The sequence below is a fragment of the Pseudopipra pipra genome, chromosome 24 (genome assembly GCF_036250125.1).
Source record: "Pseudopipra pipra isolate bDixPip1 chromosome 24, bDixPip1.hap1, whole genome shotgun sequence".
NCBI lineage: Eukaryota > Metazoa > Chordata > Aves > Passeriformes > Pipridae > Pseudopipra > Pseudopipra pipra.
Window position 1 is genome coordinate 4,141,071 of NC_087572.1, and position 276,885 is coordinate 4,417,955.

The 276,885-nt window shown below is 51.4% G+C and overlaps 11 protein-coding genes, 2 long non-coding RNA genes and 4 other non-coding genes across 87 annotated transcripts in view; 5 read left to right on the top strand and 12 right to left on the bottom strand.

The window, feature by feature from the left end:
* Nucleotides 1-206: 206 nt before the first annotated feature.
* Nucleotides 207-11,200, bottom strand: GMEB1 (glucocorticoid modulatory element binding protein 1). 3 transcript variants are annotated; one of them, XM_064635210.1, is made up of 11 exons: nt 11,006-11,200; nt 9,555-9,716; nt 8,618-8,700; nt 7,567-7,691; nt 6,662-6,765; nt 6,091-6,245; nt 4,862-4,990; nt 4,068-4,205; nt 2,905-3,027; nt 1,573-2,267; nt 207-1,284 (listed from the first exon to the last, which is right to left on the bottom strand). In XM_064635210.1, exons 2-11 carry the CDS (start codon nt 9,680-9,682, stop codon nt 1,168-1,170), a joined length of 1,797 nt encoding a protein of 598 aa, XP_064491280.1. In that variant the 5' UTR covers nt 9,683-9,716; nt 11,006-11,200; the 3' UTR covers nt 207-1,167. The 3 variants fall into 3 exon arrangements, with proteins under 3 accessions (XP_064491280.1, XP_064491281.1, XP_064491282.1); XM_064635211.1 differs by lacking the exon at nt 11,006-11,200 and adding an exon at nt 10,436-10,664; XM_064635212.1 differs by lacking the exon at nt 207-1,284 and having other exon boundaries at nt 1,383-2,267.
* Nucleotides 11,201-11,394: 194 nt separating this feature from the next.
* On the top strand, nt 11,395-21,826 carry LOC135402239 (discoidin, CUB and LCCL domain-containing protein 1-like). Of its 4 annotated transcripts, none has more exons than XM_064635208.1 (15): nt 11,395-11,569; nt 14,611-14,832; nt 17,042-17,218; nt 17,610-17,661; nt 17,845-17,917; nt 18,039-18,172; nt 18,310-18,347; nt 18,470-18,664; nt 19,310-19,434; nt 19,516-19,684; nt 19,793-19,885; nt 20,053-20,143; nt 20,300-20,337; nt 20,499-20,615; nt 21,346-21,826. In XM_064635208.1, exons 1-15 carry the CDS (start codon nt 11,530-11,532, stop codon nt 21,708-21,710), a joined length of 1,929 nt encoding a protein of 642 aa, XP_064491278.1. In that variant the 5' UTR covers nt 11,395-11,529; the 3' UTR covers nt 21,711-21,826. The 4 variants fall into 4 exon arrangements, with proteins under 4 accessions (XP_064491278.1, XP_064491277.1, XP_064491276.1 ...); XM_064635207.1 differs by lacking the exon at nt 11,395-11,569 and adding an exon at nt 11,697-11,830 and having other exon boundaries at nt 17,081-17,218; XM_064635206.1 differs by lacking the exon at nt 11,395-11,569 and adding an exon at nt 13,261-14,011.
* A 677-nt stretch (nt 21,827-22,503) lies between these two features.
* On the bottom strand, nt 22,504-22,631 carry LOC135402403 (U11 spliceosomal RNA). The gene has a single exon (XR_010425113.1). It is a non-coding gene; the product is annotated as a U11 spliceosomal RNA (small nuclear RNA).
* Nucleotides 22,632-22,918: 287 nt separating this feature from the next.
* On the top strand, nt 22,919-29,474 carry TAF12 (TATA-box binding protein associated factor 12). 3 transcript variants are annotated; one of them, XM_064635219.1, is made up of 7 exons: nt 23,008-23,095; nt 24,110-24,255; nt 25,799-26,050; nt 27,172-27,249; nt 27,970-28,084; nt 28,252-28,340; nt 29,005-29,474. In XM_064635219.1, exons 2-7 carry the CDS (start codon nt 24,187-24,189, stop codon nt 29,038-29,040), a joined length of 639 nt encoding a protein of 212 aa, XP_064491289.1. In that variant the 5' UTR covers nt 23,008-23,095; nt 24,110-24,186; the 3' UTR covers nt 29,041-29,474. The 3 variants fall into 3 exon arrangements, with proteins under 3 accessions (XP_064491288.1, XP_064491289.1, XP_064491290.1); XM_064635218.1 differs by lacking the exon at nt 24,110-24,255 and having other exon boundaries at nt 22,919-23,095; XM_064635220.1 differs by lacking the exons at nt 23,008-23,095; nt 24,110-24,255 and adding an exon at nt 24,299-25,291.
* Nucleotides 29,475-30,355: 881 nt separating this feature from the next.
* Nucleotides 30,356-32,447, bottom strand: LOC135402249 (ras-related protein Rab-39B-like). The gene is made up of 2 exons (XM_064635236.1): nt 32,207-32,447; nt 30,356-31,185 (listed from the first exon to the last, which is right to left on the bottom strand). Exons 1-2 carry the CDS (start codon nt 32,419-32,421, stop codon nt 30,753-30,755), a joined length of 648 nt encoding a protein of 215 aa, XP_064491306.1. The 5' UTR covers nt 32,422-32,447; the 3' UTR covers nt 30,356-30,752.
* A 379-nt stretch (nt 32,448-32,826) lies between these two features.
* LOC135402250 (ras-related protein Rab-42-like) lies at nt 32,827-34,411 on the bottom strand. The gene is made up of 2 exons (XM_064635237.1): nt 34,110-34,411; nt 32,827-33,419 (listed from the first exon to the last, which is right to left on the bottom strand). Exons 1-2 carry the CDS (start codon nt 34,367-34,369, stop codon nt 33,002-33,004), a joined length of 678 nt encoding a protein of 225 aa, XP_064491307.1. The 5' UTR covers nt 34,370-34,411; the 3' UTR covers nt 32,827-33,001.
* A 771-nt stretch (nt 34,412-35,182) lies between these two features.
* On the bottom strand, nt 35,183-56,602 carry TRNAU1AP (tRNA selenocysteine 1 associated protein 1). 9 transcript variants are annotated; one of them, XM_064635385.1, is made up of 16 exons: nt 56,460-56,574; nt 53,435-53,511; nt 53,214-53,311; nt 52,386-52,485; nt 49,897-49,949; nt 49,173-49,304; nt 46,054-46,173; nt 44,475-44,637; nt 43,538-43,571; nt 41,615-43,391; nt 40,674-40,887; nt 38,423-38,587; nt 37,087-37,149; nt 36,470-36,516; nt 36,004-36,107; nt 35,183-35,513 (listed from the first exon to the last, which is right to left on the bottom strand). In XM_064635385.1, exons 3-10 carry the CDS (start codon nt 53,297-53,299, stop codon nt 43,255-43,257), a joined length of 825 nt encoding a protein of 274 aa, XP_064491455.1. In that variant the 5' UTR covers nt 53,300-53,311; nt 53,435-53,511; nt 56,460-56,574; the 3' UTR covers nt 35,183-35,513; nt 36,004-36,107; nt 36,470-36,516; nt 37,087-37,149; nt 38,423-38,587; nt 40,674-40,887; nt 41,615-43,254. The 9 variants fall into 9 exon arrangements, with proteins under 9 accessions (XP_064491455.1, XP_064491456.1, XP_064491447.1 ...); XM_064635386.1 differs by having other exon boundaries at nt 53,429-53,511; XM_064635377.1 differs by lacking the exon at nt 53,435-53,511 and having other exon boundaries at nt 56,460-56,602.
* On the bottom strand, nt 35,639-35,709 carry LOC135402405 (small nucleolar RNA SNORD99). The gene has a single exon (XR_010425115.1). It is a non-coding gene; the product is annotated as a small nucleolar RNA SNORD99 (small nucleolar RNA).
* On the bottom strand, nt 36,630-36,760 carry LOC135402399 (small nucleolar RNA SNORA44). Its single transcript, XR_010425109.1, has one exon. It is a non-coding gene; the product is annotated as a small nucleolar RNA SNORA44 (small nucleolar RNA).
* Nucleotides 37,336-37,478, bottom strand: LOC135402409 (small nucleolar RNA SNORA16B/SNORA16A family). The gene has a single exon (XR_010425119.1). It is a non-coding gene; the product is annotated as a small nucleolar RNA SNORA16B/SNORA16A family (small nucleolar RNA).
* Nucleotides 56,603-56,934: 332 nt separating the features above from the next.
* LOC135402322 (uncharacterized) lies at nt 56,935-63,402 on the top strand. The gene is made up of 2 exons (XR_010425085.1): nt 56,935-58,536; nt 59,006-63,402. It is a non-coding gene; the product is annotated as an uncharacterized LOC135402322 (long non-coding RNA).
* Nucleotides 63,403-82,605: 19,203 nt separating this feature from the next.
* Nucleotides 82,606-95,601, top strand: LOC135402381 (CCN family member 2-like). Its single transcript, XM_064635492.1, has 5 exons — nt 82,606-83,472; nt 88,622-88,835; nt 92,173-92,421; nt 93,289-93,497; nt 93,684-95,601. The coding sequence occupies exons 1-5, from the start codon at nt 83,410-83,412 to the stop codon at nt 93,993-93,995; spliced, it is 1,047 nt and encodes a 348-aa protein (XP_064491562.1). The 5' UTR covers nt 82,606-83,409; the 3' UTR covers nt 93,996-95,601.
* Nucleotides 95,602-97,043: 1,442 nt separating this feature from the next.
* On the top strand, nt 97,044-192,784 carry EPB41 (erythrocyte membrane protein band 4.1). 50 transcript variants are annotated; one of them, XM_064634938.1, is made up of 25 exons: nt 97,085-97,161; nt 140,921-141,363; nt 144,000-144,230; nt 146,553-146,657; nt 149,524-149,566; nt 151,592-151,667; nt 152,125-152,343; nt 154,722-154,809; nt 155,304-155,456; nt 156,277-156,374; nt 157,187-157,359; nt 158,990-159,106; nt 160,382-160,510; nt 163,162-163,370; nt 165,102-165,158; nt 165,272-165,316; nt 166,093-166,155; nt 169,034-169,213; nt 171,018-171,053; nt 182,269-182,730; nt 183,881-184,009; nt 185,559-185,660; nt 186,096-186,176; nt 188,115-188,222; nt 189,147-192,784. In XM_064634938.1, the coding sequence occupies exons 3-24, from the start codon at nt 144,177-144,179 to the stop codon at nt 188,211-188,213; spliced, it is 2,718 nt and encodes a 905-aa protein (XP_064491008.1). In that variant the 5' UTR covers nt 97,085-97,161; nt 140,921-141,363; nt 144,000-144,176; the 3' UTR covers nt 188,214-188,222; nt 189,147-192,784. The 50 variants fall into 50 exon arrangements, with proteins under 50 accessions (XP_064491054.1, XP_064491011.1, XP_064491041.1 ...); XM_064634940.1 differs by having other exon boundaries at nt 165,275-165,316; XM_064634939.1 differs by having other exon boundaries at nt 163,165-163,370.
* Nucleotides 109,663-116,183, bottom strand: LOC135402138 (uncharacterized). The gene is made up of 3 exons (XR_010425033.1): nt 116,004-116,183; nt 111,134-115,705; nt 109,663-109,881 (listed from the first exon to the last, which is right to left on the bottom strand). It is a non-coding gene; the product is annotated as an uncharacterized LOC135402138 (long non-coding RNA).
* Nucleotides 190,767-208,153, bottom strand: TMEM200B (transmembrane protein 200B). The gene is made up of 2 exons (XM_064634989.1): nt 207,915-208,153; nt 190,767-200,366 (listed from the first exon to the last, which is right to left on the bottom strand). Exon 2 carries the CDS (start codon nt 200,338-200,340, stop codon nt 199,063-199,065), a length of 1,278 nt encoding a protein of 425 aa, XP_064491059.1. The 5' UTR covers nt 200,341-200,366; nt 207,915-208,153; the 3' UTR covers nt 190,767-199,062.
* Nucleotides 208,154-227,872: 19,719 nt separating this feature from the next.
* LOC135402211 (lethal(3)malignant brain tumor-like protein 3) lies at nt 227,873-268,806 on the bottom strand. Of its 6 annotated transcripts, none has more exons than XM_064635144.1 (21): nt 268,692-268,806; nt 259,084-259,192; nt 258,661-258,766; nt 257,159-257,216; nt 255,989-256,077; nt 254,748-254,852; nt 254,284-254,419; nt 253,706-253,797; nt 252,623-252,774; nt 251,744-251,820; nt 250,313-250,398; nt 246,699-246,809; nt 245,479-245,593; nt 245,272-245,371; nt 244,382-244,561; nt 243,937-243,975; nt 242,973-243,104; nt 242,530-242,591; nt 240,016-240,182; nt 235,468-235,530; nt 227,873-231,859 (listed from the first exon to the last, which is right to left on the bottom strand). In XM_064635144.1, exons 1-21 carry the CDS (start codon nt 268,789-268,791, stop codon nt 231,731-231,733), a joined length of 2,208 nt encoding a protein of 735 aa, XP_064491214.1. In that variant the 5' UTR covers nt 268,792-268,806; the 3' UTR covers nt 227,873-231,730. The 6 variants fall into 6 exon arrangements, with proteins under 6 accessions (XP_064491214.1, XP_064491215.1, XP_064491213.1 ...); XM_064635145.1 differs by having other exon boundaries at nt 227,873-231,856; nt 258,661-258,769; XM_064635143.1 differs by having other exon boundaries at nt 258,661-258,769.
* Nucleotides 268,807-272,307: 3,501 nt separating this feature from the next.
* The window catches only part of SRSF4 (serine and arginine rich splicing factor 4), a 10,671-nt gene continuing 6,093 nt past the window's right edge, over nt 272,308-276,885 (bottom strand). For both annotated transcript variants that reach the window (XM_064635150.1, XM_064635151.1), the window contains 4 exons: nt 276,629-276,741; nt 274,740-274,954; nt 273,891-273,974; nt 272,308-273,729 (listed from right to left, as the gene is read on the bottom strand). In XM_064635150.1, the coding sequence (XP_064491220.1) occupies nt 272,961-273,729; nt 273,891-273,974; nt 274,740-274,954; nt 276,629-276,741 (1,181 nt within the window). In that variant the 3' untranslated portion in view covers nt 272,308-272,960. The remainder of the gene's footprint in view (nt 273,730-273,890; nt 273,975-274,739; nt 274,955-276,628; nt 276,742-276,885) is intronic.

The window sequence follows — 276,885 nt, forward strand, 5'->3', positions numbered from 1 at the left end:
TCCCTCCTCCGGGCTGAACATGGGATCTGGCTCCCACTGCTCTTCCCACCTCCAACCCAAGCCAGGAAACACTTCCCAGAGTCCAGGGTCAGAGCAGCTGCAACCACCACTCCCAAACGCAGGCAGAGGGATCCTTGCCCATCCCATCCTGGAGGTGACGGAGTCTCTGCCTTCCACCTCTCCACGAATAAACCATTGGAGCTTAGTTCCATTTTTCCTTTTAATGCAAAAAAATAGCCAAACACATCTTCCTGCCCTCCCCCCGCCCTCCCCAGGTGTGTTTCTTTTTATCTTTGCCTGTTGTTTTGCTTAATATTTCCAGCCAAGCAGCTCCCCCCTCCCAGCCCCTCCCAAACCTCCGCAGCTCTAAAGGCACCCGGCGCTTCCCCATTTCCATCTTCCCACTGAAAAATAAAGAGGGAAAACAGTGGGGTGCACATTATTTCAGCAACGTGCCAGTTCTAATCCTGCCAAGAGATTATAGGAAGAAAGAAGAAATAATAATAATAATAATAATAATAATAATACAAAAATAAAACCACCAAAACGAGTAGCAACAAGCACGGAGCAGCCTCAGCACACAGTGTAAACAGAAGCTGTCCCAATCCAGGATCCAGCTCTCCCGGAAAGCAACAGCACAACATGCTTTGTACACCCCAAAAAGGTCCCTGTGGCGCTGAGCAGCCAAGGGGAGGGTCTGGGTTTGAGCTTGAGTTGGTATTTTTTTGCCTTTCTGTGAAAGGCTGAAAGTGATCTCGGAGTCTCCAAGCGGCAGCACCGAGCCTGGCCAGGCAGGGAAAGGGATGGGGGGGAAAGTGCCACGGGAAGAAGTGGGATTGGGATACAGGGAACCCGGAGAGGAGGCCCCAGGGCTTTGCAGCTGGGCTATCTGGGCAGCGGGAAGGGAGAGAGTAAACAAATACAAAAAAATAGAGATACAAAAACAATTTGTGTGGAGGAAGAGGAGGAGGAGAACGTGGACAGCAAATTCATGGACTGTCAGGCTCCCCAAAGCAAGAATAACAATAAAAAAATCCCAGTTGAGGTGACAGCGAAGAGTCCAACAGAACTCCCTTCCCTGGGGAAAATAAAAATACAAATGAGGTACCTGTTCCACCCCAAATCCGTCACCCCTTCCCACAGCCACATCCACGCTCCAGCCACTGGTTATTGTCTCTCAGATAAAGTCTCTGGGGCCAGGGCAGCCCCAGAGCAGAAGCACCAAGTGTGTGGCTGGTTCCTCCCAGTTGGGTTGTCCAGCAGAGATCCAGTCTCTCCTTGACCCTGCAAACAGGGGGGGATTGTTCAGTGCTCCACGGAGACGGAGCCTTTTCCAGGTCTCACGTGTTTCTCCAGATTTTTTTTTGTTTTAAAAAACAAAATTATATATATATATATATATTATATACAGGACAATGAAAACATCCATGGAAACAAATGGGGTGGCTGGAAAAGATGCTTAACAAAACAAAAAAAAGAAGCCTGAAATAAGATAAATTCCCAACTCTTCCCCAAACTGATGCTTTGCCTTCCCCACTAGTCCTCCAAGACCACAATCTCCACGTTATGGACCTGGTGCTGGTGGTCCTCCACGTCTCCTCCCACCACTTTCTCCTCAGTCCTCAGCTCCGTCTCCAGGATCACAGCTTTGCCCTCGGGCTCGTCCGCATCCGCCTCGGGATCCGGCGCCGGGTCGATCTCTATGATGGTCTGCCCGTCGTCAGAGGTGCCCTCCACGGCCTGGATGGTGGAGGTGATGCCCGACTCCATGGCCACCAGCTCCACGGGGTTGACCACAGCCGCCACGTTGGCCAGGGCCCCGCTGTCCTGCATGGCCGCCGAGCTCAGCAGCGCCAGGCTGGAGGACGGGTGCAGGGTCACCGTGTCCGAGGAGCTGGTCTTGGAGGAGGAGGAGGAGGAGGAGGAGGAGGACACCACGGTGGCGTATCGGAAGAGCTGGGAGCCGGAGGGCAGCGTGTGCACAGTCACGGGGCTGGAGCCCTGGCTGATGGTGGCCACGGGGATGTTGCCCACGGAGAACTGCTGCCCGACGGGCGCGATGGTGATGGGGGAGATGACGGTGAACTGGGGCTGCTGCAGGGGGGTGGAGGGGCTCAGCACGGTGGCCGAGGCTGGGCGCTGCAGGCGGGGTCTCTTGGGGGGCTTGGGAGCGCTCACGGGCATCAGCACCACGTTCTGGATGGTCTGGGACTTGGCCTTCTGGTCCCTGGCGAGTTTCTTCTGCTCTTCCAGCTGCCGCTCCAGGTCTGTGAAGGGAAGGGCACGTCAGGCTGGGGACACCGGGAGCTCCTGGGGCTCCATCACCCCCCAGGGTGGTGACAGGGGACACCCAAACACCCAGCCAGCGTGATCTTGGCATCTCCCTTGGGATCAAACTACACTTAAAGATAAGGTCAGGTTCTCTTGCCACCCACACAGGTCAGTGTTCCAGCTGTCAGCACCTGGATAAGGCACAGGTAATGTTCCATCCCTGTTGGCTACTCCTACTGGTAAGAAGATGGGCATTTCTGCTCCCCAAGCTAAACCCACCTATAAGGGAGAGTGGACAAACCCCCCTGAACAGTTGGAATTGCTTCCTGAGCTTGGCTGAGTCACATTCCCAGAGCCAAGCACCAGCACTGGGCACAGGAGCAGGACCTGGGGTCAATGAAACATCTCCCTCACCCCCATCCTTCCTCCCTTGTTGGTGGGAACACTGGGAGCCAGAAGCAGCACAGATAAATGCTCCCTCATTTATCCAGGGCAGCAGGGGACTAGGACAGGGGTAAGGACAGATCCTATACGACACAATGAGGAGGGAGTTGCATTGAGGTTGTGTGGAAGGAAAATCACATTTGTTCCCAAGAGCAGCAGCAGGATGTGAACCTTTATTAGGCACTTTACCTGCTAGTGTGTAAAGAAACTGCTCCTCTCCTTGCTCTGTCTGGTTTTTCCTGTTGTCCAGAACCTTCTTGACTGTGTCCATTAGACCAAATGTGTGGGCAACGTTGTTCAGGACAGCGGCATCTGCAAGGAAAGGGTGCTCAGTCCCATGCAGGACTCAGGTACTCAAAAGATGCTCCTATTACACCAAAAATTTTCTGCTGCTTTTTGTAAAACTCTGTTCTTTCACAAGGGCTGGCTGACAAAGGCAGACCCAGCTCCCTCATCCTTCTGACATCCCAGGACTAAATAATCCCATTCACATGATAAAGCAAGAGGAACAGAGCTGTGTCACTCAAGCAGCTCCAAACTGCTGCAAATGAAAGCATAATTTGCAATCACAGAGATACAAACGAGCTCTCCACCTACAAACCATCACCCCATGCTGCTGACAGTGTCATTAACATGCCAAGCTCCACTGAAAGCTTTGCAAAATGTCTGTTATAATCCACTGACTTCAATCACTCACAGCTCCCAAAAGCTGCCACCTACCAGACACAAAGATCCACTAGCCTGAAGTTAAATCAGAAAATTAAGGAAAAAAAAATAAAATATCCTGGGTAAAATGAAGTTTGTGGTTCCATGGATGTTCTCTCAGGAAGAGCATCAACAAGAGGTGCTCACAGGGGCATGTGCCCAACTGGATTAGGGAACGGATCCAAGTTAAAAATAACCCTAAAAAAGGGGAGGGGAGTTATTTTTAACCCAGATCATTCCCCTCGTCTGGTTCAGCCCCAAAACCAGGTTTTCTGGCACCACTGAAAGCAGAACGAGAAGTGAGGGGACAGGACCCTCTGTGTTTGAATAACTCTGCTCCAAGAAGTGACTCTGGAAGAGCTTCCATGAGGGCTGGGAGCTGTGGACAGTCATCTCAAAGTCCCAACAAGCTGCCAGGGTCACTCTGCTCAGGGAACAGGGTGGAATGGTGTGTCCTAGTGCCTTGAAGCAAAGGCACTTCACAGCTGGGCAGGCTGAGAACACATCCAGGCTATGCTCCCACAGCTCAGCTAATGAGTGGGAACTCGTTCCCAATCCTGACTCACCAGCTTTACATGGTGGGATGGACACTTGCCAGGTTTTTCTGCCTGCAGCTGCCCTTTGGAGGCTCCTTCCTCACAACCTACCTGTCATCTGGAAGGGAGACTGCCCCAACCTCTGCTGCACCCCTCTTAGGACTTCTTCTATCTCCTTCTGGATGTTGCACACCACCTCTTCCATCAGCCCCACATCAGCTATTCCCTTCCAGAACATCAGCGTGTCCTCTGGCACAAAAAAGGGGAAAAAGAAGTCAACATGTACAAGCAACTGGCATTTTCCCCACAGGGCCACCTTAAACCTTTCAGGCAAGTGTAACTTTGCAAGGTGACTTCCAGTTTGGGGTAGACAGGACATGTGAAAAAGAAACAACCAACCCCAAAGCAAGCAAAACAAGACTCAGGCAGCAAATTAGAGCAGGTTTTCAAGCAGCTCCCTGACTTCCAAGGCAAAGATGTGAAAAATGTTCATTTCACATCTTTGCAAGATGCAGAGCTTAAAATCTTGAGGAAGTTCTGGCTAAACTTCTGTACTGATCCTAAGAGGGAATGCAAGCCAGAGAGACAGCCCAGAGAGCTGACAGGGAACATGCTCCAGGCTGGCAGACATGTTTTACATCCTTAGAATAAATTAAGAAAAGCCCCTCACTGTAACTAGTAACATCTGAACTGGGGGATCATCCATCAGCCACGAGGCCAGGGCTGAAGTCCTGCAGTGGTGAGGAGTTCTGTTTGGCAGGAAGCCTGGATGTCTGGGAAAAGCTGGGATAGCCAAGGGGCTGGGGGACAGCTCACTGCTCAAACTCTCCTTATTTTCAGGATTTCCAACATATAACAAGGGGAGGAGAGGGGAAGAAAACACCCAGCAAGCAGCCTGGGCTTACCTGAGATCTCATCAGTGTCCTTTTTGATGCCCTCCTCAGTGGCCATGGTGACAGCAGCTGTGAGAGCCGAGTTCCACTCGATGCCCTCCTCCATGCTCTCCTCCGACAGCGCGATCTGGGTGATGCTCCCTGCCAGAGAGCCCCTGTCAGCTCCCTCTGGAGCTGGAGTGCCAGCCTTGGATCCCTGCTTTGATTCCCACCCCCTCACCCCTCCCGAAGCTCTCCTTCACTCTCAGGTCAAGTTTGTGCTTGGCTTCTTTCAACCAAATGCTTCTTGTTGGAGCTGTGGCAGCGAAAGGCTCTGGGAGTTCTGGAGGGAAAACTATGTGCCCTCCAAAAAGCAGAGTGGGGTCCTCACACCAAAAGAGCAGAAAGGGATCAGAATAAAGAAGGGAACAAATAAGGCTCAGGCAACCTTCTCATCTTGTATCATCCACAGGGACCCCTGCACTCCAGAGGTACCCTAATCCCTCAGGAAATGATGGAGTGGGGGTCCGAGCTGGTTTATAGAAGGGAAATGGATCTGACTCAATCTGGATCAAATTTGGGACTAAGCCAATGTGCAGCCACTGTAAGGTTTTACCACATGGCCATGGTACTTTCCAGGAGATTCTCCTTAGCCTATGGACAACTCTTCCATCCAACCCACACATGGACTCAGAGAAATGTAACCCACCCAGCTGAGCAATGCCATAAAATAGGGAATAGACTTAACCTCAGCAAAGAGCATGGGATCACTGAGCATTTGCAGTTGGAATGACAATCAAATCACGTCCAGCCATCACACCCAGTTCATGGATGTTCTGGAGGAGCTCAGCACCCCTAAATTCATTGTCAGAATGAGCCCAGCTTTTGCCTTTGTAACAGATTCCCAAATGGGAAATACATGGGAAAACGCTGTGCGAGCTCTCTCAGGCGTTTGCTCACACAGTGATCCCAGAATAGGGATCCCTTCAAGGCTCTCAATCCCTCTCCTGGCTCCCAAGGCTGCCTCTGGAAAGCATCTGCTTGATGCCAGCTGCTTCCAGTCCCTCCCAGTCCTGCACAGCAGAGCTCCCTGACAAATGCTGCCGAGACCTCTCTGAGCAGACACAAGACACACTTTCCTTCCCAAAAACCAGAGCAGTCTCCTTCAAAACAGTGGGACCACCCTGCTGTGCCCGGGGAGAAGGTGGGAGGGAGAGGAGCATGAGAAGGAATTCCTATGGCACTGGTAGCTGGTTTCCTACCATCAGCTGAGGTTGGGGTCTGCACCACGCTCTGCTGCCCCGGCACCGGCGCTCGGGCACTGCTGATCAGGAGATCAAACTTGGTGCTCCGACACGTGTTGGTGCAAACTTTGTCGTGCTGGTAGAAGTCAATCTGCCCCGAATCCATCATCTTCCTGTGCAGGGAGTGGGGAGAGAACCAGGCTCAGCTCAAGGCTCAGCCTGGAGACAAAACGGGTGTGTTCCACATGGGAATGCTACAGCCATGGGAAGGACACGGAAAGGGAGACCTCAGGGCCACTCTGTGCACAAAAAACGTCCTGCAAGGCTTTCAAATGGCAAACACAAGCCATCCCTCAGCTTCACGTGCAGGGCTCCAGTCCTGTTCCACCCCACCAAGTACCAGGACCCCCAGGTGAGGCCACTTCTTCCAGGATGAGGGATCCTAGATCACACCACAGGGCCAGGATCTCTGCAGGGTGCTGGCCAGGTACTGTGAGGCTCCAAGAGACCTCCTGGGGACTTCAAAGCAGACAAAATGCCTGCTTGGGGTCCTGCAGCTGCAGGGGTGAAGCTGGACAGGGTCAGATACCTCAGCATGATCCCTCCGAGGCGAATGGCCCTTTTCCAGTCCTTCAGGGTGGATTTCCCAGCCAGGTGAACAAAATGCTTCGGGCTGATCAGCTGGTCATTGAACTGACAACGAGACAAACAAAGGCTCAGCAAACAGGGAAACGTCATTTGACACAGCCAGTCTACAGCCCCACTTCCATTCAGAGAGAGGAGCTGCTTCTCAGATCCCTCCCAGCTTTGATCCCCTGGGCACAGCAGTTCCTACAGCTCGAGGATGGATGTCTGCAGGGATGGCCTGCCACCATCAGCATTCAAACCACACAGTCTAACCAAGAACAGCCCTGAAGGCTCTGTATGAACCATCTCCTGTGAACATGTCACCTTGGAGATCCTTGCAGGAGCTCCTGTTACATCAAATAGCCCAGGAGCTTCCAGCTGACACAGGTGTTCCCTCAGGCATTCATTCTGTCCTGCTCCAGTGACTCAGGTAATTCCCACTGAGGGGGAGCAGCACATGGGGCTCACTCGATGTATTTGCTGTCACACTGCCACGCTCTCAAGTGGGAAAAGGGAACAGCAAGATTTCTCTTCCCAGTGCAACCTGCTCCCCAAGGAAGTGACAGGAGTGGAGTACCAGGACTCTGAGGGAAAGAGGGAAGGAAGCAAAGCTCCTCTGAATCTAAGCACACATCCCCTGCCTGCCTTCAATCCCTCCTCAAGGGCCAGTATGGCTGTGAAATCTAAGATGTGTGATATCCTCCTCTCCTCTTCCCATGCTTCTTCCCATCTAAAAACAACTCGAGCACCAACAATCCAAAGGCAAAGCCACTCAGTTCCAGGACAAGATTAGGATGAAACACAAGAAGTAAGGAAGTCCTGTGGAGGTCAAGCAGAGAAGAAATCCATGGGGAGTTTTCCCCTTACCTTCACACACTTGACATTGATTCCTGGACAGACAAACTTCTTCCAGAGCAGGATGGCCTTGCTCTCCCCGCAGGTGATGGGGTAGGCGATCTCGATCTCCTCGCTCGTTTCCAGGGTGCTGGGGTCTGAGGGAAGAACGGCTCAAAATGAGACTTCCCACCCAAGAGGCTCGAATCCCACAAGGCAGGAGACAGGAGCTCACAGGTTGTGAGATCTGCACTTGGGAAAGCAAAAAAAGGGCTGATCCCAGTTCAGGATCAGTCCTCTCTTAGTCTTCTCCACGTACTAACTCCAAAAGCAACTGGCATCTGCTTTTTGGTATAATGATGCCCAAAATTAAGCTCAGCTATCAGGAGAACATGAGACCAGAAATCCAACACATCTGTAAGGGGGAGGTGTCAATGAGAACAATCTTTGTGGCAACAAAATGGCTTAAAATTTGAAGCACAGATCTCTCTCAGATTCTTGGAGCTCTGGTATCTCTTTAGCAGCAATATCAGATATTTACTGATAATATATTCACTTCACACATAGAGTTTCTGCTAATACTGCCAAAAGACCCACACCCACACAGGAAGCAGAACTCTAGTCAAGATCTAGTGACAGCACCCAGCGACAGGAGCCTTTTCCCACACACTGCTCAGGGAATGGCAGGGAGCACTTGGCTCTTCTGAGCATCCAACCCAAACCACCATGCTACTGCTTCAGCAAAGACCCACCGACCAGAGCCTGGGGTTCCAGGCACCATCATTCCTCACCACCATCCTTCCTGCTGCCAGTGCCTGCACACCACGACTAGGGTGACATCCCGGCTCCCCTGGACCCCGTGGGAGCCCTTACCATTCACTGCAGGAGAGCCAGGATCTCACTTCCAGGACTTTGGGACCAAGCAGTAACAGCAGACTCTTATTCCAGAGTATGCCCAGCCCCTGCACCCACATCCATGCCTGGGAATCAGCATCTGCAGGGGCAGAGCCAGAAGGAAGCGCAGCGGACTGGAGACACCAGCCCTGCACAGGAGGGGATCTGTCCATGCTGAGGGGGAACTCACCAATCCCTTCTTCCAGCTTGTGGATGGTGTGGGTTTCCACGGCCACCACGGCAGCACTGGCCTCGGAGCCCTCCTGGTAAATCCTGTGGTGAGAGTGGCCATCCATAAACAAACCATGGAAAACATGGGAAATCAGGAATGCACAGCACGGGGTTAAAATTTCGGCTCCCTCCTTCTGCCTGTCTTTGAAGGATGTGGATTTTGTCTGGTGCAGTGTTTTTTGGCACTAATAATCCCAAGGACTGACACATGCAGAGGCGTTCCCAGTGCTGTCAGCCCACCCTCCATGCTGCCAGCACCACCGAGGCAGCTCTGCAGTCTTCCCTGTGCCTTCTCCTCTGCTCTCTGTCACCCACAACAGCAGGAAGAGGAGAACAGTGTCCCAGGATGTCCCTTCCAGCCCTGTGTGCCACTGCAGCACAGGCTGACCACACAGGGGAGTCACTGCCAGGCCCACAGCCACCCTGCTCTGTGAATATTATCTACCTGGCGCCAGTTTTTTCACATCCTGATTGATCCAGAGTGAAAATGAAGCACCAAGGGTGCCACAAAATTCCCTCCACGTCCCAGCTTCACTGTATTTAAGGATTATTTTAGGGGAAAGCTGGCACAGAGGCACAGGTAGTCTAGACACACAGACCACCAGGTGCAGCAGCTGCAGCGTGGCCAAAATCCACCCCGGGGCTGCAGAGGGACAGCACCACTGCCACGATCCAGGCAGGATCCCTCAGAACACTTTCAGCCCTTGGAGGCCCCATGACAGTCACACACACAAGCTTTTTCCTGCTGTATTTTTCCCTCTCCCCTGTGTGGCACAAACCCGACACAGCCCTGGAAAACACCGCGATGCTCCGTCCCCACGCCAGGAAAACCCACAGATCCTCCCACCCCCATCGCACCCCACACCTCCCAGTCACACCAGTGCCACCCAACTCACCCTTGCTGCACCGGCTGGAGCTGCAGGATCACCTGGGTTTTGGTATCCTCCGGGTTCTCCCCTTCATTCCCGTCACTTGGTACAACCACCACATCACCCACAGGGACGCTCACCTCGGCATTCGCCATCTCTCACATGAACACGGTGAGGTTTTCCTCCTCCCTGTGGATCACAAGAGCTGGGAACAGATCCCACAGGCAGATTCTCCCCCCCCCCAGTGCCATCCCACTCCTGACTTCCCGAGCTGGTGGCTCTCCCTGGCCCTGCACCCCCGAGGCCAGGGAAGCAAACCCACACGGAGGGTTTTGGCAAGAGCTTGAGTTTCCAAGCCAGCCCCTGGGATGCTCTGATCCACCTCTGGGATGCTCCCATCCTTTGCTACCAGGAACATGCCTGGGGATGATCCTCCCCAGGAGAAACTGTGGTGCTGCAGGAGAACCTGGCAGGGAGGGGGGTCACAGAGCAGCTGCACTCCCAGGGGATGTTCCTGTGGCTGTGCAGGAGGCACAGAGGTGGTTTTGTGACTGCTGTGAGGCCAGGATCACCCCTTTGGGGTGTAAAAGCTTCAGGGAAAGACAGACTGTCAGAATCATGGAATGGTTTGGGTTGGAAGGGATGTTAAAGATTGCCCAGTCCCACCCCCTGCCATGGGCAGGGACACCTTCCATAGCCCAGGTTTCTCCAAGCCCTGTCCAACCTGGCCTTGGACACTTCCAGGGATCCAGGGGCAGCCACAGCTTCTCTGGGCAACCTGTGCCAGGGCCTCCCCACCCTCCCAGGGAACAATTCCTTCCCAGTATCCCATCTAAATCTCAGAGATCTCAGGTCGGGACATCCCGGCGGGTGACGGGGGTCTCGATGTCCCAAGCTTGGGGACTCACCACCACAGGGGCCACGCTCCAGCCATGGGCTCCCTGGGGATCCCTGCGCCTCTCCCAGCTCCGGGGGGCACCCAGGCCCCCCCGGAACCTCCCAGGGCCGCCCGGTACCCCCGGAGGGGCGGTGGGGCTGCGGCTTCCCCAGGATGTCCGGCACGGGGGGGCCGCCAGCACACGGTCAGCCCCGGGCGGGGGTCGCCCCCAGCGCTGGTGAGGGCTGGGGTGGGGGGGTCCCTCCCCATGTCCCCCCAGGGGGGGTCCCCGAGCGGCGGTTCGGGGGTCGGGGGGGGTCAGGTCCCCCCGGCGGCGCGCGGCGCCCGAGGGGCGTGGCCTGCCCGGGGGAGGGGGCGTGGTCTCGCCCCCCCTCTCCTCCCTCCACCCCCCCCCTCACGGCGCTGCCCCCCCCCGCCCGCCCCCCCGCGGCGCGCGACGTCCGCCCTCACGGCGGCGGCGGCGGCACGTACGGCAGCGACCCCTCCCTCCCCTCACGGCGGGGGCCGGGCCCCCTCGCGCCCAGCCCAGCCCCGCCCCGTCGCGCCCGCACGGCCCCTCCCGGCTCCTCCCGGGCCTTACCGTCGGCGAGCGGCCGAGAACCGGGGGCTGAGGAACGGGGGGAACGGGGAGGGGGGGGAGCGGGGGGGAACGGGCCGGGCAGCGCCCGCGCATGCGCAGCGCCCGCCGCGGCCTCGGCCGCCAGCACTTCCGGCCGCCGCCTGCCTTAAGGGGCCCGCGGCGCTGCCGCCTGGTGGCCGCCGAGGGTATCGCCCCCGCCACGCCGGCACACGAGATGAGGGGGGCCGGGGCGGTCACGGCGGGGTGTGCTCGCCCTCTCGCGGCCATCCAAGCAGCGAGAAGTGGAACGCGGTACCGGGCATCTCCACACTGCGACCCCTGAGACCCCCACGGCGCCAGACCCCCCGCTCCCCCAACAGCGAGGCGCCGCTTGATTGACAGCGAGATGAACCAATAGCGATGCGGGGGCGGGCAGCGACAGCCAATGGGTGCGAAGCAGGCGGGTGCAGCGTGGCGGGCGTGGCGGTCCCGGCTGACTGACAGCAAGACAGACCAATAATATTGCGGAAGCGCGGCAGCAGCCAATGGCCGCGCGAGAAGCGGAAAGAGGGCGGGCTCTACCCGGTGGGTGTGGCACGGGCGGATGGCTGACAGAGAGATGACCCAATAGCAACGCAGGGCAGGGCGGAGGCAGCCAATGGGCGGGGGGGGCGGGCCGGGGCGGTGGCGCGGCGGGGCCGCGGCGGGGCCGTAGCGGCGGCGGCGGGAGGAGGATGCGGGCGGGCGGCGGGGCGGCCTCGCGGGCGCTGGCGCTGGCGCTGCTGCTCCGCCGCTGCTGCCTCCTGCTCGGCCCGCTGGGGCTGCGCCCGGCCGCCGCACAGGACGGTGAGTGCGGGTTGGGGGGGCACCGGCGCCGGGAGTCCCCGGTCCCACCGGCAACTCCCGGGGCTTCCCTTTCGCTCGCCGGACTGGGGAGCAAGGCTGGGTATGGGATGGGGAACGGGACGGGGCTGCTCTCTGTCCTGGTGAGTTCCGGGACCGGCTCCTCGCTGTGTCCTGGCCGGGATCGGACCGGGATGGGCTCCCGGGAACGGGTCCCTGCTGTGTCCAGAGCGGAGCGCACCGGGACAGGGTCCTCGCGGTGTGCTTGCCCCGGTCTCGATCCGGCACGAGGTTCCTGCCATCCCTCTGCTCCAGCAGCGATCGGGGACGGAGCCCCCTCCATCCCTCTGTCCCGGTACCGGACGGGATGGAGCACATCCATCTCTCTCACGGTCCTGATCCGCGTCCCTGCCGTCCCTCTGTCCCGGTACCGGACGGGACGGGGTCCGCTCCATCCCCCTTCTCCGGTACGAACTCCCCGCTGCCCCTACCCCCCCTCATCACCCCGGTCCTGTTCCCCCCGCTCCCTCTGACCCCACTCCCGGTGCCTCCTGTCCCAGTGGTCCCGGGGGTCCCGGCTCCGTCCGCCCCCAGGGCTTTCTCCAGGATCCCTTAATCCCCGGGTTAAGAGGATCGCTGGCGCTCCCGGTGCGCAGTCGGGAGAGCCGGGCAGCGGCTCCATCCCAGGAATGCCGCGGGGCAGTGGGATTTGCACCCGCGGGGTCCAGGACGACCCCGAGGGAATGTTCACCCAGACCTCATCCCGAAGTTGATGTTTCCCGGTGCCACTTGTCCTCAGCTCATCCAAGAGCGAGGAGAGACAAGGACGGGGCACCCAAGGCATCGTTCCCAGCGAAGGGAAACTGAGGCACGGGGCCAGGGCGGGATGACCAGGGGCACAGTCCCGCTGCGTCCCCCAAGGTTGGACACATCCAGTTTTGGGACACATCCTGCACAGGGTTTCCAGCGGATCCGAAACCCGCTGGTGGACGCGGGGGAGCTTTCCCGGGGCCGGCGGCGTGACGGAGGCGGGAGTGTGCCGGGCTTTTCCCGGAGCATCGCCCTGTTGTGTCTTTCCTGCATCCTGTGAGAAAACAAACAAATCCCTGGCAGGAATGAGCCCAGCGGGGGCCCGGCCGTGACTTCGCCCTCGCCCGCCGGAAACCCAGTTTTCACATTTTTTGGCAATTCAGGTTTTTTTTTGGGGGGGAGGGAAGGGCAAGTCCCCCGTGTCTCTGTCTTGGCTATTCCTGGCCCCTCGAGAGCATCTCCGGAGCCGAATTCCCAGGAGTGCCTGCAGCTCTCGGCTTATCTCTGGCGTGGCTTATCTCTGGCATTCCCTCCCGGCACGCGCTGGCCACACTCGGGATGTTTTTAACAAGGATTTCCTTTCCCGGGGTGTTTTTTTTTCCTGGAATGGATCCCCCAGCTCCTCCACACCCACCAGCGTGGAGATGGAGCTTGGAGGGGGTCCATCCAAGACCCCCGACTGGGTTCACTGGGGTCTGGCCGTCCCGGGCAGGGAGGGTTTTTCATGCAGATCCCAACGGCTTTGCCTTTTCTTGCTGGAAACTCCCCCGAAATACCCCGAATTTCTCTCCCCCCAGCACAGCAGCCCTTCTGGCAGCCACTGTCCCGGCAGCCCTGGGGTCCCCACTGCCCCTCCACCACCCTCAGTCCTGGAAGGTTTGATCCTTCCCAGCTCTGCTCCATCAGCATCCAGAGGGAAAACTGGGGATTTCTCCCGGTCCCACAGGATGAACCCCCCCAGTTTGGCCTCCAGCCCTTCCCGCAGGCTGGGGAGGAGGGAGGGGGCTCCGTGGAGGGGGGCTGGCATCTTCCACCTCCGGCGCCCCCCCTTTTCATCCCTGCGGGGTTTTCCCTTGCCGGCACTTTGTGCCGTCTCCCGGCGACGGCGAGGGGAGCCAAGGCTGGGCAAAACCCTGCCCACCATCCCTTTTCTTTCTGGCTGTGCCAGGAGGATGCTTGGCAGGAGCAGCAGCTTTTTGGGGAGGCGGAGAGAGGGTGGGCACTGGACCCCCACATGCCCCCAGCCCACACAGAGCGGCTGAGCGATGCTTCCCCTCTTTCCCTGCATCCCAACCCTGCCCAGAAGTCCCGTCTGGATCCCAACACCGGGCGCTTTCAGCTCGTTTCCAGGATGTTCCCTCGTGCCTGGGGGCGGTGAGCTCAGAGAAAAGCCCCTTTTGTGGTGGGTCTGGCATCGCCCTGGGAAGGAGGCAGTGGGGATGCAGCTGCCCAAGGTCGTGCTCAAGGTCAAGGCGGGTCCTGGGGGGCTGCCCAGGGCTGTACAGCCCCATGGATGGGGGTATTTCCTCCTTGAATCCCTTTGTGTCCCCCCAAATTGGGGTTGTCTTGGCCTGGGGGACAGAGAGGAGCTGGAAGTGCTGGGTGGCTGTGGGGAGAAACTGAGGCAGCTTCATCCCTGGATGCCCCCAGGGATGAATCTAGGAACCCCTCCCTTTCCCCCCTAAGATGTCTGGAGTTATGTTACTTAATGAACTGGTTAAAAGGCAGTGCTGCTTGCCTTTTTTTTTTAATTTTCAAAAGGAGATCTACTGCTGAAGGCTTCCCTGAAAATTAAGCACTGCTGGTGAACCAGCACCCCCCCTCCCAGTGCAGGGGAATGGCCAGAAAATCCACCCCCCAAAAAAAAAAGATGTTTTGGACTAGGAAAACCCATTTGAAGGTGCTGAGGGGGGGGTCACACCAAGGGGGGGAAACTGCAGCGGGGAGCTGAGCCCTTCCTGGTGTCTCCACAGGGAATGGCTGTGGCCACACACTGCTGGCACCCCACAGTGGCACCCTGAGCTCCAAGAACTACCCGGGCACGTACCCCAACCACACCATGTGCCGCTGGCGGCTCCAGGCGCCCCTGGGCACCTCCCTGCTCCTGGCGTTCGGGGACGTGGATCTGGAACCCTCGGAGCACTGTGCCCACAGCTCCCTGCTGCTCTCCGACCCCCAGGCTGGCACTGCCTACGGTAAGGGGGAGGTCCCATGGGGAGGGGAAGCTGAGGCAGAGCCCACCCAGGGCTGTGGGTGGGGTGTGGGGTTGTCATGGGGAGGGGAGGAGGGGTATCCAAGGAAGGGGGTATTTGAGGAGGGGTATATCTGAGGAAGGGGGTATATGAGGATGAGGGTATCCAAGGAAGGAGAATGTCTGAGGAGGGAGTTATCCAAAGAGGGAAATACCTGTGGATGAGGGTACCCAAGTACAGGGGGTTATCTGAGGAGTGCATTATCCAAGGAAGAGGAATATCCAGGCATGGGGGTACCTGAGTAGGGAGGTACCCAAATACAGGGGGCATCCAAGGAGGGAGATATTTGAGAATGGGGATATCTGAGGAGGGGGGTACCCAAGGAGGGGATTATCGAAGGAGGAGGATATTTGAGGAAGGGGGTACCTGAGGAGGGGGGTATTGCCAAGCTGGAAGGGGGGAGATGTGCAGCTGGGACCAGGTGCAGCTGCTGATGAATTAATTCCATCGGCCCAGCCACTGCCCAAGCGCTTCCAGGATTTTCCCAGAGAGATTTAATGGTCTTGGAGGGATTTGGCAGCACCAGGAGCATGATGGGTGCCAGGGAAAATGTCGAGGGGGTGGGGGGAAGCATCACAGGTGAGGTGGGATGGAGGAGCAGCCCTGGTGAGGGGCAGGGGACACGACAGGAAATACAGGATGGAAGGGAGCCAGCGTGGACCCACATCTGCTCCCGGGACTGGGAATTCTCCCTGTTCTCCAGGGCTTTCACCCTTTTCTGGGGTGGTATCCAGAGGGGTGAGAGCACGTGAGGTCCCTGCCCCCTGGGACATGTTTGTCCCCAAAGCCAAGAGACCTCCTGGCCCAGGCTGAGACGGAGCAATGTGGGAAAGGGGGGACCCCCTTTGGATGCTCCCGGGAGGCTGGGGAAGGTGTTGGGGGGCTTGGGGAGGTGGCCAGGCACCCACAGCCCCTTTGGATGCCCTCACCAGGGCCGTGCCAGTGCGTGACACAGGGCTGGGGTCCCTCTCCCGCAGCCGGCGCCGGCCCTTGAGGAGTCCCAGATGTTTTTCGGGAAGCGGCCGGAGCAGGCGGGGGCCGTGGGCTCCTTCCCGCTGACTCAGCCCCAGTGTCTGGCCCCTGGCCTGATCCTGCCTGGAGACGTGGCTGGGTCCCCGTGGGGGTGGCAGCCTCCAGCCCTGGGGCTCAGCCAAGGGGTCCCAGGGTGTCCCCAGAAGCCATGCAGAGGTGGCAGCAGCGACCCGGGGCAGTGGGTGGGAAATCTGTACGTGTCTCATCTGCATATCGTGCAGAGCCCCCCGTCCTGTCATGTCTGTGACCCTGTGACATCCCTGCACACACATGTCCCACGTCCCCTGGGCTCTCAGTTCACCCCAGGCAGGGGGAGGGTGCAAGTCAGGGTGGGGGAAACTGAGGCACGGCACGACCCCACATCGTTGTGCCACCACGGGAGGTGTCACCACCAGCCCCATGGGGACACAGGGACACAGCTCCGTGTCCCCCAGACAAGGATGGTGTTTGCTCAAAGCATCTCTGGGCACCCCGAGACCCCAGTGAAGGACGTGACACAGAGCAGAGCGATGGGGGGGGGTGGGATGATGGCAGTCTGGGGATTGGGGCCACCTCTGGTCCCCAGCTGGGACCAGGGATGTCCCTAAGGAACCTGCCTGCCTGCTAAGCCGAAGTTTTAATCAGGGAGATGGAGATTGCAAATTAATGGGGATTAAACGGGGGCGGGATTTAGGAGGCAGCGCCTGTGAGAGGGGAGATGGGGAGGGGACACAGCCCCCGTTTTGGGGTCCCGTGGGGTGATGCCACATGTGCCAACCCTGGCAGTGGGGGATGTGGTGGCAGGTCCCCATAAGGGCTGGTGGCCGCTCATGCCATCCCAGGAGACATCTTGGGGTACCCCCCAGGAACCTGATCCAGCTCCCATGCCCTCATCTGGGGGCTGTGTCCCCCCCCCCCCGTGCTGCTTGTGGCTGTGGGGGGACAGTGTGGAGGGGAGGGGGCAATCAGGGGGGCTGCAACCCAGGTCCTTCCATGGCATGGATTTAACTGCTCTGGGGATGGGGCCACTCTGGGTGTGGGACAACCCCAGGACCTAAATGCCTGAGCTGCCCCAGCCCTGGCGAGGGCTGAGCCGGGGGAGGTGAAACCCTGGGGTCTGTGTGCCCTCACCTGTCCCCAGGGAGCCCCAACCCTCTCCACGGCCCCGTCCCTGCGGCAGGGCCCTACTGCAGGAACTCCGTCCCCTCTGCCCCGCTCCTGGTGACAAACTCCAGCTCTGTGACCGTCCTGTTCAACAGCACCAGCCACCGCTCGGGGCGAGGCCTCCTCCTGTCCTATGCCACCTCTCAGCACCCAGGTGAGGGGGGGCATCCCCTGGGGGTGCAGAGACCCCCCCTAGGATGTGTCTTGGCCCATGGAGGGGGGCACGGCCTGAGGTGGAGGGAGCTCCTTGCTGACCCCTGGGTGGGCTCCCATTGCCCTGAATATCCATGTTCTCCCTGACTGGGGGCACAACATGGGACACCCCCAGGTCAGGTGGCCAGTATCAAACAGAGCCACTCTAGATGGTGGCACAGCTGCAGGGACCAACCCTACCCCTCCAGACATGGGGATATGGGGTGGAAAACCCAAACGTGGAGCAGGATTTGGTTGGGAAGGGCATGGGAATGGGGTGCCCTTGGGCAGAGGTGGGTGGGTGTTGTGGGGTGGGTGGGGGTCCCTCACCCTGGGGTGTCCCTGCCTTGCAGACCTGGTCTCCTGCCTGGTTCGAGGCACCCACTACACCCAGGAGCACATCAGGTGAGTGGTTGGGGGGGTGAGTGGTCCTGCTTTGGTGTCCCCACCCTGGCAGTTCCCATCAGCCCTGGTTTCACCCCATCCCTCTCCCAGGGCTCTTGGGGTGCAGCTGCAGTGGGATGGGGAACAGAGAGGGTGTGAAGAGGGGCAGAGCAAGCCCTGACCCCCCCTTGCTGTGTGTTTCAGCGTGTACTGCCCTGCGGGCTGCAAGGACATCCACGGGGACATCTGGGGCAACCCCAGCCAGGGCTACCGGGACGTAAGTGTGGGACAGTCCCCAGCACGTGTGGCCACTGCCTGGCACCCCCAGCAGCCCCCCGGGGGTGGGATGGGCCTCGGGGTGCCCTGTGGGGGCTGCTCTGACCCCCTGCTCCCTGCAGACCTCGGTGCTGTGCAAGGCCGCCGTGCACGCCGGGGTGATCGCGGACGAGCTGGGCGGGCAGGTCACGCTGTCCCGGGAGAAGGGGATCACGCTCTATGAGTCAGCCTTTGCCAACGGGCTCCACTCCAAAAGGTGGGTGAGCAGGGGCTGCACCCCACGCCCGGCTGTGGGAGCCACCTGTGCTGTCACATGGAACAGCCAGCCCTCGATTGCAAACCCCCCCGGGCTTGTTCACCAGCCTGATGCTGCCCCTGCTTCCCTCCCCACAGGGGATCCCTCTCCGAGAAGCGACTCGTATTCCACAAAGGTACTTTTTGTCCCACTCCCCCTGAAATTAAGGCACTATTTGGGCTGCCAATCCCAGTGCCACCCCCATGCCACGCCTGGTTGGGGGTCCTGACTTCCCAGCCTGCCGCCTCCTGTCCCCAGCCTGTGACGATGTGCTGGAGGTGGCCGCCTTCAACGCCTCATCCTGGTGGCACGAGGTGGATGTGCTGGGCCAGGTCAGGGCCTGGGTGGCCGAACGGGCGGCACTTGGCACCGCTGGCCACTCCTGGGCAGCCGAACCCAGCGCTGAGACCGCCTGGCTGGAGCTGGACCTGGGCACCCGCAGGAATGTCACAGGTGAGGGGGACAACAGCTGCCCGTGTGCCCGCTCCACCCTGACCACTGTGGTGACACGGTGCCAGCCCCGTTGATCTCCACAACACCACACCCCCACAACTCCCAGGACGCACTGGAGCTCCTTGTGTCATGGTTTTACTGGGATACAAAGCAAATCAACTCCCCCCCGGCTGTGCCCTGTCCCCCTTTTTGTCCCTTCTTCCCCCCCTTCCTTCATCCGCGGCAGTTTCTGGGACGAACAAGTTAATATTATGCTCTTGCATCTGGTGCCAGCGAGCGCCTTTTGTGCTTCGGAGCCTGCCCAGAGCAGGGGCTTTGTGCGCCGGCGGCCGGCCAGGAAAATGGGCACATTGTCCGCCCGGAGGCTGGAGGAGGGAGGAATGTGGGGCTGGCAGCCGGGGCCGGAGGTTATCGGCTGCTGGGAGCAGAGCGGCGGGGGGGGGGGGTCCCGTGCTGGAATCTGCCACCCAAACCCCTTCCCGGGGTCAGAGGGACCCCCCTCCGCTGGGTGATGTCCTGCCCTCCTCCTTTCCCGGCTGGAGTGTGGATGTCCAAGAGATGGGGGTTATTCCAGCCCTGCCCCAAGCTCTTCCCCAGTCCTGCACCCCGTGACTGACAGCGGGGACCCCCCTCCTGCACCCACAGGCATCATCACAAAGGGCTCCTCCGAGCAGCTACGGGACTACTACGTGACGTCCTACCGGGTCTCCTCCAGCCGTGATGGGAAGAACTGGAAACCCTACAGGGGCAGTGCCAGCCAGGAGGACAAGGTGGGCATGGAGGGGACAGCAGAGGGGCTGAGACCCCCTGCCTGTGGATATTCAGCTTTGGCAGCTCTTTGCCCTCTCCAGGTCTTTGAAGGAAATGCTGACAGCCACGGGGAGGTCTCCAATGCCTTCATCCCCCCCATCGTTGCCCGCTACGTCCGTGTCACACCCCAGAGGTGGCACCAGCGCGTGGCCCTCAAGGTGGCCCTGGTGGGCTGCCCCCTGGCGCGGGTCCGTGCGCCCCGGCCCTATGGTGAGCCCTTCCCGAGGATCCCACACCCCCCCATCCCAAACATCCCTCCCGGGACCGCTGCCTCCCCAGTGCTGCTCCCACAGTCACGGTCCCCGCTCTGCCCCGCAGTGCCCAGTGTCCCCAAGGAGGTCCCTGTGCCCACCAGCCGCCTGTCCACCCACACCCCCATCCCTGGCATTGCCCTGGACCCGGAGAAGGCAGGTGGGTGCCATGAGGGGCACAGGATCGTCTTGTGGTGCTCCCGGTGCCACTGGGGCTTCATCCCCCTGTGACAACACGTTGATTTTCTCTTCTGGGGGCCCCGGGTGGGCTCCTGGCACCCCTGGGTGCAGAGGGGTGGGATGGGCTGATGTGCCCTCCCTCCCCAGGCTCCACGCTGCTGGTGATGCTGCTCATTGGTGGCTTCGTGCTCCTCTGCTCCGTCCTCCTGCTCCTGGCTTTCCTCTGCCATAGGAAAAGGTGGGTCCCATCCTGCCCCCCACTTTTACCCGGCATCACCTTCCCAAAATGTGGCAGCTTCATTCAGCTGCTCACTCAGAGGGTGGGAGGAGGTGGGTGATGGTGGGCACAAGGTGCCTGGGACCCCTCACCCCACCTTGCTTCTCCCCTTGGCAGGAAATCAGCAGCAGAGCTGAACTGTGGGATCACAAAAGGTAAAGGGTCCCCAAGCCCTCCCCAGAACCAGGAGTCCTGTGGGCCATGGGGTGCAGCTGGTTTAACTGGTGCTGCTGCTGAGCCCAGAGCCACCCCCTTCCTGGGGGGACCTGTCCAGGTGACAGCCTGGGACAAACAGGGGTTTCTGCTCCCTGCCCAGGGTACCCCAAGCTGGAGTCAAGCCAGGTGTGCTCCCTGCAGAGCTTGCAGCCCCCCAGCCTGGCCCTGTTCCCCACGGCACCTGCACCAGGAGACCTCAGCCGGACCCATTCCCCAGGTAACAGGGACAGTGGGGGGCAAACAGGTCCCCCAGCCCAGAGTCAGGCCCGTGTCTCCCCCACTGCACCCTGGGGACACTCTGGGGTGTCCATTCCTCTCCCCTTCCCGTTCTGGTCCAACCCCTCCTGCATCACAGTCCTATGCAAAAGGGAGACCCTTTTGGGGCTTATTATTTTATAATAGTAGTAACAATAATAATAACAGAATAATAAAAGAATAATAAACAGTAATAAAGAATAATAAATAATAAATAAGGATAATAACAATGGCAACAATGATAACAATAATTACAGCAATAACTATACTATTACTAAATAATAATAACAACAATAATGATATGGGTAATAAATAACAGCTATAATAATAAATAATAAGAACAACATTAATAATAAGGATGATAAATAACAACGATAATAATATTAATAACAACAATAATAGCAGATGGTAGCAGTAGTAGTAGTAATAATAATAATAATAATGATAATAATAATAATAATAAATAATTCCATCTCAATCACAGCTGTGGGTATTGGAGGGTGGCCAGGTGGCACCAGGAGCCCTTCTCTGTGCTGGGCCAGAGGGATGTGGGGTCCATGGGGCGGGCATCCTACCCCTGGTTTTGGCACAGCTTTTCCCAGCCCCGGGGGTCCAAACACACCCACTTTTTCAACCCCCCCCACCCCCCTGTCCCAGCCCCACGCCCCCCTGACCGCGCAGCCCCCTTTCAGAGTACGCCGAGCCAGACCTGGTGCAGGTGAGCCCCAGCAGCCAGACGGGTCCCTCCACCTTCAAGCCGCTCCTGGACGAGGGCTACACGCTGCCGCTGGTCCTGAGCCACTACGACGTGCCAGGGAAGCACCACGAGTACGCGGAGCCGCTGCCCCCGGAGCCCGAGTACGCCACACCCTTCAGCGAGCCCGAGCCCCCCGGGACGCGCCGCAGCCCCTGCGGCATCGCGGGGCCCCCCGGGTGCCCCCCGGCGCGGTACCGGACCCCCGCCCCGCGGCCCGGGGAGGAGCGGACTGGCAGCCCCTGCCCCGAGGGGTCCCGCGGGGACGGTCCCCTCGCACACGTGTATCACGAAGCCTTGTGAGGAGGGGGAGCACGGTACCGGGAGGGGGGGAGGATGTGCGGGGGAGGGAGCTTCCCCGCGGTCCCCGGAGGGCTTTTTTAAAGAATAATCCTATTTAAATATATATATTATATATATTTATATAGATAGATGCATGTATGTGCTCCTCCTACTGGTCCGGGGTGTCACAGCGATCATCCTGGGTCATCTGGGGTATCACAGGGGTGGTCCCTCCGTTCTGAGGCATCACCATGATGGTCCCTCTGCTCCCACCGGTTCGGGGTGTCACAGGGACCGTCCTGCCCGTCCGGGGTGTCACAGGGATGGTCCTTCTGCTCCTGCCGGTCTGCGGTGTCACAGCGATCGGTGTCGCATACCCCGGGATGTGACAGGGACCATCCTGCCGGTCCGGGATCATCCCATATGCCCCGGGATGTGACAGGGACCATCCTGCCGGTCCGGGATCATCCCGCATACCCGGGATGTGACAGGGACCATCCTGCCGGTCCGGGATCATCCCGCATACCCGGGATGTGACAGGGACCATCCTGCCGGTCCGGGATCATCCCGCATACCCGGGATGTCGCAGCGACCGTCCGGCATCACCCACTGGTCCGTGGTGTCACAGGGACCGCCCCACATGTTCGAGGTGTCACACGATGGTCCGTCCCGTCAGTCCCGGTACCTCAGGCACGGCACAGCCCGACACCGTGGGGTGGCCGCGGCTCCGGAACCGGGGCACTGCCGGAGCCAGCGCATCGACCCAGCCCCCGTCCCGCTCCCCCACGCCTCTGCCGTTCCACAGTGTCGGTACCGGGGCGCCGGAACGGGCGGTTACCGGCGGCCCCCCTCACAAAAATTGTGCTTCCGAAATCTCTTGATGTCGATTCCGCGGGGGCGGCGCGAGGCCCCCCCGTGCCACGCACGGCAGAAGCCCTTTTTAAGAGCTCCGCCCCCGCCCGCCCCGCAGGGCAAAGCGCCGGAGCGCCGCTGAGGTCAGGGCGAGGCACGGGAACGACCGCCTAAACAATGCGTGTACCCCTGCTCCGTCATCCTTTCTCCCTGCGTTTCTCCCTTTATTTTCGCCATTCGTGCTGTTTTTCGCCTAAAAAAGCGCCATTTCCGCGCTGTTCGCGATGGCCGGCGCTATGCAAACCGCGCGGGGCATGCTGGGCGCGCCCCCCCTCCCCTGTGGCCGCTCGGAGTTGGAAAGGGGGGGGGGTGCCTTTGGCGGGAGCGCCTCGGCGCGCGCACGGGCGGACGCGCTCCCGATTGGCGGAGGCGCGCGCGCGCAGGGGGCGGACGCGCCCCCGATTGGCGGAGGCGCGCCCGGAAGCGGAAGCGCTGCCCCGGTGTCGGCGGAGGGAGCGCGGCGGGGCCTCGGAGCGGCCGCGGGTCATGGGGAGGTACGGGGGATACCCGGGCGAGATTCACGGAGCCTCCGGGGGGCTCGACACGGCTGCAAGTGTGGGAGGAAGCCCCGGGGCGGGCGCGCTGCGCGGTGCCGGTGGCGTTCGGTGACCTTCGCGCTGCCCCCGCGGCGCCCGGCGCGCTCAGCACGGGGAGGGGGTTCGGTCCCATCCCCGTGGGGGTGTTGAGTGCTGAGGGCTGGGGGTGTTCAGCCTGGAGGAGGGAAGGCTCCAGGGAGAACTTAGAGCTCTTTCCAGTGCCTAAAGGGGCTCCAGGAGAGCTGGAGAGGGACTTGGGACAAGGGATGGAGGGACAGGACAAGGGGGAATGGCTTCCCACTGCCATAGGGCAGGGTTAGATGGGATACTGGGGAGAAATTGTTCCCTGTGAAGGTGGTGAGGCACTAGCACAGGTTGCCCAGAGAAGCTGTGGCTACCCCATCCCTGGAAGTGTCCAAGGCCAGGTTGGATGGGGCTTGGAGCAACCTGGGCTAATGGAAGGTGTGACTGCCCATGGCAAGGGGTGGAACTTGGGTAGTCTTTAACATCCCTTCCAGGCCAAACCATTCCATGATTCTGTGGTTGTATTTAGATGTGAAAATCATTGTGATTGATGGAAATGGGAGCCCCCTGAGCCCTCCAGGGAATGTGCTGTTAGGCATTAACATGGATTTTAGTTGCAGCTCTAACCCTGTGCTGCCCCAGAGCTGAACCAGTCCCAGTTGTCACTGCCCCCAAATCTCCTGCCCTGGAGGGACCTGCTGCTGTGGGGCCTGGGCTCACCTGCACGCCAGCGGGCACCAGGATACTCCCATTTCCTGGCAGAAGAAGGAGGAATTTGGCCATATATTTCTTCAGGGTCCCGTGGGATGCTCCTCCTCTGCAGCAGCCACTGTGTGATCTGTCAGAGAAACCTTTGGCCCTGTAGTGAGGACAACGTGTGAAACTGCTTCCTCTCAGCATCTGATAAAGGATGGGTGATACCAAAAAAAATATCTGGTGTTCCTGTAGGATTGGGAGTTGTGTGGAAGAGGAGGAGGCCAGAGTAGGTCCTGCTGGCTGGTGACACCCTGGGAAGGCTGTGGGCCATGGCCTCTGCACCCTCTGGGCCCACAGCAGTTGCTGATGTAATTAAAGATCTAGACACTCAGATAGCTGTAAGTAAAACGGGGCTGGCATGTGGGATTTGCCCTGGGAACCTGCTCATCCCGCGGGTTTTGTGTCCAGGGATCTTGGCAGCACATGGAGGGTGCGGTAAGATCCTGGAATAAACCAGCAAAACCACTTTGTGCTTCTTCCTGAGGGTTCTGGGGCTCTCTGCCCCAGGGTTTGGGTGCTCCCTGCCCTGCATGCTGGGCAGGAATTCCTGCTGGGTGGATTTGGGAAGTGAGGAGTGGGGTGAACAGCCTGAGACGAGCTCCAGCTAAAACCAAGACTGGAGGTCCCTCCTGGTCTTGTGCTGAGCTCCTCGGCCCCAAGTACAGCTGAGGGGGTTCAGGGTGTGAGTGCCGTGGTTTTCCATCATTAATCCAGTTAAAACTGAGCTGGAGACTTGCTGAGGGCAGTGCAGGAGGGTGTCTGGGGTATAAATCCCTGTCTGCAGGTGCATGAGTGTGCCTTGGAGTGAAGCACTAAAGCAGCTGCCTCTGAGTGTTCCTGTGTGCTTTCTGGTGTGGGTTTAACTAATCCAGACTAACCAGGCTTGCTCTGATGAGGGGGAAATGTCTGTTTGTGGCTCAGGGGGCAGACACTCTGTGTGAACATCCTGTAAAGCTGGTTAAACAGACTCTTCTTTTGTAAGTTCAGCCTCAGCTGCTGTTTTCCACCCACCTCTGTCCCTTCCACAAGGGGTTTTGCCATCAAACCATTCCCTGAACTCTCCTTCCCTGTGAGAGGCCCATCCCTGCTGCCTGTGGTGGTTGTGGCAGTGGGAGGTGCAGGGTTTGCATGAGTTTCCTGTCGTGGAGCAAAGTGAGGACAGAGCAAAACTTCACCCAGCCTGAGCTTTAGAGCCTCCCAGCCATGGAACAGAGGAGGAGCTGGTCAGTCTGTGACCAAGAACCTGAGACACTTCAGGCACCTGGAGGATCTGTGTAACCACAGCCCACTTCTGGTTCACCTTCAGGAGCTCCATAAATCCCAGTCCTTTTCCTGTGGCTGTTGGTTGCCCAGTGCAGGAGGAACGATGGGCAGGTGTGGGCACACACACACACGTGTTCCTGCCCCTCTGAGCTCCCAGACTCTGCTCTCAGCACCCAAAATGGACCCTCTGTTGTCAGTCCCACGTGGAGGGGTCGCTGCAGGCCGGGCTGGCAGCCTGGTGCTACCAAAAATGAGACTCCAGGGAGGCTGAGCCCTGCCTTCTCCTGAGACCCCTGCAGTGTGTGGCCTGTTCCTCAAAGCTGGCTGTGGGAAGTGGGTTCAGGAAGGCCCTGAGCGGGGTGGGAGTGGGGGGGTTCAGCCCGAGGGGTGAGGGGGTGGGTGGGTCAGTGCTGCTGTCACTGGCCTGTGCTTCTGGGAAACTTCATCTTCCACACACCAGGGAAGGTTTTCTCGTCTACTTAAACATCACTTCTCCCTTCTTGCTGTGTCCAGAGACTCCCGATCTTCTATAAACTCCAGTTTTCTCAGGACAAAGACCTGTCCACCCCGCTGAACTCCCTGTCTACCTCTAACTCTGGCTTTCCTTTCCTTTCCCAGTTGATTGGTTTGGGTCCCCACAATCCCAAGAAGAAGCAGGACCTGGACAAGCTTTATGACCTAAAATCTAAAGCCCAGCAGATTATGAACCAGTTTGGCCCTTCTACCTTGATCAACCTCTCCAACTTCTCCTCCATCAAGCCAGAGCCAGCCAGCACCCCCCCCCAGAGCTCCATGGCCAACAGCACCACCGTGGCCAAGATGCCTGGAACACCCAGTGGAGGGGGCAGGCTCAGCCCTGAGAGCAACCAGGTAATTCCATCCCTGACTCCAGGACAACAGGGATGATGCTCAGCCCTGCCCCTGGCTCCTTTCTCCCTCCTTAAATCACCAGCAAATACTTTGTGTCTGTTAAAGTGTCAGTTACCGAGTGAACAGAACTTCTTCCTGGAGTTCTTCCAGCTGCTTCCAGGCCGGTGGAATGGATGCTGTGGGTTTTGCAGTCTCAGGAAAATGTATATTGGGGGGAAATTCTTTTTAAATGGGGTTTAAATGGGAGGAATTTGGGGGGAAATGGGTGGTGAGGCACAGGTTGCCCAGGGAAGCTGTGGCTGCCCCATCCCTGGAAGTGTCCAAGGCCAGGTTGGACGGGGCTTGGAGCAACCTGGGCTAGTGGGAGGTGTCCCTGCCCATGGCAGGGGGTGGAATAAGGTGGGTTTAAGGTCCCTTCCAACCTTTGGAGGCTTTGATGTGCACGAAACAAGCTGCTGCCCTGGGATTGCTCCCTTATGGCTTCACTGGGGCTCTCAGGAATTGCACCAGACCCCCCCCAAACACAGGCACAGCAGCGAGGGAACCAGGAAAGGCAGGAATTTCCCACCTGTGCCTGGATCACCTGAGTAGGCTGACAACTTCCATCCAGATCTTTTAAGACTCAGCATCCTGTTGGTCAAGCCCAGTGTGGTTTTTGCTCCCTGCCACGTTTGGCTGCTGCCCTGGGATAACCCAGCACTCGCCTATCTCTGTTTTCCATGAGAAGCACTAAAGCTGATAAGCACTAGAGCCATGGAAATACTTCCCTCGTGCCCTGAGCACAGCTTTAGTCACTGATATGTTGCTTACACTTGCTCTCTTCCTCTTAAAAGTTGTAGTTTTGCTTTTCCCCCCACCCTTGCCAGCAGCATTTTGGTGCCAGTTTGGTGCTGGAGATATTTATCCTGGCTGCTGCATTCCCCTCTCTGCCCAGAGCAAACCCCTGGTGCTCCCAAATGACTCCTTAACACCTGATATTCCTTATCCCTGCCATTCCTGAGGTGATAGACTGTGTCAACAGTGTGACCTGGGCCCTGGGAGCACGGGGGAGGGGGTGTTTGTGGCAGTGCTGCTGCTTTGCTGGAGCAGGGCAGTAAATCCTTCTTCTCCCACACCCTCAGGTTTTAACCAAGAAGAAATTGCAGGACCTGGTGCGTGAGGTGGATCCCAACGAGCAGCTGGATGAAGATGTGGAGGAGGTGGGTACCAACCCACGGCAGGGGCTGCAGAAAGAGCTAATCTGGGTGTTTTCACAGACATTTCCACGATTCATTTGACACCTCTCTGTTCTCCTGCAGCCTTCAGGCATCCCTGTCTTTCTGTGTCCCAGTGCCAAAATGGGTCTGTTGCAAAAAGCTGTGAAATACAGTCCTGGGAGAAATACAGTTTGGGGCACCACGATGCAGAAAAGATACAAAAACCATAACAGAGGGACATAAAAGAGGGACACTGAGGTGGTGAAGGGTCAGGAGGGGCCATATGAGGAGTGGCTGAGGGCACTTGGTGTGCAGCTCAGCGGGGGCTGCAGCTCCTCCTGAGGGGCAGCTCCGATCTCTGCTCTGGGGGAGCAGGGACAGCAGCCAGGGAACGGCTGGAGCTGTGTCAGGGCAGGCTCAGGGTGGATCTCAGGCAAAGGTTCTTCCCCCAGAGGCTGGTTGGGCACTGCCCAGGCTCCCCAGGGCAGTGGGCACAGCCCCAAGGCTGCCAGAGCTCCAGGAGTATTTGGACAACACTTCGAGAGACAGGGTGGGATTGTTGGGGTGTCTGTGCAGGGCCAGGGCTCGGATTCCATAATCCCTGTGGGTCTCTTCCAACTCAGAGCATTCCACGCTTCTAAATACCAACTTCTGAGGGCTCGTTTTCATCCCTCCCACATGATTTGAGCTGACCAGGCTGGCTGTGGCCCTTGTTCCCCCCAGATGCTGCTGCAGATCGCCGATGACTTCATCGAGAGCGTGGTCACCGCCGCCTGCCAGCTCGCGCGGCACCGCAAGTCCAACACCCTGGAGGTCAAAGACGTCCAGTTGCACCTTGGTGAGTGAGTTTTACGTGTGTTTTTTCCCCTCAGCTGAGACCCAGGGGGCACTTCCTGAAGTCAGGCTGTGGTGTTGGGCTGGGTAAAGCATCGCTGCCCGTGGCAGGGGGTTGGAAGTGGATGAGCTCTGTGGTCCTTCCCAACCCAAAGCCTTCTGTGATTGCAGAGCGCCAGTGGAACATGTGGATCCCGGGCTTTGGTTCTGAAGAAATCAGGCCCTACAAAAAAGCCTGCACTACAGAAGCTCACAAACAGGTAAAGGAGCCCTCACAACGCTGGGAATCACGTGGCTGATAACGGGGAAGGTGGTGAAATTGTGGCCTCCTCCAAGTGGTTTGGGCTTGAAATGACTCCCAGATCCTCCTGGCCTGTTAGTGCAGAGAGGGTTGAGGTTGCTGTGGCTCCTCTGCAGTGCTGACTGTGCCCTAAGAGCACAAGTCTGAGGGCCAGCCCAGCTTGGGAGGGTTAAAACCAGCTGGGAGCTGCACACAGGCACTTCTCAGCTGCCCCTGGCAGATTTGTCTGTCTTTGTGCAAAGGGACTGAAAACACCTTTAATTTTGCTTTAAAGTGAATTAATCCATTGCTTTTGAAGTGCACAGTCAGAGCCAGGAAGGAGCTGGAGGGTTCCTGGGTGATGCTGCAGCTCCCACTGGGCACAGAGGGGGGGCCTTGAGGTGGGGTTTGATCCCACTGCCCCAGGGTGCCGAGTGGAGCAGCACAGACACTTCCTTCTCCCCTGGCTCCAGCCTGGGACCCCATTAGGATTCCAGCAGACCTGACAGACCTGTGTGGGAGCAGGTCAGGCAGCGTCCCCAGAGCATCTGGGATGCCTCTTTCCTGCACGGCTGCAGCTGGTTTGGGCAGTCACCTGCTCTGAGCTGCTCAGCTTCCCACGTTTTTCCCTTTCCTTCTTGCAGAGGATGGCACTGATCCGCAAAACCACCAAGAAATAGCCCCTGGGCAGAGCTGGGAGACGCCGCCAGTGCAGTTTGGGATATTTTGCCTCTCCACTGAAGCCTCCACGATGTCACCCGTGGGATGTTTTTTTTTTTTAGTGCTTTACAGAGAAGCATCTATTTTTTATTAATGGTGCAGCAATATCTTGACTCTACGAGGAGATCTGCCAAAAACACTCTCTGCCCCTTTCCTTGTTCCTCCTCAGAGCGCGACGTATCTCAAGGAGAGACTTTTATTTGTGACTTGAAAGTGGTTTCTCGTACAAGTGATTGATTACCCAAGGGACAGAGCGTTTGGTCATGTGTGGGACAGTATTAGAAGCATCTGTAGAGGTTTTTGTTTCCTCCTTCCTGCTCCAGTACTTTGTAATGTCAGTGTTTATATAAATACTTGCGTTTGTTTTACATGAATAAAGAAATTATTAATCTAAGCTCCTGGCACGGGCTCGTGCTCTTCAGGCAGCACTGCAGAGGGGTGGCAGGGGTTGTGTCACTGGTGGGAGTTCTCCTGGGGATTTAAAGGGAGCAAAATCATGGAATATCCTGAGCTGGAAGGGACTCACAAGGATCATCCATCCAACTCCTGGTCCCGCACAGACACCCCAACAATCCCACCCTGTCCCTCAGAGCGTTGTCCAAACCCTCCTGCAGCTCTGGCAGCCTTGGGGCTGTGCCCACTGCCCTGGGGAGCCTGGGCAGTGCCCAACCAGCCTCTGGGGGAAGAACCTTTGCCTGAGATCCACCCTGAGCCTGCCCTGACACAGCTCCAGCCGTTCCCTGGGTGCTGTCCCTGCTCCCCCAGAGCAGAGATTGGAGCTGCCCCTCGGGAGGAGCTGCAGCCCCTGCTGAGCTCTGCCCTCAGTCTGCTCTGCTCCAGGTTGAGCAACCCAAGTTCAGCTTGTCCTCCTGTGGCTTCCCCTCCAGCCCCTTCTAGACCAGAAGGATTTTTGCTTTGGACTCAGGCAGGTCCTGAGCCAGAGTGATAATCAGATATTACCTGAGTTACATAATAAATCTTTTATTTCTAATTGTATTTGGGAAGATTTAAAGAATTTAGGGCTTTATGATTTGGGACTTGGTCAGTACAGGAGAGAGAAGAGGGGTGACACCCACTTCTGCTGGTGCCTGAAGTCTCACCTGGGCATTCCACCCTTTCCAAGGGCAGCCTAAGCACTGCTGCTTCCCCAGGAAACACAGGCAGGCAGAGGGATGACCAGGGGTGTTTAATGCTCCTGTGCTGCTCCTTCCTGCTGCATCTCCACCCCCACTGAGGTGGGATCACTGTGTGATGGCCAAACCTGCACAGCCCCATGATTACAAAACAATTACCCAGCAGGCAGGGAGCACTGAGAGCTTCCTGCAGCTGAAGGAATGAGAGCTCCCCAGTCCCTGCAGCCACAACCCTGGAGCTCTCCTGTCCCTGCAGCCACAGTCCTGGGCACGTTGATCACTGGAATGTGCAGAGGACGAGCCATGCCTCAGGGTCCTTGCAACGTTCATTTTATTTTATTGCTACTTTATTTCCCTGTCCTTTCGAAAACCGCTCCATTAACCACCGAATCTCCCACACTGAGCCCTAAACTGTTAAAATCAAACCGTTTAACAACTCTTGCAGTTAATTACAGGGAGCACTTGCCACGCTGTCCTGGCAAGCTGATGTGCAGCAGGGGGGCACATCCCAGCCCGTCCCAGCCCTCGTGTCCCCAGCTCTAGCACGAGCACCTCTTCCTCTTCTCCTCCTTCTCCGACAGCCGAGCTTTGGGCGGCACGGGCAGGGGGACGCTGCTCTTCACCCCGTCCCACGCCTCGCTGGCCGCCAACCTGCCCGTCTGCAGCGCCTGGTAGATGGCCGCCGTCAGCATCCGGAACGCCAGCGCCACGTTGGAGGCGTCCTTGGCCGAGGTCTCCACGTACTGGGCGCCCAGCGAGGCCGCCAACCTCTCGGCCTCCCTGCGGCCCACGCGGCGCTGCCCCGCCAGGTCGCTCTTGTGCCCCACCAGCAGGAAGACGATGCGGAAGGGCTGCACCGTGTCGGTCACGTCGCGGTGCCAGCGCCGCACGCTCTCGAAGGACGCGCGGTTGGTGAGGTCGAAGAGCAGCATCCCCCCGGCGGAGTTGCGGTAGTAGGAGCGAGTCACGGACCTTGGGGGGGGAGAGGGCGGCGGGAAAAGGGGGTGAGCGGCCCCCCAAGGTCGCCTGTGCCACCTGGGGCTGCATCTCCCCCGCCCAAAGCACAGGGAGAGGGTGGGGAATCGGCCCTTTGGCTGCGTCAGGGAGGGCTCCAAGGGCGGCTCTGTCCCTGCTCGGCCACCAAAGCCTGTCTGTCCCCCGCAGCCACAGTCCCCGGGGCTCCCCCAGCCCTGTAGCCATGGTCCTGGAGCTCTCCTGTCCCTGCAGCCACAGTCCCCAGGGCTCCCCCAGCCCTGTAGCCATGGTCCTGGAGCTCTCCTGTCCCTGCAGCCACAGTCCCCAGGGCTCCCCCAGCCCTGTAGCCATGGTCCTGGAGCTCTCCTGTCCCTGCAGCCACAGTCCCCAGGGCTCCCCCAGCCCTGTAGCCATGGTCCTGGAGCTCTCCTGTCCCTGCAGCCACAGTCCTGGAGCTCCCTCAGCCCTGCAGCCATGACCCAGTGCTCCCCCATTCCTGCAGACACGGTCCTGGAGCTCTCCTGTCCCTGTGGCCGTGGTCCTAGAGCTTTCCCACCCCAGCTGTGGTCCTGGAGTTTTCCCTCCCCTTCAGCCACAGTCCTGGAGCTCTCTCACCCCTGCAGCCACATCTCCTGAGTTCCCTTGTCCCCAGCAGCCACCCGGCCAGCAGTGGCAGCCCCACAGTGAGGTGTGAAGGCTCCTGGCATCTGAGCCGTAAACCACTTTGGAAAACCACTTTGCCCAGCTCCCAGTGGGCTCCCAGCTTCTTCCCCAGCCCCTCTGCAGCTGTGGGACAGAGGAGTGCTTGGAGCAGGGCCCACCCCCCCTTTAGAGCTGAACCAAGTGCTCCTTTCCCTTGGCTTTGACTGGTTCTTCACACATGTGGCTCCCCCACCAAAGGGACCAGCGGGAACACAGCCCCATCCAGGACCTCCCTGGGGTCGGGATCACATCATTCCACCCCAAATCCAGGGTGGGACACCCACCTCCCTCAGCCCTCCCCACCCCACGGACCCACCTGAACCTCTCCTGCCCGGCCGTGTCCCAGAACTGCAGCTTCACCCTCAGCCCCGGCTCCAGCTCCACGAACTGGACGTAGAAATCCACCCCCACCGTCTGGTTGACGGCATCCAGGAAGGTGCCCTCGGTGTAGCGCCGCAGGAGGGAGGATTTCCCCACCGTGGAGTCCCCCAGCATGATCACCCGGAACTGGTACTGCCACCGCGGCTCCATCGGTGCCTCCACCGGTGCCGGGCCCCGCCGCCCCCACGCCGGGCGCGTGTCCGGGCAGGCAGGGAGCTCCTCCACCCAGGAGGCGTTCCCAGAGCCAGGGGTGCTGGTTTGGAACCCCTTCGTTCCCTTTATTTTGACTCCATCCAGCTGGATGTGGTTCCTGGTCCCATTTTCCCAGGGGTGGCCCCTTTGGAGCCCCTTCACTCCCTTTATTTTGGCTCCATCCAGCTGGAACCACTCGGGTGTTCCTGCTCCCATTTTCCCAGTGACAGGAGGCTCCCAAAAGTGACACAGACATGGGGGGGGTGTAACTCCACCAGCCAACCCCCCCTCCAAATCAGAGCACCCCCCATGCCGTGGGTTTGAGCGCTGTGTCCCTGCCTGGCATCCGGTTCTTGGCACAGCCTTTATCTAGTGTGGAAAACCCTCAGGTTTATTAAAACCACTCCTACAGCAGAGCATTATTTTTTCAGAGTCCCCAGATTAAGATTTGAAATAAACCCAAGCCTGGCTGAAGAGAGAAAGACATCCCCTTGGGTGGAGGGTCCCGGGTGGAGGGTCCCGTGTCCCCCCATCCCCATCAGCACTGGCAGCGCTCCCGGGGCTCCCCCCGTGCCAGGGGCTGGCGGCGGCTCTGGCTGGGGATGAGCCTGATGCCATCACAGCCCTGGTGAGGAGCGAGGACCCCCCGTCCCAGGGCCTCCTGGATGCCCCCTGCCAACATCTGGAAGGCCAAGTCCACGTTGAGGTTGCTGCGTGCCGAGGTCTCCACGAAGGCCATGCCCAGGCTGGCGGCGAGGTGCCCGGCCTCCTCTGCTGACACGGCTCTCTCGGCCTCCAGGTCGCACTTGTGCCCCACCAGGACGAAGGCGGGGCAGTCCCCACCCCCCGCGGCCTCGCGGTGCCACTCGGGGACGCGCTCGAAGGACGCGCGGTTGGTGAGGTCGAACACCAGCAGCACCCCCGCCGCGCTCCGGTAGAAGGACCTGGTGATGGACCTGGGCACGCCCAGGGGGCGTTTCCAGGGGCGCTGGGGCAGCCCCCGCGTTGACATACCTGGGGTGGGGCTGAGGGGCTTTTTGGGTACCGGTCGGGACTTTAGGAGTGGAAAAGGAGACCTGCCAGGGCCTTTACATCCTACCTTTCTGTTCAGCATCCCCCTTCCCAGTCCAGACACTGGCGTGTTTTTCAGGGGCTCTGGGGTCCCTCCGTCCCCCCCAACAGCCTGAAGCGCAGTGGGGAGGGGGCAGCACCCCCAGGCCAAGCATTGGACAGAAACAGGGCACCCCCAGACCAACTCTGGGGCCCCAAAAAGGCTCCCATGGACGGCGAGAGCGTGGAACCCCCGGTCCAGCCGCGGCACCGGCTCTCCAGCCCTTTGTGTCCCGTTTGAGCCTCTTCCACACTCCCAAGAGCTCCTGATGCAATCAGGAGAGAAAACATCCATCCCCAGCCCACCAGCAGCCCAGGAGCAGCAGCCCAGGACTCTCCCCAAGCCCCGCTCCCTTGGCTGTCTCCCAAAAGCCAGCTCTGGAGTCACTACAAGCTCAGCACAAGGTTTCACTGTCCCAGGCATCGCTGCCTGTCCCTGCATGCCCGCCGGGGATTTACACCCAGCCCAGGGTGGGGGGGACGCTCCGCTGGGTCTGGGGTCCCGCATGGGGGCTGTGTCCCCGTCCCCAGCTCACCTGAAGCGCTCCTGGCCGGCCGTGTCCCAGAGCTGCAGCTTGGCCCTGCCCGCGGGCGGCACCGGGACGGTCCGGCTGTAGAACTCGACGCCCACGGTGGGGCCGGGGGTGGCCGCGCCCCCGGGACCCCCCCCCGGCCCCTCGGCGAAGCAGCGCAGCAGCGAGGACTTGCCCACGGCCGCGTCCCCCAGCACGATAACGCGGAACTGGAAGTGTCCCCCGGGGTCGGGGTCCTGCGGAGAATCCGTCACTGTCCCCATGACCGGCTGGATCCTGACTGCTGTGCTGGCGGTGACACGGGCCGGTCTCCACCCTTGTCCCCACCCCACCTGGGGACAGGGACGGCTCTGGCCCCGCAGTCACCCGGGCAGACAAACAAACCGTCCCCGGGAGGAGGGAGAAGCTTCTCCGTCCTCATCCTCCTGTCCCCGGGGTGTTGTTCGGCCTTATCCTCCTGTCCCCGGGGTGTTGTTTGCCGTGGTCACGTGCCAGGTCTGTCCTGCTGCCCGGCTTTGGTGACAAAGGGACAGCGATGCTCTGAGTGCACAGACACACTGTTGTCCCCCCTGAGATCCTGGCAGAGCTGGGAGGGACAGGCTCCACAGGGAAGGGGCTCCAGCGTCCCCGCCAGGAAAAAGGATCAGAGGCACTGGACAAAGGTGCTCTTGCCAAACCACCAGGTCACCCCAGGGGATTTTGCCATGGCCCAGCCATTCCGGGACAGGGAATGACAACTCTCAAGCTGTTGTGACCCTACATCCCTGCTTGTTGTCCATCATGAAAAACCACTGGCATCACCAAAGCTCCATTCGAGGGTGTTGGGAAGTGTAGGACTGCAGGAGTTGCTCCAGCACCTCTGTGATGGTCCAGGTGTGTTCCTGCACTCCAGGGCCGTGGGGACACCCCAGGGGTGGGTGCTGCAGTAGGGACAGGATCCCATGCTGGAGCACCACTGAGCTCCACTGAAAGGGGGTGCTCAGATCCCCTGGCACTGACCACCCCCAGCCAGGCTCAGAGCCAGCCCAGTCTCACCCCATCCCAACACACCCCAAACATGGGAGACACCACAAGGATTTCAAGCAGTTGTGTTTATTGAGCCTCCAAGATTTAATATCCACTAATATTAAATAACTCCACTCCTGAGGAAACGCCACAGAAGGGACTGCTCTTCCACACAGTGTCAGAACAGGATCCTGAGCAGCACCCGGAGCCAAAGCAGTTCCCTGTCCCTGCAATGCAGGTGAGTGGAGCCCAGGAGTGGATCCTGCCCGGAGGAGCTCATGGCTCAGGAAGGAGCCGGGATCTGGCTCTGCAGAGCTCCCACTGCTGGAGGACTGGTAAAGTACCACATAGCAACCAACCCCTCAGGAATGGGCTCAATTCAGCTCCACGCTCTGCTTAGACCTGAAAAAAAGAATAATCCAGCTGAGTGAGGAGCAGTCAGGCTTGGTGCTGTGCCAGATCCCACCTGCACTCAGGAGCTCCTGGCTGTCCCCTCCCCACCCCAGAGTGGTTTTGGGGTAGCTCATGCCTGGCCTCAGCCCCATATCCGCAGGACTCATCCAACAGTCTCCAGACACAGGAGTCATCACAGACCAGGCTGTGCTGCCACTGATCCCACCCAGGCACTGCCCCCGGGGAAACACTCAAATGGCTGGGGTTGGAAGGGACCTTAAAGCTCATCTTGTTCCCATCCCCTGCCATGGGCAGGGACACCTTCCACTAGCCCAGGTTGCTCTAAGCCCTGTCCAACCTGGCCTTGGACACTTCCAGGGATGGGGCAGCCACAGCTTCTCTGGGCAACCTGTGCCAGGGCCTCCCCACCCTCACAGGGAAGGATTTCCTCCCGATGTCCGATCCAAACCTCCTGCCCAGCCAACACCAGGACACTCACTTGCTCCACGCTGCAGCTTCCCCACGACTCAGGCCCTACAGGAAGCAAACCAGACCCCCTGGGAGAGGGTTCACAAGCTCTCATTCTCTCTCAGTGAGTAATTCCTGAAAACACAGAGCCAGAGTGAAGCTGAAGGATCCCTGTAAATCCATGGCTCAGATCCCCCCACATAAACCCCAGCCCTCCACCCACCACACCACCCCTGCCCTTCGTGCCCAATATTTATCCCTTCTCCCCAGCAGGAGTTTCCCTGCCTCCCATCCAGCCTTCCCCAAGGAGCGAGGCTGGCACAGCCTGTCTTCCCACTGGCCCCTCTCAGGACAGGACACACCCGCAGAGAGCCCTAGACCAGGGTGAATTTTCACTCTTCCTCCTTTTTCGACCACAAGATCGGTATTCAGATCTAATGGGAAAGGGAACTGGAGGGATGAGCTGTGGAGCTCCAACACGGACACCATGTTCCTACCTGGGGTCTATCCAGCAGGCAGGAGAGCTCTGAAACACCCAGGAATCCTGAAAGACATCACAAAACCCTTAAAAAAATCATCAGCAGGCTGCAGATTCCTGTGGACACATCCCTGACTCATCCCACCCTGAAACCACAAGGAACAGCCCAATTCTCCAAAATATATAGGAGGGGCGAGTGACAGCCACGGGCAGAGGAGGCCCAGCAGTCAAAGACCTTCCCGTTGCTCTGGCATGTTGTTGGAGACCTGCAGCCACTGTGTGGAGCCACAGCTCTTGGATAAACATGCGGATAAACACGGAGCTCAGCCAGGAAAGCCTGTGACAGTGATCCACCGGCTTTGGATCAGGGTTGCTTCCCAGTTTTCTGCCTCTAGCTTGGCCCAGAGAGAGGAGTGCCCTTATTCCACACACACACGATCTTGGTGGAACAAGAACTAAGGGCAGTTTGCAGGGCCCAGCAGAGGATCCACATCCCTGGAAGAGGGATGTGCTGGCACTGTCCTAGGGCAGAGGGGCAGGAAATGCTGCTGGTCCCTGCTCTGGCCCAGGGAAGCCACGAAACCACCCAAATTCCCAACCTAAAGGAAAATCCAGGGCCTGGATCTGCCATCTCACCTGCAGAATGCTGCCAGAGCAAGGCTGCCACCAGCCATCCCACACTCCGGGATCACCAGGATGCTGCTGGGGAAGAACAGAGTCTTGAGCTTCAGGTACATAAAGTATCTTAAACCAACAAGAAGGTGGGATACCCGCCCGCTCCCACCTCCCTGTGCAGCAATTCGGGCCCAGGAGCAGGGATCTGGGGCAGCCGCTTCCTTCCAGCGCCAATCCTCCCACTCCCCCCCAGCTCCGGCCCCTCCCGGGCCGTGTATTTTCCCGAGATGTTGCCGGACAGCTACGGAGGCTCCAACTGAGCGGCGACCGTCGGGGAAAATCCCTTCGCTCTCGGCTCCTTTTTGACCGAGTCTGCCACAGCACCGACAGACACAGCTTCGATAGGGCCTCGGGACGGGGGCTGGTTCAGCCTCGGGGGTCCCTCCCTCACTCACCCGGGGCCGGGCCCGGCCCGGGACAGATCAAGGTCGCGCTGCCCTTCCAGGCCATCGGAGCGCCCCGAAGCTCCGCCGCGGGGCGAGGTGCCCACGGGTAGCCGAGATGGAGCCCCGGGGAGGGCGGATGGTGGCGGATGACGGCGGATGCCGAAGGACGCTCCCGCCGGGCCCAGCACTGCCCGCCCGCCCCGCCGCCATCACCGAGAGAGGAAGGAAGCGGCCCGCGCCCGCCCTTTATAGCGCGGCAACGCGCGCTGATTGGTTGCTGGGGAAGCAGAGGCTGCTGGGAGTTGTAGTTCCAGCTGCCTACGGTCCCGCCGTTCGTATCCATATCCATCCATCCATCCATCCACCCATCCATCCATCCCTCAATCCATCCATCTGCCCATCCATCCCATCCATCTACCCATTTATTATCCATCCCTCAATCCATCTGTTCATCCATCCATCCATCCACTTATCTCTCCCACTCCATCCATCCCTCCCTCCCTCCCCACCCCTCGCCATCCCACTCCATCCCATCCCACTTCCCAAAGGACAAACCCACCCCACTGAGCAACCTGCTCCAGTGGAAGGTGTCCCTGCCCACGGCAGGAATCGGAATTGGATGATCCTTAAGGTCCATCCCGACCCCAACCACTCCACAATTCCATGATTCCCCACTGTGAGCTGTGCTCCCCCTCCCCACCTCAAAGACCCTCCAATCCAGGTGGCACCAAGACAGTTCTCTCCTCTTCCATCCAAGAGGCACGTCAGGGGCTGCTCTTGGAAAAGCTGAAGGCAGCAGCTGCCTTTTCCCTACTCCTTCCTCCCTTTTGGAACATGGGGGGGAACATCCCACCCTCAGGGAATAGAAGGAAAGTTTCTTGGAAACAAAAGTCTGTTTGCCAACAAAATACCTCTGTCAGGCTCCTGGCTCGTGATCCATAATCCATGGAAAGGATTTAAAGTGGGAGCACCTGCCAAAGGGTTGGAAGGCAGTGCTGGAACAGCTGCAGGTGCTGAAGGCACAGGCACTGTGGGAAATCAGCTGGAAAAGCCCAGGAATGCTCCCTACCTGAGCCCTGGAGAAAGGGCAAAAAGGACGGGGGAGAACAGTCAGTTTTTAATCTGTTCTGAGCAAAATTAACAGATGAAAGAATTCCCAGTGCTCAGGAATAGCCCTTTCCAACTGGTAGCTCCCCCCAAACACGCCAGACCAGCAACAAAATAAACCTGGCACTCATTTAAAGCCAAGTCTGGAAATGAGCCCCCAACTTTGTGGCCAAACCCTTGAAAAGACAGGCCCTCTCAAAGCTGGCAGGGTCAGGGGACCAGTAGCTGCTCCCATTCTCCTCCTCCTCCTCCTCCATGGATCTCCCAGCTGCTCTGCCAAATCACGAGGCATTCCCTGGAGCCTCCTTGGCACAGCCACTTGTGCAAAAGGAACCTAAAAATCTCCCTCTCAAATCCTAGGGCAGGGCAGGAACTGGGAGATCACTGTAGGAAAAAAACAACCCCGGTCTTCCCCAAAAATTCAAACCTTGGTAAACGTTGTTTGGGAAGAGGCTGAACTGGGAGAATCCCCCCCAAAGAGCAACAGTGGAAAGCACTGGATGCCCAGCAGACCTCAGCCCACCACAGGAAGATGGATGGAGAGCCAAAGAGGAGCAGGGAAAATCCCACTGCACATCCACAGTCAGTGGGTCCCTGATGAAACCTCCCAGGAACCTCTCACCAGCCTCTTCCACAGCACAGGACAGGGAGAAAATGCTGGAAGAGCCTGCAATTCCCATCACCTGACAGGTGGGAGCAGGCAATGCACAGGGATGTGCTCTGTGAAAACCATCAGTGAGGAAAAGCAGGGGAGAATCAAGTGATTCAGGGGTTTGTTGTGCCTGTGGCTCCCTGGGACAAGCCAGGCCCTGGCCATGATCAGCTCTCAATCTTTTTCACCTTAACTGTGTTATCCATCACTGCTTTTTCCCTGGAAATTTAACAGCAGAAGCAGCATGACATTGGAATCATAGAATCATGGAATATGCAGAGTTGGGAGAGACCCACAAGGATCATCGAGTCCAACTCCTGGTCATGGACAGGACACCCCAACAATCCCACCCTGTCCCTGAGAAAACAGGGTGTGTGCCAAGCAGAACCCCAAAACCCTTCCTACAAAACTGACTGCACTTGGAAAAACCATTTTGACTGGGGAATAATTGCAAGGGAAGAAAAAAAAGGAGACATTTTCCACTAGGCAAAAAGGGAAAGTGAGCCCTATCAGTGACATTTCCTGAACCAGCTCTAGCAGTTTCTGCTATTGCATTTCAAATTCATACCTATCCTGCAACTGAATTCATTTCATGTCTAAGCAAATCCCAAGTTAAATCCAGAAACTGGTGTATCCAGTATGATTTACAAGATGCACTGGGAGATAGCAAGGCTGGAAGGTAAAAATTCCTCTCAGATCTTTGTTTAGCAGAAGCTGGGGATTAACAAGGCAGTAATGAGAAACCCAGCACGGAAAGATCAGAGTCAAATGTTTATCTCTGTTCCTCAATAGGGATTCGGAGAAATTCCTGAGGGTGTTGGGTACGTCTCAGTGTGCGGGATATGAACCCGTGTCCTGACACTGATCCAAGTAACAGGAATTTTGTCTAGTCAGACTCACATGGAAAAAAATCATCACAGTCAGCCCCCTGTCAGCCCCCTGACCCAGCCCCAGATCAGCTCAAGAAATGCTTCCAGACTCCTCATCCCTTTGGAAGCGGGTCAGGATCTCTCCCAGGCCACCCCTGGTGTGTATTGTCAAGCTTTTAATTAAACACAAGCTAATGGCAACAGGCCACCCCACAACCTCAGAGCTCACCCTTTGGAGAGTCCAAACACACCCACGTCCCTCCAGCTCTGCTGAACTTTTCCCAGTTTGTGTAACTCAAATGGGAATCTGAGTCCCTGCACTTTCATCTAAATTGGATTATCTCATCTTCAACGAGAGCGTTTGGGTTGCTGTTTTAATGGCTATAAACCCTGCCTGCTGAAAGGCAGAGTGCTCCGTAATCTCAGGGGCAGATTTGGATGCAATTTTCAGGAATTACATAATCCCAGGGAGCTGTGATATCATCTGCCTGGGATTTCTTGCCTTGAGCACCCGAAGATAAAAGCAGGATTTACCTTGCTACACGGAGTCCTTGTCTTTCATCCCATGTGACACTAAATGGTAATTAATCCAGGCTTTTCCTGCAGCCACCCAGGAGAAACAAAATCCCACACTCTGTTTGACTTGGATTCCAAAGCACAAACCCTACAAATTCCAGGTGATGGGCTGGTTTGGAGCTCCACATAAAAGCCTCTTCTGTGCTTCAGACGCTGCAACAACGGCCAGGAGCTGAAAATGAACATTAAGGCGAGTTAAGTGATACACAGTAAAAAAACCCCCCCAGATTTAACAGCTCCACAGAACCCTTGGCTGAGATTCTCCCAAACAACCTCAAAAGGCTGGCTCACACCTCCAGGGAATGTGGCCCAGAGCCTCACATCAACCTCTCTTAAAAGGAAACGCAGGAGCTATTTTGGGCTCTGCAGCAGCAGTAAACAGCATCAGCAGGTCATCCCTGCTGGCCTCTGTGCTCCCAAATTGCTCCTCCTGAGGGTCTGTACGTGCCCAGCTCTCCCAGGAATTAGGGGTCAGGATGAGTTGGGCTAATATTTACCATTTTTCTTCCACTATGAAAACAAAAGCAGAGAGTAAAAGGATTTTTTACTTTCCCCCAGGGTTGCTGTCGGTGGGAGGTGATAACCTGCTCCTCTCTCCTTTAGGGACAGGCCTGGATGGAGAGGGTTTATCCAGGCATTAGGAAATGCTCCACAGGATAGCAGTGCTGGGCAGCTGAGAGTAAACTTATACTGATAAATAAATTGTGTCTTCAGGTCACTCCTGCAGCAAACTGAGATGGCTGCATTAAAAAGCTAAAATTTGGGGGGATAGGGAAAGACAGCTCCCAAAGAGGAGAAGGAAGGGCACACAGGGCAGCACAGGAACAGAATGATCTAGAAAGTGTTTAACAGCAGGAAGTGATTAACAGCAGGACATAAACCCCCCTTCTTTACATCACCTCTGGAATGCCACTCCACTGAACTTCCCAGGAAGAGGGGCTGCTCTGAGCTGAGCAGAAGACATAAAAGCTCTGCTCTCTTCCACTTCTGCTGCCTCTGAAACTCCTAGAACACACAGGGCACATTCCTTTCCTCAAATTCAGAGGATCTGAAGGTGAGGACGTTGGCAGCAGCACAGTTAGGGGCACAGCAGGAGGGATAATTCACAGCAGATGAGAAGGCAGGAGTCCAGCAGTCCTCCAGCTCCACTCGGTCAGGGATAACTGAACTCCAGTCCCTCGCATCCCCAGGTGCAGTTGTTAAGGAAAAAACCACAGACTGACAAATAGATCATAATTATGGACACAAACAAAGGTGTAGTAGAAGTAGCTTTATCAAAGTATTTAAATCTTGTGGCAAATCTCTGCATCAACATGGGCAGGGAGGCAACGAAACGCTCGGCAGCAGCAATTTCAGTTACCAAACTATTCCTTGGATAGACATTTATTACAGGTAGTTTCTCTGTTCCTATTTCTCCAAGAGTTTAAGGCACAAAAGCCTGAAAAGGGCTTGTAATACGTACATAAGTGCTATTATTTTCACTTTCACCTCTAATGCAACATAATATCAGCTTATTTATATTGCTTGTCCACCCAGCTCATACAACATCCAGTAGAAAACTGCTTTCCAGGTTCACAACAATTTGTTGCACAATAAATCAGTGAGATTGCTCTGACCCGTTTTTGCTGCAAGATCTTCTGTTTCCCTCTGACAGGACAGTGGAAGACGCTACAAAATCTCAACATTAACGAGACCAATAAAAAAATAAAGGCATGATACACAAAATAACATTTAAATATGGTTGCTGGTTAAAGTGTTTTTAAACTGCTTGGTTGATGGGGAATTATTTCCTCATACACAGGTGGAGAAGCAAGTCAGGTGTGCAAGAGATCACCAGGTAAAAGGCATTGGTCTGTAGTTTTCTAACACTCCTTTCTGTCTTTTCTCTCCAAAGTGCTCTTCAGGTAGGTTGTTTAAGAACACCAAACTTTCTAGCTCATGATCACAGCTTAGCTTAACCAGAACACAAGTTTTCATCCCGTGCTCAAGTTACAGCAACCTTACCCAGTCACTAGAAACCTTTGGAGACCTTTCAGTGGCATCCAACAATGATCTTTCTTTTTTAAAAGTAACACATTCACAAGTGTTGGGCCAAATGGCTGGAGACAAGTTGAATGGGCAGCAAAACAGAAAGATGGGCAGGAACCAAAATGGGCAGGAACCAAAATGGGCAGGAACCAAAATGCAAGGGGTAATTTTTACTTAAAAGACCAACTTTTTTATTGTAGGATGGGGTAGAGTCTCTCCCCTGTGCCACCTCGTCGAAAGTTTATAAATTACAATTCCCAACAAGTATCAAGAGTTCATTTCAAGACAAAAAGGAATAAAACTGTTGCAGTTCTAATTTTCACCATGAATCAAGGTTACCATGATGCTCCTACGACACTTGTTCTGTACAGGAAAAGGGCCACAGTCCTCCTGTACTCCGAGTCCCAGGCCTGGGTGGGGAAAGGGCCACCTGTGATCCCGCGGGATCCGGCGGAACAGTCCGGAGTGCACTGCTGGGATATTCCACAGACACAGTGCCTCAGCAACGAGGCTATAACACAGCTGGGATCTCTGAGGAGACAGTGTCCAAAGGCTGCCAGTGACAGTCCATCAAGGCATCGTACAGCTCTTCGCTCTGCTCCATGAACTGCTTGTTGGCTTCGTGGACGTCTAACTGAGGCGTGGGATCTGCAGGGGGGGGAAAGGCAAAGGTCTCAGGTTTACTCAGAGATGAAGGGATGGCACACACCGAAATCAGGGCCATACTGGGAAAGTCTGTCTCTGGTCAGTGCAGAACAGGCAGACAACTTCAGTATAGAATTTGAGAAACGTACCTTCCAGTGCATCCTCCCCAACTTCTTCGTATGTCTGCAAGGAGAAACAAACCCCTTAGGACAGCAGGTAATTATCTTTTCTTTTACAAGCATCACCTGTTGATTGGTACTGTCAGAGGCTGACTTTTATATCAGAGTGATTACAACAGAATTCTTCACACATAAGCCTGTGTTCCACTCCCAGCACTCCACGGGGGAGATCCCACACTAAACCTCTGACAGAGGCAGCAGTTCTTGCAGTTCCTGGGGTGAAGTGGGGTGGCTGTTCTGATGTGTTCTGTCCTTTAAAACAAGCCTTAGGAAGGATCCCAGAAGGCTGCTTGAGCGCTGCCTGGACCAAGAGAACCTTTCTACCCTGAAAACTGTATTTAGAGACCCCTTGTGTCCTTACCCAGGGTAAGGGGCAACATTTTACCTCACATAAGGCAACAGGACACACCAGCTACTACTGAACACCATAGAGCAGCTCTATTAAGAACTCATTATTAAGAGGTCTGTTATTAAGATCACTTGTTCTATTCAGCCTGGAGGAGACTAAGGGCAGAGCTCAGCAGGGGCTGCAGCTCCTCCCCAGGGGCAGCTCCGATCTCTGCTCTGGGGGAGCAGGGACAGCACCCAGGGAACGGCTGGAGCTGTGCCAGGGCAGGCTCAGGTTGGATTTTAGGGAAAGGTTCTTCCCCCAGAGGCTGGTTGGGCACTGCCCAGGCTCCCCAGGGCAGTGGGCACAGCCCCAAGGCTGCCAGAGCTGCAGGAGGGTTTGGACAGCGCTCTGATGGACAGGGTGGGATTGTTGGGGTGTCTGTGCAGGGCCAGGAGTTGGATTCCATAATCCCTGTGGGTCCCTTCAAGCTCAGGACATCCTGTGATCCTCAGAGCTTGAAGCTAAAACGTTCCCATCCCCACTGGCAAGCTCTGGGGTGATTCTGGGCTGCCCTACCTGCATGGTGCTCTGTGTGTAGCCATACTGGGGGTAACTGTAGCTGTAACTGCCCGTGTTCTGGTCGTACCCCCACTGGGCGTAGTAGTTGTGATACTGTTGATAATACTGGTTGTAGTTGTAGTTGTACATCTGATTGTACTCCATTGGTTTCACGCGGTTACTTCAAAAAATAAAGCAGGAGTGAGTTGCAAATAGTGCAGAACAAGTATGAAAAAAGCAGTGAAATAGCTTAAGATACAGTCTGGTACATAGACAAGGCTTAGTCTAACATGCAGTTTTCAGTCTTTAAAATATATTCACTATTCACTACAGCAGTATTTATCATTTGCATACATTTGCATAAAGAAATAAGTGGTTTAAATTTAACGCCCTTTCCTGTATTCCTCTTCCTCTTCATTAATAAACATTGCTTTCATTCTTTAGGAGTTAATTTAGGGTCACTTCCTGGCTTTGGGAAGGGAAGAGTTCAGGACCACGAGCTTCAGTTTTAGAACAATCCCGAACCACAATCCAGATTCTTGGGCCCCTTTTTTCTTCTGATAAATAGGATGAAGTTAAGTAATCTGCAGCTTCCTGAGACAAGGTACTGAATCTTGCTTTACATGAAGAGTTAAAGACTTAAAGCCTTGCAAAAAAAGTGGAGTTTTCTTTAATAAGAACAGACAAACCCCTCTTCCTTCTGCCACTGTCACACAGAAACCTAAGCAGTGACTTGTCCCCTTTCTCACTGAACTGAGAGGTCCTCTATGCACAGAGTTGGAAGAGTTCATGAAATAAAAAGAACTACAGGTAATCAAAAAATAAACTTAAGTACCCTGTGAGCTGACTAAAATTCCCATTCCTCTCCATAAAGTGGCAGCATTCCCAAGGAACTTGGAATCCCACCTGACTATCAAGATTTGAAATGAGATGGCAAACATTGTTTGAAAATGAAGGTATGTCACACATAAAAAGCTAGTGATGAAATTAGTGAGAAGTAGGAAGAAGGAAACATCAATCTTCTCACCACAACACACCTCTTTTTTCTGCTTTTCTCTTCCTTTCCCCCCCAAGACTTCTGAAAATCTAAATATTATTCAAATAGGGAGCAATTACTATGATTCGTATTACCCTAGTGCTACGAGCCCCAAGTCAGACCAGGATCTCATTGTATCAGGTTCTGAACAAACACAGAAAAAAAAGTTAATCCCTGCCCCAAAATACTTATATTTAGTAGACATCATAATAGAATTAGCAAGGTAATTGAGCTTTGCTATCCAGACATCAATAAGCAGATTTAGGCTATTTCAATTAAAAGCAAAGGAACATACACTTTAAAAACAATCATATTTAACTACAGTGTGGGTACATGTGTGTGGATTTTATAATGTATACAATTAAAAACAGTGGAACACACTTAGTCTTGAGCTAATGTTATAATTTCTCTGAATTCCTGGGCATTCTGATGCTCCCCATTATCAGGGGTATTCCTTCACTTTGTGATGGAAACATCCAGGAAATGTACCCAAACCACTAAACCACATTTAAAACCAGATGTGATGACTCCTAATGAACACCTGGCTGCTCTCATACTCACGCTTTTGGTATAGCCACACTCAATCGTACGGGTTTGGAGCCCAACCCCACAGCTCCCTGACACTCTGTCAGCGCTCTCTTCTGCTCCAGCTCGTCTGTGAACTTCACAAACCCATAACCTCTGCAGAGACACAGAATAAAACCACGTTAAAACCAACCCCAAAAAGCCGGGCCACGTCTTCAAAATTATTTAGGGTGAAATTTCAAATTGGTTTGGGGAACGCGGCGAGCGAAACGCGTTCGTTCGGGTGGTTGTCCCTGCTTTGGGGAGAGATGAAACGATTCTGCCTTCCAGTTGCTTTTCCAAAGGGCCTGAAGCCACAGGTCCAAGCTCCAGCGGTGCTTTTAAGGGCTTGACAAATAGAAAGCAGCTCCTGTGCCAGTGGATTGTGCAGAATTGGAAGGGAGCTGACACAAGCCATGTCGAAATGCACGAGCAGACAGTGGTAAAGCCCCAAATCTCTGCTGGGAGGATTCTGATAATCTCAAAGAGTTGCAAGTCAGCACAGCATTGACAAGACACAGGCACTGCTCGCATCCCAAACTGCCCCACTGTGAAGGAAAACACTGCTTTTCCCTAAGAAGCACCTTCCAGACAAGTTCTTTCTCAACAGGAATATATTCAAATAGGCTTTCTGTCATTCCCAAAGTGGGGCTTAAAACGAGCTTGTAACATCAGGTAGCTAAAACCTGCTCTGAGAGCACAGCTGGGACAGGGACAGCACAGCCAGGACCCCTGGACTCTGTGAAAACACTGTGGTGTGGCAGCTCTGCACTGCAGCCAGAGGAGAAACACCAACTCTCTCCAAGCCCAACGGTCCTTTGCGTGGGATTCTGGTGCTGCAGTGAGTCAGAAGCGGTGCAACAGCATCCAGGAGGGCAGTGCCAGGATCCCAGCATGGGATGGGCTGCCTCATGCAGCAGAAAGATCAAAGACTTAGGTGTGGGAGGGTAAGGGAATCCATCTAAGTGAAGGAAGGAGTTTAGGAGGGAAGGACTTGTCTAGCTGGGGAAAAGAACGAGCCGTAAGCAAGGGTGTAAGTTTACAATGTATTATCTATTCTGTGGGAACTCCTAAACACCAAGTAATGTTTTATTTGGAAAGCAGCATCACCTACTCCCCCTGGGAGGTCCCCACTGGAAGCTGTCCCAGAGCAGTCTGTGCCCCAGAAAACTCATTATCTTGGCCAGCACGAGTCCAAGTATCTATTTTTATACAAATACACAGGTATGGCTGTGTCTTCCTCACAAAAATACCAGATCAAAGCCCAGGCTCATCTACGTACAAACTGGATAATTAAGCACGAGCAAAACTCTACATGGGCCCCCATTCTGTTTAACTTGCCCTCTGCCAAAGGACTGTGGCAAATTAAGCCAGTGCAAGTCAACCTTCAGTGTTGTGAAACTGTGTGAGCAGTTTAAGGTGCTCACACACAAAACCAACTAAGTTTCTAAGCTGCCACAAAGACTCCTGCAGCCTTTTGGGTGGGACTAGGAGTGTGTAAGGGAAACTGGGAAGACTGGCAGTTCCAAAATAGAGACAGACAGCTAAAGAGCTGGATGTAGGGTACAGGAATTGATGGTGGGTGCAGCAAGGGAGGCAGTGATTCTTCCAACTCTTCTAGAAACTTAGCTTTTCCACACCAACAGCTCAACCAGAAGAAAACCCAGCAAGAAATCATTTCTTTGTGGCCAGGACTTCCCTGGCAGACACACTGCCTTGTCCCTGCAGTTTGGAAAATCCCCCACACCTGCACCCTCAGCAGGAAGCAGAGAAGCAGGCTCAGCACCACAGCTCCAGGCTGCTCTCCTGCTGGGAGGAGGCCTTCCTGATCCACCAGCCCTGGCTGGAAGGGCCAGGCCTTCACTGGGCACGTCCACAAGCCCAAAGCTCCTCTCTCACATCACCCTGACACCTGCAGTTGCCTCAGCTTTGAGTAACTGCACAAGTCCCAACAAAGCCCCTGGCAGCATGCTGGCACTGCCGGGGGAGACAGCTCTGCTCGTCCCCGGAAGAGGACTCCAAGTCTCTGCTCCTTCCTCACTTCCCAAGCTACCACAGATTCCCTTTCCTTGAGGAACTGCACTTCTGAGCAGTTCCCAAAGCCCCACTCATGGCCCACACTGCAGCACCCATCACCTGTTCCGTAGGCAGAGACTGGGGCAGGTGCAGCAAAACAGGGTCTGTGGGGTTTACACCTCTGAGGAAGAGGAGGAGGAGGAGGAAGAGGAGGCACCTGGAGCCCACCCCAGCAGTGTCAGTCCCATGTGAGGTAGCAGTGACAGCACAAGTATTCAACAGTAACAGAGCAGCTCTGCAAGAGGTTCAGGTTGCACATGAAGAGAGAGTGCAGCTCTGGAACAGGCTGCCCAGACAGGCTGAACTGTCTCTATTCTGGGAGGTTTTCCAGGATACTCAACTCATGGCTGACCTGACCTAGTACTGGTCCTGCTTGGAGCTGGACCACAGAACTCCAGAGATTCCTTCAAACCAACATATCTAAGCCTCATGTGAGAAAGTGGGGAGATCTACAGCCACAGACTTGGTCTCATCCCAACACTGCAACAGGTATTATATCAGAATATTGTGCTTCACCAAGCCACACTCTGCTTTGAAAACAAGGGTTCTCACCAACTGCTCCCTCCCCTAGGAAAACACAGCTCAATTTTGTGCTATTTAGAAAATGCTTTAATTACATGAAGAAATCCAGCTTTTTGATATCTGTTTTTGGCAAGACATTTCCAGCAAAGACAAACGAGGCGGCTACTGAGAACCTGACAGTGAATCACAGCTTTGTGTGCCCTACCCTGTTTGAAATAAAACCCTCTCCCAGGAATGGCCTAAATAATAGCACAATTCCACCTGAGAGTCCAGGAGGAGAGTGCTTCCAGCTTACTTAAGACATTTGTCAGAATTTTAAGAAGTGCAGTAACACACAAAGGGCCTCACGCTGACAGAGGAGTGACAACACCCCCGTGGTGACCATCAAAACCCAAGAAAACTGCAGACTTTGTATTTTAAGCTGATAAAACTATTCTTTTTTTTCCCCCTTGATGCATTTTATCTTTTCTGTTGCTGCATCTGCAGTGAAAGAAAAGAATGAATAAAAGAGGACTTACTTGGATACTCCTGCCTGGTCCAAAACAACTTTTCCACCTCTACACGATGGATAAACTTTAACAAAAAATTCATATAACATCCCATCATCCACATCAGGAGTCAGGTCTCCCACAAAAAGGGAATATTCTGGACTAAAGAGATCAAAAGAAAACTTCTTAAGTACAATCTTACAAAAAAAGAAAGAGATGTGCTCAGTGACAGTTGCCATTTAGCCTAAATATTTGACCTCAGAGAAAAGTGATATTAAAAGACCATTTAATGGAGATTTTAAAGTGTCACCAGTTAAGCTACTTAACTAAAATTATACTTACATATAATATATTATATTAATATACTTTTTAAGCCATTGACACTGCTTTTTCTAGTTAATTCAAGCAGCACACAACCAATCCACTCAATATTGCTTTTTATTTAAAGATAATTGCTTACTTCTTACAGGGCATCTCTGGATTTCTGACATGACAAGAAAATATTAATGTCTCATTTACAGATTTGCCATTTCCAATACACAGATCTTAAGTTATAATACACTAATTAGACACTTTGATGCTACAAAGTTTGAATACCTTTAAAAGACACTGGATAAATCACACACAAGGCAAAGCACAAAACTGGCACAGCCTCCACAGTGGCATTGATGAACTCATGGGTTTACATATTTTGAATACTCTTTGCAAGGGACATAAAACAAGCAAAATGAGTATTTAAACACTGAGCACTTACCTGTTGTCAGGCTGTTTTCCATACGTTGCATAATTCAATTTAAATCGCTTCGCCTGAAACGAGGCAAAAACGAACCCGTCCATTCAAATGTTGTCATGTGAGTCCAAATAATCAGGAACAAATGCAATCAGTTGATTTTATACAACTTTCTAAATGCTGTCAGACCATCCAGTTAAGGGATTAAGGATGATTTATTTATGCCAGTACAGATATAATAATGAAAATCAGAACCTAAAGAGAGGCACTAATAAACAAATATTAAATGACTCCTAACTTTAAGGTCTTAAAATGAAATGACAGCAGAGCTATTGGAAATTTCAGACACTGAATCTACCACGCTGGAAAATCAATCCCAATCTGGAAACATGGCTAAATACTTTGCTCTGGATGATGTGCTCATTTAGTAAGATCCAAAATTAAGGGTTTTATGAAAGAATTACGGGTCACTGGACACTGGAGGCCTCCTGAAATTTTGCATTGGATGTGATTTTTAAAGCAAGTTTCCCAGTAGCCCAGATTTGTGCCCACTGACACATCTGCAACTCCCTGCCCCCATCCTACCAGGGTTCAGCAACTTGTGCCCAACTCACATGTAAAAGTCCAGACCAAGATCTGAGGAGCAACTGATCTTTTGACCAGCCCTCGGGATCAGGGGCTGATCTCGGGATCAGAAACCAGGATTTCAGACCAGGATCAGAAATTCCCTAGAGATTAGGACTTTGTTCTGTACAGTGAAGGGCCCAGTGTGCTCCTGGACCTTGTAGGATGGGTTTCCTTCCCTCAAAGACAGTGTAAATAATTCTTGGGAAACAGAGCACAGACTTTATTCTAGGCTATAATCCTGTTCCTTGCATGCTTGCATTCACTGGAGCACAGTGCTACACAACTTTTCGTGGATCATTTACAAGCCAACACAAAATTTAGATTCCAATTTGAAGCACTTCCCTCTTTTTATTTTGGATCTCACTCTTCACTGCAAATATTCTGGGCTTAAGATCAGCGTGGCACCTGAGAACTTCCACTCAGATGGGAACTGGGGACACCAGTTCTGGAAAGCAGAGGCAGCAGCAGCAGCACCAGGGCTCTCTGTTATTCCTCTGGCTGATTCAGTATTTAATAATAAATAAAAGCCACGCTCAGTTTTCTGTAAACAAAAGTCTCTAAATGCGAGGGATGAGCTGGGCATTGCCTGCTGAGTGCAGTGTTTTGGGCTGCACTGGATCTCTGCCTGACATCTGTAATTCTCCCTGTGTGTTATGCAAATCACCCCCTATGCAACACCACGTTTTAAAATGAAACTGTGGAGAAAGATGGGTCTTCCCAAAACCAAAACTCCATTATCATCTTACTCCTCGCAAGAGCTGCTCTCTTTGTCTCTCCAGTGACTACAGAAGGCATCCAGGATGATCAGCTTGCCTTAATCATGGGCAAACCCATGAAACAGATACCTCCAGGCCTCTCATCAGCTCCTTTTTAACGGGGCACGTCACCCTCTGAAGAATGCTGACCAAATAGCTCAGCCTGAACTTCCCAGTTTCCTACCGTGGGTATTAACTACCCTGAAACAGGAATTCATTTACCTTGTGTATCACACCATAACTGAGGTGATTCTAGAGCTGCTTTATGAACCAGTCACCCCAGCTACTGCAGCCAACTCCTGTGGGTACAACAGACAGCTGTGTCAGCCGTCCTGTTTTAATCCACCACACATTTGAGTCAACTTCCTAAAATTAGACCCTGAGACTATTCCTCCTCTTCTCCTCAAACTACCCAGCTTTCACCTACAGGAGACATTAGTTATGTACTGCAGTTATCCAATTCTCTGGCTCCTTCTCCACTGCAAAGAGGTTTGAATAACTTTTCTTTGCTAAGGGACGAGAACAATGCGAGGCTTAAAAGTCACATTTCTCTTGCAAATCAAAGTTACTCAAAACTCAGTGTGAAGTTCCAAGTTCATCTTGTACACTGGTTGCCTCAGGCTGCCCCATCCCTGGAAGTGTCCAAGGCCAGGTGGGACAGGGCTTGGAGCAACCTGGGCTAGTGGAAGGTGTCCCTGCCCATGGCAGGGGGTGGAACAAGACGGGCTTTAAGGTCCCTTCCAACTCCAACCACTCCATGACTCCATGATTCTAGATAAATGGAGAGAGAGGGAAGGACTGTGGCAGGTCTACTCTATACTCAACCTAATTTTCCCTTGTTCTTCCCTGGTTTCTCTTTAGTCCAACTTGGTAATAGTAGAAAGGCTCAGAAATGGAAACCCACAACATCTCTCCACCTGGATTTTATCCGGACGTTCACACAGAAATCAGTGATTTTGCTCAACAATCTTCTGAGCAAGAACATCAATAGTTTTATGTTCATAACTTTAAAGAAAGAAGAATCCCACTTTGTTGACTATTGAATTTGTCTGTAATCACTCAAAATGCAGGTTCTACACTGTCTGTCCCTTCCCAGTTTTGGTTCTCAGCTGGTTGATCCCACTGACTCACCGGTGTAGCACCAGGAAGCGGCTTTCCATTGATTTTGTGTAAACATTTCTCTGCAGTAGCTAGATCTGCAAATTCTACAAAGCAATAGCCTGCTGGAATTCTGAACATACAACACAGGAGAGAAGAGACAAAGGTGATGCATTAAAAACACATTCGAGGAGGAATTTTGTATTGTAGATAACTGGTAGGAAATTTGTTATCGTTGCAATACTTAGAACAGTTTCTTTTAAAAAGTATATACATTAGCTACCAAAAAGGAGGTAGAAATTCTGGATCTCAAGTAAAGGGATAGCCCCTACTTACCATAAATCATAAGCACACACAAAATGGTTTTGCTCACAGTTTACTTCCTACTTTCACTGACCATCAATTTTTCCACCCAAGTTTAAACATCTGAAAACTGAAATTACAACACTTAAAAGAATAATGAATCAGAATGAAACTACTTTATTCTGTGTCCAGTCACTCTTTTTATCCCAAATGAACTCAAAAGGGTCTCCTATTGCTCCAAGTCAGACTTCCCACCTCTGCCAGCATCATGTAGCTCCACTACAGACTAGTCACCAAAGCTGGGAGCTGCAATTCCCAGCGGGATGGAATGGGATACATACACTGCTCTGAGTGCTGGAGCACTTCAGGATGAGGGCCAAGCCTTGTCTGTTGAGGGGAGGCTGAAGAGCCAGAAGGGCCCTCTCCATTGCTCTCATCAATATTCCCATATTGGTGGCAGCAATGGTAAAAAGCTCAAAGGGAAAATCACTCTGACAAGGAAGGACCACGGTGAGGCTCCAATCCAAATGCACTGGGAGAACAAACATAAACAGTTACCCTGTCAACCTGTTTCGAATGATTTTTACACTCAGTACAAGCTCTCCCATGGTGGCAAAGGCTCTTGAAACAAAGTTTTCATCCATATAGGGCTCCAGCTATAAAAGCAAAAAAAAAAAGAAAAGAAAAAAGTTAGATCAGGGCATCTACAAAAAAGAGAATTTATGTGTCAATGTCCCCCTAAGCAGTTAAAACATTATTGAGAAGGATTTTACCCTTACACTTCAAAAAGAAGACTCATTTAAGAGGGTCGATGCCACTCAAAACCAGCAGGCATGCATGAACCAGGCTCAACAGTCTGCAAAGTGGAACCCAAGAGACAGCATGAATTTCAGAGAACAGGGAGCTTCACAGAAGGACAAAAGCCACTCAGAAACATACAGCAACAAACTGAGCGTTCGCTACAGGGAGCGGGGGAGAAGGAGGTGCTGGGCTCCTTCTCTGGGCCAGCGCTGTGGGGACACAGGTGTGGCACGGCCCTGGGTGGCATGAGGCAGGTGACACGGCCCCCCTGGAGCTGAGGCAGGGGGCTGCAGAGCTGTGTCTGCCTCGCACAACCCCGGAGATACCGGGGCAGCACTCGGGGGGGAGCCCTGGGGTCGCGTCCCGCTTCGTCCTGCCCGTGGGAGCACTGACCGCGCCGTGTCACAGGGGAGGGTGGCACCGTGCAGGGCAGGGGGTGTGCGGGGCAGTGAACACGCTGGAGAGCAGTGTCTGTGTGGTGTAAACGACTGACACAGTGCTGGAGTTTGAACTAAATGCACGATGAAGGGCCTGAGGGAACAGGGCACCTCTCTGTGTAAGCGAAAGTGGAGGAGGGAACTAACAGAAATTAAGGGTTTTTTTGATGGGGAGCGCTGTGTGTAACACAGAGCTGTAAAATATATATAGGAAATATATCTAGCTCCATGTATGTAAGTACACACACCTCTGTGAGTAAGACAGGTGGCCCTGTGGTAACCGACAGCCCTCGAGCATGTCTGTGTGTCAGCCAGGTACCAGGTGACAGAATGTGCCAGGTGTGAAAGTGGGTGGCCACGCTGCACTCACGTGTGTAAGAGGCAGCAGATGCCCTGTGGGGGCAAGTGTGAAGCAGACCCGGCTCTGTTACACGTGCCAGAGGAGCAGGAGACAGCACCACTCTGTGCACAGACCTGCTGGGTGATCCTGGGGGAGTGTAAAGGAAAGCTGGAGTTGTAAAGGCAACAGGTTGCTTGGATATGGCTGCCTGTGAATCAAAGAGAATCCTGCTTGTGAGAGGGGTGATGAAAAAGAAGAGGGGCTTATGGAGAGGTGGCACATAACCTTCTGTGTGGGGAGAAGAAAAAATGAGCAGACTCCATGGGGTCTGCTTGCATGAGCAGAGGCAGTGGAGGACCCCTGGATGTGTCATATAAGTGTGCAATGCCGTGGCAAAGTGGGTGTGCTGTGTGTGTGTGTGAGAGAAGCCTCCAGTGGGATCCTCAGGGACAAGGCACACTGTGGGCTGTGTATCTCTGTGAGTGTGCCCACGGTGTGCGGGTGAACAGGCAGCCAGGCACCCCTGGGTGAAGAAGCATCCCTGAGTGTGCTTCTCACAGGTGCTTCTTCCTGCCAGGTGCACACGGAGGCAGGAATGAGGGAAATCCTGGGGTGTGGGACTGCTTGTGAGTGTGTGTTCACATAGGAGAGTGTAAATGCCTGTGAGGGTGTGAATGCACCCATGGGTGTGCATGGGGGGGCAGGTTGTGAGGGATAATCCTGGAGAGGTGTGTACAAATACACGAGTGCCCACGAGCATGAGTGTGTGTAAGTGGCTACAAGCAGGTGAGCAGATAAATCCTTGAGGCATGCAAGGGTACAGGCTGTGAGTGTGGGGGTGTGTAACTGCCTCTTAGAGCATGAAAGTGGGAGACCTGTCAGTGCCTGCCCGCCAGGGACACTGGTGTAAGTGCCACGAGTGTGGCTGTGACCCGGCTGTGGGCAGGACACGAAGGTCACCCTGAAGGAGGGGTGTGTGTGTGTGTGTGAACTGTGTTTGTGTGTATGAACTGCTCACAAATGTGCCTGTTGGGCTGGGGGTTGTGTCTCTGAGTGTGTGTGTGTGTGTGTGTATCTGCCTGTGTGAGTGTGCCAGCGTGCACAGGAGAGCGTGTGTGAGGGGAGTGTCAGTCAGTTTGGGAGTTTATGGTGTGTCTGAGTGTGTGAGGGGCTGTCAGGGTGTGTCACTGCGGGGGTGTCAGTGGTGTGAGGGTGTCAGTCAGTTGGGCGGTGTGAAGGTACCAGATGCTTGGTGTGAGGGTGCCAGTCAGAGTGAGAGTATAGGCAGTGTGAGGGTGTCAGTTGGTGCGTCAGTCAGTCAGTGTGAGGGTGTCAATTGGTGTAAAGGTGTCAGTCAGTTGGTGTGAGGGTGCCAGTTAGAGTGAGAGTGTCAGCAGTGTGAGGGTGTGAGTCAGCTGCTGTGAGTGTCAGACAGTCAATGTGAGGGTGCCAGTCGGTGTGAGGGTGTCAGTCAGTCAGTCAGAGCGAGGGTGTCAGTTGGTGTGAGGGTGCCAGTCAGCGTGGGGGTGTCAGTCGGTTGGTGTGACGGCACCAGAGTGAGAGTGTCAGCAGTGTGAGGGTGTCAGTCAGTCAGGCAGAGTGAGGGTGTCAGTGGTGGGAGGATGTCAGTAGTATGAGGGTGTCTGTCAGTTGGTCAGTGTGAGGGTGCCAGAGTGAGAGTGTCAATCAGTGTCCGGGTGTCTGTCAGTCAGTGTCAGGGTGTCAGTGGTGTGAGGGTGCCAGAGTGAGGGTGCCAGAGTGAGGGTGCCAATCAGTGTCAGGGTGTCAATCAGTGTCCGGGTGTCTGTCAGGCAGTGGTGTGAGGGTGTCAGACTAAAGGTGCCAGTCAGTGTGAGGGTGTCGGTGGTGTGAAGGTATCAGCCGGCCGGTGTGAGGGTGTCAGAGTGAATATGCCAATCAGTGCCAGGGTGTCAGCGGTGTGAGGGTGCCGGAGTGAGGGTGTCAGTCAGTCAGTGTGAGGGGGCCAGACTGAGGGTGTCAGTCAGTGCCAGGGTGTCAGTGGTGTGAGGGTGTCAGAGTGAAGATGCCAATCAGTGCCAGGCTGTCAGTCAGTCAGCGGTGTGAGGGTGTCAGCCAGCGGTGTGAGGTGCCAGTCAGTGACGGTACCAGGCGGTCAGTGCCCCCCGCGCTCCCCCGGCCCCGCCGCGCTCCCGCCGCCCCCCGCCCTCCCCTCACAAAGCCGCGCGGTCCCGGCCGGACACTCACGTCCCCCATCCACAGGCTGGCGGCCATGCTGCTCCCGCAGGCCCCGCGGCGGGTTCAGCGGGGCCGCGCGTTCCGCCTCCCGGCCCGGCCCCGCCGCTGCCGCCGCCGTCCCTCCCTCCGCCCCACCCCCGGTCCCTCCGTGCCCCGGGCCCTCGGTCCCTCCCCCGGTCCCGCCCGGCCCGGCCCGGCCCGGCCCCGCCGCCTCCTCCGCGGCCCCGGGCGGGCGGAGAGAGCGGCGCCCCCGCCGCCGCAGCGACCCCTGCGGGCAGGAGGAGCGAGCGCCGCGGGAGCGAGGGCGTGTGAGGGGAGCGGGGCCGGGCGGGTTCGGGGTGATTTGGGGAGGGGTTCGGGGTGGTTTGGGGAGGGGTTCGGGGTGATTTGAGGAGGTTTGAGGTGATTCGAGAGGGGTTCGGGGTGGTTTGAGGAGGTTTGAGGTGATTCGAGAGGGGTTCGGGGTGGTTTGAGGAGGTTTGAGGTGATTCGAGAGGGGTTCGGGGTGGTTTGAGGAGGTTTGAGGTGATTCGAGAGGGGTTCGGGGCTCCTCAGGGAGAGTCTGGGGGAACTTGAAGAGCGTTTGGGGAGATTTGAGGAGAGTTCGAGGTGATTTGAGGTGGGGTTTGGGGCTCCTTAGGGAGGGTTCGGGGGAGCTTGAGGAGGGTTTGGGTGATTTGAGAAAGGTTTGGGGTGGTTTGAGGAGGGTTGGGGGCTCCTTGAGGAGGATGTGGGGAAACTTGAAGAGGGTTCGGGGTGATTTTAGGAACGTTTGAGGTGATTTAATGCGGGTTTGGAGACACTTGAAGAGGGTTTGGGGCTCCTTGAGGAGGGTTTGAGGCAACTACAACCACCTGAAGGAAGGTTTTAGTGAGGTGGGGACCGGTCTCTTCTACAGTATCTGCAGTGACAAGAGGAAATGGCCTCAAGCTGAGACAGGGGAGGTTCAGATTAGATATTAGAAAAAATCACAGAATATTCTGCACTGGAAGGGACCCACAAGGATCATCCAGTCCAACCCCTGTCCATGCACAGGGCACCCCAACAATCCCACCCTGTCCCTCACAGCGTTGTCCAAACCCTCCTGGAGCTCTGGCAGCCTTGGGGCTGTGCCCACTGCCCTGGGGAGCCTGGCCAGTGCCCAACCAGCCTCTGGGGGAAGAACCTTTCCCTAAAATCCAACCTGACCCTGCCCTGACACAGCTCCATGCTGTGGCAAGGCCAAAGACTGAGCGTGGGGTTTTTTTTTGTGACGATGAAGTTTGGGAGAGGCCAAAATCCTGGCTCCCCTCCATCCAACTGGGCAGAAGATGAATCAGAAGCCCTGAAACCCAAACTGGGGCTCTGAGCTTGGACCGCTGCCTGCTCACAGAGACAGGACATCCATCCTCGGGGTCATCAGCCCAGCACGTGGGGTTGGATTGGGGTATGGTGTGATCCTCCCTCCTCTCCTGTTCACTCCCGCAGGCCTTTGACAAGCAAGGGTGGCAATTCCTGGAAGAAATGAGCCCCCTCGTTGTGACGGAGCAGAGACGAGTCCTCCCGGGCTGCTCTCGGCAGAGCTGGTTGGCATTTTGGGATCACCCGCTCCTGGTCATGGGAGCTGTGCTGTGTGAGCCCCGTGCCCTCTCAGGGAATGCCGGGCTGTGGTTGTGCACGCCATAAATCCAGCTGGCGATGACAGGGACACTCCAAACCCTCCGCGTTATTTTTGCCTCCGTAGCTCAGGCTCCGGGCGATCCCGGGCTGTGGCTCCAGCGTTCCCGTCCCATGAGAGGGCAGCACGAGCCCGCCGGTGTCGGATACGGGTTTTTAGGTGCTGAAATTGGGCAGCATCAATTCTGAAACTCCTTCGGAAGCGATGTGTGTCTGCTTAAACCTTGCCCCGGAGCGTCCCCATTCCAGCGACTAATGTGTGAAACCAACCAGGAGTGGTTTTCCCTGCAGATAAAAAGTGTGGTGAACATCGATCCTTCCTACATTCCTGCAGGAGACTGTGGAAATCCTTCATCCTCATGCTGAGCAGGGTCTGCTGCTCTCATCATGCTGCAGCATGGCCAGGACTGATTGCTCTGGAACATCAAGGGTGTGCAAGACATAAGATTAAAAACATATTGATTTATTTTCTGATTTTTGAGTCCCTAGAGCACGCTCAGGTTGTTTTTCCAAGCTCTTCTCTAAAGCATTGTAAAATCTGGCATGAAATCAGACAGCCAGCAAGGCCCACAGCTGACAACTCAGCTGAATAAAGATGTTGGGTTGTCAAGTAGCACTTTCTGTGCCTCGATGTCACTGGCAATGTGGTCTCTTGCAAATTCACCCTCAGAAGTCCCTGCTGAGTCTGCCTTTCAAGTGTCAGCTCCCAGGATGTTTTTTTCCTCCCAGCATGGCCATTTATCCACTGGTTAGCCCCAAGCTCTGCTCTGCAGAGCCCACAAAGCTGTCACTCATCCTCTGTTATTACTTACAACTGCTCAAAGCCAGTAGTTTGTTCTTTGTCATTTAATGAAGTGAGTCCAGTGCCTTTAATAACCCCTTTCTATTTTTCCTTCCAGCTGAGTAATACAGAACTTGCTTTTCCTGGGATAATCCATAGAGATGGATGTTGGGCAAGGAAAATGCAGAAGGAAGCCAGGATCATGTGAATGTGTTGGACCAGGAGAAAATAAGAAGTTTGTATTCAGTGTTTATCTGAAGTGATTGCTATTTATGCACCTAACCTTGTGACAGAGCAAAAACACTGCCAGAAGAATGTTATTACCTGAAAAGCTGTTTATTCCCCCAGATTTTAGAGGCCCTAAAAGGAAGATGTGGGGATCCCTCTGTCCTATGTGTGGGTGTCAGCAGCCAAACCATCTGTGTCCCCTGTTCCCTCTGCTGGGACAGCAGGGATTTCTGGGTCTAGGAACTTGGTCCTGAAAACTGCTGAGTAAACTCCAGTTAGTGTTTACTGGAATCCACTGGAGGGGTGATCCCTGAACCCATTTTTTAGCTGTTGAAGGGCCCAATCCTGGGAGCTTCAGGGCTCTTCAATCCTCAGTAACTTTGATTGGAGTTAAGGGTCACTCAGTACCTCCTGGGAGGAGGCCCTGAGTGGTCTCACCTTTTAAAGTTAATGGTTTTGAGCGTGAGAATCTGACCTGGGAGTTTTTAATTTGACTTTGCTGGTTTTAGCTTCAGCTTGAAACTGTCTCAAATAGTTTTTGTGCCCTCAGTACTGAATGTTACTTTGTTAGAGCCTTCCCTGTTGTTGGTCTCACAGGTGCCAAGTCCATCCCTTGCCTTAGGCAACTGTAGCCAATGGGCTGAGATCAGGGATGACTTTGGCCAGGGATAATTGACATAATAAATAAAATCTGAAACAAAAAAAATTATATATAAATCAAAAGTTTGAGTTTGGAATAGCTTCTGAGATTCTGAAAGTAATTGAAGTAATCCAGGAGAAAATATGCCATGAAATCTGTTTTCCATTATTGCATGAGATGGTATGTCTTAAAATTTGATCAAACCCATTTTTTTATACGATGAAGACAATGCAGCTCAAAGGGATGTGGAGATCTGGGGTCATTTTCAATGTGGTGTTTGTAAATTATTGTAGACTTGACATTCTTATTCATTTATTTGATAAGATTTGCTTTTCCTATTGTGATCTCACAGCAAACAATTTCTGACTGAGTGGTATTTTTGAAAGAAGTGGTAGTGGAAGCTCATTATTGATATATTTGTGCCTGCTAGTTTTCTTATCCAGACCAAGCCTGTTGTATAACAACACAGTGCAGTGGGAGAGACCTGATGGCCTCTCTTGCCTTGCATTTAAGAAGAAGTGAAGTCACTTCTGTGATAGTCCCATGTTCATATTCCCCCGTGGGTTTTGTAATATTCTCCGGCAAAACCAAGACTGAACAGGACAAGGACACTCCATTCCTGTTGCTTTAAAGGAATATATTTCCAGCTTGAGTGGCTTCTGAGCTCAATAGCTGTGAGCAACAACACACAGAGTCCAGTGTGGGGAATAACCACACACATCAGTGAGCAAGAGGGGCCAGAGGAGTTTATTGCCAGGGCTGTCAGCTTTCCCCTTTAGGAGCAGATCTGCTCCCCTTGCTGCTTTTGCATTCCTATTCCCACACCATCAGTCAATCCCTGTGCCTCTGTAGTTTTTATCCCCTTCATATCTTTCCTGAGGGATGTCATTACTCCCTCCTCAGAGGGAATTTGCTTTGGAGGCTTCATCCATCCCCACAGGGATCAAATCATAGGCTGACGTATCTCACGAAGCCATGAGTCAACCGGGGTCCATCTCAGATTGTGGATGTAATTTAGGGTCAAAAGGAAGCCTGTTTCTTGTTTTCTCCCTTGGTAATACAGGGAATTCACCCTCAGAGAATTTATGAACATGTCAGTTGGTCAAATAAGAGCGTTCTGGATATTTGCAGGAATAATTTACTACCTGGCAGGGCTCGTTTGTTTACATCCTCCATAGGGATCCCGTGGGACAGACTTAATCCTGGGCCTGGATATTTGATTGAGGACAGCTCTTGGGGTATCTGCTGGGATGTTTGTAGTCCACAGACAGTCAGCTGTGGGATGTTTTAAGGTAAAATAAATATATATGAGCTTTTCCACCCCATCAGTGAGGATCTGTGTAACTCCCAAACTGCTCAGCTCATGGCTCAGTGCAAACACTTCTGATGTTGCTGAAAACAGGCCCCAGTCTGCTCAAATTGATTTTAAAGGCAACAGAAAACCCAAGAGGTCGTGCAAGTGCCTTGTTTGATCAGAGCCAGCACAGGGGAAGGCACAGCACAAGGCTGGCAGGGAAAGAGGGGAAGCTGGAGGCTGAGAGTTGATGGATTCATCGGGGCATCCCTGTTGGATACAGCAGGGCTGGAAGGTGGCAGTACCAGCTGATGAGTTTTCACTGCAGCAGCTTGTACAGATCTCTGCTGCACCCCCAGCACTCAGGTGGGCACGTGTGTGTGTGTGGAGCAGTGCAGGACCTGTGGGAGAAGGGCTGCTCTTCACTTTAGGCTTCTAATGCAAGCACTTCAAACAGGTGCCTGGAGTTAAGGGGCTAAATCAGGGTTTGTTTCTCTAAATACCTCTTGTAAAATGCAGTTAAAGACACTTCCTATGAGTTCCAGTCTTATCAAGCCCCAAGCAGCATGTGAAGTGTTCAGTTTATTCTTCACTGAGTGTGTCTTTTGCCCTCTGCAAATTAAAAATCTGGCATTGGGTGGGTGTCACACCCATGTCATGAAGCCAGTGGCAAAGCTGGGCGTGGGGTGGCAGAGCAGAAGCACGTGGTGATCTGGTCCCAGTTATGTGACATCTGGCTCTGCCTTCAGCCTTAAAACTGAGCTGCAAACACAGCAGCAAGTGTAGATTGCTGGAAAGGTCTTCACAAAGTGCCACAAGTGATCACTGCTCAGAAAAATAACATGTGAGGGACTCGGGGGTCAGCCTCTGGAGCAGGTACAAGTCATGTGCTCTCTCAGATGCTGCTGGAGATCCACCAAGGAGGCTCCTCAGGGAGCTATCAGGGCTCCCTCAACTCTTGGGTCTCTCCAGCAGCTTGTGCAGTTGAATTAACATTTACTGTTGGTGCATTTCTCCCCACAAGTCTGAAAAAGGTTCTCCTAGACAACCATTCCAACAGCAAGGACAACCAGAGTGAGTTTATAAGGGTGGGAATCAGCTCAGTAGCAGCACAGCAGAGAAGGATGTGGAGGTTTTAGGGGACCACAGCTGATTATGATTCAACAGTTGGTGCTTTGTTGAAAAAAAAAAAAAGGCTATTTTTGTTCTGGCAAGTGTTAACAGGAAAGTCACGTGAGACACAGGGTGATTAATCCATGCCACTCTGGGAGGCATCAGTGCTCCCAGTTTGGAGCACCCAGGGAGAGCAGGACACACTGGAGACCACAGGAGACCCAGAGGAACAACTAAAACTCTGGACCTATGGAGGAAGATTAAATAAATCCAGAAATAGAAGAGGAAGGGTAGGTTTTGCTGAGGACAGTCTTCCAGTGGTGGAAGGTAAGAAACTGAATCTGTTCTCCTCTGACTCTGCTGTAGGGAGGATGGGAAGGTGCTGAACTTCCAGCAAAACACACCTCAAGGAGGTTTTTCCAGGTTTTGTCTTATTAGGCAGGGAGGCTTCCCATGGGAATATTGGTGTGGTTTCTGTCAGTACCTCAGCAGAGCACCCGAATATGGTGTCCATGTGCTGGGTGATGCATGTGGAGGGACTGGATCATCGCTTTGGGGGTGGAAACATTGCTCCTCTGGGCTTGGAATTCTTGGGATTCAGTGACACTGAGGAGCAGGGAATTTGAAAGGGTGGGAGAGGTGCATCCACACACAGGGAGCAGGCTTGAATGTCCAAATCCACCTGCAGATCTCCCACAGACTCCCTAAATTTTCATGTTTAGAATATAGAACTGGAACCAACTATGCAGAATAAACCAGAATAACACCAAAACCTGACAATTCCTATGAATGAGACCATCACAGTTACAGTTACTGGGCAGATGATCTCAAGGGAATTTTCCAAGGATCTGAACCTTATATTTAAAAAACCCAAACAGCCCTAAAAAATGAGGAAGGGGAGGGGAGATAAGATGAAATCCACACCTCTTCCAGGATGGGATACTCATGTTTCTGCACACTGTAGAATATATTAAATCTGTAAGGCTGATCTGAGGATATCTGGGTGCAGTAAATGCTGTAAATGCCTGAAATTCTCTGGATTTGATGGAGAACTACCCATTTTGGAGGTCAGTGGGGGAATATTCTGCCCCAAGGAGGCCAATTGAACTGATGATTTTGGTGAGCAGAGAGCCTGTAGCCACCTGAATATTTCCTTGGTCACCAACAGTCCAGTTTACCAAGAGCTGCTTTCTCAGAGGTGGTTTGTTGCTGAAAAAAAAAATAAATCAGAGAAATCAAACATTTGGATTGCTTCTCTGATTCCAACAAACACGGATCAGGGAATTAGGGTGGGAATCTTGAAGAGTTTCCTCTTAAGTTTAAGGAGGACAAAGCCTTGCTGTGTGAACTCTTTGGCTTTGGGGTTCCAGAAGTAAATTGTAGTTTCCTTGTCTGTGCTCCTGAGGTTTCCAGCAGGCTCTGGGACAGGGATGCAGCAAGGAAATTGTTCCTGAGCTTGCTCTTGTTTTAGTGAATGCTGCCAAACTGAAGGGAAGGTCAAAATTCCCTCTTTTTTCCAGCCTCAAAGCTCAGCAGGTTTTCCACAGGCTCGAACTGCAAAGGTTTTGTGGGGGGTCTTTTTGATTTTTAAATTCCAACCTGTTTTCTCCTCTTTTAGCAGAGATAAATCGAGATCATTTCAAACTCCCTGAAGTGCTTTTCCAGGTATTCTTTGGCTTTGAGGAAAGGGAGCTAGTGTCCATATCAAAAAGCATCCAGGGAAAAATTATTAATTTCCTTCTTTTGTGTGGCAGGGAGGTTAATGGGGCCACCACTGCTGCCCTGCAGCTGGCCCAGGGTGGAGGGTTTTCATCTCCCTGCTTGATTTGGAGCTGCTTGGAAGCCCTAAAGCTCTTTGGTTCTCCATGGAGTGGTGTTGATTTTCCTGTTTCTAGTGAGTTACTGGTTCTTGGACAAGGTGGGATTTAGTGGGAGTCTGGTGGGATTTAGTTCTTCAGCAAAAGCATCCTTTCCCCACAGTGTTAATTACTCACTTGTGCCAAATGGGGAATGAGAAACAGAGTTTAAGGATCTAATTAGCATTTGCTTCTCCCTTCAACAGATCAGCCTTTACACTCACAAACTTGGTGATAAAACTATTTTCAGTTACTTTCTACTCATCTGAGAATCTTGCAGCCTCCACAGAATTGGAATTTCCAGGTTAGGAAAACAAACATATGAAAAGAAAAGCTAGAAATAATATCTTGCTGCCTTTAAAAAAGGACAAATGACATTTTTATGTGCACTTATCTTCTTTTTTAGCCCAGCAGTGATTACTGTACGTGCCAGAAGTACCTGTTAATATTAAATCTTCTTCACAAATCTTTTGTTCTGACATATCCAGAGCGGGCACAGTTTAAAAATACATATATTTTATCCCAATTTGGCTTATTCCCTTATAGGAGTAGGTAACATAAGGTACCATTGTAACAATCTGAGAGTGTCTAAGGAAAGCAATATTATCTTTACCACCACAGACTGGCATAAGTAAAGCAGTGTTGAAAAGCCATAGGTCAATGTTATTGCTTTGGATCTATATCAAGGAATGCTACAATTTTTTTTTTAAACAAGTGTTTCTTCTCAGAAATCAGGACTACAGGATTTGATTCAGGGTTCTTAATTCTGGAAAGCATTTTGAGGTTTGCTAAAGGTGCCATGTTTAGTCATAAAAATAACAAAATGAAAAATACAGCAGTGTATTTATAGTAAGAATAATGAAGATTTATAGGGTAACGATAGTTGCAGTGCTCCTGGCCTGGGAACTCTGTATTGAACAGAGTGATTGAATGTTTGGCTTTTAAAAAGAGAGAGAGAAAAAAAAAAAAAACCCTAACCAACAAAAAAACCCAGATGAATAATGAAAAACAAATCCTTTCTCTGGTGAAAAGCCAAACCTGTGTTTTGAAAATTAAATGTTTTTTTGGGTTAAGCGGTGAAAAAATGGACTTGATCTTTGCAACAGCTTGGATTTATTATTGGAAGCAGTTGGCTGTGCCATGGAGGAGAGGAATTTTCTGGTAATTAGGGCAGGAACAGGGAGTCAGGAGCAGTAGGGTCTGTTCCTGGCTCAGGCACTAACACGCTATGGAGCCTTGGGAAATGCACTGCCTCGTTTGTACCTTGGCTTTCCCAGCCATAAAATGGGAATAAGGAAACAATTCCACCTCACAAACTGCACACACTAATTAAGGGACATTTCCACAGCACCTTGAGGTCGTTACTGCTGGAGGAGGGATTTTCACCAGGACGTGTTTAACTGCTTTTGAAAAGTCCTGCCCTAAACATTTACCAACCTGATTGCCCAGATTCCTGAATCCACGTGTGGGCACCTAATTGGATTTCTGATTTCCAGAGGTTTGCCTGCTATTGAAAAGAACATGGTGGGGAGTGTTTTCTCACTGGACTGTGCAAACAGAGGGATCACAGGACTCCCTCCTGCTGGGATCCTGCCATTTACCTTGGCCAATTCCACAGGCTCCCCCTGCTCCCAACAGTGAGGTGGGAGCACAGAATCATGGAATGTGCTGAGCTGGAAGGGACTCACAAAGATCATTCAGTCCTACCCTTGGCCCTGCACAGACACCCCAGCAATCCCACCCTGTCCAAACCCTCCTGGAGCTCTGGCAGCCTTGGGGCTGTGCCCACTGCCCTGGGGAGCCTGGTCAGTGCCCAACCAGCCTCTGGGGGAAGAACCTTTGCCTGAGATCCACCCTGAGCCTGCCCTGACACAGCTCCAGCCATTCCCTGCACATTCTATTGCAAGTGGGGAATGATCAGCCCAGTTGGTTCATGCAATGGATGGTCTCTGGATGGGGCAGAAATGCCCCTGGCCCTGCTGGATGCAGCTTCCTCGGGAAAGCAGCGGAGTTAACCTGCTGGAGTTACCCCAGTACCCCAGAGGCCCCAAATCTGATTTGGCTTGGCTTTCCCGGTGGTTCAGTTCCTAAATCACCTTCTGTCAGCCTTAGAGCGGCTCAGCCACCCCTTCCTCCGGCCGTTGCCGTGGTCTGTGAGCACCAGGAATGCTGCTGGCCTTGGACACCATCCCTCCCTCCCTCCCCGGAGCACAGGAAACGCGCGCTGACAGGACAGGAAATTCTCCTGAACCACAAGGACCTGGAGCTCTCCCCTCGCCTTCCTGTGGGCCTTACCCAGCTCTCAGCCTGGGTCTTTAAAGGTTATTTATAGCACTGGTTGCATTAACACATTTGTGTTTTGCTTCTTCTGTCAACCAAGTTGTTTCTCCAGTTGGGACTTTCTGGTTGTTTTCATTCAAAGCATCGGAGACGGGCCCAAGAATGTGGTGGTCCCGCAGGACACTGATCCCTTGGAGCTTCATGGGCAGCCAAGTGGGATTTGTCCTTCTGGGAGGCTCTCAGTCAGCAGTGGACAGGCTCTCAAGTCTCCAGTGCAAAACAAATAGCTCCAAACTGGGGCAGGATTGGGTTTCACAAGTGTTTCTGTTCAGCAGCAGCAGATTTCCAGGTCGGAGTCACGTTCTCCTTGCTGTGGCTGATTGTTCCAGAACACAGTCCTGTTCTCCTTGCTGTGGCTGATTGTTCCAGAACACAGTCCTGTTCTCCTTGCTGTGGCTGATTGTTCCAGAACACAGTCCTGTTCTCCTTGCTGTGGCTGATTGTTCCAGAACACAGTCCTGTTCTCCTTGCTGTGGCTGATTGTTCCAGAACACAGTCCTGTTCTCCTTGCTGTGGCTGATTGTTCCAGAACACAGTCCTGTTCTCCTTGCTGTGGCTGATTGTTCCAGAACACAGTCCTGTTCTCCTTGCTGTGGCTGATCTCTCCTGCACCACCACTGTTCCCCTCTCATCCCATCTGCACAGCCGTGTGGTGGCCCACTTGGGGAATTATCTCAATTCCAGAAGAAAACAGAACAATTCCCCTTCCCTTTTTTTTTTTTTCCATTCTGTTAGAATATTCTTCTTTCAGGTCAGTTCCCTAATCCATATTTCAGATGGAGAAACAAGTCATGGAGACAGTGAGAAGGTGACAAGGGGTGGAAGTATGGAAGATGCTTAAGCCAGTGCTTCAACTGGAACCAATATTTGTGGAACTGGAGGCTAAGCCAGACCAAAAGGAGCTCTCCTGTGCTCCTCTTTGAGTCATGAGGACCTCAAAGTGAGTCTTGGCTGCAGGAGTGAGCAAGACATAAGTGTGTGGTTGGGTGTTGGTGTCCAAGGAGACAGTTTGGGTCTTTGGTGGGTAGAAAGTGCTGCTATTCCTTGGGCATAAAAGCTCTGCCATGGACAACAAGCTCCCAGGCTGGCTCTGGGTTTGCAGGGGAAAGAAGGGTGATGTGGGGATTCAGAAGCACTAGGATTCCTACATTTCAGGAGTGTGACTTTTTAATAAGTTCAAAAAGTAGTGTGTGATTTTCACTCTTCAAATGGCACCTCTTTGTGTGGCAGGACGACGTGCTAAGGAAGGAAAGGAACCAGGCATCATCCTAGATGGAATATTGGATGCATCTGACTGAAGGTCCAAGAGGTGACAGTGTTTTAGTTGGGGATCTCATAAAGGTGTTCTCACAAAACCTCTGGAGTACAAGGATTCAGACACAGGGAAGAGAAATTCTGGTTTTAAAAGTGCTAAGCCCTTCCTGCAAACTAGTGATTTCATCTTCTCCTGCTTCCTGCTGGAGTTGCTGGTGCTTGGCCAGGAGGGATCTGTGGCTGGCACACAGGCAACTGTTCTTTGGAGAAAGGTGCTATTTTGTCTAGCAAAGCAAGGCAGGGAGTGCTGGGAAACATTCACACAACTGAGTAATGTGCAGGACGGGGAGAATTCTCTCCCCCACAACGTCTGATCCTCACAAGGAGTTAAACAGGGCTTATGGAGTGAGTAGATGGTGGGCTGGTCCTCTCTTGAAAAGCCTTTTTTTCACAGGAAGAAGGACAGAGAAGAGTAAAAGTTCAACTTTGTTTACCCCAGATTTATTCTGGAGCATAACATGTATTGTAAACAACTTTCTTCACAGGAAAGTACGTGCACAAAGCCTGTTCTGATTTATTTTCTCTGTTGTTCAGATTTAGCCCCAAAGCAGCACAAGCTCACAGCTTCCCCTGAACATTAATGCTTTTAAAAACAAGCCCAACACATAATTTCACTTACTGCAGGCTTTGTGTTGGTCGTGCAGGGTGACAGCCCCAGCAGCACCCAAACTCTGAGTGGCCACCCTGGCCACAAACTGGTGTGGTTTCCAGTGCAGGGTGAGAGCAAGAGCCTGTAAACATGAAGGATGAGAGCAAACCTGGGGCTGCTCCCTTGGTCTGGACCCCCCAGTTCCCTTGGTGGGGTGCCTGGGCTGTGCACTTTGCTCACCCTGGCTGTGGGATCAGAGAGGGGAGGTCAGAGACATTCCTTCCTTATGGTCAGGCTGGATCTCTCTTTTTCTCGGTCCCTCCTGGGACCAAACTCAGCCCCTAACACAAGGCTTCCTTTCCCCTGAGGTCTCTGCTGACCTTCAGTTCACTCTTCACTGCTGTGTCACCCTGACAGCCCTGGAGCCTGCCCTGACCTCGGAGCATCCCTGCAGAAGTCACTGGGAGTGACTGGGAAGTCCCTGGGAATGAACTGGCAGCACCAAAGCCTCCAGCACGTGCATGTTCCTTAGGGGGCAGATTTTGGATCCATCTGTTGTTGGCTTATCCCCAGTTAACTGTTGGTAGCAGTTAAGGTCTCACTCAGTGTGATGAGGCTCAGAACCATGAATATTCCTGGAATACATCCAACTGCAGCCAGGCTTCTCCTATGGAGTGTGGGCAAAGCAGTGCTCCCTAATTGTGAATTACACACAAATACTGCACGTGTTTGTTCAGTGAGCTGGAGGTGTTTGGAATTCAACTTCAGCCCCTCAAGAAATCCCCAGATCTCCAAAATAGGCTGTTCTGGGAGCTAAACCTCTGCATTAGAAGGGTTGAGTTGTGGAGGTGAATGGATCCACTTTAAATTTGTGAACAGACAACGGGAAAACAGGGCTCTTGAGTTCCCTGGAGACCCATGAATTGTCCCATTGAGTTTTTTCACAGAGCTGCACAGAGTCTTCTCTTTTGTCATTTAATTAATTTTTTTGCTGCAGTGAAGGGAAGACCTGAGGGCACCAGACAATCTTTGGAGCAGAGTGAAAACACGCAGGAGACAGACAGGGTGATGGTCACTTCTCTGACAGGAATCATCTCCTTTAGCCTGACTCGGTGTTGTGTGCTCTCTTTTATTTCTGCCTCAGCCTGGTCCTACATTCTTACATGGGAAAGGAGAGCTGGATTCTGTCCTGGACTGTGGACAGGGCTGGAAGTCCAGCACATGTTCAGAATCCTGCCTGGAGGTGCCTCTGTGTGACAACAGTGCCCACACAATTCAGGACAGAACAGATCCTTTGCTCTCGAGCACATCCTGGATCTGGGGCTTTTCCAACCTCCTGCAACATCTTTGAATTTGGGTCTTTGCCCTCTTTGGTCCAGGTGGAAGCTCAAGAGCTCGTTCAACTCTGAGCACAGCAACTTGAAACCAGTATTTGGGAGTTTTGGGACACAACTGGACAGCAGGAGCTCAGTTGGCTGCATGGAAGGGAAACCTTTATTCATGCACCATGTTTCTGGCAAGATGCATCCGTGGAAGGGGTATGGCATCCCTCTGACACGCTGTGGGCTGCCAGGAGCAGGCCACTGGGGCTGCCAGGCTTTGGGACAGCAATCCTGGTGTTCCCCAGCCCGGGTGGGAGGTGAAATCTCCCCTCTGATCTCAGCACTGCTTTTAGCAGCTGGCTCCAGGGAGGAGGGAGGAACAGCCTGTGTGGGATGGAAGGGCCCTGCTCTCTGGCTCGGGAGAGCGTGGGGGGCTTGGGGGGAGCGTTTCTGGCAAGCAACAAACTTGTCCAAATAAACAAAAGGCTAAAACCAGCCCGTCCTCAGCCCCCTGAGAAACCCTGAGGCAGATGTTGTCAGAGACTGGAGGTCCTTGTTGGGAATCCCATGGCTAATCACTGACAGCAGGCAAACACATGGCAGTGCAGAGAGGGTCCTCTGTTCTCCAAAATCACTGCAATATCTGTCTTGTCCGTGCCCGTGGAAGCGCAGCTGGGGAGGGAGCAGAGCTGCCCCTGGCTGGGCTCTGAGTGGTGTGTGGCCTCCAGCAAGTTGCCTCTTTTACACTGTAGATCCTTCTGTTGTGTGTGGAGGTCAAGGACAGGCAGCTGCTTCCCTGGGGATTCGTGGCCAGGCTTGTAAAGTTTGCAAGGTGCAGCTGGAAGGGTCTGTGTTCAGTGTGGGTACGTGGTCAGCACGGATTTGATCCTTTATGTCCGAGCTAAAGGTGAGGAGGGATGAGAAGTTCAGCTCAAAGCTCACTGTACAAGACAATTTTTTTTTTTTTTTTTGCCACCAGTGAAAACAAGAAATGGGGGTGGGTATGATCAGAGGTGACACTGGACCAGGATTGGCCTCTCTCATGAAATGCTTTTCTCATGTTTTGCTGCTTTGTGAGCCCAATTTTTGGCTCTGTTATGAGGTGATTTGTATTTCAGGCTGAGTGATGGCTGTGTGAGGTGGCTGGGGCTAAAGAGGGGAGGACTGAGGAACTGAGTGTGGTTCCACTGGGTGGAGGAGGCAGGGAATTCGGGATTAAAGGAATGAAAGGAGGAGTCAGGTCAGGCTGCAGTGCCTTGTCCGTGCTGTGTAAGGTGCTCCCTTCCTGCTCCTTTCTGCTGTCAAGTCTCATGGCATGTAGATAGGAAAGAAATACTTGTTTCCTTGGATTCATGGACTTCCTTCCTTTCACAGAAGTTAAACTGAGGCAGGAGGTGGGAATAACCACGAGAATCTTGGACCTGAGGGCATGGTGTTGTTTTCTCCCCCTGTAAACATGGAAACCTCTTTGAGATCTGTCCATATCCACAGCAACCAACTGATTGTCCTGTAGTAAAAATGAACCTGCTAAGCAAAGCCTAAACCTGTAAAATCCTGGGATGCAATTCTCAGCAGGACTATGCAAAGTAACCGTGTCATTCCTGTCACATCTGAGCACTCCCAGCCAGCCTGAGAAGTGACAAGATTTTCTAGCCATGCTCTGAAATCTCATTTTATGGTTTAGGGGCATCCCAGGGACACAGCAAGGCATTTTTCATGGAGCTGTGAATTTGTGTGTCCGTGGAAATTTCCTATGGGAGGAGCATCTACAGGGATGGGGCATCTTGGACAGGTGCTGATGTGAAAATATACAGACCCACACGTGGGCTCCAGAAACACAACAAGCTGGATCCAGCACTTTCTCAAAACAGACTTTTCTATTCTGTTTCTTATTTTATTCCTTCTTGAGGCTTTCCCAGCATCCCTCATTGAAATTTATAATCTGCCTGTTTCATAATTTATCATTCTAGTCCCAAACTCAGCACAACTCAGAGCCCTCCTAATGAAGTAGCAGCAGATTGTTCCCATCTGATCCCACTCCTGCTAATCCTGAGAAGTCACAGTAGAGTTAAAAAGTCACATATGCAGTTAACATGTTGAGAAGCACCAAAAGGAGAGAGTGTGAGGCCAAGGTGAGGGAGCTGGACCGTTTTGTGCGATTGGAAATCAAGCTAGGAACACTCAGTGGGAATTATCTCATGGAAATCACTGTCCCTGTTTCACTGGGGCATAGCTATGTTGCCTTCTGAGCCTTCTCACTCCTGGATGTGGCCATTTTGTATTTCTGGGAAAGCCTGGCAGCTCCCTTTATTTGGATAGTGCTGGTCACAGCAATCCATCATCCAGAGCTGTGGTGTTGGTGCAGCAGGAACTGCACCTGGAGCAGTGGAATGTCAAATAGCTGCTGCTTTTTTGCAGGGAAAGAAAATACATGCTCTCAGGCACTGGAAAAGCTTCTTAGGAAACCCTGGGGTACTGTAAAACTTGCTAGGAGATCTCCAAATAGATACTTATCAGTTTGTTTGAAATTAGTTCTCCTTTGGGCCGCAGGGTTTGAAATCCCTGGATCTCAAAGGAGGCAAGGGAAATATAGGAAGTGGTTCTGCAGGAAATCCTTTTCTTCTCTGTCTTGTCACCTAAGTTTGTGTATGAGATCTGAATGACTTCAGTGGTGCCAATAGGCTGGGGTTTAGGGAAAGGTTCTTCCCCCAGAGGGTGTTTGGGCACTGCCCAGGCTCCCCAGGGCAGTGGGCACAGCACCAAGGCTGTCAGAGCTCCAGGAAAATTTGGACAATGCTCTCAGGGATTGTTGGGGTGTCTGTGCATGGCCAGGGGTTGGACTGGATGATCCCTGTGGGTCCCTCTCAACTCAGGACATTCCATGATTCTATGAAATAGGCTCCTGCAGCACTTAAACCCTTTAGAAACCCTCACCTGGGCCTTCCCCAAACTCTTTCCATTAAACAATGTGTTAGAAACAGTCAGTACTAACATTCCCACTGCACAGCTTCCTTCTCATTGAAGAGGAATGGGAACTTTCTTAGCTTGCCTGGGCCAGGAAACACCACAGGTCTGTCAATCCAGGGGAAGTTGTTCTTTCTTTACCCTTACCAAGAGCAAGATTTTGCCAAGCCCAGAATTCCTCTGGATTCCCTGCTGCCTCGGTAATCCCAGGGACTGGTCAGTAAATTTTGCAGTGTGGGGTATCTGGGAGCAGGGATAGAAACCGTGTTTTGAAATCTCCTGGCTCCATTTGCCTCAGAAGGTTATAAATACTGTTCCCAGGACAAACATTCTCCATGTCTGGGAGCTAATGAGCCCAACAGCTGCTCCAAGGCTGTCCACCCCTGACACCAGGAAACACTAAGCCATGTGAAAAAGATTTTAATGTGCCCAGACACTCTGATATAAGAGGTTGAATGTGTGTCTAAAATGCAGGGGGGGTTTCCCCACATCTATTTCACACCTTCAAAAGAAAAAAGTCCTTTACTGACCATCTTTGACACCTGTAACTGTCAGGACAAGACCACCACAGACCATCATCTCTTTGACACTGGTGCAAATCCAGCTGCTTTCAATAAAATTGCAGAAGGATGAGATTATAAAGTGTCACAAACATTTCCCTGCGTTTTTGTGAGGATCCATCTGAAATGTGCCACATGCAGACAGCATGCACTGATACCCCCTGGCTCTCTGAGCACCAGTAAATCCACTTTAACTGGCTGATTAAACTGGGTTTACAGCTGCTTTGCACTACAAGAGCAACCAAAGGTGTCCTGGCTCGTGCTGATCCAAAGTATCAAAGAATTTGTAAACAGGATCTAGGAACTATTTGAAGAATTGAATAACTTTTGGATCAACACAACACAAATGTCCACGATTCACTTCAGAGGAGACATAAACAGAATTACTGTGTGTCAGACCTGAGTTAGGCAGGAAAAGTGTGCAAAGTGATCTTGCAGTTCATAGAATCGTAGTCTGAAGTTTTTTTTGAAGGATCATCGAGTCTGACTCCTGGCCCTGCCCAGGAGCACCCTAAAAATCCCACCATGTGCCTGAGAGCGTTTGCCAAACACTTCTCCATTGTGAGAAGCTGGATGGGTGTGAAAAGGCAAACATTCTGCACAGAAATCTGCTCCTCAGCCATGCTTTGGGAAGATCACGAGGCCTTTCCCGCAAGACTTTTTCCCACCAGTGCTCCTCAGACCCCAAACTCCCCCCAGGGCCACAACTGGCCCACTGAAACCAAAGTAAAATGCAGAACCATGAGGGCAAGAACTGTGTTATGGGGTGGATCTCAAAGCCACACCTGATTCTGGCTTAGAAAAAACCCCTCTGGCTCTGCCTGGGCTCCTGAGAGCAGCAGCAGTTGCATTAAAGGACCTTCTGAATCCTCAAATTCCTGATCTGGGGCTGTGGGAACCATTCTTTTCGCCTGACTCATGTTGACTTAAACCCAAGTGACTTTTAGCACAGGCAAAGTCAAGCCCAAGTTGTGAACAGGACCTTTCCATTCATGTTCCCACTGAGCCTGTGTCTTCTGAAGAGAAAAACAAATAAACTGGGTCGGCTGAAGGCAGTAAACGGTTTTGTCTCTCGTTTTGGGCTTCAAAAAAAGTCCCAGTTGCTTAAGTGAAAATTGCTGTGACTTAGAGAAATGTGTCCCAAGGCCCCTCTTTTGTCTGGCTGTCTGTCATCAATCACTGGAAAAGCCTCTCCCTAAGAAAGTTTGCTTTTAGTAGCTCCAGCCTGGATGCTGATCTGGTTCCTCTGTTTGCATCTGGCACGAGCCTGGAGAAGGAAGTGGAGTGACTTGGGATTTATGGCTGTGTGAACCAGAGCAGAGGAGACCATCCTCTGGGTTCTTCAGCATCTGGAGAACATCACAGGCTTATTAAAACAGCCAAACATCCAGTGATAACTGCTCTGACATCCCAGCCATGGCATTCTTTCTGACAGGGAGACTGAGCAAGGGTGGGAAGAGAACAAAGGCAGTGGGGGGTAAAGGAGTTGAGCAACGGGGATTTCACATGGAAATGGGCAGGATCTGCTGCTCATGCTGGGTTTTCCCTGCTCCTGGCCTTTTGGGCTGGGTGGAATTACTCCCGACTCACACCCGTTCATGTGGAACAGGATCACTCCCTGTTTCCCCAGCAAAACAAACATTCCCTATTTGGAAAGAAAAACAGAGGAATCTTAAAATGTGACCCACAGCTGAGCGGAAATTCTCAGTAATGCAAGAATTCGGGTTTCTTTAGTTTGTAAACAAAGAAGGAGCCCTTGGAGGGAGGGTGTTGATTGATGCCACCACGGGGGTGGCAAAGGGACAGTTCCTGCTGTGGGGTAACTGGGATTCATCCTGCCACGGTCACAGCAGCTCCAGGTGTATCCAGTGGGAATGTGGAGGAGCAGGATGCTCTAACAGGAGAGAGCTGAGCTTTGGGAATGCTGACAGCAGCTTCTCTGCTGGCTCTGAGTCCTCAGGCAGGCTAGGACCCTGATCAAAACAACCCCAACTGCCAGAAGAAATTGAGATCCAGTGCTGAGCTGGAGATAGTTTGGGGTCTGCAGTGCAGACAAATGCTAAAAATTGTTTCCAGAATCAGCCCGAGCACCAAGAGCCCAAAGAGAATCGAGGTCAGATGCTCAGCTGGTGTAAACTGGTGTAAACTGGTGTGGTCCTCCCAGGCCCTGCCTCTAGTCAGTGGTTTGTAGCTCTTTCCAGAGCTCAGGTTCCTGTAGCCCTCACCAAGAAGCTCCAGATTCCCTGATAACAGAGGGTTTTGCTTTCCTTCCCTCCTTAAAACACACCAGCTCTGTTCTGAGGTGGTGATTTAGCCCCAGGAGAAATGCAGAGCTCTCACACTCCAGAGAACCCTCCAGCTTCCCTCCAGGAAGGGAGAAGAATCACACACACCTCCAGACACACACACTGCTCCCTCAGCACAACCTGTTAAACTCAGCATGAACTCCAGGCCCAGCCTGGATATATAACCCAGCATATTTATGGAGTGAATATCTTCATGTGAAGGATGTGGAAGGATGTTACAAGCACTGTAGAGCCCCAACCCTCCCTCACATCCTCATATATCTCTCATACACACACTTTTATGACTATTTCACTGAACAGCAGAGGCTGATCCTGGCTGGCCCTCCATTCTGCAGGGAGAGGGCAGGAGAAATGCTTTCATCCTCCCTTCCATGCCCTGGGGAAAGCCCAAATCCCTCCAGGAAAATACTGGCTTTTCCACTCCAGCTGAACCAGTAGCTGCAGTGACCAGGCAGAATGTTTCAGTTCATTTTTTGGGAGCATGGCAGCGTTGCCAACCCCAACAGTGCTGCTGCAAATGTACCTCATAGCCCTTTGTGGGGGCTGTGGGGTGACTGTCCATGAAGTTGCTCTCAAAATGAGCAGAGGAGGAGTGACTGCCAGTGCTGTGGGTGACCTCAGAGGACTATCCTGCAGTGGACACACCACCCAGTGCCAGCTGAAATGGTTCTCTGGTGACACCAGGGACTGGCAGAATCACTGTGCACTTGCCACAGGAATGCTCAGGGTGAAGTTCTGCCTTTCTTTATGTCAAATTCATCTCACCCTTCTGTTCTTGAAGTCCTGCGGGCAATTTTTCTGCCACGAGATTCTTTCTTTCAACTCTGATTTTAGTTGCTGGGGAGGGTGAAGAAGGGGGTTATATCCTTGTCATGAGGCTGGTCCATGGGATTCCTCTCTGGCTCAGCACAGCCTGGCCAAGATCCCCTTAAAATTCACCTGGGGCTTAAAATAGCATCTTTCCCACATGCATCCTGGTGAAGGGAACAGCCCCAGTGTGAACATGGGTGTTTGCCTGATTCCTTTTGTTTCTCCAGCTCCCTTTCACAGGGTAACAGCACAGACTAAGCTGCCATACTATTTTGAGAAGAATTGGAGAAGCTGGAAGTGATTTTGTGTTTCCTTTGTTCTAGGAGAGGGATCCACAGGGCCCTGCCAGCCCTCCTGGTCTGGGGCAGAAGGAACAGGCTCGAGCTGTGTCCTGGCCCTTGCTGGTTCCTCTGGAGGAAGATGAGCAGAGGAGGAACATCACGAATTCAGAGGAACTTGCACAGGCAGAGTGTCACTGTTTCAGCAGGGAAGGGGTGAGTCCATGCAGCTGGTTGGTTATCCCCCCACCTGGAACATCAGGGACACACGGAACCTGAACAGTTAATGCCAGTCAGGACCATTTCTGTGGGGTCTCAAGGTGCCAAGTGACCAACATCTGCCCTGGCAGGAAGAGCCTTTTTCCCCTTACCTCCTTGAAACACAGCCAGGCTCCACGGTTTTCATTTCCCCCCTTCCTTTTCTGTGAGGTCAGGACACCTTGGGCTCAAAATGGTAAAAATTTGAGAATCCCCAGTAAGTTTCTTTCTTAGCAGAGCCTCCTGACCCTGCAGACTGGCCTGTCCCTGCCAGGCAGGACATCAACTTCCAGTCTAATGCACCAGGGAGAACATTGTGAAATGACTGTGCATGAAGAGGCACTGGAGTAAAGATGATTTGGGGCTATTTGCCTGGCAAAGAAATGGAACCAGCTACAGCTTTTCTTTTACCTGGCTCATGGCTGTGCTGCAGGGATAAGACTAGAAAAAAAACAAGTGACTGTTTTTCACCTCAAGTCTGCCTTCAGACCCACCTCATGCACCTCTGTTGCCAGATGACATCAGGCTTCTGAGGGTGAAACAATTTAAAATATAGAGCTTAAAATTATTGGTTCAAATAACTTCCTTAAAACAGCAACAACAACAGACTGAGGCTTTGGGAACTGATTTGAAAATGTCTATTATTGCACCTCTGGGGTCAAATGGTCTAAACTTGGAAAGCTTTAATAATTTGTCAGGGTTTGCTTTACAGTCATGAGGAATTTAAAAGACAGTGTGGCAAAAGCTAAACTGAAAATAAAGGCTCTGAACTTAAAGTGCCCAGGACTCCAGCACTGCCTCTGCTCATGTAAAGCTCTGTGAGAGCTCTCACAAAGGTTGCAGCCTGATGAAACTTTTCACCTTCCTCAGCTTGGGTGAGTTTGGTCTGTCTGAAGGCAATGGTGGCTCCAAACACAGACAATTTCCTTATCAGTGTGTGTAAAATTGCACCATTCCTATGACGAGGCTCTTCATGGAGCTTGAGGCTTGTCTTTTCTCATACATTTGTGATGTGAAACTTCTAAAATCCCTATTAGTAAGGAAACAAAGGGGAGAAAAAAAGAAAGATCAACCTCACAGATGTGTGCCTGTAACAAAAAGAAAAGGAATCAAGAACATGTAAGTGAAAGTCTCACACTTAACATTTCCCACTTCATTTTTAATGTGTGCTTGTAACTTTGTGCAGCCCTTTGGAGGACAGTGCTGTTATTGAATCAGCAGGTTTACAGGTAATTTTGGAGGTGACTGTGTCACATTACAAGGATAACAACCCCCTCAGCTGGGAGAAGTCCCTGCTTCTCCAAAGGTGCCAGCCCTCTGTAATGCTGGATCACAGTTACAGCTCCTGGGGGCTGGAAACTCATCCAGGATTCCTGTGCTGAGACTCCTTATTACAGGAAAGGCTGTCAGGAGAGCTGCCTGGAGGAACTGGGGGACCCCACTGCCCCCCTTTCTTGGTCTCTAAAATCTCCCCCTCTTCTCTACCCTCTGTGTTGGGAGGGGCTGCAGGAGGACCAGGTGACCTGAGGGTCCTTCCAACCTCCATTATTCACTGATTCCATGTAATGAGCTGGAATTGTTCCAAAACCTGAATGGGAAAGGTGTGGGCAGGCTCCTGTTGGAATCCCAAATCCCTAATGAGAGCTGCACACCAGTCCTGGTAGGCCACCCACCCCTCGAGGTCCTCCCAGCCTGGCAGAGCTCAGGGACCTGTTGCTGCCTGTTGAGGCTGATGAGATGTGCAGGGAATTAGGGAAGAACTGGGGATTTCAGCAGAGCTGTTTTGTCTGAGTCCTGGATTTTAGGGCACGGGTTGGTGCCAGAGGTCCTTGGAGGGGTGGGATCCAGAGGAAAATTCCCCCTTGCACCCTCTTGGATGCAGCTGTGTACACACAGGCACCGGGGGAAGCTCGTGGCCATCGTGGCAGAGCAGCTGCTCCTTCAGGGGGTGGCAGATCCTGGTGCCCGTAAAATGGGATGAGAAAATGCAGTGTTTGGAGGCAGAACTAGTAATGTGATGCCACATCCCACAGCTAGAGAGACCTCCCTTAGCCTTAGTCCCTTCTCTTTCCCTTGAGCACATCCTTCTGTGCAGGTGGTGAGGACCAAACTCCAGGAGACATGGAGTGCTGCTCTCAGACATCAGAGCAGCCCTGTGGCACGGGCAGCCTCCTTAAATGACCCTGCCCGAGTCCACCTTAAACATGCCCTCCCTCCCTGCCGTTTTCCTTCAGGATAATTAAGCATGCAGTAAGTTAAGAAGTGGAAAAACCCGAGGAAGCATCCATTTCACAGGTGGGTGCAGCTGTTTCCTCCCAGGGCCTGTTTCTCCTGCAGTTCTGTGCAAGCCCGTGCCTCGGCACAAATGCTCCTGGCCATGCTGGTGACTCACAGTTGCATCTGAACAGCCAAATTTTGCAGTGAAGGGTCTCAGGAGGTCACCTGCTGTTACACCAGGGCCTTGTTGCAGGGATATCCTTGGAAGTGTTGTTTGTCACTGCTCACCTGATCTGAAATGAGCATCCCCTGGGTTCAGTGTCTTTTCCTTGGGTGCCCTTGGCTGCGTGCTCTGCTGCTGCAGACCTGGATTTTTGCATCCTGCCAAGATCAGGCTCCAAAGGGGGCATTTATTTTTTTTTTTCCTAGAGGAGAATGTCTGCTTTTTCCTGGCCAGCTCTGTGTCTGAGCACTGGCTCTTTCCAAACTGGTGATGCCAAGACTGTTTTTATATATTTACTTCCTTTACAAGGACATCAGCAGCCACCTCACCCATCCCAAGTGTCACATCCCTTGATAGACTCCAATGTCACAATAAATCCTCAAATACAGCAGGGTATTCCTCCCAGAGCTAATAGAACTGTGGATTTCACAAGTGAACTCTGCAGCCAGGGACAAAATTTGTCCCCTCCCTGACACCCTGTGGGCACAGCAGAGTGGCCTCAGGGCTGTGTATCTGGCATGCTGAGGGAATCCCAGCTCTGCTGGAGCCAGAGGGTGTTTCCCTGCAGTCAGGATTTCATCCCAGGGCTGTGCTGGAGTGAGGAGGGGTGGTTTTTCCTGCCCTTTCCATCCCTAGAGCAAGGAAGCCTTTGCACCCTGACTGGAGTTAGACAGGGTGTAGAACTGAGCCTTTGCTGAGCTCTGGTGCTGCATTTCTCTGACACTTCCTTCTGACAGTTTACAGCCACTGACTTGGTGACACAGCTGATACACAGGGAGGAACCCTCAGAAGGAATTTTAGGGCCACCAGCATGTCCTGGGGGTGACTGAGCAGCTCTGGGACAGAGCTCAGAAGTCACTGCAGACTGGGTGAGGACAATCCCCTGGACTGGGAGAGCACAATTCTCTGTACCATGCTGCTTGTACCAGCTTTTTGTTTTGGCTTCTGCAGGCAGGGAGAAATCCCACTGAGCCAAAAAAACCTGTGTGTGTGCTTGCCTTCATTTTATTCCTTGGCCTGACACGATTTTTTTAGCGATTATCTGAATGTCTTCTATTTTAATTACTGTGAATCCAGGGAACGTGCCGGTTGGGCAGGATGAGTGAACCCAGAAGAACGTAACAAGGTGAATTAAACACCCACTATGCTTTGCTTGGGGGAGATTTTAAGCAGGGTTGACATCTTTATCCCTTCACTTGAGGCAGCTCAGGCAAAAGGAGGATATCCAAACCAGTGCTAACCTGGGTGTTTCCTGCCTTTGATCACTCTGAGGCACTCAACCTTCATGTTCTCCTTTTCCCTCTGGGTATGTCCAGTGGAACAGTTCAGCTCCTCACATGAGGGGTAGCTTTGCTTGTCCCAGTGCCCCAGGAAAATCTTGGAACTTGGGTGTAGGGAGCTCCCAAAATCCAGGGATCTCCAGCTGATGCTTCCTCTTCACATCCTACTGCTCCTATACCCCAAGAGCTAAGGTGGCTTGAAGGATGAGCAGGACTGAACTCAGTGTGTTTTACTGCTCTGGGAAGCATTCAGGTGGATGATGATGATGAGTGGCTTGGAAAGGATGTTTTATAATCAAATTATTCTTTACTTCTGTTGCAGGTTGAAAACCCAATCAGCCATCAAAATGCTAGCTTAGTGCTGAATGTTCCCAACAAAACTCCTGGCAGGTGGGTGAGCCTTAGGACTGTGATTGAACAGTTCATCCCAGGTCACACAGCAGGTTTGTGTTAAAGCACAGTTTGGAAGATCATGGTTCAAAGTGCAGCTGCTGCTTCTTATAGAATCATGGAATCATGGAATTGTTTGGGCGTGAAGGGAACTTAAAGCCCATCCAGTTCCACCCCCTGCCATGGGCAGGGACACCTTCCACCAGCCCAGGTGGCTCCAAGCTCCATCCAACCTGGCCTTGGACACTTCCAGGGATTCAGGGGCAGCCAGAGCTGCTCTGGGAAACCTGTGCCAGGGCCTCCCCACCCTCCCAGGGAACAATTCCTTCCCAATATCCCATCTAACCCTGCCCTCTTTCTGCTGAAGCCATTCCCCATTGTCCTATCACTGGAGAACGGGGAATGTCTTATTCTTGGACAAGGAGGGATGGATTGAGCCACACATCACACAGGGTGATGATCCTTCTAGAAAACCACAAATGTGTCATCTCCAGATGCCCTGGAGGGCTCAGGATTCAGCTGGGGGTTATATTCCTGCAGTGTGAGAGGATGAGGACAGAGGTGGTGCAGCACTTCATCCCTGTCTTATTTACGAGCAGTGGGAGAATGTCCTGGGAAATGTGAGCAGCTAATTTTAGGTGACAACATAGTTCAGGGTGCCAAGCCCTCCAAGAGGGGAAGGAATGTATGCCCGGAGCTCCAAGCTGCCTGAGGGCACTGGGTGTTTGTGCCACCTTCAGACCATGAATGTGTGCAGACATAACCTTCTGCTGGGACACGGGCAGAGGGGGCTGTTATGGAAGTGATTGTGAAATCCCTCTTATGGAAGGGGAGAAGAAGGTGCATCTGGGGTGGTTTGCACTGTGCTAATGCTCCCCAGCCCTGAATCCCAAGGGGCTTTCCAAGTGCTAATTAGTTAAGAGTCGGAATTGTCAGTTTGGACACACAGGGAGTGTGGACGCTGATCTTGTTGCACAGGGACCTGACAGGACCTGGATGAAATTCAGGGCTTGATTCCCAGCTAAACTGCCCTACCCTTGGAGGCAGACAGGAAGGAGGCTGAATGTAAATGATGGCATGAATTAAAATTTAAATTGAGTTAAAGCAATTTAAATTAACAGCATGAAGCTGAGTCAGGGGAGGTTTAAGCTGGATATCAGGAAAAGGTTTTCCATCCAAAGGGTGGTTGAGCACTGGGAACAGGCTCCCCAATTGTCACAGTATCAAGCCTGTCTGAGTTCAAGAAGCATTTGGACAATGTTTTCACAGACAGGGTGGGATTGTTGGGGTGTCTGTGCAGGGCCAGGAGTGGGATTGGATGATCCTGATGGGTCCCTTCCGGCTCAGGAGATCTGTCACTCTGTGATTTTATGACCTACTACACTCCCTCATTTTCTGCCCTGCTTCCCAGCACTGAGCTGGGATGTGCTGGGCTCTGTGGGACAGTGCCTGAGCTCCAGCCCCTGCTTTCTCCTGGCCCCAAATAAGTACCAGACCTTGCACCACTTCTCCCCGGGAAAGCTCCCTGACTAAGGCACAGCTCCACCTTTCTCAGGCCACTCCATGTGCAGCACAGAGGCTTCTGTCCGGTCCCCGAGCTGCTCTGTCCCACCCCCGGCCAGCGAGGGCTAAGAGTGCCCTCTGCTGCACTCCTCCTCCTCCTCCTCCTCCTCCTTCTCCTCCTCCTCCTCCCACGGCAGCGCTCCGCCTCCTCTTTGGGAATAAACAAAACGACTCTTTAATACACAAAACAACTCTCTCCTATTCCAAAGGTCTGTTGTGCTGGCTGTACAGAAGCCTGGTGCTGGATTTCAGCAGCAAATAGAAAGGATACTGCCCCAAAGTAAAGATGTGTGAGATCCTGCATCAATCCCCAGGCACAAACAAAGCACTTTAGGGAAGTGCCGTCCTTAATCAAAATTCTTCATCCTGGAGCTATTCGTTGCCTTGTAAAACACGCGGGAGTTTTACGAGCACTCCTCGAGCATGAGGTCCAGTGATGAAACTTTAATTTCTGGGAGCTGGAAGCACAAGCGATGCAGGGACAGAGGTGACACCTGACAGCTCCAAACTTCCCATCCCTCCCTCCTGCTCCAACGCCGAGCACCGCAAAGCTCTGCTTATTCACCCCTCAGCTCCTGCAGCCAAACAGGAGCGGCTGCAGGCAGGGAAAGGGGGGCTCTGGCAGCAAAGCTGTGCCAGGATTCCTACTCCGGGAGCTGGAAAGAGGTAAAAATTAAACCCTAGCAATCCTGCTTTTACTGGGGTTTGATTCACCCGCCTGGAAGGTAACCAGGCTGCGGGCAGCAGTGGCAGCCCCATAACCGCGGGGCCCGCAGGAATCCGCTCGTGTTCCCTGGAATTCGGGCAGTTTTTGTTGCACCCCTTTGGGCTCGGTCCCAGCCCGTCGCTCAGCGCGGGGCCCGCCCCCTCCAGAGGATATTTAAGGAGAAGCTGATGTGCGACTTGCTCCAAAGAGACGAGAAACTCCGAACGAGCGGGAGTCAGCCGGCAGCCTGGATCCCTTCCCAGTGCTCGGGATGTCTGGAGACTTGGGGACAGTGACCCGGACCCTGTTCCTGCTGCTCCTCGCCCCTGGCTGGGTACGTACAGCTCCGCCTGGGCTCTGCAGCTTCTTGCTTGGATGCATGAGAGGGCTTTGGGCTGGGAAACCCTTCCCACCTGCTCCCGAGTTTCCCAGGGAAGCTGGGCTGGGAGCAGGGAGACACAAACGTGCTGTGTAATTAAACCAGGCTCGGGGCTGCCCCGTGTAACGCCAGTCATCCACGGATCTCAGAGCTCCTGGCACATGGGAATGGGGTTTGTTTCATCCCCCTCCTGGGAGTCAAAGGCCAGTCCTGGTTTACAAGGGGGAGAAGAGAACAGAGAGAGGGAAAGTCAGTCACTGAGTTTATGTCACTGCAAGGAATAACAGTCTCATATCCCAGTTCCTTACCATCCCCATCCTTCCCCAGCTGCCACTGAATCCACCCCTGTGCTCCCAAAACCAGTGATCCCGAGGGGAAAATTAGACTGCAGAGTTTCCAGAGCAGGATTTGTGCCTGTTTTCCTGTTAACACAAGTGCTTGACAGAGCAGCTGATTCCTCTTAGGATGTTTGTGTGCTGTTCCCGTGCCAGGACTGGCAGGAAGGTCCCTGCAGTCATTAATGGCTCTAAATTGTTGGAAGTGCCTTTTGGATACATCAGGAAATCGGGTTCACAGAAGCACTTGCAGGGTTTGTTGTGCTGAGAGAGGCAATAAACTCCTGGTTGGTGAGGTCTGTTGGATGCTCCTGGCAGCACTTGGAGTGTGCCAGCCCCTCTCCTGCCAGGAATGTGCCCTGGGATATGATCTGAGGGTAACTGCTGCCATTCAGGTTGGCATCTTGGTTCTAGCACCAGCTCAGCCTCGTGTTTGTCATATAAACAATAACAGTGAATCCCACTGCTGTGACCCTCAAATATCACTCTGAGATGTGTCATTTTCCCTAAACTTGCCTCAGAAATGAAAATTTTACCTCTGAGCTCTGAGCATTAGGTTGGACTCAATGATCATAAAGGTCTTTTCCAGTCTAAATGGATCTGTGATTTATTTATTTTTTGTGGATCAAGGCAGGAAATGAGAGCTGTTACTCCTGAATCTGCCTGTGGTGGTGTTCAGAGGTGAGAGTAATTCCAGGATTTCTGGGAGTTATGTTTAGGCTCAGCCTGGGCAGGTCTCTGTGTCCCCACTGTCTGGGAATGGGATCACTGGTTCTTGTCTCCCCTAATAGGTTGTTGTACAAAGTGCTGCAACAGCCTTGGGAAGGTGCCTTGAGAGCCTGTGACAGAGGGAGAGCAGGGATTATCCACAACTGTCCAGTGTTTGGAGGATGAATAGCTGTGTTTTGGCTGCTTTATCTACTGTTGGTCTTGGAGCACAAGGAGAACCAGTTGGATGTTTATTATCTCACCTCCACCTTGCAGCATTAACCCCTGGCTCAGTTCAGAACTCTCCTTTCCCAGCCCCCCGAGTGCAGTGATGAGCCCAAATAAACTTTAGAAGTCCTCTTTGGTTTGGCTCCCTCAGCTGGTTCCCCGGGCTCCCATGACCCTTGATCAGGAATGAGAAATCCCGAGGGTGCCACAGACCTGGTGAGATCTCCTGTCCCCAACTTGTGCCCTCCTAAGGTGAGGAAGAGGTTTTATGTGAATATGAAGCAGGAAGAAGGTTCTCCCTCTTTCTTACCCCCAGGTAGCTGGGTTTGGTGCTGGCAGTTGGGAGGGAGCTTGTTCTGGCTTGTCAGCTGGGATGGGACCTGGGAGTAAGAGGCAGGGGAATCTTCTATCCAAGTGTTGGCACTCCCACAGTGGCTTGGCCATCACTCAGGAGTCCTGGGAGTCCCACAGCTTCTCACACAGTGTTTGTGACAGATGCAAGAGCTGCCAGCAAAGCCAGGAGCAGGGAGAGCTGATATTCCAGGCTTTAGAACCTCCTTGACTCCACGGCCTTGATCCCTGAGACTGGTTGTGTTCTGCTGCTCTCAGAGTTCACAGAAGTGCTCTGCCAACCTCAACAGCAACAAGGGCAAGGCTGTAGTGACCCTGAAATCAGGATCCTGCTCAGTGAAAGTAAAAGTGAGTTTTGGGGCAGCCCCTTCTGCAGAGGGAAGAAAATGAAATGTTCCCTGAGTTGAATCCCTCTGGACCCAGGTCAGTGGCAGTTTATGTGGAAATGCTGGGCTTTGTGTTACATTTGGGTCTGCAGCAAAGCCCCTAATTCCAGTCCTGGCAGTTCCTGGAGACAGGCTGGGGAGTTCTTTGGGGCAGTCCTGGGGCAGTTTCCACGCTGTGTTGAAACAACTCCTAGGAGCAGTCCTTGGAAAGATTGCAGGTGGAAGGTGCTCCTTGCAAATCCAGTATAATCCACTGTTCAGCCTATCTGAAGGAAAACTGAGTAACAGAGGACTCAGGAGTCTGGTTCAGTATTGACTTTGTCCCAGCTGTTCCCAGCTCCAGAGGTTCCCCTGGCCAGGCAGTTTTTCAGTGCTCAATACTGGGGAGGGGGGTGTGAGCCAAACCCAATTCCAGCTCATTCCCTCCTCTCCTGGACCTGGGAGAGCAGCAGGAGTTATAAATAGCGTGGGCTGACTTTGTGATAAAACCAGCAAACAGGAGCTCTAACACCCTCTGGGTGATGGAGGGAGGCAGGTCCGAGCTGACTGGTGGGAATTGGAGTATTGGAGTATTGGAAAGAGCCCTGAAAACCAGGATGAACTGGGGGTTTGAGCTGGGGGAAATGAGGCACAGCTGAGGTGGGTGCAGGGTCACCCAGCAGGTCTCTGACATGCCAGAGATCTGAATCCAGATGCTGTGCTCTGAAAGCAGAAGGTAAAACCAGGTGAGGTGGTTTGTGTGGGTGAGTTATCAAGGAAATCACCAGAGCCAGCAAGGATTAATGAGAGCAAGGAAGAGAACTCACAGAATCATGGAACGGTTTGGGCCGGAAGGGAACTGAAAAATCATCTTGTCCAACCCCCTGCCATGGGCAGGGACACCTTCCACTGTCCCAGGTTGCTTCAAGCCCCGTCCAACCTGTCCTTGAACATTTCCAGGGATGAGTTTAATTCCACTGTGTCCTGTCATCCCGCAAGAGGTTGTTTTGGTTTGGATTTCAGCAGGAGAGCTATTTTGAGAGTGTTTTTTTCTATGGCCTGTGGCTGACACTGCACTGGAAAATGCTTGTTGCCATTATTTTTTCTGAAGTGCATGGGTTGCATCTCAACAGAGATCCCGTGTCAGGAATGCTCTGCCCCTTGTGTGAGCTCATGTACCCCCCACCCACTCACCCGGGGCTGGAGAACACATCCCTTGGCAGCTCCAGCAGTTGCCTACACGAAAAAACAGTAGGGAAGATTTCTGTATTTTTAGTTCTTTTAATGCACTTCAGTGGTTGGGAATTGATCCCTGTGACGTGCCAGCTCCTGGCGAGCTGCTCCAGCACTGCCGGCTGGGAACAGCTGGGCTGCAGGGAGGAGGGGCTTGGCTCCAAAACACTCTGTGCTAGGACGGATCCAGGAGAATTCGGCTGATTCCTGCTGAGCAGGGAGATTCTGGGAGGACTCAGCCCTTGGGAGCACCCTAGGGAATGGCTAGATTTGTGTCTGAGGAGGTTTGGATTGGATTTCAGGCAAAGGTTCTTCCCCCAGGGGCTGGTTGGGCACTGCCCAGGCTCCCCAGGGCAGTGGGCACAGCCCCAAGGCTGCCAGAGCTGCAGGAGGGTTTGGACAATGCTCTGAGGGACAGGGTGGGATTGCTGGGGTGTCTGTGCAGGGCCAGGAGTTGGATTCCATAATCCCTGTGGGTCTCTTCCAGCTCAGCATGTTCTATGATTCTATAGTTCCATGACTTTGAGGGAAGGTTCAGCCCGCTCCCAGTCCTGCCCTGGGCTGTGCTGGGTGTTCCAGCCATACAAAGCAGTTGGCACCTTCCTACCCCACATGAGATCAAGTCAGAGCAACAGTCAAAACAGCTGGAAAAGTTTTCCTGCTGTTGTCAGTGACAAACACAATATCCAAGGAGGCTGTTTCCCAAGGGAGGGCTGGGTGGGATGTGACAAGTCCAAACAGAGCTGTAAAAAAAGAAAGATTTATTCTCTGACCTCTGTCCCAGGTGTGTGTCCCTCACCTCTTCCCAGCTTGGCTGCCCCTCTCCCAGGTTGCCAGTGGAGCTGTGAGGGGCTTGTCCAGTTGGGTGCCTCCCTCTCCACCCAGATCACAGCAGGACAGGATCCCAGAGTGTTTTGGTGGCATCATCCATGTGCAAAGGTCGTGTCAGCCCCGGGTGGGAGCTGAGCCGTGTCCAGCAGTGCCTGAGCAGGTTGGAGTGGTGATGGAGCAGGGCAAGGGAGGACTTGAGTGGGCAGGAACAGAAAACCAGGCTGGAGCTGGCACTGAGGAGGTTTCAGAGGATCTTTAGGTGTGACTTCAGGGTGTCACATCTCCCAGACTCGGGCAGATCCAGAGCTGAGCTGCTGTAGCTGCTCCAGGCAGATGCAGGACAAAGGTGGCACAGACTCAGTGATTGGGGTGTTGGACACATCCTGGGTTTTCCAGAGCAGGAAACCCCCTTCAGCCACAGCCTGGTCTCTGTTTAGTGTCTGAAGTGGCATAAATCCACGGGTGGGTTTCAAGGGGTGGCCAGTGAAATGCTGCCCATGGGGGCAGCTCTGGAGTCACAAAGTCCCGAGGAAGGCTGGTTATGTTGTGTTCCTTGGAAGGGGGAGAGGAGAGGGCACATCTCTGGGAATAATGAAGGAAGTGTGAGATCCAGGGCACAAAATGGGAGCCTTTGGCTCAGTTTTTAGCACTGCTCCAATCCCTCTGCCTGACTTTGGGCAAGTTCTGTACCTGTGCATGTCCTTTTCCAGCTCCAGCTGGGTCTGATTCTGCTGCTGCTGCAGAGGCTTTGATGTTTGTCCTGTGTAAGAGCTGGAATTGCTTGCTGTTAATAATTACCACTTTATTGCTTCCAGGGAGGCGGAGGGTGAGCTGTGCAGGGGACTCCGAGCTACTGCTTGTCCTGTTTGTTTTGGCTTTGCTTCCCAGAGGCATCTTTTTTCCCCCTGGAGCTCCAGAGGAATGAGGGATGAGAAAAGTCCCGTGAGTCCCTGGGCTCTCCCTCCTCTCTCTGGGGTGTCTGTGCTTGTGGTAGAGCCGTGTTTTCCCTTTCCCTGCCTGGACTCATCCTCTCTGTGGGTTTTTGCCCTGCAGGGAGAAGCACAGGCCTGCACCTTCCCGTGCCAGTGTCCCTCCCAGCCTCTGCAGTGCCCTGCTGGCACCAGCCACGTGTTGGATGCCTGTGGCTGCTGCAAGGTGTGTGCCAGGCAGCTGGGAGAGCTCTGCTCCCTGCACAGGCCCTGTGACCACCACAAGGGACTCTACTGCGACTTCTCCAAAATCCACAGAGGCAGCGGGATCTGCTTAGGTGAGACCTGCATGTTCTGTTCTTGGGTGGCTTTTCCGTGGCGCCTCCCAGAACACCCAGCAGAATTCCCTGGGAGCCAACAAATCCACTGACACACACACAGCTCCTTCCCTCAGCTCCAAAGGTGTGAGTGGGGCTGTGGATCTCTCCTGTGTCCTGGGACACCCTTAGGACACATCCTCTGTCCCTGGGGGTGAATATCAGCAATCCGGGCTCTTACTGAAAGGACTTTTTCCTGGAAAATCCCACCCCAAATCCCCCTGCCTTGCACTGCATATGGGTGTTCTGCACTTGGCTGCTCCCAAAGTGTGTTTCTGGCTGGAATGTGTGGGTGGGAAGAGCTGAACAGCTCCTTCACTGCATTGTGTCTGTGCGGGACACGGGAATTCCTGAGCCAGGTAAACACAAAGGCAAGAAACTGTTTTCTCTCCTCGTGCCCTTTTTCATCCAGAAAAGAAAATTTTTTTTTTGATTTTATGTTTTTATTTGGTGGTTCTTTTTAAAACAGGCAAAAGTGACTTTGGTCAAGAGGGGAAAAAAAAAAAAGGCAAGTATTTCCTCAATCTCCTGTTCTTTGCTTGAAAGCGAGACTCCTCTGCCACATCTCTGCCAGGAGCTTCAGGCCCTTGTCCAAACGAATCTAACTTGTAGAAGCTGGTTTTTGTTTTTTATTTTGAAAAGTTTATATAAGTTGTTTCATTTCCCTCACTCAGTTTTTTGGGATCTTTAGGAGCCATGGGAGCTCCTGGTACTTTCTGTAGGCATTGACACCTGAGAGCTGAGGACTGAAGTTTAATAAGGTGTGATAACACCCAGCAAGTGTGAGCTGCAGGCTGCATCATTCCCAATGGGAATGAGGGATGGGTTTGTGGAGGAAAGGCAGTGAAATCATGGGAATGATTTCCTCTCAAGTCTCCCCACAAAGCCTGGACATCCTTCTGACAAAGGTGCTTTGTGTTCACCGTGACATATCAGGTTTGATCCCAACATTTTGGAGTAAGAGTCCCAAATTCATGCTGGGGAGGAAATCAGACTTGCCAACACAACTATCCTTCCTGCTTTTAAGTGAGAAATTAAGCTTTTCATGGCAAAACTCCCAGTGAACCCAGACCAGGATATCTCCCTGAAATGAACTGAGGATTTGAGCAGTAAGGTCCTTGGGTGATGTTTTTGTGGTGTCCACATGGATCTGTTGGAAGAGGGGGGGTTTGGAGGCAGGGAAGGAAGGTGGAGTGGTGAATCAGAGAAGGGGAAGGATCAATGTGACTTACATTTATCCAAGAAAGACAGATGTTCTGGGAGCAGAAAGGAGCTGAGGTGTTCCAGTGTCAGGGGAAGGGCATCTCAGCTGGGACCAGCCCGAGGGCCATATCAGCAGAGATGGGAAGGGAACCCTCAGAAGGAAAATTATTGTGTATTTGCTTAATGTTATCACATTCCACACGATGCAGAGGAATCCTTCTCTTCCTGCAGAGACCTTGGAGTATCAGAAAGGCAGAGACAATCCTGTAGTAACTCTAGAGTAGGGTTCCTACTGGTGGTAGAGTGGCCTGGGTGGGTGTTGGGACCTGGCAGAGGAGCTGGAGAGGCTCCTTGAGCCCTGACATACTCCCTGTGGAAAAGGGCAAAAGTCTCCTTGGCTGGAGTTGGTGTTTGGGGTCGGGCACTGCCAGGGAATAAAGAACCACCTCTCTCTGTGGGCGCCGTCGTTTCGGTGCCTTAATTGGATCAGGTCATTGGGAAAGGGAGGTCAGGGAGGGTAATGAAGGGCACAGCAAAACCACTGAGTTTGGAAAACATAATCAACCCCTGGAGTGAGCTGCCATTCCTTGGGTGGGGAGGGAGGAGAGGGAACAGCACGATCCGTTCAGCGGGACGGGAGAGCGCTCGGGCTGAAAAACAGGGAGAGAGGGTTTAAAAATAAGTCTGAATGGCTGTGTGGAGGGAGGGTGGATGGATGGCTTCCACTTTGATGGAAAAAGTGAGGGTTTTGAAACTTCTAAGTTGGAGCACAGGAGTATTTTTATCCCAGTGGCATTGAAAAGGGTTGCAAGTCGAGATCCAGCTCCGGTTTGGAACAGTCCGGAAGGATTTGTGTCCCCTCAAGGGATGGGATGGAAAGAGGCTCTCACTCCTTGTTTGGTCCAACCACTTTCTGCCTGACACAGTGTCCCCTGGGTGAGCAGGACTAAGGACAAAATAGATCAGGTTTCCTGGGAAGCCTCCACAAGCGGCCAAGAATCCTTCATTTTGGTAACTTCCCAATAGAGGTTTGCATGGGTTTTTGCAGGAAGCAGCAGCTGCTGAGAACTGTCCAAAATCAGGATTTCTGTCCCGTGAACAACTCTGAGATTTCAACATTTCATTTCAGGCTGATAGAAAAAATAAAAAATATAAAAAATACATCTAAATATCTATATATTTAAAAAAAAAACCTCAATTTTTTTCATTATTTATTTAGAATACTCGTTTGGCTGTGTCAAAACTTTCTGCTTCCATTTTATCAGAATACCTCATCTTGATCTTTTATAGTGCCTAAAATAATTACCAGAGCAAAACACTTCCTGCTATGGACACTGTCCCACAAGTATTTTGGTTGAGCACAAAGGAAATCTTTGATATCAAAATGAAATGCTTCAGTTGATTCCTATTGAAACCATTCCTGATCTCAATCAAATAAGAGATTTCTGCTGGAAAACTTCCACTGGGAAGGTTTTTGGTTAAGCCAGATATAAGAGCTGGGGAGCAGAGTGAAGGTTTTGCTGTTCTGTGTCAGATATTGTTGTGTTTCCTTTTATACCCAAGTTTTATTAGGAGGGAGGGAAAGAGTGGTAGGAGGGCTGGAGATGAGAGACACGGAGATCAGAAGAGAGAGAACTAGAAAAAATTGGAGCTGGAGGGAAGAAGAGATTTGTGCATCACAGAGGGGCCAGAAAGGTCACCAGCCCAAAGTGTCATTTCCTTTGTAGGTGCCATCAGCCATGTGGGAACCAGCTGCTCTTGGGAGAACGTTGCCTTTTGGTCTGCCAGGAGTACTGAGGAGCAAAGTCGCTGCTCATGTGCCGTGTCAGGGATGTGACACCACTGACTGGGCACTGACTGGGGCCTGTAAAGGCAGTGTCACACTTGGTAGCTCACCCAAATGGAGGAGAAATTTTTCTAGAGAGCTTTGGGAGGGTTGGCAGTTCCAAAAAATCAATGCCAGGAGCAGCCTTGAATCCAGGGAGGCAAATATTACCCAATCCAGCACAGAGATGGCAGAGCAGGGCAGGGTGGGCTCTGTCCCTCCTCCTGAGGCAGAACTTCAGCTCTGCTCTTCCTCCTCCTCCTCCCGCAGCTCATGAGGGTGCGACATGTGACCTGCTGGGCAAGATCTACCTGAACGGGGAGAGCTTCCAGCCCACGTGCAAACTGCAGTGCATCTGCCTGGACGGCGCCGTCGGCTGCATCCCGCTCTGCTCCGACGACCTGCGCCTGCCGTCCCCCGACTGCCCCCACCCCCGCAGGGTCAGGGTCCACAACAAGTGCTGTGAGGAGTGGGTGTGCGAGGAGGGCAGCGACAACGACCTGGGCACGGCCATGGCGGGTGAGCGGGGCGGGTGGGATGGGAACAGGAGCTGTCGGCCGGGGAATAGGGATGGATCCAAACTGCCGGTGGAATGGGGCCAGGAGCTGTGTCCTGGCGAAGAGAAGTGGATCCAAACCACCTGTGGGTTGGGGTACGTGGGATCCAAGCTACCTGTGGAATTGTGGTGTGTGGGGTGGGGCCAGGAGCTGTTTGTTGGGGAAGAGAGATGGATCCAAACTACTTGTGGATTGGGGGATGTGAGACAGAGCTGGGAGCTGTTTCCTGGGGAAGAGAAGTGGATCCAAAGTACCTCTGAATTGGGGTACATGGGATGGAGCCAGGAGCTGTTTGCTAGGGAATAAGGGTGGATCCAAACTACCTGTGGATTGGGGCTCATGGATGGGGCCAAGAGGTGTTTGCTGGGGAATAGGAGAGGATCCTATTTGCTAGGGAATAAGGATCCTGTTTGCTAGGGAATAAGGGTGGATCCAAACTACCTGTGGATTGGGGCTCATGGATGGGGCCAAGAGCTCCTGTTGCTGGGGAATAGGAGAGGATCCAAACTACCTGTGCATTGGGTCATTGACTGGTTTGGAACTGGTCGTGGTTTTGTACACTGGCATGTGGGTACCAGGGCCGCTGATGGAAGAGCTCAGTGGTGTTGTGTGGACCCTGTGGTGTCACAGCAGAGCTGGCTGGAGCTGTGCTGTGGTAGGAAATGCTTCCCTGCATCCTCCCCCTGCTGAGAGGCCGAGCAGCTCACGGGATGGGCCAGACCTTTGCTGCCGTTCTTGCAGCGTTAGCCCAGGTTGGGAGCAGCCGTGGAGCTGCCATGCTTTGTCCCGAGCCCTGAGCCTCACCCTGTGTCTCTTCCCCATGGCTCAGTGTTCAGGGAGGACCCAGCCCAGAAGCCTGAGCTGAACAACCTGCAGGAGAACTGCCTGGTGCAGACCACGGCGTGGAGTGCGTGCTCCCGGAGCTGCGGGATGGGCATCTCCGCCCGCGTCACCAACGACAACCCCCAGTGCCGCCTGGAGAAGGAGACCCGGCTCTGCATGGTCCGGCCCTGCGACTTCCCCATGGAGAAAACCAAGGTGGGGGCTTGGGGAGAGGGGGACACAGCTCCCCAAATGCCAGGGGAGACCTTGGGAATGGTGCTGGCTCAGGGGCTTTGCTCTGTGGTTCCGCTGTCTCCGTGCCCCGTTGTGCAGTGACGGGGATGGAGCAGAGGCCTCGGTGTGTCTTTCCTGTCTGTGTTAATCCATCCACTCTCTCCCCAGAAAGGGAAGAAGTGCGTGAGGACCCCAAGGCCACGCCAGAGCCTCCACTTTGAGTTCTCGGGGTGCACCAGCACCCGCTCGTACCGGCCGCGGTTCTGCGGGAGCTGCTCGGACGGGCGGTGCTGCACCCCCGACCTGACCAGCACCGCCGACGTGGAGTTCCGCTGCCCCGAGGGGGACTCCTTCCACAGGAAGATGATGTTCATCAAGGTGTGCTCCTGCCACTACGACTGCCCCCGGGACAACGACATCTTCCTGGCCACCTACCACAGGCGGATGATCGGGGACCACGTCAGGAGCGAGCGGCAATAGCCCTGCCCGGGCCGGATCCGAGGCGTCGGGAGGGATCCGAGGGGCTTTGGTGACTGTGTCGCAGGACAATGCAGCCTCTGCCCCTCTGTGAGGGGCTGTGCTCTCCAGAGCAGCAGTGTTCACACCAGTGGTCCCAGTGAGCTGAGGTCTGGGGGGGAACAGCCCCAGCTGCTCCAGCCCTCTGACCCCCACCCGCGGTGCCGCAGAGGTCAGTGAAGGAACCAGACACAGGCTCGAGCTGCAAACTTGATCCCTGTTCCCGCTGGCCAGAGGGGAGAGTGGATCAAAGCCACGTGGCTCCAGCCTGTCTCCAGCCCAGAGCACAGCGGGCACAGTTCCTGATTCAGACCCCAGGAGCTCCTCCAGCATGAACTGGGGGTGGGCCAGGCTGCCAGACCAAAACCTGTCCCCTGTGGGTGCTGCTCTGGGCAGCTTTCAGTGCCTTGATGAGCATTTCACAGAACCATAGAATGGTTTGGGTTGGGAGGGACCTTAATGCTCATCTTGTTCTAACCCCCTGCCATGGGCAGGGACACCTTCCACTAGCCCAGGTTGCTCCAAGCCCCGTCCAACCTGGCCTTGGACACTTCCAGGGATGGGGCAGCCACAGCTTCTCTGGGCAACCTGTGCCAGGGCCTCCCCACCCTCACAGGGAGGAATTTCTTCCTAATCTCTTCAGAAATGGCTCTGGGGTGGGAGAGAGGCAGGACCCCATCAGCTCACACATCTACAGAGGGGCTGAAGCTGTGTTTTGGCTCCAGAGTCTTAGCTCTGGATGTTTGTGAGTAGGAGGAGCACTGTTCAGCTCAGGCCTCCCTGGGGAGTTTAAGGCACTGGCAAGAAAAATTCTTGTATTTGTAAATGGAGCAGATCCCCTCTGGAGTTACTTAGACAGTGACACAGAGAGCTATTGGCACTGAGGTCTCCAGTAGGATTCCCACCTCGTCACAGCCCTGACAGAGTCTCTGCCATTAAAGACATCCCGCTGCCAGCCCGTAGCTCCAGGAGAGGACACCAGCCCAGGAAGGTGCTGGTGGTGTGTCCAGCAGCAGTGCAGCCCCTGCAGCTCCACAGCTCCACGGAACTGCTGAGCTCTTGTGTGAAAACCTCTGCTGATCTTTAGCAGAGACATCCAGGCACAGGGCCTGATTCTGTTCATCACAGCCCATGTGCAAATCCCAGTGAACTCCTGTTCCAGCAGGAGCAGCAGGCCCAAGGCTTCACCCCACTACATCTCCCCCCAGAGCAGAGCCTGATGCCAGGGGACAGTCCCAGCTGCCCCCAAGTGCTGCCCCGAACCCCCAAACTCCCCTGACATACCAGCTCAGGGCCTATGTCCCATCCCACTCCCTCTTCTTGCTCTCCCAGTCTGCAGCAGGTCCTGAGCCTTCAGCCTCCTGAATCGATTTGAACTGTAAATAATTTATCTGGTGTTGTTTATCTGTTTTTAAGGCCCTTGTACAGTTCCTGTATCCCATTGGCACAGCCCTGCTCATGCCATTCCCTCTCTCTGAGCTTTTCTCCTGCTGTTCCCTCGGCTGCTGAGCCTCCAACCACGCTGAGGTTGCACTTTACTCAACGCTAATAAATATCTCTTTATTTTTTATATATTTTATACATTTATTTGTTTGTTTATATATTTATCTTTTATATCCCGTGTGAGGCTCCTGCCTGGTTCCCCCTCCAGCCTTTCCCCAGCGCTCCCAGCCTGCAGGGACCAGTGCTGGGACCCTCTGCAGAGCTGATGGCTGCGTGTGGAGGAGATGGAGGTCCCAGAAGGTCCCTTTCCCCCCACCCAAATAGCAGCGGGGCTGGTGTTGGTGCCTCAGAGTCCCTGCAAATCACAGCTCCTGCTTGGGGGGGGGACAAGCAGAGCCCCAGCTCTGCCTGCTGAAGGACCCAGAAGTCCTTAATACCCGATTAAAAATAACCCCGGGAGCAGATGTGAGCAGAAGTCGGTGATAGCGGGGCCAGAACGCGAGGGGCTTTGCAGCGGCTTAACAGCTTATGGATTCATCCCCCTCTCATCACATTAGCCAGGGGCTCCCTCCCCTCCCACCGGGGCGGGGGTGAGAGGCTCTTCCTCCCCCCAAATCTTCCTCCTCCCCGGGGAAGGCTTAGGGCTCCCAGGGAGGGGCAGGGGGTGAGGGGACAAGCCCCCATCGCACTTGAGCTGCGGGGTGTTGAGGCTCCGAGCCCGGGCAGGATCCATCCCGTGGCTCTCTTGGGGGGCTGAAAAGGCCTCGGTGGAGGCAGAGGGGGGACACGCGGTGACGGACCCACGGCGACCGTCCCTGCCGGTGTCCCCAGGGCGGTGGCCATTAGGTGGCACCAGGGACCGTCCCCAGGGGGACACCCTGACCTGGAGCGAGGTGCGATGGGGCGCAGGGCCTTGGCTGGCCCTGGGGGGGCTGGGGGTGACTCTGGGGCAGCACCCACCTGCTCCAGCCCAGCCCCGGCATCCAGTGCCACCGCAGGGCCGGGACAGCAGAGCGGGCCGGGACTGGGACCGAATTCTAGCCCGCCGCCCCCTCCATGGCTGTCCCGGTCCCGCAGGAGCCGCTGTCCCCCTTTATCTCCGCAGTCGCCGCCTGCGCGGCCCCGATAGCCCGGGTGTGGCCCCGGGGCTGGGGCTGGGTTCGGGGCACCTCAGGGACCCCGAAGCCCTTTATCAGCGCCGGCCACGCCGCAGCCGCTCGGGGTGGGCGCAGGACGGGGAACCCCCGGCTGGCCCGGCCCCCGCGGGGAAGGGGTTTCCCTAAGAAAAGTTAAGAAAGTGGGTGAAAACGAGCGAAAAAAAAATCCCCCAAGGCATCGATCCTTTTTTTTGGGGGAAGGGGGGGGGGGATATTGGGGCTCTCCCGGCCCAGCCCGGGGTCCCCCAGCGGCGCGCGGGGATTCCCGCGGGGGCTCCTTCTCCTTATATGGCCGGTGACGTCACGAGGCGCTGGGAGGGGGGATCCCGGGCCACGCCCCTTCACCTGCGGGCCCCGCCTACTGCAGCGGCGCGCGGGCGGCCACGCCCCTCCCCGGCGCGCGCTTGACGGGCGGCGACGGCAGCCAATGGGCGCGGCCGCCCGAGCGGTGGGGCGGGGCCGGCGCGGTGACGTCAGAGGGGGCGGGGCCGGCGGTGCAGGTGGAGGCAGCGCGGAGCGGAGCGGCCCCGGTGAGTGGGGAGGGGACGGGGGGACATGGGGGATTTGGGGGTCCCTGGGGGATCAGGACGGTTGTGGGGGGCTAGAGGGATATAGGCGGGCCTGGGGGGGCTGTAGAGGTCAAGCAAGTTTTGGGGTGCGGGGGTCTTGGGGAGCTCTGGGAAGGGGGTACAGGGGTCAGGCTGGTTACGGGGGATTTGGGGGTCCCTGGAGGAGCCCGTGGTAAGTCAGTCTGGTCGTGGGGTGCGGCGTCATAGGAGGACTTGGGGTGGTCTTGGGGCGCATAGGGGGGTGGTTGTGGGGTTGGGGGCTTGCAGCGGGACACGGGGTGCTGTGGGGTGTGGGGTCCGCAGTGGGGTCAGACTGGGTGTGGGATGGTGACCTGGGGCTGGGGCAGCCAGGGGCACCCGTAGAGGTCAAGCTGGGTATGAGGTGCTTTAGGGGGCTTAGAGTTTTGTGGGGGGTCAGGCTGGGTATGGGGAACCCGCAGTGAGTGAGGTGTGGGGCGGGGGGGTTGTGGGGAAATTAGGCGTGTCCAGGGGCTGGGGGAGGCCGGGGAGGCACCTGCAGTGCTGTCAGGAAACGTACAGGGCAGGAGGGAAGGGGGGTGGGGGTCCTCAATGGGGTCAGGCTGGGTGTGGGGGGAATGGGGTGCACTGGGGCTGTCCCAGGGACTCTGAGTGGGGCTGACGGGGAGGATGTGGGGTGGCAGGGCTGGGGGGGCAGCAGCGGGGCCCACAGTGGGCTCAGACTCAGGAGGCAACTGGGGCCCTGTCCCACAGTGGGTGCCAACCCCAGGACCGGGGGGTTTCCCTCCGTGGTGTTGTTCCCACCGGAGCAGTGGGGGGGACAGGCGGGTGCAGACCCAGGGAGTGAGGTGCCCCCTGCCCCCCCCATGTCCCGCCCTGGGAGGTGGCAGCTCCCGCTCTGGCACCCGGGGCCGGGTCTTGGTCCTGGTTTGGTGCTGCCGGGGCTGTGCCCGGGGTGCAGCAGCTCCACCTGAGCTTCGAGAGAGCTCTGTCCCCTCTCCCCCAGACCCGTCTGTGCCCACCGAGACGGTTCCCAAAGCCGACCTGGGAGTGCCAGGGCCCTGCTCCTGCTGTCCATCCTGTCCCGGGGGCTTCTCCTGCCGTCGGTCCCTGTCCTGGCTCACCCGGCCAGTACTAAAATCTTCCCATCGACTCTCCTGCGGTCCAGAGGCGGGGGTGGGGTGGGGTGGGTGATGTCGCCGCGTCCCCTCCTCGACGGGGACATTTTGCGGTGATGTTACAGCCCAGAGGCGTGTTTGGCGTCCCCGGCGGTTCCTGCAATCCCTCTTTCCCTTCCCGAATTTCTCCCTCCTGGCAGCTATGGTTGGTGGGTGGGACGAGGGGCTGGTGTAAACCTGGTTTGAACCCGATGGCAGGTCGCTGCCATGTGCTGTGCCGGTGGCGTTTGCCTTCCCCGGTGCCCGGCGGGGTCCAAGCGGCCGGCGGGGTGGCAGGGGGACAGCGGGGGACAGCGACAATCTTTAGGGCTATCTTTAGGGCTGTGTTGCAATGGAGGGGTGTGCCTTGGCTCGGCGCTGCCGGCAGCCGCCTCCTCGCCCGGGGATTGATTTACGCCGAGGCTCCTGCTCGGGGAAAAGCAGCGTTTGCTCCGCGGTTTGTGCGAGCGGGGCGGCCGCGGTGGGAATGTGGGGTTGAGCCGAGCTCACGTCGGCGACACAAGGTTCGGGAAGCACCATCGGCCCCGGGCACTGTCGCACCTCACACATGCTCTGTCACCGGCCCGGCAGCGGGACCGGCCGAGCCGGAGCGAACGGCCGGGATGGGGAAGGCGGACGGTGCGGGGAATCTCTGCTCCTCGTGGGAGAGGAGCCGCCCTGGGGCGCGGGAGCAAGTTGGGTTCTTACGAGGTGCACCACAGAACTTCCCCGTCTCCCTGCTCCTCCCTTCCCAAGGCTCTGAGGCAGGCACGGATGTGGCTCTGGGAGAGCTGGGGTCACTCCCCTCCGCGTCCTCTTCGTGCCGGAGTGACCCGGTCAGTCCGCGAGAGGAACCGGCGCCTGCACCAGAGCTGAGGTGACACGGGACCCAAGTTCTGTGTTTGGCTTAATCCTTCTTAATGCCACTGCCCTGCTCATGCCCACTGTGCCCGTGGTGATGCAGCTGCACCGTGGCTGTCCCTGAGAGGAGGCAGCCGAAACTCGTGGAGCAGTTTGCATCCCCCCAGCTGCGGGGCCCGTGTAGATGTGAATCTCCCCCAGCTCTTGGCGCTGGCAGCCCCTCAGCTTCTCTCCCGCAGTGAGGCACACGCCGCTTCTGCCTGTGGTGATGGTAGCGGCGAGTCAGCGGCAGCCAAAAGTTGATCCGTGCACCGAACCTCTTCCCACGGTGCTGCTCAGCCCGTTCTGCGGGCGCGGGGCTCCCCCGTCCCTTCACTTGGCTTTCCCTCGCTCTTAAGAGAAACTTCAGGCCTTCCCCAGAGGGTTTGGAACCTGCTGAGGAGAGAAAGTGCCTTCTCATCCGCGGCGGTGCTGCTGGAATGAGGTTCCCTGTTCCCGGCGCGCAGCCTGGCAGCTGCTGGAATTGCCTGCAGCCGCATCGCTCCGCACCGCGCGTCCCCCCGGGCGGGCACGGGCCTTTCGGAGCCAGCAGAGGGTGAGGATCGCTTGGAAGAAAGGCAAAACATCAGCTCTTCCCCGAGCGGGGCACTCTGAAGTTATGTCACGATTTAATACACAACAAGCTTTTCCTGAGCTCCCTCCCCAGATACGTCCTGGAGGGCAGGGCACGCTGCAGGTGGTCCCTGCCCTGGGGGGGCAGGAATAGTCCTTTCTCTGCTGAGCAGTGTTTTAACTGCAGGAAGAGGCTCAAGGTGGCTGGAAGTTTGGGGTGATAACTGGCTCTTGGCCACGCTGGATGAAGGTGTGGGAGCTGAGGTGTGATTTGGGGAGGGGAGGGATTTGCTCGCCGTCAGCCCGGAGACCTCTGTCAGTGAGCTACCTGGGAAGGAGGGGGATGTGTCCCTTGTCCCTTTTATGCAGTGATTTGTGCGAGTCTCTGAGTTGGGATTCACGGGGAGGGGCTGTAACCGGTTCTCCCTGCTAAGCCCGGGACCAGCACCCGGTGCGGGGGGACGAGCAGTGTCACGCCCTGGACATTCCACCGGGGCTGTGGTCCTTCAGAGCGTCGGGGCTGTCCCGTGCTATCCCCTTCTGAGCTGGTGGGGACAGCCAGGGTGTGGTTGGGGGCAGCCGGGGTGGGTTGACTGTGGCTCTGGGGTCCGGCCGAAGCGGCCGCCCCCGCTGCCCGCCTCTCCCCACTAGAGGCTGCTGATGACCAGAGCATTTTCCCTCCCTGCTCTGAGAGAGCAGCGGGGTTTGGAATTCGCAGGGCTGAGCATCCCAGCCCGAGCTTTTCCTGCTGATTCACCCTGGAGACAGCAGTGCGCTTTCCCCGGGTTCAGGGGGCACATCTGCTCCCCCTGCCAGGCCCACAATAGATCTCCCCACTTCATTAAGTCTTAATTAGGTAAATGCAGCGGGACCATGTGCGAGGCCACTGCCAGGGGACACGGATCGTGCGTGGAGCCGGGTACCAGGGATGCCGGCTCCCATCCCGCCTGCCTCAGGGGTGCCGACGGGGTTTTTCCAGCTGGGCGCTGAATGTGGAATGAATTCAGCCTTCCGTATTGTTTTCCCGGAGGATGTGTGCGCAGCGATAAGCGCTTCAGCCCTCCGGCATGGCCCAACTGGCAGAAAAGCCAAGGATTAGTTAAGCCATGGAAGGGATCCCTCACCGCTGGGCACAGCCGCGGTAAAACCGCCCTGTAGACACAAAGGAGACTCTTTGTCCAGGGCACCAAATGCCTGGGCAGGATGGGCTGGAAAACAAACCTGGACCCTGGGAAGATGATTAATCACGTAACAATTAGGCGTAAAATGAAAGGCAGTGGCTGCTGCAGTGGAAGGTGCCTCGGAAGGAGTTTGTGGTGTTGCACAAGCCCCGCTGCCTTTGCTGGGTACAGGCAGTGCCGGGCGGGCAGCGAGGTGCCAGCTGGCTCCGGCACCGGGCACGGCTTCCCCGACAATGGCAGAGCGGCGCTTTACATAATCTGGGACTTGCCAAACAAGCTTGAAGGTCTGGAAAATCCTCCTGCTATTGTTCGTGCTCAAAGTTTGCTAAATTTCCTGGTTTGATCTGCCGGGCTGGGTTTTGTTGTGGGACCGCAGTGTGGGGGAAAATGCACTTTGCACAGAGGGAAGAAAAGGGCGTTTGTGGCGTTTAATCCACGCCTGCTCCTCAGATGAAACTATTTTTTGTGGTTCACAAGAGGTTCTGAGCAGCTGCTGGCAGCTTTGTAGGGCTGCAGGACTCTGTGTCTATCCAATTAGTGTGGTTTGTGTCTAGTCCTCTCCTGATGCCCCCCAAGGAAATCCTGGACTACCAGACGAGGACGGGGCGCCGTGGGCAGGGCTCACACAGGCACCATCTGGGCTTCTGCACTGAGGGTCTGTGCTGGGACAGAAGTGCAGGGTCAGAACAGCTTTGTGCTGTCTGAGCCCCCTCGAGTCGGACCCTGTGGCTCTGGGAAGGCTCCAAAGCTGCTGCTCTTTGGCAGATTTTAGGAGAAGAGGCTGGAAGGGAGCTTGGGATCCTTGCTGTGCCGTGTCTCCCAGGCTGGAGGTCACTTCCTGCAGCCTGGTGATTTGGGGCAGCCGGGAACCCCCCAGGAGGATGCTGAGGCTGTGGGAGCCACTCCATCCCCATCCTGGCCTGTGGACGGCCATGGGCTCAACAACAGTGTATTTTCTGGCCCTTGGGAAGTGTTTTGGGGTGTAGGGCCTGCCCTTTCTCCTCCATTGTCTCACCTCAAAGCTCTTTACCAACACAAATAAAGCCGTTAATTCAGTTAAATGAACGAACCCTGTTAAAATGTTCTCTGCTCCTATTCCTGCCTGTTCTTGTTCTCTGCTCCTACTCCTGCCATTCCTGGGAAAGCCAGGTTTGGTAGCAAGGGATGAGGTGAAGTTCTTGCTGGTCCACTTAATGTGAGGCAGGTTTTGGCACCCTGGTAAGCAGCAGAAGAGGAGGAACAACCCCGGCCTGAGGGCACAAATACATCCTCTTATTGGATGGCTAAATTGGCAGCTTCAAGTGCCTTTCATGTAGGTAATTACACCTGGCCACAGTTGACCTGAGTGGGATTTAAGGAGGGGGTGTGAGGCTTGACGTGTGCTGGGAGCCTTCAGAGCTGACTGCAGTGGCACTACGGCAGTCCTGTAAGTGTTGCAGATGAGGCAGTGGTGGGGAAGCTCTGAGCTGGTTTACAGCCTGGAGAACCCGGTGTGGGGAGCTGGGGTGGGCTGGTGCCTCGAAGCATCACCAGGGCATTAGGGCAGGGGGTGTGTTCCAGGCTGCATCTCGCTGTACATGACCTCTGTGGGCTGATCCCTCACGAGTGCCACGGTGGTTTAGGTGCTTGCCAGACACCACCAGCCTTTAAGTGCTTGTATTTCTATATCCACTCTCCAAAACCCCTTGGAGATGGGGCAAGATGGGCGCTTCAGACCCGGGGGGGAGCTCTTTCTCTGCGCTGAGGGCGTGTGTCAGACAGGGCAGCACCGAGTCACCTCCCTGCCCCGGGGTGAACTCGAGTGATGGAGGAGGGAGGGCAGATGTTGGCCCGGCCCAGGGCCACGTTGAGCTGTAACGTGACTTTGTGCGTGTGTTGTTGCTGTTGTGCTGGAGGTGCCGTGGCTGACGTGGAGGTGAACCTCTGCCGTATGGCCGGGATGGGCCCCGGCCAATCCGGGGCTGGCAGATGGGGTCAGCGCTGCTCGGGGATTTCCTCGGGTGCACAGTGCAGGCTTTTAATAGCAAACGGGGTCATCTGCATCGTGGCACGGCCTGAAACCCGGCCCTAAGGATCCCCACTGGCAGCTGAGAGGTGGCTGAGCAAGACATCCACTCCTGTTGGAATTTTATTCCAACAGGTTTTGAGTAAAACTAAAATAAGACTTAATATTTCTGGCGGGTTTGGGGTGAAGCTCCTCCCTAGAGGCAGCCTGGAGAAGCCCTGCCTTTCTCAGGACGGTCACGTGGCCCCTTTCCTGTCCATCCAGGTGGATCCTGTGCCTCAGCCGGGTGCCAAGACTTCATCCTTCTAGGAAAGGCAGCGGGGGCTGGTGTGGGTTTTCCTCACTCCCTGCTGGCAGGCCCCGGGCGCCTGGTGCCCTGTGAGCAGTGTCTGGGGTCGCAGATGGCTCTCCTCGGGGTGACAGCGCTGTTTGCTCCATCTCAGCTGCCTTTCAGTGGGAACACACAGGATATCCGAGTGCAGAATTGATCCCTGCCGCTGGCCAGCCTTGTTCCCGGTGCCGCTGCTTTTCCTTGTGCTGCGGCAGGAGGAGAATGTGGTCTCTGGCAGTTTGCATCCTGCTTCCCCTACAAACTGCCTTCCTCCTGCTCGGCTCCCTGGCCCCTGCCCTGCTCAGTCTGAGGCTGTTATGGGAGCTCAGCAAACCGTGATGATCAGATCCAAGCACTGGACCTGGAACCACCTGGCACTGCTGGGCTGGGTGAGGAAGCTCATTTGCACGGGGTGGTTAATTCTCTGCATGTTTTAATCTCTGTGACCATCTGTGTTCTTGCCTGGGCTGGGGAGATGGGAGCTCTTGGGATTTATCCCAGGAGGTGAACAAGGAGAACGCTGCTTACTCTGTGTGTGCTGAAAACTGCCCCGGGTCAGAGCAGGATGACCTCATTAGCTGTGGGAAGAGTCATTCCTGCATCTTTGGGCAAGGAGGCCTCGACCACAGTGTGTCAGCTCTATCCCAGAGGCACGTCCCAAGGATCTGCAGGGAGGAGATGGGGGCAAAGGCACTTGCCAAAATTGGAAACCTCTGCAAATGCTTTCTACCATCCAATCCCAAGCATGGAGGGTCTGTGACCAGCTTGGCTGGCACCCTGGAGAGCTGAGGTCCCGAGGGCAGTGTTGGTCTGGGCTAAAGCACCTCCTGGTCACCCCAAAAGCCCTGCCCAGGTTGTGGCAGCTTGTAGGGTGTGACTCTGCCCCACCAGCAGCCACTGCTGCCTCTGCCCTGGTGAACTGCTCAATTTGACCTCCAGAAGCTGCTGCTGAGACTGGGGTGCTCACACACAGTACCGAAATTGGGGGACCAGTACCTCTGGGTGGGCTGCAGTAGCATCCCCTGAGTAGAGACGTTGCTGGCAGATAAGGTTTTCACAAGCAACACCCAAATTCTTCCTCACTTTGGGTTCTCACATTTGGAGCCTGAGGCTCTGCAGCCCCTCCAGAGCCCCAGCTGGGATCCTGCTGACCACAGGCTCTGCATGTGCCACGGGCAGAGGTGGCACTGGCTGCGGGTGCTGTCGAGGAGCGCCTGTCCCGTGGGGCAGCGCGGCCCCGCCGAGGCTCCCGCTGGCATCCGAACCCAGAGGGAATGATCCCTGCCCTGTAATTAAGCTCTTCTGCTCCTGTTCACCACACTAATGAGCAGTCTCATGGATGTGCTCCTCGCAGCTGCTCTGGATCCTCTGCATGGCTCCAGAGTTAGAGGTGACTTTCCAAGAGAGCCACCTGCAAAAGGCAGGATCTCCATCCCTGTCCCATTGGGGTGAGATGCGTGGGCTGGGAACCTTTGACTGTAAAGGATTTTCCTTGACTTCACCCTGCCAAGATGTAAATTCCTCTGCCAATACACACCCTGGCTCCTTGGTGAGGAGAACCCTTCCTGCTGTTCGTGCTGGCTGGGCTGGGTGAGGTGATGAGGGACTGAGGTTGCCTCTGGAAAGGAGAGCTGCTCTTTGCTTGCACCCAGGCTCTTGGCATCAGTGGATAATAACACTTGAAAAACAACTGGTGCTCCAGCTACAGTCCCTGTTCAGCAGTTTGGGGGTTCAGTCTCGATGGAGGTGATGGCACCGGGACTGTTGGCGTCGTGGTGCATCCCAAAGGATGGGTGTGGGCTTGTGCCCATCTCTCCACCTGGTCTAGGTTTGATTAGATATTGGGAAGAAATTCTTCCCTGTGAGGGTGGGGAGGCCCTGGCACAGGTTGCCCAGAGAAGTTGTGGCTGCCCCATCCCTGGAAGTGTCCAAGGCCAGGTTGGATGGGGCTTGGAGCAACCTGGGCTAGTGGAAGGTGTCCCTGCCCATGGCAGGGGGTGGGCAAGAGATGGGCTTTAAGGTCCTTTCCAACCCAAACCAATCCATGATTCTGTGATTCTCTGCTGTGGCAGGGGGATTCTTGAGGACTCCACCATCATGTCAAGCAGGTCCCTGGACCCTCAGTGGGGCTGTGGCATGGGCTGAGGATCCTGCTGGATTTCGGGCGTGTGCCCACCGGAGCACAGAGCCGGCCCTGCCTCGGCTGGGAGCACCGCTGCTCTCTTGAATCTCTTCATTTAGTTAATGATCCTTTTGTTGAGAGGATTAGAGTTTAGAGGCCTCTGGCAGAGTGTTAATTAAATTAAGTCTCTGGGTGTTTCGCGGAGTTTTTGAAGCCCCACTAGAGGGCTCAGGCAGCCCTTACAGCCGGGGCCGGCGGCGCTGGGCTGTGCCCATCCCTCCAGAAGTTTGCACGAGAACTTATGTAAGGCCAGAGGACTGGACGGGCGCAGAAGTGCTCGGGGCCAGTGCGGAGCCCTCCCGGAGCTCGCTGCTCCCCAGCCCGGCTCTACCCGGCCCTCGGCAGTGCCCTGTGCCCCGGCTCGGGGGGCTCTGCTCAGTGGAGTCCGTACTCCCTGGAGTCCGTACTCCCCCGAGTCCATACTCACTGCAGGCTGGCAGGCACGGGCTCCTGCGTCACCGCCCGCCGTATTATCAGCGTTAGGTAATGCCGGGCTGATGTTTTTGGGGCTTTTTTTTTTTTTTTCCCCACTCGGTGTTTACTTTTCTAAGAAGTGGCTGAACGTGAACGTCCGGTTCCACCTTCAGTCCTGGGGAGAGTCAGACACTGAAGTTCGCTGGGTTGTTGCCGGGCTCATGTGGATACAAGTGTGAGCACTTGACTTTGTGGCTCCGGGGGGTTCTCCTGGTGGGTGAGGGTGGGGGGGTTTCGTGTTTGGCTGAAACTGCTTATTAACCAGTGTCTCTTCTCCCTTCTCTTCAATATCTGCTGCCCCGTGATGGATTTTGGTGCCTTGCCTGCGTGGTTGGCCCGGCTGTCTCATCTCTGGGTAAGTACCTGCTTTGTCAGATGGAAATGCCTGAATTTTAGATTTTAAGTTACTTGGACTTAAATAATGAACTGACCTGTTTATTCTGTCTTAAACTCTGGAGCGTTGGTTGTTATCAAACAGCAGGATTTATCGTGTGTGTTTGTGTCTGTGTGTGTGTGTGTGTGAAGATTTTGGATATTGAAAAGCACTTCCTTGGCCTGGAAATTGTTGTGTTTTATAATATGAAGAAGCCCCCAGTGGGAGTTTTTATTGCCAGCCTGGGCTGTGGAGCACTGACCTGGGGATAAAAGCTCACTAAGTGCCAGCAAGTGAGCAAATGGAAGTGAAAATGTTTTTAGGAGTGGAAGGCAGTGGCCCCTGTTCCTCCCCAGATGCCTCCTGCCAGCTGTTGGTGGCAGGTCAGTGCTGTGGTTGTGTAAGGGGCTCTCTGAGGGCACTGGGCCACCTTCCCCTTTGCAATCCTGCAGATATTTGGGGCTTTGCAGGGCAGGGAGAGTAGCCTGAGGCTCTTCTGGCAGGAGAGGAGGGGAAATGCATGTCGAGTTTGGAGAAGTGCACCAGGCACTGATGTTTTCAGTTTGTGTTCAAGGAGATCCTGCTTTGCATGGGGGAAAAATCGCCCTGATGGGGTGGATTCTGGTGGTTTCCCTGCAGGGGTTTGGTGTCTGTTCTGAACCTGTGAGGTGCACTTTGTGTGTTAAAGCCTCTCAGGATAAGGTGTGTGTGCTCGGGGTGGAGGGAAGGAAGGGGTATCTGCTTGGTGAAGCTGTTTCTCTGGATTCACTGGTGCCTTTGCATCGAGGTTGTGATCTCTGGAAACTTCAGAAGTTTCAAATTTACTTTCTTTCTTTTTCTAAAATTCAGAGTGTCCTGCTGTACATCACCTTCCCTCCCCAGTAACATCCTCTCCTCTCCTAGTAATGGAAAGGACTGAGCATATTTAGAGCAGCTCTGCTCCGTGCCTGAGCATTCCATGTGCTGCTGGTCACTGATGAAAGTCTTGAAGGGAAAGCAGAGGAAGCTGCTGGGAACAGATTGCTTTATTCTTAAACTCAACATCATTATACGATGCCTCACGGGGGGGCAGGAGAGATGAATCAAAACCAAGCACAAACCTGTTGTTCCTACCCAGAACTGAGTGCAGGACTATATTTGGAAGCTGTGCTGCTGCCTCCTGATCTGAATGAGCTGCTCTTTGCTGCCACATCTCTGAAAGCAGGATTGTTAATTAACTAGAGGACCTGCCTTGATCAGAGGTGCTGAGCCCCAACCCCATCAAACACCCAGCAGTCATCTGAAAGCAGAATAAAACTCCTCTGCATGGAAAGTCCTGCGAGCTCTGATGTGGAGCAAAGTACTTGTGTGAGAGTCAGGGTGGGTCAGTGAGAGGCAAACCTGTACCAGCACAGTGGCTGTAGCTGTGCCAGCTGTGCCAGCATGGTCTGGAGCAGGTTTTCATCCTCGATGCCTGAGCAGACCCCCAGGACAGTGGCCCATCTGGTTATGGCTGTGTGACAAGTCTCTGGTCACGGGTGAATTTCTTCCTTGGGGAATGCTTATAACCTGGACAATCCCTGGTTTGCTCTCCCCAGAGCAGTCTCACTGTGACTTTTGTTGTCTTCCACATGCCACACAGGGGGCAGAGAGCTGCATTTCGGTGGTCCTCTTTGTTACAGGCTTTGGGGGTTTTGACCCTGCTACGAGATGAGACTTGCTGCTTGCTGAAGGCCTGGTGTGAATCTTGGTCAGAGAACCAGAAAGCCAAGTGGTACCTTGTTAGTGGTGACAAAGATCAAGGTGGTGTGGTACAGTTTCACTGGCTCAGGGACGGTCCTGACCTTCACTCAGCAGCAAAAACAGCAGGCTCAGATTGCTTCTCCATCTTTAAGCCTGGCTTATCTCATAGGTAAACATAAAATGCATAGGAGCTGTAGTAACAGAATCTCTCCTCCTGACCTGATAAGTGTTGGGCATCAGTCCTGAGAGTACCACACCAGCAGCTTCCCCCAAGGGAAGCTGTGAGTAGCTGCAGGGCAGTAACTGTGAAGGAAAATGCTGAAGATGCAGGAAGAGCCTCTGTTGGGGGTTTTCTCTTGACCTTCAAGCTGAGGTTCACATATGTTGCCATTATTTAAAGCCTGTCAAGAAATCCAAGCCTGTCTGTGGTGGTGAGTGCAGTGTGTGCATCCATGGGCTGTGGCTGGGATATGTCTTTCCATACGTTGGCACTGGTGACTGGGAGACACGTGTTATGATCTTAAAGTTCACCTGTACATGAAGTTGTTTCTTTCTATCCTAAAACTCCTGTGTCACCTGGAGAGTGGCATTGTTCATGGAGCCCTTGAGCAGCTTGTTGTGTTGTGAACTTGGGTCTCCCCTTAATTCTTGTTTACACGTGACTCAGAGAGGAAGAACAAATGAGATCTCCTGCTTTTGCACCTCTCAGTGAGATTTTCTGCTTTGACCTCTCCCAGTGGTCAGCAGCAGCTGAACATGAGCCCAGGTGGCCAAGGAGGCCAAGGGCACCTGGCTTGTACCAGCCATGGTGTGGCCACTGGACCAGAGCAGTGACTGTCCCCCTGTGCTGGGCACTGCTGAGGCCAAACCGTGAAAACTGGGGTTTCTCTTCCTCATGAGAAGGAAGACATTGAGGGGCTGGAGCGTGTCCAGGGAAGGGAATGGAGCTGGGGAAGGGGCTGGAGCAGCAGGAGCAGCTGAGGGAGCTGGGGGGGGGCTCAGCCTGGAGGAAAGGAGGCTCAGGGGGGACCTTCTGGCTCTGCAACTCCCTGACAGGAGGGGGGAGCCTGGGGGGGTGTCGGGCTCTGCTCCCAGGGAACAAGGGATGGGACAAGTGGAAACGGCCTCAAGTTGTGCCAGGGGAGGTTCAAGTTGGACACTGGGAAAATTTTTCATGGAAAGGGTTGTCCAGCCCTGGCACAGCTGCCCAGGGCAGTGGTGGAGTCCCCATCCCTGGAGGGATTTAAAAGCCATGTGGATGTGGCACTTGGGGACAGGGGTTCGTGGTGGCCTTGGCAGTGCTGGGGGAATGGTTGGACTCCATGATCTTGGAGGGCTTTTCCAACCTAAATGAGTCTATAGAAATGTGGCAGCAGGGTGTCCCTTTCACTTGTCCCACCCCCTCAGAAGAGACCATCAGACTCCCAATGCGGTGTCAAGTTCTAGGGCCGGCTTAGCTCAGTGTTTTCACTTTGTTGCTTTGTAAGGCAGTGAAACAGTTCTCATTGTGGGGTTCAGAACAGCGGTGCTGCCCTCGGAATTACCATCTAATTAAATGAAAGCAAAAACCCCAAAGCAAGTGAGCTTTCTATTGCATAAGAAAGGCTGTTTTAGTTGACCTAAAAACCGACATTGAAAACCAGCCCAAACAGAGATGCTTTCCCTCCCAGCTCCGTGGGCACTGCGGAGCGGTTGCTACTGTTCTTGGAGAGCCATTCATGCCGTGGCAGCTGCGAGCCCGCTTCAAAACAGTTACTCCTTTGAGACTTGCTTCCCCTTTTGCTTGATGGTTGGAGAAACCCTGCTGTGGAGACAAATAATTAGAAATAAAAGATGGCAGCTTAATGATTATTAGCTTTTTTCTGACGCAGTCTGCGCCGAGTGCAGGGTAAGATCAGCATCTCCAAGCTGCTGCTGCATCTCCTGCTCCGAGGATTTACTGTTGTGCAGCCTCAGTGGACCTGCAGAACCCCCTAAACTAGCAGAGTTATTATTTATTTCGGTTACAGACCTTTTTCAGAGTATTGGAAATTAGCTGTGACAATGGCAGCAGGACTCCTGCCCTTGCCTTCCCATTGCTCCATCCATACCCACAGCTCTCCTTGGCAACTTCTCGTTCCCCTTGCCCTCCTCCAGTACTTGGATTCTGTCTATAAATATGAACCACTTCAGGATTTCTTTATAGAATAGGATAGAAAGATAAAGAAATAAATAAAGCTAAAAATGCCTTATTTTTTGCTCCAGAAAACCCAGCAGCAATGGGATGCTATCCTCTGGGATTTTGTCCTATTGATATTAATCTTTTTGAAGCTGGTATCCATGACTGCCAGTTTCAAAGGTTAATATGCTGCATTTCAAGCAAGCTGAGGTCTTTTTCTTCTTCTTTTTTTTTTTTTTTTAATTTGTGATATGGAAATGTGCACCAGTTAATCACTGTGCACCTGCAGAAATGCCTCTGGGCAGACTGGCACAGACTCTGGGCTGTGCCTATAAGGTTTTGGGATCATCCCTAAGCAGGACTTGGGGTGACAAGTCTGATCCAGTTGAGTAGCTCAAGACAAACCCTGCAAGGTCCAAAGAGGGGTCAGGCAGGGGAGGCAGAGCTGAAGAAGGTGGTTCAGAGCTTCAGCTCATATTTGTGGAAGAAATAAGGGAGCTCTGCTTAAAAGTTATATTTGGGTCAAGTTTTAATTAAATAAGTGTTAGGTCTTGCCAGGTGTCCCTTGCTGATGTGCAGGTCTAGCCCTCAATAACAAACTGCTGTCTGTTGACTAATGCTGGGTCCATGGCTTGGGTGAATTTGGATTACATGGGATGTGTTAGTGCAAACCCAAGGGCTCTCTGCCAAGTATCTACTTCTGACTTACTGCTAGGTACACACTGGTCCTAAATAAACCCTGATCTGGAAAATGCCCTTCCCTAAACCAAAGAGCTCTGAGTATTTTGAAGCCAAGGGATGCACTGTGCCCATACAACAGCACAACAATATGGAGTCAAACCTCCTTCACTGAACTGGTGCCTTTCTGGGGAGAAGCTGCTGTTCAAAACTCACCCACCTGGGGTTATTTCAGTGGTCCAGAGCCTCTCCTGGCTGCAGTTTGACTCCTCGTCCGTGCAAGGAGGAAATCAGCCTCGACATGCTCTGTCTGTGGTGTGGCTCAGCTGCCTCCCTGCCGAGCGCTGGTCCCTAGGTGGCACTCACTATCATTTTTGGGTTCATTTCAACAAAGGCTGCATAGCCGAGCTTGTCCCCCGCCGAAGGGACAGCTGCCTCTCTGGCCAGCCTGCCTGGTCCTGCTTGGTTTAGGAAGCTGGTGCAAGGGCTTCAACTTCCCCCCGCTGCCCAAACACAGGGAATTCCCACAGCATCTCCTGGAATTCCTTAATGAGGGGGAGGCAGTCAAGCCCTCTCCTCTGGTTTTAGTTGTGTCATCTTTTCACTGAGACAGCAGGGGATGAAATCCTAGTAAGTTAATGGAAGCAGGGTGAGCTCTCAAGGTGGTGGAGGTCGGTGTGCTGTGGGACAGGCTGTGGCTTCTGCAGTGGCTCTTTCCATGGTTCAGTCCATTCCTGGGGTTGTTTCTGGAGCTCAGGCTTGTGCCACACTGATTCTGCCTTTCCCTGAGCCTGCACTACCTGCATTCACAGCATCACCTGTCATTTATTCTCCAGGATGTTTTAAGCACTTTCTCGATCCGTTAGGTGCAGCCACTTGCACGTTTGACACTTCCTTGAGAGGAAAAGTATTTCTCTGTCAGTGTAGAAATATTCTCCATGTGAACACTGGCTCCTGCAGGCTGCAGCTGACCTCCCCCTCTAATCTACAGTGGTGCATCTTGGCAGAAATGTGCTTTACACGCTGACTCTAAGCCCTGGAACAAAGCTGCCTTTCCAGGGAGCTGTTCTTCCCTGCACTGGCACACAGCCTGCAGAGAGCTGAAGCTCCTCTTCATCTGCTTTATTCCTCTTTCTCCTTGGAGCTCGTCTGCTGTGCTGCAAGACACTGACTCAAGTGAACATCAACTTCATGCAAACTGGTGAAACCCACGGTGGGAGCTTTTTGCATCAATTTACCAGATTTCGGGTGGGATGGGAATTCCTGGGTGTGCAGAGTTAGTTCCCTGCCATACCCTCTGCTTTCCCCATCTCCCCAAAAGGGATCCCCGTGAGCCAGCCCAGTACCAAAAAGACCTAATGGCCCAAAAAATGGATTCTTCTGCCCGCAGGGGAGGATGCAGAGTTTTAGTTTAGCATCAGTGGCCTTCAAAGGACACAAATTACAGCCAACAAAGGAAAACTCTCCAGTAGAAAACCACACTGAAAAAGGATGGAAAAGGCAGCTTGGATTTAGCAAAACTTGAGGCAGACTGCCCTGATGCCAAGTGTGATTCCAATGCCCAAATCACTCATTCTCTTTAACTATGGAGGGTGCTGCTTGGCTCTTTAATAACTCCTCAACAATGAATCGATTCTTGGTTTTGGAGAGTGTTGTATCGGGCTGGACTAGATTTAATCTTTGGTTAAGAGTTGATACAGAGCCAGGTGAGTGTGGATGTTGCAGGTTGCCTTCACTGTGCAAACATGTTGTAGCAAAGCAGTGCAGAGCGTTCTAGTCCTTTGTGAAAACTCCCTGAGTTTGCAGTTCAGAGGTGTTTTCAGGAGTGAATTCTGTGCTGGAGAGAGGGGTGGACACAGGAGAAATGCAGCATTAGCTGAGGCATCCCTTCCTTCTAGGTGAATCATTTACCTGGAATATCTCAGTTCTAGATCACTGTGTTACAGGGACACAAAGCCTGAGAAGTCCAAGGGCAGTTTCCTTTCCTCCTCATCCTGGCCTTCTGCTCCCAGCCAGATCAGCACTGCTGACGGTGACAGCAAAACTGGGAAGAGGAGCCAGGGGCAGAGGGCCAGGAGCTGGCAAAACTGAGCCACCTGCTCTCCTCCCACCTTGTTTGCTCTTGTGAAATGGCTGCTGCTGCGCTGGGGACTGTCACTTGTGTGCAAAGTGTGTGAACGTGGCACAGGAACGGAGTGTGCCTGTTGTGTGTTCACAGACGTGTGCATCATACACCCCCAGCCAGCTCATGGGGAGCAGGAGTGGATAAAGGGTTGGCTGACCAGCTTAATTCCTTTGTTTTCCTGGAATTTGGCATAATCCCCAGTATTCCTCTTCACCTTAAATCCTGCTTGCTCTGGGGGAGGGAGCACCGTGATGCACAGTTGCTTTGTTTAGACTGGGAATTCCTCGCTGGAGAAGCGAGGAGAGCTCTGTGCCTTTGATTGTTGTGCCAGTAATGCCCCTGGCACGGCGTTCCCTGGCACTGGTGTAAACTGGGAGCCCTGCTTTACAACAAATCCTACCAGCAGGGCATCCTGTGGCACCTGCAGAGCGCTGGATCACCTCTCAAAGGGTTTGTTCTGTGAAGAACTTACTTGGGCTGGATTTAATCTACTGTCTGGATGCTCTTAGGATGCTCCAGTGTGTCCTGCCGAGCTGCTTGTGAGTGTCTGCACATGAACCAGGCAGAGGGCAGGGCTTGGCATCGTCCTCCCTGACCCAGTTGACTTGCACTGACCGAATCCATCAGGATCTGAGCGCTCCCAGTGGCCTTTCAGCTTGCAAGGACCAACCTCTGCCTCAGCGACCCCAAACACGTGCCTAAAATGGATGTAATTCCTCTCCTTATTCCTATATCCAGCAGCTGAATACCACGAAATCCTGATTTACTAAAATAATTCCCAGTCTCTAAATGACTCCTGTAAAGCAACTTAAACCAGCTGTAACTGGGAGAGTTCTTTAAATATTTGCAATCCAGGCTTGGCATGGGGCAAACTGTTCTTATAGGGAAGAATTTAAGACATTTCCATTACTTCCTATGGGATTTCAGAGGTCAGTTTGGGGCTGTGTAGGAGGGAAATGGTTAGAAGCTAAGTCAGAGGCTTACAGAAGTGTGGTGGTGATGGGTATATTTCCCTGTGCACAATAATGGTGGTTTTGGGTTTTTTTTCCCTCCTTTTTATCCTTATTTTCTGCTTCCTACAAAAGGAGCTTTGGCTTAAATCCCTCTGCCCCAACAGAGCATTTTCCAGGCGCTCTCAAGGCACAGACCAAGTTCCTCTTTTCATACCTGATAGCCCAACTTTTTAGTTTCTCTTTCTTTAGCTTTGAAGCTCCTCCTCCCACTCGAGCTCTCAGCCATTTGTTTGGGGCCTGGAGAGGTGTCAGCAGCATCCTTTGCCCTCCTGCACAGCGTGTCTGCAGCTTGCACTAGCGCTGCTCCCTGTGGATAAATGCTTCACCTGGGAAATAATGGCTCAGAATGCTGCTGCTCTCTGGTCTCAGCTGCTGGCAGATGGAGTTGGGGATCATCTGGTGATCCCAGTGCAGTGGATGATGTGCTGTGTGGTGTTAAATCACTGCTTTGATGCGAAGTTTTTGTTGCCCTGGTCTCTCCTCCACTTAATCTGCAACCAGCTGATGATGAAGTGATGTGGGTTTGTTTGCTTGTTTTTTCTTAATTGCAAGAAGTTGCTGCCATCCAAAAATTGTGTTTTCTTTGCTGGGTGGTTTTCTCCTCCAAGCTCTTTGGGCTCGTGTTTCTCATCTGTTTTCAGCCCACCCCTGGGTGAGCAGCACCAGTTGTGGTGGGTCAGCACCAAACATCAGAGGCTCCTCCTGTGCACAGCCCAGGCTATTAAAACGTGTTAATTTATTGCTGTGGGGAGTGAAGTCAGCTTCAGGGCACGTTTCAAGGGAACTGCCTCTCCCCAGTGTAGGAGCAGCGACTTGCAGCCGCCAGACCTTTCCCAGCTTGTGTCTTTTAATCAGATGTGCTCAGCTGGGTCCAAGGAAACCACCAGATAGTCCAGATTTGAGGCGAAAATACCTGTCTTCCCTCTCATTTAAGGAGCTTTTTCCAAGCAGTCTCAACACTGAGGCAAAGGGGAGCTGCCCCATTCTTTTTGAGTTGAGTGTCCTAGACATATAAAGGAGAAGGGGTAAACAGCTGCAAGGAGCATGTCAATTTTTCAGAAAACTGAGGGGTTTTAGCTCCCATTTAGCACAAGTGCCCTCAGTGTGAGTGGTCCTTGCTAGGTCAGTACCAGTGAGGGCTCAGCATGAGGATGGAGCTGTCCCAACCAGGGTGTGCATCAGCCCGGGGTATTATCTGCTGATGAAGAGGCAGGGCGGTTGCTCTTAATCCAAGCAGAATAATGTGCCTGAGAGCTTAATTCTCTCCGGGAAACAAACAGAGATGCCTCGGTGCCAAGTGTCCTTTGGGACTGTGCAAATGTTTGAGGGGGGTTTGGCCCCCCGAGCTGGGCAGGCTGGCAGCAGGAGTGCTGATGGTGCTGGGCAGCGTTTTGCTCTGATGTACGTAGCAGGGAGAGCTGGACAGCTCTGGTTGAGAAAAATAACCGATTATAATTTGGCTGTGGGTGGGGAAAAGCCAGTCCTTGCCATAGGTGCGGGATTGCAGAGCAGGGGCAGGTCTGGCTCCTCGGCGGGGCTGTGCCGGGCTCCTGGGGGGGGATTTCTTGTTGACCGAGTGCTCCCCATTTCAGTTATCGCTTTTTTTTTTTGGCTCGCCATCCACGGACTGAGGCAGTACCTGAATGGCCTTATGCTTAAAAAAAAAAAAAGAGAGGATTAAAGAATATAGTAATAGCCTAAAGAACACCCCAACGCCCCCGCGCATTTCTTCATCCCTCCCACCTCCTTCATCCCGCCCCCCCTGCGTTCATCTCCCCCGGGTCTCCCTGCAGAGCTGGGCTACAACTTTCTCTGGGAGACAGCGAACTGTATTTAAAATCTAGGTCAGGGAGGGAGGGGGAGTGGTACCGGCGGGCAGGGCCCCTCCTTGCCCCGTTCCTACCGGTGCCGTGCGGCGCCAAACCATCGCCCCCCCCCCACCATCGGTTTACCGGGGGGATGTTGTTGTCGGCATCGTTTCAGCCTCCCCTCGCAGGGGTGCGTTTGTGGCGGGGCTGAGCGAGGCGGGACCGGGCGGTCCCTCAGGGCCGCCCGCGGGAGGGAAACGTGAAGGGAAGGAGGGGGGAGCCATGAGGGGGCGCGCGCCCGCTCCCCCCGCCCGCCCCGCCGGCCGCGGGTTCCCCTCGGCCAATGGCGAGGCGGCGCTGGCGCCCCGCCCACCGCCCCGGACCAATGAGAACTTACTACAGTGTTGTGGGGGGGGAGAGGCGGGGCCGCGCGGGGCTGGGGGGGCAGAGCCGCGGGCGGGCGGCGGCGGGCGCAGAGCGGCGGAGCCGGACGGGGAGCGCGGCGAGAGGAGAAGAGAAGCGGCGGGGCTGGGCACGGCACGGCACGGCACAGCCCCCGGGGTGAGGGGCCCGGCACCGCAGCGCGGGGCTCTGCGGGGCCCGGCGTGAGAGAGGGGCGGCGGGCGCCGCGCGCGCGCGCGCGGGGGCGGCCGGGTAAGTGCTGCGCGGGAGCGCGCGCGGCCTTGGCGCGGCGGGTCCGTGTGTCTGCGTGTCCGCCTGTCCGCCGGCGGCGGGGCGGTGCGGTGCGGCCCCCTGCGCGGGTGGGCACGTGTGCGTGCGCGTGTGCGGTTGTGCGCGGGGTGCGAGTGCGAGAGGTGCGTCTGTGTCCGCACCGGGTGCGTGTGTGCGTGTGTCTGTGCGTGTGTCTGTCTGTGTGTCTGTGTGTCTGTGTTCGCACTGTCTGAGCTCCGAGCCCCTGTGCGGGTAAAGGATGCGGGTGCGTGGGGTGCTGGAGGATGCACGCGTGGTCTGCACGGGCACCGCGCGTGTGTGTGTTGGGCATGGGGGGTGTGCGGTGCGGCTGCTGCGGGCTCTGTGTGTGTGTGTATGTGTGTGCGCCTGGTGTGTTTGCACCAGGTGGGTGTTTGCACGGTGTATCTGTGTTTGCATGGCATGTTTGCACTGCGCGCGTGTGTACTGCGTGTGTGTGTGTGTGCACACTGGGTGTTTGCGCGGTGTGTGTGTGTCTTTGCATGGTGTATCTGTGTTTGCACGGCGGGTTTGCGCTCCGTGTGCGTGTGCACGGTGTGTCTGTGCGTGGTGTATGCGTTTGCACTGTGCGTGTGCACCGCGTATCCGTGTTTGCACTCTGTGTGTGTGTGCACGGCTCGTGTGTGAGCGCTCCCTCCGTGTGTCATGGAGAACTGGAAGCCGAAAGGCTGAGGCTCAGCCCGAGGCAGATCCTGCAGGAGCCAAGAGACAGGGATAGCAGGATGGGGACAGCGCAGGGGAGCCGGCACCCAGTCACTGGGGCAGGGGGTGCCTGGGGGCTGCCGTGGCCGAGCCGGAGTCCCCAGCTCTGCCCGGAGTCCATTGTGCAGGAGGAGGAGGAGGAGGAGGAGGAAGGAGACATGGCGGGGAAGGGCTGGCGGGGAATTGCTCTGGGCTCTGTAAACCCACGGGGACCTGCTCATGCACCCGTGGGACAAACGTGGGTGCCGTGGTCTGGCACCACCAGCCAGGTGAAGGCTCTTTCCCGGCCGTGCATCCCACTTCCCTCTGAATTCCAGCTCAGGAAAACACCTCAGCCGGCTGGGAAGCGACGCTCTCCAGCTAACAGGATCTTCCGCCAAGGCATATTTTTATTTCCCATCTCCAGAGGGGCACCGTTCACAGTGAAAACAGCTCCAAAGGGTCTGGAATGAGTTAAAATCCACCTCGACCGCCTCTGTGAGTGCCGTGGCTGCAAGTGTCCCGGGCCCTCGCTTCCGTGTTTCTTGGGGAAGCGGAACTTGCTCCCCCTTTGTGTGCCCAGAGGGCTGTGTGTGGTTTGGGGGGGGGTGGTTTTGGGCAGGGGCCGACGGCCCTCCCTGCTGGGGGTGTGTAAATGGTTATTCAAGAATTGCATGCTTGGCAGCAAAGAGAAAATGTCTTAGAGATGGTCCAGATCCTGGGGCAGGTGTTGTGCTGGTTCGATTATATTTCTGTGTGTTATAATTTAATTAAGGTAGTGGAGAAGCAAAGCAAAATAGGTCCCTTCCAACGCAAACTATTCCATGAAAATCTTATTTCTGAGCAGCACCACAAGCTCAATTTTTGCCTTACCTTGCTCTTTCTATTTAGTATCTTAAGCCTTCAAAACACGCTGGGTTTCATTTGCCTTAGTTTGGTAGATCTGGAGGGATGGTCTTTGAATTAGTGATTATTCTTACTCACAGTTGAGTTGCTGAATGCAAAAATAATCCCTGTAAGGTCTCAGGGGGTGGAGGACACTCCTGGTCTGGATGGGGGATGCAGAGGGGCTCTGCCCCGGCCGCTGTCGCTGCCCTGGTGCCGCGGAGTGCAGTTCCTTTCACAATAAGCTGACTTGTGTGTTGCTGCTCCCTTTGCTTCAAAGGCTGCTTTGAGGAGGTCCAAAGTAGGTTTTTTTCCTTTTTTAATGGCTGGTCCAACCGTATTTTTAGTGACTTGAAGCTTTTCCTGCAGTGTTGTGGTGGTTCGTAAGGGCTGTCCTGCTCGCAGTGTGTGTCTCGTGTCAGCGGTGCTGACACACTTGATGTTTATATTTTGCATCGTGCCAGCCCCTGGCATCCTCAGCTATGTTTCTGGGATGATTTGGAGCGTTGGGTGTGATTCAAAAGGCAGTGGGGTCCTTTGCATATCTCTGCTGCCATGGCCTTAATAAAGAAGGTGAGGATTTTCTAGGATTCCCATGGACAAACATAATCTGCTGTGGAAGGTAAATATCGGGATAAACATAGCGCTCCTTACCGTGAAAACTCAATTAGAGCCTTATGAAACAGAGAGAAGGATGATTATTTTTCCCCTAACATAAACACATTCGTTATTTCCTCTACCAGTTTAGATTAGGAGAATGGAAATTACCTGTGTTTTCGTCTGATCTCACAGTTGCAATTTAAAACAAATAAGATTATCAGACGCAAAGCGTTCGCAGGGAAAGCAACACTCCTGAGGAGGGAGGACCATTCTCGGCCTGTTTCCAAACACTGTATGTTCCCAAAGCCTAAAAAAAAAATGCTTCAGACAGTGATACTCCAAACCTACAGCTCCTGGCTCTGGCATCTCCCTGCCAACTGCCCTCGCTCCGCATGAGCGGCCACGGGATTTTTCACTTGACAGCGTTTGATTTTCAAAAAGTGGTAAAACATGTCTCTCCCCGACGCCCCATTTACTGCTTGTCGAGCAGATATTAGAATGGATGGGAGGTGGGGACCTGGCTTCTCTAGTGAGCAGCCAACCACCCCTACAAATTCATTCATTAGCCATCAAAGTGTTGCTGTAGCTTGCAGGGATGTTGGGATGCTCCGTGTGCTTTGATATGTTGATGGCAGGATGATGATGATGTGAATGTGGTGTGTAATGTGCTGGAATAAAGTTGTGTGTACAGAGGGTTGCTGATTGAAAGTAGTGGCTCTGTGCTGTGTTTTCACCAGGGGTTATTTAGCATCTCAAAGGAATCTTGGATTTTTGGGGTCAGCAAGTGAACCTCCTGCTGTTCATCCTCGGGGCAGTTCAGTGGAGGTGTTGACTGTGTGTCCACAGCATTTGGCCAGGAGTTTCTCCTCAAACACCTTTCCTTGTGTTCTCCAGTGAGGAGTGTGTGCTGAGAGGCTCTTCATTTGTCAGTACCAGTTCCACTGCAGAGCGGGTTTTTTTCAGCCCCTTACTGCCATAGTGCACCTATTTCTTGGAATAAGCCTGAGAAGTCAGTGATCCTCAGAGATCTTGTGCCCATGGTGGGTGGGAAAGCTCTGGCTCTCCCCAGGTGCCTGAGTGAGGGATCCCTGCTCCCAGTGGGAGCTTCCCATCCTGCTGTGGATGGAGGCATGTGTGGGGCTGCAGTGGGGAGCTGAAGCTTGGCTTGTGTTGATGTGCCTCACTGGGTCAGTGCCTGGACTTGCTGGAGCTGCTTTTACATCCCTGGGAATAAGCTGTGATGAATCAGAGGTGTTGCTTTAATAGAGGAGTCTGAGGGCCCTGCAGCAGCCCCATGGATGCAAATCATTTCCTACCATCAACCTGACTTTGTGCTTTTGAACTCCTGGCTTCTCCCAGCCCGTGGCTCTCCCTGTGCAACTTTCCTGGAGCGTTAAGAAATGGCAGCTGCTCAGGTTGTTCAGGCTCCAAGCTGTGTTTTGTTGCTGTCCTGCACCTCTCTGGGGAAGCTCCAGAGAGCTTTGCATGGGGAGTGGAAATTGCACCCTGGGCCTGGGGATCTTTTGCAATGATTGTTCTGCTTTCTTGGTGCTTGGCTTTTGCTGTAATCCTGTGTAGATTAAGCAGAGGGCTGTACGTAAAGATTTCTCTTTATATGTCTCATCTACTACTGTTTTGATCAGTATTGTGGTTCCTTAAGTTGCAAAGAGCTGTAGGATGCTGCATAGCAGGGATTTATCTCTGCCCATCGGATGGATTAGGTAGGAATGTTCATGGCTTGTACTTAATCCAGATTAATATTATTAGTTTCTTTACGTTCAGTCGGTTGTTTACGCTTGTTTTTCTGTTTATGTGAATTTCTGCTTTTGTAATTCCCCTCACATTGTGTATTAAAAGCAAATGCTTTTAATTTCTCCATGTAGATGAACTAAATCTCTTTTTTTTTTTTTTTTTAAAGCAGTTCCACAGAGAGGAAAATTGTGTGGGCTTGGGGGGTGTGTTCAGGCAATTGTACTCTTCCAGGGCACGCTCCTGCAGACCCTGCTGCATTTCTGATCCGGGCTTTTTAAACAAATTCCCATGCCAGCCTGCTTTAGCTGCTGTGCTCAGAGCAAACATCGACAGCAGTGGGTTGTGATTTATAATTTATAAAGCCTCACAGCACTTGAACTCTGGTGCTTTTGGAGGGGACCGAGGATGTTGTACCTCCCTGATCTCAGTGGAGAGCCTGAAAGCTGTGGGAAGAAGAGCAGCTCCGGGAGCTGTTTCTCCTTGGGGTGATGGGAGAGCTCCGTCGTTGGGTGCTTCCCTCCCACACACACATTTTTGGGGAGCAGCCCAGTCCATCTGCTGGTGAGTGTGAGTGCCATGGGATGTCAGCCTGGCTTCCCAACAGGGTCACACCGTGGAATAACCCTCCTGAGGAAACCTTGGAGCCCAGACCTGGGGAGGAGCTTTACTCTGCCCAAACCGAGTCCTGCTCACACGGGATCAGCTCAGCCCGAGTTGTAACTGCAGCAAACACACCGTGGCTGGAGCTTGGGAATAGGGACACTGTTTGGAAGCAGCAGGAGAAGAATTGGGCTAGTTAGCTGTTTCTGTGAAAACCACAATTCCTTTGAACCCACGGGTCACCGGTTGTAGGCTGATTATTCCCCCCCTTCCCCGCCCCACGTAACGCGCGTGTGTGAGAGAGAGATAATTAAAAGCTTTTAGTTAAATAAATAACTAAGCTGCTCACGTGGCTTTATAGTAGAATTGCAGAGCCAAACCCTTGGAGGTGGAAGATGGCGCGTGCTGCTGCTGGTCCCGCAGCATCTCCCGCCTTTCCGTGCTGGAGCGGGCTCAGGGCGTGATTCCATATGGACTTTTCCCCCCCCGGGGCTCGTGTATCACTGAACATAAGAGCGAGCTGGATGGAAGGGGGGACAGTCCCATCCCATTGTGTGCAGGGCCTCGGGCTGTATTTTATTCCCCGCTATTCAAACTCTGCTCCGAAGACGGGATTAATAATTCCCGCCCGGCTTCATCCGCGGTGCCTGTGTGCAAATGGATCAAAAAAAGCGTGAGCTGGTCTTTGCAATTCTCTGGTGAGATGGGGCTGGATGCTCCGGGACAGCTCGAAGGGTGGTTTGGTTTTATCCCTTTGACACGTTTCATATTCCAGCCCCGGTTTCTGCCTCCGTGAGCTGCCCGCGGTGCCTCGAGCCAGGCACTCAGAAAATGAGAAACATGCAGCTGGTGACCATTCCTGGGGAGTTTTAGGAGTCATTTGTCGTTGGGCAGGGGCTGGTTCATGGAAGGGTAAAGATCTTTCAGGTCCAGTTTAGCTGCCCTAGCCAGGAAATATTTCTCCTGCAGCCCTGCCTTGCTGCTGCCTTCCAGTTCTGAAACAATGGATAAGGGAGTTCTACAGCCAATGTAATAGAATATAAGAGATGCAGAGGCAGCTCAGGGTGGCATTTTGCAGTCTGACAAAAAACCCCCCTTGAATCCCTGAACAAAAACTGGTCTGTCCTTTAAATTCTGTGTTCTGTGTGCATGTGGTGTTCTAGTCCTGCTTGTAAAGACACATATCCAGGCAGTGTCACCTTGACCTGCGCATCAGACACGAGCTGGTGGGACCCTCCAGGGATGCAGCCCCTTGGAAAAGAGCAGTGATGAGCTGCCATCCTCCCTGGGCAAGGGTGCTCTCTCCTGTTCTTCACGTAAATGAAAACTCAGCTGCTTATTTTTGTCTGAAAAGTCTTGAAATCCAGCATTAGGCCAAAGTTTTCTGTCCCAAGTACCTGTTTTGCAACTGTTGGCTGGCGGTGATTGACAGGCAAGATGGAAATTGTGGGTTAAAGTTGTGTGGGGGTTGTTGGTATGAAGTTAAAAAAAAGTGTCACCTAACCAGCATCTCTCTTTCTCCTGTGTGAGTGTGTGTAAGTGTGCAGAGGTAATAGAAAGTCCATTTATCTTGTAAACATGCCCTGACACAGGCAGAGGATGTGTTCCCAAGCTGCTTGCAGGAGGAAGGGGGCACGTTCCATGCGAGAAAACAGAGCTTTTAGGATTCAGTGGCCAGTATTAAAATTTGAGCAGTGAGAAACCAAGTGGGGTGAATACCAGGCACTTCCCTGGTGTTCCTCCATCCCAGGGAACAGCAGCACTGCATCCACATCCCTCCATCCCTCCTGGGATCGGTGCTGGTGGCTGATGCCGATATCGCTGCTCTTTTATCTCCCACTGCCAACTTGAGAGTGAGTGTGTGTGGTGAGCAGCTCCTGAGAGTCTTGGTGAATAAGCACATCCAATAGCAACGTGGTAAACTTGGTGTGGGCTGCCTGGTCCAGCTGCTGGGATTACTTTCATCTGGGACAAGCTGGAAGCGTTTAGGGCCTGGGGAGGAGTCCAGCTGCAAATGCCCATTTTCAGTGTTTGTACATAGCTCTAGTCACAAAGGTTTAAGGATCCCTACACTTTCTTGGAGAGGGGGAACAACTAGGAAGAGGAAGTATTTTGGGAGGGAAAAATTGCGGGGTAGATATACGTTGTTTTTATGTGGATTTTCGTGTGCAGCCAGGCCCCTCCTGGGTGTTTAAACATGATGGAAAAGAGCTCTTGCAGACACATGGGTTTGCTGACTTAATCACACAGATGAGCTGGCTTCATTCTCCAGGGGGTTCTGAATAATAATTTAATATTGTAGGGGACAGGCACAGGATAGACCCTGGAGAAGGGGGTTTATCTGCAGTGAGAGCAACTCCATCAACATGGGAAGGGTGTGCTGGCGATAGCAGGGAAATGGCCACGTGCTGAATTCCTCTGATACCTCTTCCAGCGTGTGTTGTTGGAAGAAATAGTTTCTTCAGACTTCTCCTGGAGCTTTTTGTTGTTGTTGTTGTAACTGCTGCTTCTGTTATTTCCATCCTGTCCACCTCGATGCCGCCTTCAGAAAACACTTCCTTTGTTTATGGGCGGCTGCATCAGTTTGTTTGCTCCCCCCTGTCTCGGCACTTCCCTTCCCTCCCCTGGGAAATGGTGGAATAAAGCTGGGGTTGCCTGATGAGGTCAGAGCAGCTGGTGTGCCCATCCTCGGGCAGGACACCTCTCTCTGCAGTGAGGTTTGGGGTCCTCACTGAGGTTTGAATATCCCCTTGATAACAAGAACTGAAGGGACTTGCAGTGCCTGAGTGTGTTCATGTCAAAAAATGACCTTTTTTCCCCTCGCTCTTGCGCACTGGAGCAAGTTTTTGTTCTGTTTTATTTTGTTCTGAAGCGAGGTGCTTCGAGTAGCTGGTGTCTCCCATCCCCTCAGTTTTGGGACACCAGTGTGGAAATATTCCTCTTCCTGGTTCAGGTGCTCTTGCTCCCACCTGCAAACACCCATCAGATGCCAGTGGGAAAACCAGGGGTGGCAGGGACAGCGTTAGTGGTTCGTGTTTTGCAGCCACTGCTCTTGGCTTATTTAAAAATGATGGTTGACTCTCTTCATGTGCCCCGGTGATGACAAATGGTGATATTCCTTTTGCAGACATGTGGTTTATTAAAAAAGGAGTTCCCCTTGCACGGTGAATCGAGAGGGAGAGCTGGGGGGAACTGGATCCGCCAGGGAGGAATGGAAGTAGATAATGGACGTGAGGGATGAGTTGGGCAAAGAAAGGAGACTTGCAATTACAGGGAAATTTGGTATTTCACTGTGACGCTTTTCTTGCAGGTTTATTTTTTTTTTTTATAATTGAGCTGGACTCTCCAGCACGAGCCTGGTTGTGGCACAGGTGGGGTTTGATCCATGCAGTGCTGATCCCAACACAGGCCAGTGATCTAGGGATGCACATACATTGCATTATATGCAACATATGCAAATAGGGTGGAATTAAACTTTTTTTTTATATACTTTTTTGAAGCGTCTGAGCTACATCTGTGCCAGTGATAAGGTTCCCTGCAAACACAAGTGAGGGAGCAGGTGCCAGCACCCTGCAGGTTGCAAGGTGTGCACGGAGCTCATCGGTGTCTCGTTGAGGTACCAACCTGATTACAGGGTTGGCTCTGTTTGCTGGGGGGAGTGGTTGTACATTAACCATTTCTCATGATTTCTCAGCACGAACAGTTGTAAATCACTCCTGTGGTAGGAGCAGATGCAAAAAGCCCTCAGTTCCCATGCAGCTCCTGCCTGGGCCTTTGAAAATACAATTGTAAAGAAACAAAGAACTCTGCCCTTTTGATGTATTAACTGTAAAATAAACTGGAAAATTGTAGCTAGATTGTGCTTGTTTTGGAAACAGTGCAACCTTCTGAAGCTTCTGACTGTGGCAGAAAACCCAGGGGTGGTGAGTTATACTGAAACTAAGCTTTGATTAATTGTAACTTTTGCAGCACTTGAGCTTTGCCACTAGAAAAACGTCTTGGTTTAGGTGAAGAACACTTGTTTTTTCATTAAAAACACCTGTTCTAATAAATTTTCGAGCTGGTTGGGGGGGGGAGACATCAAGTGGAGCTGCAGCTGTGCACCTCTTGAAGCAGGTTTGTGGGTGGGTTGTTCCTGTGTTACCTCAAGGGTCTGCTCCTGTTTTTCCCCCGATTCCCATCAGCAGAAACACTCCCTGAGAAAATATTTTGAGACATTTACAGAAAACAAGTGGAGAGGGGAAAATCACAAGCCTCTCTGTTGGAAAACATCATCAGAGCTTTGCTAATGGAGCAACAGCATTTGGGATTTTGGCTGCACCCCACGACGCCGAGCGTCAGCCAAACCCAGCAGTCGCTCAGTTCCACATCTCCAGAGGAAACACCAACTGGGCAACACGCAGTTTTTGTCTGTTTTTCCCAAGTTAATCTCCTTGCCTTGCTTTCCCACCCATGGACTGTGGTTTTGCCTAGTCACAAGGTGTTTCATGGGTGCAGCAGTTCAGGTGCTGCGAGTCAGAGATGTCTGGAGATGAGTCATTAGAGCTCAGGATGGGGCAAGTTTGTTGAAAACAACCTGGGAGAACCCCAGGCTTTGCACAAGCTTAAAATTAAAGGTTGATTTCCAGACACAAAAAGATCCAGACCTCTTGGTATCGGCAGCAATGAGCTCTTTGATGGTGCTTTGGGAAATATGCTTGAAATTTGTTGCCGTGTTTTAAAGAAAAATATATCTTTGCTGCTCCAAGCAGTGAATTATAATTTTTTTTTTTAAATGCAAATTGAAAAAAAATGCAAATTGGAAAAAAATTCAGCTTGGAGCTGTGCAGATATTTGATTTTCAAGTTGATAATTTGTCACACAAGTAATGAGCCAGTGTGGTACCCGGCACAGTCCCTTATGGCTTTTGCAGTGATCATATGTGTGATCTGCACTTACTGTGGGGAAAAATGGATGTGACACTTGCATTTTAGTAGGAGGACTGTCTTTTTGGGTTGAATCACTGTAAATGGGGATGTGTGTGTTTCATCTGAAATCCGAGATCCACCCATCTGGCATTAATGCAGTGTTTGGGATCAGCCACCTGCAGCAGGAGCCTATGCAGCCATTCCCCATTTCCCAATGGCACCAGCACGTTTGTGCTTGTGCAGCATCTTCCTGTTTCCAACCATGCTGGAGGTTGGGTTTGCTGCCTAAAAAGAACTCCTTCTGTAACATAGGAGCTCGCTGGGTGACCACTAATTGAGTTAATTGCTGCCCTTAATATGAAATATATTGTGGGTTAGAGAGGCACGTTCTGCTGCCCCACAGGACTCGACTGATGCAGTTCCAGGCATGGGACACCTCCCTGTGTCCCTGTGCAGGCACATTCCTTATGGGAGCAGTTCATGCCACTGCAGCGTTCCCTCTTGATGCTGCAGTGGGATCTCCAAGCCCTACTGGAGTTATTCACCTTTTTATTTTTCCTCTTGTATGTAGAAGTCTCTTCCCTGCTGTTGTCAGGACTGAGTTCTGCATTGCTGTTGGTGAAACCCTTTGAAAGTGCACCACACCACACAAGTTAAAATGCACACTTTTAGCAAAAAACTCTAACATTTGATAAAAAATGAGTAGATAATCATGGTGAAGTGCTACTTCCTTCTGGCAGGTCGCTGTTTCACACAGTGGCAGTGCGTTGTGCAATAGGGATCTATTTGTAGAAAGGAAAAGAAGAGGCCAGAGTTTACAGGATCTTTCTCAAAGTCCTACAGAAGGATGTCTTTCACCAGGGGGATTATTAAATCTGAGCAATGTGAGTTGCAAAATAACTTCTTGCACTGCTGCCTGCAGATGCCAGTGTGTCTGGGAAGGCTCTGCCAGCTGCAGAGGGTCGTTCCGTGCCGTTCCCGAAGGCTCACGCTGGGCTCCCGTGTTCCAGGGCTCTGCCACAGGGAGTTGTTTTGGATCTTAACCTTCCAGGTCCGGTGTCAATGCCTGAAAAGCTCAAGTCATGGTATAAAGTGACCTGTGCTTGGAGGGCAATGTTTTTTCTGTATTTTGGGGAGTTTGGGGTCTCCATCCTCCTGTTTTTGGCTGGTTTTCCAAAGGCACTTAGAACTCACTTGCATTTATACAGCACTGGCTGCTGTTACTGATGTGTGCCCCACATCCCCTGAGTTAACAACCCCAGTCCTGAACTGCTGCTGTGTTTTGTTGAATCCCAAAGGAGAAAACAGATATTTAGTGCTGTGGATGCCGGGGGGATCCCAGAGGCTGCTGAGATCTGGGCGGTGAGGCTGCAATGACCTTCTGCTGTTTCACCAAACCTCCTCTTCGTGCTCAGGGCTATTATTCCACCACTGAGACCAGGAATCTGTGTTTCTTCCCCCATAGGAGAGGCTGGTCCTGGATGCCAGCAGGTTTGAAGCTCCGTGCAGCTCAGCCGGCAGCAGCCTCGTGCGCAGGGTGCTCTGTAATTAACATCGGCTCTTGAGCGCCGAGTAATTGGGAGCAGTAATTGGATGGTAGCTTAAGAGCAGGAGCATGGTTAAATAAACCAAACAGCTTGCAGTTGTAGTGTCAGCAGGTAAAACTCCTGGGAAACAGCAAATCCACATGGCAGTGACGGGTGGCACGAGCGAGGTCTGCGCTCAACGCAGGCGCTCCAGAGCAAAGGCAGCGATCCGGAGCGTGCGGAGCAGAGCAGGGCAGGTCCTCTCCTCCTTCCCCGGGTGCTGAAGAGGGGGCACAACCCGGTAAGGCAGATATTTTTTAAGCAGGAGAATGAAATGTTCTTGTTTTGGAGTTGTAGGTCACTTCAGAAGAGTTTTTGGGGCTTGTTTAGTTGGGGAGCTGGAGCAGGCTCGAGCTGTGCAGTGGCGTCCTGAACGGAGACCAGCTCGTTGCATTTGTTTCTGTCTTGTTTTTGCTTTTTGTTCTTAAACCACACTTCTTGCCACTGCAAGGGCTGCAAAAACCAACCTGCTTTCTGCAGCTGGTGTGGCATTTTCTCTACTCTCATTTTCCTCATGCCCTGGTCACAGCTTGCGCCGGAGCGAGCTGAGCCCCCTCAGACCTTGTGTGCACCTTCATTATTTTCATCTTACAGAGGAACAGGCGACCATTTACCTTCAGCTCAGGTATATAGAAGGAGAACCTGAAGGAAGTGCAGAGGAGGTGGTTTAAGGATGTATTTATTGGAGGAGCAAAGAGCTGGTTTGGCAGGAGCCGCCTGGCCGGGGTGCCTGGGTGAGCTCACCGATGCTTTTTGCTCTCTCCACTCTTTCCCCCTGGCCTCGTTTGAAGGGTCTCCTCATGGCAGTTTTAACCCGAACAATGATATCACCAGAGCTTGCAGAAAAGAGGATTTGTGTGGCATTTTATTCCCTTGTGCTGCATGAATGTGGATTTCAGCAATATTGTTGTGTGGCTCCTGCTGTCAGCAGCACGGTGAAAAGAGCGGCTCACTTGTCTGGAATTGGGACTGTGGGACTCGCAGCCCTTCAGCAGCACAGTTTTAGCTGGGGCTCTCCATTTAGTCTTCAGTCCTGGGTGCTGGGCAAGACCAGTAGTTTTCGAGTCCAAAATACTGAGGGTGATATGGTTTATTCTTAATTTTCTGTTGGTTTTGGTACTTCATAAATAGCCGGGACCCTGTGAGTCTGCAGAGCTTCCAGCTGGATGAAGCACTGTTGGGCTCAGTGAGGCTTCAGCTGTGCGTGAGGCAATTGCACAACTGGGTTTTAAATATAAAAAAGGGAAAAATAAGCAAAGCTTCTCCAAAAAAACATGTGGTTGTTCTTCCCACCGTTATATTGTCGGGGGGAGGGTGTGCACACACGCAGGCACACACTTTCAATAGAGTAAGGATTATTTTGAGACCTAACTCACAAAATAAGTATCAATGGGATGCTAAATTGTGTACACAAGGCCAGTAGCTTATCCAGAAAGCACCACTATCCTCAGCTGTGATTTATTTTAGCAGGGAGAGATTTAAACCAGCTGATGTTTTCTGCATATGCTTTATCCCTACTAAAGGAAATGCTTGGTCTTTAATGGCTTTTCACTTATATTCAAATATTGCAGTGTTTAAACAGTTGAGAGGTGTTTGCTGTTGTCTTCTCAGCTGGTTGGTGGCCAGCAGTGTCCTGGCTGTGCCACGGCAGGTGTGTGCCGACACTGGTGGGAGTGGGGAAAGCTGATTTACAACTTCCAAGTGCTGCCCCAGTTTCTCATGTCCACCTGTCTCCATGCCCAGGCTCCCTTTAGTGCCCTTGGGGATGTTAAGCTTCTCCCAGTGTGATGTTTAATGCAGGATGAAAGGGAGAAGATTGGAGGGAAAGGTGTGAGTGGGTGGGGATCCTGGGCAGCCCCTGGAAGTGGGGAGAGAAGGTAGGAGGGGATCGAGGGGTGGTGGAAGGCAGAGAGATGAAGTGCAGCTGGACAGGAGGGTGGGAGACATGCCTTTAGTGCATGTTGTCCATGGAGCTCCTGGGTGGAGCTGTTTGGATCAGCAGGATTAGGTGTGGCTGGAGGGGAAGGTGCTGCAGTGTTTTGTTCACAAACACGAGGACCATCCGGGAGCACCAGGGTGAGACTCAGCACTGACACTGGCCTGGTGTGCTGGGTGGCAAAGGTGGGCGTTGAAGAAGTAAAAAATACCTCTTGAGAGCTGGTGAAACGTGGCATTGCTGCTGTTTGTTCAGTGAAATCACAACCCACAACACCCTCCCACACCAACCCATCCAGCGCAGAAAGGAGGGCGGCAACCGAAAATATGAGCAAACAGCCCCTGGATGTGGGTGCAAAATGTGTTTCTGACCCCTCCCTGCAGTGCTGAGCGTGAACACAACTTCCTTTTCCTTTCTGTAGTCTGAAGAAAGCGATGTTTGTGCACATTTCCTCCATGCAAATGATGGCAGCAACCCTGGGCTGATGCCGGAGCTGAGCTGTGAGCACCAACCTGGATCCTTACTTGGGTCTCCAGCGCTGAAACCTCACAACACCATCTTACCTTCCATCCCATTTTTTAAATCAGCGCTCACCCTTCCCCCCAAGATGGTATTTAATATCCTGCTCACTATTTCCTACTGCTGATAGGCCAGGCTGGAGCTCAGCTGCCGTGTCCTGGTGAGCCATTAGTGCATCCGGATGGGATCGGGGGCAGTAATTCTGAGCAGGAGTGAGCACAGGCTCCCTGGGGGATAACTCTGTCGTGGCTCTGTGGGCAGGCAGGAGGTGTCAGCCTCATTAGTTTGGTTCTGCAGCAGAAGTGGGGGTGATAAGGTGCTCGCTGGGTGTTTGCTCTCCCAGAGGATCAAAGGGATTCCTGGCAGCTGAGCAGCTGAAATTAAGCACCCCATTAACAGAGCTTTGGAATGGTGATGGACCAAAATCACCGGGTTAGGCACCGAAATATCACCCCTTGATCCCACCCCTTGATCCCACGGGACAATAGTGAGAGGATTGCCTGAAATGGATGGTTGCTTTTTTGCTGTAAACTTCTAAACTTCTGATAGCTGCGCTCCCACTCTGCTGCCTCAGACTGCCGGGGGTTTCTCCTGAACCCTGCCAAAGAAACAGGTGATTATTTAATGAAAATGGCATTCCCAAGCTGTGTGTCTTGTTAAAGCATCCAGAACGTTGTGTCGTGTCTTCTCCCCGCTGGTGACACAGCGCAGCCAGCGTGGGAATGACGGCAATTTTGATTCAAAGCCATCTCCAGTGAAAATGGTTGTTTGTAAATGTGTTGCATCAGATGTGTCAATGGATGTAATTAAGGAATGAAGGCTGCTGCACACCCCTAATTAAGGGGATTAAAAACTAAAGCTGCCTGATTTCACTGCTGGGTGGAAAAAACAAACAGACAGAAGTGGTGGAAACTGCTGGAGGGCGAGTTTTGAGTGGGGGATTCTGCTGCTGAAAAGAGCAGCTCCGGGAGGTGACAGGACTGACCTGTTCTGCCATGTGTCTGCAGTTGACTGCTGAGCACAGAACATATCTAATTGCTGCTCCACACTTCCTCCAGTTTGGTTCCTGTTGGGGATGGGAGAGTTTTTATCCCCTGGGGTGCAGCCTCCAGGAGGTGACAGTCCTGTCACCCAGTGGTGGTTTGGTGTCTCCCCACTCAGTGCCATCACTGGCTCTTGGCTGTTTTGGGATGATGCTGTGGGATCTTGTATAGAAGCAGAGGAGAGATGTGTGTGAGGTGCTGAAAGCAGGGCAGAACCTTCAGGCATCCCTGAGGTGCTTTTGTGTGCGTGAAACGGGCCAAATTGCACCAAATCTGGGACAGTGAACGTTGTGTATGGAAATATTAGGGAGCTGTGCTCACTGAGGGCTTCTCCCTGGCTGTGCCAAGAGAATGAGTTTGTCCTGGGATGGGGACTGCTGAGGATGTCTCTCTAATCCTGACACTGATCTCCCATTGCTCATTTGACTCCGGGAGGGTGTCACTGCAGTTCAGGATCCCTGAAGGGCTCTGGGGAACATCCTCTGTGTGGGAGGCATTGCAAAACCCGCTGGGATTTTCCAGGAACCATCTTCTCCTTTGCTCCCCAGCTTGCAAAGCCACCCCAAGGGGAAGGGTGACTTTGGGGTCACTGAGCATCACGAGCAGGAAAAGTGGGCAGAAAACCATCCCTGTGGAGGTGGTGTGAGGTGTCCAAGTGCATGCCTGGGACACGCAGTGCCCTTTTGTGGTACGTGGCCCTGCATTCACTGGGGCAACGTCCCTCTGGGGCCCTGGTGGCACTGGAGTTTGTCCCAGTCAAAGAGTCAGCACCTCAAGGCTTTACAAACAGCTTCTGACCCCTGTGTTTGGGCAAACAGCTGAGTGACTGGTTTGCTGCCTCTGGACCATCTCTGTTGGGAACGTGGAACCAGGATTAAATGGATGTTTGCATGCTCTCCTTGGGCACAGGCAGAAGCACCATGGGATGATTTTCTGGGAATGACGCAGAGTTTGGAATTAACTCATCACCTGCACTATTTAAAAGGGGAAAAAAAAAGGAGGGGAGCTTTCTGGAGGAGCTGTCTCCCTGCCTCCCTCCTGTACACGGTGCCCAGAGAAGATGCTTTGCTGTTCCCAGTCTGAGGCAAGGTCAGCAGCATCCCAGTTTGCATTTCCCAGTGCTGCAGCCAGCTGGGAAAGGCCTGGTGGGCCCTGTGCTTCCACAGGCTCTGCTGGTTTTGCTGGGGACTTCAGTTAGCTCTTATGGGCTCTAAAGCCAAGCTGCCTGGTCTTGTGAGTTTTCAAATGGTTGAAGGTTGGGTTCTGTCTGTGATACTGGGAATTTACAGCTCAGGATTTGTGTTGGGGATGGATTTCTCCTTCTCTGTGTGTTGCACGTGATACTGAGCCCTGAAAGAAGAGGAGACTTCAGAAAAGGGTGGCCCTTCCTGAAACAAAGCCTTCCCCCAGCTCGGGAGCAGCACAGGCTGCTGAGTGCTGATACCTGCCGTGGTTTGTACCCACCCAGTGAAACTCAGCCTCACAAAACCCTCCCTGCTTGCTGACTCATTATTTCTGGGCTCTTTGGAGCTTTTGCTGCCCCAGCTGTGTCTCCAGAGGCTGCAGCTGTGCTGGATCTGGGTTGTTCCAGGCTGGTGGATGCTGAGGAGGTCTCTGGCTTTTCCATCCCCATGTTGATCTGGAGGTGTAAGCATCTGGGGCTTGTCCAGAAAACCAAGAATTGAGGGATTTTGTGGATAATCTGCAGCTGGCCAGTGCCTTCCTGCACTCCTAGGTGGGGGTCATTAAACTTTCAAGTGCAATGTTCAGGCTGATAATTACTGTAAAGGTAATTTTAGTCCCCTTGTCTCCACTGTTTGATGGTTGCAGTGAGCATAGAAGAGCAAACCACGTAAATTAGCTCAGCCTGGCATCTGGTGCAACTCCTTAAAACTCATTAAAACAGCAACAAAACCACATTGCTGTGCCCCTTGGCAGACCCTGGCAGCACAGGGTTAGGCAGGGTGTCCTGGGGGTTTCCCTCCCTGCAGGCTCTTGCTGGGGAGAATTTGCATTGAATATTTTGGAGTGTTGGTGTTCAGAGGAGGAGGATCAGTGGCTGATTTACAGGAGAAAAGGTCTGGAAATCAGCTTAGGGTAGTGTAGTGCTAACTTGTTTAAGTGTCCCTGACAGACTGGGAGAGCTGGGGGGGTTCACCTGGAGAAGAGAAGGCTCCAGGGAGACCTGAGAGCCATTTCCAGGGCCTAAAGGGGTTCCAGGGGAGCTGGAGAGGGACTTGGGACAAGGGATGGAGGGACAGGACAAAGGGAATGGCTTCCCACTGCCAGAGGACAGGATTAGATGGGATAGTGGGAAGGAATTGTTGGCTGTGAGGGTGGGGAGGCCCTGTCCCAGGTTGCCCAGAGAAGCTGTGGCTGCCCCTGGATCCCTGGAAGTGTCCAAGGCCAGGTTGGAGCAACCTGGGCTATTGGAAGGTGTCCCTGCCCATGGCAGGGACATGGAACTGGATAACCCAAACTATTCTATGATTCCATGATATTCAGTGGCAGTTTTGAAGCAGTAAGCCCAACTTAAAGCTGGGGTGGGGGATGCTTTCAGCCAGCTTTCACCCAGGCTTGCTGGAGGATGTGGCTCTGGCCATGCCAGTCCTTCTTGTAAGTGGTTCCCTTAGATGGTTTAAATACTGTGCATTTCTCAGCTCATCACATCCAAATAACTGTGTGATTATGGTTATTTTTAATGAACTTGGGGTGTCGTACCGGGGTGCGGAGGATGTGTTTGAGGCACTGGGGTGGATGCAAATGGCTTTGCAGCCATGCAGCAACAAATGAAGTGGTTAAACACGATGTCCCCGGCCCACAGGGGAGGAACAGCCCTTGTGTGTGAGCTGGAGCACTCGGTGGTGAAACCTGTTAAGAGCTTTTAGCATCAAACATCCCTCTGGCTCTCGGTGCCGCAGCGGAACCTCCTGGCAGGTGCCTGTGTGTGTGTGTGTGTGTGTGTGTGTGTGTGTGTGCAGGGGTGGTATTTATCTAGCAGGCAGCTCTTTATCAAAGGAGTGTGCAAGTCCCTCTTGGCTTCTAATTATAGCTTTGGTTTGGAAACAACCAAAGGGAGAATAACAAAAGCAAAAAAAGAAAAGAAACACTTTACCCCTGTGCTTGGAAAACTGTAAGGGAAGAAAATGAGCCCTGTTATGTTAAACCTTGAGTGTAAATGAGGCACAGTGTAAGTAAACACATCTGTGTTCAGGCAGGGGGAAAAAAAAAACAACTCCCTATGAATAATTCATGGAAAAAATCCTCCTGTTCAGCTGATGGAGATCTATTGCTTATTTTGTGTTGAACTGTTGCTTTAGCAAGGGGTGTGCTGCTGTGGGAGAGCCTTGGTGGCATTGTCATCTCTGCTTTGGTGTCATCCCCACTGTGGGTATTCCTTGCACACGGAGTTTGGAGTGGCTGTGATGGAGTGACCTGCTGAGGGAGAGCCCATCCTTGGATTTGCTTCCTCGTGGTGGAGTGACCTGCTGAGGCAGAGCCCATCCTTGGATTTGCTTCCTCATGGTGGAGTGACCTGCTGAGGCAGAGCCCATCCTTGGATTTGCTTCCTCGTGGTGGAGTGACCTGCTGAGGGAGAGCCCATCCTTGGATTTGCTTCCTTGTGATGGAGTGACCTGCTGAGGCAGAGCCCATCCTTGGATTTGCTTCCTCATGATGGAGTGACCTGCTGAGGCAGAGCCCATCCTTGGATGTGCCCCCCTGTGATGCAGCACTGCTCCCTCCTGGTGCTCTGAGCGCCGTTCCCGCTGCTTTTCCCTGCACAGATTTTTGGCCCCTGCCGTGTTTCTGTGCTCCCTGCCCCTGTGGGAGGCTGGTGGAGGGACCAACCCCTGGGATATTATCTGTACCACGCAGGTGCTGAGCTGCCTGTGGGGTGGGGATGGGTCTGGATGGATCCCTCCCTCCCTGCAGATGCCTCTCCTCTGCCTAAGGAGGGTTTTTGGAGCGGCTGCTGCCTGCCAGGCTGAGCCCCCTGTGTCCTCTTGGGGGGTTTGGTGTGGTCAGGGCATTTGCAGACTTGGTTTTGCAGAGGAAGGTCCATCAGGCACTGTGTGTTTGAGACCAAACCTTGTTTTTGCTCTGACCTCTGCTGAAGAGGGGAAGGGAACCCCAAGAGTAGCTGCTCTCTATGGAATAGGGAACAACACTTGTATTAAACTGGTGGTTTTCTTAGTCTTTTTAGCAAACTCCTGTGTTGGAATATGATGGGATAGTCCATGAGCTTTATTTTCCTGGCAGCCTGGCCCATGTGCCTTCCCCCTGGCTCTGTTCTGAGTCCAAATGCTCCCAGATCAAGTGAGTTTTCCTAGCAGGTCCCACACGGGGCAGCCTTTCCAAACCCATCGCAGCAGACAAGGCTCCAGTGACAAGTACATGTTTTCATTTAAATTTCAGCACTTTACCAATGAGCAAAGCCCGTGAATTTCCATATTCTGTGGCATCCAGGAGGATTTTTGAGGATACAGGGGGAGGAGCTCTCAGCTCCCTTCGGTTGTAATGCACTTACTGCTCCATTTAGTCAGGTCATTTTATAAGCCCAGTCTTCAATTTGACATAAATGATTTGCTTTCAGCAGATGGTGAGCTACTATTTTTGCCCTCATTTAAATAGGAAAGCTGTATGAGAGCAGGAGATGGGAGAGGGGCACGGGGCTGCCGACGTGCAGTAGATTACCAGGGCTGCTCTGGTGAGAATTAAATCCGGGCAGTTGTAATGTGCCATCTGTGTTGTGTTGGGTGGTTTATTTTTCCCCTGTTCAATGAGGCTCCTGGAGTCTCCTATTACCCTCCAGGTCAGGCTGAGTGACAGCATCTCTTTTGTTCAGGACCCAAAGTACCAGCACAGAAAGATCGTGCCCGTTAATTCTGACAGGGGTTATAAATGTCAGCGCTAATTATTCCTCTAATAAAATATATTAAATAAATTCCGAACGGTTCTGGTGCTTCAGAGTATTTTAAGGTTGTTTGAATTCCTTATCGAGGGGCTTATTTTATTGCACTTGAATTTCTTGTTTTATTTAAACTCCCCTAACAAACAGCTTTCTGCTGTGGTCATAGAATCCCAGAATGGTTTGGATTGGAAAGGGCCTTAAAGCCCACCTCATCCCACCCCCCTGCCGTGGGCAGGGACACTTTCCACTAGTCCAGGGTGCTCCAAGCCCCTTCCAGCCTGGCCTTGGAATGTTTTTTTAACTGTAGTAAAACTCCCTTGTAGGACACGTAACTCACACACGCGTGGGGTGAGTCCTGCTGGGGGCGGCTGCAGTTTCCTCCCCTCCCACCCTCAGGTTTGTCTCACGTGCACCAGGTCTTGACTAAAATGAATTTTCAGGCTGTGCTGTCTATTTTGAGCAATGTTCTGCAGAGTTTCTCTGGTGAGTTGTGTGCTTTTCACACACATTATGAAATGGGAAGGAACGCATTTAAAAAAAAAAAGAACCCACCACGCTGTTGCTGAAACTATTTGATTTTTGCCTATTTTTAGCAGAAATTTTTCTCTTATCATTGTCTCCAGCTCTTGCTGGAGCAGCAGCGTTCTGAGAAGCCACACGTTTTTGGGTAGGAAGGTCAAGACAATTTGTCCCAGCACTGTGATCACCCTTATCTGGTGTTGGGCATCGCTGAGAGACAGTTTGGGTTTCCAAGAACTGAACCTTCCCCGTGGACAGTCCTTTTTCTTCTCTCTCTGAAAGACTAAACCACTGGGAATTAAGTAAGCTATGGCATGAGCCATAAATTGTTTTTCCAGGCTTGGAAGCAGAGATAAGTTAGATTTTCTATCACAGAATCACAGACTGGTTTGGGTTGGAAGGGACCTTAAAGACCCTCTCCTTCCACCAGGACACCTCCCACTATCCCAGGTTGCTCCAAGCCCCGTCCAACCTGGCCTTGGACACTTCCAGGGATGGGGCAGCCACAGCTTCTCTGGGCAACCTGTGCCAGGGCCTCCCCACCCTCACAGGGAACTATTTGTTCCTAATTTCTAGTTAACTTTGCCCTTCTTTGGGTATTGTCACTACACTTACCCCTGCCTAAATAAGAGACACTGGAGGAGCTGACAGGTAGGAGAGGGTGACAGACAAGTATCTCAACATTCCTGTTTCTTTTGAGAGGAGATGTTTTGCTAAAGCCTCTTCCAGCATTCCCAGGAGGTCCAGATCCTCCTCTGGCAGGTGAAGGGGATGTGGTTGGTGGAAGGTCAACCTGTGGTTGCAAGTGTCCCCAGTGGGGCAAAGCCTTTTTGCTTCTCTGGGAGTATTTAACTCCCTTTTCTTCAGGTTGCTTCCTGTTGCCAAAGCTTTCTTGTCTGGAGGATGTTCTTAAACTTAAAAATGCTTAAATATAAATACATATTTTCTGGTGAGATTTTCACTCTGAAATCTCTCTCTGGGATCATATCTGAGTTTTGTTGTGGTTTCCTTATTTCTGTAGCATCAAACACCTTCTCTACACCAGACTTGTGAAGAGCCTGCTTTTTACAGGCTGTCTGGCATCAAACCTTCAGCCTGTACCAAAGAAAACCCCCAAATGCAGTATTTACAAGTGTGGCAGCTCAGAGCAGGAGGTGAGCAGCATCACTTGAGTGCTCCTACAAGAGCAGAGCATCCTCCTCCAGCATCCAGGGAGCTCCCGAGGCACCTGCAGGCTCAGCAGAATTGCCTTGTGGGGTAGTGAAGGAAGAAAAATTGAATTTAAATAGAAACCTGCTTGTGGTTTGGCTGTGGGTTGTGCTTTCTCCAAAGGATGGGTTGAGGAGCAGTGGAGTGGGAACTTTGCTCTTCGTGTCAGCTCTGCTGTGGGCTGGGATGGAAACAAAACAAGTGCAGCCAAGGTGCTTTTTGTCTTGGCAAATCACAGAATCACAGCCTGGTTTGGCTTGGAAGGCACCTTAAAGACCATCTCCTTTCCCCCCTTTGCCCTGGGCAGCCTCTCAGTTATGTTATTTGCTTCCTGATCTCTTTGCTTTTGACAGGGAGTGTAGGGAAAACCATTTCTGAGCGTAAAACTCGCAGGGGAGGGATCCAGCCGTGAGCCTGGGTCGGAGCAGCTCGCTCAAGTCTTGCAGCAGGATGTTTGCTGCACCCAGTGAGTTATTGGTACTGGCAGCTATGAAATGTTTATTGGGAAGGGCAGGGCTCCTACGTGCCCATCTCCGCATCCCCAGCCCTGCTGAGGGGATCTGGCTGAGCTGCAGCCTGGAATCCCAAGGGATGGAGGAAAGACAAAGAGATGTTTAAGACAAGGAGATGTTTTAGACAAGGAGATGTTTTAGACAAGGAGATGTTTTAGACAAGGAGATGTTTAAGACAAGGAGATGTTTTTCTCATTGCCAGCGAGACCCACCTTCCTACATCGAGAAAGGTCCGGGACTGCGGCTTTGAAATGTAAACAAGTAAACAATCCTTGTTCCAGAATTTAAGGAGAGAAACGTACATCCAGAGGAAATGTTCCTTTGTGGACCGTCCCTCTGGTTTCCTGCGGCTGATAAGAGCTGCTCCTCAGCTGTGCCCTCCCCACCGTCCTCATCTCCAAAGCCCTGGTTCTGCCTTTCTAGTCTGAGGAGCGACGCGCGCCCGACGTCGTGTGTTTTGATAACGATTCCTACAAATGTGTTTATTCAAAACAAACACAGTGGGAAGCAACTACAAAGCAGGCTGCTCTGGCAGCTGGTGCCAGAGGGAGCTCGCTGTCGGCGTGTGATCCTGGTGGCACAGGCTTGCAGAGCGTCCATTCCAATCCGTGCCAGGACACTGGGAGCTCTGCCCTGGGAGTTGACCGTGGCGAGTCTGTCTTGTGTCGTGGGCTTGGAGTGATGGGTTTTTGATAGTCCTTGCCCCTTCCACTGCCTTGTGGCATCTCCAGGAGTCTTTGGAGAGCTGTTGAGAGCAGGAATTGGCTGCATGGTGGCTGGAGGGACTCTGCAGAATGTTGCTAGCAGGGCCAGCAGCATCCCTGGCAGTGGATTGTGGGAGAAGTGAAGAGGTTTCATAGCATAGTAGAGTGTTCTGAGTTGGAAGGGACGCCCAAGGATCATCCAGTCCAACCCCTGGCCCTGCCCAGAACACCCCAACAATCCCACCCTGTCCCTCAGAGTGTTGTCCAAACCCTTCTGGAGCTCTGGCAGCCTTGGGGCTGTGCCCACTGCCCTGGGAAGCCTGGTCAGTGCCAACCACCCTCTGGGGGAAAAATCCTTTCCTGAGATCCAACCTGACCCTCCCCTGACACAGTTTCAAAGGATCCAGAGAGCCTGTTCTAAATCTGACACTTCTCCAATGGAAGCACAGACCCAGTGGGTTCCATCCCTGCTTTTCCAAAAGCCCTCCCTGAAAAGAAACAAAATCACCAAAACCTCAAACCAAACCTTGTAACCTCAGGAAATTTGCGTTGCTGCAGGAACAAACTCAGGGAAGATCTCTGGTGCTGCCCTGGTTTAACCACAGCGTTAGGAATAATATCAGGTGTTTGGATCAAATGCAAGGGAAGAGTCCTTTGGAGAGCTGGGGGGGCTTTTCTTCTTCCAGCACTCTGGTTCTTTTGGCAATCAGCATGAGTCAAATTAGAACTGATGAATGCAATAATACGTGGGAGGGTGACATCTTGAAACGTTTCCTAATTTTGGGTCTGTATTTGGAGCAAATGTTTGTGTGCCGAGGCTTGGGCTGGGGATTGGGGCATATTGGATTATATGCTATTTGCTCAGTGTAAGCAGTGGCAATTTATTGCTGCAGATACATGTGATGCAACGCACAAAGATTAGTTCTATCCCCTCTAAAGCATGATTATTTTGGGTCCTCTTTATACCTTAAATAGATATTCTTCTCATGTGATTTCCATCTTTTTGTGTCAACAGCCCAGGCTAAAGTTGAAATAAACATTGCATCAGTTTGATAGCACAGGCTCTGAGGAAATCTGCTCTGCGTTTTATGGGTGTTGTTTGGAAACCTTTTCGTTCTACGTTTTTGCTGTGTGCAATCCAAAGATTCCATGAATCCCAAAGCCTGCTCTGCTCCACTGGACTGGTCTTGTGCAGATCAACATAGCTGATCAACACCAATGAGTCCTGTCCCCATCAGTGTGGTGTGATGTGGTGTGTTTAGATCACAGAATCTCAGACTGGTTTGGGTTGGAAGGGACCTTAAAGCCCATCTTGTTCCACCTCCTGCCAAGGGCAGGAACACCTTCCACTAGCCCAGGTTGCTCCAAGCCCTGTCCAACCTGGCCTTGGACACTTCCAGGGATCCAGGGGCAGCCACAGCTTCTCTGGGCAACCTGTGCCAGGGCCTCCCCACCCTCACAGGGAGGAATTATATCCCATCCAGCCTTGCCTTGTGGCAGTGGGAGCCATTCCCCCTTGTCCTGTCCCTCCAGCCCTTGTCCCAAGTCCCTCTCCAGCACTCTTGGAGCCCCTTTAGGCACTGGAAGGGGCTCCAAGGTCTCTCCAGAGCCTTTTCTTCTCCAGGCTGAACAGCCCCAACTCTCTCAGCGTTGTCCAAAGGGCGGGGGGCAAACATCAATAGAGATGTTTCTATCAAAGCAAACCATAGCAAAAGGAATGGTTTTGCTCTTGGTGACTCTGTAGGCTGGAGTTGGCAGGGATTCAATCCTCATACAGGTCATTCACTGAAGGGTTGGACTCGATCCTTGTGGGTCCCTTCCAACTCAGAACGTTCTGTGATTCTGTGGCAGGCTGGTGTGACTGGTGAACGTGGCGTGTCTGTGCTCGTGGCTTGGCTTGAGCAGCTCAAACAGGCTTGAATGTTGGAAACCACCTCTGGATTGAGCCCTCCTGCTCCTCTCTTACAGCACCACCATGACAACAGAGAAGAGCCCGGCGGCGGACGCCGACAGCTCGGACCAGCAGCAAGCCAAGGAGGAGGAAGGAGCTGCTGAAGCACAGAAGCAGGAGGCTTCTCTGGAGGAAGGGGCTCAGCCTACGTCAGAGGGGCAGGGGCAGAAGCAGAAGGCCTCCAACGGAGACACCCCCACTCACGAGGAGCAGAGCAAGAAGGAACGTCGCACCTCCGAGGGCCGGGGCCTGTCCCGCCTCTTCTCCTCCTTCCTCAGGAGGCCCAAGTCTCAGGTGTCTGAAGAGGAAAAAGACACTGATGCTCCTAAAGAGGCAGGAGGTGACCAGAAAGGCGCAGGATTAGGAGCCAGCCCTGATGAAGACATCCTGGTGAAAGCGCCGATCGCAGCTCCTGAGCCCGAGCTCAAAACCGACCCGTCACTGGATCTCCATTCCTTGAGCAGTGCAGAAACACAGGTAAAAAAACACCCCATCCTCTGGATTGGGCTCCCTGCTGTCCTAAAAATGTGTCTTTGTAGCCAAAAACTTCATATCCCAGGCTGGTGAGCTTGACCAGAACAGCTGGTGAGGTGTCAGCTCCCTGTGTTGCATCGTGTACTTCCCACTCTTCTCCCTGCATCACCGTGTCCTGCCAAGTACCTGCTCTGGGAATTGTGCTCAGCGCTTCCCAGCATGACTTAAAATGCCCTGTGACGAGTCCTTGCTCTGCTGAGGTTGGGATGTCACCTCAGAACGAGGGTTCACATTCAGAGGGTCCAAAACCAGTTGGGATCTCCTTGGTGTGAGCGGGATAAGGGCAGGTCAGTGGCCTGAGGTGGAGGACTTGGATTTAGGGAAGGGTTTCTTCAGCTTCAAGGAGCGCAAGCGCAGCGTTTCAGGACTTGGTCATCTGCTCAGTCTGGGCTGGTGCTGAGCCTGCCAAATACAAACATTTTCTGCTTATGCATCATGTAGACAGGGATTTCTGCAGGCTGGTGGGCTGAGCCCAGCTCCTGGTAGCTGTCTGGTGTCTGCTCTTCCCAGCCAGGGTCACTTTTTGTGCAAAATATGTGAAGTTTTAAAATTTAAAGTAGAAATTGAGGCAGACACAGCCACAGGGAACATTCACAGAGCTGCAGCTGGTTGTTGGTTTGGGGGTATTGGGTGCCCTCTCTTACTCCTTGGGTGATGGCAGCTCTGCTGTTGCTTGTGCCTGGACTTGGAGAAGGGTGTCCTTTTTCCTCAGCTGGGGATTTCTTGCAACCCAGCGAACCTGGATGTGTTGCTGGAGTCACAGAACGTGCAGGGTGAAATTTGGATTTCTTACCCACTGCCTTCGTTCTGAGTGGCTCCAGAGCACTTCCAGGTACCCACAAACACTGGAATTCAGAGCAATACAAGTTCCAGCATTGCCAGTAGGCAATAACTGTAAATCCACCTCCTTTAAATTACAAAGCTGTAGAGAAGGTAGGTAACACATTTTTCTTTCTTTTCCCAAATTTCTGAGCCTGTGAAAACCAGGGGATGGTCTCTGCTCATGTTCTGTACCTCTGAGGGTTGGGAATAGCAGGATGGGAAGGAGCTGGAAATTTTCTTGCAATTTCAACCCAGAAGTTGTATTTTCAAGAGCGAATCATCGCTGGAAGTGTTTAAAGTCAGATTGGACAGAGCCTGGAGCAGCCTGGTCTAGTGGAAGGCGTCCCTGCCTATGGCAGGGGGTAGAACTGGATGAGCTATAAGGTTCCTCCCAGCCCAACCCATTCTGGGATTCTAAATACATGATTTCTTCCTCAGTTTAACTTTGATTTAGTGCTTCTGAGCACACGTGAGCGTTCACCCCAACCTTCCTTCATGGGCTGTTCGCTTCAGACGGAGCGTTTGTGCCTTTTTCTTTTTTCCCCAGTTCTTATTTTAGATCCCAGTCAGTGGCTTTCTGAACTGTGACACTCTGCAGATATTTCTGCTGTGACAGCAGTTGTGAGGTGCTGCAGTTTGATAAATGCTGACCGACGGGCATTAGGAGCTTTGACTGATTCCCTGCTCCCGATTGTCCCAGTTCTGCTGGAACAGAAGTCAGCAGCTTGTGGACATTATTTAGTTTTTAAATACCTCCGTGCACTTGTGCCTGGGTGTGATTTCATGAGATGTGATGGCTTGAACAGACAAGGTTTTGCTCTTCCCCCTGCTGCAGCTGTGCTCCTGCTGCATCCAGCCCTTCCAGTGCTCGTCAGAGCCTCCCGTGAACTCGGTTAACCTGCTGAAATGGCAGAGGGAAAAAAAAAAAGGCTTCCTTCCTCCTCCTGCCCCCAAACTGCATCTCTTTCTGCTATTTCAGTGGATTAAACTGGCTCACAAAGTGCTTCTGTAGGCAGAGGGACAGTGGTGTGAGGGCTGCCTTCCCTTTTTGGTGGCAGAGAGCTGCTTGGTCAGCTCAGATGGCTGTGAAATCCTAGCCCTGACCACCCCTTTTAGTGCCACTGCTGCCATAGAGTCATGGAGTTGGGTTGGGTTTGGGTTGGAATGGGCAGGGACACCTTCCACTAGCCCAGGTTGCTCCAAGCCCTGTCCAACCTGGCCTTGAACAATTCCAGGGATGGGACCACAGCTTCTCTGGGCAACCTGTGCCAGGGGCTCCCCACCCTCACAGAGAAGGATTTCTCCCCAATATCCCATCTAAATCTCTCCTCTTTCAGTTTAAAACCATTCCCCTTGCCATGTAGAGGGTGGGTGCACTGGAACAGAGCCCATGGCTCAGGTTGGTACTGGGAGCACTGAGTGTCTTTCCTGGGAGGCAAAAACCTTCCCAGTCCAAAAGGTGCTGTCATTAACACCACGAAGATTTGCAGGATATAATCTGCCTTGATTTTTCTAATCAACCCTTATTTCTTTTTTATTACATCCTTTATTAAATGAAGACTTGAAAATGACTTGGAAGGGCTTTAAAAATTAATATCATTCCCTTGCTCACCCCAGCTGCTGCTCCAGGTCCTCGGTTGCAGGTTCAAGTCAGATAATGAATTTTGGTTGAGGCCCCAGCCCTGCAGTGCTTATTTAGTGTGATGCTTTGTTTGCTTGTTTGACACCTCTAAATTGGGGTGTTGGGGGGGTTTCAGCCTGCACAGGAGGAGAGGAGGGACGAGCAGGAGCCAGAGGGCAAAGACCCTGAGGACAAGGAAGAGGGAGAAGCCAAGGAAGAGTGTGCCAAGCCAGAGCCTAAACCAGAGACTCCGGAGACCAAAGCAGACAAGGATTTGAAAGCTGCCCAGAAAGCAGTGAAAAGACACAGAAACATGTACTGCAAAGTGGTCTTGCTGGATGACACCATTTTTGAGTGTGCTGTGGATGTAAGTACTTGTGGGGTTTGGTTCTGCTTCTCCTCTCTCCCGTCTCCCTTCTGCTCCTCTCGAAAAATCACCACAAACACGATTTAATAGGGGCCTAATGTGCTGCCAGGGAATTACATGACAGGCTTTACTGCAGAACAAGCCTGCTGTAAGCTATAACAACTTATTTAGTGTGTTGTAAAAGCCTCTGGGTAGTAGGAATCTTTATTTTTTATTGTTCTGCAATTCCAGGGTGTCGTGCTTTATAAAGGTAGGAAGGATTTAAAAAAAACAAACAAACAAACCCAAACTTTATCTCACTTGCTGTTCATCATCTTTGTCATTTGTATCCCAGATCAGAGTTTAGGTTTTTGGGATAAGTTGGGATGGTCTAAATATCTTTTGCCCCCTTTCCTTTGAGAAAAATGGGCTGCCAAATTGATTTGTGCTTTTCTAGTTCCCCAAGGTCCCTTCACCTCCCAGGCTGCTGGTGCTTGGATATAAAGAAAAACACGCTGTGTTTAGCCTGCAGTTGAATATATTTGCAGTAAACAATTTAGAAATTATTATGTTGACTTAGAGCACTGCAAACCCCTTCATCTGAGAGCTTTTCTTCTGCTTTCTTCTGTGCATTCTCTCACAGGGATGTGGTGCTGTCAGGGCAATAAAAAGCGAGCAGAAATCCCTATTTTAGTATTGAAGTACTTGTCTGGAATATTAATAATCTGGTACTTACCACTGGAGCATAGTTCCACCAGCTTGTTTTCCCTCAGTCCTGCTGGTAAATGGGCCAGGAGAGGGTATCTGGGCACAGGATTCCTTGTGGGAACAGTCACCTTGGGTGATCCTGGGCAAGTAGGTCAGTGTTTGTGTAACGGTGCTGCTGGCATTGCCTGGGATCAGCTCGGAGCATCCTGCCCTAAACTCCTTCCCCTGGGCCAGGGATGTTGTGTGCAGCCCCCCAAAAGGGAGCTGTTCCCCTAAGTCCTGATGACAGCTTGCCATGGTGTATCCATGATGCCTTTGGATACTGGCACAGGCATTGCTGGGAGGGGGGAGCCCTGACTTGAGCAGGACGTGAGAAATCTCTCTGTAGGTCCAGAGGATCGTGGTGGGCACTGCAGAGGGGATTAGGAGGGGCCACTGTGTCAGTGAGACCCTCTTAACTTGGCAGGCACCCTGGGCTTTAACACCCCTGTAATCCTACTCTGGTGTTTTGAGAGTTTATTAAGATTTAATTGGGAAGGAATTGCAAAGGTGTAGGCAAAGAGCAGCACAAATGCCTTTATCCAAGGAGAATTAGTGCTTTCAGGCATCCTTTCCAACTGACAGCCCTGGAAGGTTTTTCATTCCTAGATCACTGCCAATTCCTTGAGGGATACCCAGGCTAACACATACATTATGTTACCTATAGAGTCACAACGTGTGCACAAAGGACCTGACAGCTGAAAGGCTGGAATAAAGCCAAGGAATAAAACCAGGCAGGGGTCTTGGAGCAGTTGCCATGCAGAGATGAGTGACAGGAGAGCTGTGGGCACCAGCAAGGCATTAGTGAAGCTGATTCTGCGTCACTGGAATGGCACTTTCTTCTAACAAAGCCTCCAATGGAATGAGCTGCTCCTGGTTGCCATAGTTTTATGCCTCAGGGATGTTTTCCTTCATGCTTTTGGACTAAAAGGGTATCTTGTTCCTAGGGCCAGTTCACTTCTGCAGGATTTGGGGGGGGGTGAGAGGAAATAGAAATGCTCAGAGTGTGTTTCTGGAGGCAAGAAGTGCTGAGCAGCTCTGGGTGCAGGAGGCAAACAGGAGAAGGTGGTTTTCATCAGCAGATCGGGGTGATGGAAAGGCCACAAGAAATTATGGGCTGTGGGTCCGAGCTGCTGGGTTTTTTCTGAACCTTAAAAAAGTCAGATTGTCCCCAAAATGAACAACTGTAGCAGTGGGTCGTAGCAGCAGGTTCATCTTTTGATCCACACCTGGTTGTCTGACAGCCTGGATCCAGGAGATATTGGGGCTCTGAATGTACCTTGGCAGGGAGAAACTGTACAGATCCTTGGTGTTTACTGAGCTCCTGTTGGGAAGTTCAGCTTTGGGGGGGCTTCAGACAGGGAGCTGGTCAGAAGAGAGAGACCCACTGCATTCCTGTTGCCTCTCCATTGAATTCTGATGCCTGATGCTCTTTCCCATAAGGAGTCCTTGCTCTGAAACAGCCAGGAACTGTGATTTGGAGCTACTCAGGGCTTACAGTGTGGTTTGGTGCCATTCCCTTCCTCCCCTCTGCTGTGAGTGAGAACAGGCAAAACCCAGCCTGTCCAACAGGATTTCTTCTTCTTCTATTTGCAGAAACATGCCAAGGGACAGGAGCTCCTTAAAAAAGTCTGTGACCACCTCAATCTGCTGGAAGAAGACTACTTTGGTTTGGCCATATGGGACACACCAACCTCCAGGGTAAGCAGCTGCTGTTCTGGGGTGGTCTGGCCCCAGGGGGATTCAGCTCTTCCATAGGATCATCTTCCCAGGGCAGGAGGGAAAAGCCTCCTCTTAAAACTGCTTTTGATGTCCTCCCTAAAGATGGGTTGGGGGTCATCACAGAGGCAGAAATGGTGTAAAAGTGAGTACAGGAGTGTGGGTTTTAGTAAAAAGGCTGCATGAATCATAGAATGATGGAATCCTTGTGCACTTGGATCTCTTCACCTGGAGAAAATTTGTTGTATTAGTTTGCTGCAAATTAAGTTGTTTGCTGCCACTAAGTTGTAGAACTCCAGCTGAAGAAGTCAGGCTGCCCTGGCACTGGTGTCAGCATTGGGAAGGTTTGGTTAGAGCCTCCCAGAGCAGTTTGGAGTTGAGGCTTTGCCCTGCAGAACACCAATGACTCCATACCAAAACTCCTACTCATGGTTTCAGTTTAAGGCCTTTGTTTGGTTTGACTGGGGCGGTGTCTTATCTTTTAAACCCCTTGGTTACCCTTTAACTCAACAATTACTCAAGGTTTGTTTCACAAAGCCAAAAGCTAAATTGAAATGAAGGGCCCAGTTCTGTGTCCTTTAGCCCAGTTCTGTTGGTCCATATTCTGAATATTCCACTGCTTCACCTGCACCATTCACCCTTGGCAGGTTGTGGGGCTGACAGACATTTGCCATTAAATACTTTATGATGTTTAATCCACAGGCAAAATAACACCCTGTCACTGTTTGAGGCAGGCAGAGCTCCCACTCGGGTTTGTTTTACTGTCTCTGGTGTTTTGCTATCTTCCTGTATGTGAAATCTGTTTCCATGTATAAAGCCTGGATACTTTTTACCCTGGGAGTTTGTTCTTGCAGAGGGAAGGGTAGGTGTACTTTTATATCCAATTAAGAGCAAAAAGAGTCCTTGAAAGTGTTCAAAAAGCATGTAGATGTGCTTAGGGACGTGGGTTAGTGGCAGTACTGGGTTAATGGTTGGGCTTGATCTTAAAGGGCTTTTCCAACCTTAATTATTCCACGATCTCCCAGAGCCCTGGGCTTGCTCTTCACCTGTCCAGGCTTTCAGCATCAACTCTTCCAGAAGCAGAAGCCCCTCCTTCCTCCAGCTAACAAGGGCTGAGAGGTTGTGGAGCTTTTTAACTGTAGGGGCTGAAAACAGATTGTTTTGTCACATCTGTGTCCCAGAGCCAAGAGCTGAGGAAGGTGAAGCCTCTGTCCATGGGTTGTTCAGCTCCAGTGTGGAGCAACCTGGTATGGTTTGTTCTGATGGGGAAAAACACCATTTTTGGAGGGTTTTTTGGGAATCTTTCTGGTTGTGTTTCATTGAACTTTGAAGTCTGAAGCTCCATCTCTCTCCTGCTGTAACTTCAAACAAGACCCCACATGGAGTTACTGATTCACAGGAAGAAATGATGTTAACAGGAATCCAAGGATGAGCTCCTGCACCTCACCTGCAGCTGTGTGGGGCAGGCAGAGCTACACGTGTGTATTCCTGGCCAGGGAAGGCTTGCATGTGGCATTTTCCACCTTGATATATAGGGAATAAACCTTCTGGGGAGGGATATTTACCCCCATGGGCGTGGCCGAGGGTGATTAGGAGGTTGTGACAGCGGCTGGAGCAGCAAGGAGCTCATTGCTCTGAAAGGGAGGATTGTTTCCCTCTGATTCATGACCCAATGGGATAAAAGTGGTGTTAATTGCTGTTCCCATCATTGTCTGCTGGCTCAGGCGGGGTGGGATGCATGACTGCACCCTGGGCTGCCCAACCCATTAACCAGCAGCCCTGGCACCAGCCCGGGCCATGGAGATGCTCAGCTTAAAGCTGTGGCCCTAAAAAGGGCAGCAAGTGGCCCATCTGCCTTCCCAAAATGCATTTTTTTACCCCCATTTTATAGGCTAGAGGGACAGGCCCATAAAAAGAGGAGATTAAATGTAAGTATGGCTGTCTCCCTGCCACGAAGTTACGTGTCCTTCTGGTCGGGAGAGATTAGCTCAGGGGATTCAATGAGTTAATTCCTTCACCTCGGGAGACCTGGACGTCTAAATCCTTCTCAGGGCTGGTGAAAATGAAGAAGGTGGTTAAATGTAGCCTCTCCAGGAGGGTCATTAACCCTGTGCCATCCCCCGCAGTGGGGCAGACCCTGACCTCTCCAAAGGGAAAGGCTCAGACCATGGAAAAAGCAGGAGTTGTTTTTTGTGGCTTATATTGCACCATCATCCTACAAAACCCCAAATTACAGAGGGGAGAGGAAAAAAGGATACATTTCTAAATTTGTAGCGGAGATAATTAGAAGAAACTTGAGTCATAGTTAAAAGAAATGAAGTTTATGTCACACTCCTGTGAAAGATTCCAGCCTTCTGTGGTAATTGGGTGTTTTCACTCATATTTCAGTGATTAGGTCGTTAAAACCCAGAGCTAATAATAGAAAGTCTTGGTGATCTTTGATCTGAGTAGGCTAAGTGAGGAGACAGGGTGCTTAAAATGAATGTAAACATCCTATTTGCCTATATTTAAGGGTTGTGGTGGAAATAAAGGTGTTGTAGAAGTGCCCCTCGTAGCTGGATGTGGCTGTGACCTGGCTGTACCTGCAGCCCCGATATCCTGCCTTTTTTTTTCCCCCCTCCTGTTCCTCCTGCCTCCCCTGTGAGTACCTGGTAGATGAATGATTGGAAATACACCCCCGAGACCACAGCCTGGAGTAAAAGTAGTGAAAAATGCACTGTCTCTCCAGTTTCCATGGCTGCCTGAGTGTCAAATATTGTCTTTTTTCGCCATATTTTTAGCAATTTGCAGCTTTCTGTGGCGTTTCTGGAATGTCTGTTAAACTGTGAATGTTTTTATCCTCTTACAGACGTGGCTGGATCCTGCCAAAGAAATAAAAAAGCAGGTTCATGGTAAGTAGATTGAATTTATCATCTGGAGGGGGGAGTGGTTTCTCCCTTCTTCCCTAAATAACATGGCCTTGGAGGGGGCCCAGGGATGGGGAGAGGTCAAGTGAGGGTGGCTGGCAGGGATCAGCACGAGTTCAGGCAGTCTCTACGTCCTTTCTCTCCTTCTTAAGGACTTAGGGATGCTCTGGATTTAGGGAAAAATGTCATTTCCTTGGCAAAACATGGCTTGGGGCGTGTTTGCCTGAAGCAAAGCAACCCTGGCTCTGCAGGGCTGGAATGGGAGATGGCTCCTTGTTGGAGGATGGGAAAATGGGTGTCAGTGGGAACCACTGGGAGAACCTGAGCAGAATTGTGTGCTGGAGCAGGGTTTGATGGACTCTGAGGCTTTTTTGGGGTACTGGAATGATAAATGGCTCAAGTAGTATCCCCAGATGCTCTCCAGAGTGGCATTTTAAGGTCTGCTGCCACTGAATTACTTCAAGACGAGGGCAGTGTTAAAATTAAATAAACATCTCAGAGGCTTTTGTTTTCTCTTGGGGGCAAGTCTGGCTGCTTTGGAAGTAAAATACTGGGTTTGGGAAGTAAACTACTGGATTTTGGATATAAAGCCACTGGTGTTTTGGAAGTAAAATACTGGGTTTGGGAAGTGTAGTGCTGTTTTATGAGAGTAAAATACTGTCTCATGGATGCTTTTGGTGGGAGGCACAGGACAAAGTGTGTCACTAAGTCCAGGTTAGGGGGGAAATACCACAGGGCTGTGGAGCAGGGAAAGCTCCTGGTCTTACCAGCTTCTCTTGGGATCAATAGCAAAATGTGTTTGAAGGGCAGGAGCTGCTCCATCCATAAAATTCATCTAGTAAATGTGATGAGCAGCAACCTCTTATGGAATCTGATCCCCTGAGATGGGTTAAATGGCAGATTATTAGATTTTGCTTGGAAATAGGTTGAATGCAGGTATGAATATGTGTACCCTGATGTGGGTTGCTTTAGATAACCTCTGCTCCCTAAAATGACCTCCTGGAATCGCTTGGTTTGAACTGTGTGTGATGAAAACAACAGGCCTTGGGTTTAATCCCAGTTATGGTGTTGCATAAGAAGTAAATCCAGGGATGCTCCGTCCCCCCTCTTCCCTGGGTGAGATCGGGATAAACCTCTGGGTGAAGTGCAGGGGCAGATCTTCTCTTTCTGAAAAAAATCTTATTTTGAGCTGGTGTTAAAGGGCCACAGCAGGGGGGAGATGTAACTATGAAAATCACCCAGTCAGGACTATTTTCTGCTGGGAAATTTGATTATTTTCAAGGAAAAGAGAGAGTAACCCCTTCAGCTGTGACACCTAGGCTGGCCAGACCACTTATAATGCCAGTTCTAGTGTGATTATGTGGATTCTCACCCCACTTAATGCCTGTAATGGTGCTGCACGAGGTTTGCAACAAACATTATTTTAACTACTAAGTGTTATTTTAGACATTAAGTATTAAACATTTAGGTCTGGACTTGTAAAGCTCTTCCTACCCTGGTGCTTGCTGGCTTCATCCTAAGATTGATGCTTGTGTTGGGCTGAGTTTAACCTGTGTCTGACCACCTGACCCCAGTGCATTAGGGGTCAGGTGGGGTCCTGAAATTTGAAAATTGGCTTGAGTGATAAACCAATCCTAATTCATTAACTTACAACCCACCCCTGCCCTCTCTTCATGAATCCCTTTTCAAGCAATGAAAGAACATGGGAATCTTTGAGCTTCTTAGCAGTGAATTTAATATTTGCCACGAGTAGTGGTTTATTTATGTGTATTTCCCTGTCCTACTTCTTTTTCTCCTGCTTGTATCCTACCTCCTATAAATAAAACCATACCTTATACAGATGTTAAGCTGCATCCAGCTGTGAGAGTGAGCAGTATAAAATCAGTGTTACATCTACTGGGTGAATGTTGAAGATCAGGTTGGATATTCCCAGCTTTTTTAATAACAACTGACTGTCACAAAGCTGTCCTGGTGTGTTGGCTTTTCTCAACCTCTCCTTTGTCATTGCAGGAGGCCCCTGGGATTTTACCTTCAATGTCAAGTTTTATCCTCCAGATCCTGCCCAGCTGACAGAGGATATAACCAGGTGAGTTCCCTGGGAATCTGCTGCCAGCCAGGAGCTCGCTGAGCAGAGCAGTGAATATGGAATAGAAATGTTTAATATTTAACTCCTTCAGTGAGGAGATCAAATGTCTTCCCCACTTGGAGGGGGTTTGGTTTGTTCTCAGTGGATGTGTGGATGCTCCTGCTCTCCACTGGAGTCCACTTGGGTAAAGCAATGTCATGTACAACCCTGGCATGGGTGTGTTTGTAGAGGAAAGTACGTTTTTATCTAAACCCAAGATTTTCTGGTCCCTTTACAGAGTGGAGGTGACCTTAAATCCCCCAGACCTTCACACTGTTTACCTTGGGAACGAGTAAAAACACAGGCAGAACTTGGGAACGAGCGCCGTGCTCGTTCATCAGGGGCATAAAAAAAAAAAGAGGCTGATCCTCAAGTTAATAAATTTCTCTGTGATCAATATTTTCCTTTTTGCCCCCAGGTATTACCTGTGTCTTCAGCTCAGGCAGGACATCCTCACGGGGCGGCTGCCCTGCTCCTTTGCAACCCTGGCCCTGCTGGGCTCCTACACGGTGCAGTCGGAGCTGGGGGACTATGATCCCGAGCTCCACGGCCCAGATTACATCACTGAGTTCAAACTGGCCCCAAACCAGACAAAAGAGCTCGAAGAGAAGGTTGTGGAGCTTCATAAAACATACAGGTAAGGTGTGGTGGCTGCGGGGGCTTGTTTGTGCACAGCAACCTGAAATAAGGGCAATAATGGGGCTTTTGGGTGTTTCCCCCACCTTTGTGGTGTGTTCTTGGTTTCCTGCTGCACCAATTTTATGTTGGTAACAGAAGCTTTAGCAGTAAGGTGTGAACTGGCAGCTCCTGAGAACGTTGCAGGTACTGAGCTACAGAGAAGCTGTGGCTGCTCCATCCCTGGAAGTGTCCAAGGCCAGGTTGGATCAACCTGGGCTAGTGGAAGGTGTCCCTGCCCATGGCAGGGGGTTGGAACTGGTTGATCTTTGAGTTCTCTTCATATCCAAACCATTCTGTGACTCTGTGATGATTCTGTGAACATCAGCTTTTAAAAAAATTTCTAATACTTTTGGAAAAAATCTTTCTAGAAGCTGGAATTCTTTTTTTCAGGCATGGAAGAAAGCAGATACAAAGTCTTGACATTATTTATAAACAAGTGCTTTTTTTTTCAACAGAATAGGGGTTTAGTTCATGCGAAAATGCAAAATTTACCTGTTTTATCCTTGCCCTTCGATTGGGATTCATGTAATTTTGGGTTGTAGTCGGCTCCTGCCTCTCTGTGTATTCACAGTACACTACAGCATGTTTAGGGTTTTCTGCTGCCACGTTTCACTTCCTAACGTGGAAGGATTCCAGGTGATCCAAGAGTTACAAACCTGCAGTTAAAGTGTTCCCCATGACCTGAGCAGGTGTGTCGTGTTCAGGGAGGGTTGAACAACTGGGAGTCCCCCTGATACCACACTGACAGTAACCAAACCTGTTATTCATCTTATTTTGAGCTCGTTTTCCTGGATGCTCTTGAGGGTTTGGCTGCATGAGCTGTGGGGAGGGGCAGCAGCTTCTGTGTCCTCGCAGGGATACACTGGGATTTTAGAGGGGAAAACCCCCCAAATCCGTAACACCACTTGGTGGTACTTTCAACCAGCAGCCCCTTGCCCTGTGAAAAGCTGCTGGTTGATGCCCTGACGAGAACAGAGCAAAGACAAGACCTTCTCAGAGGCAGAGGGGAACTAATAACAGGAGTGCAGTGGGAAGGGTGGACATGGGCTCCTGGCTGTGGCCAGAGCTACAATTAACACCTCACTCAACCCTCCAAATCAATACTTTAAATTGATTCCCCTCCATTTGCACTGAGAGGAGAGGAAATGAGGGAAAATAAGTACCAGGCCACTGACGAGCTTCATGACTTGGAGTCAAAGGCCGTTGCTGTGCTGGAAGTGGCGGATCAGGGTGATGAATTATTCATGGCTTCATTAGAAGGAGACTTCAAGGTATAAGATGTAGTTATATTTCATCTGTCTGCGTGTGCAGGAGGAAGCAAAACGTCCCAGTTTAATTTCTGGTCTGTGTTCTGTGAACATTAAACTGTCAGAGGGTTTTCAGTGGGAATCAGAGTCATGGAATCATTAAGGCTGCAAAAGAAGACCATGGAGTCCAACCATTCCCCCAGCACAGCCAAGCCTACAACTAAACCACTTCCCAGGTGCCACACCCACATGTTTTTTGAACACTTCCAGGGAAATCTCTGCTAAACCACTCTCCAGCTCTTGCTACTGTATTTGCAAAGCAGGAGGCACGTGTTGACATAGTGACAGCTCCTGGGTCTTTCTTACAGGATTGTCCTTACACTTGTCTTTGTCTGCCCTGTCTCCCACCACCACAACCTCTATTTACATCACACACAAGATGTATGGGAGGGCTCAGTGAGGAAGACATCAAAGGAGGGAAGAAAATGAAATGTATGCAGCTGAATTCTCTCCCAACAGAGCTGTTAATGTACCTCACACACCAGAAACTTATTAACAAGGGCACTTCAATACCGTTGATAATGGCCTCCATTATCAGGATGTCTCTGTTAAGTTGTGCCCCTCCTGCAGACGGGGCACCATCTGTTCCCAGAAAACCCTTCATTCATCTGGTCCCCCGGTTGGAATCTCTGCTGAGTGGTCTCAGCTGTCCATGTGTTTGGCTTGGAGAACAATAGCTGGGTTTGGGGAGGTCTGGAGGCAGCAGATCTGGGGGGACAGGACCTGTCACCCTTTGCCTGCGGCTCAGTTGGGGTTTCTTCTGCTGAATCAAGTTTTGCCCCCTCGCTGCTGTTCCTTGCTTTCTTCTCTAGTGCTCGTGCAGCTCCACAGGAATAAAGTGCATCTGTGTTCTGGGAATGTGTGAAAGCACAAATGTGGGCATTTGGAGCGATTTAATAATTCATTACCTGAGCACAAATCTGGTTGTATTGAAAGCAAAACAAAATCTAATGAGTTTCATGAGGTCTGATTTGTCCTCTCTTAAAAGCAACAGTTTGAGGAATACCAAGCCCTTTCTCTCTTTCCCCAGATCCATGACTCCAGCCCAAGCAGACCTGGAATTTCTTGAGAATGCAAAAAAGCTGTCTATGTATGGAGTCGACCTTCACCAAGCCAAGGTGAGAACCAGCACCTGCCTGTGGGTTTTGTCATTTGGTTATCCTTCCCTTGCAGGAACAAGTTTACCTGTTTCAGGAAGCTCTTTTTGAAAGGTAGAGGAAGTATGGAAATACAGACACAGAAGAGGAATGACTCAAGCATTCCTGCAGGAGAAGTGATTCTTCTTGGTTGCTTGTTATTTATATATCCCAGGAAACTTTCCAAAGCTCCTGGTGTAGACGAGTCCTTGCTCTGAGGAACTTTGAATTTATGGCTCTGACCTGCCACGTGGGGAGATGCAGGAAGGACTCTGGATAAGCCCTTTGGGCAACCAGCAGTGCAGGAAAGAGGAGGTTGTGAGGAGAAAAGTGAAGGAAAAGCTGGCCTGACCCTGGAGCTGGAGTCTGGGGGGGGTGGGGAGATGAATTTGGGTGAAGACCAAAGGGGTGATTTGGAAGGCAGATGTTGACCTGAAACTTGTAACCCTTATGCTGCTTAAATCCTGGTTTCCCAGGACTTGGAAGGAGTGGACATCACTCTGGGAGTCTGTTCCAGTGGCCTTCTTGTTTACAAAGACAAACTGAGAATCAACCGCTTCCCGTGGCCCAAAGTCCTGAAGATTTCCTACAAACGCAGCAGCTTCTTCATAAAGATTCGGCCGGGGGAGGTGTGTCCTGGCTCCTGTGTGTCACCTTTCACTGCCTCGTGATTGTCACCGTGTGTGTGTGTCACTGAAAGGGAGCGGGGAGGGAACAGCCTTTTCCCTGGATGAGCGTTTCCCGTCGGGGTGTCTGATCCCGGCTTGGGGTTGAGCCGGAGCTACAGCCTGGCTGGTGAGGGTTTAACAGCGTGTCATCCAGCACCACCTCCTGGCACTGCGGGGTATTCCCAGCATCCAGGAATACGGGTGGGAGGTTGTCAGCTGAAACTGGGAGAGGACTAAATCCTTTTTTTTTTTTTTTTTGGACACAAGGCAAAACAAAGGCTCTTTGTCTTGCTTTTATTAAAAGAAAGTAATAAAAAACTCGAATTAGCTTTTCACCTAAGGGCAGGAGGCAGGGGATGGATGCACTGGTGCTGCTTCATCAGTGGGGAGATCCCTGGAGCAGCCTGGCCACATCAGGGAGAGAGGCTACAATGGGGATCTGCCTCTTCCTTTCTCTTCCTCCTCCTCCTGCTTCCACTGCCTTGACCCAGCCTTGCAGGGAGGTCAGTGTTTGACCCCATCCTGCAGCTGGGCAGTATGATGGGGGTGTAAATGAAGCTGACTGGCTGCAAAATCCACAGCATGTTCCTCTGTAAATCCCAGTGCATCCTGAGAGATGCCCAGGCTTGTGGCCAAGCCCTACCTTTGATCTGAGCTCCTCCTGCACATCCTGGAGTGAGTCCAGCAGTTTGTGCCGCAGCAGGACAGAGCAATGGGCTGGGGACTGAGCTCCTGCCTCATGTATTCCTTGCTATACCTAAATAAGTTATATTTCCCACAGCAAGAACAGTATGAAAGTACAATTGGGTTCAAGCTTCCAAGCTACCGGGCAGCGAAGAAGCTGTGGAAAGTCTGTGTCGAACATCACACCTTCTTCAGGTGGGTTTCCTGAACTTTGAGTAACTAATGCTTTAGTGTAATTGCTGAAAGTGAGCAGTGTTCCTTAGTTCCTTCAGTGTTCCTTAGGGTTTGGAACAACTGGAGTGAAATGGTTGCAGGGACACTAAGTGTTTGTTTTGCAGTAAATTTTTAAGCAGGTTCTGCTTCGTAAGATACATAAGACAGAGAACTTTCACTGATGTAGATGTGAGACTTATTGGCAAGAGACTTCTTTAATTTCTATTTAATTTCTTTTTACCTCCTCCCCTACACTCTCCCTTCCCAATACATCCATGGAAAATGAAACTCCTTAGAAAGTAAAGTCCGGTGAGTGGCACTTAAACAAGAACAACTCAGGTTTAGTGGGATTTGAGCTCAGCCCAACTCAAAGTGATCTCTTGGATTCTTCAGAAGGCATTTCTACTCTGAAGCACACTGAGCTCTCTGGATCTGGGGAGCTTTCCTGATGGAAGTGCCACAGCCATGAAGGAGCACTCATTTCAAAGCGTTTGGTGTTAGGAATTGAGGAGATTTGTTGGGAAACGCCGAGTTGGGATTTCCCAATTTGTTGGGAAACTCCAGTGCAGCGCAGCCCACAGAAGCCATACGTATTTTTTCCAAGATGATATGCAAAAAGAACGAGAATCCTTCATTCCCTCGTGTGTGGGGGGAAAATCAGCCCAACATCCCGAAGTCGTTTGAAGTCGAGGACGCGGATTTTCGGATTTATTCCTTTACTCTCCTCGACCGCGCCGAGATTTGCTGGATTTGCCACTGGCTTTTGGTTTTTAAATCCCGGGCGTGTTTTTCAGGCTGACTTCCACCGAGGCCATCCCGAAGAGCAGGTTCCTGGCGCTGGGCTCCAAGTTCCGCTACAGCGGGCGGACGCAGGCGCAGACGCGGCAGGCGAGCGCCCTGATCGACCGGCCCGCGCCCCAGTTCGAGCGCACGGCCAGCAAACGAGCCTCCAGGAGCCTGGATGGAGGTGAGTCCACACAGCTTCCCCCCTGCCCAGGATGCTAAAATAACAGCTCAATCCCCTGCTGTACAAAAACCTTCCCTCGCCTCCGTGAGTCGCGTGTTCAGGGGTTATCGTGTGTTCAGGGGTTATCGTTCGAACTCGCGCTCGTCACGCGACCTTTGCTCACATCAAAAAAAAAAACCCCAACCAACGACACAAAAATTCCCCCTGCAAAGATCAAAATAACGTCATCACAACACAGGTAATTTACGCAAAATCCACCCTTTGTCCCTTCGCCACAGTCACGACAGGAATTTCCCCTGTGATCATTCTGCTCTCCAACACTGTTCAGTACTTATTTGTCTGTTGCCTCTCCCAGGTAGTATCCTTATCTTAAAATCACAGCACTGCGAGGGCTGCTGTGGGAAAATGAGCTCCAGCTCAGCCAGGCCCAAAACAAAAATGCAAACTGAGAGTAGTCTCGGCAGAACTCACTGACAAAAAGGGTGTGGGTGGGTGCTGAAGGCTCATGGCAAAGCTCTGGTTGTAGAGATATTTCCTCATTCAGCGTCAAAGCATTTTCCTTTAGAAAATCAGGAATTAAGCTGTTTGTTTTGTTTAACATAACTGCTTAAATTCCTTAGTTCTCCTTGAGGGGGAGATTTTTTGCCACAGCTGAAACTTTTCCAGTGTTCCTTAAAGCGATGCTTAGGTTGGGATGTCAGTCAGGTGGGCTTATCTCACGTTTTTAAAGGAGGTGGGTAGCTCCAGGCTAGAGGAGGTGAGACACGGAGAGGAGAGTGCTTAAGTTTACTCCACTCAATCTGGATCACTGGATACTAAGATTCTGAGAAAGGGGAGCATCGCTTTGCACCATGAGTAACAGGGAGAGAGGAACATCTCTTTGCACCATGAGGATCCAGGGAAAGGGGAGCATCCCTGTGCTCTGAGAGGATCCAGGGAAAGAGGAACATCCCTGTGCTCTGAGAGGATCCAGGGAAAGAGGAGCATCCCTGTGCAGCAAGAGGATTTAGGAAAGGGGGAGCATCTCTGTGTGCTGAGAGGGTCTAGGGAAAGTGGAGCATCCCTGTGAACTATGAGCATCCAGGGAGGGGGAGCATCCCTGTGCACCATGAAGATTCAGGGAAAGAGGAGCATCCCTGTGCTCTGAGAGGATCCAAGGAAAGGGGAGCATCCCTGATGGAGCAGGGACTGCATTGCTTTGAGCCCCGAGGTTGTGCTGCAGCCCAGGAGGCACCAGGGTTGTCCCAGCGCCCCGTGACCAGCAGCAGCCAGGCTGTCCCTGCTCCTGTGCTCGGTGACACTCCAAGCCTGGGCTTTGTACCTCGAATCCAGAGGGGAAAGGCTACTTGGTCTGAGCTCTGTTCAGCAGCAAAGCCAAATTCCAGCTTACCAGCAATCCGGGCGTGTGAGATTCCTCAGGCACGACGCACGGGGGGGCGAGGGGACCAGGGCTGTTGGATGCCACTTGGCCCTGCCATTGTGACCCCAGATGGGTAGAGAAATCCCAGCTGCAGTCCCACACCTGGATGTGAGAGCGTGGAGAGGAGCAGGCCGGGGATGTGCGGGCCCTGTGGCGGTTGCAGCGTCGCCTGTGCCGCGCGGGTCCTTAACGTGTGCCCCGTTTCCTCAGCTAAACGTGCGACTCAGAGAGTTGAGTTCAGGACCGTAGAGGAAGAGAAGCAGAAGGAGGTGGTGGTGGTTGAGGTTCCTGAACCAAAACCTGCGGATCAGATCCGAGAGAAGCCAGGTATAGCTGTGGTGGTGGCTACAACTCTCTGCAGTGCCTTTCCTGTCCTCTCCGTGCTTGTTCCTGACAATTCCAAGTTTCACCAAATCTGACGGCTTTCTTTTTTCATTTCTTTGCAAGAAGAATTCTGCAGTGAGAGGAGACACAGCCCAGCTCTGGGAGACTCCTTAAATTTCCACCTTGCACCTTGTAATTCTTGTGGGGAGGTGGGGGGAAAGTTTAGGATGTGATGGTACTTAAGAACTCTCATTAGATTTGGGTAGTTTTGTGTATGTCACTTAGCAAACTTTAAAATTTGATCTTGAAACTTCTTGTGAAGCTTCTGAAATTCTTCATCGTGGGATCTTCTCGCCATTTTTTAAGAGTTCTGGGACCTTTTTTTTTTTTTTAAAGTCTATTCTGGGATCTTTTTTCAGCATTTGAGAAATGCCACCCCATTTAGTCTGTGGAGCTTATATTTCTCTTAAGAGAGGTACTATTAATAAATATTAATAAATATTAATGTCCTTAAGAGGGGGTGTAGGTACAACAGCACATTTGAATACTAATAAGTGTTTCACAGCACAGTGTTGTCAAATATTTGCAGCCTTCATCACTTGGATGGCGACCGCCTGTGGTGTGTTAGGGCTGGAAATAATTCGTATGCAAATGCTGTGGGTGCTGCTCTGCTTCCCTCCTTCCACCTGGAATTTTTTTACAGTGTGCTTTTGACTGCATCACTATTTTTGTAGCATCTAGGTCCAGCTTTCAGGAAGTGTGTCAGCCTTCCCCCCACCGTGGTCATGCCTTGATCTTCCCTAGTCAGCATTGCCTGGTGGGGAAAGCCCGATGCTGTAAAAACAGGGTGAGGAATTTCAGGCACCAAGTGAATCATTCAAGTACATTTAATTAAAGGTGCTAGTTTTTATATAGGTTTTTATCTGGATGTGTTTTGCCTGGATTTTGCCAGCCAGCACCCCTATCCCTCCAGACTGTGCAGGCAGAGCCCATCCTAGTTCCACACGTGTCCCCACGTCTCCCTGCCTGGGCAAGGAGCCTGCCAAGCTTATTTCTGTTGTTCTTTTCCCCTCTTATCCAATGCACTGTTGGGTATGGCAGCACTAGAAAGGCTGGTGCACAATTCCATGGTGGAAAATGACTGTTGAGCTGCCTGGTTTGCAAACCTCTTTGCTGTTCCCAGCTGCTGAGAGGGATCTCCTCGCTCTTTGCTGTGGTGACCGTCATGTGTGCGTGCGGGTCCCCAACCCCCGTTAACACCTGCAAACCTCTTTCTAGCCAAACACACTCTTGAAACTTTTGAAATGAAACCCATTGCAGAGGAGGAAGAGGAGGAGGAGAAGGTAGAGGTGGTTAAGGTTCCTGTTGCCAAGCCAAAGTTCCCGGAACCGGTGCCGCCGCGGTCAGGTACAGCCGCAGCGGCGTTTGGTGGCTGCTGTGCTGTCACTGTGGGGGTGAAGTGATGCAGTGCTGTAGGACACAGGTTGCACTGCTTGTGGTGTTTGTTGCCACTAAAATCCCCCCTGGCTTTGCCGTGTGCTGCTTTCCAGGAGTGCCCTGGGTGAGGTGAGCGGGTGCCGTGGCTTGGCTGTGTGTGGAAGTGAGTGTGCAGTGGCCTCTTAACCCTCCTCCCTTGCTGTTCCTTCCTGGAAGCTTTGCTCCCCTGAGCTGTGGGAATGTGCAGTGCCTGAAAATCAGGTTATGAGATCCAGGACTGCTGGAGGTCACCTACATTCCACTTTATTTCTTCACTAGGGAGTGCTGCTTCCCTAGTTGGAAAAGGGTGTCAGAGCAACGTCGCTGCTGCAGTCAGATCCACACTAATCATGATTAAAATAGGGTTGATTAGTTGTTGCAGAAAGAGGAGACTGAAGCTGTGGAGGGAGGTAACTGAGAACTTCATGCTTTCTTGATTAGGATGGAAAACACTGGAGGATATTCCATGGGATGGGCGGCAGCAGAGTGGACATCAGCCAGTGTCAGACCTGAGCACAACCTGGGCTCTCCTGGTGCAGCTGCCCCTTCTTATCCATCTCCTGCACTTTTCCTCCTCCTGACTCTCCTGTTCCCAGCAGGGACTGATAGTGGGGTGATGGTGGTCGATCATAGAATCATGGAATGGTTTGTGTTGGAAGGGACCTTAAAGATCATTCAGTTCCAACCTACATTTTATATCTTTTATTTTGGGGCAGTGCTTTTTTACTGTGTTTAAATCATGTGTCAAAATACCCTGAAGTAGTTAATCAGGAAAATTAACTAAAATACAGTTCTGGGCAGCCCAGAACTCACTGTTGGATGGCAAAGGAAAAGCTTGGTGTCTGTTATCATTTTTCCTGCATGTCTTCATGCCCTGGGAGAGGAGCAGGAGAGGTGGCTGTGTGGATTTACTGGTGGCAGTATTTCCTTTGCTGCTTCATCTTTGAGGTGGCATTTTAACACATCCATAACTTTTTTAGCCAAACGTGATCTTGGCAGTATTGAGATAAGCCCAATTGAAGAGGAGGAGGAGGAGGAGGAGGAAGAAAAAATGATGGTGGTGAGAGAACTAGAGCCAGTCCCGAAGGAGCCAGGTACCACCGCGATGACGGCTTTGCTCTCCCAGCATCCTCCTCATCCCGACTGTCCCTGCCATCCCACCTCTGTCCAACCTTCCCAGCGGCTGTCACCGCTTCCATGGCAGAAACACACTGGGACATGGCACTGATTGTCCTCCTGAAAGGATAACACAGTGTCTGGGCCACAGAAGTGAGCTGCTGTGCTGAGGAGCAGCGAGAGGACGGAGCCTGTGCTGGTGGTGTGGGGTTTGGGGTGGGTCCAGGTGTTTGTCTTGAAGGTGTAATTGAAGTCTCTGGAAAACCAGGTTCTTTTTTGCCCCCCCCCCCCATCTCGTACATTTTTTGGTCATGTGGATGCTTTATTCTCTCATGTTTTATTTACACACAGATGAGACGCAGTGACCTTTTCAGTGAAACAGGAATTCTTACTGAGGAGTTGCTTGAAATCACAGTTTCTTTTTTAACAGCAAATTTTCTAGTGTCTTTGACTGGACACCTGTGTTGGATGGGATGGGTTGCACAGTGTGATCCTGCTGCAAACTGTGACTTTGGGAATGTGGGACCACGTCAAAGATACTATTGTGGGTGTATTTTTAGTGGAACATCCATAAAAACAACATCAGGAGAACCACATAGCTTATTGTATCTATAGGTACACACAGGGAATTAATTGGGGCTGGCTTTGTCACACAGTATTGACTTGAATATTTTGTTGGAGTCGGGCCTTTCAGGGATCAGGAACTGCCTGGGAAATCAGGAATTGAAGGAAAGGAATAGGCAGTTGATTTTATGTGGGGCTAGTGCTTGTGTTTAAGACTGTCATCCTCTGGAAAGGTGATTTTTTGGCAGCATGCTGTTCATTCCTGCACTGTCACTGACCTGGAGGTGCTGGGTATCTTCCCACCGTGCTGCCTTGGAGATACCCCACGGGACACACAGCCCAGCCTGCTTTGAATCCCACCTGGAAGTTGCTGTGAAGTTTTCTAGAGCGATGCTTGTTGATTATTTTTTCATTTGAGTTGCCTAAAAGATTGGGGAGGGGGGGGGAAAACCTGTGTTTCCCTTCCAGAAACCATCTGTTTCTGGTTGAGGAGGTGCCCACAAGCCCAGAACTCCCCACTCTGTGTCTGTTTTGTGGTGGCACTGGAGTGGAGTCCGTGTCAGTTGTGTGTGAAGGACCCAGAAATCCGTGGCACGATGTCAAATTCCAGATTTGCCTTTCTGGTGTGGCTTCTCTGCAGAGTGCAAGCTTGCTTTTTGTAAACCATCTGGTGTGGGGCTTTATTTGATTTTATTTAAACCATAAGGAAAATAATCCCAACTCTCCCGTACTAAATGCACAAGCTGCTTCGCTCAACATCTTTATTTCGTTTCCCTTTTTTTACCTCCTCCTCCTCCTCCCTTTCTTTTTAAATGACAGCACTGTAATTTGGAAAGACTTTGCCTAGAGCTTTGGAACATTACCTACTCTGAACCTTGTCCCTGTGTGTCCCCCCTCCTCAGCAGTGGCTGTGATAACCCCGGAGCGGAGTCCCCGGCCCACCTCGGCCCCGGCCATCGCTCAGAGCCACCCTGCAGAGCCAGCCCCAGCTAAGCCTGACATGAAGGACGTGGCCACATCTAAAATGGGGAAGGAAACAGCAAAAGCTGATGTGAGACGTGAGGAATTCCCACCAGAGAAAGCCAAGGCAGAGCCAGCTGATGCATCCAAGGTAGGTCAGACCGGAGTCTCTTTGGAAGAGCTGGAGTGTCACTCCAGAAGCCACCCCAAAGCAGCAGCTCTGTCCACCTTCCCCTCCTGGGAGATGGGGAGTTTATCCCTCTCCCAGGCATCAGGTGGGGGTCTGGCTGCCAGGGAAATCCCAGCCCTGACATTCCTTGTGGAAGAGGAGTCACTCCAAGTTCTGGTGGCTGCAGTCAAACTGAGTGCAACCTTAAGATGGTTAAAAACGCTGCCAAGGGCTGCACGTGCTCGTGGGGTCGGAGTTTAGGGCTCACCCACGGCCAGGCTGTGCCCCTTGATTCCTGGTACCACAGCAGGAGGCAATTCCAGTGAAATCAGTGATATGGATCTGGCTGCAGCCCAGCGCCGGAATGTTTTTCACATTGATAGGCTTTGGCTGGGAGAGCTGGTAACACTGGTGGTAGCACAGTGCTGCAAACTGGACTAAAACTTTAGTTGACGATGGCACTGGTGAGACCTTTGGGGGTTTATTGTTTAAATGCCATTTTTTTAAGCATTATTTGATCTTTCTACAAATGTCTGAGGCCTTTGCCGGGGTTGATATGTGTGTGTTGTTCTAATAAGTCAGAATAATGTGCAAAATTAATGTTGGTATTACAGTGTCCTTAATATTCTGCAGATCTTATTGAACTGGAGCCTTGCAGTGGTGCAGCAGAAGTGTTTGCCTTGAGACACAATTTTCACATTACCCCAAAATTTAGCTGATCTCAGCATTGCTGGAGCCACATTTCCTATAACATATCACACAGTGGGTCTTATGTGACATCTCCAGGGGAAATCCCTCTTAATTAAGGTTGGGAGATGGAGGTAAAGGAAAGGACAGTTGCTTCAAAAAATTCCACAGCCTGTGTGAGTGGTAATTTTTAAAGGAAAGTGCTGAAGGGATCCTCAGGCTGGCACTGTGGAGTTGGAATGGGAACACAGAGTTCCTGCCTGGCTGCTCCTCCTCCCTTGTGTTACACTGAGAACAAGGAAATTTTACTCATCCCATCTCACTTATTACAGGTTTTTTCTTAAGTGCTTAAACACTGGATTTCCCCCCCCCCCTTTAAATATAGATGTGGGAGGAAATTGTGGATTTGAACGTGCCAAATTTACCCTGTTTCTCCAATGTAGCTGCATCACTTCTTTTAACACCCACTGATGCTTTTGCCTTCAGAGTACTTGGCAACCCAGTTTCCCTAAAATACTTCCTTGAGAGTGTTAAGACAGTCTTGGCTCTCTACTTATGGACAGGAAAGAACTTAATTAGTGATGTTAGGCTTGGTTTTGTAGCTAAGCCTGCTCTTACTGCCTCTGCCAACATAATACCTGTGCATATAACCAATAATTTCTGTTTTTGAGAAGGTCTGTGTTAATTGGAGCATGTTGCTTTGTTGGGATTTCACTGGGAGATCCAGCTGCAAATGACATTTGAAAACATTGCCTGGCTGAGCTAATGCAAGTGGGAAGCCCTTCTTCAGAAGCACTGGAGAGCACTGGTTTCAAATATAAATAATTCTCAAGCTGAAGGAATTATTTCACCTGCTGTTGACTAACAGAGCTGCCGTGCCATTAACCCAGGGCTGCATGTTGGTTTTTGCATGTTCCCCCAGCACCTCAAAACCAACTTTATGCAGCTGTGTTTGGAAACTGAACAGTTTCTTGAAACAAATCTACTAACAAGAAATGTTTTTACCGGTTTATTTCTTAAATGTAGGTGAGGAAAACACACATTGAGGTCACAGTCCCCACCACGAATGGTGCCCAGCCCCAGGTTTGTGCTAATAATTCAGTTTAGGTTGCTCACAGTTGTTGTTTTTTTTTTTTTAAGGTTCAACATAGTTAAATGAACCAACTCTTTTTTTTTTTTTTATCACTGCCCAACAGCAGCAGCCTGCAGAAAAAGAGGAAGAGCTGATAAGAATGAGGAAGGTTAGCCATTTTACCCTTTCACCAGCCAAATTTGCCATATCATTCATGCATCTGTAACATGTTTAAAAAGACAGTGCTCCAATTTCTTCCTGTGCTTTGGGTTGGGATGTTGGTTTTCTTTTGATTGGAAAATGAGTAGTTTTTTTTGTCCCATAGACACAGCCTGATTGCTGAAATTATGCTTCTTGAATGTTCAAAAGAAACACAGTTGACTTATGAAATTTATCTTCTCTGTAACAAATTTACTTAGAAACCAGAGAAAACTGTGCAGTTTGCATTGCAGGAAATGCAAAAAAAAAAAAATGAAGAGGATGGTTTTTTTTTTTGGTATTGATTAAGTAACAGGGACACATCCAAGATGGGACAGGTGGTTCAGGCATAGTTACTGTGCACACTGGGACCTTGTAAAGGTTACTCCAGGTAGTACAGCCTCACACTGGGGTGGGCCTGCATCCCTCAGGGATGTCACGTGGTGACCTGTGCAAGGCTTCCATGGAAAACCAGTAACTGTCTCTTTGTGGCCGGAGCTGAGGCCCCTGGGAGCTGTCTCTTTAAAGGAGTCATCACATCTCCCATTCTCCATGAGCCAGACCCCCCATTCCTGGTGGGAATTCCCACCCCACGCTGCCTCAGCGCTGCACTCCCGACCTTGAGTTAACTTTTTTAATTTGCCAGTTTCTCGATCCCGCAAGACCAACGTTTTAATTTTTTGTGCTTTTTTTTTTGTTTTGTTTGTTTGTTTTGTTTTGTTTCCCCCTTTCCTTTCATTTTCACAGAAGAGATCAAAGAGGCTAGATGGTGAAAACATTTATATCAGGCATAGCAATTTAATGTTGGAGGTTTGTATGAACTTGAAGCTTTTTTTGAGTTGCATTTGCCTAAACCTTCTGCATCTGCGCTGAACTTCTTCCTCTTCTGCTGCTGCCTTTATTTTGCATGCTCTTGCATGAAAGACCTTTTGATTTGATTTGATTTTTTAATTATGCTTTTGCATGGTGACAGTAAAATGATGATGTGCAGCCATTCTTCCTTCTACCTCTTCTGACTTTCATTCTCTCATACCTACCCAAAATACATGATTGGCAGAGCTCAGATCTGCTCTGGGACCCACTGGGTGCTCACAGGGGCATAGATTGTAGTGGGGACTAGTTTTTCATTGCTTGAAACAAATTACTTTCCTGGGGGAAAAGCCAGTCTATGAAAATACAAAATTCATGATAAGCTGCAGGGGAAATTGGAACAGGTTGCCCAGAGAAGCTGTGGTTGCCCCATCTCTGGAAGTGTCCAAGGCCAGGTTGGATGGGGCTTGGAGCAACCTGGGCTAGTGGGAGGTGTCCCTGCCCTTGGCAGGGGGTGGAACCGGATGAGTTTTAAGGTCCTTCCCAACCCCAACCATTCTGGGATTCAATGGAATTGTCACCCCTGGGCGTTCAGGCCACCACAATGTCCGTGTTGCTTCAGGCAGGAGGGATCCTTTTGGATGCTGCAGGGATGTTTCCATCCTCCTTCAGCCCTTCCTTGCCTTGCAGCACCTCAGCACCCCCCAGGTCCCATCCTGCTTGGTGCCAGCTCCCCACAGATCTGCCATGGGGGCTCAGTGGTCACGGGTGGCTCATCCCTCCAGGTTCCAGCTCTTCCCTTTGAATTTGGGAGCCCTTTCCGTTTGCTTTCACCCCAGCACGGTCTCAGAACAGACCACGCCAATCATATATTTTAATTCTTTAATACACTGTGTTATGGGAGATGTTTTGTGGCTTCTGATACTCTGTGTTACGTGTTTCCACTCAGACTTGCAGCCCCAGCAGCTCGTAGGGTTTCCCTGTTGCCATCTCTTGAAAAAAGTGGAGTGAACCAACTGCCTTCTCCTAATCGGAATTTTCAAAAAGTTTTGCAGCTTTTGGGTGGTTTTTTTTTTGTTTTGTTTTGTTTTGTTTTGTTTTGTTTTTTAAAACCTGCTACAACGTAGAGCTTTGAGCCACGAGTGAAGGGTGTGAACACATCGGGCCGCTGCTGGAGCTCTGAAGACTCTGCCTGTCGCCTTCTTCCACCCAACTCAAAACAGCTCCATCTCCCCAACCCCAAACAGAGCTTTGTCTTCGCTTCCAAACCCCTTTTTCCTGTTACTGCAACACCTGCCTCTGCCACCCAGCCCTTTCCCTCCCTGGTTCTGTTGCAGGTGCTCCAGCCCTCCCCTAGAACAGGGCTCACCCAGCAGCTCACCCCCTTCATTCCCTTTGTGTTTTTTAGCCCATGCATTTGGCAGATCAGATATTTTCCCAGCAGACCTCACCCTCCTGAAGCTGCCTGTTGATTCTGTTGAAAGCCTTTTAACTCTCCACCTACACCAGGTTCTTACAGAAAGGGAAAAACAGGAGGAAAAGGAGGTGACGCTGAGTGAGCTGGTTCCTCAAGGTGCTTTCCAGACCTGGCTCCACGTTAGCTCCTCGTGGCTTTAGCTCCTCTCCAGCCCTCCCAGGCCCTGCTCCTGCACAGTGCTGGAAAAGCCAAGGTGGTCCTTCTCTCTTCTCTAAGCCAGGAGCAGCTGTAGGGTTCCTGGACCCAGGCAGGGATTTACCCTGGAGTCTTCAGCAGACTTATTTCTGCTTTTTTTCCCTACCCAGCAGGCACTTGACTTATACTTTCATCCAGAATTGATGCCAAAACTTGCGTTTTTTCCCCCTAGATTTGTGCCAAAAAGAGTAAATGTTGTTAAGGAGGCATTTGGGGTTTAGCTGTGTCCTGGGTGAGCTGCAGGGATGCAGATTTTTGGGAGGGCCCCTCCTTTAGGGATGTGTTTGCTCTTCCATCTTCTAAAATTAATGGGCTGAGTAACACCTGAAAGGACAAAAATAGTTAAATTTCCCAGTGATGCTTTTACTGACCTTGATTTCTCCTTTTCTTGCTGCTTTTTGGCCCTGTCCAGAAAAGTTGTTGTTTGGCTTACACCTATTTTATGCAGAAGCTTTGTTTTCTACAAACTCTGGTTTGCTTGCAAAGAAAAAACTATTTTTAACGAGTTGACTTGCCTTGAAGTCTGTGTGTTTATGCTGTAAACTGGCATCACAGAGTAGAAATCTGGCTTTTTCCAGATGGAAAAAATCATCAGGAGTTTTTTGACTGATCCAGCATAAAGGAAATTCTCAGTTTGATAAAAAAAAAAAAAATCATCTCATCTTCATTTCAGAAGTCTAAAACCTCCTATGGTAGCTCCTGGAGGGATGAGATGAGAAGGAGGGGAAATGATGGTAATGGGGATATTCTGGGAGCAGAGATAATTCCTGTTAGGATTAAAGAGAAATAGGTATGAAGAGAGCAAAAAAAAAAAAATTAGGAAAACATGTTTTTGAACATTAATTGCATTGATACCTGGGAATATTCAGGCTTGCAGAGGGAAAAGAAAGCAAACCTACCCGATTTAAAAAATAACCCAAACAAACACAGTCTGGCAACTCTAAAAAAAAAAAACAAACCCATATGGGGAAAATCCATGAGATTCCAGGTGACCTGGTGGAGATTCTCCTGGAGGAGACCCCGCTCCGTGATTAATCCAAGAGGAGAGAGGAGAGAGGAGAGAGGACGCTCCCTTGGTGTGTTTGCAGTGTGAGCAGCACTCGGGAGGTTCGGCCCCGCTGAGCGCAGCTTTGCTAAGCCCAGCCTAGGCAGTCCCAGCTCCTCCCTGCACCCCTTCTTCACTCACCCTGTCCCTTTTGCTGGTAGGATCTAGATAAGCCCCAGGAGGAAATCAAGAAGCACCATGCCAACATCAGCGAGCTGAAGAAGAACTTCATGGAGTCCGTCCCGGAGCCGCGGCCGAGCGAGTGGGACAAACGTCTGTCCACCCACTCCCCTTTCCGGACCCTCAACGTCAACGGGCAGATCCCCACGGGAGCGGATGGAGTGAGTACCTTGGGGCATGGTGGTGTTCCAAGGGGTGGCCTTTTAGCACGTGGGATGGTCCCTGAGAGAGCTGAAGTCGGAGGCGCCGTAAAAACGCGAGTTTTGTTTGGGTAGGGGAGGATGTAGGGATTCCTCACCTGCTTTTGGGGCTGCTTTTCCTGGTGTTGCTGTCACTGTGATGTTAGGGAGCACTTCCCATGGCTGGCTTGGGGACTGGATCTCCCCAAAATGTTGGACAAAACCCACCTAAACTCTTAAATTAAGGGAATTATTACTTCAGTGATAACATTGCAACCCAGTGCAGAAGCACTAGGATGGGATAATTTTTCCAAAATCACTTTATTCTCCAGTTTCTTCTTGGGGTTTAGACTTGCATTAGGAACTCCAGATGCTGATCTGCTGTGGAGGCTTCAGGAAGACTCCTCAGCAGGGCTGTTCATACATGATGGGAACCTTCCTCCTTCCAGGAACAGGGCCTGTGTGTTAGTAGCCACATACACCCAGTTTCTCTGCTAATTTCCTTAAAAAAGGTAATTTTTCAAAGAAACCCAGTTGGAACAGCAGAGATCTGTCACCAACTGGTTTCTTCTTGGCTCAGGGACACCTTCTCTGTGTCATATTGGTGGTGCCTAACTCAGGTTTGGAGCTTGTGAGTAAAACTGTAGTTAGCACCCGTGGTAATCAGTCTCTGATTACTCTCTCACTCAGTAGTAAATGCAATTTTTTATTACAACAGAAAAATTGCATCCTGGCTGCAGTGGTGGCAGTTGGAGACTCTCTCCTGGTTTAAGCCCAGCTTCTCTCCTTCCTGCCCACAGCCCTGCAGATAAACTTGTATTTTATCTTCAAAGCAGTGCAAGGGAAACACTTATTAGTCAGTAAATAGTCTTGCAGTGGATGGAGCACTGTAACACCTACAAGAGGTTTAACACCAAGTTTACTGCAAGCTCCTCAAAGTGTAGAGAAAACCCAGGACAGCTTAGGAAAAATGAAATCCCCAAATTGAACTTAGTTGGGGTTGGTTGCTGTAGAATCACAAAGTGGTTTGGGTTGGAAGGGACCTTAAAGCCCATCTCGTTCCAAGCCCTGCCCTGGGACACCTCCCACTAGCCCAGGTTGCTCCAAGCCCCATCCAACCTGGCCTTGGACACTTCCAGGGATGGGGCAGCCACAGCTTCTCTGGGCAAACTGTCCTTGGGATTACCCTGTTTAACACATGGATAGACTTTGCTCAGTTTAAACCCACAGGAATTTGGGCAGCAGAGCTCTGCCCACGGTGCCACGTGGTTTTTGGGGTGTGGGTGGGACAGAGCAGGGGCTCTCAAGCCCCACAACTGCAGTTCAAGAATTATATTCTTGGTTATTATGGAGAATTTCTGACAAGGTGACCATACTGTGAGGTGTTGGATGGTGTGAGCTTGTCCCATCTAAAGCCACAGTGGGTCTTTAGTGTCCCTGGATTTGCATTTCTGGAAGGTTCCTCTTAGTCTGACCCTCTCCAGAATGATCTTGCTCTGAGGTGGAGGTGGACACATTCTGGGAACTTCCAGAAATGCATCTTCACCAGACACTGACCAGGGAGAGTGTTTTCCTTCACCTGCACCTGTTGAAGGATGGCAAATCATGATGGTAATTTAAGGTTGACAAATCACAATGGTAATTTAAGGGTGATAATTCACCGTGCAAAGTGGTGCCTTCACCCTGCCCTAGTGGCCAAAGGGTTTTTTGCCAGGGGCTGCTTTTCTGCTGTTCCTGAATGTTTTATTATGAGACAACTGAACCTTAACACGCTTTGTGTGTCCAGGTCAAGAAAGTCACTGTCCTACCTTCTGAGAGACAGGTTGGTGGGCTTGAGGTAAAGCTGCTGCTCTGATCTGTGCTTCTGAACCAGACTTGCTATTGCAATGGCACCGAGCAAAAACTCGACAGCAGCTGCTGGATAACATTTTTTTCTTTTGGCTACATGAAGTAGTTTCATAACTCACACCCAGAGGTCTTTGGCTCTTGCTGCAGCTTTTGCAGCTTTCAGTTTTTGCTTATTTTGGTGCATGGCTGGTTCGAAAAAGCTGCATGAACGATATAACCGTGTATTCGGCGAGAAAAGCAATTCTGAAAGTTTTAACTGTTCCCTGTTCTTTTTATGTTGTCTTTCTTTCCGTTTCTTTGTTGTTTTAACAATCATGTTACTCTGGCATTTTATATTTTCTTTTGCTGCCCAGTCTCCCAGCTACTTTCTCCCCAATTCTCACCACTTAGGGGTGTGCAAAGAACCAGTCCCAAAATACCGCACTGACCAGAGGAGGTTGGCTCAGCTGAGGGAGCTTAGAGCCAAGTTTTTCCTCTCCTAAGTACACTTGGATTTGCCCAGGGCTGCCAAACTAAAGGGATGGAGAGTTACTGCACAGCAACATTCCCACAATCTTTTCTTTCTTCAGCAGAGGTGCTGGAGGCTTTGCATGGTCCTGTGTGCTGATTTACTCATTCCGGGTTTTTGACGTTCCTCAGACTCCAGAAACAAAAGTACTAAAACATGGAGCAAAATTCCAGGAGCTTGCAGTGCTCCCACTGCCATCCTGCCCGTTCCACACGTGGCATTTCTGAGAATAGCAATTTTACACTTGTTCCAGTAGAATTTTCAGACCAATCAGAGTTTTGATACTCTGGTCAGAACTTTGGAAAAGCCTTTTGTATCTGCTCTGCAGTCTGGCTGTTCCATGGCATTTGCCAAACGCTGGTTTTAAGGGTAGATTAGGAAGCTGTCAGAGACCACCTTTTGTACTGCACCATTCCTGTTTCTAATGCCTCCAACTTTTTTCTCAACCATTCCAATTCCAAAACACTCCAGGAGGTTTTGAGCACCTGCTTTCCTGGCAGGGCAGGCACAAACCACCACAACCCTGATGCAGATGTTGATCAGCTCTGCAGGGAGGACATGGTTCTGTAGCTCCAAGGCTCGTGTGGCCCAGGCCACCGGCTGCTCTGCTCCCCAGGGCAGTTTATTTTACGTTGAGAAGAGCTGTCCTAATGCTTTGCACACCTCCAAGTGTCACTTTTGGGCACTTTCCATCTGTCATTTTTGTTCATCTCTCTCTGTCTTTCTTGATCTTCTACCACGAAAGCAGAAACGGGAACGTCCTCTGTTAGTACAGGATGAAGACAAATTAAAAAAGCAGCAGATACCTACTGAGACAGCCTTTCCCCGGCCAGCAAGTGAAGAAACTCTTCCAAAGGTTTCAATTGCAATTCCTGAAGAGCAGAAAGCACTCAAAAAGTGTCAGCTGTACTCTAGCATTTTTCCTTCTCCACGCATTCCCTTTATGATGTCCTTTCTCCTCGTTGTAGCACTGACTGTTTGGTGGCTGCTCTTTCTCTGAGTGGCAACAGGGTCGTGTTGAAACCTCAAGACCAAAGCTCCTGAATTTCTTGGCCGTAGCCTCTGCTGCATCTTCCTTGTCCTGGTCTTTGATCTCTCTAGTTCGCTGTCCCGGGGAGGGACATCCCGCGACCGTCCGGTTAAATCCCTCTGTGTGTCCTTGTGTGGCTGGGATGGGACCTGGCAGGAGTGGTCTGGGATTGCCAGGTCCCTTCTGAAGTCCTCCTACTGTGCAAAAGCAAATTCTTTGAACCCTGTTCCTGATTGCTGTGGGAGAGCAGATGGGGAGAGGAAATGATGGGAGGAGTCGCTGGCTTCCTGAGCCCCTGTAGACTTCACGTAGGAATTGCTGGAAAATTGCTTTAAAACTTGTTGTTTTTAATGTAAGATGTTCAAAAACTGGAGAACCTTTGATACTGGTCCAAAAGAGGCTTGGCAGTAATCTGCTGAATTATGGAATCCTGGAATGGTTTGGGTTGGAAGGGACCTTAAAGCCCATCTCATTCCAACCCCCTGCCAGGAACAGGGACACCTTCCACTAGCCCAGGTTGCTCCAAGCCCTGTCCAACCTGGCCTTGGACACTTCCAGGGTTGGGGAGTCCACAACCTCTCTGGGCAACAAGAGGTTGAATCTCTGGGAAGAATATCAGAATCTAATCCATAACCACCCCTTTCCTAGGAAACTCAGATTGGCATTTCAATACAAAGTACTGGTTCTCACTGCTGTTGGTGATGACTCAGGGACAGGGACAGGCAGCTTTTCTTTTCCCAGTGGGTGAAGCCTTTGGCAAAGCATTCCAGCTTCCCTCTCCACCCCTATTGACATGTCCAAGAAAATACACAGTGTTACAGGAGAAAACCCATCGCAAGGAGATATTAATTGTCAACCTAGATTAATCATTTCTTGGAACCTGATGGTCTCGGATGTGTTTTGTTTCATTTGTGTGGAACTAACGGGCTCATGTTTGCTGAGGTCACAGGGCTGGAGTCACCTGCTGTTTTAACATCCCCTCTGTTGCCATGTTGGCTTGGCCACATCAGGACACACTTCTAAATGTTAAAGCCCTCGATTGTTTTTGACTTCTTTACCCAAACCCTTGCATGCTGCTTGTTGTTTACTGCCTACAGTGTAAATGTCTGGATGATGCTCCCGTTTATCCCAGTTCTCCTGGCTGAGCTGTGCAGGCTCCAGCCCAGCTGGGCTGAGCAGAGCTGCTTTGTGAGCTGGAGGGAAGGTGGGACTTTGTGTCTGAGGGGTTTCTTTTCTGTAAATAGTAAAGATGGGGCTGAGCTGAGCCCCCCGTGTCTCCTTTCAGCACTAATCTGTGTTTTCCTGCAGCTGCTGGAGGATTGGGCTGGACACAGTTACTCTGGGAACAGCCCCCAGTGCCACCAGTGGTGGCAGCTGCTCCAGCAGCACGGGAGAGAAAGGAGCAGACCTTTATTACAGGGACTAAAATGTGTGAATATATATAAATACATGTATTTATAACCCTTTCTAGATCTGTATCCATGTGAACAGTGTTATTTAGGAAGCAGATAAGCTTGCAGGAATAAGGCAAACATGGCATGTGCTGTCTGGTCAGAGGGTCTGTGGTGTGTCACGGACCACTCGAGCCACCTCTTGCTTTCAGTGTACAGGTTGAGGCTCTAAATGCTGTCTCAGAAACTTAGGTTGGTAGTGAAACTCTTTGTTTTAGTCCCACAGGAATCTTTCCAGTTCCTCTTGTACCCTGCTCCGATTAGTTCACCGGTTTGTGCCTTTAGGACTTTGTTTTGTGAGGATGCTGATTTTTCATTGGAAAAGATTCTTCCCTTTTTAATACACTGCCTTTAATACACAGTCTTCCTCCTTCAGTGCTTGGAAGTGTAGGAGTCAGAGGGTTGTTGTCCAGGTGTCCAGGTGAAGGGAAGTGTCAGCAGGCTGTGTCCCTGCATCCTTGGATCATCCCTTGGAATGCACTTGAACTCCGGCGAGTTTGGGGTGGAATTCAGGAAGACAAAAGTGGGCCCTGGAGAGGAGAGGTGGAAAGAGATGTTGAGGTGCCACGTGCAGAAGATGCAGGATGGAAGAAGCCAGGGGGATGCTTCTGGCTGGGATTCCCTGCCTGCATCTCCTTCCCAAAATTGGAACAGACATGATGAAAAACAGGGACTGTTTGCTCTCCCCAACCTGGCTGGGGAGGGAAGGGATGGGAGTTGTGTGGGTGTCTCTTTGTTCATTATCTGTCCATATCTCCTGGAGAAGAGCGGCTTAAACACAACAGGTGCTCCCTTCCCAAAGCCATTGCTCGGGATCCCTCTTGGAATGCACAGCTGAGGTTCCTGTGTATGTCTTTTTGGTTCCTTGACAAGGACTTGGAAGCCACATGGGTGGCTTTGGCAAAGCCATGGTTTCTGTAGCTCTGTCACCCAGTTCCAAAGGACCTGAAGTTTAAAACTCTTTGCCCAGAGCAATATCTGACCAGAGTGCTCAGGGTGTCTCATCCCAGAGGGATGAGAGGTGGGCTCTGCCACTTCAGCTCAATTCTGTAATTCTTTAATTCAAACGGTCTCTTTCTCTCTCTTTTTTAATCTTGAGTTGTCATCAGCAAAAAACCTTGGAAACTTTACACTCTGAGAACACTCAGGAACATTTTTGGGATTTGTATACCAGTTATCACTGCAGAGTATAAAGAAATTGAACAAATGCTTTTTGTTTCTCTGGCAGTTTAGAGGCCAGTTATATTCCTCCAGGTGGGTATGATCCCTCCTGACAGAGAATTCCTGTAGCTTATCAGGAACAGAAACCTCATCCATCTGATGCCACAGGGATGTGCCCTCTGGGCTCCAGCCCCTTTTCCAGTCCCTCCTCTGCTTTTTTTCCTGTTTGCTTGTAAGGCAAAGGGAGTGACAGTCCATGGCATTCCGTGTAAGGTCTCGTTCCTGCACGTTCTCTCTCCCGTTTGTGCACATTCCGTGTCTCTCACACCTTGGTGCTGTGGTTTCACCCTTTTCCTTTGGTGTCTGTGCAGGACTCAGCCCTCAGAGGAGGGATTTTGGGATGCCTGCTGTCATCCTTGAGCACAGGGAGAGCTCATTGACTCTAGTGCTGTTTAAGAGCAGAGGTCTCAGGGGTTTTGTAAAGGAACCAACTCTGTACCACTCCCTGTTTTCCTCAGGAACAAACTTGCTGGGAACACTGGCAATCCCTGGCCGCCTGCCCTGCCACTGGCACCCATTGACAGGGATTCACACACCCATGCCAGGCTGTGAGGGATGGAGAACTGAGTTATCCCTTCCTAGATCCTTCCAGGATCCTGGAATTGTCTGCAGCTCGTAACCTCCTCCCAGCTGGCATGAGAAATCCTGATTTTTCAATGTGGCCTGCTGCAGAAAATGACATTTTGGTGACTCTGGCACACCAGGATAAGTCTGACAGCAGTTTTGATGTCAATTAGGCTTTCCCAGTGTTTTGTGGTGTGTTCACTCAGCTCTTTGGTGCTCGTGTGTGGGATCCCCTTAGGAGCTGTCGGGGCTCCAGCGTTTTCCATTGTGATTGGTGTGGTTGGCTCCACACTCACTTTCTGAATCTTCTTACCCTGGTTCCATCTCTTCTCAACACCACCTAAAACATACATGAATCTCTTGTGCTTTCCTGCTTTAGGAAAAGGTGGACATCAGTAATTTTAAGCAGCAAAATGCTGCTGGTGGCTTGGAACTCGGATTCAGCTCCGAGGTCGTGCTGGGTGTCGGGCTCTGCATGTGCTGATGCTCGAGGTGTTCACTGCTGCAAAACAACATCCCTTTTTTCTTTCCCACTGTTAAAAGTGAGCAGATAAATGAAGGTGTTGGCTGCTTCTCCTGCCACGTGCTGCCTCTCTTGGGGGGGTCAGTAGAAGATGAGCTGAGGACTCTCCATGGGCAGGTCAGGGCATGGAGTTCAGCCAAGACCAGCTCCCCTCCCTTGCAGTTTGTGCAGTGGTGACCCCAAAGAGTAGATATTCCCTGTTTCCCTCCTGAAGTAACAAGGAGAAGTGGATTTCCTCAACGTAGCACCAAGGGAGTAGTTTGTGTTTGGAGGAAAGAGGCTGGACTGGCCTTGCTGTGTCTGCACCACGGGGCTCCTGGGAAGGTTATCATAAAATCATGGAATATCCTGAGTTGGAAGGGACCCATAAGGAACACAGAGTCCAACTCCTGATGGTTGTGGGCAAAGTGTCTTTCACTTCACATCAGTGTCAGTAATTTGTCACTCTGAGAATTATTCCACTTTGTTGGGTTTTCTTTCTTCTGGTCGTGAGTTGATGGCACCTGTTCTGACCTACAGAATGAGGAAGGAAGCTTTCTGGGTTAATTCAGCCCCAAAAAGGGATTATGGATTCATGCAGGAACTCTCTGGTCTGTACTTGGTAGTGGGTGACACTGGAGAGAACCTGTCAGTGGTGGTTCCTCTCGTGTCCCTGTTTGTGTCTGTTGTGGTTTGTGAGGCTGGAGGGAAGGACTGGCCTTGCTTTGGGCCCCTTTGGGATGGATCTTCTATCAGTGGTACACAGTGGTGTTGGGTCAGTTTGTGGGGACTAAAAACACTTTCTTTTTTACCTAAAATGCTCTCTTTCGGAACACTTTTTCGGTTTTGTATTTTTTCTCAGATTTTCCTTTGTAAATATGTACATTTATCATTAATAAATGTTGTTGCAAATCACATCCTCCTTTCCACTGCTTATTAACAAAAAAAGCTGTGTTAAAAACCTGTGTTAATTAATTGCTTGGACTAACCCTCTGTATTCCTTTCTCAAACCAGAAGCCATCAGACCTTGGGTCACTGCTGGTGGCTTTCAGAGTGTTGAGTCAACTGGACACTCTTGGGTGTGGGTTTAGTTCTCTTGGGGAGAGGGGACACACATTTCTGAGCTTTTAAACTGACTGGAATAACTTGACTGAGGATTAAATCCAGCTTGGTTTGAGACAGGCTTTGTTTGCAGGGAGGTCAGAATGTTCAGCCCTCTGCCAAATGCTTGATGTCACACTAACACCTTCTCCCTCTGCGCTTCAGAGACTGAATGGTAGGAAAAAGCAATTGCAGAAAGTTGTTCTGAGGGCAGAGGTGATGCAGATCCTGCACAACTCAGCTGCGAGAGCCTCTGTCTGAGGACAGAAATGCTCCTTTTGGGTTTTGTAAGTGAAGAAACCACGTTCTTAATGAACCACCATTTGTCTGCTCCATGAGCCTCTGGTTGGGTTTTGGCTGGTTGAAGCTCAGGTTGTGTTCAGAGACTGTATCAAGAGTAATTTTTGATTCTAACTGCCAGCTTTTCTTTGGTGAGATTATTTATTCTGGATAAACCATTTGGCTCATCCTGTGCTGTCACAAGGGATCCCAGGAAGGCAGATCTGGCTGCTGGTGCTGCTGCTCCCTGGGACGAGCCTGGCACCAGAGCAGAGCTTTAACTTCATTTATGAAATGAGGGAAGCAAAAAGCAGCAGAACAAAATTGATATCAGTTATAAACTCTGATGTGCCATCCCTTCTTTGCCAGAGGCAGCTCTTGCAGTGCCACTGGTTTGCTCTCTGCAGAGGGAATTTGGAATAAGAAGCCGCTCATCCCCCACAGAAGGGATGGGAAGAGGACCTGGGATGGGTGGACAGAGGAATCATATTGCCCAACAAGGAATTGTATTGCCCAACCACCTTATTTTGATAATTTAAGTGTTGATCTTGATGTGGTTTCATGTTGCCAAGTCCTCAATGCAGTGGTTGGAGGTGGTTGCTGTATGTTGTGTAATATCCTGAATTCTTGCTCAGGACTTGAATTTTGAAGCTTCTAGCACATTGTGTCTTTTCTAGCATTACTTTTAATTTTGGTCAAAATCTCTTTTATCCTTCTGTTGTCTGACTAGGCTGGTCAGGATGTGATCAGATCAATGGCAATTAAAAAGATCCATCCAAGCCCACAAATCCATAGGTAATGTCTGTCCTTTTCAATGCCAGGGTGTGTTGAACAGCTTCTAAACCTTTTTTAACTTCTATCTTTAAGGCAAAGCAGTTCTGTAAGGCAATGGCAGGTACTGTAAAATAAGGCTCTCTTGTTTTCTGCTTTATTTCTGCTTTATAATACTTTTTACCCAAGTGCTTTGCCAGCTGTGAGATTGAGCATCAGTTGATCTGGGAGCGTTCTCTGGTGAGTGTGGTTTGCTGCCAAAGCAACATCATCTCCTTGTGCATCCCTAGATGGTCACTCTGAGCCTGTGAGCTTCTGTGGATCCATGTTTGGGGATAACCTAATAACAGCCTTCACAATTCCATTGCCACACTGGAAAAGAACAGGATTGGGAAGTACTGACCAGCTGGGATTTCTAGTGTGTCATGTGGTGGTTGTAAGGAGTTAGTGAGCACTGTAACTTCATGGGCTTATTAATTTTTATAAAATATCTTTAGTAACTGGCAGTTGGCACCACTTTAGCACCCCTTAAGTCTCCTGCAGGATAAGAGTATGGTTTGGGATGAGAATAATGGAATATTCTACAGAGAGAGGCAGCAGCATGAAAACAACACCCACTCCAACAGCTCAGGGCAGTTGGTTCATACAAATAGATCCTGATGCAAAACAGCAGGTTCTTGAAAAAATACAGGCAAATTTATACAAAAACACTTTAAAAAAAAAAAACAAATCCTTTTGGCCACTGATATCAACCATGTAATTAAGCCTGTTATTAATTTATCCCCAGTCTGAATTATTGTGTGGCACTTTACACTGCAACGCTTCAGCTGAGTCCTCAGGTGCACAAAGGTCTGTATTTAGAGGGTGGTGCTTTAGTTGCATTCGTGTCTGGGGCAGTTTGTTTCTTCTGGGGTGTTGCATCCTGTCCTTTATTTAATTTACACTGTGTTTGGCTGCTTTGTGCTTGATTTAGGCCTTGCTGGTTTGGGGTTGTGTCCGTGGAAATGAGTAGTTGGCAGCCCAGGCACCCCTCAGGTTTCCTGGGTCTCAAGGAGAGCTTGGAACTCTGCAAATCTGAGCCCTAAACGTAGGGATGCTTTTGCATTTGCAATTGGAAATAAATCTTGATAAGATCAGAATTTGTAACAGATGCTGAAATTCCCAAGGGGGGGAGTTTTATAGAGATAGTTTTATCTGGAAACAAATACCTTTCCATTGCTCTCTCTTCTTACCAGTGGAATAGGAAGGCAAGGCAAAAAGTGCTTCTGATCAGTTGATCTTATCAGGATTTCATTCTGTCTTTCCAGTTTGCATGTTTGCTGCTGCACTTGGCTCTACTGGTACCAGGATATGCTTGGCACAGGCTCCATTCCAGCTTTCCCTTCCTTTGTGCCTCTGTCATGCAAGATACTTCCAAAATGCAAATTATTTTCTCTGTCTGTGAAAGGGATTTGGGAAGATGTTTTGACTGCATACAGGGTTTTGTCTCTTAAATAGCTCAATGTTTGTGTAGCTGGTTAATCTGCTTTGTTTTATCTGTTATTCTTGCTCTTGGTTGAGTGGTGCCCCAGCTGTTTTGTAAGGAAATCTCACTCCTAAGGCATGTTCCATTAAACCTCAGAAGATGTGCTGTGTCTTCTCAAGATCCCATGAGTAATTTGCAAGGTTTAGCATATATAATTAAGGGAAAATCATAATATTGGCAGTGTATAAATTCAGGTTTTAAAACAAGATTAAGGCACGGGTGTTCAACGCTGATAACCCCATTTCTGTTCTGTTTTGTGGAATATTGCAGTGGAGTATCTTGTGTTGGGCAAATGAGGGTGGATATAGAATCATGGAATATCCTGAGCTGGAAGGGACCCCCAAGGATCATCCATCCAGCTCCAGGCCCTGCACAGACACCCCAACAATCCCACCCTGTCCCTCAGAGCATTGTCCAGACCTCCTGGAGCTCTGGCAGCCTTGGGGCTGTGCCCACTGCCCTGGGGAGCCTGGGCAGTGCCCAACCACCCTCTGGGGGAAGAACCTTTTCCTAAAAGCCAACCTAACCCTCCCCTGACACAGCTCCAGCCGTTCCCTGGGTGCTGTCCCTGCTCCCCCTGAGCAGAGATGGGAGCTGCCCCTCATGAGGAAGCTGCAGCCCCTGCCATGAGGTCTCCCCTCAAATATTCCTTTGGAAGAGGACTTGTGGAACTGGATTTTGATCAGAAATAACACTCCACTGTGAGCACAGTCTGACCTGACCATCTCAGTGCTGCTCCTTCACTCCTGTTAAGTGCATTTTGCTCAGCAATATCCCAAGGACTTAAGAGAAGCCCGAGAGACTGGAAATCCTAATGGATAGAAATCCTTACAGCTAATCCATCTGCAACATAAAGGAGCAGAGAACTGAAAAATACCCATGAGGAGTTAGGGAAGAGTCATTTCTCAAAATGACTCTAAAAAAAGCATCTATTTGTTCCTGCATAAAGCAGCCCCTGGTCTTACCCTACCATCGAGTTGTGCCATTACATGAGGTCAATCAGGGTGAGAACCTCTGGTGTGTAAGAAATGCACTGTACCAAATGGCCCACGGGCTTCAGACCTCACAATTTAAGCACAGATTACAGTTTTTTGGTTGCCCAGGGAATCTTCTTATTAGAAAGTGAGGCAACGGTTTCCGTTTGTCTCAACACCACCACCAAAATTGGAATTACAGTTGGCAAAATGGACTTGCCATGTTTTTGTGAGAATTTAATCTCTGATATGTGACTGTTTCTGTGCAAAGTAACCAGAAATCAACCATGAGGTTAATTACTGAAAAGAGATAGCCCCTTGGGGTTTTCCCTCTTGTTCCCTGATTCTGGATGATGTGACAGCTTGAATACCTGTAAATTGTGGGGCCTGTAACTGCTAATTCTGCCTTTCCTTGGAGGCAAATTTCCATGTCAATAAGGAGAGAAACTCAATTTCCAGCACATTGTCTTGTTCCTGTTTTAACTCTTGCTTTCTGTCACTGGTGTTCCCTCCTGGCTCCAGGGCTCCCAGAGGTGCCAGAAGACCTGGGTGAGACCTTGCTAAGGAGCTGAACAGGAGCAGGAATCTGATTCTGTCAGCCATTCCTAACTTGTAGATATTCACACAACAGTTTTCCCAGTGCCACAAGGACATTGTGTCAGTTATCCTGGAATTACAACAGCCAGGAGGGTGCTCAGAGGGGGGGGGGGGTGAGCATTCCCAGGATGGGGAAAGAGCAAAGCACAAGGTTCTGTGGATTGTCAGGCACAGAAATTCTGGGCTTGTTCTTTTCGCTCCCTGTGCAACTTCAAACACTGTATAAAGTATTTCAGTGAGTTAAAAGCAGAATTGGGGGATAGGTTTTGGGATAGTGGGTGGGTTTTGTTGCACATGGGAATTTTGGATGTGCACAAGTCCCCACCTGCTGCACTGAAATTATTCCTGTTTCCAAACCGGGCGAAAAGCGCTTAGTGGGGGCTCTTCCTTTAGGTGCAGGGAGTTGTTTTTATATTAATTCCTTAAAATTTAGAAGAGTGGATTATTAATGTACCAGGAAGGCTTTGTCAGTAAATGCACTGGGTACCTCGCAGGGTTTTTCAGTGTCCAGCCCCACTGTTGCATGTGTTACTGGATGATACCTGATAACAAAGTGATGTTTTGCCTTGATGCCTCCTGCCCTCCTGCTCTCCCTAACGCTTCTCTTTCTCTCTCTCTCTCTCTCTCTCTCTCTCTGGCCTTTTTTGTGTATCCGTTTCTTTTTAGAAAATGAGTGACTTTTCCTCCCAAGAGGATGTGGCTGCAGTGCCAGAGAGGAGCAGTGTTAACTCTGGCTTTGCATGGGAGGGCTCAAAGCAGTCGGTAGCTTTTAGTGAGACCCCAGTGCCACCTGCCTCAGAGCCTTCTCCCAGCCAGCACTTTGGTGCTTCCTCCCTAAGCAGCGAGGAGGAGGAGGAGAAGGAGGAGGAGGCAGCTCCCAGCCTCCCCACCAGCAAGGAGGACCTGACATGTGGAAAGGGGGTTTGTGTGGATGTGGAGAAGGACTCGGAGCTCTCTGAGCTGGAGCCCCCCACCAGCCCTGCACCTCCCCGGCAGCCCTGGGGAGAGGAGGAGGAGGAGGAGGTGGCAGAGGATGGTGAAGAAAGCTTTGCCTTTAGAAAGCCCCATGGAGAGTGTCACAACTCAGATGCTCCCAACGGGCTGCCCGTGGTCATTCGCTGCTTCCAGGTAGTGAGCCCAGCTCCTGCACCCCCAAACCCGGCTGCCTCTGGAGTGGGAACCCAAACACTGCAGCAAGCAGATGCCATGGACCTGGAGAGGAGCTGGCTTTGCTTGGCCTGGACTCGTGCTTGGAGTTAATGACCCGGTTAAATCTCCCAACAATCAGTGTGCACGAGCCCCTCTCAATTTATCCCTGCATTAAATACAAGCCCCTCTCAATTTACCTTTCTGCGTTGAACACAGTCACTGCAGTGCAGTGCCCTTTGCTTTTCTGGGATCAAAGCATCCTGTGGCACCCCCACAGAAAGGCTCCAGACCCTTGTAATTTTAGTTCCTCACGGATTTTGCCAGCTCCTGCTGGAGCCTCAGCGCAGCAGAGCAAATTTGAAGCGCTGTCCAAGGTGTTTCCTCGTGCCCTTGGTGCTCCCCACCGGGGAGGTATTTTTGCCTGCTTCAGTGTTGATGTTGCTTTTGGCTCAATAGGTGCCCATTCCCCTGCTAACGATCACGGTGGCAGCTGGCAGGTTTGGGGATGGTGAGCAGAAATTGAGCCCTCTGGGAAAGCACTGGGTCTAAACTAACTCTGTCTTCTTCTGGATGATCATCAGGTGGTGGAACAACTGATTTCTCTTTCCCCCTCCCCCCTTCATTGTCTTTCTGTTTTATCTGACATTGATTTAATAAAAGTTTAAGATCTGAGAAGGACTTTCAATAATACAGTTGCACTTGGAGTCAGGATAAAGCTGCTCAGTTGTGATCAAGTCTTTGTGTGCCCAGGGTTGGTGTTAATCCTGACATTGGCATCAGCAGATGAGGGTCCTCTTCCCCTGGCAGCTGGCAGTGAACTTTTGGTAATTAGGAAGTTAAGAATCAGTGGAGACAGTGTCTTTGTGGTGTTGTGACACACCAGTTAAACCCCTAATTCCTGGTTTGGGCTCACCAGAGGTGGGGAAGGGCTGGAGGATTTTGCTGCCTGTCTAATCCTCACTCCCTGTCTCTGCCCTCTGAGCAGTTCCAGAGCCTCAAACCCAAAGATTCCCAGGCTGCCCTTGGTTTGCTTTTATCAGATCAGTGTCAGAACCCTTGCCAGCAGCACGGTCAGGATGTGGAGGTGGGAACTGGGTGTTCACAAGGTGTTTCTAACCCTGTCTCACAGCCCCCCCTGGTGAAGACACAGACTGTCACCATCTCTGACGTGTCCAGCGCCATCAAAAGCGAAATTCCCACAAAAGAAGTCCCCATTGTCCACACGGAGACAAAGACCATCACCTATGAAGCTGCACAGGTAAGGTGTGTTCTGATTAATTTCCCAGGGGCTTAATTAAACTCAAGGAAGTGTTTTCTCTCCCAACCCTCAGGATGAGACAGCAGCACCTGCCATTCTCCACACGTCCAAGTCACAGCACAGACATTAACTGATGCTGTGGACACTGCTTCCAGGTGCATCTGGTATTTTTAGAGGAAGAGTAGTTTTGCTATCCCTGAAGAGTAATTATTTTTTCAAGATGTGCATTCTAACAGAATTTATCTTCAGCCACTGGTGGCTTTGGGATGCAGACTGGACCATATGGAGCTGTCCTGAGTTGGCCTTTCTTTCTGCAAGAGATGTCTTGTCTTGTTTTCCTTTACTGTTTATGCCTCTTCAGAACTTGGTTTATAAATTATTTGCTAATCCTTCAGGTTTCAAGCCTGAAAAGGTTGTTGAACACTGAAAGTTTTGTATAACCAGACTGGGGATGTGGTGATTGGAAACTGGAAAAGTTAATGGAGTGATACCAGTGTACAAAGGTCATATTGATTGCTAAGGTCAAAATTAATCCTCAGTCTAAACCAGGTTTTATCGAATGATTTGGGCTGGAAGGGACCTTAAATGCCATCCAGTTCCATCCCCTGCCTTTAGCATGGACACCTTCCACATCCCATGGACTGTGCTTGTCTAATTTGGGATTCTTGAGGAATCCCATGACTGTTCAGCATCTGTCCCAGTTGCAGAAGTAGAGGAGTTGTTCACACAAAGGTAGTGAGCATTGCCCTGGTCTTCAGTAGATGAATAGAGGAGTTTTGCTCCCACTGGGAAATGAAAAGTGCATCTCCTGGGCTGGGAGCAGTGGATGTGAGATGTGCCACAAGATCTCTTCAGTCTGTGGAAAATGGTCCCACCTTGTGGTAACTCCAGATATTGTCCCACTGCTGAGCTGGGAATGCTGCCCAGTGGGGACAGGGACAGGATGAGCTGGCCAGGATGACTTAGTTTAGGATTTTTGGGCGACCTTGAGCGGTCGAGTTGGGCAGGAGGGGATCCAAGAACCAGCTCTAAAAGTTATTTCTGATTCATCAGATGTGTGGTTGTTCCTTGCTTCTGCAGAGATCAAGGAAGGGATATACAAGGTGTTGTCAGAAGGGAGGAAGGGTGACAGGTACCTCCTGAGCCAGGTTGTTCTCTTGGCTTTGTGGATCTCCATGGATGCAGGCAGGTGGAATTTGGGATTGGTTTCTGTGTTGGTCTCCCTTTGTGCTCCAAGCGTGGAGGGGCATGACCAGCACTGCAGGGCCAGCAGTGTGCCCAGATTTGGGAACAGCCTTCCTGGTCTGAGGGGTGCCACAGGTCCTCCCTGAGGAGGGATTCTGTGGATCTGTGCTTTTCCAGTCTTAAAAGTCCAGGGACTTCCAGCCTCCAGAGCCCTGCCCAGCCCTCGTGCACCTGGGCACAGGTTGACTTGATCCATGATGGAGAGGAGCTTCTGTCCTGGGATTGCTTCCTGCTCTGGTGACATGGAGCCCCTGCTCCTGTCCACACTGCTCAGGGACTGATGGCCTGTCCTTGTGCCCCACAGACAGACGGTGGCAATGGGGATTTAGACCCTGGAATCCTGCTGACTGCCCAGACCATCACTTCGGAAACCACCAGCAGCACCACCACCACCCAGATCACCAAGGTAACACCAGTAAAACAACAGCTCAAACAACAGCCTGATGGAGCAGATGGGCAGAGCTGAATAATAGGGGAAAAAAACCTCTTGGAAGCTCCTTTCAAAAAATATGATTAATACCTGAAACGAAGCACAAGAGGCCCGGGTTGCCCACGTTAAGGCTGAATTATGCATTAATTGCAGCACAGTTGGTGGGCTCTGACTGTCCTGTGGGGCAGCAGGAAGAGCTGTACTGTGAGGAAAAGCTCTTCCCTGGCTCAGCTATAAAAAAATGACTGTTTGACAGTTTTTCTTTGAGCAGCAGCAGTTTCCCCCGTGACTCTGATACCGTGGCACGACTGTTTGGTGACGCTATTTTTGGATACTTTTAGACAGGCAGCCCCAGTGAGCTCCAATTCCTCTGCACTTCCACACTAACAGCAGCTTCTCCTTCTGTTCTAGACTGTAAAAGGTGGCATTTCAGAGACACGGATTGAGAAGAGGATTGTCATCACAGGAGATGCAGATGTGGACCATGACCAGGTAGGAGTGTGGGCGTGATCCAAAAGAGTTTCCCAGAGTTGCCACAAAGGAGACATTCATGCCTGTCCAAAGAAAATGTCACTACAAAAACTGACCCAGGGAAATTGTACTGGGGTAAAAATAAAACTTCCAAACTGATATTTTTTTTTAGCTTGTGGCTGCTCCCATCCCTGGAAGTGTCCAAGGTCAGGTTGGACAGGGCTTGGAGCAACCTGGGCTAGTGGAAGGTGTCCCTGGCCATGACAAGGGGTGGAACTGGATGGGCTTGAAGGTACCTTCCAACCCAGGCCATTCTGTGATTCTATGATTCTATATCAGTAATAAATTCCTTTTTGACATTATGCAGCTGGGCCAGCAAAGCTGAATTCTGTTCTGAAACTGGTGTTGGCAGCAAAGTTTTGATGCCAGAATTTTTTTGGACAATGGCACTTTAAAAAAAAAAATAAATCCATAAAAATGTGAAATAAAAGTTTTCCTTGACATCTGGCTGATCTGAATTAATTTTCCCATAACTTTGAAACACTGTTGCTGCTGTATAGTGCCAGAAGTAATTTCAGAGCACTCAGCACCTGCATTAAATCTCATTGGCTTTATGTAAAACCTTTGTGATGAGTCAGTCCCACTGGCCTCTTGCGTGTGTTGGAAGTGATGATTTTGTCATCAGAGAATTATACTGTGAATTTAAATTTAGTTGCAAGTATCGTGGGGGTGGAGAATATTCTTATGACAAGAACTGGTTTATTAATTCCAACAGAAAATGTCTGAGGTGTCTGAAATGTGCTCATCACACTGGCTGGAAGAATAAACAGGCTTTGCTTGATTGCTCTCATCCATCTGCTACCAGTGGAGAGATGGGAATACTCTTAAAAAACAGCTTTTCTTTTTAGAAATGATGTGATGGCACCACAAGTCACCAAAGTGTGTGGCTGAAGTCCTGGGGACAGTTTTGGGCACCACAAAGATCTCAGGCTAAGACAGTGAAGGGTCTGGAGGGGCCACACAAGTAGCAGCTGAGAGCCCTTGGCTTGTTCAGCTGGACAGGAGGAGACTGAGGGCAGAGCTCAGTGGGGCTGGAGCTGTGTCAGGGCAGGCTCAGGTTGGATCTCAGGCAAAGGTTCTTCCCCCAGAGGGTAGTTGGGCACTGCCCAGGCTCCCCAGGGCAGTGGGCACAGCCCCAAGGCTGCCAGAGCTGCAGGAGGGTTTGGACAATGCTCTGATGGACAGGGTGGGATTGTTGGGGTGTCTGTGCAGGGCCAGGAGCTGAATGGATGATCCTTGTGGGTTTCTCCCAGCTCAGGATATTCTGTCATTCTATGAAGTGGCTGTTCAGCCTGGAGAGGAGAGGGTTGTGTGGAGACCTCAGCAGCCTTCCAGTACCTGAAGGGGCATCCTGGGAAGCTGGAGGGGGACTCTGTCAGGAACAGTAGGGATGGGACAATGAGCAACGAGTACAAATTGAAAGAGGGGAAATTTAGGTTAGATATTAAGAAGAAATTTTTCACTCTGAGGGTGGTGAGGCCCTGGCACAGGTTGCCCAGTATTCAAAGCCAGGCTGGATAAGGCCTCGAGCAACCTGGTCTAGTGGGAGTTCTCCCTGCCCACAGCAGGGGGGTTGGAACTGGATGATCTTTAAGGTCCCTTCCAAACCCTTAACATTCTCTAATTCTGTAAAACTCTTTTTCACTCTCCAGAGTTAGAAGAAGGCTCTTGTGCACTTGGGGAGAGTAGGTGCTGGGCTCTGAGCCATGCTCTGACCCACTCTGCCGTGTTCTGACCCGTTCTGCCCCACTCTGCCATGCCCTGAGACACTCTGCTGTGCTCTGACCCATTCTGCTCCACTCTGCCATGCCCTGAGACACTCTGCCCCGTGCTGTGACGCTGTGACACGCTCTGATCCGGGCTCTGACATGTCTGCCCCCTTCTCTCCTGCCCCCACAGGTCCTGGCACAGGCGATCAAGGCGGCGAAGGAGCAGCACCCCGACATGTCGGTGACCAAAGTGGTCGTGCACCAGGAGACTGAGATTGCAGAGGAGTAGCCAGGCTGTGTGAGTACAGACAGCACCCACGAGGGAGGGATGGGGGCTGCTCCCCTCCCAGGGCACGGGGGTGGATCTCTGGGCACACAAGGTTTGGCTAAATATGGTCGAAGTGGCAATAAAATGATTATTGTTCGCTGCTGAGGCTGGTCCTGGTAGATCAGGTGAGGCTGATGAAGGAGGCCCAAATACAGACTAATCCTGCTGGGGAGATGAGCCAGAATTGGTTAAAAGCTGCACAGCTCCTGCCATGAGGCTGCTCTGCCTTCCCAAACACCTCTGAGGCACCAGCAGCACATGGAGCCATTGGGGACAGGTGGACTCTGCCTGTGTCAGTGCCAGGGAACCCCTGAGTTGGACCCCAGTTTGCCTGGAAAGATCCCTTTTTGATGAGTTTAGGAAAGAGCTGCTTGAGGAATCCTGGAGCTCTGTCTGTGCCTCAGTGCTGTAAAGTCCATCCTACCCCACACTGGTGATCAAAGAATCCTGGAATGGTTTGGCTTGGAAAGCACTTTAAAGCTCATCCAGTCCCAACCCTCTGCCATGGGCAGGGACACCTTCCACTACCCCAGGTCGCTCCAAGCCCCGTCCAACCTGGCCTTGGACACTTCCAGGGATCCAGGGGCAGCCACAGCTTCTCTGGGCAACCTGTGCCAGGGCCCCCCCACCCTCACAGGGAACAATTCCTTCCCAATATCCCATCTAACCCTGCCCTCTGGCAGAGGGAAGCCATTCCCCCTTGTCCTGTCCTGTCCCTCCATCCCTTGTCCCAGATCCCTCTCCAGCTCTCCTGGAGCCCCTTTAGGCACTTCCCACCTGCCATGGATGGTAACTCACCTGTTCTCCATCTGCTTTTGGGAAGGAGGTTCCTCTGTCTCCCAGGAAGCTGCTGTTGGCTGCTGTTCCTCTTACCCTGTTCCTCTCTCTCCCTAGGAAACGTTCCTGCCAGCCACAACACCAGGAAAAAGAAACCCAGCAAAACTACCAAGAAACTACCTGGAGCACAAAGACCTCGGATTTCAGACTTGACACTCAGAGACATTCATATCATTTATTAGGAGTTGCGCTTTGACATTTTATTGGGATTTTTCCAGGCTCCACTGGATCCTATTGGATATAGGGTTTTGTTTTGTTGTTGGTTTTTTTTTTTTGTTTCTGTTTTTTTTTTTTTTTTATATCTATTGTGACAGAAATCTGCCATATTTCTAACTGTACTGAATATTTTTTACAGGTTTTCAATTTTGCATTCCCTCTCATGCAAAGCCTCTTCCAGACACAGCCCCACCCCAAAAACCTCGCAGGGCTCCAGGGCTCCCCCTGTTTTATCTCCTATTCCCTCTGCCTCCACCTGGATGAGGGAGCCAAAGCCACCTCTGTGCATATTCCCAGCACAGGATCCGAACTTGCCTTCCCAAAGCCATGGGTCCTCCTGCCAGGAGAGTCAGTTTAAAGAGTCAAGACTTCAGTTTTTTGCAGCATTTCCCATTGCCTCTGGATTATTCCTGTAGCTCTTGGGAGCTGCCCCCCCCTTGAGCTCCCTCCCCGTTGGGATCCAGCCCCCAGTGTGTGATCACAGTAGGGTTTTGTGGTGTAGCCTATGCACACATCTGAATAGCTGACTAGATTTAAGGAATACTGGAAAAGTTGCTTCGAGTATCTTTATACTGTGAATTTTAGAGCTTTAAAGAGGACTGTGGTAGCATCTCACCCTCCTCCCGTGTGTCTCTGCCGAGTGCTCCCCGCCCTGTTTGTGTTTTCTAGATGCCATTAAATTAAAAAAAAAGCCCTTAGAAGTGTGTGTTTAAGGTGTGTGGACTCGGGATGCTATTAAGGTAGGCTTGTGCAGCATTCACAGGAACTGAGTTTTTTTCAGTGTCATAGTTTTACACTTGTTTGTGTTCATGATTTTTAAATTAGGGAGGTTTTTTGTTTTTTGTTTTGTTTTGGTTTTTTTTTTTTGTAAGTCATGGGTTGGGGTTTTTTTTCCTCCCCTCACAGTGCTATTTAAAGCTGAACACGTTACCCAGGGCGTGTATCCTGCTATCATTTAATTTAAACTCCTTTAGACAATCCTTCCTAGGCCTGTAAGCTGTATTTGGAGAGGCTGAACAAGGAATTTTAGGAGGTGTCAGGTGTTGCTGGTCATGATAGAGCCAAACCACATGGGAAGTGCTGACATTCCCTCTTCCACGCTGTCCTGGGGGGTCTGGATTTGGCTTCATGACCCCCTTGCTGGAATGAAATCCCAGGGTGGGTGTCTGCAGCTTTAGGCTGGGCTTAGAGACCCCCAGGATGATCTGCAGTGTGGAAGGGGTGACCCAAAAACATGATTCCAGGGGCTGGATGTGCTTCCCTGCCCTGCACCAGGGGCTGAGCTCCCACTGCTGCTCTCTGAGCTTTGTGGGAACATTCTAATCATGCCTGGGTTTGTCCTTCCAGCATTTAAATTCAAAAAGCAGACAAAAAACAACCAACCAAGCTTTGTAAAGAGTCTGCACAGACACTTGTGAACACTTTGGTCCACTTTGAGGTTGTGATTTTTTTTTAAATGTATAAATATATATATATATATATATATATAGTGTGTGGCACATTGGTAGCTGAGGGCAGGGAGTGCTCTGCTGCTCCTCAGGCGAGGATAGGAAGAAAATGGCAATAAAGAAAAAGCTCTCTCCAGTTTCAAATTTGAATGATGTGTTTCAGAAGTCACTGGATTTAGCTCAGGCTGCAACGACTCGCTGTCGAGCTGCAAACAGCCTTGGAACTGCACCAGGGCTGCTGCAGCTTCTCAGATTCAGGTGCAATTTTAATTAAGTTGTCAGTATTGATTGGAGACTCTGCTGGAGCTGCTGGATTTTGGCTTTCCTAGAGCCTTGCTGGCCCCTGCTCAGCCTCCAGCCTTCCCATGCCAACAGCTGCTTCTGGGCTGCTCCGGGTGCGGGATCCCCTCCTGGGGTGCTCTGCCTTCCACAGGGCATCCTGCTCTGGGGATTTAGGGACTCCTGGGCCCCACAGCTGCAGTGTAGAGATTAAGTCTTCCTCTACCTATCTGAACAGCCCCTTCCTTCCTTGTTCTGCCACGCAGACCTTGGAGCAGGTCTGTGTCCCTGCTGTCCTCAACTTAGTTGGGTAACGCTTGCCTTAAACACCCCTCATGCTGAGCACCCTCTGGCACTGTCCTTTTTCTGGGAATTTAGCTTTTTTCCCCACTCAGTCCTTCCTTCTCACCTGCAGCAGCCACCTGAGGAGGGAATGGGCACATGGAGTAGCGGCTGAGAGGGTTTCTGGGCTTTACCAGGCAGAGCCAGTGTGATAAATTAAGTTTGTCCATAGCACTTAAAGGCACTTGGCTGCCGCAAGAATTGAGGGGAACCTGGTCCCTGGGTGTTCCCTTGGGGTGTCCTGTGCCCTGAGCACAATGAGTGGGACAAAACACCCTGAGCAGGGGATTTCTGGGGGTGAGAAACCTGCTGGCAGGAGAGGTGGTTCCTTCCCAAAGGGACGTGCCCGCCGTGGCTGCGGACGTCCCTTTTTAAGGGCTCGTATTTTCCTTTTCCCCTGGATTTTGGGTGGCCATTTCCAGGCTGTCCACTCTCACACTTCCCCCCCCTGCAGAGTTCTTGCTTCTCCTTGAGTATTTTAAACAAGTCATGGCCTCGTCTGCCCTTTGCCATCACCTGCTGTCCGACCCCGGGGGTTTCCCACTGACCCTCTCCCGCCGACACGTGCGGCGCCCGAGCCCGGGAGCTGGATGGGAGCAGCAGCAGCCTGGGAAGAAGAGAAAAGTTAAGAGCAGAAGAAGCTTCTTCCCCCCTCATCCAGGGCCGTGGTGGGGCTGCCCACACCCCTTCCACCTCCAGTGGGATTTAAGATCTTTGGCTCTGAGCAGTGCTGTGTCAGCTCGAGGGACAAACCGGCTAAGTAAGGTCTATTTATATGAATGTTCCCAGCTCTTCCCACTCCACAAATTCACCCAGAGACTGTCTTGATTGTATAATATACATTATATGGAAGCTATTTATATATGAATGAATGTTTTTATAGAGAGGAAGGCAAGGAGCTCCTGTTCTCCTCCATGAAACTGGAACGGTGGCTCCAGTTGCCTGATAGCAATCCCTGACCAACAGAGATGTGTTAGCAAAGGACTGACTGATTTCTGGTTTTAAATAAACTGTGGTTTGCTGATTTTCCTAATTGTACAATTACCTTAAGAGGTGGTAGTGTCCCAGCCTTAGAGGTGCAACTTGTAAAAAAAAAAAAAAAGAAAAGAAAAAAAGAAAAAAAAAAGTCATAAAAATAAATAAAATAATTTAGTTGAGAAGATGAAGGAGCTTTGTAAAATTTTTTTAAGGCAATTGTGAATTGTCTAGGGTAGGCATTTACACTCTTCTTTATAAAAATAGTAACTTTTAAAGTTGGCAAATCTTTCTAGATCAACTAGTGATGGGAGCTGTTATTTTGGATTTTCATAGTGAATCAAAGGGAAAGTTGCTGTAGCGTTTAGACAGACCTAAGTGTTCAGTATTGCTTCTTGTATTGAATTTTTCAATAAATTTTCAAACAAAACACTCTCCCTGGCCCTGGAACCTTTCTTCCTTCTTCTCACCCTCCTCCACATTTTTCTCCCCAACCTGGCTTCATGGTAATTTGGTTTTTCCAGCCTAAACCAGACCCATTGCCCCTCCAAACGCAGCTGTGGCTCTCCCAGCCCTGTGCCAGCCTCCACCACCAGCATTCTTCTGGGCTCTTGGTGCCTTCAGACCCTTCCAAACAGCTCCCAGTGGGGCCACGTGCAAGACCAAAGCCCCCCCAAAAGGGATTCCCAGAGTTTTCCCTAAAGCAGCATCACTTGATATAAAACCTCCCTTTGAAGCTATGGAATTCACCCAGGTGAGGTAAAAGGGATTCCCAGAGTCCAAGTTTTTCCTAGAGCAGCATCACTTGATAAAAAACCCTCCTTTTTGAGATCCAGAATTCCCCCAGGTGAGGCTGGTGCTCAGCAGCTGCTGCCCAGCCCGAGGGAACATGACTGAACTGGAGCAGGGAGGAAATGTCACATCCATCTATTTTTTTGGTCCCATCTCTTTTTTTTTTTTTTTTTTTTCTGGCTGCAGCACCTTTAGGAGGGACAGAAACACGGAGCAGAAAGCTGACAGGGCATCTTGGCCACCAGCCTGACAGAGAACAAAAGCCAGCTGGCCCAGTTAGGGCTGCTGGAGATTGGGAACTGGCTGGGAAGAGCAGCCCTGGGGGCAAGGGCAGCCCTGGGGCTGCTGAGGTACCACCCCCTGTGGCAGAGGGGAGAGGGAAGGGGGACATGGCCCCTGTCAGATACTGAAAGCCCCACGAATTCCCATTGCTCCAGACAGAGCCATCGCCTCTCCCACCCTGCCCCAGGCCTGTTTGCTTGCAAGCCTCTCCAAGTATTAAATCTGTACATGCTGTAAAGCCAAACTTACAAAGGAGCCCCCAGAGACCGACCCTGGAGAGTTGGGAATCTGCCACCACTGGAGCTGCTTTCCTGTAACGTGTCAGGGTCGGGATTTACTCCCATAATTTACTCCCAGCTCTGCAGCAGAGCTGAGTGTGTCACATTATCTCCCTGGGCCAGCATAGGCTGTGGCTCCTGCCCTGTCCAACCCCAGCAGGGTCATGCCAAAACCAGCCCTGTCTTGGGGAGCTGGGGCTTGTGGAGCTCCCAGTGCCTCCAGACAATGCACTGGTGTGATGTGACAGCCCAGCACAGACCACAGCCCCCAGGCCAGCGTGTCTGGGGGAAACAACCAAGAAATGGCTTCACCCCTCTGCTCAGCTGCGCTTTGGGGTGTCAGTCTCCTGCTCTGCAGCCAAGGCATCAGCTGTGTCCCCACTTTAGCATTGCCCAGGGAGCAGCTCCAAGCTGATCCCAGTCTGTCCCAGGGCTCCCAGCTCCCATGGCAATAGGGGGGGTGTCCTGAAAGAACATCATCAGCCCTGGGACCCTCGTGGTGAGGGGACACTGGGCTAACAATGGTCCCCAAGGGGCTCCCAGCCTGTCCCTGTCACGGACACCCTGCAGGGACATCGGTGGGACCTGCTCCCACATGGCCCATCCACCCAAGACACAACAGTTTGCTGGGCAGGAGCGTTGCCATCACCACTGAAGGGACACCCCCAGCACAGGGCACACTGCAGCCCCCCCCCCAAAATTCCCAGGGGAACTGTGTCCCCAGCTCATTTTCCCGGGGGACAAGCACAGGGACAGCAAACACCCACCACAACCCTTCACCGAGCCCTGGGGCTGTCAGCCAGGAGACCACCACACCTAGAAAGGCTTTTCCTTAAAGCTCCCCCATTCCAGCCCCTCGGGGTGGGTGTCCCAAGCCCAGGGTTACCCCCCTGACAGCCAGAGCAGGGTGTGTGTGTGTGGTAACTTTGCTGTGGCATTTTGCCTGGCTACAAGCAAGGGAAAATATTAGACAAACAAACACCATGGCAATGCAGATGCAAATAAATAAAACCCCAAACCCCAAGCCCCTGTCCTGGCCCCGCAGGAGGCAGCAGCAGCTCCCCACAGCTCCCGGGGGCCCAGTCCCAGCTCCTGGGTGGCCCCATGCCAGCTCCAGCCCCCAGATCCCACACCAAAGGCAATGCCTCCCTCTTGGAGGTCCCATCATTTGGGAAGGAGCCACAAAAACTCATCGCCCATCCCTGGTCCTTCCTTATATCTCCATCCCAGAGGAGCAGCCGTCACACCAGGAGGAGAAAGTTCCCATTCAAACTCCAGTTTGTTCCAGCCCTCGGCTATTTTTGGGTTGTTCCTCCCGTTTCAGGGGCTCAGCAGCCACTTGTGTTCTCAGGGGGTCAGTGCAGTGCCCTCAGGGCTCCAGGGGGAATTGCAGCAGTGGGGTGACTCCCTCACTTCCAACCGAGAGAGCCCAGGGGGATTCAGGGTCTGGAATAAATAGGGTTGAAATGGAGGCATTACATTTGCAATGGGCCAGGTTGGACACACTGAGCCCAGCCCTGAGCTCCTTCACTGGGGAAACTGAGGGAAAAGTCAAAGCCAGAGGCAGGGAGTGACCTCTCATCCCACAGCACTGTGTTCATTCCTGCTCCATCCCCAGGCCCCCAAGAAAGCACCACTGCAGGACACCTGCAAGTCTGTGGGCATCCCTTCCTTTGCCTTTCCCTTTCCTTTCCTTTCCCCTTTTTGCCCCCAGTGGTTCCATACGGACTCCAAGCCAAAGCCCTGGAGATTTGGGCTCCAGCTCCTGCCACTCAATGACTGATAGCACTGGGGGGGACTCTGGCTTTGGAGCTCGGCTCACCCCATCCCACCTGGACCAGCCCCAGGGGGCTCATCCCACATTGCTCAGCCCGTTTCTGCAGCAGGAGAAATGTGCAGCTCCTAGGGTGCTGATGTGGAGGACACCCCACACCCACAGAAAATAAAGAAAAACCAAAATTAAGCAACTACCCCCAAACCCACCCCAGCTCCAGCCTCATCCCGGCTCCCTCAGATCCTGGGAAGTGCCAGGATGGGTGCCCTCGGCTCAGTGCTGGCTCATCAAAGCAGAGAGGCTTTTTGTATCACATTATTGCCTTGTTTTTTTAAAACAAAGCAACAAAAAGCAGCACCCTGCGTACTCTGCCGAAAGGTCATAGAGGTTTTCAGCTCCCCACACCCACCAGGGTCATCTTTAAGCAGGAGGGGCTGCACCGTCACCTCGCACAGGTCACACTGTCCCCGGCACTTCATCTTCCCAGCACCTCGGCATCGCTCACCCCAAATATCGCCGCAGCCTTTCCCCGGCGGTACTGCAAGAGCAGAGCCGGGAGCAGAGCCCCCGCCTTCCCACCGACCTGAAATCTTAAGGAAGGACTCCTCGACCGAGCAGACTCATGACTGTGACCCCGAGAAGAGGAGGAGGGAGGGCAGGAAGGGCTGCAAACCAGCCCGAGGGCTGAGCAGCATCAGGTGTGGGGTGGGAGCTGATCGTCCCCGGCTGTGGCTGATTCCGTGTGCCCGCGGCTCTTGTGCTCCAGGGTTTGGGTCTGGATCCTTTGCTGTTTGGAGCTGACTTTTTTTGGCACGGCCCTTCTCTCTCCATCCCCCACTTTTTGCCCCTTTGCAGGGTGTTTCTCGGGCTGGCACTGAACCTGCCCCATTGGAGCTGCACAGTCCTTGGCCCCAGCTCCTTGTAGAGCTGTTTGAGGGGCTTGGGGGAGTGTTAATAACCCCCCCTGCAACCTGTAGCCCCTCCCTGGGGGATGGAGGTGTCCCAGCAGCAAATCTGGAGCCCCAGCAGCACTACTGGGGTGTCCCTGGGCATGGGAGACCCTCTTACAGCCCTCAGTGGGGTCTGCACCCTCCCAGGGCACCTGTCCCACACACAGCCTATGGCAGTGGTTTCCCCCAAACCCATTTTCCACATTTTACCCCATAGCCGTGCACCAGCCCTTTGAGGTGGGGGGTAACTGCAATTAATGGGGTCTCTGGCTGCTCCAGTGTCCATCCTCTGGCCCAATGGACCCCAGGGTCAGTCCTGGCCAGGCTGGATGTGTTGGTATTTGGGATAACCCCCTGATTTTCTTTGCTGGTGTTTCTGGTAAAATCCCTCTTGAGTTGGCAGGAATCTCCTCCTGCAGTGGGCACCTCCTGAGATGGGATATTCCAGTGGGTGAGAACAGCTGGATATTTAATCCATAGTGTATCCAGCCCATTCCTGGGCAGGACAGACCACCCAGCACTGCCCTTCACAGGCTGCACAGTGAGACATCTTCCAGGCTTCCAGGATGGTTTCACTTCCCACCTCTGCAGCCAAGCAGGGCCAGCCAAGGGATCCATCCAGGGGGGATATTTCTATTTTCTCTTTTAATTTCTTTTCTAACCCAGCCCCATCCCTGCCCAGTTTATTGCCAGCACGCTGTGGGGACAGCATCCATGGCATCCACCCTCTGAATCCAGCACTGTTAAAATCCCACAGATTCTCTGGAAACGGTGTCCACAGCTGGAGCTGAAAGTGAGGGATGCACAGATGATGCTCTCCCTGGAGAAGGCACGGGTCATCTCACCCTGCCAGATTAATTAATCAAGCAGCTTTGCATTTTGAAACAATCCCAGCGTGGCTCAGAAGTGCCTCCCTGGAGGACGCTGCTGAGCTGGGCAGGAGGAGGATGGGGCAGGAGGAGGATGCTGGAGTAGGCACGTGGTCCAGGCAGGTTCCCCTGTGATCCAGCCACTTCCCACAGTCAAGCTGAGCCCCAGCCAAAAAACGAAGGGAAAAAAATGAAAACAAAACCCCCCAGTAGCTCCTGGTGCAGCTCCTTGTGGTGCTTCAGGCTCCAATTTCTTGCTGCTGGTTCCTGAATCGTGGCCCAGGGCCCGGCCTGAGCTCTGGCTGCAGCTGGTTGAGCCCAAATAAAAAGTTATTTTCGGACAAAAACAACCTCCTGGCCCTCCCCCTGGGATGCTGCTCCAGGGCAGACCCTGCCGGTGACTTTTTCTTGTTGCTGTTTGTTGCACTGAAGCAGTGCCTAAATAATGTTGAGATTCAGCAGCCAAATAAATAGCTGAGCTGTGGGCTGGTGTCGCTGCCAGCAAATCCTTCGGGATGCAACCGGCCCCAAACCGCAGCTGTCGGCCCCGTCTCTGTCCCCTGCTCAGGGGGGTGCTGGTTCTGACCTCCCTGTGAGGGAAACAGAGACAGCTCTTCCTCGTAAAGCAGGAAAAAAAACCACTGTGGGGGGTTGCTTTTTGAGAAAAAAGGGGGTTTTGCCAGAAAAGGCAATTCCCCAGCCATTCTGCTGGGATGTTTTGGTCTGGAGAAGGATGTTGACTCCAAAGTTTGCAAGGTCTGATGCTCTGTGCTCACTTCAGGCCAGAGAGAGGCAGAAGCAGAGACAGGAATAAAAAAATCCCAGATATTTCATGCAGATAAAACGTATTTCAGCCATTCAGAGCTGGAGGGAGCAGAACAGGATGGGATGAACCCCCAGCTCCCACCTCTCCGGCCTCATCCTGTGCAGCTCCTGTTCTGCATCCAAAGGGCACCAAATAACACGACACTCACCCACCTCACTGCTCCTTCACATCCCTCCTCCTGCACCCTTCCAAAAACCAGCACAAATAAACCTGGATCCACAGACAGGCTCTGGGAATTGCCACGCTCTGGGTGGGCAGCAGCACCTTGCTCACCACCTGCAGCTCCCTGGGCATCCCTTTAGCATCCCTCCTCTACAAAAAAAACCAAAAACAAACCAAACCTTGAGCTTATCACCTCATCCTGCAAATATTCAGCAGCTGGTTATGGAGCATCCCTTCTCCAGCACAGCCTGGGTGGGGGCACAAGGTCTTGGAGACCCTCTGGACCGGCTGCTGCTGGCACTGCCCACCCTGAGGATCCCTTGGGAACAGGAGGAGGCGAGGCAGGACCACGTGGCATCCAGGTAATATTTAATAGCCCTGTCGGGCTTACGTGCTCTGGGCAAGCAAATTTTCTGGCGGGCTGAGACTGGACAAGTGGCCACCACCCCCCAGATCATCCCCCCACCCCAACCCCACTGAAATAAAGTGCTGCAGGGGCTGGTGAGGCTTCACTCACCCCCACATCCCCATCCCACAGTTTGTTGGGTCTTAAAGTGGGGGCTCCTCCAGAAAAGCCACCAGGAGAAGGGTTGTAAGGCCAAGGGCATCCACCAGGAAGGACATCCCACCCCAGGCGAGTCCTCCCCTGGGAGCGGCGCGTCAGGAGCTTCCTCTTGGCACCTGCTTACAAACAAACCCCTCCTGAGAGGGGCTTTCGGGGCCGCTGGTGGGTTCTGGGGGCCAGGACGAGGGGCTGTGATGTCGTGGTCCCCAGGGGTGTCACACCTGCGTGCCCTGCTCTGTGCCCACCACCCAGGAGCTGGGCCGGGGCTCTGCCCGGCTCGGGGGCTCGCTGGGCTCCAGCAGCCGGTCCGAGGACTCGCCGGTGCTTTCCAGTTTGGCGTAGCCCACCAGGCTGACGTGGTCCAGCCGGGGCCAGCTCCGGTTCTTACGGTCCTTCATGGGGGCCACCAGCAGCACCCCCGGCCGGCCGAGGTCCAGGGATTTGGAGTGTCCCGGGGTGTGGAGCTGCGCATCGGGGCTGAGATCTGCTGCCACCAGCTCTGCACCATCCATGTCAATGACGGTGTGACCACCACCACCACCACAATCCTGGCCACACGCTGTGACGCTGTCGCCGACGGAGAGCGGGGCCCGGGAGGGCCGTGGTGTTTCGGGGGGATGCTCAGCAGGGCCCACCCTCCCACCAGCCCCTCGCGCCGCCGCGTCCAGCAGGCAGTTGTTGAGCTTGATGACGGGCAGTGCCAGGGCACCCACGGCCGAGCAGAGCAGGGACTCGGCCCCGGCGTGGCGCGGGAGGCCAAGGTTGGCCTCGGTGGAGGCGCCGGAGCGGAGGCTGCGCAGGGAGGCCGCGGGGGATCCCGCCGGGTGCTGCAGGAACTCTGCCATGGCCTGGAGCCGATTGGGGCTGTAGCAGTCGGACCACTTGCTGCCAGGGCCGGGGCAGGGCTGGCAGGACAGGTCCACCTGGTAACAGCCCTCCACGCACTCGGCGTTGGCCTTGGGGCCATCCCCGTGCTGGCAGTGCCCGTCCTCGGGGCCGGCGCCCTCGGGGAGCCCCCCGGCCATGCCGTAGAGCCCCTTCTGCATCAGCTGGCGCGTCTCCATGTCCCTGTTCTCGTAGAGCATCGTGTTGGCGCAGATGAAGATGAAGAGCCCGATGCCCATGATGACGGGGCCGATCAGCTTCAGCTTCTCACTGTGGGGTCCGTGGCGCGCAGCTGCCACCTCCCTCCTCGTGTCCCCGGCCACGCTGGCGTTGCCTCCGCCGGCCCCGGTGCCGCCGTGCCCCCGGTGGGGCCAGTAGCCCACCACGGCGATGGTCATGCCCACCAGGACCACTGAGATGCCCACCATGACGAAGGCTCCGGCCGGCGAGCGCATGCGGAGCTGCCCCTTCACCGGGCTCTCCGGGGGGGATTTGCGCCGCAGGCGGCGGCCCCGGCGCCGCGAGGGCACGGGGGGCACCGGAGCCTTGGGACCCCCCAGCTCCGGCTCCCGCAGGGGCCCGTTGGTCTCCGTGCTCTCCACAGTCATCGTCTCGTCCGGCTCAGCCGCTCTTCCTGCGGGGTGGGAGGAGGAGAAGGTGAGAAGGTGTCACTGAGAGTCCGTGTGCCTGGAGTGCGGGGAGCACGGGGATGGCAGCAGCATGGGGAACAGGGGGACACTGGGAATGTGAGGGTGCTGGGAGCACGGGGACACAAGAAGTATGGGAACCACAGGGACACTGGGAGCGTGAGGGTACTGGGAGCACAGGGGGGCACAGGGACATGGGGAGCACAGGGATGCTGGGAACAAGGGGAACACAGGGCCACCGGTAGTGTGGGGGTACTGGGGACACGGAATGGCACAGGGACACCAGGAGCATGGGGATGCTTGGAACAGGGGGAGCATGGGAACACCAGGGGCACAGGGATGCCAGAAACGTGGGAAGAACGGGGATGCCGGGAATATGGGGACCACAGAGAGAGTGGGAGCATAGGGATGGCAGGAACATGGTGGACACAGGGATACCAGGAGCAGGGGATGCCGGGAGCACGAAGGACACCGAGCCCGCAGGTTACACCATGTCAGGGAGCTGCAGCTTTGCTCTCCCCCCTTGCTCCCTGTTTTCCTCGAGTCAGTTCTCTCTCTGCTCAGGAGCTGTGAAGGGCTGAGGAGTCCCCTCCAATGGTGCTCCTAAAGCCCCCAGACTCATCCCTCTAAACCCCTGGGCTGTGCAGAGAGCGAGGACAGGAGGGACCCCACTGTCAGCAGGGACCCCACTGTGCCACATCTGGGACAGAACCATCGCTGGCATTGGGGCCCAAGTGACCTGTCCTGGGTCACTCAGTCCTGCAACACCTGCAGAAGGTGCCAGCACCCAGTTTCCCTGAACAGGAGTGAGGGAAGGGGCTGTTTGTTCATCCCCTGGGGACACTGAGGCCAGTGGAAACCCAAAGGTCTGACACAGACACACCCAGAGCCCTCCGAGCGCTGCCACTCCCTGGTCACGCCCCACTTGTGATCCAAGCATGACCTAAAATCCTAAACCAACATCCCATCAGCCCCGAGCCACTCATCAGACCACAGGACCCACCAACCCAGCACACACAGGGAATTTAAGCCAAAAGAGATGTCTTTCCAAACTTACTGCTGTCTCCTATTTCCCCTGACCTGCTCAGTGCATCCCCAGGGTCCTGCCCTTGCACACACCAACATAAAGCTCCACATCCAGGGATTTACAGGGATTTACAGTGTTCCATTTTGTCCAGCACTTTCTTTCCTAGAGGAGCAAAAAGGTGTGGAAGCTGCTGCCCAAAGCAGCTGGTGCCCAGCCCAGTAGGAAGTGTCAGCTGGGCACGGGATAAGTGGTGCCCCACGACACTGGGAAGCCAAAAACATACCTTGAACATGTCCCAGACCAAAAACATCTTTAAAAAAATATAAATAACCTCATGGTGACAGGAATCTGTGTCACTCATGCTACGAGCACTGGCACTGGCACTGGGGCTGGAGCAGGACAGAGCGTCCGAGCCCAATCCTGTGTCTCCTGGCACTGCCAGCACGGGAATGCTGCCCTTGGGAACATCCCAAAGACAGCTGCAGGGTGGCTCCCAGCCAAGGGGTGCTGTGGCAGGGGGCTTGTCACACCACTGCATCCCCAATGGACAAGAAAAATGTTTGGACAACACCCAGCCATGGATATTCAGCAATTAAAATCCAGACACTAAACCTAAGGAGAACCCCTGGGAGGAAGGGGGTGACCACTCCAATTCTACTTCCTGAGATGAATGAAGTGCTGAGAGTCAGTGATCAGCATCCAAATAGCAAAAAATAAGATATTACATTCCCCCCCCTCCTAGTCTTAATCATCTTAAGGTGTTATCAGCATCAGAGGGAAGGAATTAAAGATATGAGTTTCAGGATGACAGCGTGTTCCTGGCACAAGGCTGTCAAGCTGTGACAACTTGAATAAGGGAGATTTAAAGGAGAGAAAAAAAAAAGAAAATAAAGTCCCAAACAAACCAGCCCAAACCCCAGGCCACTGCTGAGGGGTGTGTTAAGCCTTTCTGGGAAACAAGCTGATAATCCCACATGGCAAAAGGGGAAACACAATAAACCTAAAGCAACGTTCACCCTGAATGGAAAAATGAGGCTTTAAATATTTTGATATTAAAGGGAACCAACTGGACACTTGAACACATCCCAAAGGCTGTGGGTGTTTTGCCTCCAAATGCCCTGATTTAGGTTATGTCCCAGCTTTCTCTAATTGCCACCTTGGCTTTAACCTCTCTTAATTTTATAGCAAATCCTTTATATGCCTTGCTGGCTACTTAGGGATTAAAAAGAGAAAGAGCCCCTAAATCACAAGAGCAGAACAAAGGCTCCTTGGCACTGACTGGGGGGAGAACATGAACCCCCCCAGGGCTCACGACCCCAAAGTCACACTGAACACACAACAGTCACCTCCTGTTTTGGGCCTGAGCCTCAGATGTGCCTCTCTAACCCCAAATCTGCTGTTACCTCCTCTAACACTTCCCCCCAAGCCCCTGTGGAGCCAAGGCCAGTGTCCACAGGGACCATGAGCATCCCTCAAATCCCACCCGTGAGGGCCAGGAGCATCCCCCAGGTCCCATCCTGGGCAACACTTTGGGTCCAGGTGATGTTCACCTGGGCTGCTCTTCCCACACTCTTGCCCTGGATGCAGCCTGGGGTTCAGCTGAGGGATCTGGGATGTTTAAAAACGGGTGCAGGAGGATGAGAGGTGCTCACCCACCCCACACCCACGGGGTCCAGACCCACACTGGGGCTGAAACAATCCCCTTCCCACCTCCTCTCTTTTTCCCTGGGCACTGGGAGGTGTAGGACAGGAGGCACAGGCAAATCCTGATGATCTGCCTTCAGGCAGGGAATCCCTTCTCCCCCTCCTCAGCCCCTGGCCACTATTCCTGCCAGGAATGCCTGTCCCTTATCTCCCTTCTGCTGCATTCCGAACTTGGAGCATTTCCTTGCTCATTGCTGGGGCTGGTTGTTCCCAGAGTTCAAAACCATTATTTTTATTAATAGAATCCCCAAGGTTATATAAGCCCTTTCCAAAAAAAAAAAAAAGAAATAATTAAAAAAAAAAAGAAAAAGAAATACAAAAGCCAGCTCTGCCATCCCCTCCTGCACCCCGCAGCCGCGGCATTCCCGGGAATGGATTCATCCAACGTCGGAGCAGCAGCATCAGACAGAGCCTGGAGTGCAGGAATGGGGGTCCTGGGGGTGCTGCCAGGACAGGCAGGGATTCCCAGCCACCTCCCTCCAGCCCTCAGGCAGTGGTTCACCGGGACCAGCTTTGAGGTTCTGGTTGCCGGTGGAGAGGGAGGACAGCATGGAATGACAGTGTGGAGCTGGAAATGCCACCCAGAGCGGGATGAAGCGCTGCTCTGCTGCCAGGTTAAGCTCCCAATCCCCGCAATAAGCCTGGCATTAAAATAAACCCAAATATTTCTGCAATCCCCTCCCATCACGAAGGCACTTCCACCCTCCCACCTCAATCCTCTCCTGCCGCCTTCACAGACTGATGCTCCTAAAATTTGACACTAAATCCCAACACATCCAACAGCAGCGGAGCTGGATGGAGGTAAAGCAGAATTTGGGAAGGGTCCCTCCTGCAGGTGCCCCGGGGATGCTCTGCCCCTGCCCCAACCAGCTTGAATTTGCATCATGCCAGGCTACCAAAAATCACATTTTGCCTCAAAATCTCCCTCTGGACAAGGGGTAAGGGGCAATGCTCGTGCCTGGTGGTGCCAGCCTGGTGCTGTGCCACAGGAGGTGCCACCCAGCTCAGTGATGGACTGGAGAGCTGCCTCGTGGAAAAGGGCCAAGGGCAGCTCTGAGGGCCTTCCCCTTGCAGGTTTATCCCCCTCACCAGTTATCCTTCCAGGAGCTTTATATTTTCCTTGGCTGACACCTGGGAAGGGCTTTGGTGTGGGACAGCCTCCACCACACAGCAGGGATTTAACACCCAGCATCTCCCCAGGGAGAATATTCCCATTGCTGCCCTGCCCTGCTCCAGGCTATGATCCCATCCTGCACCCAGGATCCCATCCTGTGGGTCCTCTGCAGGGCATCGCCCCAGGGACCTGCCCTGTATGTAAGAAACACCCAAGAAATGCCCAACAAACAGAAAGCGCCTCCTTTTTCTCTTCTTTTCCTAAAATATTGTGACTTTAAAGCCTCTCTCCTGATTCTGGGAATAAATGGATTTTGAAATCACACAGCAAAGCCCTCAGAGTGTCCAAAGGCCACCCCCAAAGCACCGAGCACAGCACAGCCCCCTCCACCTCATCCAAGCCCCAGGCAGCCCGTGATGGCCAAGCTCGTGGGGTCTGAGATCCCCCAAATTCCCCCTTGGCAGGGAAAAGAGACCCAGGCAGCCAAGACCTTCTGGGTCCAAGGCTGTGCTGAGCTGCTGGAGCCCCCCCTGCTCCCCCACCCACTGGGAAGGTAGGGAGAATGGGAATGACAGTCTGAGCCGAGATGTGGAGCTTAAAAATAACTCCCTTTCAGCCCAACCTCCAACGCCGCCCCCGGCACAGGGCAGGAGGGACCATGGGAGCAGCACCCAGGCACCAGCTCCCTCCCCATCCCACCTCCCATCCCGGCTGGAGGAGAGGAAAAGCAGGAAAGCAGCAGCAGTCCCAGTGTGTGGTGCATCCCTCATCCTTCTGACCCCACGTTCCCACCTGTGTGGTGCCTCCTCCTTTCCTATTTCCTCACTTCAAATTCCCTCCCCTTGGCTACACACAAAGACCTCCAGAGGGAAGGGACAGGAGAACAAGCTGCTGGCATCTTCCTGGGGGTCTCACCACCCCAGCACCCACCAGCAGCTCCCAGTCCAGAGCTCATTCCCCGGGGATAAAACCTCCCTGCGTGACCCCGGCACCAGCGCGTTCCCAATGCGGTGACAAAATCTGGCTCTGCAGCTCCAGCTTTAGCTGGGGACACCCATTAGTCAATCATAATTAAGTTCCCTCATAGAAGCTTCCACATAAACCCAGTAATGCTAATTATCACGGCGTGGGAAGGATTATCCCCCTTCCCAGAAGGAATCAGCTTCTGGTCCCGGGCGGGGGGGAATCTCACGCCTGGTTTTCACCAAGGTGGTGATAGATTTTCACCTTTGCTGCAGCACAGAAGAGCCCAGGTGTGATGACCCAAGGGTCTGAAACATCCCCTGTTCCTCTCTCCACAGCAGTTTTCCTCTTGATTTCCCTCCATTGCTTTTCCCAGGTGAAGGAGGGGATAGAGGAAGTGTTAACACACAACCCCCTCCACCTGCTGACGGAGGCATCACCTGGCCAGGCTGTGGAGAAGCAGAGTGCCAGCTTCCCATCTTCAGGTCACACATCCCAGACAGAGCCAGGAGCCACCAGGCCACCACCATCACTTGGAATACGATCCTGGACAGCAGCTACAGGGAAAGAGGGTGCTGGGGTGGTTTGGCAGCACACGGACCTGTCCCTTTGCTTTCCACCCCTGGGCTCCCCCAGGAGAGAAGGTCCTGATGGGCAAGTGGGATGTGAGGAGTGAGAGCCACCAGTGCCACCAGCAGCTCCACCTCCATTCACCTTGACTTCTCCAAAGTCCTCCCTGCTCCCAAAAAACGGGGCCATGCTCTAAACTCCTCTCTACCCCTCAGGCACAGAAAGTGCGTGGAAACATCCCACTGATTACTAATTACCAGAGCCTGCCTTACCCAGATTTGCTCTGCTAATTAGACTAATCTCTCCGGCTGGGAAATGAGCCGCAGTCACCCATGGAGAGGAGCTCACGCAACTTGGATGATGCTTAACTTGTGTCAGACCCCTGCGACGGGATCGGGATCGTAATTCCCGGCTGCTTCTGATGGGCCATTGTTTAGGGAGACAATGGAAACGCCGCGGATTTGGTGTTTCTCCCCCAAGCCGATGCCGAAATCAGGACATCTGCATTGCTCAACTTTTTTTTTTTTGATAGGAACCAGATGCAAATAATTAATAAATCCAAATTCAAGATAATGCAGGCATCTAAATTTAAACGGAGAGCGGATTTCTAATGGCAGCTCTTTGCTGGTTTGGAGGAGGGGGAGGAGTGGGGGGCTCGGGGGGATTTCCTGGGGGAATTCCTGCCTCTGGGAAGCAGTGCTGGATGGCTGGGCACCCGGCACCTTGCAAATCCTCATGGCCAAGAGAAAAGAAAGGAGAGGGGGAAAAAAAATCTGTAGGCTGGGATTTCCAGGGAATTAGGACCAAACTCTTCCTGAATTTGGCACCTTCCCTGCTGCTCCTTTGAAAAATCCCTGCCAGCGTGGAGGGAGGGGGGGAGGGATGGAGTCCGGGGGGCTGCCAAGTCCTCCCTGCTCCCAGGCATGGCCCAAGTTACCCAGATTCCATCTCCTCCTGTCCCACGGACCCACATCCCACTCGGCCTGCAAGCAATGGAATTCCCAGCTGTATTCCCAGCTGGTATCACTCCTGCCTCCAGTTTTTTAAATGCCCCATCTCCCCCACTCTCTGCCCTGCAAAAGCTACATCTCCCCGACTTCATGGACAAGGATCCAAACCCTCCTGGAGGCGAGAGGGAGCCGTGGGTTCTGCTGTGGCTCTTCCTCCCTCCATGTCACAAAGTTGAGCCCCTTGTGCCCACAGGCCCTCCCAGTCCCAAATTCCAGGAGCTACCGAGATAATTTCCACCCACTTCTCCTCTCTCCAAGCCCTACGTGGGGATGAGCTGTGGGGCTGCTCCTTGCCCCAACCCTCTGCCAGGAGCCTCAGGAACTCCTGGCACAAAGTGCTGGGATCTGGGGAGTCATGCCCAGCTCCCGTGTTTTGGCTGTGTGAGGATGTGTGTGGGCTTGCACACGAGTGTGTGTGTGCACATCTGTGCACACCTGGCTGTGCATGTGCGGGTGTGTGTCCGGGTGTCCCTGCGTGTGTGGGGTTGTGTCTGTGTGTGCACCGTGCCCGTGGCTGCCTGGTGTCTGTCCATGGGTGTCCGTGGGTGCCCGATGCCCCTGGATGCCCAGTGTCCATCTGTGGGTGCCCAGTGTCTGTTCGGGGGTGCCTGGTACTCCTGGACTCCTGGTGCCCACGGGTCCTTGGCGTCTGCCTGTGGGTGCCCGGTGCCAGTGGGTGCTGGGTGTCCGTGGGTGCCCACGAATGCTCAGATCCCGGGGGTGCTGGGTGTCCGTGGGTGCCCACGAATGCTCAGATCCCGGGGGTGCTGGGTGCCCGTGGGTGCCCCCGAACGCTCAGATCCCGTGGGTGCTGGATGTCCGTGGGTGCCCAGTGCCTGTCTGTGGGTGCCTGGTGCCCGCGGGGTGCTGTGTGCCCGCGGGTGCTCCCTGTCCGTGGGTGCTGGCTGTCCCCATGTGCCCGGTGCCCGCGAATGCCCACATGAATTCCCGGTGCCCGCAGATGCTCCGGGGGTGCTCCGCGTCCGCGGGTGCCCGGCGTGCATCCCGCCCGAGCTCTGTGTGCCCGGGGTGATGTGGCTGTGCGCGGCCGGTGCCGTGTGTCCACATCCCTATCCCTGTCCGTGTCCGCGTCCCCCGCGGTTCCCCCTTCGCCGCCCCGCCCGTCCCCCCCCGTCCCCGCACTCACCGGCGGCCGCCGCTCCGAGCCGGGCCCGGGGCCGGTGCCCCGGGGGTGGCGGGCACTGGGCTCCGCCGCCGCGGCCGGGGCCATGGAGCGGCGGGAGGCGCTGGGATCCCGACTCCCGGTTCCCCGCTCGCCGCCGCCGGGACGTCTGTGCTCGGGGCGGGGGGGCGGCGGGTTCCGCCCGGCCCCGGGTCCCGCCCCGGCCCCGCGGAGGGCGGAGCGCGGCGGCTTCGGGCGGGGGGGACACGGACGGGACGGGACCCCCCCTGTGCCCCACCCGGTGCGGGCTCCGGAGGGGCTCGGGAGCCGCTTCCCGGCCGTGGGAAAGTTGCGATCGCCGGGCGGGATCGGTGGGATTTGGGATTTTCCCGGCTCCGAGCGGGGCCGGGAGCGGCGGGGGATGGAGGGAGCCGGGCTGGGATCCTCCCTCCGCCCCGCTCGCGGGTCCCCTCGCCCAGCGGGGACCCCCAGACCCCCCCGCAGGATGGGCTCCGCCGCGCCGGGGATGCTTCGGCGAAAGGTGTCCCTGCCCACGGCGGGGGATTTGGAACTGGATGGTCTTTGAGGTCTTTTCCCACCCAAACCATTCCATGATTCCGTGATCCTGTGAAACACTTAGAGCCCAGAGACCCTTCTCCACCCCCTGGGCACAGTCCCCCAGCCCCCCCAGCCTGCAGTGCACCAGCAGATCCTGGTTCCAGCCAGGCCAGCCTGCCCTAGGACTGGGGCTGCAGTGGTTTCCCTCTTCCAGCACAGGGAGTTCAGCAGTTGGGATAAAGCATTATCCCACATTAATCCTGGCAGTGGAGGCGTTTGCTGCAGCCCCCCCCAGACAGCGCTAACGCAGGTTCCAGAGGCACTTTCTCCTCCAGGCGCTTTGTTTCTCCTCCTCTGAACTCGCCAAAAACACAACAGATCTCCCTGTCAGCCCCAGGGACCATGGCACAGCATTCCCATCCTCTCATCCCCACATCCTCATCCCTTCATCCCCACCCCCTCATCTCTATGCCCTCACCCCTATCCCCGCATCCCCATCCCCTCATTTCCATGCCCATATCCCCATCCTCATCCCCACATCCCCATCCCCTCATCTCCATCCCCATATCCTGCATCTCCATCTCTGCGTTCCCATCCCTGCATCCTCATCCCCTCATTCCCATGCCCACATCCCCATCCCTGCCCCCCTGTGCCCACATCCTCATTCCCACATCCCAATTCCCGCAGGGGATGCAGTATCCCACTGGTGGAACCTCCCTACACACTTTTCCCATCACATTCCCATCCCAACACTCCCATAAGTGCTGTGGAGATTCCACCTCGTCCCTCCCCAGGCCCGGGATGTTCTGCAGGCAAAGGCTCTTTCTCAGCCTTTAATTAAAAACGTTTCCCCTACCCCATGGTTGTGGAAAATCTCAGATCATCAAACCAGACTCCTGCTCTCCCCAGGGAGCCACAAAGCAACTCTGCAATTCCCTGTGGGACTTTGCCACTGACACCCCACGATTCATGGGCAGATCCAGGATCCAGCTGGATGTCTCTATGGCAGAGAGCACTGCCCAGGAAAGGTTTTTAGGGATAAAGCTCAGAAGTGAGGGGCAGGACACTGGGTTCCTCACCTGTCTCTGGCAGAGGAGCATCGTCCAGTGGGTTGATGATGAGGGAAATAAAATCCCAGATTCTGGAGGAATGCTGCATGGGACTGGCTTTCCCTCCCCCCTGCCAGGCTCAATTAAAAGAGCTTTTGGGAATCTTTGGAGCTTCTTGGGTGAAGGGAAAGAAGAGGGATCATGGCTGTGGGTCCAAGGTGCCAACTGCACCGCTGGAACAGAGCGAGGCCTCCCTCATCCAGGCCTTGCAGGCAACAAACCCAACTGCCCAGGGAGAAACGGGATTTCACTTTGGCTTCTCGCGCTGTTCCAGCGAACACGTTCAAGGTCTCCCTTCGCTACCACTGGAACCCATCTGGGCACTCCATGATCCAGAAGAAATTAATGCTTTTGAGCAAAATCTGATTTGCATTCAGAGGCTGTACCTGTGCCAGGCAGAGCCGGCCAAAGAGCCGGAGGGGGAAGTGGTGGGAACTCGACGCCGGCGGCTTTCGGAGCAGGGGTCGGCGGTGCAGCAGTGTGGGCAGGGCAGGGTGTTGGCAGCACAGGGCTGGCAGAGCCCACCATGCTCCAGCACTGCCCATCCCTGCCCAGGACACTGCTCATCCCTGCCTAGGACACTGCTCCACAGCAGTTTGCAGTCACAGGTCAGCAGTGATGCTCCCTGTGGGCTGGTCTCCCTGGGGGTCCGTGAGGAGAGATGCTGGAGGCAGGATTAGGGGAGAGGGCAACTCCAGGAGTTAAAGCTGGACCCTGCAGGGGACAGGCTCACAGAGAAGAGGATCTTCCACTCTTCCTGAGGCGGAAGCTGCCGGGATGGGGATGTGGGGATGGGGATGCAGGGAAGGTTCCTTCTGTCTCCTTGCAGACAGTGGGATCACCTCCCTTTGTAGGAGCAAAGGGATGAGGAGGAGAAAAGAACCCACTGGAGACAAAAGTGATGGTGGAAAGAGAGGAAGAGGCTCAGGGAGGAGGATCTTGAGCAGAGCCCATGGCAGGGCAGGACCAAAGACTCAGAGCACCTTCCCAAAGCTCTGGGAGAGGGTGGCGGTGATGGCTCTTCCAGACACATCTGGGATGGGGAAGAACAGCAAAAAACAGTCTGAAAGAGTGTCAAAGTCACTGTCTCTCTCCAGAGAGAGAAAAGGTGGATCTCCTGGTTGCTGGGCACCTCCTCTTAATATTGGGGGAGGGAGGGGATCTGCATCCGCCGTGATCCTGGCAAAGCCTCCTCTGCTGCCTCGGCTGGGGACCGAGCCTGGGCAGGAGGGACCATGTGGATGGAGGAAGGAGAACTAGACAGGGAGTGATCACAGCCAGGATCTGAGATCAGAGAGAAGGAATGTTGTTATGAAGAGGCTGAAAGCTCGGGGTGGGGATGACTCATGCTAGAGAACATACAGCTGTTGGAGCGGGATTTGGCACCGGCTCGCGAGGCTGCGGAGCCTTCCCCGTTAGCAGAGAGGGGAAAGAGGAGCCTCCGGGATGGCTCCGACCTGGCAGAGGCGGCTCCCGACCTGTGCCGGAGGTGATGGGCAGGGAATGCCGCCTGCCAGAGCGGGGGCACGGCCCGGAGAGGTGTTTTGGGCAGCAGGAAGGGCTGAGCAGCGAGGTCCCCTGCGGCCGAGGGATGTGCCCGAGTGCCGGGGCTCGTCTGCTCTCGGCGACATTGCCCGACCCTTTGTGCTGGGAGAGGGGGATTGTGGCTGGAAGAGATCCCTGCCTGAGGAGTCACACCACAGTCTCTTCCCAGGCTGCTGGCAGCTGATGCTTATAGGGCACTGGGGCTTCTATCCAGCTTCCATCCAATTTCCACGCAGCGGGAAGGTTCCTCCTGTGCCCTTGCAGACAGTGGGATCACCTCCCTCCAGAGGAGCAGAGGGGTGAAGAGGAGAAAAGAACCCACTGGGCACAAAAGTGACAGCAGGGAGAGAGAGGAGGGGGCTCAGGGAGGAGGTTTTGGGCAGAGTTTCCCCAAAATTCACAAGGCTGCTGCAGGGGTAAAGGGGAAAAACCATCCCCCCATCCACCAAAGCCAAGGCAGGCAGGGAAGGGGATTTGGATGAGGCATCAGGAGGAGGGGGGTGAGCCAGCATCTTCCCAAAGTGGCTTTCAGAGAGATTTTTTTGGTATGATGCCTGGAAATAACCACAGCACCAGATTCCCAGCTCCATGGGATAAAAGCTCCATGGGCTGCTTCGGAGGTGGCCCCGTTGCAGGGGTAAGTGAAGAAACTGTAAATACAAACAGACTTGTTATTAATCATGTTCTGTAAATGTGGAGTCATTATCTTTATGTCCCTGCAAAAGTAATTATCTCCGGCTTTTCAATAAGAACTTGGAAAAGCCCCGAGACTTGAGTTCTGGAAATGTCATCTGTCTCCATGTAGAAGAAAAGCTGCATATTTTCACAGATTAATACGAGTTAAGCAAATTTACAAAACGAGTGAGTTTTAATTCATCTCCAGAGCTGTAAGTTAAATGCCTCTTCCCGGTGATTTATGTTACTGTTTTGCAAACTTTTCCGGTGTTGGACACATCCTGTCATGCTGTGTTTTATTGTCCAAGCCAGTGGTACTTGTACAGGAGATAAGGTGGGATCTGATTTAGGGATCTCTCCTCCACTGCCATGTAAAGCAATCCCTCCTCACCCGACGGGGCTGGCGGGTGCAGAGCTCTGTGTAACCAATTCCTCTTCCCTACAAACAACCAAATCCAAGCATTTTCCACTTGAAGGGAACGTCAAGCCGATCACTCCAGGCCAAAGCACAGCTCTGTGCAGTTTGATGTGACTGAAAGCCCACAGAAACACCGAAAATATTTGGGAAGCTGACATTGCCTGCTGCATCTACATTCCTGATGCTCCAGCAGCCACTTGGGGAGAGGAGGAAGAGTGAGGAGAGAGAGAGAGAGGCTGGAGACCCAGGGCCAGAACTTGCCAGGAGCCACTTGGCTGTTCCATTTCCAGCTCTGACAGCACAGGGGAGATCTGAGGTGGGTTGAATTTCACCCTGTGTCTCTTTAAAGCAGAACACAATCGTTAACTGGGTGGTGCTTGATCCCACCACCTCGGTGGGTGGCTCAGACTGGGGTCAGTGCAGCCAGAATTCACTTTAAGCAGTCAGAAGTGTTCAGGAGAGGGGTTTTTACTCTGGAGTAGCTGCATCTGGTCATCCCTTGCTTTGCTTGGTCACACAAGGGATCAAGATCCAATTCCTGATGGGAAGAGTGAACCGCCTATGAAGGATTATCCCAAAATGCACCAAAAGTCTCATCCTTCTAGCTCTTCCCCAGATTTCACAGAGTTTTCTGCATCAAAGTGTTTTCTTTTGGTTTGTCATTTCAGTTATATCCTAAATTACTAGGCATTAGTGCTTGCTAATGTTGAAGTAACAGAAATAAAAGCTGAAGTGCTTCAGCTAAAGCTGGGATGGGATGTTTCATGGAAATGCAATATTCTGAGATTGCCTTTTCATTTCAAAATGAGCCATAATGTTTCCAGCTCCACATGGCTCTTGGAGAGGGGGGAGGTAATTTGGGTTTCCAAGCCTCTCTTGCTTTGCTGGAGTGGGCAGAGAAGGATTTGGGGCAAGCTGGGCTATTGCTGATGGCACACAGGTGATTCGGGGCAGAGGTGAGGGGTCTTCATGCTGCCTCATCCTACAGGAGAAATCCCAGGGGAATCCCAGGGATCCACCAGGGCCAAACTTGAACACTCTGAGGGAAATGCATTTCAGGCCCTGTTTGATTGAATTGCTGAGCTCATCACTGCAGGAACGAGCTCAAAAGGGGGAGAGAGTGGAGGGAGAGGAGCTTCTGGTCGATGGGGTGACGTCTGCAGCTGCAGGAGCCCTCCAGGCATCGGTGCTCCGAAGGGATGGAGCACTCTGGGAAAGCATCATCGTCCTCCACACGTCCCCAGCCCCGGCTGGGATCCACCTCCCAGGCCCCTCTGCACCAGCCTTGTTCCTTGTTTGTCCCCTCCCTCATTAAATCACACCCTCGTGAGCACCAGCCCTTCATTAGCAGCTTGCAGGGGGAGACCCTGCAAGGGAGGGACCCTCCCAGCACAGGTGACACCGTGGGGTCTGGCAGTGTCCCCCGTCCTTGTTCCCCCAGTGGGACGTGGAGCCGTCCTGTACCAAAGGCTCCTTCCCAAAATGCTTTGAGATCCATTTTGGTGACGTGAAAGCCGAACGTTCCCACTCCACTGCACAAGGAAAACTGCAGGACTCAGGTGTTTGGGAGAGGAAAACATCCCCTCACCTGCCCTGATCCACAGGCTGAGGACACATCTTGGATCAGTACATTAAGTAGGTCCTGTTGGCAATTCAGACACCTGAGCCCAGCATTCCCCAAATACAGCAAATATCAACAAACCTCTAAAGAATTAGCAATTTCATAATAACAATATTAAAAAAGTCACCCAGTGCAACATCCACAGGATTTTCTCGTGCTTTAAAGCTGGTTCCCGAGGTCAGGTGGGAGCAGGAGGAGCCTGGGCAGTGCCTCAGCACTAACACAGTTATCTGCTCCTCGGCCCATCAGCTGCATCTCATTATCTCTGGAGCATTATTGCATTTATCCACGTCCCTGCCTCAAATAACATCTCAAGGTGCAGGCAGGGAGGGAGCTGAGACCTCAGGAGGGGAATGGACTTGGGAAGGATCCCTTGGAAAAGGAGATGAGCCCAACCTCAGCCACAAAGCTTTCTTGATTTGGAATATTCTGCTTCATCCCTGGATACAAACTCATCCTTTGCAGCCCTTTCCTTGACAGATTCAGATCCCCCCACCCACATCACCTCACACACATGGAACCACTGCACACAAAGAGCATCTCCCACTTTCCAGGGATTGGGAGGATGCAGAATGCTCCCACACACCTCACAGCAGGGCAGCCCCCGAGGGTCCCAGCAGGGATCTCAGCCCTACAGCACCAGAACCCAGCACAGCCCCCAAATCCTTCCTCTCCCACTCCCCAGGGACACCAGTCAGGCAGCAGGGCCAGAGCTGCACCCTGGTCATGTTTGAGGTGATGGTGATAAAATAGACTGGACGTGGGGTGGAGGTGTGGGGCTGGAGCAGGGGGATGGCTTTGGAGCGAGGGAAGGAAGGGCAGGAGCACCCAGGCGTTTAACAGCAACTTCCAGGGAACTCATTTCCCTCAAACCAGCATGGGTTTGTCTCAGACACCTCATTTTCCCTCCCCTGGTAAGGTCCTGGAAACCCTTGGCTGCTCAGTGAGTTGAGGCTGGTGACCTCATCCAAGGCCAGGGGGTTTACACAGGGCAGGGAGTCACCCAAGGGCCACATTTCCTCCCAAAGGGTGTTTTTCCACCCAAAGCGAGCAGGAGCAGAGCCTGTCAGCCATATGGTGTGGGCTGGGAGCAGCTGGGAGGAAAGCTGTGGAGAGCTTCCACAATCCCATCTTCGCAATTTCTTCTTTAAAAGCGAGAAGAACAAGAGGAAGAAGAAACAGAGAGGGGACATTCGTGGGCATCCTTCTCCTTCCCCGCCGGAAAGGTCGGATGCTGAGGGTGGAAACCCAGCACACCAGTTATTTCCAGGAAATTATTTGGGTTGGAGCATCTCGGTGTGCTTGACCTTCCCAGGGAAGGCCAGGCAGGGACTGGAGTGGGTTCCATAGACAGGGGAGAGCGAGGAGAGCTCTTAACACTAATGTGTGGGAAGTGGCCATGAATAAATCAGCAGCATCTTTCCAGCCATCAGAGCCTGAAACTCTCCCCAACGGATTGAGGAGCAGATGGAATGGCAGGATGATGTATGGCTGGTTTGTGACAGGGGTTATTCAATGCTGTTACCTCCAAACCCAACAGACTTGGCCCCCCAGACCCCCAACCCTCTGCCATGGGGGGAATTTTGGCCCTCACCCCCCAGCCCTGCACAGAAATCCCCTCCCAAAGCTGCTCCAGTGAGCTATGCCTTTCCCTTTGGTACGACTCCAGGCTGGATCTGGGCATGGGTTTCACACCTGCCCTGCCCTTTTGATGCCACAGATGAGAGAGGAGATGTGGGGAGGCACCACCAGCTCAAACCTCCCTGTAACCAGACACATCCTTCTACCTCCAGCCGCCCAGCCTGGCCCCGGTAATCCCAAATCCCAGGCATTAGGCATTTAATCTTACATTTTATCATGTCTCCTCTCGCCAGGGGGGTCTGAAATTAAAAGGGAAGGAGGGAAGGGCTGAGCTCCTGTGGGTTTAAGTGGTTCTGGCTGGTGGACAAGAAGGAAGGAGGAAAACGCAGCGGTTTCTTCCGCCGGCTTTCCTTGTTTCCTGAGCAGCTGAACTCCTGAAGAGGGGAAGTGATGCAGCATCAGGGGAGGGAGGGGAAAAATGCCCCCTCCCAGGACAGAGGAGGAACTTGTGTTCGTGTCTCAGGCGCCGCGGGCAGGAGGGACCGAGCGGCTCATGGAGCTGAGCCAGCCCTCGGCTGCAGCCCCATCATTTTCCATGATGCAAACGGGGAGAGGGGGGAGAGCGGCCGAGGCAGGACACGGCCAAGGCAGAGCTCGGTGCCTTTGATGTCCTCTCCTGCCGTGCAGGAAAGCTGGAGGCATCTCCCCCACCCTGGACTGGTGCTGGTTCGGGTCCCGCTCAGGCTTTGAGGTGGGATGAACTGGGGGCAGAGCCAGAGGGGACGTGGGGCAATGAGCTGGGAGCCAGGGATGTTCGTTTTGGAGCACTGGGAGCCAACAGCAGCGTGGATTTGGCTGTGGCTCCTGGACAGGACTCAGAGCAGGTCCCAGCTCTGCTTTGCTGATGCCCTGTGGGTTCTGGGATATAAAAATCCCAGTTTCCATTCCCTCCCCCCAGTCTGCAACACAGCCTTGGAACACCTCAAGTTTTTGTCCCAGAACAGAAGTCCCAGTGCAGGATGTTGCCCAATTAATGCAGGATCCCATCACTTGCCATCTTGCTCGTCATCTCTGGGTCCTACTGATGCTAATCAGAAATGGAGCTGCCCTGGTTAATAAAAGCACTTGTTTAATTATTATTGGCAGAATAGAGAACTTTAAATTGCATTTCCCAGCCCCCAGATGAAATGAGGGACTGTACTTTGACCTCAGCTGAAATAACTATTAGCAACAGGTATATGTTACATATATCAATATGTTTTATGTAGATATATATATATCAATACATTATTTTCTAGATGAAAATAAACAGAACCACAGCTGATAGTATAAAAGGAAATGGTGAAGCTGTAACCCCACTTTTCCATATTAAGCAGGAAAAAACTATATAGGAATTTCAGCATCCCACAGCGGTGACTGGAGAAGGTCACTGGGAACCACAGGCTGGGATGCTGCACAATTTCACCACTGCCAGCCTGAGGGCACTGCTGGGAGAACATGAATTTTGGAAGAGCCTCACTCACTTAAAGAATAATGTAACCTGCCAGGCACTTAACACAGCCAGAGAAATGGAACTGCCAGCTGGAGCTCAGCCGGGTGGAACCGCCCGAGCCAGAGGGCTCCAGGGACAGGGAATGAGCTTGGGGGTAAGGGAGGAGCTGCCACTGGGGGGTATTTCCCTGTGTGGGTGTGCAGAGGCTCGGGAAACAGGGTGAGGTGGGGAGGGGGGATCTCTCACTTCCAGTGCCTAAAGGGGCTCCGGGAGAGCTGGAGAGGGACTTGGGACAAGGGATGGAGGGACAGGACACAGGGAATGGCTTCCCACTGCCAGAGGGCAGGGTTAGATGGGATATTGGGAAGGAATTGTTCCCTGTGAGGGTGGGGAGGCCCTGACACAGTTTTCCAGAGAAGCTGTGGCTGCCCCATCCCTGGAAGTGTCCAAGGCCAGGTTGGACGGGGCTTGGAGCAACCTGGGCTATGGAAGGTGTCCCTGCCCATGGCAGGGGGTGCAATGAGATGGGCTTGAAGGTCCCTTTCCACCCAGCTCATTCTGTGATCTGGGAATGTGGCTAAAATCATGGAATCACAGAATCGTTCAGGTTGAAAAGCCCTCTAAGATCATCAAGTCCAACCATTCCCCCAGCTCTGCCAAGGCCACCACTAACCCAGGTCCCCAAGTGCCACACCTCCACATCTCATAAATGCTTCCAGGGATGGGGTGGGGACTCCACCACTGCCCAGGGCAGCTGTGCCAGGGCTGCTGGTGAAGAAATTCCACAAAGAAATGCTTTCTAATATCCAGCCTGAACCTCCTCTGGCACAGCCTGAGGCCGTTCCCTCTCCTCCTGTCCCTTGTTCCCTGGGAGCAGAGCCTGACCCCCCCCAGCTCCCCCCTCCTGTCAGGGGGTTGCAGAGCCAGAAGGTCCCCCCTGAGCCTCCTTTTCTCCAAGCTGAGCCCCCCCAGCTCTCTCAGCCTCTCCTCATCAGACCTGCGCTCTAAACACACCCCAAGAGACATCCTGGTGTTCCCGGCCCCGCTCCAGACACTGGGAGATGGGGCACAAAACCAGCGGCAGCAGGATGGTTTCATTCCTCAACACCATCACCACACCCACTGTGTGGACACCCCCAAACACTCTGCCTGTGCCTGGGGCTGGCAGAGGGGAAAAGGTGCCCACAAAGAACATGGTGCAGCTTGAAGGGACGGCGAGAGCCGGGCTGTGCCCGCTGCCAGCCGAGCACCCTCCGCCCTGCTCCGCCTGGCAACTCCTACCCCCGGCAGCAACCCCTGGGAATGGTTTGCACCGAGATCACACACACACACAGAGGCTCTCCCTGCCAGCCCCCTGCCTTTCCTCGTGCTTAATCAACCCCACATGTAAACGAGCAGCCGAGCAAAGCCAACCTGCCCCCCTGCTCACCCTGCCCGAAGGAGCCCGGCACAAGCTCCCGCAGGAAGGGCAGCTCTGCCTGTCCCTGCTCCATCCTGTGCTTTGCTTCTTGGGGAGGAACATCCCAAAGCTGCTTCTCCGGGTGCCGGGAGCAGTCGCTGGGACAGGTTTGGATTCAGGGGTGCTGCAGCCGGGCTGGGAGTGCAGGCATTTGGGAGCAGAGCCAGCAGTGCTGTTTGTAATTAAAGCAAGAACCCAGCCCTTTCCAGAGCAGGGCTTTGCTTCTCACCCCTGGACCTCAGCAAGCTTCCAAACCCTCGGCTGGAATTCTTTGGCACTGGGTGAGTTTTCTCCCCTCCTCTCCAAGAGGGTCACTGGGAAGGACCTGCTGCCTGGGCACAGAGCAGAGCTGAGGAGGTGGATGCATGGTTGGAAATTCAGGAGGTGAAATCACCCCAAACACCCTGTGCTGAGAAGTTTTACCCAGAAAACACCAAGCTTCATACAAGCCATCCCAATCCACACTATATATTCATAATCCCAGTGAGTTGCTGCAGCCTGGGATGGTCACAGCCACCCGGCCACCAGTGCAAAGGCAACAACAACCATGAAAAATGCACTTTATAATCCCTCTGGAGAGGATTAAGCCATGCTGAATGCAGAAATGAAGATATTTTATGGCCACCAAAGGGCTGAGCAAGGGAGGAGACACCAGCAAAAGGACCCAGGAGGGAATGAGCAGGAATAACCAGAAACTGGACGGTTTTGGGGAGTAGAAGGGATAGCTTTCATTTAGGGAACCTGACACTGTTTCTCCCAGCAAGTTTTCAATTACACAGTGGGTAATGGAAAATCCTGTCATAATTATGTCCATGTTGTAATGTTATGGAAAATACTGTAATGAGATTAGGGCTGTGCTGGGCTCCTCTGCCTGCCCCGTGTGCCCACTGCCTTCCAGCCTCTCCTGCTCCTCACAAAGATTCCAAGGCTTGGGAACCCCCCTGATGCCCCAAAACCCCACCATGTGGTGGGGAAGGGCCATGGGTATCTCCTACCATAAGCATGAGCTGGAGGGAGTCGGTGAAGGTCTCGAGCCTTCCCAACCCTCTGATCCTCTTCAGCTTCACCATCTTCATCAGTGAGATTTCTCCTGGAGATATTTATGGCTCCCTCTGTGTTGCTTTCCATGTCCCACTGAATATTGCATGTGCTATCGTTCCCCAAGGACCGATAGTCTGAGGAAAGCTGGTTCTTCACAGGCTTTTCTGGAGCTGCTAAATGGCCCCTCTGCCCTTCCCCGGCCTGATTAGATCCCTGCTTTTACCACTGCTTACGTTTGCAGGCACTTTGGGGTGTGAGCAGCAGCTGAAACCTGTCAAGGAGTCAAGCTCAGGCGTTACAGCCTCGCTGGGGCTGCAGAGGGAACAAAAGCAGCATCTTTGCTCTCCACGAGGGCACGTGGTGGAGCTCGGTGGGGTTGGGTGGTGGCAGAGCCACCCACGGAGGGATCTGAGCCACCCACGAGGGTCTGAGTCACCCATGAGGGTCCAAGTCACCCATGAAATGTCTGAGCCACCCACAAGGGTCTGAGTCACCCAAGCCCTTTATTCCCATATCCCTTGCCATGGGGTATTTGGAGCCACCCGACCCCTTTAATCCCATCCCTTGCCCTGGGGCATTTGGCTGGAGATCCCGACCCAGACATAGCAAGAAACAAGGAGTAAAAGCTAAAAACAGGGTAAAAAAAGGGAAGAAACAGAGAAGGGAGGAGAAGTGCAGGTCCAAAGGGAAGGTGGGAATCTGTGCCATGAGGCAGGGGCCTTCCAAACCTCTGTTCCTTACAGAAGTGCTTATAGGGATTATTATACTTAATTTATGTAGATCTGCACTTGCACTAAAAGAACTTGGGAACTAATTAAACAGCAACTAAGAACAGCCCTGGCCTTGGATCTCACCCAGAGGGAAGCAATTCCTGGGAATCCTGTACTGAGAGGGAACTCAGCTGTCAGAATGCTGCTTAATCTTCCTAGAAAAGATACGAAATTCGGGATGATTTTCTGGAGAAAAGGGAAACAAATCAGCTCACAAACCCTGGAGTTCTCCCAAGGCAACAGTGCAAACTCTTCTGGCATCAGTGGCCCGGGGGAAAGGGATCATCTGATGAGCAATGATTTTTGACACCATGTTAAACAGACAACTTGGATCCAGTCTCCAAGTGACTGTGTCTAGATGAAATCCAGGGGAAAAAAAAGAAGGAGCCATTTGGGGAGAGCACTTTGCTAACCCTGCTAAGGGTGGCTGAGCAATTACACACACAGCTCTAATAGGCAGGAAAATAATTAACACTCTGCCACGGGCTCAAGTGGGGATTTTATGAGTCCTGATGAAGCCAAGCTCCCACAGGAGTATCAGGGTGGGGTTTTTTCACTCTTTCGAGACTATTTGATGATCTCACACACAACTATTGAATTTTTCCATCTATGGATTTAGCTGAGCTGCCCAAACAGCAGTGAATGAGTCGACCCTTGTGCCCTGTGAGCTCCAAAACACCAAGCCACGCACCCGGATCACCCACCCCCTTCCCAGGATATTTCCCATCTGATGCTTTCCTAAAGTTATCCTGCATTTGCTGAACATTGCGAGGAGCTTTTCTAGGTTAATCATGCTCACAGCCTGCACAGGCAGGTGTAAGGAAAGAGGAGAGAAATCCTGCAGTGCTGCTCTAATAAAACACGCAGTAAATACTGTGGGAAGCATCCACACATCCTGCCTGCGGGAATTCACCACTGCTGACCTCAGCCATCCGAAAATCAGCCGTGCTCTGGGCTCTCCTGAGAGCTAAGGGGGGAAGGCAGCGATTCCACACATCTGATCCCAGAACAGCTGTGTGAGGAAAAGGGGATTCCTTCCTTCCCTCCCGCAGACCTCGGTTCCTTCTCCCGCGTCCGGCGCCGAAGCCGAGATGCCTCAGATGAGACGTTCAGCTCTCGGGGGGCTGATGCCACTTGAAACCAATCAGAGTTCTGACAGTGCCCTGAGTATCTCTGGCCCACGCCAGGTCACATCAGAGCTGTCCTGTCTCATTTCCCGCTCTCCTTGGCGTGCCAGGGAGGAGGGATGAGAGCTGACAGCACTCGCGTGCAGGAGCAGGCTCTGGCTGCAGCTCCTGTCCTCGCCTGCCCTCGTGCTGAGCAGCTGATACTCCGTGTTGTAGCTACTCTGGGTGATGCTCCTCTCCTTTGAGCCAGGCAAGAGCAAGGAGATGGTCCCTGGAGGCCCAAAGCTGTTCAGCTTCTCCCCGAGAGCAGCGCAGTGGGATGAGGGCAAGGAAAGGTAAAGGTACTCGTGGTTTGCAGTCTGACCCCGTGGGATCAAGAGAAGACTTTGTTTTCTTTATCCCTTCCAGTAATTAATCAATTTTACTGCTAAACAATGCTGACTCTTTGAAGGGGAGGGCTCCTATTTTAAATCTTGCTTTGGAGGAAGCTGTAGATGATCTTAACCAGACGTGTCTTCTTACAGGGGTGCAGTTGCTACTGCTCTGGCTGAGCACTCTGGAAGATCATGGAATCATGGAGTATCCTGACCTGGAAGGCATCCACAAGGATCATCCATTCAACTCCTGGCCCTGCACAGACACCCCAACAGTCCCACCCTATCCCTCAGAGCGTTGTCCAAACCCTCCTGGAGCTCTGGCAGCCTTGGGGCTGTGCCCACTGCCCTGAGGAGCCTGGGCAGTGCCCAAACACCCTCTGGGGGAAGAACCTTTTCCTAAAATCCAACCTGAGCCTGCCCTGACACAGCTCCAGCCGTTCCCTGGGTGCTGTCCCTGCTCCCCCAGAGCAGAGATCGGAGCTGCCCCTGGGGAGGAGCTGCAGCCCCTGCTGAGCTCTGCCCTCAGTCTCTTCTCCAGGCTGAACAAGCCAAGTGCCCTCAGCCACTCCTCATATGGCCCCTCCTGGCCCTTCACCATCTTCATGCCCTTTCTTTGCATGCTTTCCAGGATCTAAGATCAAACAGCACTTGGAGAATTCACTTTACTACAACGTTTTCCTCTTCAAAGATGCTGTTACCTGATTCCTAACAATCTGAAGGACTTAAACACATATTCCCAGCTCTTCCCACTGACAAAGCTCATGCAGGAAGATCACATCCACCCATCTCTCCTGGGTGACAGAATGCTCCTGAGGAGGAAGGGGCTGTAGCACCTACCAGAAGCTCCATCACCTCACCATAAAGACACCCCGATGGCTTTGGTGCTACTTAAGCACCTCTCAAGTGTTGGTGAGAGCCAAAGCTCCTGGCTGAGCTCTCCTGCCATGTCCAGTCTCCAGCTGGGGTGAATATTGATTTTTGGGGTCCATCAGCACGTTATGCTCCTCCTGGTTCTCACCACAAGCTCTTTGTGGCTACAAGCAGACAAGAGTTGATTCAGTCTGCGCTCATGTCCAGCCCTTTTCTTTGCTGTTCCAGGGGCAAACCCTGTATTTTCGTCCCACCTGGAAGAAAAGCTCCTTGGCTCCATGATCAGAAGCTCCAGATCCGAGTTTATGAAGGTTTTCTGTTTGTAGTGGGTGTAGAGTTTATTTGCAACATCCAGCTGGAAATAAAGTGGTAACATGCAATAGTGGCATCCACGGCATTGCTCTTGGTTTTTAATGGAATTTGCTTGTAAACAGACATAAACAAGCACCAGCTTCGAGGCAGGAGAAAAGCTTTGGTGGCTCTGTCCTGGGGAAACCTTATGCAATAGTAAAAAAACCCAGAGCCTGTTTCCAGCGAGTCCTCATGAACATTTTATAAGAGAAACTGCCTGGGTATAAAAAGAAGTGACTCAGTGAAACTGGTAACGTTGAGCACAACTTTTGGTTTTGATCCAAAGCCAAAAATGCTTTATTTATTTGAAACGTAAACGGTTCCTTTATCAACTGCCTGGTTCAGGGGTTATTTAGGGCAGAAAGGTTGCTCAGAGCAGAGTTTCAAAAAAATCCTGGGAAGCAGAGAAAGCAGCAAGGAAGACAGAAAACCTCTTGGCTGATTTATGGAGAGGAGGGTGGGAAAGGGGCCTCCCATCCCTTGGGAAAGCATTCCCGGAGCTGCCTTTGCTGGAGACTTGTTGCTGCAGTGAGATGAGCAGCACAGCCCGTGCTGCAACCACCAGCATTGCTCCCAGCCCACCCAGCACAGCTCTGATGGTCCTTTTCTGCTTCCAGCCCAGCCTGGGGTCTCCAACTGGTGAGCACAAAGATCCCAGCAGATCCCGTGCTGGCTCCCCTCGGAGCACTGTGGGATTCCCGCTCGTTTCGGGTCATCCCGTCCCAGATCTGGCTGTGGTGGGTACAGGGATGGTGCTGGATGGACCTAAATGGATCTGGTGCTGCTTGCTCTGGCTTATCCTGGGATTTCTGGCCGTGGGAAAGGTCTGCAGCCTGGCTTGGTGGGAACAAGGGAGGCTGAGGTGCTGCTGGAGCTGCCCAGGAGCACGTCTGTGCTGTTTTATTGAGGGATTTGGAGGAGCTGGTGGGAAACCCCTGGGTCTGCCTTTGCCCTTCAATGCCTGAGGGACCCCCTGTCCTTGGCTGCTCAACCCACCACCTCCAGGTGGGATACAGGGGGCTTTGGGAGAGTGGATGATGTTGGGAAGGTGGGGAAAGAAGGGATGGGGGTAAAGAGAACGGGAAGCCTGTGGGGTCACGTGCACAGCTTAGGGATGGGAAGGGAATTGATGATGGGAAAGTGGCAGAATTAACTGATAGCATGAAGAATTGATTGATGGGGAAGGAGATTTGCAGGCAGGAAAATGCCACAGGCACGACCAGAGGGAGGGAAAAAACCTGGGAAGAAAAAGGGAGAAGGTGCCACTGAGCTCTGAAAACTTAATTGGGTTAATTCTTTCAGCACGTGGTGCCCTGGCACGGAGAAAGGAGGAAGGAAAAAAAACCTGTTTATGGGTAAGAAAATAAAAATCAACGTTTCAACCGTCGTGTTTCTTCTGAAGTGAAGATGCTTGAAGTGTTTTCACTGAAACCAAAGCGTGAGACCTTCCCCAGCCATCGACCGGCAGCACAGACGTGCTCGGGAATGGGGAAATTTATGTTGCAGCCTCTTCTCTGGCCTTTTTCAATTCCATCCAGAAGAGAGACGAGCGTGAAAAGCATCTGGAGACTCATTGAGTAGTTGGGTGGTCCCACTTGGAGCAGCAGAGACATAGCAGAGCTTCCCTGGGCTCCGGGCCTGCCAGGGATAACAAAGCCCAGAGCCACGGGCACCTGAGCTGGGAGGAAAAGCCTCCTGGGGGTTTTAGGAGGGTGCAAGAAGTGAAGGCATTTTAGCAACCCCTGACCCACAGAGCTACTGGATTCCAGCACAGCCATGGCCCCAAAACACCTCGGTTTGGAAGGAGCTTTTGGGAGTGTCTTTTTGACGCTCGGGGAATTCGAGTCGGTTCGAGCGCGGAGCTGGAAGGGACCAGGCAACTCAGAAAAGCTCTTTAAAGCAGCACTGCTAAAAAAAAACCACCTTAGAGCCCCAAAAGGACCCACCACTGACGACACATGAGGACACCAGGTTGATTCTGGTGAAGGCATAACCCTGTTTTTGAGGACAAACGACACCGAAAAAACACCCACTCCCAGATGGGACCTAACGGGGAGGGGTTTGCTGGGGGGATGCCAGAGCCCCCCACGCCAGCACCTCTCAGGGTTGTGGCACTGACACCCCCATCCCCTGCACAAACCTTCAGTGCATTTCTTAAAGGAAATGCTGGAAATGTTCCAGCAGCAAATGTATCCATCTCCAAAAAACCTCTCGCTTACACTACCAGGGTGAATAATGCAGAGAGCAGAAAGTGTCGTGGGGCAATTCATAAGCTCAGGCTGTTCTTGGTGGCCAGAAGAAGAAAATAGGAGGGAAAGTGACAGGCAAAGTCAATAAATAGTGGAGTAAGTGCATTATTTGGGAAAGGCCTGGCACTGCTGCTGCTGGCTGGGGCACAGGGAGCACAGTTAAAGTCCTCCCTGGGCAGAGCACAGCCAGCCCTGTCCTTGAACCTCTCCAACCCCCCATTTGCCTCTTGTGCCACTGTTCTCTCTCCCTCTCAAAGCTGGGATTTGCCCACCAGCTGCAGAGGTGCAGGATGGAGAGGGCAGGTCCTCCCTCCATCCCCTCATCCTTCTTCCCTGCTGGGGTTGGGCTCTCAGGGCAGTGAAGTTTGTCTTTACAGTTCCTGTTGAAGGGCAGTGGTAAGATTTGAGGAGGTTTAAGGGGTCAGATGAGGGGTGTGTGTATGGGAAATCAAGGCAGACACTTCCCCCCAAGGTCCCTGAAGGTGCAGGATCCAGCCAGTGTGCACGAGGAGGTCAGAGCTGGGGTCCTGTACCCACCCCTTGTACACCCACAGGTAACAGCAGCTTAACTGATAAAATCCTGATTTACACCTCAACCTGATGCAAAACTACAGTGAAAATCGGTGTTTAAAGGCACTTTAAAGAGCTTGGCTGCTGCTTTTTTAATGAAATGCTCAGCAAAGCCACCTTTGAGGCAGCCCCTGGAGAGAAGCCTGGGGGGTGTGGATGCCTCCTCCACCCAGAGCAACCCTCCCACAGCCTCCAGAATCTGCCCTGGGCATGTTACACATGGAATCACAGAACCATGGAATGACTGGGGTTAGGAGGGACCTTCAAGCTCATTCCACCCCCTGCCATGGGCAGGGACACCTTCCATCAGCCCAGGTTGCTCCAACCTGGCCTTGGACACTTCCAGGGATCCAGGAGCAGCCACAGCTTCTCTGGGCAACCTGTGCCAGGGCCTCCCCACCCTCAAAGGGGACAATTCCTTCCCAATATCCCATCTTACCCTTCCCTCTGGCAGTGGGAAGCCATTCCCTGTGTTCTGTCCCTCCATTCCTTGTCCCAAATCCTTCTCCAGCTCTCCTGGAGCCCCTTTAGGCACTGGAAGACTGGTGGTTTCTTCGTGGATTCCTTAATCCCTCATGGTGTCCTATCACAGGCCATCCCAGGACTCTGCCATCTTCCTGAAGCAGCTCCCAAAGTCGAGTGTTGAACTAAAACCAGCAAGAACTTGTTCTCAGTACGAATCTATGTTTAAACTCCGCATTTTGGGGTCTGTTTTCCCTTCCTTAATGCCCCACTGGGCTTCTTTCCCTGTGTGCCCATAGCAATGATAATTAACTCACCTCTTTCTGCTCTAATTGCAATTATCTGATAAACTGCAAAACACTGTGTAATGTGCCCCAAAATCAGGTGTTGAACTTTTCCTCCTGATCCCCCCCGAGGTTTCCCAAAGCCACACCTGCAGCAGGTCACCCATCCCAGGGGATCAGGGCACAGAGTCACGTTGGCAGCTGAAGGTTTGCAAACCTTCTGAAACCAAAAGTATTGGGAGATTTGGCTCCCAGCCATAATTCCTAAACTATCCCATCCTCAGGGTATAAACATTTGCTCTCCGTTGTGTTTTATTTTTTTCCCTTCCAAGGTTTTTTTTGCTTCTATTTAAAACCTTCAGCTTGTTTGTTTTTGTTACCATGATCGGATTCCTGGTCTGGGGAGTTGGGAATGGCTGGTGCAGCCTCGGGAACATCCAACACTGCCTGGACTCTGCAGGGATGCCCTCGCACTTCTGAGATCTGAGTTTCTCTGTGAAAGGGTCTTTATTTCCCTGATGGAGAAGTTTGAACAGAGCAGGATGAATCAATCCCCCAAAAGGCTGACTGCACTTGCAGGTTACTCTGCTCAGGCAAACGTGGAATTTTTTATTTTTGTCACAAGTTTGTATTTCTCCTTTGGGCAGGAAAAACCTGCAGTTATTCCATGGCAGCCCCCAATGGTTTGTCCTTCGTGCTGAGATCCTTGCACAATTCCCTGGTGGAATCTGCACACCCACTCGAGGGGCTGGAGGGGTCTCCTGGAGAGTCTGGGAGGTTGTTGGCCTTGGCTCAGTGGGTTTGGAGTTTAAGGACTGGTACTTGCAAGGCTGAGCTCTGCTCCCATCACCATCAAGCCCCTCTGCTCTGGAGCCAGGCTGGGAGAGCTGGGGTGTCCATCCTGGACAAGAGAAAGCTCTGGGGAGACCTTGGAGCCCCTTCCAGTGCCTAAAGGGGGCCCACAACAAGGAGAGAGAGGGACTTCTCATATGGACAAGGGAAAATGGCTTTACACTGAAAGAGGGTAGGTTTAGGTTGGATATTAGGGAAAAATTCTTCCCTGTGAGCATGGCAAGGCCCTGGCACAGGTTGCCCATGGCAGGGGGTTGGACTAGAGAGGCTTTAAGGTCCTTTCCAAGGATTCTATCATTAAAACCTTCTGTCAGCAGCAGAGGACAGTGAGGAATTGGGGATCAGGTGCAGCCACAGCCAAGGCTGGTGCTGCTCCGTGCACACATCAAGGAGAGCTCCAACACAGAGGTAAGAGACACAGAAAAAAAGGGATAAAAGATGAAAATGCTGGGTGTGTTGTGAGTGCCAGGTTTGGGGTTAGGGGGAGGAAAACGTGATGACCATCCCACCCCAGTGAGAGCCAGCCCAGCAATCCTGCCCAGCCCCAGCCCCAGAATGAACAAACCAGCTCTGAACTTATATTAATTTTATTCACATTTCCAGAGGAAAGCATCAGTGGAGTGCAAGGGCATGGCTAGTGTGGAAAAGCTCAAGTATTTGGTTTCAAACAGGCAAACATTCCCGAGGCTGAGCCGAGCCTTCCTCCCTTCCCCTGCACGTGTTTCCAGTTCAAGTAACAGGAATCTCCCAAATAAGCTGGCTCATCACATGATGGAGGGGATGTCAGAAACTTTAAAGCTCTCTGTGGTATAAAATCCCTAAGCAGGGCATGAAAGTAGCAGGCAGGAAATCTTGTACAGCTGAACGAGCTTATCCCTGGGCTCAGTGCTGGGTTTTTCCCTCTGGATGAAGAGTTTTGCTGTCAGTGTCCAACCTTAATGGGATTCATTACCCAGAGCTGGAATTTGCTGCTACTGGATTACAAGGATGATCATTGGTGATGGCACAGAAAAATTCCAACAGGAGGAGAAGAAAAGGAGAAAAAAAAAAATTGATTGCTTTGGGATTCAAAAAAACAGGGATGCAGGAAGAAAAACAGAGCCAGGAATAAGACCCACTTGGAGAACTGAAACTTCCCAATTTCTCTGCCGGCCCACAGGAACTTGTCACAGCTCTGGGTGGCTTATGAGGAATATATTTGTATTTCTAAGTGGCTCCTGGGTTCAGCTGGGCCAACAACTGGTTGCTGCCGACATCCAGCAGACCCCAAATCCTCCCAGTCCCAGCTGGAACAAACCAGCCTCAGCTTTGTTCCCTGCAGAGCCACAGCTTTTGGCTCTTTTTTTTTTTTTGCTTCAAAGTGCACATTTCGAGTGAGACAACAAGGCATCAGACAAACCAAAGGCATCTGCAGAGCCCTGGCCTGGAGCAGGGCTGGGAACGGGCCTGGGGCAGAGTCTGGCAGCAGGAACAACTCATCAGGACACACAGGAAAGCAACAATCCCTGACACAAGTGCAACAGCATCAGCAACCCACGAATTCCTAAGTTATGGGGCTAAAAAGTGAGCTGGTTTAGCTGTTTTCTCTGTCTTGTAAATATTAGTGAGTTTGAAATCTCTTTGCCCGGTGAAGTCGTGGATTTTATTGGAATACAGCTATATTTGGGAAAGGAGTGGGTAATAGATGTGTGCACATTCTTGCTTGCTCTGCAAAGACAATTATCAGATTACAAAAAAAGGCACAAGAAGCACATTCCTCCTTCTTCCAGCCCTAAAAGGTTCCTCCTTCCCCCCTGCTGAAAGCACTGTGCTGGCTGTCACTGAACAACCTCCAAGAACACATTTTCCTCTTTGATCCAGCTGGCTTGGAAGCCCCAAGGATTAAAGATTTCTCTTCTGTTTGAATAATTTCACTGACTAGAATCTCACTGCTTGTTTAACCGATTCTCTTCATCCTCCATCTATATATAGTAAAAAGAAATGAAATTAATATTATATTTTGGTTCAGTGCTAGAGGCAATCTGCTGTCCCCCAACTCAGGTTCCCAAAGGGAGGAGGTGAAACAGAAACTCTGGCAAGATTTGCTTGTTAGGAACAAGAGAAAGGCAAAATTGCACTCACCCCACCTGGCTGGGTGTCACAGAGAGGGAAACTGGAGCATGGAAAGGCTCAGGGTTATTTAGCAAGTCAGTGGAGAGCCAGGAATAAAACAGCCCAGCTCTGGATCCTCTGCTCCACTTGTCAGGAAACAATTTTGCTCTGCCCAGAAGGCGAGTTCTGTCTGAGCCCAGGACATGCCACTTACAATTCAAGTCTTCACGTTGATGTTGGATGTGCAGAGCAGGATAAAGGAATGGGACTCTTTGGTGAATATCCTGGTTATCAGACTAAAAATGCATTTTAATACACTAAATTAATCTCTTGCCTAGTCCTTACCACTGCAGTGAATTTCTCTCCTGCAGCTGCCTGGCTGATATTTAATGTTCCAGTTATTAAATATCCCACCTACCCTGTGTCTTCTCTGTGAAGGCTTAAACATCTTATAAAAAATAAGAGTATGGAAACAAACTGCTCTAAATGATTATTCCAGGACTGAATGGCTTCAGTGGGGTGGATTCTGCTGTATTTACAATTTTAAGGAACTTCCTACTTTAGGCAAGTCACCAGGACCTTCCCAGCAGCTGAAGGTTGGACAAAGGACATGGGGGATGAGGGAAGGACTTTGTGTCACCACGTGGCCATGGACAGTGTGTTCATCCTGTTCCCAATGGCTCTGGGGAAGCAACACTGTTGGCAGAGATGCCAAGGGAGTTTGAGGTGCCTATGGATGGATTATGTCATCATGCAGTGCCCTGAGAAATTGCCACAGCCCTGGCAGAGGTAAACACACCTCCAGCACTTGGAAGGGCTCCCACATGCAGGATTCAGCCTGGCAGCTCTGGATGAAGGGCTCTGAGGGCTGTCTGAGCTAAGGTGGTCCTGGATAAACTCCACAACAGCCAAATATCTCAGGGAGAGCATCCAGAGGGGGAACCAGGAGCTGCTGTGCTGCCAGGCAGGAGCGGGAACACCGAGGTTTCACCGTGTCTCCCAAGGTTTCCATGGGAGAGGACAGCCAGGGAAGTAACAGTGTGGAAACCCCATCCAGGATGTCACAGTGCCATGGGCACGTTCCTAAAACTGGCTCTGTTCCTTCTCTGGCTCTGAGCAGAGCAGGAAGCCCTCGTGCTCCCACCAGGAGCCTGCACAGGGACACAGGCTGAGCTCCCTCCCTGATGCACCTCAGCTCTTTTGGGAAGTGATTCCCACCCCGTTTTACTGTCTGTTTAAACCCTGATTCCTCTCCAATCCAACTTCCCTGGATGTGTACTCTGCCTGCCTCACTCCTGAACAGGCAGAGGAGCTGCAGCTCTGCCCCACAGGACCCTCCAAAGTCCACCTGGAGGGGAGAAGGGCCAAAGCACTCCACACTCACCAGGTTGGATTGTCCAAAAGAAAAGCCATTTGTTTCTAGGAAATCTGTTTACACACACACTGTGGCCACTGCTGGGTTTCCAACTCCCATTCCCAGCTTTTGGCTGACAGTGCAGAGGACAAGAACAAACCCATCCAGTCCCCAGGTGCTCCTGATTGTGCCATTTTGCCAGAAAATGCTCCTGGCCCAGAGAGCAGCTGCACAAAAGCACAGAGGGAGAACTACAGCTAAAACATTTATCTTTGTCCCCCGTGAGAGACTCCTTCATGGGATCTTTTCCCACCCAAAGCCCACCTGCACAGGTCCTGGTGATCTAAATGAGGGTTCTGCTCGCTGGCAGAAGCAATGCCTGATGGAAACCCTCTGCCCACACTCCCTTCCTGCTGTGGTTTAAGCAGCCCAGCAGCCAAGGGGATCAGAACCACCAGGATCAGTAGGAGACACTGGAATTTAACAGTCCTGGAAAGGTCAGCTCCTGAGTCACAGCAGTGAAGGATATGGGGGAGTTGCTTTAAGTGCACCTTTTTCCTCCTTCCTCACTCTCTCTTTCACACATACAGAACATGTTCAACTCGCTGGTGATCACTCAGTCTCTCTTTCAGGCACTATCATGGACACAGAGTCAGTTTTACTCCAAGCTTTCCTCCTGCAGCTCCACCAATGCTACCCTGGATTCCCCTTAGAACCGGAGGTTTCTTCTCCATCTCCAAAAGAGATTGATATATCAAAACCAAATTCAATTACAAAATATAATAATAATCCTCTTCTTGGAAGTGAAGCTGCCCCATATTCCAGACTGTGGCAGGATTTTTTTATAACCTCAAAATATTTTGACTAAGTTCTACTTAAAATACGTCCGAGTCCCGAAATCCGCCCGTTCGGCACATTGGAATGCTCACAGCTGAAGACCCATTCCCTGTGAATTCCTTGTGGGATGTGCCCAGAGGGCCCTTCTCAGTTGTCTTCTGCAGATTTGAACATGAGGATGGCGTTGTAGATCTTCAGGGCAGGGCCCAGCTTGATGCTGAGGATTTTAACGATGTCGTTCTGCTTGAGGAGCAGGAAGGCCTCGCCGTCGATCTGCTGGAGGTTGGGACACAACAGAAACAGGGATTAACCAGCAAGGGACAGGCAGGATTCCCACTTCTGGTCATTCCCTAGTTCTGGCACCCACACCCTGGGACGTTCCCAGACATGCTGCCCTTCTCAAGGATCACAGACCTACAAATGGAGAAGCCTCAGGGTGTGCTTACGGAGAGACCATGAGGTGCTTCTTCAACAGAATTTAGAGTCTCTAGAATTGCTTTAAAAAGCCAAAAATCCTACAGCCTATACACAATCTGTGGCCAGAAATTAGGTCAGAAAATCCAGAATGCCAAACTATCCAAGAATTAATATATCACCCTGCTCCATGACTGCCCCCACACAGACTCCTCCACCCCTGTTAAGCTGTTCAGGGTAAAAAATTAAAGGCAAACACCCTTTTTTTGGTCAGTTCTGCTAAAAACCTTACAGATGAGAACAATCCCTGAGATGTGAACATCTGGCTACTCCCACAACTGGGATGTTTTATGCCCACAGACAACAAGTCTCTGTTTAAAGGAGAAACAGGAGGTTCTTGTAAAATCTTTGTCAGTGGCACTAACTGGGCTTGCTCAGCACAGGGCAAAAGAAACCGTGTGCTGGATAGAACAAGGCATGGTAAAGTCTGGAAAAATCCACCAGCAAGGAGATATTCAATGAGATGCAAATTAAGCAAGTGATTAACACACTACCATGTGAAAATCCAGGATGCTCTAGGTAGCAGCCAGTGAAATCATGACAGACTATTTTAAGAAGAGGTTAAAAATTTACTTGAGCAAGAACATCCACAGAGACAACACAGATATAATTAATATAAACCCCAAATGCTGCAGGGAAGAAGCAAAAGATTAATGGACACAGACAAACAATATGTGTCTCCCTAAGTTATTCCATTAAAGTCCATTTACAGGGACTGACAGTGTCTCCTCCTCTCACTTGATGCTCACCAGTGCAGCAGACAAGGAGGGACACTCAGCCCAGCCAGAATAACAGTTCTGCTATTTTTGTTGCCTTCCCAACTGGAATTTTTTTGGATGTCAATGACTGGTGCAAGAGGAAACACTGAGTAAACTCGGGCAAACATCTGATTAAAGCAAAGAGTGGGAGCCAGGAGATTTGGGTTCCCCACCTCTCACCACACAAGAGCCCCTTAGCAAGTTATTTAACCTCCCAGTTAAGTAACTGGGAGGAACTGGGAAGTTAATTCCTCCAATGGGAATGCCAGCAGTGCTCCCAGCCCACAGATGGCCACACAAAGTCCCCCAATCTTATTTTCAGGCTGCCCAGAGTCTACACTGCTGCAATGAACGTGTTAAAAATAGCTTGAAACAAATGGGGCTGCTGTTTAAATTAAATAATAGAGTCAAGAGGAGCAGAAAACTGCTGGAAAACAGTCCTACATTTCGAAATGCTTTGGAGTCCAATATTATTCCTGTGCTTCATTTTCACTGCATTGCCTCACACATGCTTATTTTAAACAGACCTGCCCTGAACTGGACCTAGAAACAAGTCTGTGCTTTATTATTCATTTCTTTGTTCCATCTTATTTGGATGGTTTTTAAAATTCTGTGCACAATTTGTTCTCTTCATTCCTAATGTAAGCAGCAACTTATCCCTGTCCAGCCCCCCGCCAAGAGGAGTCTACCAGGGATTTATTTCTCCTGGATGTGGAGCACTTGGAGGCTGATCCCAGCTAATGGACAGTGTGGGGGAGCTCAGCTCTCCTGTCACTCACACCTCCACTCTGGCCAGAGCCAAACTGCTAAAAGGGTTTTAATTTCAAACTGACAATTTGGTTTGAGCATGAACTTGTAAAACAATGTGAGCTCCTAAAATCTGGCACAGGGAATCACACTTGGAGGCTGCAGGAAATAAGGGATTAAAATAGACCGTGGCTATGACACTGTCAGAACTAGAAAGGAGAGGCTGTTGTTTAAATTATGGCCACAAGAAATACAATAAAATACATGGAGAATGGTTGGATTCATTACAAGATTTGCTTGGTACAGTTTATCTAGCACTCTTACCTCTAAATACATCTTCCCTAGAAATCAGGATGCACCTTTTCCACTCAGCTACACTGAAAGATTGGTTCATTTAAATAAATTTCATTATTCCCACTATATTCAGTTAAAGATTTGTCACACTGTGGACAGTGCTTTTTGCAAGCCTCCATTTCTTTTGCTCTCTATTTTGTGTGTGTCTGCATGTTTTTTAAAGCAAGGGGAAGGAAAGCACAGATACATAAATCCACAAAATGCACTGCAGCCTGACTGACCCTGAACAGGAGCCAGCTCTGGAGCAGTGAACTATCACAAACCTGCCCTTTCCAGTCACTGCAGTGAAGCAGAGGAGGCACAGCCCTTCCCTGAGCCCTCACAGCCAGAGCAGGAGCTGTCACAGAGCTGTGGAAGGGGTTGGGTTGGAAAGGACCTTAAAGCTCATCTAATTCTACCCCCCTGCCATGGGCAGAGACACCTTCCATTAGCCCAGGTTGCTCCAACCTGGCCTTGCACACTTCCAGGGATTCCAGGGGCAGCCACAGCTTCTCTGGGCAACCTGTGCCAGGGCCTCCCCACCCTCACAGGGAAGAATTCCTTCCCAATATCCCATCTCTCCCTGCCCTCTGGCAGTGGGAAGCCATTCCCTGTGTCCTCTCCCTCCATCCCTTGTCCCCAGTCCCTCTCCAGCTCTCCTGGAGCCCCTTTAGGCCCTGCAAGGGGCTCTCAGCTCTCCCTGGAGCCTTCTCCTCTCCAGGTGAGCACCCCCAGCTCTCCCAGCCTGGCTCCAGAGCAGAGGGGCTCCAGCCCTGGAGCATCTCTGGGGCCTCCTCTGGGCTCACTCCAGGAGCTCCACATCCTTCAGATGTTGGTTCCCCTGGACCTGGAGGCAACTCTGCATGTTGGGTCTCACTGGGCAGAGCAGAGGGACTGAATCCCCCCCTCACATCCTGCCTGGGCTGTGGGATGAGCCCAGGACAAGGTTCATCCCTGCAAGTTCATCGGGGGCTCACAAAGAGCCTCCAAGTACCACCTGCAATGGAAGTGGAAGCTGAAGCACTCAACAGCCCCCACCTATGATCCACCTAAACAAGTGTGCCAAAAACCAGGACAGCCTTATCCCATGCCTGCAGAGGACTCCCAAAAGCCACGGTGAACACACCAGGAACAGGGAACAAGCCCAGCCCAGCCCGTGGCAGCAATGACAGGACACACCACAGGCAGGACACGGTGTGACTTCCCAACCTCTCCTTGTTCAAGGAAAGGTTTTCCTCCTGCTCTCACCCCATGGGGGAAGCCAGCAATTCCTGGGAAACCCTGTGCCTGCCAGGCTCCCCAGGAGCACATGTCCTCGTTAGAGGCAGCAGATGAGATCCTCCCCACCCCACTCCAACAGGACATCTTTATAGTGGTGCCAAAGCCACGGCACAACGGTCCAAGACAGGATGTTCAGCACAGGCTCCCTGATTGGAACTGCAGGGGAAATTTAAAGCAGCAGGATGCAATTAGCCATGCTGGAGTACAGCCTCCTGAATGCCACAGGCTCTGGAATGACAGGGCTGAGCAGGTCTGTGCTCACAGCCCAGGGGCAGGGCACGCTGCACTTACCTCTTCCCTGAACACAGAGGCTTGTTCTTTGCAGCCAGGTAAACGCTGGATGAAGCTCACCACCTGGAATTCCAGGAAAGAAATGTGGACAATTAAAATGGGACACTGTCGGGCAAAAAGCTCCCATTTCTGTACGAGTTCTTTATGCAAAAATTTTTACAACTTTAATACTTAAAACTCTCCCATTAATGAAGGATATATTTCTGGGTTGCTGCTGCAACTCCTCTGCATATTCTGGTTACCAGTAATAACTGTCCCTGTTGCCATTTGACCATTTCTCTCCCTGCTTCTCCATTCCTCTAAAACACCCTCACAAAATCAACATTATTTTTCCAGATTAAAAGCTGCGTGTGGCTACACTACTTTAAACTCATCCTCAACTTCACTTTTCTCTACAGTATTGCTGGAGAGTAAAATTAGGAAGAAAAAAGGATTTAGACAGTTTCCCAGGATGACATTGCCTGTGAGAGACAAGATAAACCAACTGAATGAGCACTGCTGGTTTACCAACATCCAAAGGCAGGAGAGCTGGGAAGGAAAGGAGTTTTGGTTTTATTTAATCCGTGGTGGGTGCACAGGATCCATGGTACCAAGAGGATTAAACAAGTAAAAGTTAATTTTACATTTCACACTGGGGAGAACCTTTCTAAGCAGGGAATCTGTTAACATTTGGAATAATCTCCCTGGAGACCTGGGTTACATTATATAACACTAAGGAGTGCAAGGAGCAGCCGAGGATGAATTAATGTGTATTGTCTTCTCCAGCTGTAGCTCCAGTGGTTCATAGAATATTTGTATATTGAGGCATAATCAGATCAAACATCTCCTGCTAATTGGATGCTCCCTTGCAGGAGCAGCTCTGTTTCATGAGGCACATCCATGTGAGTTGTTACAGATGTGACATTTCCTCCTGAACACAAACAAGCAGCTGGGAGGGGTCACTGTCACACACGAGCACCCCTTCAACTCAGGATTGTCAAAGCCTCTCCTAAATGGTGTCACTGCATTTCCAGCTGATCCCACCACTAGACTGAGTCATTCCCTCCCTCCAGCCATGGGGCTCTCAGTGCCCTCCAGGTTTGCTCTCCCCTGGCAGGAGCAGCTCCAATTCCCGTGGTTTCTGTTATGTAACCTGAGAGCAGAGCATCCCTCTCAGTGCTCCATTTAAAGGGAACCCCTAAAATCCACATCTCCATCGGGCAGGGACTCCAAATTTTCTCCTGCAGAAGTGCAAACTCCTCTATCACAAACAAATGACAGAACACCACTTTCCTTTTGAATCGTCCGCACCCCTAATTATTAAACCACAAATAAAAATCCTTCTGCAGGGTCTGGTGCCTTCCAGAATTTAAGAGACAGTTGGGCCCCTCAGTGCAAGAGGCTCTTCAGTGTCTGTGGCACTGGGAGGCTGGCAGACACCTCCTGGGAATGACCTGAGCCTGCCTTGCTCCTGTGTCCTTCCCTGCATGACTGCTGCTGGCTACTGTCACTGACACTGAGTGACAGACCTTTGATCTGTCCCAGGAGTCATTTGTAGGGACACTGGGAGCTCTTTGTGCCACAGGAGAGGCTTTTCAAACGAACAGGAGCCCTGGGGGTTCACCAGGGATGGAGAAAAGGGAAGGAAGGAGCAAACAGGAGTTGAAGGTCCCCAGAAGGGGAGCCAGACCCCGGGTTCCATCGAGCCACAGTGACCTGCCTGGTCCATCACTGCTGGGGAAGAGAGTCCCCAGACCAAGATGTGGCAGTTGAGGGACAAGGGAGGCTCAGAAGCATGAGGTAAAAACACAGTGACACCACGGGAAACCAACCCAGCCCCCCCAACAGTGGCAGGGAAGCCCTGAATCCAGGGACAGGGTGAGGCTGGAGGGGCTCACAGTGAGGAACTGGGACAGGTTGGGAACACAGTGGGATCAAGGCTTTTCCTTTGAGGAAGTGAATGCCTGCCAGCCCTTCCTGCTCCATTTTAAAGGGAATCCCTAAAATCCACATCTCCATCAGGCAGGGACTCCAAATTTTCTCTTGTAGAAGTGCAAACTCCTATTACAAACCAGCGACAAAACACTACTTTCCTTTTGTAAGGAATGGAGAAACTGGAGAAACAGATCCCTGCTGTAACCACCCCAATGCTCCCAGAGCTGTCTGCTGGAAGCTCTTACACTCCCAATGCACATTAGGAATGGAAAAGGGGTTGAAAAAGAGCTGAAAACACCTTAGAAACTCCATATGACCCATCTGGAAGGTGCTGATGTGATCCCAGAGGTGACACACTGAGGTGAGCACAGGATTTATACCCCTGGGTGGCAAATGCCTGTGACACACTGCACCCCTGGAACAGCTCCTGCAGGACTGACACCCCTCCTGGGGCCATCAGAGACAGGCTGGGCTTAACTGGGATTTAAAAACCCAAAAGCACTTGGCACAAAGACAGTGTCCCCCCCCCAGGTATTAACATTGATGCAGGATTAACTAATGAACAATACAACTGCAGCACATCTTAATGTTCTTCTGTGAGTCAATATGCTGTGCCCTAAAAACATGACAGGAAGCTTTCAATAAATACCAAAGCTGCATTAAAGTAACTACTCTTGTTGCCTGCTCAGTGTTACCAGGAGTTTCTTTGCTGGAGGGCCCCTAAATGCTGCTGCTGCTCTGCCATTTCAGCTGTTCTCAACCAGCAGAGAATTAAAGCAACATTTTTTCCCTTAATGTGGGTTTTATAAAATAAAACCAGTTCTTTAGCCTGAAACCAAAGGAGAATTTTACACCCTTGTTACAGATCAGCAAAATGGGCTCCTTTGTGCAGCAGAGTTCAAAGCACAACCCAAAGGCAAATGTTTGCCCTGCAGGAAGATGTTGGGAGCCCAAATGCCAACAGACCAAATGTACTCTGGACTCCCTAAAACACAGCAAGTCCTGCTGCTTTCATCTCCCAGACCTGAGGTTTCACTGCACTGCACATGCTGATCCTGCAAGTGCTCAGACAGAGCCCAAACTGATCCCTCTGGGAATTTGTGATGAACATAATTTGCAAAACCAGACCCACTTGATTGAAATTCGAGACAAAAACCTGTAATGACTTCAGCCAGTCCATTGTGGGGCTGCAATTGAGCTTTTTAATGTGCCAATCACACTGTTCCTGGCAGCCAAAACTTCCTCAGTTGTTTCAGGCTGCAGCACAGAGTTCAGGGTATTCTGGGTTGGAATCACTATATCCAGTGCCCTCCATCCATGTCCTGTGGTCCCTGCTTACATTCATCTGTTATCAAACTAATATCCCAGTTAAATTTGCCCAGCAGCTGCTTTAAAGGTCAACTGCAAAGGACAGATTTTATTTGGCTTGGATCCTGATGCTGTACTTCCATGAACCAGCCTCCCTGTTTTATCCAAAAGAAAGAGATTTTGATTATCATGTCAGAGGATTAACTGCTTCTGACCTTATTGATTTGCTAAAAGACCTTTTGGACAAATCATTGGAAACTTTCTCAAAAGGACAGGAACAGCAAAGCTTTCAAGAGATATTTTTTCCTCCTTGCTACGAATTTAATTCAAACATATTTTTATTAAAAAGAAAGAAACAAACAAAAAACCAGAACAAAAAAAACGCCACAACAACTAAGTTTTAAAACAGCAACCCTAATTGCTCTATCCCCTTCCCAGCTGCTGTGGTTCCCATCTCCCACATCACTGCAATCCCACTAAATTCCCAGCAGTCCTCCAGCACAAAGAGCAAAGTCAAATTGGATTTATCTGATGTTAAGAGGCACTTGGGGAAAATGCACTTTCTGAAAGTCTCTGAAGATCCTCTCTGCACCACCACCAGCAGCACCTTTCTCCTGCTTTGCAGATTCCCTGCATCCTTGCAAGCACAACACTACAGCACATTCCTCTTGGATTAAATGCCCTGCAATTAAGTGCCAGCATCCAAATTGTCACCACTTCCCAAGTGCAGAGACAAATATTATTTATGCCCAAGGCATTGAGGCAAAAACCAACTACTCAGCACACAAAACACTCCGGGTTTTCACACACCACCTAATTACAGGAGACATCTCCAGAGCTGCAGAGACACATCCCCAGCTGCACAGATACCTCTGCCAGAAATCAGGTCAGGCTTGTGGGCAGTTTTGTCCCAGGGGAATCAGGCAGGGAGAGGCAGGAGGAGTGGGCATGCACAGTTTGGAATTCTCTGCAATGAAGTGAATCAGCAGCAAAGCCACGGGAGAGGGGGAGGGAGATCACAGAGAAAGGGAATCTGCTGTCAGGAGGAGGCTTCAGGCCTGAGGACTGAGAGATCAAGGGCTAAATAAACAAACAGAGGCAGGGAGGGAGGGAATCCTATTGAAGCTGTGGAAACCAGAGGGTTAACAGGGATCCCTCCCTGCTAAAGGGACTTGGGTGTAACTTCCAGCTGAGTCAGCTGTGGCACATGCACAGCAACCAGAGGGGGAAAGGGAAGAAAATAAAGATGTCTCCCAATTAGCACTCCAGAGGAGGAGGGAGCTGGCTTTCCTGCAGCCCAGGAGAGCAGAAGAACAGGGAACTCACCTCTTCCACAGTCCATTTGGCAACTTGTTTGGCTGTGAGGCCTGAGACCTCTGGCAGGAGCCTGCAGTGCTGCTCCCAGAAGAGATGGAGCCGGTGGGTCGGGTTAGAGGCCAGGGAAGGCATGAAGATGGACTGGTGGAGGGCCTGCTGGAGATCCAAATCAGGGCCTGGAAAAGGAAAGGAGACAAGTCAGAGCCAGGCTCCAAGGAGGAGCAATTACAAAGCAGGAGGAAGGGTCACAGTCTGGAGAGGGGAGCAAGGCAGGGTGGTCAGAGAGGGCCAGGCACGGCACACTGAGCTCCCAGGCCGTCCTTCCCACCCTCCTGAGCAGGAGAGAGGGGGAAAAAAAAAGATAAGATTGCCAGGCTGGAGGCTTTATCGTCAGCTTCTTCCCTGGAAAATGATGTCATGCTGCTAACAGAGAAGATGTTTGCAGCCTTTTATTGACAAGGTGGAGGAGTTCTGGTAACAGCATCTTCGGCTGGGAACTGATGGCACAGTTCCAGCTCCCAGCTGGAGCCAGCCTGGGAAGGGCTCTGTGCCTGCCAGCCTGTGGCCTGGGCTTGCTCCTGGGGAGACTCCCAGGCCAGGAGTGCTGCCTGTTACCTCCAGACATCAACTCCCTCCTCATGTGTCAAGTGGCGGAAGCTTTAAAAACCAAGACAGAAAAAAAAAAAAAAAACCAAAAACGAGAGGAAGAAATCACCCCTCCCTAATGAGATCACTGGAGCAGTGCAGAGTCATGGTCCTGCAGGGACGTGCTGCTTATACAACAGGAAGCCAGGCAGAGGATGGAAACAAGCTGGGAAACATTCCTGGGGTTTACAGCGGTTACGGTGGGCTGCCCCCAGCCCCTGCCTGCCCGGCGCCATCCCGCGGCAACCACACGGCATTCCCGCTTTATCCCTGCCATTCCCGCTTTATCCCTGCCCTCGGGAAGGCTCCCTGGGCCTGGAGCGGCTGCCTGAGCTCAGCAGCTGTCAGTGGGTCGGGGTGTCAGGTCTGGGGGGTGTGCCAGTCGCCACATGGAGAGCACAAAGGAAAACGGCAGAGTATAAAAACCCCCCAGATTTCCGTGGTTTTCCAGCCAGAGGGAAAGCAGCACTGGAGGTAAAGCTTGTTCTAGGGAACGGTCACTCCCCTTGTTCGAAGGGTCACCTCATGTCCACGTCCCTAAAGGAAGTGGGACAGCATCAAATGTATCAAATTTCTAATAATGAGAGCGAGGGAGGATTTAAAACAAATAAAGCCTGAGTAGGAACCGCTCAGTTCAGGAGCTCCTGGTGAGAACACGGCACAGACACTGCTCCTGGGAGAGTGTCACCAACTCCTCCTCTGTCCCATTGTCCTTGTCCCCACCTCTCCCTGCTCCAGGAGGTCCCACTTGTGCCCAAAGTTTCCCCCACTGCTGGCTGGGCACTGCTTCCACCTCATGCCAACTCCTTTCCTCCACTAAGCCCAAATCCTCGTGCTAAGCACCAAAACCACCTCAACAAATGACTTTCCCTCTGAGAAAGCAGCAGTGATCTGATAGTTTAAACAGAGCTGGGCTGAAAGCTCTGGGTAGCTGTGACATTACAGGTCAGTGGATTATTGCTGCATTTCCCTCCCCTGACTTCCATCATTCTGTGTCAGGTGAAGGTGAAGGGAGAGTGGGGCAGCTTTCCCTGCCAGCTGCAGCTCAGAGCTGGCAGATCCCTCAGCTCCCACTGCAGAACTCAGCACTAGGTAAAAATGAGTATTAAAAAAAAAATAATAAAAAAATAAATAAATAAATAAAAGCCTAGGCACCTGTCCCAGTTTGTGCCTGCTTAGCTATTTTTGATTGCAGACTTATTACCATGTTAAATCCTCCTAAAAGCCTGGTCAGCTCCGTTCTCTGAAATGGCTTTTTATAGTAAATCTGAAAGTTAAGCATATGGTTTGCTAAAGTGATAGGAGAAAGCTGCTCTGGAAACTTAACCTGTCATGTACCAGGAAAAGTAAAAAAAAAAGCATTGTTTTTTCCATTTAACTTTTCTTTCTTCTTTTCCTCTTCGAGAAAACCTTAAAAAAAGTCCCCAAATGATTCAGAATACGTTTCTGGATAGCCAGGAGGGGCTGAAAAAAGAAGCTGATGGAACTTAAACTATCTGCCAGGTTTTTAAGCAAGTCTCCCTTGACACTGTGCTGGCTCTGTCAAGGCCTGACACAGGTCACAGACTGTTTGGAATGAAAACCTTTTGCCACTAGGGAACTCGAGTCTGCAGTGGCACAAGAGCTGGTGCAAACTGTCTTCTCAGTTAATAAATACAAAGCTTCACCCTACAAAGTATTAAAACTTTCCCTTCTAAGTGATTTTACTCTTCCTCATCATTTTAAAGGAATTAAAACTACCACTGCCATCCCCTCCAGCTTCATCTTGACTGTGGAATCAAAGCCAAAAAAGCTGTGAATTTCTGAATGCTCCTTGTGACTGTGGGGATATTGCAGGGATATGAACACACAGAGAAAAAGGCATAAAATTTAACCAACCTTTCCCATTGCTTTCCCGTTTCACCAGCTGGAACTTGATATAGGCACGTGAGCACCCAAGCCTGAAAGCACCAATTACAGAACATTTCAGATGATACAGAAATGGATGTAATTTCCTCTCTATATAGAGATTAATGGGACTTATAGAAACTTACAGAAACTAAAAACTTTTCCCTGTTAAAATAAGCAGTAGCACTGCTCCATCCCAGACCTCTCTCTGAGCCATTAAATTCATGGCTAGAATTCACACTTGACTTTACTGCAGGAAAGAGAGGGCCAAAAATACTGGGAGGGAGGGAAGAGATTCACCATGTCATTCTAAAACCCTCTGCTGCAAACCCCTGATCAAACTTTGTGATTTGCACCCTTATTTCAGATACAGCAGCAGCAGCAAGAAACACCACAGCAAACGCAGGAAAACACATCACGCAAATCTTATTTACGTTTTTGGTGTGGCTTTGATGTCTGCAGAGGAATCCTCCTCTCCCCAGTCTCTCTCCTGACTGTTTTCAGACTGCTCTGATGGAGTGTGAACGCTGCTTTGACACCACTTCTCACTGTCTGGTGCAGCTTTTCTGGAAAGACAGATAAATGACGGGAGCTGAGCTGACACCCTCCGGTCCCTCTTCCCACAGGAGAGTGAAGCTGGCTGCTCCTTCCAAGTGAGAGCAGCAACTACCATCTAGTGGTGGAACTTTCCCTCCCCACGAGTACAAAGTGCTTTGTTACTCCTCTGCATGGATTGGGAGAGATTATGTGAAACAAATCAGGCTCTGTGGACTCAGGCTCTGATCCCAGCAGCTACAGGAAACCACTGGGTAATGGGGAAAGCCAGGGATTTAAGATTTCTGAATCCTGATACCTCTGGATAACATTTAAGAGTCTCCATGACTGAGTTTGATGCATCAACTGAGCTATAGAGTTGGCCAAGGAAGGACAAGCAGCAGAGTGTTACCAGATTTACAGGCTGAATTCAGACCTCCCACTACGAGGAAACAAAATACTCAGAAGAACAGAAATACATCACAATTCTTAGAATGCCATTTATTCTGTGAGGATCTCAAATCTCCTGAGGGGGCTTTATGGTAAGAGTGCCACTGAAATGCAATCAATTCTGGTGTGACAATTAGAAATTAAGATAGCTCTAGTTGGGAGGAGGCAAATTTGGCCTTCGAGGGAAGAGAAGCATTCATTCCTTTTTTTCCAGCCAAACAGATCCTGGAAATGTTATAAATCTAAACAAATAGATGAACTTTAAAATATATATAGCCTTTCATATACAACAAAGAATAAAAAGAATAAAAGTATTGCTGGAGTTTGCCCCAGTGAGATGATCTTAATAAAATCCTTCATGCCCTGGTCTGTCCCACAACACATTTAACTGCCTCCTGTGCTCCAAGAGCTTACACACAGTTTGCTTCAATGCTGCTCAATTCCAAGATTTTCCTGTAAGAAAACCAAGTACCTGAAGGAGCTCAACTTGTTTGCCAAGTGATACACACAGAGTCTGTTTAATGGTGCAAAATAACCTTGGCCTGACAGTTTTAGGACAAGGAAACGAAGGAAAAGAACATATTTTAAATTGAAACAGCAAGGAAAAATTTATGGAGACAGAATGCAATTTCCTTTGTTGGAATGTGACCAGAGCAGCAGGATTAAGGAATCGAGAAACCTATTAAGGCATATGAGGGTATAAAAGTGCCTTGCTCTGTGTTAAGAGTGTCTGGGGCACAGGTCAATATTACAGACAGATGAACTCAATGCTCTGCTGCTTCTCTGCCAATTCCGGTGGTTTTTATCCTTGTAAATGGTTTTGTTCCCCAGGATCTGCCAAGAATAATGTTCAGCTCACCTGGATTGTGGAGAGTCTCCCTGAGAAGACTCCCCTGCTCCCAGCAGGAATGGGGCAGGAGTCTCCAGCCTCTTGGCCTTCTGCATGGTGTTCCCAGGGGAAGGTCTCTCCCCGCTCAGCCGGTCCTGTAACGAGTTCTCTCTGCTGAGGTTCACATCAGAGTATGGGCAGCCAACCAACCTGGGACAGAGGAACAAAAACCAGAGAGAGGTGACAATGCTTTACAGTCACACAGCCTTACCAGCCTCAGGCAGAGAAATCCATCACAAACCCAGAAAAAATGAGGCCACAAACACTCAGGGAGATGTTATTACCCACTCTGAGGTGCTGTTAGAGAAGAGCTCGTCCTCTGTAACCTGCTTATGTGAACATTTCATGGAACAAGTGAGTTCGGCAACTTTCACTCTGAAAAATCCCAAGCCCACATTACAAGCTTCAGACCTCCTCCCTGGGATTGTTTTCTTGCTCTTTAAAATAGTTTACTTGAGAAAAACCTTTCTCTTCCAAGAGAAATCAAAAGGCAGAGCACAAAACATGAGCGAGCACTCCTCACTCTTGTACTTTAATAACCTACCCACACTCCCTCCCTCTTTAATGTCTCCTTGCCTGCTGTTCTTAGGCATATTATTTTACAAAAACCTCTCCTTTAGCACTGCTGGAATGAAGAAATTGGAGTGAATTAGTCTGTTTGCATTGCAGTTATAACGATTATACTGGTATAAACAGAATTTATGATGAAACAGCACATTTAGACACAAGAGGGAGCTGCAATTGCAGATATAACCACCTCCAGAATAAACACTGAGATCATTTCAGTGCAGTGCAGGTGCTTGTTGCTGCATTATCATTATTAACAGCACTCAGACTCTTAGAGGACCTCGTTTACATACGTGTAATGTGTCCCATATCGTGGTCCCCGGACGTGCCCGATCCCGTGGCAGCCTGGAGTGGGACACACTTGTCCCACTGCTCCCTCTGGGTCCTCAGCACCTGAAAATAAGTAAAAAAAAAAAAAAAAAAAAAGGCAGTTAAACATGTGAAGAGCAAAATGCACTTAGGAAAATCATCCAGCATAACACTGTGGTGTCTCTGCTTACCTAGAGGGACCTGCAGAGCGTGTCCAGTCTTGGCACACCAGCCCACAGGATGGATGTCAGGGCTGTCTGCATCCACCCAGAAATCATAATGAGGGTCCCAACCATCGAAATGGATCTGAAAGAAGCACAGTCTCAGTGAGGGAGACAGTTAAGGGCATGACTCAGCTTTTATGTTAACTTCCCCCTCTGTCTCACCTTGCTCAGCTTGAGGCTGATTCATTCAATCTTTCATTTCAATCTTTCAGTCAGGCACAATCATCTCTGTGCTCAGTGTAACTCTTTGTTTTCCTGCATCTGTGTTTTACAGAACAAGCAGGTTCTGGTGACACAGTTGTGTCATCCCACACACCACAGGGTGCTGTACACTCAGAGCCCAGAGCTATGCAAACAAACTGATTATTTAATTGTTCTGTTTTCTGAGGATCCCAAACCACCAGAAAAGCCAACAAGTTCGGTGAGTTTTGCAGTGAACAAGCTACAATTTCCTGCTGGATGAAGAGACTGGTAACAGTTCAGACCCAGGTCAGGTTAACAAAGACTGAGGATCACTGCAATCTAAAAGCTACTGGGTTGTCTGTGCAGCAAAGTTTCAAATGGATGAATTGAATATCAAGCTACTAAATATTGGCAAAACTTGGCTTTTGCTCACAGCAAATGAGACTGAGAATCAGCTGGATAATGGGAAGTGAACTCCACTCCTGCCCACACAACTAGCCTCCACTTTAGCTGGCTCATACTTAATTTCTCAGAAGCCAAAGCACAGCAGATTTTTCTGGCAATATATTTATGTGAAAAGAATTACTTAAACTCCACCTATGTTACAAATTCCTACTGGAGAATGAAGCCACTTCCCCCATGGACCAGGGTTTAAATTGCTTTGAGTTTTCCTTTAAGTATGGCAGGAAAAAAACCCTGTCAGGTATTTTCCCCCCAGCTGAACACTAATGCTGCCTTCAACCCCAGAGATCACACAGAAAAACGCCACGAGATGGAAAATCACACTGTCAAGTGTCATTTCAGAACAGTTACATTAAAACAGCTACTAACAACACCAGGCAATTCCATCAGATTTCAGCAGAACAAAGCACCAGAAATCATTTCCAGTTGGGCAGGCCCTGAGGCCACATCAGCTGCCAGGCAGTTGTTTGCTGCTCCTCCAACCAAGGGGGTGTTTTTCTGTTCCTCAGCACAGGGCTCTGCACTTGGCAGCAAGGTCATACCTTAATGCGATGGTTGTCTTTGTCAACTATTGTTGCCACTCTTATCAAGATGGGATTTCTCCTGTCCACAGCCTCCAACTTCATATTAACTTGGAATCCGTGAGCAGGGCGCTGGAAGAGAGCATTGCAAGCAGAATGTTAAAAAGCCTGGGAGTTCAGAGCTGGTCACCTGCTCTGAATGAAACGGGCTCGGGTTTTCATCCACTCCTGTGGAGCTTTGGGCACTGATCTCACACAGACTGCTCCAGAGGCCAAAATCAGAGTGCCCAACAGGTTAAAATCAGAGTGCACAAGAGGTTAAAATCAGAGTGCACAAGAGGTTAAAATCAGAGTGCACAAGAGGTTAAAACCAGAGTTTCCAAGAGGATTGAGGTGTGTGTTTGTCAGCAGTCCCAAACTGCTCGAGGCAGCCTGAGCTGTCCCAGCACAGAGAAGCATTTCCCAGCCAGGGCAAGAGGTTCTTCCCTCACAGACCAAAGGCTCCACTGACACATGGACTGCAACCTGACAGCAACACCCCAAACCCAGCAGAAAGACGGTCTTCTCTTAGAGAAGAGAAGGCTGAGAGGGAATCTCAACAATAGATGAAAATATCTCCAAGGGGTGTCAGGATGGTGCCAGGCTCTGTTCAGAGGTGCCCAGCAACAGGACAAGGAGCAGTGGCCATAAACTAAACCACAACAAGTTCCACCTCAACAGAAGGAAGAACCTCCTTCCATGGAGGTGGCAGAGCTCTGGAACAGCTGCCCAGGGAGGGTGTGGAGTCTCCCTCTGTGCAGACATTCCAAACCTACCTGGATGTCAAATTCAAGACCCAATTGTGTCACCTGCTCTAGGTGACCCTGCTTGGACTAAATGATCTCCAGAGGTCCCTTCCAACCCAAACCATCCTGTGATTCTGTGATCTCACACCTGATCAGAACAGTGGCCAGTTCACTGTCTCACACCTCCAAACACCACTGTGTGAAGTCTCTCTTCACTACCCTGCATGAAATCCTTCCTGGCATGGGATCCAGCCCTTGGAACACCTTCATTACACAGGTTACCATCTCCTTTTGATGACGACAACTGTGTCTGCTTGTCAACAACTGCTGGGAGCTGCAGTGCTAGACCCAGGAGCAGTTCCAGCCCCAGAGTCTCCCCTCTTCCGTCGCTGTCTCACCTTTCCCTCAAAGCCCAACAACTTCATAAAAACTCCACAATGCCCTTTGGCCTGATCTGTGTCCTCTGCACCACCCCCAGATGTAACCTCTGAGCAACAGACAGCTTTGTCCAGTTTTTCCATTTATCTGACTGCAAATTCCTCCTCTGACCTCCAGAGCTGCGGGTTATGGAGCACTGGATGCTCATCCCAAACACATCCCTCTTCACTTCTGCACACAGAGGTCAGGATTTTAGTAAGAAATGATAAACTGGGGGTTTGAACACAATCAGGTAAATGAAAAGGTGATTCTAAACACTCTTCCCTCCCAATCTTCCTTATCCTTTTTACTGCCAGTGGCTGGGGGCAGGGGAGGAGGTCCACAAACCCCAAACCTGAAGTTCCTCTTTGGTCATTTCACCTGGACACAGACATCTACCCACAGGCTTCCAGCCACAGGGCACACTGGAAACCAGACAATCTAAACTGCTTTTATTTTTAAGAGCATGTTATTGAACCAGCCAGCCTTGCCTGTGTGCCCTGAGGAAGGAGCCTGAGATCCAAATCCTGCCCAGAAGAGGAGCCAGGCTGTTTGTTTAAGCCTTGCTGAAGGGCTGCTGCCCTTCTGGCAATAATTTATGAAGGGTTTTGAATTGCCAGCCCAAGAGGATGAGCTGAAATGCTGTGATGCTTACAATGAAACCGTCTCCTGAGCTTTTGGGGGGAGAAGGCAGAAATGCAGCCCCAAGACCTGCTATTTGTGCTGATGACCAGTGTCTCCAGACTAGGTAAGACAGCTCTTTAAAACTGTTAAAAACTAATTCAGTGAGAAATCCCTGTTCTGGCTCTCAACTCGTATTTTTATGTACTGATTTCCTGTAATTGCTAACTGGAATAATAATAATAATTTTAAAAAAATCAATAACTTCGCCATTTATTTGCACTCCAGCCCAACCAAGCCAGGAAAATAATGAGGTTTGATCTTGAAAAGAGTTCTAATAACTGTTGATATATCAAACACCTTTTTTTTTTTCTGTCTCATTTTTGAAACACAGTTTTGGATGCTAATTTACACTCTGGAGTTTTATGAGAGCCAGAATTGGTCCTTCTACTCATCTCTAAAAGCCTGACACCTGAAGGAGCAAACAATGATGTCCAGGAAACAGGAAGGGAGGCAGACAAGGCAGTGCATCCCCTCTGGAAAACCTTAATCCCAGGGATGATTTGGAGTTCAGCTGTGCTGCAGGTAATTCCAGCTGTGATTTTACAGTTCTCTGAAGAGGCAAAACCAGCCTCTTCAAACCCCTGACACCCACCTTGCAACCTGCAACAACCTCAAGTGGACACCTGCTGAAATCCAGCAATTATCAAACCTGTCTGGCTGGATTTTTGCCTCCCTTATCTGAGGCCTCCCTGATTGCTTTTCCTCCTCAGTCCCAAAGACCTTTCCAACAAAATCACAGGAGGGCAGCAGGTATTAACCCCCAACTCCAACTTCAGCAGAAGGAACCAAGTGTCACTGTGGCACAGAAAAGATTTGGAACATATTGCAAAGTTTAGCAAGGCGAGCCAGCAGTGTGGAAGGGAAAAAAAAAATCAATTTTAAAGTATTTATAAGTTATTTGAAAGGTGTTTGTTTTGTTCATGCTCACAGTGAGCTTCCAGATAAATGCACTGAACTGCAATGAAAGAAACAAAAGCTCCGGCTCCCAAGGTTGAGAGAAGCACCTTCAGAGCCTGCAGGATGATGTTACTGCACCCAGGAGCTTGGCAGAAATGCTCTTTCATCTGTTAATACACTTGTTTTCCCCCCAGGAGAACTAAGATCTATATTAGAACATGTAAGTCCTTGATAGGAACTTCTCTGCCTTAACTCCAGCCTCACCTAGCAGGGAAATACGGATTTGCACAACTGCAAGGTGAAAGTATTTTAGAAAGGTTTTTTTATACACCTGATGACTGCACACTTTTCCTTCCTTCCCCACCAAATATGCCCAGTTTCAGACCAGTGATTCCCACTTCTGACCCTCACAATGGTTGGGAATGTCTGTTCAACCAGCACCAGTCCTGCTCAAGGTGTCAACTGGGAGATTCCCTTTGCCCCCCCAGCAGCTCTTTCTCCATTCTGTGCCCTCTCTGTGCCCTTCCCACACTCCTCTGGAAGCCACAGTTGTCTGTGTGGACTGAAGGCTCTTTCCTTAACTCTGTCAGTGGAGCAACTGGAGATATTTAGTCAAAACTCCTTTCCAAGATAGCTTTAAAAAAAAAAAGTCTTGTATTTTGCCGTGTGTTTTGTTTTAGCAGCAGCATCTTAAACATCATCTTAAAGTAAAAGATCTGGAGATCACCTTAAAGAAAAACCCAGTTTCACCCTCCTGGCACAGGCAAGGTGACCCACCCTCAAAATAAAGCCTGTAGCACAAAAAGGTGAATAACAGCACCTGAGCAAGGACAATCAAAGAGATTCACCCACCAGTTTGAATGCTCTTGCTGGGGCCGCTTGGGAATTAGTTTCTTCCAAGTATTTCTCCCATGAGAAGGCTTTGGGATCCTTGTATCCTGAAAAAACCCACAGAATTAACATTTAAGTAAGAAAAACCCCACGTTTATTGTTAAAAACAACAGAGCAGCAGCTCTGTAACACAGGGTTGATGATGCTAATTTAGCACTTGCAATGGATGGTGCTGGAAAGTGGCCTCTTTGCTCCTCCCCACCATTCCAGCAGCCACAGCAGCACTGCCAGTTCCCCAGGCCCTGCACTGGGCTTTAACCCTGACAAGTTCATTTCTGCACAGCTTAATCACTTCTTATTCTCTAGAGAAAGCTGCCAATTAAAGGCTAGTCAGAGATTTCTGTGATGTGCAGTGGCATCACTGAATTAATTTCCCACTTTATTAACTATTCTGTGTGTGAGTGCCTGCAAGACTGGAGAAACTTCTCACCTCCTGCTGCCTGCTCAGTAAAACCAGCAGCCTGGAGAGAAAAGGCTCCCTGGGCATGCTGCTCTAACAACAGGGCTGTCTCTCCCTGGCAATTACATTTAAGAAACTACTCTACTTTTTTTTTTTCCTCTTCCCATTTCAGTAATTTTTACTCCCAGGACTGGCTCCTTTGGGCAGGAGGGTGCAGGGACTAAATGCAGAGCACGGTCTGAAAATTGCTGCATTTAAGTCCCTCAGCAGAGACCAGAACTGGCTGCAGGGGCTGCTGGGGGCACAGGAAATGGTGATATGAGCAGAGAAGTGCCTTGCTGCACATTCCAGGGGCAGGGACAGATGTTTACAACCCCTCTTCCAACTGCAGGAAAAGCACAGAGGCCAATCCCTCCCGTGCAGAGGGATCTTGTAGTGCCTCCTGCTCCACAGGTCCATGGTAAGTACAGGAATTCTTGCTCCAGGGCTGTCAGTCTGGCAAATGACAGGGTTCATTTTATTGTTTGCTATTTTTAGGGTGAATGAGAACTTCCAAGGCCTGAAAACAGCACTGGTTTCCCTGTACGTTCTGTCCTTTCCCATTCACCAACATTCCCTTCGTTTACCAAACTCCAGTGCAGCAGAAAGAGATGTGGCTTCAGCTACTCCTTCACTTCCAGAAATTCCATCTAGGAAATCATGATACTGATTCCTTTTTCTTCCAGCTCGAAGGAAATGCTGGAAATCCTTCGAAGTTTTTAGCTTCTGAACTCAAACTCAATTCTAAATTACCAACCCCCATTCCATTCACTGAAGGAACTGTGAACCAATGCAAAATTCAGTGGCAAAAGGCACGAGCAACAATATTGTTCAGTCAGTAAAGAGTTCTGAGTGGAACCTGGAACTTGCAAATATGTAATTACGTGGAAGACACAGTTTTTTACAGGGTTTTTTTGGCCTGAGGCAGGAGAGAAATCTCACTTTCAACATACCAGGTGGTGTTGTCAGTGGGGTTCCAGTTTCCTGGCAGTAGCCCACAGGACGGATGTATGGGCTGCTCGTTTCACACCTGAATCAAAGAGGGAAAGTTGGCAGCAGTCACATTTAGAGCAAAAAAGAAAAGAAGGATTTCAAATGCTGCCTGATTTGCTGGGGGAGCAGATGCTTTCAGTGGGTGTGATCACGGTGTGGAACACGAGCATTACCTCGTTAGGGTGGGAATGCCAAGTTTTCCAGGCATGTGAGCTGCCCCCAAAGACAGGGAAATACAAAGAAAAATCATAAAATGGAGATCCTGGATGAAAGGGACCTTAAAGATCATCTAGTTCCAAATCCCTGCCACAGGCAGGGACACCTTCCACTAGCCCAGGTTGCTCCAAGCCCCCTCCAACCTGGCCTTGGACACTTCCAGGGATTCCAGGGGCAGCCACAGCTTCTCTGGGCAACCTGTGCCAGGGCCTCACCTCCCTCACAGGGAACAATTTCTCCCCAGTATCCCATCTAACCCTGCCCTCTGGCAGTGGGAAGCCATTCCCTGTGTCCTGTCCCTCCATCCCTTGTCCCAAGTCCCTCTCCAGCTCTCCTGGAGCCCCTTCAGGCACAAGGATGCTTCTTACCTCCAACACTTCCCAGACAACTCAGGGCCCCCCACACTGGTTCTACCCTGAGCTGCCCAGCACTCAACCAGGAGGGAAACTCCTGAGCAACTGTCTCTTTGGGAAAACCCAAAGGAATTATTCACACGCCTCGAAAACCATTTAAGATCCCAACTTTAGTGGCTACACTGGAAATACCAACGATTACCCTCAGTGGAAGAGCAAAACCAAGCCCAGTGTCCTTGCAGGTGTGTGTGAGAGACGGGATCTCTTTACCAGTAGTCGTAGCTCTCGTCCCAGTTATCGAAGTGGATCAGCAGCCGGTTGTCCACCACGTCTGTGATGGTGGCCACGCAGATCAGGGAGGGATTCTTCTTGTCCACTGCCTCCAGCTTCATTCCCAGACGAAACCCAGAGGGTGTGACAGGCTGAGGAACAGGACAACGGGGAAGGGAAATCAGCCACGCTGTTGGCCAAGCCTAATTCTCCTTATAAACTCGTTTGTAACCCCAAAACCCACAGGCTAAAACACACTGCAGTTACCAGCAAGAGGTTTGCAGGGAGGATTTCCCTGAGTTCTGGCAATGACTGTTTCTGTTGCCAAAAAAGAGCTGATGTGGCTCGAGAAACAGCATTTCCAGGTAAACCCACCCCCACAGAGTCCCAGGCTGAGACAGAAATGCCTTGCAGTGATGGGTGTGGCAGGTCCTGTCTCACTGGGGGAAAAGTTAAAGAGAGTCCTCAAGGAGAAGAAGAGACTCAGTGGGAAGCAGAGCAGAGCTGGGCCCTGATCCCACTGGAGTCAGTGCCTGTCCATCTGCAGTGTCCAATCCATCAGCCTTTGTGCCACTGGAGTGACACAGATGGCAGGGAGGGTGAGGCAGGGACTGAGGGGAACAACCACAAAGAAAGCCCCAGGGGGTGAAGGATGAAAAATGCTCCAGATCCACAGCCCCATAATGAATCCCATGGCACACATGAGCATGCTGCTGGAAACCAGAAATTATTTTGGAAATGATTAAATTAGGGGAAAGGGACACAAATATCCCGACTGCAGGGACACAGCAAAACAGACGGCTGTAATATATTTAATAAATGGTCCAGTAAATCTTTTCCTCCAGCGTTAAGGAGGAAGGGAAATACAAATTCTTTCTCTGGGAAGTCAGTGACTAGGGGAAGGAAGAAAAATTGTACTAGTTTTCCATCTTAAAAATAAATCACAGCAGGAAGCAGTTTGCATCTGATTGTACCACAGTTGTACCTCTGACATGAGCATATTAAAACCATGTAAATAATCTGGTCAAAATTCACTTAGCACCAGACCTATTGAAACACCTTCTATTCCACATCACCACTTACAGTGCTGAGGGTCTTAAAAAGGCTTTTTGGAGCTGCTTGAGCTTTGCAATTCTTCAGATAGGAAGTCCAATTAAATTCTCCCTCCTTGAAACCTGGGAAGAGAGAGATAAAAAAATTGTTCTACCTGGCCCCGGAACATTCCGACAGGCTTTTCAGAAATGGAAATTACCTGGGAAGAATATGAACTTTGCATGATAACTGCCCTGCTAAAATCTTCAGGGGATGTGCATTCCAGCTAAAGCATCTCTCTCTTTTTCCCTCTAATGGCCAATCATTAATCTCAACCTTCAGATGTTTCTGGGAAATCGAATGCAGGGAAGAAGCAAGTCCTGAACCCCAAGGAGACATCCAATACAGAGTTTCTAATTTGACTAACAACGTCACTCTCTGGGAACATCAAAAAGAAACTGTTTTGCTCTTTTGTGAGTCACTGTGTTAGTTACACCTCTTCCCTTTAGCCCCTCAGATCGAGTTCCATGCTGAAATCACACTAAAAATGAAACACGCAGAGCCAGGACAGCCAGTTCTTAGGAGAATTTATGGTTTCTTGTACACCACTCTATTTTTTTTTTCCATACCTTTAGGAGGGAGCAGCTTATGGCTTGTTTTTTCACACCAGCCCACAGGATGGATGTCTGAGGAATCAGCATTAGCCCAGAAGTCATAACACTCTGGATACCCATCAAAGTGCAGTCGCATCCTGTAGCCTTGGATCTGCAATGAGAGGAGCTCTGATTGCCAGAAAGGGTCATAAAGAACTTAAAGAAAATCACTAATCAACTGCATTGTTCTTTTCCATATTTATTCATTACAGGCAATTAAAAGGTTTGCTATTCTGAGCTACGATTGCAAAAATCTGACAGGAAGGATTTCAGGCAGAGACCCTCAACCACATCACAGCATTCCTTCACTGTCACCTGGAACTCCTAACCATTAATTAATTAATGTACTATTATTTTTATGTTTCTACTTTTTACTGGAAAAAACAAAAATCCTAAATGTACATGGGACTTTTGGAACCAAAGACAGGAAAAGCAACTACCTCAGCCACTGTGAGAACACAGAATCGAGAGGGGTGTTCAGGATCCAGCCCTTCCAATTTCATTCCAACTTTAAATCCATTCCGGCCTTGTGGGAATGATTGATACTGTGAGGGGGGAAGAAACATTTGCTTTCAATTCCTAGAGACAAAATCTATTGCAGAGCAGTCATTAGATGTACTCAAAGCTTCAAATGTTCAACTCAGAGAAGAAAATTCTAGCCCCAAGTGATTGCTGCTCGAAGAGACAGGTGCAGGTTCAGGGATCAATAATGGCATGATCACAGGATTTCAGATTTGTTATTCTAATGAATCTCTCAAAAACACTGAACCACGAGCCTGTTGCAATTAGCTGTGAACAAATCTTTGAGCAGATGCAGAAATGAGCTCTTCTCAAACACAAAAGAATCCCTTTCCCAGCCCAAAGCAGAAACAGAGGTGGGAAAGCTCAAATTACTTTGTCTGTCAGTCCAGACTCTCCCCAGAGGTAACCTGGCATCTTCAAATGCTGAAAGGGACAAGGTAGGTTTGATCTGGAGCCCAGTTACTCCAGAAAACATTTGTGGTTTTCAATCCAAACGAAACAAGTGAAGTGTAGTAAAGGTTTAAAATAAACCTGACCTGGGATTGTAAATGGCTTTTGACTCTCTGCAGGACCTGACCTTCCTGCTCAGCTCACTCTGGAAGGACCAACAGCCCTGGGCTTTGAGGAGCTCCCAGGGAGCTGAATGTTTAATGTGCAGGAGCAGCTTCCCCAGGGCTGCACTCACCTCTGCCACCTTCACTGAAGGGACACAGCTCCCTCCCTCCCTCCTGCCAGACACTCACGGAGTGAATCCACAACATTCCCAGGGCTGACTGACTCGAGTTTCCCACAGGGAAGGCTGGAAGGGCTGTTGTGCAGCCACAGGTACGTGACAGACATTAAGCTGTCCCTCTCCAGCAGCCCTTGGATGTTGCCTACCAGCCCATTTATCCAGAGCAAAGCCGATCCAAACAGTTGCTGTTTATTTGGGAGTCAGATCCAACCAGCATTTCTAATACCCTGGTTTGGGATGAGACTCCCAGGGCAGATGCCTCATTCCACAGGAACGTGTGAGGGTTTCTCTGCCTGTTTGCACCAAACCAACTCAGAAATGTTACTGCTGGCTTGAGGGTGGTCTCCAACCCCACCTCCACCGAGCCAGAAATCCTGCAGTGCCACCTGAGAAAAACAGAGCAAGGGAGTGGAAAAAGCTGCCAACCTCTCTGAACAGTTTGAGGGGAGCAGCTGGCATCTGTTCCTCTTCCAAGTAGGAAACCCAGTTCCATACCTTCTTCTTTCCAGGAAGCACTAATTAATCAAAAACAAAGAGGAAAATCAATGTTTCTCTCCGATGCTTCCCGCTTTTCTCCTCCTCTCTTCTCCTTCTCCTCCCACGTACACTCCAGCTGGTTTGCTGTGGCACCCCAAAGGAGGCAGTGTTACCCAACTTTTGAGGAAAAGGAGGAATTCCAGCAGTAGGAAAACCGTGCTCATTCCTCAGTGAATGAAAATTTGTCACAGGTCAAATGGATTGTGGCACCCATATTCCCTGGCAAGATGCCCATGGAAAGGTGCCAGTGGAAAGCCTGGACAAGGCAGAATAATTTAAAAATGTGGAAATTAATTCCTTCTCCTGGTATTTCACAGAGGAATAAAGGGTTAAATATAAACTAACAGACAGCACAGAGAGGCATATAACTGCAGCTGCAATAAACCTAAAATACAATAAATGAAAAACCAAGTGAATTTTCATTCAGTTCACAAGATTTTATATATATATATATATATATATATACACACACACATGTATTTATAGCCTTCTAATAACACAATGCATCTATTAGAGAGGCAGCTCTCAGATAATGAAAATAACTTGGATTCATTCTAGAACCACAGTTCATACACACAGAAAATTACATTTTCAATGTACATTAAACATCTCCCCCCAGTAACACACTAACTCATCTAAGGTATGTAACACATTTAAGTTGCAGTCTAGAATCAATCTCATTGTTTACAACTTATTTTCTCTTTAGCATTACAGGCTCTGGCTGTGAAGCTCTCCAAAGTCAATGGAAAGAAGATTCTTATTGTCTTCAGTGAGCTTTGGATCAGGTTGGCTCCTTCCAGATCCTCACACTGTGCCCATCATGCAGGGAAATCCAGGATATTCCCCCTAATACATCCCAGAAGCTGCCTGTGGTAAGAGGGTTATGTACCTAATAAGCTACTCTGAATGTGAAATGAGCTCTACTGTCCTTTCCTCTTCTGTTTATTATTATTATTATTATTATTATTATTATTATTATTATTATTATTCACTTTATAGTAGCTACTAAAAAAAAAAATCTATAAACATTAAAGAAAAGAGACTCTGAGCTTAGCTCACCTTGTTTTATTGGTTTAGTGTTTCTGCGGCTTTTCATATTATTTGATTTATTCTTCTCCTAGACACAGATACGTTAAAAAGAAGTTTAGCAAGGTTGGTTTTCCCTCCCTCTGATCATCTCACAATGCAGGTACAATAAGGATGGAACAGGTAACTACTAACAGGACTATTAGCCAGTATTATGTCTCTTGAATAACCCTGCAAGAACAGCAGTAGGGAATGCTACACAGATAACTTTGATCCTGCAGTATCCCAAAGTGCTTTACAAGTTATTTAATACATGCTCCTGGAGTTCACTTAAATGTGGCTGCAGAAGAGCAGCACAGGCCCAAAATCTCCATCACAATACAGAGGATTTGCTCTCTGCAGTGCAGGATTTGCTCCTCACGTCAGCAGCATTACTGTAACTCCGTTTTCCTTTCCCTTTCTCGTGTCCCTCCATGCCAGGGAATGGATAGAAGGGGAAAAAAGTCATTGCTGAAGGCCTGAAGGAAGCAGAAGCTTCAAGGAACTCCTGCCATGGATGAACCTCCCCCCCCAGACCACTTGGTTTCCCTGTGCCACACTCCAAGCCCAATTCCCAATTCTCATTCACGTTTCTTCTGTGTGCTTTTCACACTCAGGTTTGATTCCTCCCAGGGTGTCATTTCTCAAAACAAACCGAAAAAAAAAGCCAAATGTGCAAAGCAAAGCAAAAGTGCCACCAGACACGCCCCAGAAGGGACAGGGGGGCAGTTCCTAAAGAGGAGAAGGAGAAGGGGGAAGAGAGAGATTTCAAGGACTTCTGAAAACATCCATCCCCTAAAACATCTCACCCACGTCACAGGGAAAAGCTGAGCAAGGAGATGAGTTAAACTGCTCATGACATCAGAGGCTGCAGCTCGAGTACCCACCAACACCTCCACAAGTGGCTCAGCTGTACAGAACCATGGGTGATATGTGAATATAAATGAAATGGCTCAGAGACACACTGCACGGGCAGGGGCAGAGCACAGGGTTGCACAAAGGGTCCTTAACTTCAGGAAAGTTAAGGAAAGATCAGCTCAGGACTGAGTAACTTCTATTTATCCACCACTAATACAGGTTTCTGGTTGAGCATTCTCACAGTGTACATGCAGGTACCTGATAAAACCCAACCAAACCCTGTGGTCTGGCACTAATCTTCAATATCACAAAACAGGACTTGACTGAGAGAAGGTATTTTGGAGGCCTGTGGTTTTATTACTGTGAAATAGAGCTGGTGTACAGGGCTGTAACTACCCCTGGAAAGTTACAGTCTGAAAGCCTGACTTTCACTTCACATGAGCTATTCCCTGACCCCTGCAATTCCTCAGAGCAGGTATTCCCATCACTGGTGTAAATCAGGATCAGCCCCAGACCATTCCCTGGGTACAGAACAACCTCCCTCAGCTCAGTTTGCTCTGCTCAAGGAACTCTGAGACAAACAACTGCCCCTGCCTTTCACAGCTCCCTTTAAAGCAAGGACATGCAGCCTCGTTTACCTCATCCTCATATGCATTTTCCTCCTCATCCTCCGAATCCAGAGGGAGTCTCCTCTTCCTCCGGAGCCGTCTGACAGGTCTGCCAGCCTCAGCCACCTGACAGCCACTGCTGGTAGGAACATTTCTATTATTTCCCCTGTTTCTGCCATCACCTGGAATGTCTCTGACAAGCATTAAACATCCAACATTGAAAACAAAACCGAATTAAAAGTGCAACACCCCTGCAGTGTCTCTGTGCCTCTGGGGAAGAAGGAGGAGGCCTGGACTGAGAGCCTGAAGAAGTGTCTGCAGGATTTGCTGGATACAGAACAGTAGCACTTGCTCTCAGGAGTTCATTCTACTCACAGCAACACTTTTCTCTGTCACAATGTTCACTTTAAACATTTTTAAACAAAACCCAGGAAAAATCTGAGGTTTCTTTACCTGTCCCTGTGCTGCTGGGAGCCTGTCTGAGTACAAAACTTCCCATTCTCAAAGCAATCCATTTGCTCACAGGTTTGGGATTCCGAGTAGGACACGCCTGGTCTGGGCACTGTGGAAGCAAAAAACAAGACAACTATTAAATTAAAATGTTAAAACATGTTTAATTACGTAATTAGTTCTGTCAAAGTCCTTTACAAACTTTCACTGAGTGACTCTCAGAATCCCATGGAGAGGGGTGTAATTATTAGCTGTGTGCTGACCCACCACCTCAGCAGAGAAAAACCCCTTTTATCTGTAATATTTTAATTTTGAAGAAACCCTGCCCCCTGTAAAAGTGACAAAGGAAGATAGAATCTTAAAGCTATAACCAGGACACAGTTACAAATCTCATAATATTTCTTTATTCTTAGTAACCCTTTAACTGGAAAGACAAATGTCAAACAAGTCCATCTTGTTTCGATGCTTTTAATACAGCTGGCTAAGTTTAAAAGCTTCTGCTTTTATATATATTTTGTACATATGAAAATCCTTCATAGGCAGCCCCTAAAAACAGCACATTATTGATGGGAGAATAGAAACAATCATTTCTATACCTAGCAAGAGATATATATGGATCTTTCATCTGGATGAGAGCATGAAAATGTAAGGAATAACTCCAATATATGACATATATTTACTTTCTCCTGAGCTCTTCCTAACGCAAATTAATTTGTATTTGATATTTTAACAAAACCCCAGGCATCTGCACTGTCCTGATGGATAATTTGCTCCAGTAATCTGACATTCAAATCATGCACGGGGGCTTCTGTGTGTACATTTTCCCTGCTCTGCATCAGTGGCACCACTCGGTGTGCACTGGTTTGATCAATCCAGTTTTTAATGCACCATTAAACACCTGAAAAGAAGAAAAAAAGAAAAACCACAAAGCACCACTCACAACCCAGATTTGAGATATGAGTCACCTGGCTTTTTATTTAAAGCCTTTCTCAGTCTCCTCACCAGCACTTGGACTAATCCTGATAAGCCAAGTGATGTTTTTCATTGATATTTCATTGCTCTCCAAGGTCCAATATGGATGTTGGATTGTCCTTGCTGGAACTGGGCACTCACTGCCCATGAACAGTCCACACATTCCTGTATCACAACCTAAAGTCTCTCCATGCCCTCAGGGACCAACGATTCCAGGCAGGGAAAAGACAAACCAGGGAAGACTTGCAAGAACCAAGAGCTCTGATGTTCAAATCTGTCCAACAAACACAACTCTATTTATCACAGTTACTTCCCTAAAATCCCAGCACAAGCAGGACCCCCCCAGGGGCACATTCCACAGGAATTTGTCCTGTGTGACCCCCAGCTGGAGCTGGATGGGCTCGAAAGCCCTCAGAGCAGGGTGACAGCTGTGCTGCATCAACACTGCAAACATCTGGAGCTGCCAGGGGCCACAAGTGGCTCTCAACCCATCTTCAATGACACTTGTTCTGGTGGGAAATGAATGTCCCAGAGGAGCAGAGGAATGTGGGACAGGCAGAGGGAATATTGCTGAAGAACAGTGACACTGAGGAATAACCTGCTCTGCTTTGTTTGGCACCCATCCCCTGCACACACACACACACACAGAGAGGAAATCCAGATACAGAACAAGAAAACCTCTCCAGACACACACAGGGCAGCAATGGAAAAGGAATGATACGTGGCAGACTTCAGAGAGTCTTCCTTTGAGCTTAAAAAACTCCCTAGGCTATGCAGGAACACTTCACTGGCGCAGATAAAATCATTAAAGTGTGTTAAATAGTGTCAATATGCAACTTTTATTAGTCCTGACCTGCAAATGCGACCGGGCACCAGAAAAAAAAAATAATAAATTTTAAATTAAAAAACCACCTTTCTGATGAGCAAATAGCTGCAAGGATTACTCATTCCTTGATCTTCTTCACTATCTGCAGTATGGAGCTACTGAACTCCGGAATGAAAGAGGCAAGTCAAAGGTGGCTGCATTTGCAAGCTCTGCTCCAAAGCTTTTATTCCAAGCACTTCATTAGTCTGAGATCTTCCCTCAGCCATCCGTGCTTTGCTCAAACCTGCTGAACTCAGTTTAAAAGCATCTGCTTCACCTCTGAGGAAGAGCTCCTCGATGAGTTGAGAAGCACCATCCTCCTCCTACTCCTGCCTGCTTCCTGGGCTTGGGATCCTGCCTCCAGCACCCTATCAAAGCCTTATCCCAAACATTCTTCCTCCTCTTTCCTCTTCTTTATCTAAAGCCTGTATTTCTTAAAGCTTCAAAGACGCTGGACTTGCTTCTAGAAGGCTCACTCACTTCCTCCTCTGCAGCCCTGAAGACACAGAACACCACTTTCATTTCAGCACAGAGAGAAACAATCTGGTTTGAAGGAACAAGAATTCTAAGGGGACTCAGTTTCCTGGAGGATTCACTCCCCTCAATCACCAGGAGAGCAGCAGCATCCCAGTGCACATCCCAGGGATGGGATGACTGGGATGACTGGGACAGCTCAGTACCATGGGCAGAGGGGCAGTGGAAGGAGCAGATCCAGAGCTCCACGTGCTTGTTCTGCAGCAGAGTTTGTCCAGGAGCCAATGTCACCATGCAGGAGCAGGGGAATTTTTGGGATAGTGACACTCCTGCACATGAATCAACAGTTCTGATTCTGCCCAAACCAGCAGAGACAGAGGCTGGTGCTTCCTCCTGCAATAACCTGATGATGTAACCCCAGCCAGGTGAGCTGGGCAAGTCCAGCCCCAAAACACATATAAATTAACATCAAAAAACCAACCAGAATCTTTATTAACAGTCTCTGATCTGAGGCCTGGCTGAACACAGAGGCAACCTACAGTTTCATCCTGAGGTTCTTCAAGGCAATATCCCTCATTCCTAAATTCTGGAATTGCACAACTGTTACTGTCAGCACTGCATCTTCCTTTACACAGCAGAGCAGATTTGATAATATAAAATCCACACAATCCCACAGAAATAATCTGTCCTTCCTGAGATATTTTTGAAACAAATTGAGGAAAAAGATATTTCATCGTGTACGCAAGAAATGGAACAGAGCAGGAAGAGAGGGGGGGTAAAAAGGATTAAACAGCAAAACCAAAAAATAAGTATTTGGCATCTTAAAGTGGCTCCCTGGGCAGCCAGTTACCGTGTTCCAGCTGGACATTCCTACCAGACCCATCAACAGAGGTAATCAGGGCTCTTATACCTGGTCATTTAATATAAATCAACACAATGTTTCTTGGTGCCTTTCAGTCTAATAAATAATGTGGTGCTTTGCTGATTCTCTGCTATTATGAGGAATCAATAAAAGTGAAGCTGTTTCTGTGAAGGAACGTTACTGCTGGTTAAGAGGCAAAACACTTCAGATGTTTAAGGAGCAGGAGGGTAATGATTTGGGTTAAATACAGGGCAAAAGTTAGCAAAATAATAATCCAAAGGAGTCAGTGGATCCAATTCCATGGAGGAGGAGAAGGAGAAGAGGAAGATTATCAACACCTGCAGGAGGTGGGGGGTCTGGTTCTGAGTGCCTGATGTGGTACCAACAATCTGATTTTTCAGAGCTCTCGAGCCCCTTCAAGTCCAATTTATTTCACTTCAAATTGCTCTTTTCCTCCCCAAGGCTGAGAATTGCAGCTTTGAGGGCAATTCCATGTCTTCGTTTCCAGCCATCGGGAGCACAATGGAAGGGAACAGCTGAAGGTCATTTGGGAACCACTCCACACACATTCACCCCCTAACACTGAACCCCACCTCTGTGGCTATCAGACCTTGGGTGTGATTCACACCAGAGCTGTCATTGTACCATGAACACATAAGATAGAGCTGCCAAAAACCAACCACTGATGGGAACAGAACGTAAAGACTCAACCCCACAGCCTGAGAAAATTCATCTTCCAGAGGAAATGTCTTTCTCATGCTGGATTGAATTTACTGGGCTTTGTTTTCTGAGTATTTTGGGTGGACATTTCTGAGAATCAGGGAGATCAGGCCCATAACTTCTATTAGCAGAAAACAATCACTTAAAACACTTCCTGCCTGTAGAAATCAATTGAGCAAGAAATGAGAAGGAGAGAGGGAATATCACCAGGCTTTCAGAAACATTACTAACATTTCACCACTTCCTTGGTAATGCCAGGCCAGTTGCTTAAAACAAAGTCTTTTCTCTGCACAATTTCTAGTTGCAAACTGTAGAATATATTGCAAATATTCTGTGCTGCCACAGGCTTGGTGGCCACTCATGTCCTGTGTCCTTGTTTCTCACTTGTATGTTGTTACCAGGTAAGGTACCAATCCAGTCTAGAAAGTTGGAGGATTTACTTCACACTGCAGAACTGTCAAAAATCACAGTGCAGAATAGAATCTTGAACTTAACCAGAGAAGACTTGATACAATAATGAGTCTTTTTCATTCCTGTATTTTATAAATCCACTACGACCCATAGGAAAATATAATAAAGTAATTACTTTTCTTATATGCTCCCTATCAGTAAAATCTACAATAAAATCAGATACTCCAATAAAAGGAAGCAAATGGTGCAATTAAGAGAGAGACCAGAAACTAACCTGAAACATTTTGAGGAGCCACAGTCAGGCCCAAATGTTCCTCATTTGTCCCAATTTCTTTTCATCTTTAACATTTTAAGGCTCAGAGACATTAAGGCAAACGAAGATACAACAAAACTGAGATGAGTCGTTCAGTCCCGAGCTGCAGATTCTGATTTATGAAATGATAAATGACTGCCAGGTTGGCAGAGATAATGGGGATTAATTAATATGCTCCCACCCAGACCTCTGTGCTTTATCTTTAGACAGGGAATTCACAGGCAGAGGTCAGGAATACTCAGGTTTTTGATCTCATTTCTGCCCCTGAGCCAGTGCAGCCTTGGGAAAACGCTTCATCATTCCTGCAGAAAACCAGCTTTGGCTTTTAACATCCACCTTGCCTTGGTTAGGAGACCAAAAATAAATAAAGAAAAAAGGCACAAATTCACACAAACAAACAAAGTGTGAGATAAATGGGTGGATGGGGGTTCACTCTATTTCTCTGAACACCATCGGAACTAATGGGAAGACAAACATTCCAACAGAAATCCCATTTCAGGCACTACCAGGTTGATTTCCAATGACATGAGGATTTCAGTGTCTCTCTGTGAGGGTAAATGTGAGAAACACAACGGTGCAATAAACCCAAAGACTGTAAATCAAGTAATAACACGAAGTTTGCAGCCCTTCTGGCTGAGCTTCCAAGGACCACGAGGCAAAATTCCACGCGAGAAGCAGCTGGCGTGGAGAGAACCACCTGATCCTGGGCTGTTCTGGGAAAAACCGACTTACAAAGAAACTTCCTTCCCCAAAACAGAGAGGGGCACTGGGCAAAGCTGGTCTTTTCCTCAGAGCACTCAGAGCTGGCACTGGGAGCTCTGTGCATCCCCAGTGTCCCGGGAGCTCCGGCAGCAGCGGCTGCCACCCGACGTGTCACATCTGCCAGGCACTGCTGTGATGTGAGTGAGGGGCAGAACTGCAATTTAAACAGAAACACACAAAAAACCCCTCATGGCTTCTTGCAGCAGAACAAATCTGGTCTCAGGAGCTGCTTCCAACACTTCCCAGCTCAGACACAACCACCTTTGCTGTGACGGTGACTGATGATTCTTTACTCACCCATCAGAACCTTCCGCTCACCTCGGGCAAGTGACATTTTGCAAGGCTGAACTAATACCATTACCAAAAAAAACCAGCCTCACCTGCAGGAACCTCATCAGTCAGGGACTGAAATGAACTTTCAGAGCCTGCAATGGAATTGTGGGGGTGCCTCAAGTGTCAGTAGCCACTGGCAAGCATTTAAGGGCGTGCTGAGGCTTAAAGTGCTTTCACTGCCCGTGTCAGTGAAGGGGGAAAAGAGATAAAATTCAGAACTGAGGAATCCCGACATCCACCCACTGCACCTCCTACCAATTTTTGTAATGACAAATCAAGGAAAATATTGCTCAAAATATTGAAAGATTAGAGGGAGAAAATGGTCTAAGAATGGAGAGGGATGCCTTTGGGGTGGGACGGGCTGCTGAGGACAAGCAAACACGTTCTGTCAGTTCTGCCACTGGGCTGCAAGATAAACTCCTTTGGTTTTCAGGAGTTTGCAGTGCTGTTGATTTGTCACAGCACAGCCCTTCCAAGCCTGCCCTAAGCACATGCTAACACAGGAATTATGGTGTGCTGGGAGACAGACACAGTGGCAATGCGACCTCAGTCAGTTCCTAAGGTCAGACAGCAACACTGGGAGTTCACCCCAAACCAGCAGCTCAGCCCAGTATTAAGTCCAAACCCACCGTAGCCCATAAGCTGCTCTCTCTTGGTTTCCAAAGTAGAATCATGGAATCCTGGAATGGGCTGGTTTGGATGGGATCTTAAAACTCATCCAGTCCCACCCCCCTGCCATGGGCAGGGACACCTCCCACTACCCCAGGTTGCTCCAAGCCCTGTCCAACCTGGCCTTGGACACTTCCAGGGATCCAGGGGCAGCCACAGCTTCTCTGGGCAACCTGTGCCAGGGCCTCCCCACCCTCACAGGAAGAATTCCTTCCCAATATCCCCTCTAAGCTGCCCTCTGTCAGTGGGAAGCCATTCCCCTTTATCCTGTCAGTCCAGGCCCTTAAAAAATCTCTCTCCATCTTTCTTGCAGGCCCTCTCCAGGCTCTGGAAGGCTGCAATTAGGTCACCCTCAAACTTCTCTTCTCCAGGCTGAACAATCCCAGTTCTCTCAGCCTTTCAAAAGGTTTAAAAGCTACAGCATAAATAGGGTTGTCAAAACAAATCCTGTGTGATTCATGAACACAACATCTACCTGTTTGCTTAGCTCTACCCTGCATTTATCCCATCACTTCGCTGGATTCAATCAGAAATTAAAAAAAACCACCACAAAACAAACAGATGAGCCACAAGATGCTAAACCTGGTAATAAAACACCAATTCCTCGGGGAGGGAAATATTTTACCAATAAATTGAAGCATTCTCTGGAAAGTAATCTGCCAAATTCAGCAAAGCACATCTGCCCTCACACCTCACCTGTGGAGCACAGTGAGTGCTGCTAATTAGGAGAAACGGGGTTTGGAGGGAACTCGTTTGCTTTGGCTGCTAATTGATTCCACGTGTCAGAGCCCTCCTTAACAAGGAGATAGTTGCTCATTTTCCCCCCAGTTTCTAATCCAAGTTTTCATCCCACTTTGCCACCTTCTTCCTGCTCCTCCACCCAAGCAGCACACATGGAGGGCTTGAGAAAAGGCTGAAATAGATTAAAAATTATATAAACTATGGGAGAAAGGGAACAGTGTTTGTGGGGGGGGGGAGAAAAACCAACACTGCAACTCAGGAACCTTATTATTTCAGAGAAAGACTGTAAAAGTCCAGAGTAACCAGTTCTCTGAGTCAGTCTGGCTTTGACCCAGTCTAACCATGTTTTTTCCTGATATTCAAACTATGCAACTCTGATAATAATAATAAAAATAAAATGGGATTTAAGCCTCCAAAGTGCTTTACTGTGCAGAGGTGAGGCATGGACTGGCACATGGACACTCCACGCCCTCATCCACATCCCCATCACCACGTCTCTGACAACACTCATGGTGGGATTCTTGGTATGTCCCGTGTTGGACCCGATGATCCTTGCGGGTCCCTTGCAGCTCAGGATATTCCATGAGTCTGTGATGTGCATCATCACCCTAAAGGAATCTGATCCCATGTCCCAGTGTCGCTGCACATCTCACCTCCCAAAAAATATCAGCACTCACATGGAAAAGGACAAGGTGTTTATACTGAGGCTTCACCCTCAAATTTATATCTCCCACCACCAATGGAATATATTGTTAAATGCAGAAGTGTTTAGACTAAAAGCTTTGCATGAAAATGTAAGTGAGATAAGGGAGAGCGAGACCTTCTCCTGCAGATAAACCAACAAAATTTTAAGCACGTTATAAAGCAAAATTGCAGATGCTGCTTTAAATAAATTGTAGATGCTACTTTTCATAATCAACCTAAAGCCTTAAAATTTGAGTAAATAGAGAACTGGTGGTAAAAACTGCAGACAAACAGCATGGCTGGGGCAAGGAAAACGGCCCCTGAGGGGTCAGTGGGTCAGGAATGGTCTGCAGGGCACATCTGGCTGTAACAGCTCACCCTCATAATGGCAATAAAACCCCCAAAGACAACATAAATTAACTCTGGCCAGGAATAAACAGAGCTGGCCCTGTACAACCTGCCCACAGTTGCACCCAGTTGTCCTCAAGCAGCTCCAATTCGGCTCCATTTCCACCCCGGCACCCACCAGGAATTACAATTCATTTCACACGCGTTCAGCTTTAATGGGATTATTTGCAGTGTGAGGCGCAATCAATTTTAGGGCAAAATCTGTGCACAGAGGCCAAAAATGTCCTCTGTTTTAATTGCATCTGTAATTACTTTATAAGACTACAATCCAGCAAAGTACCCCGGGGACTCCTATTAATCATTATTACATATCTTACATTGCCGAGCAGGAATACTCGCTGAGGAAAAGACTGTTCCCATCCTCAAAAATATGGAATTTAAATAGATTATGGATCATAAAGTGGGAAGCAAACCACCGACGAGACCATGATGGACTGTTCCTAATTGCTGTGTGGGAAAAAAAAGTTCGAAGCACCCAATACCCGTTTTTCCCTTCTTTTACTTCTGTTTTATTATATATTAAAAAAAACCCCACAAACCAGAAAGGTCTTTTACAACTTGGCACAAAATATCAGAGCTCTTTATCCCTTAATCCCAATTACAGGCCAATGCGCGTTTGGTTTTGTTCCTTTATAAACTAGTCAGGGCGGTAATTGAATAAATCGAATGTTTTCACATTGAAAATCTAATCCGCCTCCTTGTGGCACCAGGAGTCCATCAAACTGTCCCAAATCCCTTTCTCCTGACCCCAAACATCCCCCAGATTGTCCCGCACCGATCCCAACCTGCAGAGGGTCGATACTTTTGGAGGATTATATTTATCCCTCTGTTTATTTGCCACCGACTTTTCCCTCCGCTCCCAAAATCCCGGTTCCATCAATTCTACTCTTCCTATTCGCTGCCAGAAAGTTTGATGTTGTTTCGGCCTTTTTTTTTTTTTCCTTCCATGTAAAATCTCTTCCAACTTAAATGTTTCTGGGGTTTGGGTGTTGGAAAGTCTACAAGAACTCTTTCTACCGCGCTGGATTTATATATTTGTTAGTACTTTGGAGTTGTCACACTCCCGAGGAAGTTTCACCAGCGCCGCGATAACCCCGATTTTCCCCACCGCCTTCCCCCCCCCCTCCCTTTTTCCGCCAAAAAACCCGGGCAAAACCAAACCCCAGAAAGCGTGGGCATTTTACGATTTATTTTATTAAACTAAAACCCGCGTTTTTCGCTCGGTTTGGGGGGGGTTTTGCGGGGGGTTTGAAGGCTCTCTCCGCGCCCCGCGGGGCCGCGGGCTGAGCGAGCCCTGAGGCGGCAGCACCGCCGCCATTTCCCCTCGCGGCGTCCCCCCTTCGCCCCCCCCCCAAGATGGCGGCGCCCCCCGGGCCCCGCGGGCCCCCCGCACTCACCGGCCGGTCCCGGCCCGGCCCCGCCGCCGCTCCGGGGCCTCCTCGCGGTGCAGCTCCGGCAGCGCTGGAGCCCCCCGGGCCCGCCGGGCGGGGAGCGCATGCGCTGGGAACGGGAACAGCCCCGGCACCGCGGGGAGGCGGCGCTGGGTGCGATGGGGAGAGGGATGGGGGGGGGGAATGGGATGGGGGAACTGGGATGGAGTGGGATGGAACTGGGATAGGGAGAATGGAATGGAACTGGGATAGGGAGAATGGGATGGGGGAACTGGGATGGAATGGGATGGAACTGGGATAGGGAGAATGGGATGGGGGAACTGGGATGGAATGGGATGGAACTGGGATAGGGAGAATGGGATGGGGGAACTGGGATGGAATGGGATGGAACTGGGATAGGGAGAATGGGATGGGGGAACTGAGATGGGAGGGGAACGGGGATGGGACTGGCACTGGGATGGGGAATTGGCATGGGACTGGCACTGGGATGGGGGAACTGGGATGGAATGGGATGGAACTGGGATAGGGAGAATGGGATGGGGGAACTGGGATGGGAGGGGAACGGGGGTGGGACTGGCACTGGGATGGGGGAATTGGCATGGGACTGGCACTGGGATAGGGGGAACTGGGATTGTGATGGGGCTGGGATGGGACTGGCACTGGGATGGGGATGAAACTGGGACAGGGCTGGCACTGGGGCATGAAATCATTGGGACAGGGATGAACTGGAGTAGGGCTGGCACTTGGACAGGCAGGTACTGGAGCAGAGCTGGCACTGGAATAGGGATCATCAGAGACAGGCACTGGGACGGGGCTGGTGCTGGGGCAGGAGGTTACTGGGACAGGCAGGGAGTGAGATGGGGATGATCTGGGACAGGCAGGCACAGGGGTGGGAACGAGACTGGGATGTGGCTGACACTGGGACAGACCCACCAGCACATGTGGGGCACTGGGAGCGCTTGGAGGGGGCAGATGTGGGTCTGGGGGCACAGCCCCATCCCTGGTGCTGCTCCCTGAGCCAGATGAAGTTTGGGCAGAACCGTGGGCATTAGGGCACATTCGTGGCTGAGGTGGAAATTTGGGAAGTTCGGGAGGTTTGGAAAGTGGAGCTGTAAATCACATCCAGCAGGTCGGGACTGTGCTGGACACACCCACGAAGAACAGAAAATATTGCCCCCCTCTCCTCTGCATTTGTTACACTTGTTTTTCTTCTCACCTGGGAATGTTATTACCCTTTGTATTTGAATTTTGGAGCAATAAAAGAGGTGGGGGTGGGATTTTTTTAACGATGTGTCGGGTGTTTTTGCCACGGTGAGCAAGGAAGGAGCACGAGGGGGCCCTGAGCTGTGACAGCTTCAGTGGAACAGGATTTTGGGGAGATAATAAACGAGGTTTGCCCCATGAGACGGGTACCCCAACCCTAAATCAGATTTCGGGGCTGTTTTTCAGTGCATTTGGGTAGATATTTCCAGCCTGAAGCTGACTTCTCACTTTGTATTTAATTATTCAAACAGAAATATTACTTTGGAATATTGCAGAACTATTGCAGACATTCCACTGACCTTCCTCTTGGGCTATACATGATAATAATTATTGTTAATATTTTAAATTATTACCATTCTTGCCCTGGCTTCACACCTGCTGCCAGGTAAATCCCTGGTTTCAGGAGCCTGTGGTGCCACACCAGTGAGCCACGTGAGCCAGAGGTTTTCATGCAAAAACTCCACTTTTTTGTGAAATTAGTGGGGGAGAGACTCGCTCAGTGACGCTCATGAGACAGAAAAAACATGAAATGATGCAGCAGAGCCTCTACTCCATGTAGTAAATCACCAGTACTCCTGCAAAGGGAGTATCCAAACCCTGCACTGCACTCCCAGGAATCACCATCGCTCCAGGTGCTCACTCCTGAAGGATTTTTGGGTTTCCTTCCTGTCACTGCACACAGTGACAGATTTTCCACATACCTCCAGAGGCCTGTCCTCAGGTATTTAGGGAAGGGATGTTCCTCCCAGAGGACTCACTAAAACCCAGCTCAGTCTTTAGGAGCAGCCCTGGCAGCCAGAGTCACTCTTGTGAAGTCTCTGCCTGGACTTTATCATTTGCAGATTTTCTTAAAAGCTATTTTTCCATTAATTATCCCCCATTAGCAAACATCTTGCCTCGCCTGGTTTGCTTCTGTACTAAGATTAAGCAGCAAAAAGGATTAAAAAATGTCATTATGAAAGCCTAAGATGTTAAAGCACTAAATATATATCGCTGGAAAAGGCTTTGCCTTCTAAAGAAATTAAATATCACTTCCACAGAGCTTTCTCATGCTGCCGTGGTAATTTGACATTTGATAAAGTCGGAGCCACTCGCCAAGCCCTGACCCCTCTTAAAGTCTGGGGAAATATTTGGTGTTGAAAGAAACTCTGATGATCTATCGGCCTTTCATCTTTTTAATATGGCAGGACAAGTTCCAAATGATCAAATTATACAGAATGAGTTGCACCTGTGAAGTCCAACATCTTGCTGAGAGAGCCTCTGCCATCAGTTTTGTGAGCAGTTTGGAATTTGCTAAAGGAAAGCTGTGGAGGAAGCCGTAACTAACCTTCTTATTCCAGCCCAAGAACTCACAAAATAGGTTTTTTGCCTTTTGTCTTTCAGGACAGAAGGCTGGGAATGACACTTCTTCGTTCCAAGCCATCCAGTGCAAGGGAAGAGCTTGGAGGAAGCTCAGTCTGAGCAATTTGGGAAGGCCCCAAACCTAAATTTGGGATCTTATTCAGGAACATCTACAGAACTCCTGCTAAAAGCTGTCCTCCCTCCTCCCCACATTCCCAGGGATTCTGGGGATATACCAGTGGAACAGCCCCCCTCCAGTGTTTCCTCAGAAGCACATCCTGAGCTTTTTCTTTTATAAAGGTTCCCCTCAAATTTTATTAGGAAAAGCTCCTGGAAAACATGCTGAGAAGAGACTCCAAGTCTGAACTCCCAGTCAGTCAGGGTGTACCTGGAGAAGCTGGACTGGGAAAGCGAGTGCTGGGGAATTCCAGCCTGATGGCAGAGCCAGTCTGGACCCTGTGGATTCGGAGCAGAGGGGGTTTCTGTGCAGCAGCTCATTCCCAGGAAAGGGCCAGACACAACCTGATCCTTCCATCCCTGGCTGGAAATCCCCAAGCTACAGCTCCCCCTGCCTTTTGGGGGGACAGCAAGGCAAAGCCAGGCTGATACTGGTGCATGTTATCAAAGCCCACAGCATCCTCCTCCCACCTGGGTCACACTGACACCTTCCCATTGAGAGTCACAGCTCCTGACTGAAATTCCAGATGCACGGTCAGGGATCACGAGATCAAAGGACAACAAGAATTAAACAGCTGGGACAGCTCCACCTTCTCCTGCTGCCTGTGCCAGGAAAACACCTGTGAAAGGATCATGGGGCTCTGCCCTTCCTTTCCCCAGGGCATGGGAAGAAAAGCCAACAGTGTGAAAGGGGAAAACACTGAACTGATGAGCTACAGAATATGAAGAATTTCTGAGCCAAGAGCTCTTTCTCTGTGAGTGAGTCTTTGCAAATTCAGGCTTTCACTGGTCAATAGAAAACGCTGACAATCCCAACACGTCATGGAACCACCACCAAATGTCATCAAGCAAAAATAGTCTTTATTCAAATTTCATGGAAACAGGAATCACTGTACTTTGCAAGACAGGGAAAAAATAAAATAAAAAAATTTAATATAAAACAAAGATATTGTCACAATACCAGAATATGGAACTATAGTTCTTTTCCCTATAGATTACTGCAAGTACCTCTATTTTTTTTTTTCCTTTTGACTGTGCTATTCACAACTTTGTAAGTCCAAAAAATATGGAACAAAAGTAGTATGAAACTTAAGACTTAGCACTTCCACTAAATGGGAGACATCAAAGGGCATCAATTCGAGGGCAAAGACTGCTGAAGTTGTCATACCTACCATCAGTCCTCACTGCAATCCCATAAACCCACCAGGGCGCAGTGCTCATTCCCTGCAAGGCTCTTTCTGGAAAACAGGGCATGTAGGGGCTCTAGGAAGAGTTATATTTACAGAGAACCTCTCTGTTGGGTAGGAAAGGAGCGGAGCAGCCTCACGCCAGGGAGCAGTGCAGGGAGGGAGCGCTGCAGTTAATGACAGACGGACCATCGGGGTTGTTAAAAATATACAGCATCGACAGGGTTTCTACTCCAATCACTTGGTTACAGCTACTAAACATGTACAAAAGACTCTTCCAACCATTCCAAGTGGGGCTGCAGCAAGGTTAGGATCTGGAGCGGGACCTCGACCGTGACCGGGAGCGGGACCTAGAGGCTGACCTAGACCTGGACTTGGACCGGGACCCCGGCTTTGAAACAGATTTAGACCTGGAACGAGAATCTGATTTGACATTTGGTTTGGACTTGGAAATGGACCTAGACCTGGAGCGGGACACCGCATCCTCCCCCTCGCCTTTGGCCTCCTTCTTGTCAGACTCGCCTTTGAGATGCTCCTTTTCCTTGGAGCCTGACCTGGACCGCTCGTGGCTGTCCTTCCTTCTCTTCTTGCTGCTGGCTTTGTCTCTCTTGCTGCGCCTCCTGCTCTTCTCACTCTTGCTGCGGCTCCTGCTTCTACTTCTGCTGTCATCCCTGCTCCTCTTCCTACTTTTCCTTTTATCCTTGCTGTGGCTCCTGCTCCTACTCTCATCCCTGCTCTTGCTCCTGCTTCTAGCCTTGCTAATGCTCTTCTCCCTGTCTTTGCTTCTACTCTTCTCCTTGCTCCTGCTCCTCACGCTCTCCCTCGCCTCTCCCCTGTCCTTACTCCCACTCCTGCTCCTGCTCTTTTCCTTGCTGGGGCTCCTGCTCTTGGCTTTCTCCTCGCTGTTGTGGAGAGCGCCCTCAGATTTATCCTTGCTTTTGTTCCGGGATTTCTCTGCACTCCTGCTGCGGCTCCTACTTTTATCCTCCTTACTCGGAGTCCTGCTTTTCTCTTTTTGGCCTCTGCTACGGCTCTTGCTTCGACTACGGCTCTTGCTTCTGGAACGGGACACAGACCTGGAAATGCAAAGGCAACAGACAGTTGTGGGTTTGAGCAGCACTGAAACCGTGCAGAGAATGGGAGGGAAAAGAAAAACAAACAGCGCTCCTGCTGCAGATTTAGGATGATGCTTCTTATTTAAGTGGGAGTCCCCAGTTCTCCCGGGACAAAGACATACCTGGATCTGGATCTGCTCTTGGAGCGGCTGCTGCTGGCACTGCGGCTCCTGCTCTTATGGGAGTGTCTGCTTCGAGAGCGAGACCTGCAACACAAGGAAGCAGCTCCGTGTTAGCTTGTGAGCCCTGGGGGAAAATCCCCAGGGGTTAGAGCACCTTTCAGAGAGTTACACAACAGTCACAAACTCAGAGCACCCTTCTCCCACCTCTCCTCCCTGCTGCCATGTCTGGCAGTGAGCAGGGTGCTGATCTGGAAGAAAATATGCCAGTTTATTTAAGGGATAATCACCTTCCCAGTCAAATCACAGTTTGAATGTGGTGAGACACTGGGATAAAGCTTTGACTTTAGGCTTCGATTTCATAACCAAGTTCTTCTAGGAACAAGTAAAGGTTTGCCTGAGTTTTCTTGTGACAAGTTCTACCCCAGAATGGAAAGGGAAGAACACTTGGTGCTGCTGAAGCAGCTCTTGGTCAGACAAGGAAAGCAGCAAATCTCTGAGGAACAGCGAACAGGTGGAGGTTTCCAAGCTGAGAAAGAACTGTTAGTCCTGGTGCTTGAAGCAGAACAGAGTGTTCAGAGCTGAAGTGTTAAAAGCACCTTCTGTTCCATTCTGTGTGCTCAGCTCCACCGGCCACCAGCTGCTCCTGCCAGGCACTGAGGACTGAGATGTTGGGGAGGACAGTCACAGGTGTTCAGAGAGCAGGTCCACACATCCCCCACGGGAGACACCTCTGAATGAGCCCTCACTGCCCTTGCTTATTCTCAAAAACTAGATTTACTGACAACTCTGAACACTTCCAAGGTGGTTTGGAACCCAAAAGCCTCCTCCTGATACACATTATCGACGTACCTTGAATGGCTTCGGCTTCTGGAGTAGGAGCGGCGCCGTCTCGATCCAGGTCTGTCTTCCACTAATCTAATCTTTCTGCCATTTACTTCTGTCCCGTCCAGCTTTTCAAGGGCTCTTTTCATGTCAGAATAGGATTTGAACTCAATCACACCTTCATTTTTCCTTCCTTTGTGTGCATCTGCATATGTCACCTCCCCTGCCTGACGCATATAATCCTAGGGGAAGAGGACAGAATCACCATCGCCTCGAATCCAGAGCCAGGCTTCCAGGCTCATCTCTGTAACGATGCTCCCTGAGCCTCGTCTATTCACTGGGATGTCAGCAAGGCTTTGAACCAAACAGCATTTGCAGTGCCAAATAACATGCTCTGATTTCACAGAGTGGGTGTCATTAGAACCAGGGTGGGGCTGGTAGTTTTGAGCCGAACGATAATTGAAGGTCTCCCATCTCCAGCCTAATATCAAATATGCTCTGGACTCTAAGTCTCAAATTACAGAAGTGATTAAAGAAATAAAATGCTCACTCTCTAAATCATGTTTCCAAATGTAATTGGGAAAGGGGATAAAGGTTGAATATGAAGAGGCAAGAAGCCCATAGGCAAGCAAACCTCCCTTTGTCCTCCACCTCGGCAACCCAGCTCATTCTGCTGGAAGAATCCCCACAGAAGTCAAAGCTCAATCCATTTTCCCACTTCATGCTTCCCAGTTTCTCTGTTTCAATTCCTAACCCCCTCTGTTTATCAGGGAGGGCCATTCTGCCCCACTTCAATCAAGCCACCAGGCCAGGCCATCCTTCACCCCTGTGGAATTTTGGCTGCAGTGGAAACACGGCACAGAGCTCTGGTTTGGTCTGTTTTCAGCCCAGCTTCTCCCATCTTAAGTACACTAAAATGAAAGCTATTCCCAAAAAAGCAGCAATGCATCCACTGGAGGATTAATCATGCCATGCTCTACTTACAATTTTGAATACCAGAAGCAAAGACAAGCTACTGATGAAGCATTAACAACAAAGACATTGGCAGCATCTCCATACATACCTGAACTAGTGTTACATTCAATTACAGACCAGTTTCTACTACGTCAAAGTTTGTTTAGAACAAATTTTACACATCCTTAAAAGAGAACCATAAAAGAAAGTGTTCCTGTAAGAACAAGTGGGTTTAACCATTGCTGCTCAGGTTGATAAGGAAACACTATTGAAATCCTACTCCCTGTCCTGCTCCCTGAATCCATGAGGGGGATAATCACAAGTCAACACGTCACCTCCAGAGGCACCACGGGCTCCACAGTGTCACCCAACACTTCCACTGCTGAGAATCACCCTCCACTCCTTTGCACTTCAGAAATAACAGCTTTTGGCAGATGTTTTGCTTGATTGCTCCTTCTGGAAGCATCCTTTCCCTGAACCTTTCTTTCAAACGGCTTTAAATGGTGTGGAAATTGCTAACAGAGCCTGTGCAGGAATGATGCTATTGGTTCAAACAGCTCTAGCACCTTACAAGTTGATGGGTTAAATCCAAAGTGACAAGGACAAACTCCTCCATCTCTACTGAATCCTACCCCTGGTGTGATTCAAGCCTGTTTTGACAGGGTTTAAGAGAAGATAAACCACAGCTGTACGTGATGTTAATGATAGAAGTTTTTCTCCCCCTTTCCAGTGCCACCAACCTGCAGGTGCAACTCCCAACCTCTCATTAGTGCTTTCACATATGCAAATATGCTGCTGTATTGATTTAAGGTGTGTGTTACTCCCCAGATCTCCTGCTATGCACAGGAGCACGCCGAGGGGCTCGGGAGCTGGGAGCAAAGCACAGGTGTTGGGCACTTTGCTGAAGCTTTTACCCTTTGTGCTCTTGAACAGAGAGAGAGGGTGAGGAAAGGGCCCCATACCTTCAGATCCTGCCAACTGCAGCGGCTTGACAAATTTTCCACAATCAATCTGTATTCTGTACGGGTCGGGGGACCGTACTTATCTCTTCCGCTTCTTCTATAACCATATCCACCTTTAGGAGGTGACAGACACAACTTCAACCAGGGAAAAGGAGCCTCCTCGCCCCCCCACAACGCCTGTCCTGCCCCGCCTGCTCCCAAGGCAGCCCAGCCACACCCACCCCCCAGGCTAAACTCACCCCCCTCAGAAAGGTTAC

Bases quoted from the DNA above. Each gene is read 5' to 3' on its own strand.
- LOC135402381 (XM_064635492.1), top strand. From the start codon at position 83,410: ATGTCTGGAGACTTGGGGACAGTGACCCGGACCCTGTTCCTGCTGCTC. The intron at 83,473-88,621 runs GTACGTACAGCT...TTTGCCCTGCAG, and splicing joins TGCTCCTCGCCCCTGGCTGG to GGAGAAGCACAGGCCTGCAC. The intron at 88,836-92,172 runs GTGAGACCTGCA...CTCCTCCCGCAG, and splicing joins AGGCAGCGGGATCTGCTTAG to CTCATGAGGGTGCGACATGT.
- EPB41 (XM_064634946.1), top strand. From the start codon at position 140,911: ATGACAACAGAGAAGAGCCCGGCGGCGGACGCCGACAGCTCGGACCAG. The intron at 141,364-143,999 runs GTAAAAAAACAC...GGGGGGTTTCAG, and splicing joins TGAGCAGTGCAGAAACACAG to CCTGCACAGGAGGAGAGGAG. The intron at 171,054-182,268 runs GTTGGTGGGCTT...GTTTCTTTTTAG, and splicing joins TCCTACCTTCTGAGAGACAG to AAAATGAGTGACTTTTCCTC.
- TMEM200B (XM_064634989.1), bottom strand. From the start codon at position 200,340: ATGACTGTGGAGAGCACGGAGACCAACGGGCCCCTGCGGGAGCCGGAG.
- LOC135402239 (XM_064635206.1), top strand. From the start codon at position 13,903: ATGCTTCCCCTCTTTCCCTGCATCCCAACCCTGCCCAGAAGTCCCGTC. The intron at 17,918-18,038 runs GTAAGTGTGGGA...TGCTCCCTGCAG, and splicing joins CCAGCCAGGGCTACCGGGAC to ACCTCGGTGCTGTGCAAGGC. The intron at 19,685-19,792 runs GTGAGCCCTTCC...TCTGCCCCGCAG, and splicing joins CCGTGCGCCCCGGCCCTATG to TGCCCAGTGTCCCCAAGGAG.
- LOC135402250 (XM_064635237.1), bottom strand. From the start codon at position 34,369: ATGGGGACAGTGACGGATTCTCCGCAGGACCCCGACCCCGGGGGACAC. The intron at 33,420-34,109 runs GTGAGCTGGGGA...GGGCGTGCCCAG, and splicing joins GCCGGCCAGGAGCGCTTCAG to GTCCATCACCAGGTCCTTCT.
- GMEB1 (XM_064635210.1), bottom strand. From the start codon at position 9,682: ATGGCGAATGCCGAGGTGAGCGTCCCTGTGGGTGATGTGGTGGTTGTA. The intron at 6,246-6,661 runs GTATCTGACCCT...CTCCCTGCACAG, and splicing joins CTCGGAGGGATCATGCTGAG to GAAGATGATGGATTCGGGGC. The intron at 4,991-6,090 runs GTAGGAAACCAG...GCTCTCTGGCAG, and splicing joins GACCCCAACCTCAGCTGATG to GGAGCATCACCCAGATCGCG.
- TRNAU1AP (XM_064635379.1), bottom strand. From the start codon at position 56,486: ATGGCCGCCAGCCTGTGGATGGGGGAC. The intron at 43,572-44,474 runs GTAGGGCAGCCC...TTCTCCTTGCAG, and splicing joins ACACACAGAGCACCATGCAG to ACATACGAAGAAGTTGGGGA. The intron at 43,392-43,537 runs GTACGTTTCTCA...CCCCCCCTGCAG, and splicing joins TGGGGAGGATGCACTGGAAG to ATCCCACGCCTCAGTTAGAC.
- LOC135402249 (XM_064635236.1), bottom strand. From the start codon at position 32,421: ATGGAGCCGCGGTGGCAGTACCAGTTCCGGGTGATCATGCTGGGGGAC. The intron at 31,186-32,206 runs GTGGGTCCGTGG...TCCCCCCCCAAG, and splicing joins GCCGGGCAGGAGAGGTTCAG to GTCCGTGACTCGCTCCTACT.
- TAF12 (XM_064635219.1), top strand. From the start codon at position 24,187: ATGGCCTCTGCACCCTCTGGGCCCACAGCAGTTGCTGATGTAATTAAA. The intron at 24,256-25,798 runs GTAAGTAAAACG...TTCCTTTCCCAG, and splicing joins ATCTAGACACTCAGATAGCT to TTGATTGGTTTGGGTCCCCA. The intron at 28,341-29,004 runs GTAAAGGAGCCC...TCCTTCTTGCAG, and splicing joins CTACAGAAGCTCACAAACAG to AGGATGGCACTGATCCGCAA.
- LOC135402211 (XM_064635143.1), bottom strand. From the start codon at position 268,791: ATGCGCTCCCCGCCCGGCGGGCCCGGGGGGCTCCAGCGCTGCCGGAGC. The intron at 250,399-251,743 runs GTATGTTGAAAG...GGGTTTTTTCAG, and splicing joins CCCACTGACAACACCACCTG to GATACAAGGATCCCAAAGCC. The intron at 243,105-243,936 runs GTAAGCTCTTGG...CTGTCTTTCCAG, and splicing joins AGCATTGAAGCAAACTGTGT to AAAAGCTGCACCAGACAGTG.